This window comes from Urocampus carinirostris, chromosome 3 (assembly GCF_059441175.1).
Source record: "Urocampus carinirostris isolate Australia breed hairy pipefish chromosome 3, RoL_Ucar_1.0, whole genome shotgun sequence".
In the NCBI taxonomy this organism is placed as follows: domain Eukaryota; kingdom Metazoa; phylum Chordata; class Actinopteri; order Syngnathiformes; family Syngnathidae; genus Urocampus; species Urocampus carinirostris.
This window is the reverse complement of record NC_142351.1, coordinates 51,718,723-51,995,274: the sequence shown is the minus strand read 5'-3', so window position 1 is coordinate 51,995,274 and position 276,552 is coordinate 51,718,723. Positions and strand designations below refer to the sequence as shown.

The following is a 276,552-nucleotide window of genomic DNA, read 5'->3' as shown; positions in this document are numbered from 1 at the left end:
CTGTACCCAGCGTGACAAAAAAACTGGATTGCATAAATCATTTCGCAATAAGAACTTTCAGAAAAGCACAATGGATCGGCACAACGACAATGAAAACCACAAATTTGCTATGGAAATTTCATTGCTGCAATTGGACCTTGAGAAGGCATTACAACTGTGGCGGGACAGCAAACCACGAAGAATATATGAACTGAAAAATCTGAAGTGATAACTGCTTACCAATTAACTGTGATGATTAAAACTGCATGAATATATAGACTAATCTTTCAGAAATATTATTTTGTATAATGTACAATATTTTTGTGAACTGAAAAATCTGAAGTGATAACTGCTTTGTATTACCAAGTAACTGTGATGATTAAAACTGAATGAAAATATAGATTCATATAATTATTTCAGCAATATTATTTTGTATAATGTACAATATTATTGTGCACTGAAAACTCTTGAAGTGATAACTGATTTGTGTTACCAATAAACTGTGATGATTAAAACTGAATTAATCTATAGATTTATATTATATATTTGTCGCCAATTTACAATTTCAACCTCGATAACACAACATTTTGGGGACCCATAGATCTCTGTTGGAACCCATACATTTTTGAGCATGCGAGTCCCCGGGACCCATCACTTTTCAGAGGTAAAATGAACACTGATACACAGATATTGTCAAAAAGAAGTAAAATGTAGTCATTCAAATAAATACTTGAGCAAAAGTAAAAAAAAAAAATACTCAAGTGCTGAATAACTGTAGCCACGTCTAATTTATAGTTTTTTTTAAAACAGCCTTTCAATCAGATCATTAATTTATCAAAGTCCATCCAATCAACCTTAAATTACATTTCATTTAAAGTAGATTCAAATAACAATGGTAAATTCAAGTAAAGTGATACCTTTACTGACCAATCAGTTGTTCTGGAAATAATTTGGTTATCCTGAAACATTTGTAATTAGAGATGCTTTTGATTGTAAATGCGCAAACATGTATTTTTTAAATAAACCATAAAAGAGCACCAAAACATGAAACAAATATGTGTTCAAATTAAATCATTGCACAATAAACATAAAACAAAAGGCACATCATGTTAAAAAACCCACAAAATAAAAGAAATAATACAAATATTGGTTTACCTTTCACCTTTAACTGGGAACATGCCGGGATTCAAGCATACGCACGGGTTGCCAAGTAAAACTCTGGGAGCGGCTAATGGCAGCATGTACTGTATTGTAATTTTGACTTTGTATCCTGAAACGCCTTAATAACTAGAGGCAATATTTTCTCGTTCGGGTAGTTTGTAACCTGAAACTTTTGTATGAAGAGACATTTATAAGTAGATGTATCACTGTACTTTACCAAACAATAAAGTTATGATAGTTTTAGTCAGAGAGATATATTAAGCACAACTAGCACATTTAAAGCCCAACTACTTTTTAACCGACTCTGCAGGCAGAACAACAAGCTAGCCCATACTTTAAAACATCCACCCATCCATTATCTGCACCGCTTATCCTCAGTAGTGTCGCGGGGGTGATGGAGTCCATCCCAGCCATTTTCAGGCAGTGGGCATGGGACACCCTGGACTGGTTGCCAGCTAGTCGCAGGACACACAGGGACAAACAAATCACTCGCTCATTCACTCCTAAGGACGGGCCAAAGAACCTGAAATGCATGTTTTTGGAATGTGGGAGGAAAATGGAGTGCCTGGAGGAAACCCACGCAAGTACGGGGAGAACATGCAAACTCCGCAAACCAAGGCTGGTAGCTGGATTTTGATCCCATGACCTCTGAACTGTGCTGCGGACGCGCTAAGCACTCATCCGCTGTGCCGCCCTACTTTAAAATACTTCTATAGAAATACCACGATACCACTACAGTAACACTATAATAGAAACATAAATATTACCACATAAAAGCTAAAAGAATACTTCTACAGGATTAATATGACAGTAATACTACATGTAATACTATAAAACACCACAGATATACAACAAAAAACGTATTTTGGAAATACTACTGTAGAAATACTACAAAATACTTCAAAATAAAAGTACAGTAATACTATAAGAATACAAAAGAAATACTACAAAACGCTGATTGAAAAAATACTAAAAAAAGCAGATACACTACAGATAATATTTGAGACTGGGAGGTCGCTGGTTCGCGCCTCGACCGAGACATACCTAATTGGTATAATGGCGGCGCCCTCTGGCTGCGGCTGCACCGACTCGCTACAACGGGTCAGGTGTATCGACATTTCGTTCTATGTACATTGTTACAAAGAATGACAATACAAAGTAAATTATTATTATTATTATTATTATTATGGAAATACCACAACAATACAACTGCAAAAATACTACAAAAAATACTACAGAAATAAAACTACAGTAACACAACTGCAATACATCAAAATTACGAATACATAAATACAACTACTGTTGGTTGGTTATATCCCTTAATCATTAGGGTCACAGGGGCATCATTTCCTGTGGTGTGTCTTGGGCAAGTACAGCATGGGGCTATTTTAGAAATGCTATCATTGAGCTTGAGCCCCCCACAGCCCCCACCACCCCATGATGCACACCAATTTTAACCTTTATGTACTCGACAAATTGAAGGCCATCACAGAATCCATGGAAAATAGAAATATTGAGCAATCTTAGGAGAAAAGGCGTCGCGAAGGGATTCGGCTCTTTATAGTTGAGGAGCCATTCACTTGCATGAGATAGCCAATGAAGCTGTTGCGTTCGCGAACGACACCCCACTCCAACGCAATCCGCGTGGCTCCCGATTTATGCAGACCCCAAAATGTTATCAGTAACAGAACAGGAGGCGACCTCAAATTTTACGCGTCGTCAGAAAAAATCGCTGGCACCATGAAACGAATGAAACCCACTCTAGCAGTTTTTCCTCTGTTTGGGTTTTCGTTTCAAAGTTTTGCAGCTCGACTTGTTTCCAAGTTATCGGGCTGTTCAGTTTGAGTTTTACGCTACTGTCGGTTTCTGAAAGCGTTTTGTTTTCATTCCAGGAAAATCGCAAACATCTGCTTTCACTTAGGAAAAGAAGGTCAGCGCTTTAAGCGTCTTCCTGGCTAAACGAGTGACACAGTGACTGAATTCGTCACCATCGCCGAATTTGAGGACAAATCAGTGTCAGCTGAAGTAAACCATGGCGGAAACAAAAGGTCCCATTTCCGAATGCAGTCGCAAGAATACACAGGAAGGGGAGGGGGGGGGGGGGTCAGGTCACATTTAGGGGGTGCAGGGCCTTCTTGGGGCCCTAAGCAGTATTAGATTTTGGAGGCCCCCATTATTTGATCATTTAAATACCTACGATAACTCATTATATGCTGTACTCCAGGGATGGGCAACTATTTGGAGTCAGGGGCCACATTGGGTTCCAAAATTTGGCCAATGGGGCCCATCCTGGAGACCCATCCAATGTTTTCATTTATGAATAAACATCATGCAGACAGGCAGCACGGCAGCACAGTGGTTAGGGCATGTGCGGCACAGTTCTGAGGTCATGAGATCTAACCTTCCTGTGTGGAGTTTGCATGTTCTTCCCATGCCTGCGTGGGTTTCCTACCACATTCCAAAAACATGCATGTCAGGTTAATTGGCCTGTTCAAATTGTCCCTAGGTGTAATTGAGCGATTGAGTTGTCTGCTTCTGTGTGCCCTGCGTCTGACTGGCAACCAGTTCAGGGTGTCCCCTGCCCACTACCCGAAGATAGCCGGGATGGGCTCTAGCACCCCGGTGACCCTACTGAGGATAAGCGGTGCAGATAATGAATTGATGGATGAATCATGCAGACAGTTACATGTTATATTTCTTTAGAAATTGATCAGTCTCACCCAATTGGGTTTGAAACAGTCACAATTAAAGAAAAATCATACATTGGGTCCCTGTTTTAAGCAGTTCATTTGATATTTAGTTTTGAAGTATTACTGCAGTTTTATTTTTTTAGTAATTCTAGAGTCGTATTTTTGTTGAAGTAACATTGGTAATATGTCCATAACAGTATTATCAATATTTCTGTAGTACTTTTCTTGCGTTTCAACATCATCATTTTTGTTGTATACTGTATCAGTAGTATTTCTGTAGTATTGAAGTAGTATTACAGTAGTTTTATGATTTTAGTATTTATGAATCCGCATGTTTTCACATCAGACCCAGGCCACTGTCATGTGTGATCTTTTGGAATGCGACTTCTGTGTGAACGATCAAGGCAGATTCATGCGACCTGCTCGTAAACGATTGACGGTGGACGTCAGTATTCTGCCTTCAGACGGAGGGAAGCGGATAATTAAAAAACCACGGCGGATGAAAACACAGAGTGTCCTGATTTCACACATTCACGGAATAATCACAAGAAAACCTTTCATTAAAAAAAAATCAACAGTTGTTAAATATCTTTTTCTTAAAATGCCACACCCAAAAAATTTTAATCCAAAAATAGCAAGAATTAATGTGAAAATAAATCAAGCTGTAATAAATGAATCCATCATTTGCTTGGGCTGTGCTTACATCAAAGGGACGGTGTGTATTATTTGACCACTAAATGTTGCTCTATTCTGCCGTGCAACTGTAAACAACTGCGAAAAATAAGACAAACTACAGGGAAAAAGGTTTGTTTTAGGGAATACCTATTGCAGCAAGTGGGCCGACAATGATGTTAGTTTCATCTTAGACAGGCTATGGTTATGAGGAATGAATTAAAATTTCTCTACCTGTGAGAATTTTAAAACGTGGACATTTATTTCATAGTTTACGTATTTTTGCTTAATTTTAAATCCATCCATCCATTGTCTTCCGCTTATTTGAGGTCGGGTCGCGGGGGCAGCAGCGTTAAAAGGGAAACCCAGACGTCCCTATCCCCAGCCACCTCCTCCAGCTCATCCGACGGGACCCCGAGGCGTTCCCAAGCCAGCCGAGAGACATAGTCTCTCCAACGTGTCCTGGGCCGCCCCCGGGGCCTCCTGCCGATGGGACATGCCCGGAACACCTCCCGAGGGAGGCGTCCAGGAGGCATCCTCATTAGATGCCCGAGCCACCTAGACTGGCTCCTCTCAATGCGGAGGAACAGTGGCTCTACACATCCCTCCCGGATGACTGAGCTTCTCACCTTATCTCTAAGGGAGAACCCAGACACCCTGCGGAGGAAACTCATTTCAGCCACTTGTATCCAGGATCGTGTTCTTTCGGTCATAACCCACAGTTCATGACCATAGGTAAGGGTAGGAACGTAGATCGACCGGTAGATCGAGCGCTTTGCCTTTCGGCTCAGCTCCCTCTTCACCACGACGGACCAGTACAGGGTCCGAATGACGGCAGACGCTGCACCGACCCGTCTGTCGATCTCCCGTTCCATCCTACCCTCACTCGTGAACAAGACCCCAAGATACTTGGGGCAAGACCTCCTCCCCGCCGCGGAGGGAGCATATCACCCTTTTCCGACTGAGAACCATGGCCTCGGACTTGGAGGTGCTGATCCTCATCCCGGCCACTTCACACTCGGCTGCGAATCGTTCCAGCGAGAGCTGAAAATCACGGCCTGAGGAAGCCAACAGCACAACGTCATCTGCAAAAAGCAGTGACGCAATGCTGAGGCCCCCAAACCGGACTCCATCCCTGTCAAGGCTGCGCCTAGAAATTCTCTCCATAAAAGTTATGAACAGAATCTGTGACAAAGGGCAGCCCTGGCGGAGCCCAACCCTCACCGGGAATGAATCCGACTTACTGCCGGCAATGTGGACCAGACTCTGGCACCGGGCATACAGGGACCGCACAGCCCGGATAAGACTGTGCGGTACTCCATACTCCCGAAGCATCCCCCACAGGGCCTCCCGAGGAACACGGTCGAATGCCTTTTCCAAGTCCACAAAACACAAGTAGACCGGACAGGCAAACTCCCATGCACCCTCAAAGACCCTGCAGAGTGTGTAGAGCTGGTCCAGTGTTCCACGGCCAGGACGAAAACCACACTGTTCCTCCTGAATCCGAGATTCGACTTCCTGGCGGACCCTCCTCTCCAGTACCCCTGAATAGACCTTACCAGGGAGGCTGAGAAGTGTGATTCCCCTGTAGTTGGAACTCACTCTCCCCCTTCTTAAAGACGGGAACCACCACCCCAGTCTGCCAGTCCAGAGGCACTGTCCCCTATGTCCACGCGATGTTGCAGAGACGTGTCAACCATGACACGCCCACAACATCCAGAGCCTTAATGAAATCCGGGCGGATCTCATCGACCCCCGGGGCCCTGCCACAGAGGAGTTTTTTGACCACCTCGGTGACTTCAACCCCAGTGATACGAGAGCCCAACCCAGAGTCCTCAGGCTCTGCTTCCCCAGAGGAAGACGTGTCGATGGGATTGAGGAGGTCTTCGAAGTACTCCGCCCACCGATTCACAACGTCCCGGGTCGAGGTCAGCAGCGCCCCATCGGCACTATACACAGTGTCGATGGCACACCGCTTCCTCCCCCTAAGACGCCGGATGGTGGACCAGAATTTCCTCGAAGCCGTTCGGAAGTCGGCTTCTATGGCCTCGTCAAACTCCTCCCATGCCCGAGTTTTTGCCTCGGCAACCGCCAAAGCCGCATTCTGCTTGGCCAGCCGATACCTGCCAGCTGCTTCCAGAGTCCCACAGGCCAGGAAGGCCCGATAAGACTCCTTCTTCAGCTTGACGGCATCCCTCACCGCCAGTGACCACCAACGGGTCTGAGGGTTGCCACCGTGGCAGGCACTGACTACCTTACGGCCACAGCTCCGATCAGCCGCTTCGACAATGGAGGCGCGGAACATGGTCCACTTGGACTCAATGTCCCCCGATCATCGAAATACGGCCTAGGGTGTCCTGGTGCCAAGTGCACATATGGACACCCTTATGTCCGAACATGGTGTTCATTATGGACAAACCATGACGGGCACAGAAGTCCAATAACGAAACACCACTCGGGTTCAGGTCAGGGGGGCCGTTCTCCCCAATCACGCCCCTCCAGGTCTCACTGTCACTGCCCACGTGAGCATTGAAGTCTCCCAGCAGTACGAGGGAGTCCCCAGGGGGCGCGCTCTCAAGCACACCCTCTAAGGACTCCAAGAAGGGTGGGTACTCCGAACTGCTATTCGGTGCATAAGCACAAACAACAGTCAGGACCCGTCCCCCCACCTGAAGGCGGAGGGAGGCTACCCTCTCGTCTACTGGAGTGAACCCCAACGTACAGGCGCCGAGCCGTGGAGCAATTAATATGCCCACGCCGGCTCTTCGCCTCTCACCACGGGCAACTCCAGAGTGGAAGAGAGTCCAACCCCTCTCGAGGGGACTGGTACCAAAGCCCAAGCCGTGCGTGGAGGTGAGTCCGACTATATCTAGTCGGAATTTCTCAACCTCACGCACCAACTCGGGCTCCTTCCCTGCCAGAGAGGTAACGTTCCATGTCCCAAAAGCCAGTTTCTGTAGCCGGGGATCGTCGCGCCAAGGACCCCTCCCTTGGCCGCTATCCAGCTCTCTGCGCACCCGACCCCTTTGGCCCGTCCTACAGGTGGTGAGCCCATGGGAAGAGGGTCCCACGTCGTCCCTTCGGGCTGTGCCCGGCCGGCCCCCGTGGGTAAAGGTCCGGCCACCAGGCGCTCGCCAGCGGACCCCACCTCCAGGCCTGGCTCCAGAAGGGGGCTCCGGTAACCCGCGTCCGGGCGAGGGAAATCGAGGACCAAAGTTTTGTGTCATCATAAAGGGTCTTCTGATTTGCGTTTTGTCTGGCCACTCACCTAGGACCTGTTTGCCATGGGTGACCCTACCAGGGGCTTAAAGCCCCCGACAACATAGCTCCTAGGATCATTGGGACACACAAACTCCTCCACGGCGAAAAGGTAGCAGATCAAGGAGGAGTAATTTTAAATCAGTATTTGTTTTTTGAATGAATTCTATTTTTCCCACCAGGAGGCGCTTAATAATACACACTGTCCCTTTAGATTCATATTACGGTAAGGGCCTCAAACCATCACCCCTCGGGTCACGAATTTGAGATCCTGGCTCAAGTGGAAGTTAACAATACTTACATTAAATCACACCACACGGACAGCATTCAATGCTAAATTCTGCAAAGACATAGCACAACACACAACCGGGGACACACAAATGGCAAAAGTGCAAGATGGGTGAAATGAACAACAGCCCTTGTTTTAACGCTTTTTTTCTTTTCTTGGCTTTTTCGTCTCCACCTAGGGCCTTTCAGCCCTCCATTGTATAGCTGATTTGAGAATGAATACACGAATACGTTTCGATAGTGCAAGTGGCAGATACATGTTTAAATTATTATTCTTATCCAGCCAGCCCAAACTCATCCTGCACATAAGCCAGCCCTTAGATTAGGGCAGGGGTTGGGAACCTTTTTGACTCAAAGAGCCATAAAAGCAAAATATATTAATTTTATTTTGGGAAAGAGCCACAACATATATTGTGAGACAAATTTACTAAATTGCTACACCCGCGCCCCAGACAAAAGCTTAGTCTTCAGCACATTTATTATTGATGATTTGATAAAAAATTATGAAAAGAGAATAATGCCAGAGCCCGTGTCCCAAAATCAACAAACATACCACTTTAAACTTGTCTCTTTCTTGCAATTACTCAAAATCGGTTAAACTCATTTTGACCCTTTTTTTCATACATATTTGTTTCAAAACCAAATGCAAGCAGTTATTTTGTAAAAACCTCACAACATTCTGCAAACAGGGAGCCTGGTGTGCTTACCTTTGGCGCAGACGGCGCAGGGCGAGAGATGGGAGGGAGTGCTTGCACTTTTTGCAAAGCTCCACCCATCCCTCCCACTCACCCATTAAAAGAACTTGAAATTCTCTTTCAAGTTTTGGCGTATTTACAGTTTACTCTGTGGATTCATTATATGGTATCTGAACACTGAACACAGATTATATACTGTAGTGAGCTTTTATATAAAGGATTCCTTAGCGTTGTACAGCCAAAACGAGTTTTTTTTCTTTTTTTTTTTGGGTGTGACACCTTCACTGTAAATTGTAGAGAAAAACGTGTCCAATATATTCTGCAAAGTACTTCATTGTTATTCAGCTTTGGTTTGGCTTTCTGTGTATCTGAACAGGATTAATAGTTCAAGTTTTGAACAAGATGGAGGAAATTTGCATGCAATCAAATTTGTCTCTGAGCCACAGGTACTCATAGAAAGGGGCATGTATGGCCCGCGAGCTATAGGTTCCCGACCCCTGGGTTAGGGCAATGGTTTTCCAAACATTTGCAGGCTGGCGCCCCCTTGGCTCCCCAGTGAATTCCTAGCGACAGAGGTACCGACCCACCTATGAAATTTCAGAGATAGCACTTCAAGCTCACTAACATAGTGGTCTGAAGAATTTTCAAAATAAAACATCACAAAATAACATTCCAATTATTTATTCTGACATGTCTTCATAACCAAACAAAGTCAACATCTAACATAAATAACATTTGAAAAAAGGAAATAATGAACTCTTAAAAAAATATCAAGAACATTTTCATGGTATGAAAGATAAAATGTACGCACTTAAAATAAACCATACCAAACAACAACAAAAATAAATTGTGCACACAAAAAAAGGTAAACATTGCACACTAAACATAATCCACATACTTTTAAGGCTGTAAACATGACATGTCTGCAATTAGTATAATATAACATTGACCATGTGCTACTGCAGCATGTTCATCAGTGCAAGAAATGTATTCAAGTATCAATTCAAACGCACCATTTCTCCTAACTTATTAACACTACTGCTACAACTATTCATTACTGCAGAAATAAAAATAGTTACCTCTAATTGATAACGCAGTTTTGGGGTTTGATGCCACTAGACATTTTTAGCTAGTCACAGCATTGGTTAATTCTTTGGGTTTAAGGGTTATTGTTCTATCTTCGTTATTCATTATCCATTATCCGTTATCGGTCAGTTCATAATACGCTACAAAGCCTAGGAGCCGGGACACTTACTCTCAGCCAAAAGGCCAAGCTAAGGTCCTAGCCCTAAAGAATTGCTGCGATCATTGCGAATGCACCGTTCCCAGAAGTACTGCAATACCGGGCTGATGCGTGGAGTGGACAGAGCAAGCTCTTATTCCGGTTTGTTTACTTTCCAGTCCAATTGTAGAAGCACCTTCTTCGTCTTTTACTTGTAATCCTTTTTACATGCAGTGATAATTGTTAAGGTGCTGGTACAAATGACTTGTGTTTCCTCTGGACCTAGCAACTACACAGGCGTTTTCTTCTGTTCCACGTCCATGTCGTCAAAACCAAAATACAGTGGAACCTCGGTTTTCGAACGCCTCTCAGTTAGAACAAATCGGAGTCCGACCAAAAATTTAGAGAAATTATTGCTTCGCTGTTCAGTCAAAAAATCGGAGTTCGAACACCGGTAATGCGTGAGTGCGTACGCGAATGTGCGATGCTGAGCGGCGTACGGGTGTTTTAGCCCCTTATTATGCCTCCGAAGAAAGTCAGTGCAAGCAGCAAAGTTGCTGCAGGTGAAAAAAGAAAAGTAGTGCGTACGACTATTGCTTTTAAGAAAGAAATAATAGCCAAATATGAAGGAGGTGTGCGAGCGCCTTCTGCTGACCACCACAAAGGTAAGAAATCCTATTCATAAGATTACGATACGACTAGCCTGGGTTAGCTTTTAGTGGGTGTTGGAACGGAGCCCCCTTTCCAATGAACCGCTCACCACTTGTTGTGGAGACCCGGGTGCTAAATGACTTGTAAACGACCTGATTTTTTTTTTATTTTTACACGTTCATGTTAACGTAATCTTTCGTACGGAAGATTACGATAACGCGAACGTATGATTAGCCTGGGTTAGCTTTATGTTTACGTTAAACATTCATGGTAAACATTCAGGGTGTTGGAACGGATTAAAACGATTTACATTATTTTTAATGGGAAAAATTATTTCCGTGATCGAACAGGGATCTGGAACGGATTATGGTCGAGAACCGAGGTTCCACTGTAGGTCCAAACAAGTGATGTACCGCCCATCTTTTGTGCAAGCTTCGTTTTGTTGACTTTGGGACTATGTTTACGGAGTCCGCCATGAGACTCAATGAGCTCACATGGTGGGTGTAGCATAGTGTGGTGCTTGCAGACTTTGAATTGCGTTTATTGGCTTGTGCCGTTATTAAAACTTGCCTCTGATTGGTTAGCGCTTTTAAAACTCGAACAGTAACAATTGTGGTTGGCCAAAATTCCATCACTCACTCCAAAAACTTGAAAAAAATCGCAGTGCTTTGCGGTTTCACAACCGGACTACGTCACATTGTGATATCTATTCGATTTCCGTTAATTGTGCAGCCCAAACGTGTTGTGTACAAATCGCCAAACAAACGTTCAAACTTCTGACTTCGGACTGCCCCCTACAGCCTCCTTCTTCCTCACTGCCCCCCAGATCTTTCCACCGCCTCCAGGGGGCGGTACCACCCACTTTGGGAACCACTGGTTTAGGGTCATCTCCCTTTCTTCCCAAATAGTCACTCCGGAATTGATAGGACACCAGCAACTTCTGTTCCAGGTTATTCTTCCCGAGGAACCTAAGGAAGTGGCGTCGCTGCAAGTCCTTCCCCACCACTGCCCTGGTGTTGGCAGACCAGGAGAGATCGTCAAAGACAGAGTGGACATTTTCTAACAATCTTCAGTTGGGTTTCAGGAAAAGTAGAGTTGGGTATCATTGCGCCTTAAGGTGGATAAAAATGTCACGACAAATCGATTAAACCATGGATTTGGTGGGGTCAAAAGGACAGGGAGTTGTGATAAGTAATCTGTGTTTTAGGAGAATGATTGGTTTATTGCTTTTGTTTTCACATATAAATAGGGAACAAGACACACTTTTCATTGTTAAAGGAAACCTAGCATTTCTTAAGTTTTTGGCTTTACACGGTTTATTTAAGATAGAATTCCTTCCGCTTTTGATACGTCTTTCACAAGGGCCGGATGAGACTGGGGTACAGAGAAAACATTTTACTAGTTTGTAGAAGTTTCAGCAGACATGTTTGTGCAGCTCTCAGTAGTCCAGAGGGGTTGACATCCTGCTTATATGCAGGCTAGGCTGTTTTTAAATTGCATGTTAAAATGTTTTACCAGAGCATGGTTCTATTTGAGGTTTCCCTTATTTTATGCAAGGCCCAAGAATCCCTCAACATGGATGTGTTCTTTTGGTACACAGTTCTTTCTGTGTCATAATCATTTTTTTTCTCTATTATTTATTTTTATTGCATTTTAACCATTGTGAGTTTGGATAGAGGGGATTTTATTGTCTTGTCGGCCCTACACCGAATGTTTTTATATTGTCTGAAAAGCGCTTCACTAACAAATTGTATTACCTTTTAATAAATCAGCAAGTGGCAGACATTAAAAGGAGGAATACACTGTGTTCTCACAATAATTTACAATATATATTCACATTGGTATTTGTAATTCGTACCTTTCTATGAGAGATCTCAGAATTATCCCAGACACTGGAGGTAGTATGATGTTCAGAGGGGAAAAATGAAGGGGGTCAAGGAATTTCTGCAGAAATGATTGCTGGACTCTGATGGTGAGCCTGTGCGGAGCATCCTTTTTTTTGAGAATAACATGACTTCTTGGCTGAATTTGAGAAGAAGACCAGTGACAGGATGTGATAAGGGGTGGTAATGCATCAGAGTGATGGATGCCAACAACTGTTAAACTCGAAAAAGAACATCCCCTGTCAGGGATCATAAAGGTTTTCGCTGTGGACGGTGCGCCCACTGCAAAATGAATTGGATTGAATAAGGGTTTGAAGACGAGTTAGGTGTGTCAGTGTCACCTGTCAGCTTATTGTCGGCGTAATCAATACATGCCTTGATGCGCACTTTACAGATTTGTTTGCGGTTTACACAGCACACGGGTCGGCACATCACTAGAAAGAGCAGGCAAGTTGGGAAAAAGAGCAGTGGAAGCTCAAAGGGTTAACGTGCAGGTAAGCAGGTCACAATTCTGTAGTTTTTTGATTACGCCCAATGGCATCACAAAAAAACTGCTGCTTTTTGAGCATTTTAAATTAGGCCTCTCAGATATTAGAAGACTTGAGCTGACCACTACGTTGCTGTGGCATGATTTTCTTGGCATATTTCTTATCTAAAAGCATTTTGCACAAATGATCAAGTTTAAATCAGTTAAAGCCATTGGGTCTCACATTTGAACAAGGGCGAGGTTGAATCCCCCTTGTAGGAGGGCGGATAAGATAACACATGACTAGGAACGATCTTAGATAAGACATTTTCTGCGTCTTGCAGAAAAAGACTCCAAAGCTGAGTAGTTAATCTCTTTGGCATTCCGTAAATAGCAAAACAAGAGTATCCAGTAGCTTGATTTTCATTTCCAATTTATTTCTAATTTAAGATAAAAGAAGCAGGCTTTAGTTCAGGTCAACATCTTAATTACATATAACAATCTGAAGATGTCTGGAAACAAAACATCAGTGCATGTGAAAGTGAGTTGCTATGATGACTTTCGCAGTGTTTTGGGACCGTTTATTGCCTACCACACATGTGACACAAACAGCAGTTTGTTTTTATTTTTATTTATTTTTTTACCAGCAACAAGTCAGCATTCGGCAGTTGCCAACAGCAAGATGTAATTGTCTAAACATTCAGCCTGTTCAACAATATTAGCTGGGTGTTTCAGCATGACACAAACTTGAAAATTTTGCAGCCACGCCCTCAATTCACACAAATTATTTTAACAAAAAGCATGCTTGACCATATTATTTTTTTTCTCCACAAAAAAAAAACACCTCTTTGCAGCCACATGCACAAAATGCTACAATACCTATTCTGATGAAAAATAAGTAGAACATGTTCCTGAAATGTGCCAAGATGCGTAAAATTTGGTACGTCAGAAAAAGAGTAATGCCCATTTGCTTTTTCCTTGATATCAGTTTGCTATCACTTTCTCCTTTCTTGTCCACAATCTAAAGATAACTAATGAAACCTGGAGCCAAATCCCGGCAGTTTTATACCTGATCGTGAAATACACCAACAATGATCCATACCAAAATCTACAAAGAGGGTTTGGTTTAACACCAGTCAAGTTAGCCCAACATCAGGCAGCAGGTGGTTGACATCAAGTGGGAAACGTCACTAATGTATGCAGCTATCACTGCAGGAATGAGAATCGAGACGACAACTACGCCTTCATCTTAGCGCATCTTCTTGGGCTGGAACTGCCTGCATCAAAACCACCTGCGGGGGAAAATGAGGCCATGTCACCTGAGACTACAAGGTGCACATATCCGGCCGCGGGCACAAACCTGCTGGTGGTCTGCTGTGTCACCAATGTCCTGCCCCGACGAGTCCAGGTCTAATGGGTCTGGGTCGTCGGCAGTCAGGAGGTCCATGGGGGCCTCGGCGATTGCTCGGATAGTCTGGTCTTCCAGGGCCAGGGCTGTGTCGAACTGAAGAGGAGACGGGGGGCCGTCCTGCATTCCATCTCCTTCAACATCCAGGTCCTGCACACCAGGGAAGTGAGCACATTAACAATACCCAAATTGTTTCCCACCCAAACTGCTCTCCTGGACGCACATCGCTGAACTCCAGGGGAAGGCTCTCACTGGGCCGGAGTTCAGCAGCGCTCAGGTACAGCTCTCTGGCGGCCGGAGTGGACCGCTCCTGCGGGAGAGGTTCCCACTCGGGCTGGTACATGGGGGCTGGCAGGGGGAGGTGCAGAGGGCAGCGAGGGTCGTCTGACTGGCCCATGTGCACTGTGCGCTGGCAGGGAACTTCTTTGGTGCCAGGGCAACTTTTAAAAAGCACCTGGTTGCCATCTTGGGAGATGTCTGAAGAGGCTGTCGTCAAGGAATTGAGGGCCAAACCGTTGATGCATATTCCTTCAATTAGCCAGTTGGTAAATACTGACTGGAAAGGCAACGAATGCCTTTGCATTCTATCACCGGCGCACACGCTAGCATTTTGAACAGGCATGACATTTGAGGGAGCATGCAGAAGGGCCCAAACACTGATCACAAGAGAATCTTTGGGGGACACAAATGTCGAATTCACCGATTCCATTAAGAGAAAAAGCAGCCCTATTTCACCAAGCAGATGAGAGAAGAGAAGCCAAGTTTGTGTTTCCCCCGCTTGGCAAAATTTTAGCTAAGTTGTTGCGGGCTTAGTGACATTACAGACACTGCTTGGGTATTGTGGCTGGAGAACTTCCCTTATTGCAAACCTTAAATTCACGTCATCACTTTTTTGGATAAAACTCAAACCTCACTTAAATCTGCAGCTCTTTGCGACGTCATTGCTTATGCTTTAAGCCAAAAATTTCAAATGTTTGGAGAGGATACGACTGACGCAGTGGCGCGTGAGTGGAAGGGAGGGATTGCGGCATCGACTTCCATCCACGACGGAGATGCATTTCTCCTGCGTCGGTCGCGCCTGAAAAAATATCCCAGCAAGAAAGTCATTCTGGTTGTCTTTCTTTCAATTTTTGCATGTGTTGATGGAAGTAAACAGAGCGCTTTTGGAAAAGAAAACCTCAGAAAAAAAACAAAAAAAAAAAAAACGGAGCAAGCAAGCCACGATCTCTTTCAGTCTATGTGGTTGGGGAAAATGCTTTTTAATGTTTCTCAGTTAAAAAGGTCTTCATGCCTGCAAAATTTTGAGATTGCTGCCAGTGTGCAGTAATGCCCCAGCACTCCGAATTCCGTATCAAGATCATTTTAGAAGCAGAAGGACCCTCAGGCCTCAAACTCATCTCATTAGCCGTACCGCTTATTCTCATTAGGGTCGCGGGGGGGCTGGAGCCCATCCCAGCCACCTCCGGGCAGTGGGCAGGGTACACCCTGAACTGGTTGCCAGCCAATAGCAGGGCACACAGGGACAGACAACTCATTCGCAACTAGGGACAATTTGGACCGGCCAATTCACCTGAAATCCATGCTTTTGGAACGTGGGAGGAAACCGGAGTGCCCGGAGGAAACCCACGCAAGCACGGGGAGAACATACAAACTCCGCACAGGAAGTCTGGAGCTGGATTTGAACCCACGACAGGTTCCCATGACATGAACTGTGCCGCACAAGCGCTAACCACTGCACCGCCGTGCTGCCCTGGCCTCAAACTCAACTCTCTAAAAACCATAGGAGACGCCACAGGCACAGTTGTACCCCTTTGCCCGCTTGATCCACTTCCAAAAATGGTCATACATGTGAAACTGAAACCCCTGCAAAAAGGCCCAGGGCAAGCCTTTCCTGACATAACACCCTCCACTTGATAGCTGCTTTGATTTACAGAGTCTACCATTTACTAAGGCATTTGAAACAGTTAGGAGGAAAACAAACCACGCAATCTGAATCTCTCTGAAGGCAAGAATGCACCCTTTGGTTTAGTAGGGGCGTGTGAAAAGCACCTGGGGTGGTCCGTCGCTCAGCGCCTGCCTGCGCTCTCTCAGCTGGCGATGCAGTAGCGCCTCCACGCCGTAGCGCCGGCGGTAGCGGCGGAGAGCTTTGAGCTTCCTCAGATTATCCCGCTCCTTGATGGACAAGCCTTCAGGTCCTGTCAGAAGACCACTTCCTGGAAAAGAAGAAACAAGCGGACGTAAGGACGACTACTTCCAGTGAGGGGGCCCAGCCCACAGGAGCCGACCAAGTACTTACCGATGGTCTCGTGCTCTATTTGGCGACTGTGCAGGTATCGGCGCTTCTTCTCCTGGAGCAGATGCTGAAGTCGTTTGAATTGGTCGATGTAGAGTGACTGCAATCGGATGAGTTTCTCCCGGGTGAAAAGGGCCACCTCCTCTGCCGTGTACACACCAGCATGCCTGCAAACAACAGACATTTGCGTTAGTCTGGGCCAGTGTCGAGAGCTTTAGCATGGAAGCCGAGGCTGCACTTTACGCCCCCCCCCCGGCGTGGTATGCCTCATATTTCCTGTGATCTTAATTCGTCTGTGCCTCGAGCAATCTTACTTGAGAGGATCGTCGTGGTCACTGTCCATGCTGTCTGCCTCACTTTCAGGGTCACCTCTCCAAGTCTGATCTAGCGCCAACGGACCCTGCTCTTCTTCACTCAGTGGACTGTCTTCATCTGGACAGAATGTGTCACATTCATGCTTAGTTTAGAGCTTGGGGAGGCGGGGTGGTGGGAAGACCAAATGCTTGCCAATTATGTTTGCTTTGGGGTAGCATTGACAAACAATGGACGAGGCAAAAGGTATTTTCAAAGCTGAAACCATCGGTTGTAGGCAAGGCAAAAACAGGGACCCTTAGCAGGCACAGCAAAAGAAAAGAGATGACGGAAGGACATTTACCCAGAACGCGAGCAGCTTCACAGCGAGTGCCGTCCAGTCCACGCGTCTCTGCGCGGCCATAGCCGCTCAGCTGCGACAAGAGCATTTCGGGTGATGGGGTAGACGCTGCCTTCCTCATTTGGGCGCGGAGGGCCATGGCGTTCCGTCGGGCGTGCTCGGCACAGAAGGTCATGCTGCGAGGGGACGAGACACACACACAGAAGCATATAAAATGGCGGGGAATAAGTTACCATAAATTCCGGACTATAAGCAGCTACTTTTTTCCCCAAAACGTTCAACCCTGCGGCTTATTCAGTGATGCGGCCAATTTATGTAATTTTTTAAACGGCCGCCAGCGGCGCTCGAGTACAAAAGGTAAGATTAAGACCGGTGGAATATATGCGCTGAAGAAGACTGCAACTTCTTGGCTTGTGCACAAATTAAATTAGCGTTAACATACCCCCATCATGCAAAATGCAAAAAGAAAGGCACATCAAAAAAATCCACCATCACCAACGGGTTCTGAAAAGCCGGTCTGCTGCGTGACGGAGAGAAGGGCACAGAATCAGGAGTGGATGGGAGCGTGGGACGACGTCTATACGACAAAGTTACTCTCCGACACTGGGGAAGACGACTTTGATGGCTTCAGTTCTAAGGAGGAAGATGAGGACGGTTTATCGTGATTTTTACAAGTACGTTATGTTTTTTAACAGACCTGTTTACTGTGTTGCAAGCGTATTGCTACTATTAACTGCCCTGTCAGGCACCGTTTGGGATGAAAGTTATATTATTATTATTAAAGCTTTGAAAACTCTCTCGGTGAACCGCCTTGCTTTGTAAATATGTGTAACCATGTATAATATGTATTTGCAACTGTATATTTTTGTAATGTATTTATTTTAGAGACTTATTCTGATATGTTTTGCACGGGCGAATCAAAAAGGGGCGAAAAAAAACGGGGCTGACAGGAAGTAGAGTAAAGGTGAGACGTGTTTGTGGACGCGGCGGACAATAGTTGATATATATTTTTCCCACACTTACCTTTGGAAACATTTACTTTTTTCCTTGGATTACTTTCAACGGGACCCGGACTCACAGGTCAGCATCAAACCTTAAGTACCGATATCATTTTCCATTCATTCAGGAAGAATACAAAGACTCCAAGTCAGCAAACCACACTTTTTAACTCGATTGTCCAAACCAACAACAAATAGGGATTTGCAATGAGCATGTTGACCGCAAGAGGGCACTCAAAGGTCACTGTTTCTCAAAGGCGGAACAGTTACCATTTAAGTTTTAGGTCAGGGGATGGTGTAATAATAGTCTGAGGTCTGTGCAGCCCTTTGAGAGTCTTTGTGATTAAGGGCTATACAAGTAAACATGACTTTACTTGAAGCATAAGCAGTATCATTTAATTGTAACTGCATTTCCAATTGTCTATCAACCTTGTTCATATTCCTCAAGATGGGTGACCGACAGCATGACAAACACATACGATAACAAAGAAAATTAAAAAGGGAAAAACTTTTTTTAGGGACCATGGCCATCCCAAATGCCCAAACACCCAAACGAGTTGGGCACCTCGGCACTTAAGTTGGTCAAGCTTTCCTCCCTCCAGATCAAACGGGACACAAGAAAGCGGCCATGTCAATCGGGTCGGGGTGACACAACACACTCTTGTGTTCAACAGCAGGGCCAGATAGCTTTCACTGGTTTACCCCTGCTGCATCATACAGGTGCCCTTAGAACGTATCCAAACATCCCACTATACTTTTACAACACCTCTCCACTCATTCCCATCACCAACAAGAGCTCTAGCTTCCACTAGATTTAGACCTCTTTCCTGCAGTGCACTCATAACACCATCCATCCACGTCAATCGCGGCCTTCCTCTTGGTCTCCTTCCATTTATTTCTGCTCTGTAGATCCTTTTTAACATTCGCTTCTCATCCATCCTCTCCATGTGTCCAAACCAACAGAGTGCTCTCTTATCCACTACTACTCCAGTTTTTTAACTCACAATTTCATTTCTAAATCTATCCAATCTCATCACTCCCAACATACTCCTCAAACACTTCATCTCAAAAATATTTAATTTCCTTCTCAAATCTGCATTCAGGCTCCAAGTCTCTGCACCATACAACACAGTCGGCACAATCACACTCTCATTCAGTCCCCTCTTAACATCCATACTCATACACTTGTTGCTCATCACTCTCCTCAGAACACCCTAAACCTTGCTTCCATGATTCATTCTGTGCAATACCTCGCACTCCAATCCACCAACTGCAGCCACATCACAGCCCAAGTACCTAAAGCTTTCAACTTCTTCTAGCACCTGTCCATGCAACCTGATTTCTAACGCCATGCCCACTCCATCTCGTGAACACTTCATCACCTTACTCTTCCCCAACATTCACACATAACTTACGCCTACCTGTCACATACTCTTCCAAACTCCATTACCAACCTCCTCAATGTTTCCTCAGAGTCAGCCAGAAGCGCTGTGTCATCTGCAGACAACAACCGACTTACCTGCCACACCGTTCCACTGTTATCCAATTTTCCAATTGTATCCACCGCATTTTCCAGTATATATAGGCACACAAAATGATAAGGCGCACTTTCATATTCCTGGACAATTTAGGGTTTTCATAAGAACACTCTAAAATTCGGAACGTACGATATATCAAACATTATACTAGTTGCACCTCTAATATTTGGTCTTTTATGCATGTAAAAATGAGTCTTGTCAAGGTGCACCCAAGAGTCTTTCCGGCAGCTCCCTGTTATCTTGCACGTTTTGTGATTTATTGTCTGCTTCTATCTTCGGTGTTTTTCCGTCCTGTTTGACAACTACACTTTGGATTACTTTCTATCCTATGGACATGGGTTTTAACACACAAAAATTCGTTAATTCGAGGAATCAACTCCTTGCCCTGAAAAATTTTCGTGCCGGATGGAGAGCCGAAGCTAACTAAGCGGCGTTATAAGTCTTCGGGAACATCCGTAATCATGGTAAATGTGAACTCTCTACCAAATAAGTCCGACGAACTGGCTGTGCTGGTGAAAAACATCAAAGCGAACAGGGAGTGAGGTTGCTGTATTTTACAGAAACGTGGCTCGCGTATAGCATCCCGGACACTAACGTGTAGCCACTCGAAGCTACCCGAAGAGCTACCCGGCTTCAGCGCTGTTAGACAGAGACACGAAAGCCTGCGGAAAGCGGAGAGGTGGACTCGCTAACACGAGGTGGTGTATCCCCGGGCACAAAATTTTTCCATCTGCCGCAGGGACGTCGAACTTTTGGACTAGCGTGTGACATAAATGTTAATCTGTTAATAAACAACAAGGGAGACTGCTGGAAGTGTGAATTTCCCGAAGGGATGAATAAAGTATCTATATCTATCTAGTGCTTACCCGTCTTTTCTCTCGACTTTGGGTGCAGCATTGGGGCAGCGCTTGCTGTTCTTGGTGGAGATGTAATTGCACTGCTTGTAGGGAGCGCTCTTGTCCTCAAGAATGTGCTTGACGCAGAAGTCCAAGCCGTCTAGACGGGGCTGCGAGCATGGCCTCTGTGAAAAGGCGCAAGTCTGAGGCTCCAGCGGACGTGCCGGCACCTGAGGAAGCCGGCTGCGACTGCTAGGCAAGACGTGGATACGGATCCTGTTCATTGTGACTCTAAAACATTTTAAGAAAAAAATACATCTTAGTATGGGTGGGGCAAAGATTGCACCAATTAAAAAAACATTTACTTGAGAATGCAAACAATACATTCTTACACATTGGGCAGAATTTTGTTTTAATTCTATTTACTCCAATACAGTGTTTATCAACTATTTTTTAAGTCAAGGCACTTTTTTTTCATAAAAAAAAAATCCAGATACACTTTATTAACACTTTTGACTAATGTAAATATTTATGTAAACTGTTTATCTAAATGGTTAAGATACCCAAATTTGTATCTTAACCCTAATATTGCTTGCACGTAAAAGAAATTGAGTTTTTAAGAGTTTCAGAATCTGAAATTAATTAATTCAGTGCCATAATGTACAAGTACGTTTTCAGAAGAATTGTCCCAGAGTGCCAAAAATTAGAAAAGAAACTTATTAAAAGAAAAAAAAAACTTTTACAAGGGTTTGGTGCAGGTCATAGGTATCAAGCCTCCGGGAATGGTTTCAGTGTGATAAAATCACCATTGGTGGCAAGAGTGGCTTTCATTAAAAATGTGTCCACACATCAAGGGAGCCCCCACTTCCTAGTGTCGCTTCCTGAATCCAGCTATTAAAGTCTGTAGGCTGACCATATGGCGAGTAAGTAGTGAAACAATGTGTGAGAGAAGCTAACATATGGACTGACAGCTTATTATTTAATGGAAGAAGGTGTCACCAGGGGCAGCACGGCGGCGCAGTGGTTAGCGCTTGTGCGGCACAGTTCATGTCATGGGAACCTGTCGTGGGTTCAAATCCAGCTCCAGACTTCCTGTGCGGAGTTTGTATGTTCTCCCCGTGCTTGCGTGGGTTTCCTCCGGGCACTCCGGTTTCCTCCCACATTCCAAAAACATGCATTTCAGGTGAATTGGCCGGTCTAAATTGTCCCTAGGTGTGAATGAGCTGTCTGTCCCTTGTGTGCCCTGCGATTGGCTGGCAACCAGTTCAGGGTGTCCACTGCCCACTGCCCGGAGATGGCTGGGATGGGCTCCAGCCCCCCCGCGACCCTAACAAGGATAAGCGGTACGGCTAATGAGATGAGGTGTCACCAGTAGTGAAGTAGTCAATCTAACAATCCGCAGGTCACAACTTCCTAAAAATTAAAACTTATTTCTCAAGTGACCAATATTGATCATACTGTTCCCAGGATCAACAGAAGAAACATAAGTATCTAATTCCTTCTACAAATTCATGCCGGAGTTTCTTTTCAAGCGAATGTTCAGGCATCAGTTCAGTGTTATCACAATAAATTGTTATTTTGCAAAGTGCACCTGTGTTGTTTATGGAAGGCATTCTTTAAATTTTAGAGGTATCACAAATGCAAAAAAAGCACCCTTGTTTAAGTTCTGCTTGAAATGGAACCTTTCACAAAAGCCGTTTTCCTGGAAACAAGTACTTCAATAAAATTTGGCTATGTTTACCTGTTGTTTACAAAAATGGTAAAAGTTAGAAACACACATTACTTCTAATGAAAGGTTAGGGTTGAAACTTTGGCTTGATATACCCTATGCCTATACAGTTAGCTATAGGACTACATTTTCTGTAGGCCTTCTAAAATGAGTGGCAAAAAATTGGTGGCACCGGTTCTTTGCATTTGAGAGAAACGTCTGGCACTGAATGAGTTAAATGTAGTGTAGAACTCTGGCTAGCATGTGCTGAAGTTGGGGTGGTATGTGATACCTGTTACAATTGAATGCGATTATATACATTGATGCAACTATACAAAATTGTATTAGTTCTTCGTCTTGTTCGGACAGCAAATATATTTATCTCTCCAAGACTATCACAGCCACCAATCGAACCCAAAAGTAGACATGCTGCAATATTTTGCTTCTCGGATGTTTTATTCGGAATTCCCTAGTAGAATGGTCTCGAGGAGGGCATTTCGGTTAAGTCTACGTCAGTCCAAATAAGGTCAATTACTTTTACGTAAACGCGTTGTTCACGACTAAACCGTTTGGGTTGTAATTAAAGAATTCACATTTCCAATTGGTAAACAAAGTTCATCACACGAGTGACTGCATCACTCTTTGATCAGGCGCCATCTTTGTCGCTAATCGTAGCTTAGCTAACACTTTGTAATGTGCAGTTAACGCTTTGCCGAGGGACCCCTCTGTCACACACGATAAGCTCTAACGCGTGAGTAGAATTAACTATTTCTACGATATTAATTGTTGTATTCAATAGCGACAAATACGCACTTACTTGAATCGTGGCGACTCTCCGACAAAGCAAGACAATGCTGTTCTGCACTCAAGCTTCGAGTAGTCGACGAAGGCTCTCCCTACGCGTCCTCTGATTGGTCCAAATAAGTCGTTTGCGTTTACTCGTTTAAAGGCTGCCCATTAAAAGTAACCATCGATTCATTACATACATACATACAATTTGCCATTTGCACCAAAAATAACGAAGAGGTAGAAAATATTTGAATGTAGGGTGTGTCGGTGGAGGAGTCCCTAAAAAAAGTGAAATAGGTATGTGGTGAAACCGTCCAACTAAGTTCAAAGTCATGTTTATTTGTATAGCCCTTAAACACAAGGAGTCCCAAAGGGCTTCACAGACCACAGAATGTCAACATCTAATGTCTAGCTTTGTTTTTCAGTAATATGCTTTATCATTCAGCCTGCTTTGTAACGTTATAGAGCATATTATTTTACTAAACGTTTATTTTTCAGTTTCAAAACCATGCAGGTTAGTTATACAAACCTTAAACATACATTTCATACAAAATACAGCACTGGAGCAACTTACCAACGATTGTCCGGAACCTATCTCGTTCATAATTAGGACAGCATCTGTATACATGTTACATAAAAAACCATTAAGCTTTATTTCCCACTGCACCTATTTGCTTTTATCTTACCTTCAGCAAAGCGATTCGGGGCAGAACGTATTAGTGAGGAGTGGGGTGGTGGTGCTCAAGAGTGGCATCATGCTCAACCTCACGGGTTTACGTTTCTATTTGTATGAGAATGGTGAAAGTAAGGAAAAAAAATGCTTCTAGTAATGTCCAAATACCAACCTAAACCCAAGAAAAAAATATAAAAAGATGTTGGTCGAGCGCGTCTAAAAAAATGCACATACTTGCAGGCACATCCTGAACGAGCTGATTGAGAATCCAAATATGATCAACCCAGGAGATGACAGCACAGAGTTAAAACAAAGTTACGAATTCCATATAGCCCCTTCAAGTATTTGTGTTCTTTAATATGAAAAAAATACATTATGTAGAAACAAATGTTCACAATCACATAAAAGGTTACCTGGAGGAGGAAATCCTGCTAACATGTCTTTGTGACCGTTGCCATGTCCGTTACAAAACTACTCAAATGCAGGAAAAGCTCCGGTAAATAGTCATTTGCATTGCTGTGTTGCGTGGCAGTTTTTTTTTGATTAGCTCCTTAACAAAGATTCACACTTGCACTTTAGGTAAACAGCAATCAAATTTTTCAGTGCATCGACTCCATGGCTACAAAAAATAAAAGTCGCAAACAATATATGTAGCACACTGTTTTGGGGTCATGTCAGCAAAATGTTTTTCTAAATGAAAAGTAATTGGAGTAAAAATACAAAACAGATGAATAAAGTCTGTCCTCTTTCGTGATTAAAAACAATTGTAGCATAGAGTGGAACAGTTGAAGGTTAAAAGATAAACGAGCAATACTCTATAAAGATTACATCAGACCGGCATTACCACACAAGTGAACACTGGACTTCAAATTTTAAAGAACAATATAAAACACTCCAAAATTTGAATGCCGGCGTGACGAACAATTGCCTAATCCATCATCTGATATGGTCAGCATTACCCTTAATCTAAATATGACAAAAACAAAAAAAGATACTATTCAAAATCTTCTGCATCATTAAGTAGATTTGCCTTTTTGTTTTAGTCAATACGTTTGCCTATAATTTTACAACCATTTAAAACAATGACTGCAAGAACAACTTTGAATAATTTACATGTAGTTTTTAACAAATTGCAAAAATATTTTTATGCACTGTGTACACATCAGTACATTAAGTAAATGTATCACATATCATCCAAAATACCAGCCCCATCTCTTTGGTAAAGGAAAACCAATGGGGATAGAACCTAGTCCTAGACACATTTCATTTTTGATCATTATGGCAAACAAGATTAAACAAATACGAGTGGGGGAATAAAAATCCATAAATAACAATAGTAAATCCTAAAAGCAGGTGGATAGTGATCAAATCTCTTCAATTTCCTTTAAAAGTGGGCACGATAAAAAAAATGACAACAATCCCAGCCAATATGCGCTGTGCGCCCTTCTGGGGACAGGATGGAGCTTTTCAAGCCTTCTCAGTAAAAGCAAAATGTTTTTTAAGTCTCCTGTCGGCAGGTCCCAGTAGATTTGAAACAGAGACAGCAGAAAGTCACTTAGGCAAGGGAGGAAGAGGCGGAGGGGGGTCTGAAGGCAGGGGTGGGGGCCTAGCGGTGTTTCCCCGGGACCCGCCTGAGTACTTGTAGTCACCGTATTGGGATCTGTAGTCAAAGACAGACGGCTGTGAAGGCTGCACCCCTTGCGCGCTGAGAAGCGAGTTCAGCATATCAAAAGTGTCTTGATACTCGTCTGACTGGGAGCCTGCCACCAGAGAGTGCCCGTTGGTGTCCATCTTGTCGCCTTTGGGGTGTGAGTAAGTCCCGGGTGGGCGATGGGGGAGGCCGAGCGCAGGGAGGATGTCGGAGGAGGACAAAGGTGGAAGCTGATAAGGATTGCGAGAAGATTTGCTGACTTTCGAAGCGGAGTGGGCTGTACCCAAAGGGTCTTGGCCATGAGTCCTCTTGCGTGACGAGGATGAAGAAGAGCCCGTGCGGGACGAGTCACTGACAACTTTTTTGCTGCTTCCTGCAGCGATGCTCGTAGAGGCATGCTTGTGCGAAGAGGAAAGGGAGGTACCACTAGAGGAAGGATGGTGGTGATGGTGGTGGTGAGGATGGTGATGGTGGTGGTTTGAGCGCTCACTTCTGTGTTTGTCCCTGCCTTTGCCCTCCTCAGTGGTGCCCCCCCGCTTGTCAGGCATGCGAATGCGCACTTTGATGTCCTGCTCAGCCCCCCTGCCACCACCGCTACCACCACCAGAGAGGGGAAATCTCATCTTCAAAGAGCTTCGATCGTGCCTTTCCTTCTCCAGAGGGATTTTCAGAATGATAGGCGAAGGGTTCGACATGTCAGAAGAAGACGAGGCAGACGGCTGCTGCTGCCTTTCCTTCCTTTGCTGCTGCCCAATTAGAACCTGGGCAGCGTTGGCATAATCCCGCTTGACGCTAGCCTCCATATTCTCCAACTTTCTCTTCTGTGCGGCCAAGACGTCTGCGTTCTTTGCGCGGTACTCGCTCAATGACACCTTGGCTGGGGCGGGGACGTGGACCTCGTGGTTGGATGGGTGATCGGACACCCCCTGGTTTTTCCCGCTCCAAGCCGCCGCGCTGCAGGGTGTTTCTTTGTCAGTTGCTGCTGACAAGCTCATCAGGCCCGCTACGGTGCTCTCTGACGAAGCCATGGAGATCATGCTCATCATGGTGTCCCTTTGGTCGCCTTCTTCTTGAACCTTTGGCTTGGCCTTTGGCGTCTGACCTCCTGCCTGAAATTAAATAAAGGCAACACCCAGGTTGTTAAAAAGGGTTTACAAACTTGCTGTAAATCTGCTCCACAGGTAAGATCTTAAATCCAAACCAGACCCAAAAATGTCTAAAATGTCTATTACGTTTGGGTCGTTTCTCTCTTGCTGACCTTCAAAAAAAATTATGCTTAAAAAATGTACACTAAAGCGATAAGTGGATAACTAAAAACATTGCATGTATTGGAATAAAAAAAAAAACTTTATGCTTTGTCTTACGGCCTCTTGCTCTCTTCACGTGCTGCACTAGAATTCCCAAGAACGTACTGCTGTTGTTTTTTATGGCCTAATTTTCAACCCGTCAAAATGACGGACGGCCTTAAAATATTTCCGTAAAATCTTAAAAAAAAAATCTACTAATGATGCAAAATTGTCTGTTGAACTCACCTCTGCAGACAGAAATATAAAAGACGTAAAGGTTTATACAGTCTTGTTTAACTTAGTTCCTGTTACAAAAGACTGGCTTTAATAATAAATCAATTCTCTTCCCTACAAATAAAATATGAAATTTTGTGTTTGCTTCGCGCTTCGTCCTGCAAAAAAAGATAAATGGTCAGGCTCAAGCTGGATTGGACTTTAATCCTCGCAGAACTGGGCAAGGCTGTTTTTTATAGGCCCGTTTTGTCTTCTAATCAGGGTACATTGTGCCTGTTATATCATATAAAGGAGAAGAATAAAGACTGACCAAATTTGATTTAACAGTGGATAGGCGCAGGCAATATATAAAATTGTGCAACGATTTAACTTTTTAAGATTCAAAATTGGATGAATTAACAAATTGGTTCTGCCTCTATTGCTGCAGAGCGTGTTTCATGGGCTTATGTAGCTTTGCATTAGCTTACCAGTGAAGAATTGCTACAGCTAAGAATGCGCCGCATGTTATCAAGTTCTGCCGGGCTGGATATAGGTATAGATTTGGCGAGAGTGTCGCTAAGTTTAGTGTCCATGATTACCCAACTTGCAACATGCAAGCAAGGTTTGCTCATCACATACAGTAGAAAACATGACCAGACACACCTTCCAGTTGCGAATGCGTTTCAATCTGCTGGGCGTTTTCTCCAAGATCTGCAGGAACTCATGGGTGAGCTCTGAATGAAGCAAAGGAAACGAAAACATCAGCAGGAGACCCGTCAAAGTCATGCAACAGATTACAAAAGGGATGTCCTGATATGATCCAGCCACGGGAAACTAGATCACCCAGATTGCCTGCTTGTCAGCTGATCCAAAAGCAAACCATACAGACATTGAAACATTTATTGGGGCCATTTTCTGGTGATTGAACATTTGGGATATTTTAACCTTTGTCCTCAAAATCCATTACCTATTAGAGGTCCACCACGTTGTTGTACTCAAAAATGACCCGCTTCCTTCACCCAACTGGCAAAAAAAAAAGTTGCGTGCAGACCTACCCCAATGCCATGGCCATGCAGACTTTATAAATTTACTTATATCCAATAAATACAAAGTACATTATGACATTTTATTTTCAAGCTTACTTCGGACTGGTCTTACAAATTTCAGTAATGGGCCATAAATGAAAATGTGAAGTAGCTTGAATCCACAAACAGGAGAAAAGCAATATAGTGAGGGAACACCAATCACTGTTACAGACCCATAACTTTGGACTAACTTTCTGGCCAGGTTTAAGAATAAAATGTCAATCATTAAGTCAGCCCGGGCTTCTTGGTCACATTTTTTTCAAGAGCCTTCAGCTGGTACAAAATGCTGCAGCGAGGCTTTTGACTAACTAAGTTTGTTCAGATTACCCTGATTTTAGCTAACTTGCATTGGCTCCCTGTTAGCTCAAGATGTGATTTTAAGGTTCTGTTGGTATTACAGTAAGACCTTGGTTATCGCGGTTAATGGGGACCAAAACCACCCGCGATAAGTGAAAATCCGCGAAGTAGCGGCGCACTTTCAAAAAAAAAAAAATAATTAAAAAAAAATATTAAAAAAAATAAATAAATATATTATTATTTTTAGACCCGGTTAACGGGGAACAAAACCACCCGCAAAAAGTGAAAAAAAAAAAAAAAAATCTCATCTCATTATCTGCATCGCTTATCCTTATTAGGGTGACGCTGCGTCCGCTGAACTCGCTCCGTCGCGCGGCCCGGGAGTGACCTCCGGGCCCCCGGTGCTGTGGAATGCTCTTCCCCCTAAGATTCGATCTGCAACCTCAGTGGAAATGTTTAAATCTAAGCTTAAAACACACTTCTACTCTATAGCATATGAATAACCCATATTTTATGTTGATAATGAGTATTATTTGCCCTCATGTAGGTTTTAGATGAGGGGATGGTGTCATAATAGCTTGTAATAGTCTTTGATCTGTGCAGCCTTTTGAGACTCTTCGTGTTTAAGGGCTATACATATACTGGACTGTCTCAGAAAATTAGAATATTGTGATAAAGTTCTTTATTTTCTGTAATGCAATTAAAAAAACAAAAATGTCATACATTCTGGATTCATTACACATCAACTGAACTATTTCAAGCCTTTTATTATTTTAATATTGCTGAATTTGGCTTACAGCTTAAGAAAACTCAAAAATCCTATCTCAAAATATTAGAATATTATGAAAAAGTATACAATTAGGCTATTCAACTAATCACCTGAATCATCTAATTAACTCAAAACACCTTGCGAGGGTTTCCTGAGCCTTAAAAACACTCAGCTTGGTTCAGTAAACTAAATCACAAGTATGGGGAAGACTGCTGATCTAAATGCTGTCCAGAGGACCATCATTGATACCCTCCATCAGGAGGGTAAGACACAAAAAGAAATTTCTCAAAGAGCAGGCTGTTCACAGAGTGCAGTTTCAAAGCATATCCACAAAAAGTCTGTTGGAAGGGAAAAATGTGGCCGGAAACGCTGCACAACCAAGAGAGATGACCGCAGCCTTAACAAAATTGTGAAGAAGAGCCGCTTCCAGAATTTGGGGGAGCTTCAAAGACAGTGGGCTGAAGCTGGAGTCCAGGTATCAAAAGCCACAGTTCACAGACGTGTCCGGGAAATGGGCTACAATAGCCGTATTCCCATGGTCAAGCCACTTCTGAACTCAAGACAACGGAAGAAGCGTCTGACTTGGGCTATGGAGAAGAAGCACTGGACAGTTGCAGAGTGGTCCAAAGTCCTCTTTTCAGACGAAAGCAAGTTTTGCATTTCATTTGGAAGTCAAGGCGCCAGAGTCTGGAGAAAGGCTGGAGAGGAGCAAAATCCAAGTTGCTTGAAATCCAGTGTGAAGTTCCCACAGTCAGCAATGGTTTGGGGAGCCATGTCAGCTGCTGGTGTTGGTCCACTGTGTTTCATCAAGTCCAGAGTAAATGCAACTGTGTACCAAGAGATTTTAGAGCACTACATGCTTCCATCTGCTGAAAAGCTCTATGGAGATGATGATTTCATTTTCCAGCATGATCTGGCACCTGCCCACAGTGCCAAAACCACCAGTAACTGGTGCACTGACCATGGCATCACTGTCCTTGATTGGCCTGCTAATTCCCCTGACCTGAACCCCATCGAGAATTTATGGGGTATAGTTAAGAAGAAGATGAAAGACACCAGACCTGCAGATGCAAATGAGCTGAAGGCCGCTATCGAAGCATCCTGGGCATCAATAACACCTCAGCAATGCCACAGGCTGATTGCCTCCATGCCACGCCGGATTGATGCAGTAATCCGTGCAAAAGGATTCCCAACCAAGTACTGAGTGCATCAATGGACATTTTCAAATGTTTGATTTAGTTTTGCTGTTATAAAATTATTTTTTTTACTTGGTCTGAGGAAGTATTCTAATATTTTGAGATAGGATTTTTGAGTTTTTTTCAGCTGTAAGCCAAAATCAGCAATATTCAAATAATAAAAGGCTTGAAATAGTTCAGTTGATGTGTAATGAATCCAGAATGTATGACATTTTTGTTTTTTCAATTGCATTACAGAAAATAAAGAACTTTATCACAATATTCTAATTTTCTGAGACAGTCCAGTAAACATGACTTGACTTATGGTCACTTGAAGCAGCATTTAGATGTAGTCCACATCATGTGTCTACTAGAGGCTCGGGCTCAACGTACCATCCAGGAGCTTGAGGGTGACTGTCGGGTCAACATATTCCCACCAGTGTTTGCCGTCAGTTGACACAGGAATCTCCCAGTTGGACCACTTGCAGGCCAGATGTATGCAGACGCAAGCCACCACAGGGGGGCTGTATTGCAGGCAGAAGGTGGTCAAGTGGAGACTACGCAGCGGCGGACATGCCATGAGGACCAGGACATAGCAGTGGAACAGAGAAAGGGTGTGGGGAGATTGGGAGACAAATTCAATACATTGAAGAATTCTAAAGGAGCTGAAAGACACGGCAACTGGAAACACAGTACCTGTTGGTAGCCATAAAGTAAGATGTTTGCGCCAGATCCTTGCTTGCTGATACAACAAGAAGAGAGCGAAACACGCTTAAAACCCGAATCACAAATGCTTTCGCTGATACAATCCACTCCTCCCAATGCTCACCTCGGACTAACTGGGTACACTTGACAACATGCGTGTGTGGGTGGTCAATGGTGATTTCAAATGCTGCAATAAGAAAGGACACAAAATAAAGAGAATGAGTTGGACACAGCCACATGACAGCGCCTGCCGTTTGAACACCACAAAAACAACATCGGCCCTCGTTGGCCCAAAAAAAAGACAGCATTGGTATTTTCCTGGGATCTTTCATGAACATTCTGCCCTAGGTGAGAAGACAGGTTTACAAGAAGCAAACCACACCGGACAGCTGTTTATCACACTTCCCTCAAACTGATTACGATGGAAGTGTATCGACAAAAAATACTGTCGTTTCACAGGAATTAAGTAAAAAGAAAAAATGTAATAAGATCACAAAAAATAAATCAACCCCATGTTGTCAGCTTCCAATAAATAGTCTACCCCCTCCAAGAATTAGACTGTTTGTGACTTGGTGAGGGAAAAAAAAACCCGCAACATTGCAGAATTGTCAATCCTCTGTCCCGTTTCTGTTGGACAAAAGTCAACAATGGTTACTTCTTGAAAAAAAGTTAGGGGGGGAACATCAAGGGAGCCCAGCTAGCCTTCCCAACTTACCCAAGGTCTGGAGTATAATGCTCTCAAGAATGACCAGGTCTTGGGCTTGTTGCAGGTAGGCCTGAGGTTGAGAGGACAGGCACATTACTTAGTGCGAGGCCACAAGCCACCCATACACAAGTTCAGCCAGTCATGCACTTGGCGTTGGCTAACGGCAAATGATTGTGGCGCTCATCTTGAGAAGCCGACCTCCGGCCATCCGTCTTTTAGGATTGCCGGAGGACCGCCACTCAAGGAATGCAACGTGCCACTTAGAAATCCATTCGGTAAAGGCTTTTTTAAAAGCAGAGACCGCAAGAAAACACTTCAATATGCGGGTCCCAGACAACAAGGTTCGACACTCAAACTTACATCACTCCGGACGTCAGGTGAGGGATCCTGCGGGTTGAGGCAGGCGTGGGCCACTTTGATGACATGTTCCAACTTTCGTGGTTGCTCTTCAACCTTGGCAGCCAAGAAGAGAGCCGCTGGGGAAATAACCTGAAACACCGCATCTTCACTTCTATACTTCACTCAACGTGAGAAAAAAAAGATGCCAGGAGCATACTCACGTTTCGGTGAAATCTGGTAAATGACTGGACCATGTAGAAGCGATGCATGTACACGATGGATGTGTTAATTGTAAGCTGGGACCTAAAGTATGCCTGTTAAGGTAAACTGTTTCATTCACATTCGAATTTCATCACAAACTGTTTAAACGGAACAAAGAAATGCGGTTGTAAAGTGATGGATTGCATAACAACTCAAACACAAACTTGTAACGTCTGCAGAAATATGGTTGCTGGCCGCAGCACAATCTGTGTATGGTCATGGGAGAAAAAGAAGCATTCATTTGTGTTATGGGTCGTCTCTCATAATGACATAATGGTCTAGCCTGACAATACACTAAATACTCACCAAAAATCGTTCCACAGCAACTTTTCATTTTGAAGCGAGTTTGAGTGTTTCAATGGTATACATTTCAAGTATGCTTGATGGCAATGTCTCTAGCACGGTATACACTACAGTTGTAGCTTAGTCAAATTGACGCATCGTAACATGTATTCGTTATATTGTAAGTGTGGAGCATTATTTTTGCTTGAATGTCGGAGTCAAGCAATAGAGGTCGCCGTCGTGGATATGTTTACTTGAGTACAATTTTATTGTTGCTAGCGGAGGAAAATAGATTTTTGCTTATTATTTTGAATGACATTCCTGAACAATCTCATCCCGCCTAAAAAAAATAGCATAAGTGTGTACAGTGAGTTTTTTGTCAGAAGATGTGTTTAGATTGCAACCACCCAAATAAATAGTTAAAACACATTTGAATTAACTCGTGAAAATCAGTATATTTAACAGTGGGATAAGTTAAAGGAGCATGTACCATAAAAATGTGTGTGTGTGTGGGGTGGGGGGGTGTTTGAGATGTCTGCTTAGTTGTACCGAAAGCAATTTATGTGCGCGCATGGCTAATGCAAACGTGCTAACGCGAAGGCCCGGAGCCTCCTCGGCTCAATACAAAGACCCGCTGCTGTGAGGTAGCTTGGTACACAACACAGCGGTGACAAGTGCTCAATTTTTCATCGTGTGAAAGAAAGCAAGACATCCACGCGCGCAGCAATCACCAAGGGAATCCAATGAGACGCTTGCTGCCGCTAGCCTTGGCTAGCCGCTAGCAAGCCAAGGCGGCGGCCAAAGGATACACGTTGAGCCGCTGGCCCATATCTTGCAGGAGGTTGGCCGCTTGCTGTCTGTACGACAATTCTTTGTCCGGATCAAGCCCAGCTCGTCGAGACGGGTTGTTGTCGATTTCTTGCCGACTGTAGTACCATTTGTTGTTACAGCTTGCTGAGGGACAACGAAGCGAAGCCGCCATTACTGACGAGGTGGGACTTTTAAAATTGCGGCGCGTCACAGGAAGTGCGTCTCACCCAAGCCCCATGGCTTGGGGTGCGTTCCTCTCACTAGCCGGCAGGTAGCAGTAAAATCTAGCAACAAGGACATCTTTGACATACACAATCCCTGCGGAAAAAATGGTTCAAAAGAGTTCCGGTGAAAGTGAAAACCCGCGAAGTAGAAGCATTGGACCTCAGTAACATAACATATTCGACTAACAAACCAAATGTAGATCTACAAATAACACAGAATTCTGGTTGAATGGTGTTTATTGTCATTATACAATAGTCCAGCAAAATTGGATAGCATCCCCCCTTCCAGTGTAAGTCAGGTCTCCGTAATGATTAAAGTACATGAATGTAGCCATCTCCAACGAGTTGTAGCTCCAAGTCAACCAACCATTCTATGGGTAATAGGTCTGGCTTTTGTGAAATACAGAGTCCGCAGCAGTGTCTTGTGTGGGTTGTTACGTAGCCATAGGCACAAGTTACAGCCTCATTTTCCACTCCCGAATACCCGCTCAGTTTCTTCCCAGACCAGATCAAAATCCACGGGACACCCAGTGGTAATAACCATTTGTTTGCGCTCTTCTGACTTAATTGAGGATTTTATTTTCAATGTAGTGCACACGTACACGCACCTCTGAAACCTGCCTTCGTGATAGCATTTAATTTGCTGTGTTTTGTCTGCAGCAGAACACAAAGCATGATGAATATCCACCAAGTATCGAAACCGCAAAAAGTAAGCAGTGATACTGCAAGAGATTAATGTCATCACCTTTTGCAACAATTGAAAGACTTGAAGGTGGTAAATCCCAGGGGCTGAAAAAAATACTGCGAGAACATTCAATATAGGAAATTTGAAAAGGTTTTATTTTATAAAATCAACAGAACTTTGAGACAGTGTACAAAGCAGGTACAGGCATCCAACTTAAAAGTCAACAAAAACATTGCGTGCCACAACTAAAATGTGTAAAACGACATATTTTCTAATTCCAATCACCATCCCATTGAGCTGAAAAACTTTCATTTGGTGGGGAGCTAGATGTATTTGAAGGAAAAAAAGTGAGACACCCCAGGTATATTCATAACACAAAGATGCAGTTTTTTCAAGTAACTAGTGGCTGCTTTGTCCTAGGCTGCCAAAGGAGAAATTACTCTATTAAGATTGGAAACATGCTCACTTGAAAACTTGCTCATTCAACGTAAAAAGACTCAAGAAAAAGGGCACACACAAAAAAACTTGACAGAGCCAGCAAAAACGATTTGTGCCAGTAAACGAGCAGCCAATCAAGAGCTCTCCAACAACAAACCTACTCTTGTCTACTAATTTGATGACTGAGGTCAGAGTCTATGACCTTTGACCCGCTCGTATGCTTTATACGATTCCAAATCGAGCAGCACGCTTCATTTTCTTTGCCTGTGGAGGGAGAAAAAGATGAACACAATAAGAAGGTGGACGACAGCCGAGCCTGAACTAATTGCTATCAAACGTGTCGAATGACGAGCTGAAACAGACACGGTTCACAAGATGCATGACAAGCAAGGTAGTAGTAATCGGGGTGAAAGAAGAATGCCTAACCTGCTCCTTGGACAGTGACAGAATTAATGAACAGACCGACTTGTTGGATATTAATACTTTTATGTGCATACTTGCAGTGCTTTTTACAAAACCCCTTTTTTGGGGTCAAAACTATTATGAGATCATCTTCAAGCGTTTTGGGGCTTATTATTCAAAGACCAGGCATGAACATTGGGGAGGGCTTAAAAACGTGAGATGGGAGTGGAGGAAAAAAAAACATTTCTGTATAGCACTCTTAATTTTTGATAAAAAAATGTTTACACATTTTTTGCTCAACCTTTTCAAAGCTCAAACCAAGCATTGAAAGTGATAAATGTTGTTGAACACAGTCAAAATTAAAACCATTACAAACACACTATTTACTTCATGTCCTTTGAAGTGCAATTTATTATCAGATACAGTTGTTTCCCTTGTCATGCTTCTTGTAATTATATCTCTAAGGGCGACTGTTTTCTCCATTCTAACATTTGTCTCTGGTACTGTGAATAAAAATAGTGTGATCATGAAATAAAACGAGCATTCGATCATGACACACGAATGAAAACAGCACTCCTGGGAGAGCAAACGATACAGATTTCAATTCAAATGCACCACCTGAAACGCCCGATTCACGCTGGGAAATCTGAAAATTCCCTTCTCTCCACCTCAAAACATTTCTCCTCAGATCTATACAATTCACATTGGTCACCGATTTTGACTTCAAAACGTTTCATTTCTCCTATAGGTGAGAGATTTGCAACTCTGAAAGACAACAATCGGTGAAAGCAGGATTAAAAAGTTACCTCGACGTCTACTGAACCTGTGACTCCGCCCCCTGTGATGATGCCGAACCTCTCCTTTCTCTTAATCAGCTTTTCGTCTGATTCCAACTGCCAGCAACCACAAGCAAAGAGCACATTTGATTTAATACGCAACTCAAAACATCACAGATGAATATTTAAATGTATTGTAATCCCTGAATAATCACGGTTTTAGTATCCCTGCCCTGACTTTTAACATGCACTCTGCCTCACAGCAATAATCGACCTAAGATAATGGATCGCAGACACATGGTTTTGTTCATTTTGGGCAGTAAGAAAAAAAAGCCGCAGGGCAAAAATTTGCTCACTCCGCCGCACTCTCAACATTAGTGAAACGGGGATATTGGATTGCAGCCTCACAGTGTAGTTCGTTTCATACGGGCCACAGGGGCATGCTTCAGCATGCTCGAACTGAAATGAAAAATAAAAAAAAATAAAAAGCTTTCTGCGATGGTGCATCCAGTATACACGCAGCAAGGTTGGAATTTAGGTTTAAAATTTTGTTTAAACTTTTGAAGAATGCAACAGAGCCACAAAGTAAAAAGTAGCAAAGGATTACAGTACTCCAATTTTTCACTGATGTAATCTATGCAAAAGCACTCAAACGTATTTCCCCCCCAAAAACCCCGAGTGGATGTGAACTTCCCGCTTTACCCGATATAATGCTACAGGGCCTCTTATGGAGTCAACCTAGCATTCTGTAAGGTAAAATATCAAATATTTAGTCTTTACAGAATTAGAGAGGACGGATTAGGTTTTGCGTCATTTCTGAAATAGCATTGGTGATTTGCTTATGAAACCTTAGCCTTAAAAGCCTATAAGAATTACTAGCAAAAGCAGCCAACTACACCGTCAGCTTGGTTTATCATTTTTATTGAAGTATCAATATTCAATGAAGTATTAAAATAGTATAGATAATGCCAGCATACATACTCTAAATATATAGAAGCAAAGTGTAATATAGTTCTTTAAATTTATTTGCCACCATTCTTTAGCCAGTACATTTTAAAAGCTTGAGTGGGATGAAAATGCTTTCCTACAGAGGCATTTGCATGCTTATAGTCCATTGAAATGGGCTTCCTGAATTTCAGCTCCACGCTAATCAATTTAGGTTCCAAGTTTCAATTACAAAATTTAAAATCATACTTATATATCTCGAAGATTTTGCCCCTGTGGTGTTATGTGCCTTTTGACTGTTCTATTTGATTGCATATCATTAATCCGTACTATTAATAATGTATACATTGTACGTCCTGCAACATATCTGCGTTCTCCGAAGCTTGGTTGTAACATACACTTCCACATGCAAATCCTGTCTGTAGGTCAGTCAGTCCAGGGTGGGCCATGCAAACGAAACGTTTATTTTCCCCAGCTCACACTGTTGCTTAGAGCATGGTTCACCTTTTGTGAGACGGCAGACACGTTCATTCCAAATCTCTCCGCCCGCTTCTTCAGCTGTTCCATGTTGACCTGTGATACACGCCATTAATTGCTCATGTGTGTGTCAGCGCTTGGGCGCGGCAGCTCTTACCGGGGCATTTTTGGCCAGGGTGCCTGTGTAAGAATAAATAATTAATAAATTGAGGTGGTCGAATGCCTGCAGTCAGGTGGGATGATCACACGTACCTGTGGACCCACTTGAAGCGCCATCGACCAAACCAAACCTGCAAAAGCAAACACCAGCAAACATGAAGCACACTCCACCACTTGAGCTGAACAGCAAACCGATCATATTACATGCCTTTTAAATGTTTTTAATAATATAACAATTTCATTACAACTGTTTTTTAAACATTTGAATTATCAGATTATTTGCTAATCAACAATCATTTCCCTTTGTTAAACAATGAAAAAAATGGACATTAGACAAAGCTTTAAAGTTTTAAATTGAAAAGAGCTAATTAGTATCAAATGCGATTTGAGTTGAACAATCATCAAAGTGACTGAATATCTAAGTTTGATACCTTAGAATACACAGCTTAGCGCCTTCTTTGTCACAATTATTACTATGCTGTTATTTTTCATATTATAAAGAAAAGTGAAATTTAATATTCAGATATTCCTTTCTTGTACACATTTTCTTTCATTGTTTTAACTCAGAATGCATTTTCATCATTCTTGTTCTCACTTGTCTATAAAAGCGGAAGGAGTCATTAGTGATCCATTGGCTATGCCTATATATTGAGATCCAGAAAAAATGGGCGACTGTGTCCTTGCAAGCATCGAACGGCATTAAAAAGAAAACAAGATTGAACCATCAGCAAAATAGGGGCAAAGTCACAATGCTGTGGGGCATTCCTCTCTGTTAGATTGCTGTGTGAATGACAGAATGAGTGATTAATGTGTGTGTACTTTTTCAGCTCACGATCTAATCATAGCCCTTAACCCTCTGATATAGTCATTCTGCCCCCCACCCCCTGGTTACAAGAGGGAAACGACATACAAATGGCATCAGAAATTTGAAACTGACACTCGGCCTCAACTTCCCTTAGCCAAAAGAAATTCAACAAATTAATTTAAAACACAAACAAAAGGCAACAGATAAAAAATGTCTCCACACTCAAAGAAAAGTGGACCTCAACCAAGTGGACCTATTGTGAGCTTTCTCTCTCTGATTTACTGTGGTTCCATAAGGGAGCAGTGGAAAGATCTGGGGGGACGGTGAGGAAGAAGGGGGCTGTCGGGAGGTGGCATTCCAAAGTCGAAGTCAAATTGTTTAATTGACAATTTGTACACAACACGTCAGGGGCTGCACGATTAACTGAAATTGAATTGACATCGCGATGTGACGTAGTGCGGTTGTGAAACCGCAAAGCACTGCGTTTTTTTCAAGGTTTTGTAGTGAGTGATGGAGTTTTGGACAACCACAATTGTTACTGTTGAAATTTTAAAGCGCCGACCAATCAGAGGCAAGTTTTAATAAATGGCACAAGGCATTAAACGCGATTCAAAGTTTGCAAGCACCACACTATGCCACACCCACAGTGTGAGCTCATTGAGTGTCATGGCGGACTCCGTAAACATAGTGCCAGAGTCAACGAACGAGAAAGAAACAAAGCTTGCACCAAAGAAGGGCGGTACATCACTTGTTTGGACCTGCAGTGGAACCTCGGTTTTCGAACGCCTCTCAGTTCGAACAATTCGGAGTCCGACCAAAAATTTGGAGAAATTCTTGCTTCGCTGTTTGGTCAAAAAAATCGGAGTTCGAACGCCGGTAATGCATGAGTCCGTACGCTAGGATGCGATGCCGAGCGGCGTACGGGTGGAGATCGTGTAGATCGCCCCCCACCCCTCGTGACCAACTGTTATCGCGTGCGGATGTGCTTCGTTTTGCTTTCGCCTTTAATATAGGTGTACGAAGTGTTTTAGCCCCTAATTATGCCTCCAAAGAAAGTCAGTGCAAGCAGCAAAATTGCTACAGGTGAAAAAAGAAAAGTAGAGCGTACAACTATTGCATTTAAGAAATAATAGCAAAATATGAAGGAGGTGTGCGAGTGTCTGGTCTTGCTAGGGAATACCCCACAGTCCACCTGCACCTTCTGCTGACCACCACAAAGAAATCCTATTCATAATTATTTTCTTTATCCTTTTTTTTTTATTTTTACACGTTCATGTTAGCGTAATCTTTCGTACGGAAGATTACGATAACACGAACGTACAATTAGCCTGGGTTAGCTTCACGTTTACGTTAAACATTCCAGGTAAACATTCAGGGTGTTGGAACGGAGCCCAACATTCAGGGTGTTGGAACGCAGGCCCCTTTCCAATGAACCGCTCACCACTTGTTGTGGAGACCCGGAAAGTAAATGACTTGTAAACAACCTGATTTTTTTTATTTTTACACGTTCATGTTAGCGTAATCTTTCGTGCGGAAGATTACGATAACGCGAACGTACGATTAGCCTGGGTTAGCTTTATGATTACGGTAAACATTCAGGGTGTCGAAACGATTTACATTATTTTTAATGGGAAAAATGATTTCGGTGATCGAACAAATCGGTTTTCGAACAGGGTTCTGGAACGGATTATGGTCGAGAACCGAGGTTCCACTGTATTTTGGTTTTGACAAAGCGGACGTGGAACAGAAAAAAACGCCTGTGTAGTCGCTAGGTCCAGAGGAAACACAAGTCATTTGTACCAGCACCTTAAAAATTATCCCATGTGAAAATACATGGCACATCAAAAAGGATTACAAGTAAAAGACAAAGAAAGTGCATCTACAATTGGACTGGAAGGTAAACAAACCTCCATCAAAACGGCATTTGCACCCTTCACGCTGTACGAAAAAAGTTTGCAAAGGCACAAAGAAATAACCAATGCCGCGACTAGCTATAAATGTCTTAAGTGTCCAACCCCAAAACTGCATTATCGGTTAGAGGGAACACTTTTTATTTATGAAAGTTAATAAGTGAAAGGTTACAATAAGAGTAATAAATAGTTGTAGCAGTAGTGTTAATAAGTTTGCAGCAATGGTGAGCTTGAATTGATACTTGAATACATTTCTGGCATGGATAAACATGCTGCAGTAGCACATGGTAAATTTTTTATTACACTAATTGCAGACATGTCATGTTTACAGCCTTAAAAGTATGTGGATTATTTTAATGTTCTTGATTTTTTTAAAAGAGTTCATCATTTTCTTTTTTCAAATGTTATTTATGTTAGATGTCGATTTTGTTTGGTTATGAAGACATGTCAAAATAAATAATTGGAATATTATTTTGTGATGTATTATTTTGAAAATTCTCCAGACCACTATTTTAATGAGCTTGAAATGCTATCTAGTGCATTTCATAGGTGGGTAGGTACTTTTATCGATCGGAGAATTGAAAAGTAAAAAATGGTTACAATAAGCAACAGAGCTCGGCATAAGATGGTGCGGTTTTCTATAGGTTTAGCATTTCAATATGGTTGCGCGTTAACAAAAACAAAATTAACAGAGAAAATGTAATTAAGAAAAAAAAAAAATCGAAAATAGCATCCAAATCGCAATACTGGTCTGAAAAATGACAATTCGTTTTTTTTTCCCCAAAAAACGTGCAGCCCTACAAAACGTGCAGCAGGAGGAGCTAGGAATTCACTGGGGAGCCAAGGGGGTGCCAGCCTGCAAATGTTTGGGAACCATTGATTTACATTAACGATTGTGCTATTGTAGTTTGAGCCAAGAAAAGGTTCTGCTTGGGATAATTTCATTTTGCTTTGGAATGATCCCCCTTACTTAGTGGCTTGACTCAGCCAGAAAGCAAAAGGGCTGAGAAGCAACGGTGAGGTACTCACCTGGCCGCACGTTGAGCTTTCTTGTCCTCAGCCGAAGCAGGAATATTGAAACGTTGGGCGCGTTGCTGCAGCCGCTGCTTGACGCAGGGTGAGGATCACGAGTTAAAATGCGCATGAGGAATAAGGTATGTGGGATGGAGGCGACATACTTCACCAGCGTCAGCTGGAGGACAGATCTTCACAATCTTCTTCTCAGCTGGTCTAAAATACAAGCATGTGGAGACTTGACTTAAAAAAAATACAATAAAGGAGGAAGTTGTGAAGCAACTTACAGGTCGGCCACTGGGGAAGGTGTTCTTTTGATATCTTTGCCGTTGTCCACCATCTCTCCCTTTGTAAAATCCTGCCACGCAAACCAAATGGTCCCGAGAGCTGCCAATAAACGTCACTTTGCTGAGCAGAAACCTTACCACGTTGTCATCTGCCAGTACGTCGTCCACGTCCACATCCTCATCTGTAACAACATCAAAGACACAGACAGTTAAGGGTACTAACACAACAGTAGTGTATGAGGTTACCGACAATAAAAGTGCAAGACAGAAAGTCAACAGAGTCACGCATACCCTGACTGGCACTGGTGACTATCTGCCTAATTTTCCTAACGTTTTGTTTCTATGACTTATCGGGAGCGATAGGGACGTTAAGATATTGGTAAAGTCCCACATCGCTTTGAGACCTTGACCGTAACGCATTTTGCCATCATTGCTGTGGAAGACTTGAGGGAGCAGTCCCAGAGCTGACTACTTGAGAAGGACGGTGCCCCTTGGAGAAAAGTCTAGTTGAGTCTGAAACTTATTTTGTGGGTGAAGGTTTAAGTGAGATATTTCTCAGATGTCCAAAGTGATATGCATGTGTCTTGCATCAAGAGACGTTACAGAAAATGACAACAACGCACAGAGAAAAGCACAACCGGGCCACGGTCATTTGGGCACACATAATGGCACTGACTGGTGAGGTAGGTCAACATTTTCTTTGAAATCAGAACTCACAAGAGTGGAAAGGGTGCCAAAGACGTTCAGCAACTGCATCGTTTGTGCAATTGTCTCCATATGTACTCAAATAAAAAGCCATAGGTTCCTTACCCGTTCTATACAGTAGTTGGCATTAGAAGCTGAGTCAGTCCCTCAAAGCTGAGGCGCTTTTTAAGTGCCAATCTTCAGTACACACTGCTGATAATTTTTTTTACACGCTTTAATTTATATATTTTTCCCATGTTTTTCAGAGGTTCATGTCTAAATGGGTTAAAAATGAATTATTGTTTTCTTTTGCAATGTATAGCACTGTAGGGTTATTTTTAAGTTTTGTTTTTTGTACATTTTCTTCCAGGGATTCTGTTTAGTTTTTTTACTTTAAATCTGTCCAGTGAGTTAAAAAACTAAGATTGTTTTTCATTTAAAAATTCATTTTTTAGATCTGGAAAATATTTAAATTCAGACCTTTTTTATTTATTCGGGATTCTATATTTCACTTAAAATTTGTTATATGTAAAAAAAAAACAACAGTTCATTCTCATATTTCATACTGCATTTGTTCCACTTAAAAGTTAAATATTTTTACCTTAATTTTGGGCTGTGGAGAAATAGATTTTTTTTGCATGGGTGTGACATGTATCCAATCTGTTGCCGTCCGTCTGACATCAGACCCAGGCCACTTTCAAATTCTGTCCTAAAACTGATATACATCTGATGTTTTGGAATGCGACCGCTTTAAGAATGATCAAGATGCATTCACGCGACATGCACGTCATTGATAGGCAACAGGCGTCACTAATCTTTTCAACAATGCAACAGGAAGCGGACAAAAACACAGAGGACATTCAATGGAGGGAAAGCAAGGTTCTGGATAACATCAATATTTGGATGACAACTCCGTTAAGCTTCAGGTAGCACAATAACGCCGTTAACATCCATGAGTACTTGGTTCCGCAAACAATGAGCGCATCGCGTATGACGTCACCCGTCCTCTTTTGCACATGCGGGACACTTGTGGCATTAACACAGGTGTTCACGATAAGTCATATTTGGTTTGAAATGTAAACCATCCTACAAAAGATTTCAGCCCCAAAAAAATTGAAATAGAGCAGATAGATTATTAATCCCCGCAGGGAAATTCACACTTCCAGCAGTATCCTTGTGTTGAAAATAAAACAATAATAAAGTAAAAGGAATAGCATCCACTACACAGCATTATCTCCAGACAGAAGAGCAGTTTCAGTGACAGACTGAAGAGATCTTTTCTTCTTCATGCCATGAGGCTCTTTAACTCTACCCGGCAGAGTAAAAGCCCACATTAAACTACACCACCTACATTGCATATTACCGAATTTTATTGCAATATGTATTCTGTGTAGCACTATTTAGATATTCTATATAACACGCTACAGTGGGCATTTGCACGTCACACTGGGTATTTGTATATTGTATTCTTTTTGCTGTATTATTGTAATGTTCTCAGCTCAGGGATGCTGCTGGAAATGTGAATTTCCCTCCGGGGTTGAATAAAGTATCTATATATCTATCTAATACATAAATACCCAATGTAACATGCTGATATAGAGTATTTCAATAGTGCTACATAAAATACACACTAATAAAATTAGGGTAATATGCAATGTGGGGTGTGGTTTAATGTGGACTTTTACTCCCCTAGGTGGAGTTAAAGAGCCTTATTGCATGAGGAAGAAATTATCTCCTCTGTCTGTCTGTGAAACAAAACTGTGACAGCAGTCTGTCGCTGAAGCTTTGGAGATAATGCTGTGTAGTGGATGTGATGAATTGTCCATGATTGACCGCAACTTTTTCAGTGCCCGTCTCTCAGCTACAGTTGTCAGGCTGTCCAGCTCTGTGCCCACAACAGAGCCCACTTTCCCCAGCATTTGTTTTTCAAGGATTTTGTGTTTCTTGACTCTAAAGTTGCTTAATATAAACAACTTCAATTAATAAGTAAAAGTTGACTATAGATTGAAGAAATAAAGCCTTTTATAATCAAGGAGTACAATATATATTTTTTAATATATATATATGAATTAATATTATTTTTCTGAAAAGACCAAAATGTTAGTTATTGGTCCATCTAAATGCCGTGACTTCTTCTCAAAAACTGCTGTGAACATTGACAAATGTCACATCACACAGAGTGACTCAGTTAAAAATTTAGGTGTCATATTTGACCCCGATCTGTCCTTTCAAACACATGTGACGAAAATTACTAGAACCGCTTTCTTCCATCTTCGCAACATTGCTAAAATTCGTCCTATAGTGTCGCAGTCGGATGCGGAAATTTTAATTCACGGGTTTGTTACCTCCAGTCTTGATTACTGTAATGCACTACTCTCCGGTCTCCCGAAGTCCAGAATCAAGTGTCTTCAGCTGGTACAAAATGCTGCAGCGAGGCTTTTAACTAGGACAAAAAAGTCCGATCACATCACGCCGATTTCGGCTAACCTGCATTGGCTCCCTGTTAGCCTAAGATGTGATTTCAGGGTTCTCTTAGTATTATACAAGATCAGACATGGACTTGCTCCCTCATATCTTTCAGATCTGATTTCCCCCTATGTTCCGGTCCGAAGCCTTCGTTTTGAGAGCGCCGGTCTTCTGGTGATCCCAAGAGCCAAGAAGTGTTCCGCTGGTTCGAGAGCGTTCTCCATCCGGGCACCGGTGCTGTGGAATGCTCTTCCCCCTGAGATCCGATCTGCAACCTCAGTGGAAGTGTTTAAATCTAAGCTTAAAACACACTTCTACTCTATAGCATATGAATAACCCATACTTTTGGTGGACAATATCTCTGTATTATTTGTGATTGCAACATCCTTTGCTGTCTGTTCATCCTGAAAGGGGGATGCCACATGTGCGGTCCCTTCAAGGTTTTTTCATTTTCCTCATGTTGAGGTTTTTGAGTTTTTCCTTGCCCTCATGTTGGTTCCAGATCAGGGGATGGTGTAATAATAGTCTGAAAAAATAGTCTGTGTAATAACCTGTGAAGCCTTTTGAGACTCTTTGTGATTAAGGGCTATACAAATAGAATGACTTGACTTAATTATGATATTAATGTGGTGGATACGGTTCATTATTGTGGGCAATACATCATTGAAAAAAACAAATAATCAGAAAAGCCGTTTGGGATCCAAAGGAGCCGGAATCTCCATCATGTCATCCAAAGCGGTTTCCTGCTCTGAGCAAATTGTTATAATGGCGACAAGGCGTCTCTTGACTTGATCTCGGATGTCCTCTTCTTCTGCATCTCGCTAAGCGATAGTGTTCCGCCATGTCCGACACACACACGCGCGCGGAAAACCCAACCGCCCGCCGTGTCTCAGGGCTCACCGTGCTCATCGAGATATGTCTGCAGGCGCGCTACCAGCTCCCCCTTGTTGCCTTTGGTCTCCAGGCCTCGCGCTTCACACTCTTGCCTCAGCTCTGCGAGCTGCAAGCAGAAAAAAACATGGCAAAACAAGTTCAACCAGATACGATGCCAAAGTCTATCATATGTAGCCATTCCTGTTACAAGTACATTTGAAGAAAAATGTAGCTCTTTGTGACTTTTTTTCCGCTGGAAAAGTGTTCGATTGACATGTTTTTTTTTTATCAACATAAACTTCACAAGCATACAAAAATTCTCAATCAATATCGGCTTGTAGAGCAGGAGGTTTAAAACATGGCATGATGTAAGCATTGATCATTAAGCAAGAAATGCATTGACACATAGGTGCCCTTTAATAAGTTAAGGTACGCCGATATAAAGTTAAATTATTTCTCTTTTGAAGCATACCTGAAAAACATGGCCACATGAAAATGATCATTTCTTAAAATCTATAGCACCCGTAAAAGAGCAGCCGTGAGCATATTTGCCAAAGATTTTTCATCAGAAACGCTAATGTTGTTTTTTTGGACTTGGACACAGAACGCTCAGACAACGTGAGCACGTATTAGCATTAGCAGTGAATGTAATGTACACCCTCCAGAGAGCCCCGCGCTTATTTTTTTTCCGCGGCCCCAAGTCCGAAGCGAAACAAATGAAATTTCAAGTACCTTATAAGAATCCGTAAAGTGAAACTCACACAGTCCTACAGTAACTAGAAACCGGGAAAACCAACCTTGAGTTTGTGCAGCTCGATCACTTCAGCCATCTTCCGTTATTGCTGAACCGCTTCCACCAATTAAACAACGGCAAACGTTCTTCTTCGTTTTTTATTGGTGGTTGGTGGATAAATTAGGGTTCGCGACCGCCATCTTTCGGTCAACTTTCCAAACGAAGATATTTTGTTACGAATGAACTCGAATTTTTTGGGGGTTAATATCTCATCTCATCTCATTAGCCGTACCGCTTATCCTCATTAGGGTCACGGGGGGGGGGGGGGGGGGGGGGGGGGGGGGGGGGGGGGGGTTAATATCGATCATAGAAAACTTAATAGAAAATCAAGCGTCTGGATAAATGTTGATGTTTGAAAGGCTTGTAAGCTTTGGCCCACTTTTACAGAGGTGCAGGACAGTGCAGCCTGCAGCCAGGTACTCTTGCACGTTTAAGGAACGTTGTGTATTATTTAGCGCATTTTAGTGGTAAAATTTGTACTCGTTAAAAAGAATGAATTGAATAATTAGCAAAAACATCGGCACCATCGTATAAAAAGTGCATTTTCTCAAATACTCCTAAGTTGAGAAAATTGTTTTGGCGGAATATTAAGTTGTGGGAATTTTTAAAGCAAATGGGACTTCAACCCATCCAAAAATGAATTTAACGAATTACTCAATGCTATTACAAAGCAATTTGTCTCTCCTGGGTGGAAACCTGTGTAGGCCTGAAGAGGGATGTGCGCCAACAGGCTGTATTTACCCAAGACACAACTCAGGGGATGTTGCCCTTGTGGTTAAGGGATCCAATCAATCAATTAATCAATCAATCAATCATTGAAATAACAAAGAAACCCCCCATACTTCAATTTCTTACACAAAACAAAAATGAGAGTCATTATAAATTTGATGACACGGTGTTAAATAGATTTAGAACTATGTATTCAAAATTACCTTTAGCCCCCAAAGTTAAAGAAACACTTTTACATTATGAATAACATTCAACCATCAAAACATTTAAAAAAATCACGATTTGAAATCAAAGATAATGTATGCCTGTTTTGCAACATTGATATTAAAACACTCACTATGTTTATCTCATGTTCATTTCTGGCTTAGACTTGTCATCTCCACTTTTTTTTAGCGCTTTATCCAGAGATCATAGGATATTTTGACTTACCATACTGAACAGGAACGCCAAAAATGCAATGATTCTTATTCCATGAATAGTATTCTTTAGGTCTACAAGAAAAAAAGACAAAAACATCAACCAATCTATCGTAATTTTGCCAGAAAATCTGTTTTAGGAAATTTGTTTTTTTATGGTTGAATCAAGCATTCCCAATGTCCAAATCATATATAATGTACTTAAGAATCTCACTTTTGTATTGAATTAAACATCATTATTATTCTATTTTTATTTATTTTCTTCTGTCTGTTCCCTTGAGACTTGTTGGCTTTGTAAGTCATGTTTATTTGTATATACGAAGTATAAAAAGTAAATAAAGTATACAAAGTAAGAGCTGCACAGACCACAGACTATTACAAACAATTGTTGTACTGTATTGTTGTTTGGCTGTTTCATGCCGATTTTGTTTGGAATGATGCAATGTTCAATAAAAAGTAAAAATCTGTTGCTTTGTCGAAGTGGCCTGAATCCCTAGTGCCCCCGATAGTTGTCTGACGCTGCAATTGGTAAGTGTGTGTGAATGGGTGTGAAGCACGTTGTAAAGTCATTTGGGGGGTCTTCAGTGACTTGACAAGGACTATATGAATGCAGACCATTTAGAGTCTAAATTTCAGACCATTCTTTGTGCTTTGTAGCACTCATTTGCCGTTGCGCTACACAATACCGCGACATCTAGTGGTCAAATAATTTAGTGTTCAAATCTTTCTCGAGTACATACCATAATGTTGGGAAAAAGGGTCGGTTAAACATTGCTGTTTAAAAGGAGTGCTAGCTTTGACCCACTTTAAAGCAATTTAAACATTTGGATACAAACAAGTGTGTGCCTGTGGCTCTTGCATTTTTTATTTGTTCATGTTATCTTTTTTTAATGTCTCATAGCAAGCAGGAGGGCCAAAGCAGTGCTGCTTCTTGCGAGACTTCTTTGACACAGTGCCACCATGTAGACATATGGACCAAGTACTCTGAATGCAGGTCATCAGCACTGGTAAACCAAATACTTGATATATTTGAGTAACTCGCAGAAAAATTGTAAATGCTCTAAATTCATGAAAGTTGCAGCTTTTTATGGGTTGCATCCTGATTGAAAAAGCATCCAGCCAGGACTTCAAATCCATCTTGCTTTATTTACAAAGTTTGTAGGCGAACATTGCGGCACAGCAAACAATTGCTCTTTTCGTGGCAAGGTCCCTGCTCCTGGTCGCAGAGGACACAGGGTTGCTCATGGCTGCATACGAATGGCTCCGTCCAGCCGGATTACCTCGCCATTGATCATGGGGTTTTCGGCCAAGGCTGTGACAAGGTGGGCGAACTCGGCCGGATCGCCCAGACGCGAGGGGAAGGGCACCTGCCGAGCCAGGAAGGAGCGCACCTTCTCCGGAAGACCCGCAAGTAGGGGAGTTGAGAACAGACCTGACCCCCACACAAAAGTTGCACTGTTAGAATAGTCTTGGCCACCAACACCTTGCCCAATATTTACAATGGCCTTCAAACACTAATCATGCCCTAAATCGCTCAGTTCAAATATCTCTTCTTTTTTGGGATAATTAGCTTTTATTTTGTCTCTTCTGACCCTCAGAGGCACTGCTTCAAGCACTGAATGTTCCCATCACACATGCGCAGTTCAGTATATGCATACCAAAATACTCATCTGTGACCACTGTGTATACATTTTGGTGTCACCTTAGGTTCCAATTTTTTCTGGCCCTTTCACACAACAGCTGTCTTTGTTTGGCTGATATTTGCTAGCAATCTTGCTGGGAGCCTTGTGACTGATGGTCAGAGTTTGGAATTTCCCCCTCCAAAAACTGCTCTTTAACTGTTGGCTACACCGTATGTTTTTTGGTTTGACTTATCCTCCTTCGAGTAGACAGTTGTAGCTTTTAGTTAGTGTGTTTTTGTGTTTATTCTCGGTTAGCCTCGCGGTTCATCGTGCGTTTCTGGCCAGTTAGCCTTGCTTTATGATTGAGGTTGCTGTGAGCCTTGTTTTTTTTTGCCAGTTTGCCCCGTTTTGGCTGCCCGCCAATTGTTCAATTTATGGTTGGTAAGCGGCGGTTTCCTTTTGGCCCTTTACTTTTAGTTGTTCCTTGTGGACCTCTTTGGTGTTCTCCCTCTCAGCTTATGGCATTGAGTTTCGCAGTTGTCTGTCTTTTCTTTGGCCAGGTTTGTTAAGGAACATTGGGAACCAGGGAAGAGTCAGTGTCCTTTAAAGTAGCGTCCGTGTACCCTTCCCTCGAATTTTTATCACAAATTTTTTTCTGCCCTTATTGGTGGGTTGAGCATCTGCTGTACAGGCCGTAACTCAGCCCACTTCCCAAGGCTTATTGCGATTAGGTCCTCTTACCTTTTTTGTGATGGATCCCTTCCCTTTGCTGTGTCGACTGCGATTACCTTTCTGTGCCCCCGACATCCTGAAGGCGCACTGTCTTAAATGCATCAATTTTAAAAGTGAACGTTTTTCATAGCATGTCCTGCAGTCCCTCCTCAATTAGAGCAGGGTTTAGTCTATCCTGAGGTTGTGGCTGCAATTTCTGCTTGAAATGCTGATATTAGTCATTCAGTACTTGAAGAACCGCCATTTCACCGTCGGGAGGGATGAAATAGAACAATAGTTTTGCTTGTTATTATGATTCTTCGAGTCTCAGACAACCGCCAGAGCTTCTGGTTACGCGAAAAAATTACAAAGGAAAAGAACCTGAACTGGATCTTATACATTCTAGTGCTTGTTGCACTGCCTCAGACAGTTATCATCTGGGACTCATAGAACTGTAGTTATTTGTGCAACTTTTACTATATTTTCCAAAAATGGTGGCCCATCCCTCCCTGAATTTCTTCAAACCCAGACCAATATTAGAAACCTCGACTACCCGGCCCTCCCTCCAAAAATGGTTAACCATTTAAATGCAGAAAGGCTGTTTACCTACTTACCCGGTGCTATGGTGACTACCCTAATACCAATGGGAGCCAAATCCCTGGCGATGGGGAGCGTCATCCCAACGATGCCGCCTTTGGAGGCTGAATACGCCGCCTGGCCCACCTGCATGCAAACATAGCCTCAAGTCTGTGCAGACAGCACAAGTCAAACATACATACAAGCTCCCTAACATTCCCACAATTGTTGTCAGGAGGTTTGATTGAAACCCATCATTCAATTTGGTGTAAAGAGGAACATGTTTTCCCCCCTCCAGATTAAGAACCATGACGAGTGTAGAACATCATTGAAGCTTTGGAAGTCAATCTTGATCAGTCAAATTTGACAACGTGTTACAAAAGAAAAATGTAATTCACAGGAAGCACCCACCCCCCCACACAAGTCCCAATTGATGGCTCCCCTCACCTGTCCATCATAGGCCGCCACACTGGCAGTGTTTACAATGCAGCCCCTGTGGCCATCTGCGTCGGGCTCATTTTTGGCCATGGCCCCAACAGCCAGACGGATCACGTTGAAGGTTCCCGCGATGTTCACCTGCGCGGCAGAGTCAAAATGCGCCACAAACACATTATGCCTGATGAAGATGCAACTGTTTTTTTCTAATAAACATATCAACATGCATACCAAAAAGAAAAAGAGATAACAGGTGTGTGTGGACCGGAAAGGGGTCAGCATTGTAGCTAGCTGGCGCTCCAGCAATGTTCGTACTGCCTGTTTATTTCCCATGCGTTACATGTTAGTGACGATGGTTAACGGTAAAAAGCAAAGAAATGGGCCTGTAGCGGTTGATCGCTACTGTGCTTCAGACTAACAAATTACAGATAATACATTATACAATAGAGTTGGATACAGAGAATCATTTATAGGATGAATTATTTTGAAATCTATGGACATCATACTTTTTGAAAACAATACGGTTTTGTGTAATCAACAGCCCACCTTATAGTATTCACAATTTTAAGAGGAACATTTAGGTGTTTATCTGTGTTTGAAACAAGTAAAGCGAAGACAAATATAAAATATATTAAATACAAATAGAAATAAAACATGTTTTAGTTCAGGGAGTTAAACTGTGCAATACACTTGATGATGCAAAAAAAAAAGAAGTACTTCCTTATTGGGATTTGAGAAAAACTTGTTCACAAAAAAAATAAATAAACGGTGCCTACATTACCATTGAGAAAATGTAAGGAATTTAGAGGTTGTGCTGTGAATTTTTTTTTTTTCGTTTTGATTTTTTTTTGGGTTCATGTTACGACTTTATTAAACAAGACAATGTATCTGTAGATCAAAAATGTTAGTGTTAAATATATATTCTTTCTAATTTGTTTTTACGCATGTCAAAAAATACAATTAATTCATTCATTCAAATATCGTATTAATGTTGGCATTACATACAATCAGAGTCAAGCCAGAAGTAAATCGGGACCATATAAAGCCCACCCTATTCTTTATCCTTTTGGACCAATTCCATTTGAATTACCGTAGCTTTTAATTTATCAGGTGGGAAAAATACATTCCCATAACTTTTGGAACATGCTTGTTTACATTAAAAAAGTCAACTATATTTTTGGGTGCTTGAATACATCGAACAGATTTGTTTTTATTGTCAGCATCTTAAAATTGGGGCATGAAGAGATCTTCAAATGTTAACGCTAATTCCCCCCCAAAATGAAGGCTTCCCAACAAGAGAGAAAGTCACAAAAATCTAACCTTTAATGTTCATAAAGTTATAGGTTTGCCAAAGGACAGTTAAAGCTCTTACATTTATGACGCGCTGGAAGTCTTCTAGGCTGTGAGGAAGGTCTTTCTTAAAGTTATACGTTTTGAAGGCCACAGCAATGCCGGCGCAGTTGACGGCGAGGTCCAATTTGCCAAACTTGTCTCTTGCCAAGTCAACGGCGGAGCGCACGTCAGTCTCTGACGTCACCTGTCGGACACACGTGGGACACGTCATGTGCGCCCACAACAACAGCGTTCTCGCGGAAAAAACAGGGATGGAATTGCTTTTAAAGCAGCTGTGACCCGAGGAGCAGTTTGCAATGCTGAAAAAAAAGGAAACTTTTTGTTTGGAATGATGCAATGTTCAATAAAAAGTAAAAATCTGGCAATATGGGCAAATACAGAGAAAAGGTTCATCCTCGGATTACATCATGCATCTTCTGTAAAGTAGAAATTTCAGCAGATTGAAAGCACATACAAGAAACAAAATTAAAAAACACAAATGCAATGACTAGGGATCAAGTTGAAGCTTGCACTTAAGTATTGCTTCTATCAAGGTGGTCTGCTGTCTTCTCATTTAAGTCGAGTGCTGTCATTCAAGGTTATGCTGTGCTTTTAAAAGCAATGAAAAGAAAAGGCCTTTCCGGCTACTCGCGTACTTACGTCGGCCGGTGCAAAGGCACATCGCTCTCCCAGTCCTTCCGCTAGTGCGGCTCCAGGCGAGGACGGCAGGTCCACGATGACGGCAGACGCACCGCTCTGCACCAGACGCTCCACGGTGGCCCGGCCTAGACCCGAAGCGCCGCCCGTCACCAGGCCCACCATTCCCTGTTGGAAGGAGTGTAAGCTGGTAAAAGTGGCGTCAAGGTATTTAGGTAGTAGCATATTGTTATTTTTCAACTATGGTGACAATAAAAATCTGCTTAATATGCATTTGATTCTGTGACTAAAAAATGGGAAGAATGGTAAATACATATTTTAATGGTTGTTTGGTTTTGTTTTCAATTCTGTTTTTACTACCGGGCACCTGCTAAAATGTTTGCCAAAGATGCCAAGGAGGTTTGTTTTTTTGACTGTTACTACACACAGTAGTTTGTTATTTTTCAGTCATGTGCCGTCTACGTAACTGTCATTATTAGCTAATCAGATTGCTGTTCTTCGATTTCCGCACCCCTTAGGACTTAACTGCTTTTTTTAACCTAGGAAATTTAACCAAAAGAAAGATCTTGGGGAAGGACCTTTAGAAAAGATCAGAATGTGCCTCGAGAGGTATTGTGGTACAGTCCTCTCCTGTTCTCCATGAAAGTTAAAAATTAATGGATGTCTTCTATCCTTATTTTGAGTGTCTACTAGCCCAGTCATCAGAAACTACTCATGTGTGGCCCGTGGGTCGTTTGATACAGACTGCACAGCAAGATATAAATTGCTTTGTTTTTTGCTTTTACCATATTTATTAGTGTGTAAACGCATTGTTTTTTCCTCCAATAGAAACTCAGAGTTTGTAAGGTAGTAAATGACCATAATTGAGCATTGATTGATCAGACGAGAGACCACATTTGCTCAGCATTGGATGCAACGTGAATTGATCCCGGATCACAGTGATGAGAGTGTCGAATCCTAACCACTAGACCACCAAGGTTGTATATGACTAAGGAAAAGACATTCAATTATATCTCATCACACTTTTTACTCACGGTTCCATGTTATACACCATTGTATTGCAGCATTATGGAAAATACTTCAGCACACAGAATGTGGTACAACGTGGTACCGTAAGTAAAATTGTTTGATGAGATCAAATTGAATGCCTTAACCCACATCATCTAAATTCGTAGTGGTCTAGCTTGCAAAAGGCTTGGCTAACAACAAGGAGAAAAATTATGCGATTTGTTCACTTCTGAGTCTCCAAAGTTTGGATTCTTACTTGTACTTTGTTGCACTCGTTTTCTGGTGCAAGCCACAACACGTGGCGTTTATTGTCTGTTACACACTGTCCCTTCAAAATCAGAACGATCAAAACATATTAGCTCCTCGTCGTCGGAACCATAGTAACCATTTGCACGACAGCAGCTTATCCACACATGCACAAAATAATCACGCATTGAACCTGTTTAAACAGCCAGGCCTTGTTTTTGAAAACTCCAAAATAAGAGCATACACCGGCCTCTTTCGGATGCTGCGAAGTGGGGCTGAAAGCGATTCTAAACGCGGCTCTTATGTTAGCCGACTTTATGTGTTCGTGAGAGATCGAGAAGAAACTAACAGATACGCGACAGAACGCCAACGTTTCGAAATTAGTTTTCAGATTTGTCATATCCATCAGGCGCCCCGGCTTTATGCTTTCTGTAGGCTTTTTGGCAAACACGTGTATCCAGGACGGGATCCATTTGACATAGTTTGAGCGCACCCTCAGAACTTTAGGTTGTATGGAGATAGCTAGTGGTAACATAGTCGCTGCTCCTGTCAAAATTGCCACGCTAAAGTCAGGCGACGAGCACTCGCGAATGCGGAGACTTTGACGGGCGAGCACGACAAAGCTGTCTATTCTGTTGTTCTTTCATTTCTCACCTTGACACACCGGATGTTCGCCATGTTGGTTCGCAGACGGCCTTGACGTAGAACGCGCTCAAAGATCGTGTCTTCTACAGAGGCGTCACTTTTCGTCATTGTCGATGACGTGAATAGCGATTGACTCCTCCCAACTTTATTGACAACAACTGGCATTGGTGACACAGACGGTACCGCCAAAGTAAAATTCTGAGCAAATACTATTTCCAGGGATTCGAATCTCTCACCATAGAGAGGAATTTAAACGGGCGATCTATGTGAATTGTGGGAAAAATGTTAAAACGTCATATCGTCACGTCATATTGTCAGATATAAAAAAATTGTGAATATGCTTGATGGCTGTGTTTTGCTGCTGTTGGTGTCGGTGGATTTGTTCAGACCGAGGACAATCGACTTTGGCCTGGACGGATCTATTGACACTAACAAAGATGTTATATAATGAAATTGTGAATATGTTTGATTTTCGAGAAGGTTTGTTCAAACCTCACTTTGTGTTTGCTGTTAAAAACGTAATATTGGAATATAATATTGTGAATGTGCTTTATTGCTGTTGAGATTGTCATGATTGTTTTCTGTTTTTAGTGTCAATAAATTTGTTCAAACCAAAAATCTATGTGAATTGTATAGATCCGTGGAGAAAATATTTTGAAGTGGAAAGGGGCGTATTGTAAGATTTCCCAGAGTGAATGAGGCGTTTGAGCTGGTGCGTTGAAATTTAAATCAGCATAGTACGCGCGAGCAGGAGAGCTGTATTTATCCGTGCGTAACCGGCATTGGATTTTATCTCATTATCAAAATAATTTTATTCACAGTACCAGAGATGAATGTTAGAGAGTAGAGAATGGATGATTTGGATGAAAACCTATTTACCTGTGTACAGTATAAGTCATTTGAAATGAATATTGCATTTGCCTTCCCAAAAGATTTTTAGGCTTAACGCTAAACTCATAACACTTCACTACACACATTTTAAGTAGGCTACTTAAAACAGCCACATGCTCCGAAGCAAAGCACCAGTTTCTGAAACGTGTTGATGACAATGATATTGTCTATAGTCATGAGAAATTCCTTTTCAGTGTACAGCAGCATGGGTCCTCACTAGTTTTTTCCCCTCATTTTAAAGCAGAGAAGCTCTGTTAACATGCAACCTGAGTACATGAAAGGGTCAACGGGAACTTATATGCCAGCCCAATGACATGACAGGCATTTGTGAGGAACTACATTTTTCTTTCTTTTGTTTTCCCTCTATTTTTGCCTTTTTTCTTTTTAATTGTCTTTATTTTAGCTTTGTCTTCCAAAACCAATTTTGTGCACAATGTTGCATAATAATTTTTAATATATGGATAAAAGCAACTAACTGAAGGAGCTTTGGGAGCTGAAAGAGCTGCTTCTCGAAAAAGAGACAGAATTCCCATCACTACGACCTTATTTGAGTAACTACTAAATTCTGCATACATGCAGCACAGCACACAACTGATGACGCACAGACGACACGCAAAAAATGCAAGAGGGAAATTAATAAGTCCTTAGTTTAACCAGTTTCTCTCTATTTTCCTGTCTTTTACGTCTCCACCTAGCAAATGCTCCCCATCATACCCGACTCATATCATTCATGCTGTTCATTTTACCACTACAGAAAAGAAGAATGGTAGTGGGACAAACCGAAATAAAATTTGGGAGAGGGGAATACCCCGATACGGTAAATCTAAATTCATCTGCTACATAGGAGTTGCGCTGAATGTGGCATAATAGTTGACTAGAGAATTAATGCAGGAGTAAGGTTACATAGTGTAAGTGACAGATACATGTTCAAACTATTTTTCTCGTTCAGCCAGCGCAACACATTGACATGAGCCAGCCCTTCGGGAAATATCCTGTTCTTCCCGATTAGCCACTCTGGCATTGGGCATGACTGTTGCACTGTCTCGAGCAGGTAAATGAGCAGCTTGGTAAGTTGGGATCTGTTGAAAAAGGGAATTTAATTATTCAAATTTAATGACACGTTTTTCTTAATGCAGTCAATGCATTATGAAAATATACAGGAGACACATGTCCAAGATGGATTGTTGTTGATGAAAATGTTTCTCACAACCAAGCCAATTGTGTTTTATTTGTAATCTTAACAATGAGGTTTCACCAAGTCTTCCGCCAATCAGTACACTGATAAAGTTTTTTTTTTGTCATACTTATAACCTTAGTGATGTTGCTGGATCGCAACTCTAGCAACGGTTTGCCAATTTTTCTTTATTTAGGCTAATGAATGGTGATGCCAGGGTAGCGTAGTGTTAAGCCAAATAAACAAAGGTTGCTTCACAGCTAGCATGGCAAAATGACGCTAATGGCATCAACAATGACGCGGCTCCATCAGATCAGTTTGAGAGGAACTGCCTGGAGCGACACGTAATATCAATGTGGCGTTTGTCATGCTATTTAACCCCCAAACCAACAACCCGAATAAGACTGGCCACACTATTCTTTTTTTACTAAAAGAATAAATTTTATTTCAGCACTGTAAGTCATTTCCCAACCAGTACAAACATGACTGCCATGGTTGTCTCTTTCAGAACCTTTCCTCCTCTCCTCCATCTGTGAGATGAGACCATCAACACCCAGACAAAAAAAATGTCACTGACCGACTCTTTCTTCCTCCCATCTTTTCACAAACAGTCTGGTGCTTCCATAATTCTAACAATGATGACAAATGATACCAACCATAATTAAAACAGCAATAAAAATGATGATGATAATATCTCTGGGACAATAAGATCATGGATACATTTGAACCCATTTTTGCAGCACAGGTCGTTTGGGTGGGTAGTGGGGGTCATTGACGTGTTTGTGTTGAAGGCATGTTTGAACAAGGTGGGTTTATATTCCCCTCTTAATCAAGGGGAGCACTTTGGCAGGGAAGGGATTTGGGCTGCGCAAAGAATTTAGCTGAGGCGAACCATTTTAAGTTTGGAGGACGGCCAATGGTGGCGTGGTAGCGCCGTTTTGTTTTTTATTTTTACAAATTTTAATCAAAATGGTTCCGAAACGTTGTGAACAAAACAAGTGCGCGTTCAGCTTCAGACTTCAACACATTAGACGTCAACACCACACAAATATATTCACCGGGATTTGAGTAAATATATCATTAACAAATCAGGCCTCGACGGGGGAATTAATGAAAAAACCCATTGTTTAGTCAACAGTTCCTTACTCGACAACTTCTGCTATGGGCGCACTCACACTAGGAGTATCGTGCCGTACACAGGAATGCTTGCTGCCAAAATCCAGATTTTGAAGGTACCGTGAGTGCAATCAAATCAGGCCTCAGAACTGCACAGATTCCCAGTTGGGCACATTTTGTAGAGGTGGGCCATACGTACCTGTGATTTAAACAGCTGAGGCAAATAAACAGGACATCTTCATCTTGCCTGAATAGATGTTTTTTTTTCTAATTTTGGAGGCAACTGGGCCCGGGCAATTTGGTGAAGTAACGTGAGTGCCAGCCGAACTGGGACTGAAGAGGGTGGAAAGTCAGGCTTTAGCAGGTGCAGAAGAAACTGCCAGTGTGAGTTCACCCAAAGATGTTGCGAATGATGATTTTTTTCCCTTGATTATTTTCAAACAAAACGTAAACGTGTAAATCAGCCTCTGCCACTTTGGACAGTAGCTTCCATTTCACACCGTATAGTTAATGTGAATGTCCGTCCACTTTCAGACTTTACTCTCATCTCATTTTTTTCTTTTCTCTTAAGGAAAACAAGCCTTGGGTGCGCACTTGTGGAAGTTAAGGCAACAACGTCCAGGAAACTATCCCGGGGGAAGAAAGAGGAATGCTGGAAACCCAACGAGCAACGTTTGGCACAGCGTGAATTTAGCCAAGGAGTCACCAAAAAAGCAAGGGCATGCATGGCAAAGTGGATGCCATAACAGGCCTGGCACTCCTAGCCTGCACTTGCTCGCACCTTTTATTTTGCGATTTCATGACAGCTATGAAAGTGTAACACAGCACGCACTGTGCAGTTGCTCGCCACTATGGAGACTCTGGGGTGTCAGCAGTAGGGTTGCGGGTGGTTGGTTTTTGGTCGGGGTGGGGATAATGGGGAGGGACGCTAGCTGAGACTTTCTGCTGCTTTGAGTCCATGGACCACAAAATTATCACCGGGGATATTATGAAAATCAACGGAGCAGATGACGTTCTCGATTGGTTACGGGCAATATTTACTTACGTACGTTAACGGTGAAAGTGTCTAAAGATGTCATATAGAAGTGAGGAAAATCGCGAATATTACAGTTCAAATCTCTAGGTTGGCTAAGCGTATTTCAGTACTAACTGAAGCGATGGTATAAGGGTTAGAAGATGTCATAACATTAAAATAGGAAGAAAAACACGTTTGCACAACTCAATTTAAGTTTTTTTTTCAGATTTTTTTTGTTTCAAACTGGCTAGATACATACAAAACAGATTATTAACGTTAATATAACTTTGACTGTTAGTTGGGTTCATTAAGGGGCGGGGCAGCGCAGTGGAAGAGGGTGAAGCAACCTAGAGAGACGGGAGAAAGGCGACTCACGGCAACCGGAAAAGCGTGGGGCCGCCAGGGTGGCATAACGGATAAGTCAGGACTGGTTATATTGTCCTGTTTGCGTCTCAATGAGTGATTTGGCGCAGTGGGCAGCACAAGCCACCCACGAAGCAAATACATGATTTGCTGACAGGCAAACCAGCTTCAAATTTGAAGGTTTCCATCAATACAGTGATTTTCAAACTGCGCCTTCACAAAGAGTTGCAATTCTTTTGAAAGAACCCACCCTTAAAACTTAAATTTGTGTACATCTATGCAACACGACTGCTGTTTTTTGCTTTTTGTTTTTTTTAATCCATGAAATGGGGCACTAAGTCCTAACTGAACTTGATGCTTCGTGGGGACTGAAACGTGCTTGTGTTTCCGTTTGCCTAGAAAGATCAAGGCAAATAATATACATCACAAGAGGAGGTGACGACGTGTTGAAGCAAGGTCGTCGGGTTAGCAAGCAGAACAAATAAAGTCACTAATCAGCTCACCAGTGAAAAAAAGCAAACAAGGACAAAAGAGGGACTACATGATGGATGCTGTTGCTCTTTGATCCATACAAGCTACTGTAGAACTCGGGAAATTGTGTGTGTGCGTTAATGTGTGTGTGTGCGCACAACAATCCAGAACTGGTGACTTGTAACTGAGCATGGGGTTTCTGAGCCAGCTAAACAAGTTACCAAACAATGTCCATAGAAGTAACTGGTACTTTGTGGGCAACGGAAACGTCAGCGCCAAAGGACAGACACCAATGTGTGTGACCCAATATCGGTGTGTGTGCGTTTGAGTATGCAGTAAATGGATGGAGGGCCTTATAGAGCAAATGGCTCTCTGGCTAACACAAAGTGTGCTAATGTCAAAATAGTTGAAAGTAAGTCAGTATGCGACTGTCAACGCAGGTCGCCATCTAGCATTTTAGGCCAGCGGAATTCAATTCTTGAACCCCGCCATAACGTGCTAGGTGTGTAAATATCCACGAAGATGTTCACCTAGGAAAAAGTAGAGCGCTGGTGCCAGCACTTATCCTTTGCTTGGCTATTATTTCTTTTGATGCCGGCTCAGCCACCAATGTTGGCGCTGGCAACAAGGGGACATATGACACAACCACAATGACATACACTGCAGGACTTGGATTATTGTCGCGTCAATTTTGCCACATGCCAAAGAGTGCAAGTCATAACGTGGTCTGAAAATAAGGTGCTTTCTGGTCAGGTCTGCGGTGAACACGCACCGGCTTTTCGTTGCTAGAGCATGCGCATACTCCTGTTACGCTATCAAAGCTACCGAGGGCGAAAAGAGCTCCAACCAGTGTCCCGCCACCGATGGGACAGCATCCCGCCGGAGAAGCAGCAAAGTGCTTTCTGTTGTTCTAAAGTCAAACGCAGGAGCGAGCTCTCAGAGCTTCTCGACAATGGCCACCCAAGGACGGGGCTAGGGGGCATCACTCAACCCGCTCGGCTCGCAGCGTTCAAATACCCTTTGGACATAAAAGTGACGATGATTCCAAGGGGAATCACGCGTCAATGTAAAGTTTCTTAGTCAAGGTTTGAGGCTGCTTGGCGGAGTCTGCCTGGAAGCTTCCTGTGTCTGCTGAGCAGTCTTTTTCTTTTTTTGGCCTGGAACTCATAAAAGGTGCCGGCAGAGGATCGTCCAGTGTGGTTTGACAGATTGAAAACAAAGTGCCTCTTTGTCTGGAACCACTCTGTACACATTCTAACGTCTCGCAAATAGAATTCTACCTTTAAATGTCATCATAACATTTTGCACGACATAAACTGTCAAATCATCACTATTAGGGGCTTTTTTTTCCTAAATAATTTTACATTTAAATACATCAAGTGCTTGTGTTGGGCTAGTACAATCAAAGCTTTTGGGAGGAAAGGATAGGTGGGGAGAGATAAATATAATAATGCACTTTTTTGGAGGGGGGTTTTAACCTTGCATACTTTTGGGGCTAAGGTGCGTAAATTCATGGGATTTCTTAGCACAGACTAAGAACTAAGCTACATGGGGTGCACAAGTGCTCCAAAGATCCGTTGAAAATGGAGCTTGATTAAACGGTACTTGAGCAGAGCGGGTTTGCTTTTTTGTTCCCTTTTGCACACCGGACACACAAGTCATTACATTACGTTGGAATGTTACCATGCGCAAAGCTTGCCCCTTGTCAGATCTCATACGGGAAAGCAATGGTAGAGCAGCTACCGAACATGGCCACCGTGGAAACCACATCCAGTCTGTCACCATTACGCGGATAATGCAACCTCTGCGTGGAGTTTTCAACACAACATGAAGAGTGCATGTAGCCTCTGTATTGGAGAAGGGCCCTAACTTTTGTGGCAGGAACGTGATAGGGGGGATACTTTTTTCAGTTTAGGGGTGTGGGGTTCTTTGTGGAGGGGCGGGTGCTTACACACTCATGGAGAAAATCTCTCATTAAAAAAAAAGCACATGAGGAAAACTAAAAATGGAATTTTACCGCAGTGACAGCCAACTGTCTGCACCCATCACACGGAGCACACAAGATGGAGACGCTCGGTGCCCGTGGGGGCATATTGCTCTGTGTCATGACATCAGACAGTTAGTGTGCGGGGCTATAAAGACGGGGAAAGGCAGTCAAACACAAACTTTCTCCAAGGACGCTGTTAGTGCGTCATTCTTCCTTTTGTAGCGCTCCTTCTGACGAGCAGTCGTCAAGGCAACAGGGGGACTCTGCTTGTACCCCGTCTGATTGGTTGTCTTTGCTGGCTAAGGCACAATGGATTGGCTGGGCCAGGTTGGGGAGCTCCAATGGCTGCCCCACGACTGCCGAGCTGCCATTTAGCTGCCGGCTGGCCGCTTCTGGGGCTAATCCCGCCTCTTCTGAAGACTTCGGCGGGCTGATGGATGGAGGGGGCGACGATGTCTGGTGGCAGTGGGTGAAAGAAGTGTCAGGACATAGTGGGCAATATACCAAAGCCGCCAAAAAGTTTAAATACCTTTTGCTAGTTAAAACCATGGCCATACCTGTGTTCTGTTGGCAGGTGCTTTTTTCCCTCCTCTCAGTTTTGCTGGGATCTCTTTGCCCCTCCTGTGGTGCGCAAACACACAATAAATTATAGTATAGTGATGACCAAAAGTGGAACCGAAGGGCCATGATTGTACCAATTGGATCTCGAGTGAACCAGCCAGGTCAGTGGGCATCTTTGTTAAGTCTGCTACATTCAACAACATTTACAGCTCTCATAGGGGGAAAATAAAATAAAATATAAAAATTACAAAGCTTATCTTAGTATACATGTACAAATGTATGAGAGGTGTGAACGTGTGTTAAAATCAGTTTTAGCTCAATACAGTATCCTGGGGGTACAGTTAGGTGCAGTGCTGTTCAAAATAAAAACAATGGAATGTGACTAACCAGAATAGCCCTGGATTTTAGTATATTTGTTATTGTCAGATGCCAGAATAGCAGTAGGTGCATTAGATTCTCAGGAAACAAACAAGACCCAGCATTCGTAAAAGGCACGCTCCAAAGGCTGTGCAATTTGGAAATTAGTTCAAAGGGGTGTGTCAAAAAATATGGTGTGGCAACCCATCACCTAGGTCATCAATTTTGGGGAAGAAAAAAAACAAAAACAGGTGTGAATCAGGTTGCCTATTTAAGGATAAAGAAGTCAGCACACGTTGAACATGCATTTGACGAAAATAAGTCGTTCAAGACAGTGCTCCAAAAAAACTGTTCTTTAATTAAAAAGTTGATTGGAGAGGGAAGAACTTATAAAGAGGTGCAAAAAAATGTTGGCTGTTCAGCCAAAATGAACTCCAATGCCTTAAACTGGGTAGAAAAACCAGAGACACATGGAAAAAACAGAAGGCAACTATTAAAATGGACCAGAGAATAACCAGAATCAGTTGCAGGACAATCAAACACAGTCTGCAGTTACCTGCAAGTAATATGAAGCACATTTCTTTTCAAGAATCCCACACAAAGTCCCTCTGATTTAAAAAAGGGATTTGCAGGAAAGGTAACAAAGAACACATCAACTAGCCTAAAGAAAGTTGGAGGAACATTTTGTGGACTATGAAAGAAAAATTGTCCTTTTTGGGTACAGGGCCCACCCACAGACTGTGTCAGACAACCCAGTAACTCTGGATTCAAACCTCAGTACACATTAATGACAGTGAAGCATGATGGTGCAAGTATCATGGTCTGGGTATGTTTCTCCTACTCTGGTGTTGGGCCCATTTATCAAATTCAAGACCATGGATCAGTTTGTGTATGTCAACATAATTGAAGAGGTTGTCTTGCCTTTTGCTGAAGAGGACAAGCCCTGGAAATGGGTGTTTCAACAATACAACGACCCGAAACACACCAATAGACGAGCAAAGTATTGGTTACAAACCAAGAAAATTAAGGTTTCGGAGTGGCCAGCCCATTCCCCAGTTCTCAATCCAATCGAGAACTTGTGGGGTGATATAAAAAAATGCTGTTTGTGAAGCAAAACAAATGTAAATTAATTGTTGAATGTGGTTAAGCAAACATAAGGTGAAATAACAACTGAAAGGAGCCACAAGTTAGTTGACTATGCCACACAGATGAAGCAGTCATCAAAAACTGGTCATGTAACTAAGTATTAAGACTGCTAAATACTACTTTTTTTCAGAAATACATTTTTTACACTCAACAGCAGACACAGCTATTTTTTTGAACACACCCCATTTAAACTATTTGCCCAATTACACAGCCTTCGGAGCGGGCCTATAATGAATGCTGGGTCTTCTTTGCTGTCTGAGAATCTACTGGACCTACTGATAACTTGTTTGGCATGCAACAATAAAAATATACTAAAACCTTTTTGTGGTTAGTCACATTGCAATGCTATTATTTTGAATAGCAATGTATAAAGGGTGTTTCAAAAAATGTGATATATTTTAAATATTTATAAATATCATGATAAATATATTTATTTCCCTGTACTAACTTAAGAGCAATTAATTTTTTATATAAAAAGAAATAAAAATAGTAATTAGCTGGAGACTGTTACCAAAAAGACGCTTCAGTGTGTTTTCCAAGATCTGGTTTACACAGAATTAACATATGCCGTGTCTCAGTGGGTGCACACATTAAACATTTGTGATATTGTTCACATAATACGCATGCTTTTGAATTTGTTTTTCAAATATGAAAGAATATTTTTTTATGTTAAACATTAATAATCTTTAATTTTGTTTGCCTTAAACATGTACTTTCCTTGATAAATACACTTCAAAGAATATTTTTTTAATACCCTGTATTTTTGCTAAAATAGAAATAATCAAGAAAAACATGCTTGCATATTTTGAGAAGATAACATCCGACCGCCATTCAAATAAAGCTCTCCACACAAACTCACCCTTTTCCGGTTCCAACCGAAACAACCTGCATGTTGAAGCCCCCTCGGCCACGTATGGGTTTGTTGCCGGCCCACTGGCCAACAACCATGCCAGCAATCTCCAACTTTCCTCCCTGAGGCGGGATCGACTGAATACCTGGGGTATTTACAAAAAAATAACTCAGTCGATGTGTGTGACAGCGACTGAAACATTTTTGAATTTTTACCAGTGAGTGTCGTACCTGGGAAGGCTCGGGGTCTGTGCTGAGCCGGGTGGTGCAAATGATGTGGATGATGAGGAGGCATGCCACCCATGGGGCGAGGTGGGTAGAGCGGGGGCATGGGGTAAAAGGGGGGCACCATAGTTGGTGGCAAGAAGGCAGGGGGTGGAAGAGGTGGAGGAGGAGGTGGAGGACGAGACAAATTAATGCCCTCCAGTATAGCCTGACGCATCTTTTCCACTTTGGACACTAGCTCCTCCTGGCAAGCACAAAATGGACAGACATATTGTAATTGCTTATCCACTTCAGTGACGTCCAACACCTTTTGCAGCGCAACATACCTGTCCCTCGCACATGTCGAGCAAGGCAGTCCGATCGCGGGCGGCGCGGACCAGTTTGCTCTGGAACAGTTTCCCATCGAAGAAACCCCAGGGACAGCAGTGCTCCCATGGCAATGGCTGTCCGCACACGTCATTGATAAAAAGTGCTGTGTCCACACCGGCCATGAAGAGAGCGGCAAGTTGCACGCCTCGGGCATCCACCTTCTCCACCTGGCGGAAGCAAAGTGCCACATGCAAAACAGAGCGGCACAAAAGTCTGAGGGATGGCAGGAAGAGAACTACCTTGAGCTCCTGAAGCTGGTCGGGTTCATAGAGCTGGTTGGAAACAGCCTGAGCTAAGAAAGCATCCAGCTCATTTCTCTGAAGGATTCTTCCTCCAGGCCACTGCATCATATACCTGAATAAATGGGAAAGATTTGCAGTGACGCCGACAAAATGTAATGCATTCCAATTATAGAATGGTGAACATAGCAGAATTGCTGGATAAAAGGTCCACACGCTTTTCAAGTCACTTGCAAAGCGTGTGGACCCTTTAAGCATGGAATAAGGTGGTATTTGTGTCCATTAGTATAGCAACTAGCTAGGTGTGGTTCCCACCTGAGCACGCAGCACATGAGCAACAGATGCTGTGGGACCTGCGCCGGATTGAGGAGGGCCGGGCAGTCAGAGCGAAGGCAAGCCAGGAAGGCTCGGGTTCTCCTGGAGCGATCCTCGCTGGCGCGACCCAACCACAGGCGCCGCAGGTTAGGGCAGGTCCACTCCCGGAAACACAGTGCTGGTACCAGTTCGGGAGTCAGCGCAGACTTAGCTTTACCGCTGCTCCACTCTTTGATAATCACTGGAGGAACTGAGACATTGCAATGGCAATTCAAAAAGTTGTTATGGTCGGGTGTGTCGTTTGACATGTCCTTAAGTTTCAATTGAATATATTTTGTTACATCGTGAGAAACTACTATATGCTTGTCCCAAGGTTTTTTATTTTATTTATTAGTGTAGCATTAAAATGGTGAAAGAGGCCTATTTCAAGTGTAGTCAAAGTGCCAAACCAAAACCCCCCAAATAGATTGATACTGTGATAGTAATAAGAGAGTTAAGCAGAGTTAAGTTTCATATTCCAAACTGTCCAGTGTTTCCCATACCACAAAAAACCCTAGCCAGTAAACTTGTATTAATAAAAATGTAATAATGTTTTTAAGTATATATAGATGCGAAGTTGACCAAAATAACTTGTGATATCTAACACAAAAGCTAGTAATTACCTTTGTGTGCTCGCTTGCACGCTTTTTTGTCTGCTCCTTGCTCTTCGGTTAATTAGTTTATTGGTTAATTTACACGTTTTTGTCTGGCTGTTGCGCTCCTGTGTTTACTGAGGAAGGGGATGGGGTCTTAGGGGGAGTTGAATGATCGCAATCACTAGCGTGTGTTTGTGCTCCGCAACTGTCAATGTACAGTGAACTCAGTGTTTCCTACCCGCTTTTAATTGGTAAATAAGCTTGTTTATGTTGTTGTTGCTGCTACCACTCATTTTTTTTCACTGAAAAGAGGAGGGAGAGAAGTGTGGGGGGAGCAGCACATGAAGCACAGGAACGGGGCTAGAAAAAGTCTGCATTGTGGAGGACAAAAAGGATAATAAAGTTTAAAAAATGAGCCAAAGCAGGAAAATGATCCTTATTATGACTCATTTTATTTATAATAAGGTTCCAAAACATTGTGCATCAAAGCTTAGCACTTTGTGTTCCTAATGCCAATATTCACAAGAGACTAATTTACATTTTTGCGTGTATTTCAGATGTTCTGTGTCGTTTCAATCTATATAAGTTAGCAGTTGAATGGCAAATAAACTATAAAGTCTTAATAGTTTAAATCTTTATTTTGTAGTAGTTTGTTTTTCAGGGATTCTGTTTTGGTTGACTTCAAAGTTGCTTAGTATAAATACAAAAGTTTAAATTAGTTAAAAGTTCACATTAGAGTGAAAAAATAAACGCTAGTATAATATAGTATGATCGTTTTTTTCATGTATTCTTTTCATGCATAATGTTACATTATTATTTGTAGTATATCGGTTCAAGTAACAAAAAAATCTGACGATCTGGTTGGGAGCGAAGCTGAGAGAGCTCGAATTTTCATCAGTAATAAGTTGCACGTTGCAATAACATACTTGTAAACATATACGTTTCCCCCATACTGTACTTCATACGTTTAAGATCATTTTCAAATTGTGCACAGTATATAACTTTTTTTTTTGTCTTGGTGTTAAAAAATAGGTGCTGCATTGTGTTTAAAAAGTCACTTAAAAAGGGAATAGCAATCGTTAATAAGGGGAGCGATTGTCTAAGCTTGACAGAAATGAAATAACCTCCTGTAAACCATCAAAGAAGAACCACCATATTGTCATAGCAGCAATCACAAAAGTATGATATTCAATACTGTTTTTTACTAAATCACTGATATAAGTATTAAGTTTAAATTTTTTATCAGTGATTTGGTCCATTTATTCGCCGATAAGATATCTTAATATAGCACATCATCGAACAACACTATTTCTTCTTAAATTAAAAACGAGCAGATTTTTTTTTCCATTGAACTCTTGTCTGTGTCGTTGCCCTTCATAACTAGTGTACGTATGCCCTCGGGCAAGGCCCTCTGACACACCCCCAGAACCCCCTACACAGGAGTATCACAAAATTCTATGGGAAGCACTGCATAAAGCTCCTTTAACCAAACACCTGAGAACAAGACAAGTTAAAAAGAGTTACAGTATCTTATCTCTTTTGGTCCAGGAAGTATGAACATAGCCTCAGAAAATATGCTAATGTTTGAGACCTCCAAGAACTTGACAGCGGCCCAAACCTTCCAAAGGCGTTCTCTTGCGGAGGGCCAGTCTTTCCAGGCGGCGATGTGTTTCGGCCAAACTGAAGAGGACGCCGTAGGCGTACTGTCTGGCGGCACGGAACAGCAGCGAGGCAGGAGGCAGCTCAGCGTTACACTCGTCTTCGATACAAACTGGCATTTTCATCTCTCCCTGTTGGTTATGACAAGGGGCGGTTGAGCACGCAGTTATTTGAGGGGACCAAACCAGGCCAAGTAGCGGGAAATGATAGAAGTTGGGCAGCTCTTCACCTTGGTCAAAATGTGGTATATCTGCGGATACATCAGCCCTCTTCTGTGTCTGTGCTCAGCTACACGGAGAACCTCTGCACTAACCTGAAAAACACATTTGGTTTTTTTCTTGACGCCCACAGCATACATATTTTTTTTTAATGACTAACCTGAGGCAGAGGGGGTGTGGTTATGTCCATGTGACTGCGAGTGGCCATAGACAGAAGTGACGGAATGCTTGAGCCGCTCCCGTTGCCTTGAGAAGCTACGCCGGAAGCAGAGCCCTCCCTTCCGCCGGGATCCTCCCAGCGAGACGACTTGTCTGTCAAATGGCTATGACAGCAGACAAAGGTCAAGTCGTGCCACCACGCTTACAAAACTGTGCAAAGATATTGGCTTTGTTATTATTTTTTTACTATATTTGTACAGGTGCTGTCTCAAAAGCTGCAAATCCCTTAATCCTACGTAATGCAACTATTCACGAAAAGTTCATTGTCAAAGGTCCCACCAGATTAAAAAATGTGCATGGTATTCGGCACCTAGATTAGGGTATGGGACTTGTGTAATAAGAACCACCAAAATAAGGCCGAAGATCATATGTGATGGCAAAATACAATTTCAAGCACTTTATAGAATTTCAGAGCAAATTTCCCAGTACCGCCAAAAGAAAAAAAGTTCCTAACCCTACACCTAACTCTAGCTGTAAGCCTAGGCACAACTCTATTTCAGACCCCCAAATTCAGTTTAATACCCTAATAAGGAGCCTAAACCTTAGTTTCTAACACTAGTCCTATTTTGGATATACATTAAGTTTAAAACCCTTATTTGAAGCTCCCAAATCATAGCTCCCAACCATAGCCCAACACCTAACCTAAGAATTATGGCAACAATTTCATATATTTACAAGCGCTACATCGAAAATCCATGCACTTTTTAAACCTTGAAAACAACGTTAAAATTAAAGCACTTTCAAAGATTTTAAGCCCCCTGATGAATGTCTATCCACCTAAATTAAATTAGTTTACGAATGTATATAAGCCATGTTAAAAATACCACTGCTGAAAAGTGCAGAACTTTGATAAGGACGCTTAACCCATGTCAAAATATACCACCAATCCCTACTAAACACAACAAACTAAGTTTCCGTCCGTGCCTTACTTTGTATTGGTATCGTTTGGTTCATCTCCATCCGATGACGAGGAGGGTGACGGAGAAGGTCCCGATGGAGCACCAATGTGGTGATTGGGCAAACGCCCTCCGCTCTGAGAGGAATCATATGGCGCTGACCAATCAGAAAAGCCCATCTTTCCTGTGGATGAATCGTTGCAGTCTTGGGATGGCGGCAGCTGGTTTGCAAACAGAGGAGAAGAACCGGGTCCAAACGGAGCGTTTGCAAAAGGTGCTTTGAAGCCGGCAACTGGGGCAGGGAAGAACTGATAGCAAAGACAGAAAAAAAGAAGGCAAGGTGTTAAGCTTGACTGGAGGTAAGATAGGGCCTAAAAACATCCAACCACCCCGAAACCCGACTAATTAACTTGATTTGAGGGACTGAGCCCGGAGCAAACTAGACTTTTCATATTTCATTTGTGAGGACTCGGGAGGATAGGTGTTTTGGCCGGCCCAAGATCTTACACCACTAATTTACACTCACCGCGGAAAGGTTACCAAAGACACTCCGCACAAATGGGCAAGACTACCTTTCACACAGACAATTTTGCATTTACAAACATCTGCACTTGTGGGGAATAACAAGAGTCAAATATTTTTTGAAGACTTAAAGGTATTATAAAAGACCTTTTTTTCCAAGTAGGCACAGAACATGTCGTTTTCCTTCCCACTATAATGCAGATATGCTCCATAATATTCCACACACCATGGATCTCGAGAAATTAATCCTTTAAGTAGACAGTTTGACCTCATATCCCTTAAAGCTGTGATGTCACCGGAAGACATCGAGCAATCAAAAAAATGGCAAGTTCTCTTAAAAAAGTAAAATAAAAATGTGCAAGGTTTTGAGAGTTCACGCAAGAAGAACCTAAGCCTATAGAGTGTTTCAGGTAGGCTAATTGAAAAACAATCTTTTTTTTTCCAGATACAAAATGCAGAAATTATTTCCAGTACTTTCAGAGCTCTACCATTGTTGAAATTGTTTTATTTATTTCTCTAATAAAATAATTTGGGAGAGGGGAAAAAAAAAGATGTTACGCTCCCGAGATAGATTTAATATGTATGAAATAAAAACGTTTTTGAAAAGGTGTAATTGACACACCTTTTAATATTTTCAACTGTTAAGCGACCTGGCTAATAACATTATTTGTTGATGCATCCGTTAAAACTGAACCACATCCTTCTGTAAGGTGGTTTCGTTGCTCAAAAAACATTTTGAGGCATTCAAAATCAACTATTTTTTACTGGAATTTATTTTCAAAATCCAACCATTATATACTGTATGGGCATTTAGCATTGCATCATGTCTAGCTTTGTGCTACTTGCAATAATACAATGTATGCGTTTCAATAAACGAACAAGACGAATGGGCCTACCTGATTTTTCCCAGGATGCATCGGTCCCATGGGGCCAGAGGGTCCCCCATATGGCGAAAGTCCAAACCCAGGTACTGGAAGTACACAGAATACAAATTAAAGGAATGGGTACAATTATTTAAAAAAAAAATCCTTCTCAGTGATTTGTAAAGATTATCAATCCTTTTGCCGATGCTGACCGATCAAAGTCTGCCCTTACACAGAATGCAGTGTAGAGTAGACAAAACCAACACAAACTAAAAACATGAATATCTCATGCATGAATGTTTGCTTTTTTTTAGAATATAAAATGAGGTACCCTACACCCCAAATATATATACAGTAAGGGCCACCTACACCACTCCTTACTTGTACAATTGTATTGTTCAACTACTGTGAACCTATGCACGCAAAAAGTTTCCGTAGACAGATAATGGCTTATCTCTTAAACTCTATTCCCTTTCACTGCCCATTTTTAATATCTAACATTGGAGTCAAGCCTAGTCTTTCAGTGAGAAGCTGCATTTGACTCTACCGTACTCTCCCATTTAAAAACAGTCTTTACAAATTTACACATTTTGGGAAGGCGAGACTTCATATTCAATAACGTTTTCACCGCCAATGGTGATGAATTAAGTTAAATCCAATCCTGGCTCTTAGGAACAAGTCAGTGTAATGCTTCGTAGATGCAAGCAGGTCAGGAGAAAAAATAAAAAATAAACGTCCTGTGAATACAAGAGTGAGGTGAACAGGAAAAAATAAATCTACAAATGTAGCTGTGTAATTGTGATTTTTCAACCTAGTCTGTTTTACTCACAAATGAAAGCGGTAGGTCCCAGGTTGGGTGATCGAGGTTTGGAGGCAGCTGAAAAATACTCTACGGCTTTCTTGAAGCGATCAACCTTGTCTTCCATGCGTGACTGGAAAGAAACACAGCAGCGTGTTGACCACCACATCAATAGCATTGATGCTGATCAGCAGGAAATAAACAATTTCATTTGTGGTATCACATAGCTCATTTAAGCCAGCAGCTGGTAAGAACAAGAAATATAGGGCTTTAAAAATAATCTCGATGTGCTGGCGAGCATTTGTCCCGTCCACAGATTTCATAATGACATTAGGCACCACAAAAGCTTCAACATAAAACAAGCCTGTGCAAAACTGTGACTTGCCAATACAACATTTTGTCAAGTTGTCTCTCCAAAATGGGGAGATAAGTCTCGATAGTATTGCAATTATTCTAACTAAATCAAATCTAAAATGAATTGGTGTTCAAGTTGGTGGGGTGTGGGTTCTGTTTTTCTCTTTAAGGTTGGAACTCTGCTGTTCACAGTACTTTGTATTGAATTGTCTTTATTGCAATTGATAACACATAATGAAAAATTGTATGCAAAGAGACTGGTCATGGCAACCCAAGGTAAACATGTAACAGAGACTTTAAAGAGAGAGTAGAAAGGCAAAAATATTTACAATGTAGTGTTTAGACACTGGCCTAAGTTATAATAATACTGCCAAGAGGAATTCGTACATCGTACATTCGAATGGTAAATGTGGAATAACAGACATTAGGGAATATAGAATCCCAAAATTCTGAAAGAAATAAAACATTAACACTCAATTGACAAAACCATTTATTATACTTTTAGTTGTACATATATGTATATTTCCTTGGTGACATTTGAGGCTGTGCTTAATCTGCCTTGCCTTTTACTGCACTTCATTGGCAATATTTTTTCTCTCTCTCCCTTACCCATGTAACTCCAATTTCTAACACGCCTGCAATACTTCCTGTATTATAGAAAAATAAAAGTTTAGCTTTCAAAATAAAAGCCTAACAAACAACCTCACATGAACAAGAGTGCTCCAAAACTGTCATTTGCACACCTAAAGCCAACAACCACTAATCATAATAGAATTCTGACTGGCCACTCTGCCCAAAAGCCCACTCGGTTAGCAATCGTTTGTTGCCTAAGAACCCCCACCCAAGAATACCGCTATCATCAAGACTTGCGACAGGTAGTGAAGCAACAGTGTAACATTTTTTTGTGATTTAATTAGGCACTCGATGGTGACTCACGGGCGATTGTTTGAAGACATCTCTCGCAATGGCGTCCAGGTTCCCAAGGTCTTTGATGGAGGAGACATACTCAGAAACGGCCTTGATAACCACTTCACAAGGAGGCAGCACCAACTGATGGGCTCGCACCTACAGTAGAGGGAAGAAAGAGCAGATTTGACGTTTTTGATGAAACATAAATGTGATGAGGGGCAAGGGATGATAAACACAAGAGAAAACCGTCCTAGTCAAAATCTAACATCTTAATTGTGAAAATGTATCGACAAAAGGTTATGATTATTTTTTTGAGTGGAAGAGGAATAGCTGTAGCGACCCTGCTGATTGATGATGGAGCCTTTTAACCTATGCTTTACAGTAAAAAAATAAATAAAATACATAGTGATCTTTTTATTTACAATGTTACAAGTTTTACATAATGATATGAAATATTAATTTGCAACAAGAATGATCTAACAAACATGAATTAAAAGAGCATTTCAACTGAAAAAAATCCTTAGCGTGCATTGTGCTGCACTGGCCATTCATGGATGGATGGCTTGCCTGTGCGTGATCCTTCCTTTCCCGTTTACTGGTCAACAACACGAATCCGACTCTTCTCACGAGTCCATCTTATCAGTCCTCGTCTCTAAAACTTTAGCCAATTTCCACTCGTTGCCAGAAAGAATTGTTACCCTTTTCATTATGATGTCACCAAATTTGAGTATTCTCTTTGAAGTATGCTAACATTGAACACAATGCCATCGTTTTCGAGCATGCATATCTTCTCTGATTGATCTGCCAAGAGGTGGTAAGACTGCAGTGGGCTTGTGCTTTACCTTTTCAGTTGTCTCCTCCAGTGAGACGACAAGTCCAGTCTTTTATTTTGGATTCCGTTTTTGTGTATTTTGTCTCAGCTTTCGTTTTTCCATTTTTCCTTCTTCATTTTTTTTGCCTTTTTCTTTTGGGTTGTATGAATTTCATTTTCATACAATTGAGCTTTTCAATGGAGCCATTTTTTGTGTGCAAGCGGCGTTACATTTGGTTCTTCCTTAGCTTCGTCACCATTTTCAGGTCTCATTTGTGTCTCCTTAGCTTCCAGTTTTTTCTCTTTTTGGACTGACTTTCTTCCTTTTGCCATTCCTCGATGCTTGTATGGTGAGAGCTATTCACTTCAAATGTTTGTTCTTTCTTGCTTTTCTTTACTGCTTGTTTGTTCTTAACTAGATTTTTATCTTTTTTGACTATTTTGGACACGTCCTCAACCTTGTTTTTCTTTCGCGGTTTTGTATATACATTAAATTTTAAAAAAATTCTTAGAAACTGTGTAAATTGAAGATAAATGTTTCTTAAAAGCAAAATATCTTAGCCATAATCTTTTTTTTTAAATGAGATGAATATTGTCATGCTGTAATACTATTACCCGCATCAGTTCTACTGGTGGAAACGTTAGAGCCCAGTACAGCTTTCACAGATTTAACTGTTGTAGATAGTAGTTACTTCATCCAAGACTATTAACACTACTGTACTTTGAGAGAGGCTAGTGGGTGTTCTGGTCCCAGCAGGCTCCAATGGAAGGCAGCTAGGTCTTCATCAGGCAGAATATGATTTCCTTTGGGGAAAGAAATTAGAAAAATCTAATTGCGTGGGTATAAAACTTAGAGAGACATGACAAACAGAAGCATGTCCGCTTCAGAAAGCGTGTGACAGGGTGTGCTCATATCGAAAATGAGGACAGCTCAGTCGGCATCTTACCAAGCAGAGCAGCGAAGCAGGGCAGATGTTGAGTTTTAAGCCCAAGCTGCCTGGCAGCTTCAGATAGCAGGTACTGGTGTGTGGTCAAATTTTTGCCATTCCAGCTGAGTTTGAGTGCGTGCGAAGAGAAATAGGCGGGCACGTTGCACAATGCAAACTCAGAATCCTGAGCGATCAGGCCCGCGAATCCGTAATCCCTGTAGAGAGACAGCACTTCCTGGTGATGATCCTCCAAAGTCTGCACAACCTGCAGAAAGAAAAACACACAAAGTCATCAGGAGCTTCTCTTTTTTTGCAGTCACCCGCAGACTAGCGACAACCCACGCAGGTCCAATCATTAAGTTTAAATAAAATTCACATTTAAGTTGATATAGCAGGTAAAATAAAATGCACACAAAAAGTCTTCATAGTCATTCTGATGATAAAGGTATGATGAAAAATATTAAAAAAAAAATATTAAGAGGAAGTTAAGAGTCATCCAAACATAGGCAGGCATTTTGTACATTTTCCAAACTTATCTTGCATTTGGTTTGAGAAAGTGTATAATGTTTGTATCAATAAAATCCCGACATGAATAACACTCAACAGACGTTAATTGAAAATTCCGCGGGGTGACGCTGTGGCAATATTTTTAATGTAAATACCTGTGACAATACTTGAAGGTGACTTCAAAATTCCTTTACCAAAACCAGTTTGCTGTGAGAGTGAAAATCTATGTAGAAATGCAATCAAAGAAATATGTAATTTACAAACAACCCCTTTTTTAAAGTGCAATCTTAAAAACATTATTAAGTATTTGTGCATGCCATCAATAGAACTTTTTTTTCGAAGTTTAAGGGCAAGTGACTTTGAAAATATTTTTGACGCGAGTGCCCCATCTTGACAAAATGTGCCACTTTGGTGAATAAAGCAGGCGGTGTGATCAATTACAAGCCACGTAGACATTTGCTGTCCACTAAAGATGAAAAAAAAGGTTGCTCGGGTAGCAACCAATCACGACTCACGTTTTTTTTAGGTTTGGTCTTGCAACATTTAAAAGCTGACCCACGATTGGTTGAGTCAGCCTGGTTAGTAAGTGTCTTGCGATAACTATTTTGCTAATCATTACTGTTTCTTCACTACTTTAGAAAGTAATGCTATAATTGGATAACTCAGTTAAAGACACAATAGAGTTCTTTACTTCATTTACTACTTCAATTAATACTCAGGTGCCGGCGTTGCCAATGCGAAATGGAGCAGCAGAGTAGATTGACGTGCCACAGCGAGCGAGCAGGCCACAGTATGATAACGAGTTATGTATTTGGCGGCATGCTATATAGAACACATGTAAGGGATATGAACCCCAATGAAATCACATGAATTTATTCAAAGTATGCTCTGTTGATGAAGCCAGGAGACAAAAAGCAATTGCAAGGCACATTGTTATGTGTTGCATGATCGGATACAGGTGCCGTCCCGCAGTTAATAAGAGGGAAAAGGAGCTTGCCCCAGACTGGTGAAGTGCTTAAGGTGAGACTTAATCCTGAGACAGTTACATTGAGGCCACAGCCAATAGCAACTATTTGGAGTTCCTGGTATAGGACTTCAACACCTAACTAGTTCAATAGCAACTTATAATCGGATGTATCCCCACATTGCTGAGATTCATACTATGACGCTCTTCAGCCATCCAGGGTATATTAATCAAAGACCTAAGTAGCTTGATAATTACGTCAAACAAATTAAAATATTTTAAAAACTATTGAATTCCTTTATCAATAGAGAAGCACACATACAGCTCCTTGTATGGGCTTTGTAATTTAAGGGTTTTATTTTTCCCAAGTGAAATATACAGGACTGTCTCAGAAAATTAGAATATTGTGATAAAGTTCTTTATTTTCTGTAATGCAATTAAAAAAACAAAAATGTCATACATTCTGGATTCATTACACATCAACTGAACTATTTCAAGCCTTTTATTATTTTAATATTGCTGATTTTGGCAATCCGGCGTGGCATGGAGGCAATCAGCCTGTGGCATTGCTGAGGTGTTATTGATGCCCAGGATGCTTCGATAGCGGCCTTCAGCTCATTTGCATTTGTAGGTCTGGTGTCTTTCATCTTCTTCTTAACTATACCCCACAAATTCTCGATGGGGTTCAGGTCAGGCGAATTAGCGGGCCAATCAAGGACAGTGATGCCATGGTCAGTGCACCAGTTACTGGTGGTTTTGGCACTGTGGGCAGGTGCCCGATCATGCTGGAAAATGAAATCCTCATCTCCATAGAGCTTTTCAGCAGATGGAAGCATGTAGTGCTCTAAAATCTCTTGGTACACAGTTGCATTTACTCTGGATTTGATGAAACACAGTGGACCAACACCAGCAGCTGACATGGCTCCCCAAACCATTGCTGACTGTGGGAACTTCACACTGGATTTCAAGCAACTTGGATTTTGCTCCTCTCCAGCCTTTCTCCAGACTCTGGCGCCTTGACTTCCAAATGAAATGCAAAACTTGCTTTCGTCTGAAAAGAGGACTTTGGACCACTCTGCAACTGTCCAGTGCTTCTTCTCCATAGCCCAAGTCAGACGCTTCTTCCGTTGACTTGAGTTCAGAAGTGGCTTGACCATGGGAATACGGCTATTGTAGCCCATTTCCCGGACACGTCTGTGAACTGTGGGATTTGATACCTGGACTCCAGCTTCAGCCCACTGTCTTTGAAGCTCCCCCAAATTCTGGAAGCGGCTCTTCTTCACAATTTTGATAAGGCTGCGGTCATCTCTCTTGGTTGTGCAGCGTTTCCGGCCACATTTTTCCCTTCCAACACTTTTTGTGGATATGCTTTGAAACTGCACTCTGTGAACAGCCTGCTCTTTGAGAAATTTATTTTTGTGTCTTACCCTCCTGATGGAGGGTATCAATGATGGTCCTCTGGACAGCAGTCAGATCAGCAGTCTTCCCCATACTTGTGATTTAGTTTACTGAACCAAGCTGAGTGTTTTTAAGGCTCAGGAAACCCTCGCAAGGTGTTTCGAGTTAATTAGATGATTCAGGTGATTAGTTGAATAGCCTACTTGTATACTTTTTCATGATATTCTAATATTTTGAGATAGGATTTTTGAGTTTTCTTAAGCTGTAAGCCAAATTCAGCAATATTAAAATAATAAAAGGCTTGAAATAGTTCAGTTGATGTGTAATGAATCCAGAATGTATGACATTTTTGTTTTTTTAATTGCATTACAGAAAATAAAGAACTTTATCACAATATTCTAATTTTCTGAGACAGTCCTGTATTTCCCATGCTTCATGGTTTGTCTTTCAGTAAAATAAAAAAAAAGAGAGGGGCGTTGTTAGTAGGTTACTTGTACTAATAACTTTCACTCACTCACCGATACACGTTGCAGACATTATTTTCACTTTTGACAAATGCACCACCTTTACCTGTTGTGTAGAAGACTGTTATTTTGCATGATTGATTCATTGAAATTTGGTCTTTGAAACGTCCGAGGAATGTCAGACCATGCAGTTAGTTTGTTTTGTGAACAACTTCATTTTGAAAGGTAACCTATATAACCCTATATTTAAAGCCTGACCCCCCTGCCTGCTGAGTATAATTTCTATAGCTCCATAAACTCTCCATGCAGCATCCAGAAGAAACAGAATGCTTGCGGATTGCTGTGATGGACTGCATCAATTTCATTAGTGGTCTTTATGTGCACACAGACAAAAGTGTTTTTTATTTGTTGTGGCATCCATACGGACACCAGACTGCATCTTTCTTGGACTTTGTAGGCGCAAGAAACATGATATCCATGATTCGAAGGTGCAAAATCAACATATATTTTCAACAAGACAAAAAAACATACTGACACACCTTTTAATGGTCCCTTTCACGCCCCTCTCGTTAGTAACGTATGCCATCCTATCTTAATGGCATAATTGATATATCATTAGTTTAACTACTTAGAAGTGCCTAAAATAAAAAATAAAAATCTAAATTACATCATCAAGGATCGGTCATTAGAGAATGGTGCAGGGTGATACCGGAGTTCCGAAGAGGCTTAATGATTGCCTTAAAATCGTGACATTTGGCACCTCAAATTTGAAGCAGCGCAAGTCATCACTTACTCACAGTTGTTTTCTAACTAGATTTGTTTTGTTTTTTTAAATCACTAATCTTGTCATTTTTCAGTAAAAAAAGGAAAACGCATGACATTAGCTTTTAACTGCCTGTGTGATTGTGTGAGCCTGAGGCTGACCCTAAATTTTCAGGAAGGGGCTCACTGTTCTCAAAAATGTTAGTCTGGAGAAGAGCAAAGTGAACAAAAATGGCTTATTTTTTACCAACACAAACAAAAGAAAATTCAATTCCAACAAGACAATTGAAACTAAAGATTTATTGGGTAGAGGCTGAAGTTTGAAGTGTAACAAGTCCCCTAGTTTAAATAATATTTTTGCATCCCAAAATTTACACATCCAATTACTGTAGTCGGGTAGGTGGGCAATAGGCCTGCGTGATTAACCAAAATACAATCTATATAGCGATGTAACACGGTGCAATAGTGTAACCGCAAAACACTGCAGTTTATTCAACGATTCATAGTTTGTTTATTTGGGTGATTGAGCGTTTGGCCAACAAGAATTTTCACATTTCGGGGGTTAATTGCGCCGGACAGTCAGAAGCAAGTTTTAATGGCACCAGCCAATAAAGGCGGGGCCAAGTTGGCAAGACGTGTGTGGATGACTTTGATTGAGCACCTACAGCAGCCTGTCAAGCAGCTGGCCACCAAAATGAACACGAAAGCCCATAGCGTTACCAGCTTATTACTTTGAAAATGAATTGATCAATTGAATCTGAAACTGAGGGATGTCAGAAGAGTGCAAAGAAAAGCTGATCACCAGCCGGTGCTCCTTGGATTTTTACCGCGTCCAGGAATTGAATAAGGCGGTGTCAGAAGAGAAAGCTAACAGCTAGGCTAACAACTTTTAAGCCACCACTGCCAGATCTATTACCAATAAAACGGATGACTTGGAGTTACTACTCGTGGAAAACCTCTACATTTGTGACTCTTGTATTTTAATTATCACAAAGACCTTGCAGAGTCGTAAGGACCAGACTCTAATGTGTAGCTTGCCAGCCGCTCTCTTAATCGTTTTCTTACACTGAAAGGGATAGCCCTCCAATTTTGTCATCCTTTTGTATAATGACAATAAAGACCATTTATTCAACTGCAATTCTGTTTTTATTTGTACATCTGTAATTGATATTTTGTTAGTCATAAACTCTCAGTCTCTAGGTACTTTATTTTAGGTTAAAATGCACTTTTCTTTTAAAATCAAGAATCGCATTGAAATTGCAATTTAGGTCTGAAAAATCATAATTAGGGCAGCACCGCGGCGCAGTGGTTAGTGCTTGCGCGGCACAGTTTGTCATGGGAACCTGTCGCGGGTTCAAATCCAGCTCCAGACTTCCTGTGCGGAGTTTGACATATGTTCTCCCCGTGCTTGCGTGGGTTTCCTCCGGGCACTCCGGTTTCCTCCCACGTTCCAAAAACATGCATTTCAGGTGAATTGGCCGGTCCAAATTGTACCTAGGTGTGAATGAGCGAATGAGTTGTCCGTCCCTGTGTGCCCTGCAATTAACTGGCAACCAGTTCAGGGTGTCCCCTGCCCACTGCCTGGAGATGGCTGGGATGGGCTCCAGCCTCCCCGCGACCCTAATGAGGATAAGCGGTACGGCTAATGAGATGAGATGAAAATCATAATTACCCCATTTTCCGCACTATAGGGCGCACCGGGTTATAGGGCGCACCCCCCAAAAATAGTTTTTGGTCCTATATCTTCCATAGGTAAGGCGCACCGGATTATAAGGCGCTACAATGGGAACGTCGACAAAATAGATGATTCAGTCAAACTGATTACCCCCTTAACATTCCCAAAGCTTGCAAAGGATGCGGTGTCCGTACGATGTCACTCAAATGCATCATTTCAAATATCATTCGGAAGGTTAAAGTCTTGGGATTCAAAAAATGCCAACCATTCCTTAGTTTCTATTTTCTTTTTCGCTTGCAACTTTACTACTGTGCATTTGACAATTAACACTTGGAATTGAGTTTAATTCACTCAACTCATCACAGCATCATCAAGATCGTTCTAAAACAAGATACCGGGAAAATATAAAGCCGCATAGCTCACTTAAGTTCTCACGTTCAATAATGATACGCAATCATGGTCTTCTTACAACCGTGAGTGTAGTAAATCCAGGAGAGTAAAAAGTTTACAAATACAGACTAATGAAACATGTTTCTTTATGGCGTAGTTTAGCAAGCTTGCTATTCAGTCATCTTTTTCGGCCAATTGCAGGGTTTGTTTTGGCCCTCGAGCCTATCCGAGGCTCCGAATAACTTCAGCCAATAGCGATCGATTTAACGGATGACTGACACATCTTTTTCGGCCAATTGCAGGGTTTGTTTTGGCCCTTTAGCCAATCCAAGGCTCCGAATAACTTCAGCCAATAGCGATCGATTTAACGGATGATTGACACATCTTTTTCGGCCAATTGCAGGGTTTGTTTTGGCCCTCTAGCCAATCCAAGGCTCCGAATAACTTTAGCCAATAGTGATCAATTCAAATGATGATTGACACATTGGTTAGCCAATGAAACGCCGGTATATAAATCCCAGCATACACCGCGGACTACTCCACGTTCGGGGGAAAATCGAGTCGGCGGCTGTTGCGTAAGTTGCGAGACCTTGCGATTTAATATTGAGCCATATATAAGGCGAACTGTATTATAAGGCGCATGGTCAGCTTTTGAAAAAAATTAAGACTTTTAGGTGCACCTTATAGTGCGGAAAATACGGTAGTTTGTTTACCAAAATCGTGCAACCCCAGTGGGTAACACGGGGGGGGGGAACAAAAATACTTATGACATCATGTCATACAAGTTTTATGAGGAATACTTGGAATACGACGTTATTACAACTTTTGAAGAACAACAACCCATGGGGTAATATTTGATCCCACTTACGCATCCAAGGGTTAATACTAGGAACATGCTTTAACCCGCCTGCAGTCAGACTGTTGAAAAGCAAAGAGGTTTCTATATTATGTTCCCTGTCACTGGTCTTTTTGCAGTCTGCAAATAGCCACTTTTGGAGACGCCTAGACATACCCTTAGAAAAATGTTAAAAATTTTAATATTTATTTTTTTTCAGATTGTGATCACATTTGACCTGGGACCAGGTAAAGCTTTAGATAGATAGATACTTTATTCATCCCCGCAGGGAAATTCACACTTCCAGCAGCATCCCTGCGCTGGAGAACAAAACAATAATAAAGCAAAAAGAATACAATACACAAATAGCCAATGTGACGTGTTGATACCCAATGTAGCGTGTTATATAGAGTATCTATATAGTGCTACAGAATACACACTGCAATAAAAATACGGTAATATGCATTTGTCCCAGCGGTTTTACACACATCTTGTATATGATTGCAAAGAAAATGTAGGCGAGAATAAAAGCCTTCAATTTCTGTGTATTCCAACTTAGATTGCACATGTTGGTAGCAATTGCAGTGATAATTTCAGTTTGGGACAAAACTTCAGAGCGTTACCTTTCAAAAGAGATAAAAACCGTCCAGATTCTCCAAACAGTTAAACAACACAATTCAATTTACTTTGAGTAAGTCTTGGATAGAGATTTTAGGTGATTTAAGATGAGAAATTTAAGTAAACGGCACACTCTTTTGGGGGTTTGCCGTCTATAAATCCTTGAAAAAAAAAAAAAACAGTGATATGCGATTACACAATCGCACTGCGTCACAACGCAATGTCGATTCGATTTTGGTTAATCATGCAGCCCTACTATGTACTGAAAGGTGTTAGCAGTAACGCGTTACAAAGGAATGCGTTCCCGGTACGCAATTACCAGTACATTTCCCTGTAACGAGTGTTGTAACGCATTAGCAATAAAGTTTTGTAACTCAACTGTCGTTACAACATGGTGCGTTGCTCTGCTCTTTTTTTAAAACCACATTATGAATTTGAATGCCTTTTGTTCTTCTACGGTTCCTATTTTGCTCAAGAAGTAAATTACGCCTCTAAATTCGCCAGCAACACAACACTAACTACAACATCAGAAAAGGGTGGGCCTGTTTATATCCACCTACAAAATACAACTTACGAAATACAGTTACTAAGTGGTGCCGTCTAAGGCACGGAGTTCAAGAAGGCTGAATTTATCCCTACTGTTTTTTACTCTACCGTGTAACTTCAGATTCAGATATACTTTGTCATTCGTGTACACGTGTATACAGAACGAAATGTCGATACATCTGACCCGCACAGTTTCACGTCTAAGCGGTATTTACAACTATAAAATATTAAAATTGGGAAGGGAGATTAAATGTACATATTTGGTTGTCCGTCGCCATTAACGAATGGTCGGCAACAGGTGGGGAGGGGGCATGGCTTATACACTAACAACGAAATTAATGGGGAAAATGTGAGTACAGAATTTATAGTAAAATTGGGGTGAATTTTGTGTCTATTTCTGAAAATTATTTTTGCAATACACCAGGCCAGGTGAAAAAAAGAAAATGTATTGGATTTTCCCAAGAATGGAGAAGGAAACGTTGAAATGGTTTAAAGACAAAATGGATGGAGTTATTCCGCCTGTGTTGGATTGCACAAGCAAAGAAATACGAAAGGTACACTTCCACAGGGTAGTGTACACATTTTCTTCTTTTATGTTTTATTATGAGGCGATTTAGAACCAGTTTAAGGGGGCAGCTTCAATGTGAGTATATACACGGTAATTTGTAACTACATACTCTATTTGAGTAAACGGCTAGTTTTGGGTGTCAGTTATATGGGAGGTGGTTAAGCGCAATTATTTTGGAAGTAACTGTAATTCGTTCCTTTTTTGCCGGTAACGCGCACTAATGTTGTAATGAAACAAACTATGCAAGCGGAAAAGAGGAATAGATGACGACGAAGTGGCTCACCCGCACTCGGAAGCGGAACATGGCGAGGCGGACACAGTGGCTGAGGCAGGCCGGGGGCAGGAACCAAGCCCGGGGGGGCGGGGTGGCCTTGCCGCCGACGTGGTTGACGATGAGCTGCGCAGTCTGGCGCTGGCCCTGAGCTCGCCGCGCCCACTCGGGCCAGCGCTCCTTGCCCAGCGTGCCGTTAAACACCACCACAAGCTCCAGGCCGCCCTGGAACAGACAGGCCTGCGACAGGGCGGCCAAGTAGCCCAGCATGGCGTTCCACTGGCCGCCACACACCCAGTCCGTTTGATAACCACCGTAGAGACGCTGCAGGCCGGAGTCAGCGTCCACTAAGATCCTGGTGGGCGGGGGAGGTGGCGGGGGTGGAGGCATGGGCCCGGGGTGGTGAGAGTGGTGCAGGTGATGTTGGTGGGAATGCAGGTGCGGGGGCTGGCGGGCCACGGTCCGGGCTAACTTCAGCAAATCCACGGGCACTGCCGCGCCGGGGCAGCGTTTCTCCAAATACTCTTGGAAGCCCTGCACGCCCATCACGCTGGTGTTGAGCCTGTGCGTGTGTCCGGGGGCGGGCTCGGAATACGTTCGGTACGCCGTGACTGGAACCGGATCAGAGGGGCAAGACCAGCTAGCTAACTGCCAGCTAACGGTCTACCCAGCGTTTGAGTGACAAGTGGGGCGCTCTAACTATCGACACCCAACCGAGCGAGAAATGATCAGCGATTTAGTCCAACAACCCCCGTTCACAAAACTAAACGCCCAAAAGACGGTCTTCGATTTAGGTGCAAGTGTTGAGCGATGCGTCCATCTTTTTTTTCGGTGGATTGCACCCAGAGCCACTAGGCCAGCGGAGCTGCAACGCGTTAACACTTTTTCGATTCACTCCCTTCGGAACATTGCCAGTTCGGTTACCAATCACGCAATCGCTGGTCAAAAAACCTAATGCGTTTACAGATGTTCAATCGGCGAAAAGGATGCGATACTGCGCACTAGTTAGCAGGGTTGGACGACCACTCCGCCGACATGTTGAAGCGAGCGGCTAGCGCTAGCCCGACCATTTCAACTGACGAGATTTGCAACACGGTCAAGTTGAAATCTAAAACATCTACCGATCCCGCGTTCAGAGAGTCCGCGCAGAAATTCGAAACGTTATAAACGTCGTTTGCTCGTGTGGAGGATGGATACGCCAAGTGTGGACGTGTGTCTGAGTGTGTGCGTGTACGCGCGCACGCGCGGCTAGCTACTGGCAGTTTCCCCGGCGTGATTTTGACGCGTCAACTCCCCACACAAGTCCAAGTGCATCCAATAGAATATGGATTGGATGTTTCACGGAATAAAACAAAATAAAATAAAATAAAAGAAAGCGAAAAGCCCAATCGTGACTCCCTCGCTGTCGTCCACGCTCACGGCTCCATGTTGCGGAGGAGAAGCTCACTTCCAAGCGACAGCGGCCATCTTGCGACTTCCTCGCGGCCCAGGCGAGTGGGAGAAGAGGCGGATAAAAAGCTTGGAGGAGGTGCCACCGATTAGGCTTTTGGGAAATGAGGTTCGGAGTCCACATCATTGCAGTGTCTTGACTTAGGATTGACCACTAAAAAAACTACAATACCAACGCTGCATTGGTGACCGTATAAACCACGTTAATTGGGTAGAGGCGAAATCCCTCTCTAAAGTGTTTAGTTATCATGAAATGAGTAAAATGCTGTCTGTTACAACGTCAAAATACGCTTACAAATGGCAGTTGACCACATGAGAATATTTCTAAACACACATTTTTTTTACTAATGTAGTCAGTTTACGCATTTTCCCCACCTTTGAGTAGTGATTGGCGTATCATTCAAAGGGGCCTGGTCGAGAATTGTGGCACAGTTGTTCACTACATCTTTAATCGCCTAAACGCTACAGGTTGGCTACTCCACTCCTTTGGTTACAAGTGGAGACACTGGTGTTTAGAAATCCCTTCATACCCATCGAGATGTCCTACAATGCTTGGTGCCTATGTGCACAGGACCGATTGCAATTTCCTACGAAGACTACAGTACTTACAATTTTCTTTTTGATTTAGTCTTATTTGACTCTTCCCCTGCTTAAAAAAAACGGTTTTCTGGCGTAGCATTTGAGCTTGGCATGTTTTATGTGGTCGCTTTCTCTCGGTGTTTGCATGCCAACCCTCGTTATATCATGAGTACACCTTCTGTTTGCCATGGTTCTGAGTTTCAGTGTTGCCAATTTTACTTGATAAGAAAGAAAAGAAAATTAGCTCTCTGATTAGCCTACGGTAGGACCTCTTCAGATGGTTGGACATTTCGGCAGTCATAAGGAAATGTGGAGTTGCATTACGTGCGAAAACAAGGTTTGCTTGAACAGGGTTTATTATGTTAATAATTCAAGTGTTAGGGTGTCACATGCACAGCGAATGAGGGTGTTTCTTTCCAAAATATTGGTACAGTATTAATGATTAGAAAACGAAGATTCTAATCTGCTATGATGCCGGTTAAATAGATTTCAATTATAATAGGATATCAATAAATTGACCTGGCCTGTACAGAGATGATGTAAAGAAATAATTCTCATCTCACACCACTTATCCTCAGTAGGGTCGCAGGGGTGCTGGAGCCATCATCGGGCAGTGGGCAGGGGACACCCTGAACTGGTTGCCAGTCAATCGCAGGGCACACGGGGACAGACAACTCAATTGCTCATTCATACCTAGGGACAATTTGGACCGGCCAATTCACCTGAAATGCATGTTTTTGGAATGTGGGAGGAAACCGGAGTGCCCGGAGGAAACCCACGCAAGTGCGGGGAGAACATACAAACTCCGCACAGGAAGTCTGGAGCTGGATTTGAACCCACGCAGGAGGTTCCCAAGACATGAACTGTGCCGCACATGCGCTAAACACTGCGCCGCCGTGCTGCCTAAAGAAATAATTATTTATCGCAATACAAATGAAAACATTCTTGATACTTGCTTAGAGGCGTGGCCCGATTTCGTTAAATTCATTGCATGCTAGACTGCAATATTTTTTTTTTAATATCGATTACATGAGGCACAGCGCGGCAGAGACGCGCACACTTGCTGAACTATCAAGAGTGAACCAGCAGGAGGCCGTGTCGCTCCGCGTTGTCTTTCAATCTTGGAAATGTTCCACATAAATGTAAATATTCGCTGGGAGTTTGTGTCTATCAAGGTTTTGCACAACTTATTCCGTTTGTTGTTGCTGCTCTATTAAAGGCAGCAGATAATAATTCTGTCAGAGAAGATGGTTTGACTCAGGTGTGTAATTTAAAGAGAAGCCGTGTATAGTTTGGCGCCCCCTAGAGGTGAACAAAACCTACACGAGGATGTATACTCTACAATGTAGAGTATACATCCTGTGAAGTCTACATGATCATTTGTACATTAAAAGGTGTATTTATAAATACTCATAGTTGTGGGGTCGGGAAATTTGAATTTATTTTAAGTAACACGAGGCTCAACTGAGCTGACATGGTTGTCCGCCATCTTGCTTTTACAGGTACCCCCCAAAACCCTGTGAAATGCTGTGCAAAAAGATGTTTCAACAACTGGTGCCATTTGGTCACTTTGAGTCTCCATAGTTTGTATTCTTCCTTGTGTTTTGCAGCACATATTTGCACTACACCATGAGGGTCTCCAAAGTGGTGCCCCCTAAGAGCACCTGAGTAGTGATAAGTTTTACTTTAAGAGGTGCATATCAAACTGGTAGCCCTTCGTGCCAATCAGTGACAAACAGTAGCTCTCAGCTTCAAAAAGGTTGGTCACCCCTGCTCTACATAATACATATGGCAACTAGTGGTAAATATTACACATTGTCCCTCTAACACCAAGAAGCCAATTCATTTCCCAGTGGAAAAAAAGCCCCAAAACAAATGGCAAATCGTTCGAAAAAAACTTTTAATGGCTTGACAAAGCCAACATGAAAAGTTCATCAGAGTTACAGTCGTTAGTGTGACATTTAAAAGGCAAAATATATCCAGAAACTCTTCATGTCGAGTGTAATGACAGAACCTTACAGTCATTCTTTCAGCTGTGTTTGATTGACAATAAAGGGATTGTGTGGATCGGCGATGACATAGGTCTCACAAAAGGACAGACTGCCATTTGTCGACTGGGGTGTGAGGTGATGTCTGCCCGGCCCCATTATTCACCCGATCGTTGCTCAAAATCTCCGTGAGTCTAGATTGCGCATATTTTCTCATGTATTTGAACCTACAGGAAAAGCAACAAAGAATGGCAGATGGCCCGCCTCGTCTATTGACGTCAACTCCGCGGACTCAACTTCTGCCGCATAAAACAAAAATTCAACACGTCCATATTTTAGCATTGTTCTTTAACTCTTATGTCATTACAGATTTTGATGTGGTGACATTGTATTGTGCTTGGTCCAAATGTTGGCAAAGTGCATTCATGTCACACACGAATTTGAAGGGCAAAGAAAAATAGGGGGTCTATGTCAAAAATAATGGATATCATATTAAGAAAGAGGATAATGATACACATTAGATGTGTTTTCTTCACTTGCTGGTTTTGTGGTTGGAAAACGGCACACGTTTACAAATATTCAGCTGGGTTTCTCCCAAAACCAAAAGTTGCAAAAGAAAACCAAACAGACCACACCATGTGGCTTTTGCTGGCGGTAAAAGAAGCCTTGACGGAGTTGACACATTATTTGCTAAGCACTCACACTTCTCTCACACAGTCATGCGCATCTTCCAGTCCTATTGCCCATATTTTTCTCGGCTTGCAAATCTATCACTGCTGTGTGCGTATACTACAAGTTTCAAATACTGAAGTCTGCCGTGTGTGTGCCCATTTTCTTAACTGGCAGCAAGCACTCTTACACACTCCCTAGAGGTGCATGGTGGCAGCTGAAGACCCTGAGAGTAGCCAATGGCCTCTCAAAAGCCGATGGCAGTAACGGATGAGCATGTGCTCATCGGCAAGTAAAAGAAAGTGAAGTGAGTGCGGTGCAAGTCCATGAGATCAAGGTGTGCATTCAGATGGCATTTGCGCCTGGCGCTCCTAGACAGTGTTCTCATCCATCTTGGAATCCACCTCCGTCTTTGTAGCCTCGGGGGCGGGGCTCAGCATCGCAGCACGTTCCTCCTTGGGCTCGGCCTTCTCTTCGGCCTTCTTCTCGCGAGCCAGCAATCTGTAGTTAATGCCCATGCCTACGAAAAGGAAGAGGCTGGCCACAATGAGGATGACGCCTGACGACACGTACGTGTAGTCGTAGTGCTGGTAGTAGTTGTAGAAGCTACCTGCAGGAGGGAGAGACGCGGTCAGTATAGATGTGGCTAGTCATTCATTCAAAATCTCAAAGTTACGCTGTCAAGTCAGCATGGTTTGCGGAAAAAACTGCCTGTCAGAATACTATCATGTGAAGATTTCTCTCCTGATTGATACAAGACTCTTGTTTTTTTGTCTCTTGACATTTTGGCACAGTTGCAAATGCAATTTAAGCAGACCTGGGCACTCCAATCCTCAAGGGGCCGCATGTCCTGCATGATTTTTGAAGCTTCTCTGCTCAAATACAGGCGGTTCCAATCACCAGGATCAGAAACAAGCTTGCTTACGAGCTGATAACTTGTATTAGTTGAGTTGAAAAAGAGAAACCCCAAAAATCATGCAGGACATGTCTCCTCGAGGACTGGCGTGCCAAAGTCTGAACTTAGACCTCGTTTTCACAATCCCAGTTCCGCAGCAAAGCACCCATTTTTTTATCCAAATGTTGGCTCTTTTGTTTCCAATTTTCCAAACAATCTCTTGTGTACTGAGTGGCACCATTTTGTCATTAGCCAAGAAAGTCATTGTTATGTTTAATTCAGTCATGTTTGTGCCCTTTCATCATGCGTGTTTTTTTTTTTGATTGACTTTGAAAACATTGTTTGCAACACTACTGGCACTTGCTTTCAGTGAGCCTTTGTCTCCTCAGTTTTTCTGCCTAAAGGTTAAAGACCTGGCAATTTACAGTCATCATTGTTCAGGTTATGTGACCTGCTGCTCGTTTAATCCCAAAATGTTGTTAGTGAGACTTTATAAAATAATAGACATGGCAAGACAGAACTCCTTTTATACGCAGGCACAGCTTGCTTTGATACACCTTTCTTGCTCTCTTTTTCTCATTGGCAATCAAAGTAATAATGGAAAATAAGTAACAACAAAATAAACATGATAAATATGTATTTTAATGCGAAGACACGAACGTACAAATTTGCAACCCAAAACGTGTTATACTTGGCTCATGTTTCTTTTGAAGCCAGTTGTAGAAACAAAGTGAAAATAAAAATCCCTGTTGAGTGCCAAGCAGGCCTCAGGTGCTCTCACCAGCCTTGCATTGTGGTGAGGTATGGTGCTAAACTGGTTTTGTTGAAAAGAGGCATTTGAATGCGTAGTACCGTTATCAAATTGATTTTATGGCGCAGATTAGGCTTAATGTGAGCTAAACAAACAGGCCAAGGATATTGCTGCCTGGGCGCAAATACAGATTAAATTCAAGTGGCCCATAACTGAAAACTTTTTTAACAAGGACAAACGTCAGAGCATTTGCGAGACCGCCAGTTTGACAACTGACCCGAAACGTGTCTAGCCGTAGACAAGTCAAGTAACAGACGAACGTCTTGGCACAATTTGGTCTGTGGAGGTGTGATCTACCTGTCAGTGGAGGCCCTAGTAGAACGGGGGCGCACTCCACGATGGTGACCAGTCCCACAGCGGAAGAGAACCTTTGAGCCCCCACCAGGTCCATCAGCGTCTCGAAGAGCACAGAGCTGAGCCAGCCGAAGGCAAAACCGAAGAAGACGGCATAAACCACGAAGCCGGTGTAGTTGGTAGATAGCGGTGCCAGCACGTGGCACACACCATTGTAAAGGACAGCGGCAGCGAAGAAGTACTGCACGTGGGGGCGTACCCATTTGGTGTTGGCCAGCAGGCCCATGGAGGGCCGGGCGAACATATCCACAAAGGCCAAAATGGACAGCAGTAAGGCCGCCTTTTCCTTGCTGATGTCTTTGCTCTTGGCGAAGTTAGAGAGGAATACCAAAGGTGCAAAAAGGCCGAAGAACATCACCACGTTACCCATCAGGTACAGCAGGAAGCCGCGGTGCTTGAACAGCGTCAGATCGATGAAGGAGTTGAGCGTCTGTAGCACCGTCTTTTTGGGCCTTGCTTCGCCGCTAGTCGGGCCGGCCGGCGTCGGTTTTGGCCCGATGGGCCGCATAAGCGAGCCAGCTACGCAGCAGTTGAGCAGGAGTCCACCCAGGATCAGGAAGCTTCCCCGCCAGCCGAAGCTGTCATACAGCCACGAGTTGAGTGGCGCTAGTGTGGACAGGAAGACCGGGCTGCCGGCCATGGCAATACCGTTGGCAATGGGCCGCCGCTTGTAGAAATACTTCCCGATCATGGTTAGGGCCGGGTTCAGGTTAAACGCCAGGCCCAGCCCTGTTTTAGAGGGAGGCGCACGTGTTTAACTGAGGTTGCCGCCTGGGATCTGCATGCTCTCTCGGAGGGCACTCACCTCCAACCACGCCGATGAAGAAGTACAGCTGGGGCACAGTGTTGCAGAAGGAGGCTGCCACCAGACCCGAGCTCGCCAGGCAGCCGCCCACTAGGATGATCGGTCGGCTGCCGAAGCGGTTCACCAGGATGCTGCTGATTGGACCTGATTGGACAGACATACAAGACAGAGGCTCATTGCTTGACGTTTGCATACCAGGGACCACGTTTTCAAACTGTTCGAAGCCTTCTTAAGATCGTGGTTGGTGTGGGAAAATAAGAGAGGTACGCCGCTTTATGGGAATGTTTCAAAATTGGGCCCTAATGTGAAAATGGTGCAAATGTTGGGCAGCACGGCGGCGCAGTGGTTAGTGCATCTGCGGCACAGTTCTGAGGTCATGAGATCGAACCTCCTGTGCGGAGTTTGCATGTTCTTCCCGTGTTTTGTGGGTTTCCTCCGGGCACTCCGGTTTCCTCCCACATTCCAAAAAACATGCATTCCAGTTAAATTGGCTGGTCCAATTTGTCCCTAGGTGTGAATGAGTGAGCGAATTGTCTGTCCCTGTGTGCCCTGCGACCGGCTGGCAACCAGTTCAGGGTGTCCCCTGGCCACTGCCTGAAGATAGCTGGGATGGGCTCCAGCACCCCCGCAACCCCACTGAGGATAAGCGGTGCAGATAATGGATGGATGCAAATGTTCTCTCCCCAAATCAGTGAGACTATGTCTTCTTGGAGACTGAACTGTGGGTGCCCCACTTAGACAACCTTTTTCAAATTACTAATGTCTCGACTCTGACCTGCGGTCATACAATTTTGAGCTACCGGAAGCTCCCAGGTAGCCTAGCCACAAATATTTGGAAAACACCAATGATGGAAGCTGTAACTTGCGAAAAAATACTAGGGAGATTAAATGGGTTGAATATAACTAATAAGTGATGGGATGACTGGTAACTTCTGATCCGAATGAGAATCTGTAACATATTTGTAGTGCATTGGACCACACTCCTAGTTAAATATACTGCTTCTTCTTTTTTCACACATGATGTTTAACTGCTCTTTTTCCTGTCACCTATGAGTTTGTTTGGGGTGGGAACACATTTTTATTTTTTTATGAAAAATTTATTAAAAATTGAACGGAAGATTGTGGTAGGTCATTTGAAAGTAGGGCTTCTGTTTGAACGCTAGAACTTCACAAGGAGACAACAACAAGGTTCAAAATCACCTAGGTCTATTTACCATTTGACAGGGGAGAGTACCTCCCGATTTTTTTTTCTTTTTTTTTTAGCAAGCAGCTATTTTACATCATTTATCAGTTCCATATGTGGCGTGTCAAATTTACGGGAAATATGTTTTTGATTCACAAAGCATTAAAATAAAATCAAGGCAAGCGCAAAGCCAAGTGGCGCACTTTCACTTATCACCAACAGACGGCGCTGCCCTATTAATCTTCACACTTGCGTAACAGCTTGTTGGGTTACAGCAGAGAACCGCCTCTGATGTCATTCCTTAACCTTTCACCTCGCACAAGTCTGGTGGCTTGAGCGGCGGGATGATGAGGAGAAGGTCTTCAGACAAAGATTGCTTTGTTTGAAGCAAACGACCAACAGACTCTTGTGACTCTCCAAACTTGCTGCAGTACCACGTGAGCATGACATCAGCATCATTCACGAGCTTGTCTGTGTACTGTAGGCCAATGACGCTTTATTGTTGTTCTCTTTTGTCCTTCAATAAATAATTTAAAACGCAACATTTCGTGAGATGCCACAAATACCAATTGGATATTATTATTATTATAATATTATGGCAAAAATGCATGTCAAATGGTTTAGATCCATATTGAATTCTGAATTCAATGAAGCAAAGCGAGGATGGATCATTTCGACTACATCAAATTTCAAAATTGATTAGCTACCAAAAAGAGCTTGATGCACACTTTGAACACGAGAATCCTCAGACCTGTTCTAACGGAGATCTCTGCAAACTTAACAGACAAGAAGAACCTAAACCAGAGGTATGCCATCATCTGCATCAAGTGCCTGACTGAGATGGGAACCTTTGCCGTTGCTGTCTTGGGCATGGTTTTAATGATTTCTTATGTTTATTGTTGATGTTGACTATATTTTGTCTATTGGTACCCATGCAACACCCATTACAGCATGGTCATCTTCATATGCGCTCCCTTTCTCAAGGTTTCTTATTTTCCTTATATTTGTTTTTTTATCGTTTTTTTCTTGCCCACATGTACAGTAGGTTTCAGATCAGGATCTGTTGTATTTTGTGGTCTGTGCAGCCCTTTGAGACTGTGACTGAATAAATGTGATTTGACTTGACAAAAATTTAATATCAAGACACTTTATCTTTGTGTTTTTGATAGTCTGACAGCGTGGTCAAGTTTAGTGCAGAACCTGAGTGAGCACTTTTCCTTTTTGTCCTTTCTTGTTACAAAACCTTTTATAAAATTGACAAATGAAAATTGATTCAGATAACACAGATACGTATTCCTGCGCGAGGCTTTTAACTAAGACAAGAACGTTTGATCACATGACCCTAATTTTAGCTAACCTGCATTGGCTCCCTATAAGCTTAAGATATGATTTCAGGGTTTTGTTGGTAGTATACAAAATCATTCACGGACTTGCTCTCTCATATCTTTCAGAATTAATTTCCCCCTATGTTGCGGTCCGGAGCCTTCTCTCTGAAAATGCTGGTCTACTAGTGATCCCAAGAGCCAAGAAGAGATCCGCAGGTTCAAGAGCGTTCTCCATTCGGGCCCCGGTGCTGTGGAATGCTCTTCCCCCTGAGATTTGATCTGCAACCTCAGTGGAAATGTTTAAATCCAAGCTTAAAACAAACTTCTATTCTATAGGATATGAATAACCTATATTTTATCTTGACAATACAGTATCTGTGTATCATTTGCCCTCATGTAAGTTTTAGATCAGGGGATGGAGTCTTAATAGTCTGTGGTTTACAATAATCTGTGGTCTGTGCAGCCCTTTGAGACTCTTGACTCTTGAACATGACTTGACTTTAGCAGGGACGTTTTTTTATGGGGGCCACACCGTCAGCGTGGACCAGGGTCTCATTATCCATTATGTTGGACTGGCAATAAATTAATCATAACATAATAATAATGTATAAAAAATATATATTAATAATAAATGCATATAGTTTTTTGTAAAAGGGCTCAGAAAGTCTCGTATGGGGTTCCTTTTAAGCCCTAAGGGGTGTGGTATCAAAGAACAGCAACATGATTGGCCAAAAGCAACAATGATGTATTAGTCAAAACAACAGTGAAGCAAAAAAAGGAACTGGCATCCTAAGAAATTTCCTCTGTGATTGTCCAATATAGTAACAGAATAAACTTATCACATGACAAAAATTCCAGGACATCAATTTTTCTCAGACAGTTTTGGGTTGAAGTAAGAGTAAGAGTGCAAACGATTGTTGTAAGATGGTGGATAACGCTCTTATAGCTCTTGCAATCCAATTTGGCGTTAACAGGATTCAGTTGGCAGCACCTCGACTGGACTAGCTTCTACAGCTGAAAAAAACTAGGCTGGCATGGCAGAGGACACCCAAACATGCTCAGAAGGACAAGCACCCATGCACTCTGTACCAACACCAAAAAAGAGGTGAGGACAGTCTTCTCACAGCGATTACATAAACAACAATGCTCGCCCACTGACTCCCTCCCCCTTTGTCGCCACTTGACCATTTTCTTATCCGCCTGAATGGTGAAATTTGCTAGATCACTTTTCTATTTAATTGTTTTACCATATCAAGACATTTCACTGCAGTGGAAACCGGACAGACCGGAAGCCACAAGTAAGGCTCCTGCCAAGGAAAAGGGCAAAAAAGATTACTGCTCACTTGGCGTTTTGCCTTCATCCACAAGAAGTAAAACACAAGTAGGCGAGCGATTCGACACTCTGACTAGTTGGCCGCCCACAAGCCGCCTTTTGTCAGCTCGCAAATTTCTGAAATTTGAGAGGCTGTGCTCTTAGGAACACAACTCCAAAGTTCAGGTAATAAACGCCACTTTTGTGCCACACCTCCTAACACTGCGCACAGCACGGAAGAATCGCCGCCCTCCCACGACCGAATTGGAGGAGGGCCAAGAGTACAGGCGGAATTGTAAAATAGAAAAGGGAGGAAACCAAAACTGAAAGAACGCAAGCTAGCGCTCCAACATCTGGATCTTCTTTGGGCTCTGTAAAAGTGCAAGGGAGTCCCAAGCAGCTTAATAAGAGAAGTGACATGCAATGTTGTGATACTCGACCAGCACACTCACTTGCCTTAAAAACAAAAGGTGAAGAAGTTTTACAACTTGCGACCAACTGTGAATGGTAAAATGTTGCTTTTCCATAATAGCGCTTCCGCACTACGGCGCCAATTTTATGACCTGGCTCTTCCGTTTTACTTTTACAACTTTTCACAACCATCGTAGACGTTGTTGGTGAAGAAGGGATTGGGTTGCCTTCTTATTGGGGCAATTGAAAGTAGTGCGCCAATGGCTGCTATTTCTTCACTTTAGTGCTCTTTGGGCGTAATCTACAACATTACGCACTTTTCTCAGTCTTACTTTGAGGACTCAAAAAGGGTTGTTTCTTGTTTCTTTCTGCATTTTTGTCTCTACATGTCTTTTTACATATATCTGTCTTTCTTTGTTCTCATCTCTCTCTGTCTCTCTCTCTCTCTCTCTCTATTATTTTTTTTTCTCTTTCCGTCTTTCAATATTAATTTCTGTTTTTGTTTCTATCACGCTTCTCTGTCTCTATCCGTCTGTTTGTTTCTATATCTGTTTCTGTCTATTTTTGTCCATCTGTTGTCTCTCTATGTATTGTACGTCTCCCTATACATGTCTCTCTGTTTCTGTTTGTTTGCCTGTCTCAGTGTCTGTTTGTCGCTCTCCATCTCTGTTTTCTTTCTTTTTCTGTCTGATTTTGTCTGTTTCTGTCTCTTTTTTTCAGTTTCCGTCTTTTTTCTTTGTATTTCTATCTCTATGCCTTAAAACTCAGTGACATCGCTCTTTTCTCTCTCTTTCTGTCTCTCTCCAAGAATAGTACAGACATTTAATCCAACCTAATTTTAACAAACAAAAATACTAATGTTCTCGCTTAAACAGCCGAGGTCCTGGCCAAGCAGCACTTTTTGTGTCAAGGCAGGATGCTGAATGACTGCATCTTAATGTGAGAGTAATCTGGGTCGCAAGGCGCTTTTGTAGAGTCTTCAATAGCGTAAATTCTTTGGTTTTCAAATCAGCAAGCAGACAAATGATGGAGGCGTTCACTTACTCCGTTTCTTTGTTTTTTTAAAAACGGTCAGTATTTTTTTTCCCATCAAATCTTTTTTGCGCACTTCGTCGAGAAGAACAAACCCCGGTGTGGCCCAGGCAAGTGTTTGTGGTGCAACAACTAAGTGGCCACTTACCACCGGCATACATGACGGCCAGCATAATGGAGGAGATCCATGACACTTGGCTTGGTGTGGCATCAAAAATGACTTCAATGTCTTTGAAGAAGACGGTGATGGACTTGGGGAAGGCGTAGGAGAAGCCGATGGAGATGAAGGCCCCCACCACCACGGCCCAGCCCCAGCCTCCCTCAGGAGGCGTGTAACCGGCGGGGCCCCCCAATGGAGGAGGCATGTCTGTTTAGAGGGGCTGCGGTGCCGGAAGATCTGCTACGGAGGAGTCCGGCCTGGGTGCGTGACCTGCAGAGAGTCAGCACAAAGGTTCATGAAGGACATACAAACATGGAAAATAATCATAAGTTTAGCAAGCATGGTCGGCCCCCGTAATGGCCACGGCCTTTAAAACCCTGCAACAGGGTCATCAATGGCAGCTATCTTGCATGTGTTTGGACCATACACACGAAAACTGTCCAGGGACCTGCAACAGGTTCCATGACGACAGCAGGTTGACTGTCAAGCTTTGAAAAGGCTCATGTTCTGCTCCTCTAGTAGCTGATTAACAAGCACACTGGTGCTCTCCCCAATTGTTGTGTCTGCATTCATGTCAACAAGCAAACTTGGGCAATCATTACATTGTCACAAAGCGAATTGCGACTGTAACTACTGCCTGGAGTGTTCTGAGAAAATTGTTTTGCTTCATTTAAGGTCAAATGAAATACAAAAACACTATGCCTTTCCCGGGCTAATAGCATCGAGAGGGTCATCCCACCGGCTGAAAAGTCATGCGCTGTGGCGACCTCAGAGAGGACAGGCCAGAGGTCAAAATAACAACATGTGCTAAATTCCAGGTGTTGGGATTGTTTTCCACTCTGATAGTAACTTTAACCGGGTAACTCTGCGTACTCTTAAAGAAAGACAACATCCGTCTATTTTGCACCATTGCACCGGGGGAAGCTGAATTCTGACATGGTTGGAGCACATTTCCCAGGCGGTTCTCTGAAAAAGAACCAAAACACAATTAAGACTTAAAGTTTCATGCACATACCTTTGAATAATTTGGCTTACAAACAAAATGGTTTAAAAACAAACGTTCAAGTAAAACAATTATTTGGTTCCCTTTAAAATCTTGATCAAAAAAATTCAACCACTTAAATGTAATACATTTTTATTCATCTTCTGTATTTAATCTGACAAAATGTTGCTTCCCTTAAATGTCATACTTACATTTTCTATATAACTAGGCAGATTTTTTTTTTATTAGTGAGGTTTAAAAAATAAGTACATTACTAAATCCCCCGCCTTTATGAAACACAGAAAACTTTGGATGATTCTGTGACTTTTAGCATCCTGACCTCTATGTACGATGATTATTAATTTTGTGTAAATGGAATATCGAGTCTCCCCATATTCCCAAACTATATCTGCCACCATTGCTTGACTTGCAGTGAGTGAGGCTCATTTCACCTTGTAGTAAACTAAAACAAACTTGTTTGTGGTGAAAACAGTGCAGGCAAGGTCCTCCTTTCGGCGAGAGAAGGGCGTACTCAAAACTCTACTTTCTCCTGAAACGTTTGTGCATTGATAGGCAGGTTGAGCAACTTCAGGAGGGAAGTTGCAATTGAAATCCACCCAGCAAACAGGAAGCTCGCAAAGCAGTACGGCAAGCTCCATGTTGCACCGCAGGAAACAGGCATTAGGGCTGACGCTTTTATTGCCCCCCTACCATGTTGAGTGACAAGTGCAATACTAGGGTTAGGGGTCTAATCTACTCAAGTCGGTAACACATTTATGTAGTTGACCCAACCCAGATGATTAAGCATGTTTGAGCTCAAGTCGCATCATTCGAGATAGATTTTTTTCTTCTTTTTTTTTTTTTTTTTTTTTACTTTGGAACCTATTTTGGAAACTGCAAAAAATAAACAACAATCACATTAATGGTCAATTTTGGATGCAATTTGGGAGCTCATGAATGGGGCTTGTGCTTGGCTCTTGGCCCAGTTTCATTTCAGGATCAACAACTGACTGTCAAAGGAGTTTTAATTGGGAGAATTTTTGTCGTGACAATCTTAGAAAAGTAGATAGACATTGGCCAAAGACAGGAATTACCATGTTTAAAAGCCAAGGGTCCACTTCCTGCTAAATGTGTCTTTTACCAAAGGTGACCAGGATTTTCTTCTTTACAGTGAGTATTTAAAACATCGTGTTAAAAGCTTTAACTTAACTTCTTTACTCTTCTCTGAAACATATAAGCTGGTACTGTCATGATTGCCCTATTTGGAACACCTGTGGCAGATTGATTGGCGCCAACAGCCCGGACAAGCTGATTGGTGGCCACACCCTTCTTAAGCCCCGACTTCAGTTCAAACTTTTTCAGATCGTCTGCGAGCTGTTGTGTTTTCACTCAGTATGCGTTTCCGTCCGACTCCGTCCCTGTTAAATCTGTTTTCTGCCTAATCCCCGTTTTCGACCCCTTTCTGAACCTGACTACGCCTGTTCTGCCTGCCACCTGCCTACGATCACTATTACGAACTCGGCATCGCCTCTGATCTCCAGCCCTGGTCAAACGACGTGCCATTCCCGCCTGCCTTCTTCCATCACGGAAGTGTCACCCCCGCCTTGCTCGATCGCGCTCTCCGCCAGTCCTCGGATCCAGCAAACAAGCAAGCCTAACTCTTTTTTTTTTTTTTTTCCCCCCCCCAATAAAATCTGAGAAATGCATGCAATTAGTCCTGTGTCCGTTCTGGTCTGGGACTGGTACAGATGGGGATAAATGAAGTGCAACAAGCAGAAATATCACCAAATAAATGGGTAATTAAAAACCAAAGAAAAAGGCAATTAACTGACCCTTTACAAGAAATCATCTTGGCGGAATCAACCAATACACATGAGGCTTTTTAGTAAGTAAGCCAGAGTTTGCTGTATCATTTTTTTTCCCCCACAGTTATTTTGGGGCATAACAATATCCCAGTAGAGGGAAACTGTACATCCAGTCAAGCAATATGATTAGTCCAATATATGCTATTGTAATAGGAAAATAAAAGGACTCACCCAACCATTGCAGTCAGAATAGTCAGTCGGATTAAGACCTTATTGTTATAATTGTACACATGTACATGGCTTTACAAAATCAGAATACCGGCAACATTTAGTTTCTAATCTAGTCATTTCATGTGTATGAATATACACATTGTTCCTTTGTGTTTCTTGTTTTGATGCAATAAAAAAAGGCTTGTTTCAACAGTTGTTGCTTCTTTGCACTATTTGCATTTTGAATTATGTTCCAGTTGGTCGCTGTCTGAAAACAGCAAATTTGAGGTCACTTTCCCGTTTTGTGCCTTCAGGAAACAGAAGAATGAGTGGCCGTCATTCCCATTGCTCCTTAATGACCTCAATTGGGATTAATTGCCAAGAAGTCTCCTGAGCCAGTCAATGGTTAAGTGGGTTTACTACAAGTGACCTCTTAGCGATTAGCACACTGAGGCTTCAGAAGCTGACTGGTACTGACATAAAAAAAAAAAAAACTGCTCCCTTGACTGCGACAAAGCATCGATGAGCAAATGATTAGTCTCCTCCTCCAAATGAATCCCGAAGTCAACGCACAATGATGCACGAACAGCCCAGCGACCTTTGAGATTATACGTCCACTGAATAGCCCTCAATGACTTTTAGCAACGAAAGATAAGAGCAAGTGCATTTGAGGAGCATAGCCGCTCAAATTTTTCTTTTTTGGGGAGTATTTTCTGTTTCCATGCATCTCTCAGGTGCAACATTTAAACCGCCGTGAATCAACATCTACTTGTATCATTGTTGGATGGGTTGGATACCTTTTGGAATAGAATTTTGGAAATCCTCAAAATTTCAGCTTTATGATTTTATCCCCTGTGACAGATGACTAATATCCGTTATTTTCTGCACTTTTAGAATATTTTATGTTTGTGGCTTTTTTTTAGGCACAGCACTAAAAAACTACTCAACTACTATTAACAAATGGAGACAGAAAAATACTTGTGCCAAAAAAGTTGTGCAATATAATTCATAAACATGTTCCAAAATGTAGTAGGCTGAAGCCAAAGCTTTTTAAGTGTCTGTGTCATGATTACCTAAATGGAGCCACCTGGGGTAATCATCTGACTCGCTGGAATGCGCTCCCTGATTGGTTTATGTTCCCTATTTAAGCACGCTACGCGGAGACCTCTTGGTCTGAGATTACTTCTGTACCCCGTATGACTCTCCCGATTACCTGTGCCTTCTTGTTTACCTGATTCTGCCTGCCTGCCTCCGATCCGACCTGCTTCCGTCCCACGCTACGATCTTCTCTCCAGTCCCGGTAAACTCGACCTGCTTCCGTCCCACGCTACGATTGGCTACGTGTTCCGAAGTTGTCTTCACGGCGTTGCTGCTGACGTTCGACGGTCATCGCGTCTCCCGCTAACCCTGTACGCTTCCCCAAATAAAAGACTTGTAATGAACGCTCTGGGGTCTCCTGCTCTGTTCTGGTCCCCCTGACAGAATCCTCAGACCAGAATGGACCCCGCGTTCGTACATCTGCCCCTGACTACTATGAAAGCCAGAACCAGCAGCCCAATCCCCCTTTAGAATGTGCAGTTTGGCAACTTATTTCCGACGTGGCGAAATTGGCTAAGCAAGCGAGTCAGTTACGGTTCGAGTGGGATCTGTTGGGTCGGGACTGGTCCTATCTCTCCAAAGTAATGACCCATCAAGCCACTTCGTCGGTGCCCAACACTGACCGGGCACCATCGGCCTTATGACTGCGCAATGACTCCCATGCCTGCCTGTTCGACTCCCATGCCTGCCTGTCCGACTCCCCTGCCTGCCTGTCCGACTCTCCTGCCTGCCAGTCCGACTTCGACTCTCCGGCCTGCCTGTCCGGCTCCGCTGCCTGCCAGTCCGACTCCGCTGCCGGCCCTGATTCTGCCTGTTCTGATTCTGTCCTGTTTGCCTGTTCTGTTTGCCGGTTCTGATTCTGCCGGTTCTGAGTCGACTCTCCTGTTTGCCTGTTCTGAGTCGACTCTCCTGTTTTTGCCAGTCCTGATTCTGCCTGTTCTGTCTGTATCTCCGGTCCTGATTCTGCCTGTCCTGTCTGAATCGCCGGTCCTGATTCTTCCTGTTTGCCCTCCGGACCCACCCTCTGCCGCCCCTTCGGATGCTGATGAGGGGGTTTCCCTCCATTTGGCCCAGGGAGAGGTACTGTGCTGTTACATAGTTCCTCGATTACCCGTGTTTCCCTGTGACGTGTCTTGGATTTAATTTTTTTTTTCCTGGGGGACTTCTGGAGCCGTCCCTTGAGGGGGGGGGTTCTGTCATGATAACCTGAATGGAGCCACCTGGGGTAATCATCTGACTCGCTGGAATGCGCTCCCTGATTGGTTTATGTTCCCTTTTTAAGCACGCTACGCGGAGACCTCTTGGTCCGAGATTACTTCTGTACCCCGTATGACTCTCCCGATTACCTGTGCCTTCTTTTTTTTTTTTAACTTTTTATTTCTCACACCCATTTTTGACAGAGGTTTGATTCCCCCATCTTACATCAACACAAAATATATACACTTGACACACTCATAAATAACAGAAGGAACAACAAAGAACAAAAAATGTTATTAATAGAAAATAAGAATAAATGCTCATACAATAAATCCATACAAAAAGAAATATATATATATATATATATATATATATATATAAATTAATACATCAAAATATACACCAAAAAAAAAAAAAAAAAAAAAAAAAACACATAATAATTAGGGGGAGGTGTTTAGACATCAAGTAAAATTTGTGTGATAGGCTTCCATCTTTTCTCAAATTGGTCAAGTTTCAGTTGAAGTCTTGCAGTGATTTTTTCCATAATGTACATTTGCTTTAATTTGTCTCTCCATTGTTTTATGTCAGGCGGTTGTGGTTTCAGCCAGGACACTGTGATCATTTTCTTTGCTACCAGAAGCATTACCCTTAGTATATATTTCTGTTGACCAGATAGTAATTCTTCTGGCAAAATTCCTATTATGTAAGCCTTTGGGTCCAACCGCAACTCCCAGCCAGTGATTAATTTTATTTCTCTCTGGATACTTCTCCAAAAATTTGATATTACAGGGCAATTCCAGAAAATATGCGTAAAGTCTCCGACCCCCCCACAGTTACGCCAACATAGATTCGAGGTATTTTTATACTTTGAAGTGATAGAGGGTGTATAGAAGAATCGCATTTTTACTTTCCATTCAAACTCCCTCCATGTCGGGCTGTTGGTTATTTTGTGTCCCTCTTTCAATGTTTTTTCCCATTCGTTGTCTTTTATCGCTACATTAGTTTCTTGTTCCCATTTTTCCTTAACTGCCATGTCCTCATTACTGAGGTCCATTCTCAGGGCTTTATATAGTTTTGATATAACCCCCTTTATTGATTGTCCTTTTGTATACGATATTAATAATTGCTCTACCTTAGTCGGCTCCTTACATATTTTCCCCCATTCCTCGTGTTTCTGGAGGTAATGTCTTAGTTGCAAATATTTGTAGAAATCATTTCTGGGTAGGTCAAATTCTTGTTGGAGTTGTTCAAATGATTTCATTGCCTGTGCTTCCAATACTTGGGTAATCAACATCAGTCCTTTTTGGGCCCATTTTTGAAACCCTACCTCTATAACCCCAGGTTTAAAGTCTGGATTTTTCGCTATTTTGGTAGCCCTATTCACAGATCTTGATATTTTTAATTTTTTTTGTATTGTTGACCAAGTTTTAATAGTTCCCTTAATCCATTCATTCTGGATTTTTAATTTATTCCACCTCGTGACTGATATGTATGGTAACGATTCCACAGGCATATTTGGACAAGATCGCTGCTCCATGTCCACCCATATCGTATCTTTGTCTGTAGTAATCCACAAGATGAGTGCTTTAATTTGAGCTGCCCAATAGTAATATTTAATATTGGGTAGGTCTAGGCCCCCCTTTTCTTTAGGAGCTAACAGGGTTTTGTATTTTATTCTAGGTTTCTTGTTTTGCCAAAGGAATTTTGCTATCAACTTATTTAACATTTTAAATGTGGATGCCGGGATCAGAATTGGAAGGGATTGAAACAGAAATAATAGTCTTGGTAATATGTTCATTCTGATTGTTTCTATCCTGCCGATAAGACTTAAGGGCAAAATTTCCCATTTTTCCAAATCTTTCCTTATTTCTTTTATCAACATTCCATAATTTGCATCAAACAGCTGTGTGGTATGTGGTGTAATGGTCACCCCCAAATATTTAAACCCTTTATTTGTCCATTTAAAATCAAATCTTTCACTCACATCTGTTGGACATTTTCCTGATATCATCATTGCTATTGATTTGCTCTCATTATTTGAATACCCAGCTACTTCTCCATATATTTTAAGGCTCTCCAACAGTGGTGGTATTGATAACGAAGGTTCCTCCAGCATTACCAACAGGTCGTCTGCAAACAATGATATTTTATGTTCTGTTCCTCCTTCATCCAATATCCCCCTTATTTGCTCATTTTGTCTAATTGATTCTGCGAGTGGTTCTATGCTTATTGCAAACAAGAGTGGGCTTAAACAATCCCCTTGCCGGACTCCTCTTTTGATTTCAAAGAAATCTGAACAGTGACCATTTACTCTAAGGCGAGATTTAGGATTTTTATAGATTATTTTCACCCATTCAACAAATATTGGAGGGAAGCCAAAGGCTATAAGTGATTGATGTAAGAAGCTCCATTTCACCCCATCGAAAGCTTTTTGTGCATCCAAGCTCAGTAACATCGAGGGTTGGGTCTTAGATTTTGTGCTCGTAATTATGTTTAGTATCCTCCTAATATTGTTTGCACCCTGCCTTCCCGGAATAAACCCTGTTTGATCATTTCTAATTAATTTCGCTATAAATTTCTGCATTCTTTTTGCAAGTATGCTTGTAAGAATTTTTAGATCATTACAAAGTAAACTAACTGGTCTATAGCTTTCACACAATATTGGGTCTTTTCCTTCTTTGTGCAGGACTGTTATGATGGCTTCCGACCATGCTTTGGGGGGATCTCCTTTTGTTAGAGAATAGTTAAATACTTTCTGCAGTACTGGTATTAATTCTTCCTTAAAGCTTTTGTAGAACACCCCCGGGAATCCGTCCGTTCCTGGTGATTTATTTATTTTTAAGTTATTTATTGTGTCTTGTATTTCCTGTTTTGTAATGGGGCGAATAATTTCTAATGTATCCCCTCCTGTTAGTGTCGGTAAATGTAGTTTTCCTAAAAAGTTTTGTGCCGTGTAGCTATCTAAGTCATTTTCTGAGTACTTGTATAATTCTTTATAATAATCTGCAAATGCTTCTGCTATACCTTTGGGTTTTACTAAACATTGTTTAGAGATAGGATGTTTTATTTGTGATATAATTCTATCTGTTTGGGCCTTTTTAAGTTGGAAGGCGAGCAGTCGACTGGCTCTATTGCCCATTTCATAGTATCTCTGGTTCACAAAGCGCAGAGCCCCTTCTGCTTTATTTGTCAAAAGTTCATCTAATTTGCTTCTGGTTATTTTTAATACCTGTAATCTGGATTCACTTGGTGTTTTTTTATGTTCTTCTTCTAGTTCCTTAATCTTATCCTCCAATTCCTTCTGATCCTTTAAGCGTATTCGTTTCAGCCGGGACGATATTTCAATTAATTTCCCCCTTATTACAGCTTTCCCTCCTTCCCATAATATTGATGGAGAAACCTCATTGTTGTCATTGATTTGGAAATATTCTTTTATACACCGTTTTATTTCCTGTACTACGTTTTTATCTGAGAGGAGAGATACATTCATCCTCCAATACCTAAAATGGGGTTCATTGTCTAAACTTAGTTTCAAAGTAATTGGAAAATGGTCACTTATAGTAATATTCTCTATACCACACTCTACTACTGTATGCATATGTTGTCTTGAAATGTAAAAGTAATCAATTCTCGAATAGCTGCCATGCGGGTTTGAATAGAAAGTATAGTCTTTAGTTTGGGGATTCTTCTCTCTCCATGGATCTATCAATCCCAATTCTTTAGTTATGTTATTCAACATCCTCGACCTCTTTGTGTTTGTTCCATGTACTGAAGGATACTTGTCCACTTTGCAATTCTGTACAGTGTTAAAGTCACCTCCTATAAGTAACATTCCCTTCGCACAGTTGGTTATTACTTTAGCTAATACTTGAAAAAATGTCCCCTTTTCCTCAACTGGTGCATAAACATTCATTATTGATATTTCCCAACCGGCCATTGACCCTATAATCATTATATATCGCCCCAGATTGTCCTTCACTTCTTTTTCGACTTTAAACGCCACCCCTTTTCCAAGTAAAATTGCTACTCCCCTCCTTTTACCATAGGATGCGTAGAACACCTGGTTCACCCATTCTCTTTTTAGCTTCTTATGTTCAATCTCGGTCAAATGTGTCTCTTGTAATAAGGCTATTGAGCTCTGCAATGTCTTGAGTTGATTCAATATCTTCTTTCTCTTGATGGGGTGGTTTAGCCCATGTACATTATATGAAACAATATTTAGATTGCTCATGCTTTGTATTGAGTCTCACTGATTTTTGAAGCATACAGAAACACTACATTAATTACTAACACCTCCATTGACAAAACAAACCAAATTACTAACAAACATATTGACAAGCACACATAATTTCTCACCAAAAAGAAAAAAAACACACCCAAAAAACAAAAACCCATGTCTTCCAAGAGTCCAATTGGAGAGTTGTGGCTACCCTCCTGGAAATATGCACTCAGTGCGTGAACAACTTTTGTACCGTCGTCCATAGTTATAACTAACTAAATATTTTAAAGTAGCTCTATGCCAATATAAATACATACATTGTTTTGATTTAAAGATAATAATTTTACTTGGTATTTTACTTACTTCTAACTTATTGAATTTATAATAGAAAGGGCAGATATGGTCCTTACTCTTTCTTCCCAAATCCGAATATGGCTTCGTTTTGCTCCATAGGAGCTTGTAAGTCACCTTCTATGATGGGGCTGTTCCCTTGTCTTTCTCTCGATTCCGGTCACTGTGGTCCAAATGTTCTTTGACAACATCTTTTGCAGTGTCTCCGTGTTGTCCTCTTCCACTTCGATCCCCATTTCTTTTAGCAATGTTGCTGCCTCCATCAGTGTAGAGAATGTTCTTATTCCTGTGTCCAAAAACATCTTCAGCTGGGCGGGATATGGTGATTGTGCCTTTACGTTCTTTTCCTTTAACTTTTTGATAACGTCCCTTACTTGTTTCCTCTTTTTTTGGATTTCTGTGGTGTAATCTTGGTTGAAGTAAACGGTCTTGCCTTCGTACGTTGTCTTCTGCTTCCATGCTTCTTTCATTACGGATTCTTTCACTATGTAGTCGGTGAAACGTACGATAATTGCCCGTGGCAGTGCTTTACCTTGAAACTTGTTCCCCAGTGAGCGGTGTGCCCTCTCAATGCGCACATCCATATGTTCGGTTGTCGGAATGTTCGATTTAATAAAGTTTGTTATGAAGCCGATTGTGTCGTTTCTTTCGGCACCCTCAGGAATCCCATGTATCCTTATGTTGTTCCGCCGTGATCTCGACTCCAAGTCCTCACACTTTGTTGCTAGTTTGGCAGTTTGTTGGAGCAAGGAGAATGTTAATTGTTCTAGTTTTGACGTTCGCTCTTCCGTGTTAGCATGTAGCTCCTCCATGCTTTCCACCCTCCGCTCCAGCAACCCAGTGCGCTCCAGAAGTTCTTCGATGCTTTTTTCCAGTCTTGTCATCGAAATCTTGTTCTCCCGGGCTGCTTCCGTGTGTTCTTGCCGTAATTTACGGATTTCATGGAGGATGGCCGAGTCACGTCCTTCGTCAACCGATGACATTCCTTCTGCTCCCTCGATCTTTTTCTCCTTAGCGCCCTTTTTCTCAACAAGTTTCCCCTTCTTGACCATGTTTTGTTGAAGAATTTCTCATAAATATGGGTCACAATTTGTACCCTTTCTGTCTTTTCTCCAAGTAAGTATTACATTACTCTTTAGTGATTTTTGTCAGAGCTACTTTCCTTGCTGCCGTCTACCTCATTGCGCCACCGGAAGTCCTCTACCTGTGCCTTCTTGTTTACCTGATTCTGCCTGCCTGCCTCCGATCCGACCTGCTTCCGTCCCACGCTACGATCTTCTCTCCAGTCCCGGTAAACTCGACCTGCTTCCGTCCCACGCTACGATCTTCTCTCCAGTCCCGGTAAACTCGACCTGCTTCCGTCCCACGCTACGATTGGCTACGTGTTCCGAAGTTGTCTTCACGGCGTTGCTGCTGACGTTCGACGGTCATCGCGTCTCCCGCTAACCCTGTACGCTTCCCCAAATAAAAGACTTGTAACGAACGCTCTGGGGTCTCCTGCTCTGTTCTGGTCCCCCTGACAGTCTGACCCTCGTCCATTTTTTCCTTGCAGGAAAGACATATTCAAAATCAGTATTACGAGTATACAGTGGTTATGTTGAACAACTATTTTTACCACCCAATACCATGACTTTGTTATCATCAGCAGATATTAGTTCTCATTTTATCTGCATTGAATCAAATGCAACAATGATCAGCCTAGCTTACTTGTTGCGTACTAAAGCTCTGTGTGTGGCCACTCGCCATTAAGTGTAGGGTGAAATTGGAAAGTGTTGAATAGAATGCATCATTGCCTAATAAGTTATATGCTGCTTCTTCTGTAGCCTATGTGTATGTGTGTGTGTGTGTAGAAATAAACGAGTAAATAATGTTGCCTCTGCAAACCACAAGGTGTAATGTTCTCAAACAGTTAGTGACACTCCTGATCAGTGTTGAATGATCCTAAATCACATTAAAGCCCCACTGTGGAATATTTGACAACAAGACGGCACTGTATTGCCTACTGCGAACAAAAACAAGTGCCAAGAGCACAGCGTAGCAGCAAGATGCCAGACAAACATGGCGGCGACCTGTAGCTAGGGATTCCACCATGCAAACGAACAACAAATGTCTTTCTTGACCTATGATTTTTTTTTAATATAAATTAACAATGGTATGACAGTTCATGTATTTTTGCCTAGTATTCAAATCAATGTTTTGTTTTACTGCTTGTTTTTGTATCATTAGGAGGCACTAAACATTACACACTGTCCCTAAAGTGAAATGAAACTTTTTTTCTAACCAACCAGACTCTCAGAATCTAAAATCACATCTGGACTCAACATATTATCCATGTGATTAGAACATTTGAAAAACGGGTTCACTTCCAACTTGCACAGAGCAACTCAACTTTGGAGATGACAGTCGGAACTCGCACGCTTCGGAAAAAATTAGACACAGAACGCCTCATAAGTTCGATTTTGGGCCCTTTTTCTATCCTAACTACGAAGAGACTGCAAAATGCTGCTCGTCCTTAGCTCAGAACTGCATGTACAAGTTCGTAACAGAAAGCTTCTAATGATGAAGGAGGAGGCGGACGAGAAGGCAAAAAGACACGTGGGGTCAACGGCTTCACTCGTGTCTCCCGTGTCCCCCTACTCACTCCCCTGCTGGACCACACAACGGTCGACTGACCAGATGCGCCCGGGGGCGATGTTGCGCGCTCCCGCAGCATCACGCTAGGTCACGCCACCATTACAAAAGGCGACGGCGCCATCTATACTGACACAATCAAAATCCACGCGTGAACCGACGCTTTGTCCCCAAACAACAGAACAAAAAAACAAGACTCACCACGCAGCAGTGGACAATCCTATTGGTTTCCCGCGGGCTCGGTTCGGTTGGGCTCACTCGCCAAGGTCGGTCCGGACGCGCTCGCAGTACTAAGTGGAGTGACGGGCAAAGGGGTCCAAGTGGAATCCGTGGATGCGGACTCCGGTTGAGGACGTCACGCTCTCCAGGGCGCATGCGCACGAGAACACTCATTTCCAAACCTTCGGAATCTCACCCAGGAAGCAAAATGAATGACGGCAGGAGATCGACGTCTATTTGGACGAACACACCAAATATTGCCATTTAAAAATAACCCGAGTTTCGTTTTAAAGTGTTCTCTTTGTGAGGAGCTCGTACAAAATTTAAGAGACACGCCTTGTGCGTGTGGGGCTGAGCCAAACCAGTTTTATAGACGCAACCCTTTTAATTACTCGGTATGCACGCAAGAATATGAATTTTTTATTAAGTGAGTCTTGGCACAATGCAAAAATATCAACTTTCATTTTTATTCTTGTCTTTGAAACGGCAGGTGGCATGACGAATTTTTGCTTGAAATATTTGCCCATTTATCTTAACACTCGCAGACAACTGTAGCTGAGAGACGGGCATTGAAAAAGCTGCGGTCAATCATGGACAATTCATCACATCCACTTCACAGCATCATCTCCAAACGGAAGAGCAGCTTCAGCGACAGACTGCTGTCAGTGTTGTTCCACGGACAACTGAGGAGGTCATTTCTTTTTCATGCCTTGAGGCTCTTTAACTCCACCCGGGGGAGTAAAAGCCCACATTAAACCACACCCCCACACTATCTATCTATCTATCTATCTATCTATCTATCTATCTATCTATCTATCTATCTATCTATCTATCTATCTATCTATCTATCTATCTATCTATCTATCTATCTATCTATCTACCTACCTACCTACCTACCTACCTACCTACCTACCTACCTACCTACCTACCTACCTACCTACCTACCTACCTACCTATCTATCTATCTATCTATCTATCTATCTATCTATCTACTCACCACGACTTCGGCTTTACGCTTTAGACTGCCCTCTCCTTTTAATAATCCCGCTTTTTCAAATTCAAACAACAACAAACAATCTTGACTCGAGACAAATATTTCAGTACAGTGGACTGGGCCAGGGTGGAGGGCCCCGTATAGAGAAAAAAAAATCCCTTATTCTTTGCCAGAAACATTGATTCCGTGTATTATCTCACATGTTATACAACTGTATGTCACAAGCCAGAAACGGAGACGGGACCCAATAGCATTCGTTTTACACAGTTTTATTGAGAAAGAGAGCAGTGCTTGCTTCTACGATCCGATGATTGTCGGACACGGTTAGCTGATGGCAGGAACGCGGAAGTGGCACTTCCGTGTCTAGCGATGATAGTCGTGGGCGGCAGGAAAGCTGGTCGATAGCCGGGACGGGGGAGCAAGGGCGGTAACAAGTCCAGAAAAAAGGTCGGCAACAAGTGTCAGGCGGGAAACAGGGCAAAACAGGTTGATGGCCGAAGAGTAGGACAGAAGTGGGTACAGAAACAGGTCGGCAACAGGTAACAGGCAGGAAATAACAGGGCATGAGATTGTCGGAAGGTACGGAGCTTGCCTAGCAAAAGCGTAGCTTAGCAGGACGGAAGCCGGGGGCTTTAAACGAGTCAGGGAACCAATCAGCGACCATATCTGTTGGCGCCAATAGGGCAGCCGCAGGTGCCCCTAATCAATAATCATGACACTGTATACGTGCAATGTTTGATCAGTCGACAATTATGGCCGACTACATTTCCTCAGTGAGGCTGCAATGTCGGTAAGAGGGGGGGTTTTGGGGTTTTTAAGGGTTATTGATCTATCTTCGTTATTCATTATCCATTATCCGTTATCGGTCAGTTCATAATACGCTACAAAGCCTAGGAGCCGGGACACTTACTCTCAGCCAAAAGGCCAAGCTAAGGTCCTAGCCCTAAAGCCTTGCTGCGATCATTGCGAATGCACCGTTCCCGGAGGTACTGCAATACCGGGCCGATGCATGGAGTGGACAGAGCAAGCTCATATTCCATCTCCGAAATGCAAAAATCCAAAAGTCAATAGTACACAATCTTAGATACACAGTCGAGTGCCGATAATTAATTGCTAGACCATTAAGATTATATGGAGGATGATACAGGAAAAAGGCACTAGATTGTATCTCAACATCGCACTATTTTTACCCATGGTGCCACCTTGTACAACGTTGTAATAAGGCATCATGGGAAATAATTGATCCAAAACCACGTGGTACCATGAATAACATTTGTGTGCTGATGAGATCCAATCGAATGTCTTTTCCTATGTCATCTAAATGCCTAGTTGTCTGGTGCAATGTTTTTCAACCTTTTTTGAGTCAAGGCATATTTTTTTTCATTGAAAAAAATCCTGCGGGACACCATCAGTTGGTGTCTCCGGTAAAATTAAACATTAATGAAAGATAGGTTATATTAGACCGCACTGGCATAATAATTGGATAATTTCACACCACACTGTTCGTTGAATAATTATTGTTCATTGAATAATTATTGCGGTACGCTAGTGTGCCTCGGCACAATGGTTGAAAAACACTGGTCTAGTGATTGCACAGCAAATTCTGGCTTATTGTTTTTATCAGTATTATTGTATGTCACGGCGGATGAATGGTTAGCACGTCAGCCCCACAGTTCTGAGGTCTTGGGTTCAATTTGAGTTACCGGTCTCCTTGTAAATGTAAATGGTCTGCATTTATATAGCAGTTTTCAAGACAATGAAGACCTCCCAAAGCGGTTTACAATGTGCTTCACACTTTTCCCTTTTTCGACACATGACACGGTTCTCCCCAAGTCTGTGTCACACTCCGGTTTCCTGCCAAATTCAAAAGACATGCATGTCAGGTTAATTGGCCGTTCCAAATTGTCCCGACATGTGAATAAGCGAGTGAGTTGTCTTTCTCTTGTCCTGCGACTGACTGGCAACCAGTTCAGGATGTTCACTGCCCGAAGACGGCCTTATGAGGATAAGAGGAATATAGAATGGATGGATGGAGTATTATTGTTATCGGTGTTCTTACTAATGTTATTATTGGGCCTTGCCACAAGAATATAGTGAGACATTAAACCCGTCTGTGGTACAGGAAAGGGAACCTATGGTTGCTTTATTTAGAAGCTGGACTTCGACTATGTGTATAAATAAACCACTCCAACAATCACATAAGATTTCCATCCATGCGTTATCTGCGCTGCTTATCCTTAGTAGGGTTGCAGTAGTGCTTGAGCTCATTCCAGCGATCCCAGTTGGCAGGGGACAACACGAACTGGTTGCCAGCCAGTCACAGGACACACAGAAACAGACAACTCACTCGCTCATTCACACCTAGGGACAATTTCGACCAGCCTATTAACCTGACATGCATATTTTTGGAATGTGGGAAGAAACCAGACTGCGCAGAGGAAACCTATGAACAGGAAGAACATGCTATCCCCTCACAGGAAGGCTAGTAGTGGGATTTGACCTCAGAATTGTGCCGCAGACGTGCTAAGCACTCATCTGTCGTGTCGCCTCATATTAGATGTGTTTTGTTAATAATTTGCCACTTCCAGTTTTAAACAAGCCCGTGTTGCTTGTTTTTTTTAATATTCTGGGGACGGATTATGTCTTGCCCAACACAATCTAATGATTTTTATTTTCAAACGGTTTGCATGTATGCATTTTTAACATCCTAACAATAAGTATTTTATAACATGTTTATCCTGGTGTGACGTGTCTAGTTCGCTCTAAACAATGACCACTATGTTGCTATCAATGAGAATGAAAACAAGTTCAATTCTAACAGGGTTGCAGCAGGTGGGGGTGGTCACACCCGTCGCTATGGGTGGGCCATAGGACGCCTGACCCCACTGAGGACCTTTTCGACTTATGGCCTATACTAATATTGACTCTGCATATAATATTTACGTTTGTATTTGAGCGTGACAGCCAAGTCCCTGTGGCCCGTTACCGCCCCCTTCCCCTCAGGGTCCATTCCCGCCAAGCACGCCTCTGAGTGCTGTTGCTCTTGCGCTGGCAGGGGGGACATCTTGCAGGCCTCCCTAACATAACAAAACAGGCCCGTGGGAGCATGCTTCTTACAGTCACTTAGCCTCCTCCCTGCAAAATAATCAAAACATTTGGTGTGAATACAAAACCTCGAGCAAGGAAGGGGCGCTCGTTGATGTTTCAGGTTAGTGCAACCGTAGGCGATATGTGGGCTTCAAATTTTACTTGCCTTTCTTTTTGTTTTTCGGAATAGAAAAACAGAGTTCAATAACGTCGACAGCAAAGGTTTTTGTCTGCTCCATTGTTTTGTTTTTCATCAAGGTTGCGGGTTTGGTCCTGGCATTGGTGGGACCCAAATTATGACCAAACATAAGTGTCACGTGAAATAGGGGTAAGGAACAGACAATCATGTTAGTGAGGGCTTCAGCAGAGAGCGTGATGTAACCTTTTCAGACTTTTTAAAAGTAATTTCATAGTATTGTTGGGGACAAGATAATTATTATTGCATATGTCCCCTCTATCCATGCCAAACCTTATGTTTCCACAAAACACCAAAAAACACTGTGTTTTTTCAACCAGTTTGCCTGGGCACGCTAGTGTGCTGTAAAACCTTTTCTCAGTGTGTTGCAGGAAATTGCCAAATTTTATTTTTTGCAGGATAGCATGCTATTGTTTAGTTTCTTTGCTTTCTTAAGTGTTCAACTGAGTAAATGTAATTTTCATCCATTTCAGTAGGTGGAGGCAGATTTTCTTTTCTTTTTATATACTAACTCTTTTTGTTTTATAAATCCGTTTAAGGTTGGTTCATTAATATTTAGTCTTGCAATGCAAAGTAAAGCATGCATATAATTTTCCCCATGTTAATAATTTGTTATTCATTATCTGCGCCACATATCCTCAGTAGGGTTGCGGGCTTGCTGGAGCCCATCCCAGATATCTTCGGGCAGTGGGAAGGGGACACCCTGAACTGGTTGCCAGCCAGTCACAGGGTACAAAGAGACAGAAAACTCACTCGCTCATTCGCACCCAATTTTACTCGAAAAAAAAAGTTAGAACATAATACAATAAATATTTCTTCCACTGGCAGATAATTTTCAGCTAATTTTATCTATTATTTTTGTTATTTTTTAGAAAAGGCAAGGCAGGCTTTACTGGGTGGGCCGACACGTCCTTTTCTATTGGGCGAGATTGTCAACCACCATTACCTCCCAGTACATGCCCTGCAACAAATGGTCTCATTGGAGTGGTCAATCCACTAATCGCCCTGGGAAGCTGTATTTAAGAGCAGCTGCCCAGAGAAGTGGAGAGATCACCAGGCTGGTGAGTGAGAGCGTCAGTCCCTCCAAGCTCCTGGGGTAAGTGACCAGAGGCCGAATCTGTTTGGAAGTTAGAAGAGGAATTGACTTTTCATTGGCTAAAAATGACAAGGCAGTCCAAATGCCAACCCAAATTCCTCCCCAAAAAGGAAGAGTTTATTTGTGCACGTCTAAGAATTTCCCATACTTGCACGTGCAACCACAGGAGCATGATAGAGGCTGCAATGATGATTTCAGACAGAAGATGGCGCCGGCAAGTAGAATATTTTGAAGTTGCGGACTCCATGATCATTTAAGCAGGGAAATAAAAATAGACTCCTGGCGGTAATTAATGTTTGAACAACGGTTTGCTTCGAGATTTTCAACGAAGAAAGTGTGCCGTGGCCTAAAACAAGTTGTGAACTAGTAATGAAAGAGGAGGCGGACGACTAGCAAACAAAAGAAAGGAAAAAAACACCTCAAAACTAAGACAATGCTTTTCTGCTGAAACCTTGAAACACACGAGTACAAACACACACACACATTCATACATTGTAACATGTGGTGGATATAGCACGGAGGAAAAGAGTTGATGAATTCCATATGAGTGCTATCTTATATAATCCCCGTGTGTCTGTATGTTTATATATCTGTGATTGTCCGGGATGTTGGGTGTAGATATATATTTTCATAGAGCACTTTGAGCTTGTATGCTAAAAAATATTCTACAAATTAATAGATTTGATATTATGTTATTAAGCATTAGCACTCAAATCAACAAACAGAGCAATCAAAATTGATTATTCAGTGTGATGGGTATTATTTGTTATTGCATGTGCGGTCCCTTCTCAATGTTTCTTCATTTTCCTCATGTTGAGGTTAAGTTTTTCCTTTCCCTCATGTAGGTTTTAGATCAGGGGATGGTGTTATAATACTCTGTAGTTAGGTCTGTGCAGCCCTTTGAGACCCCTTGTGATTACGGGCGTCACAATAAACATGACTTTGACAAAAACTAACTCTTTTAAAACAAAATACAAGATGAGCTTCTTGTTTGCACATTTTCAATTATTCCGATTGTGGGACGAGGCCTTTTGCCTTGAAGTAGCATAAGCATAAAAAACTAATAATAATCAATAACAATTTATGTTTACGACCAACAAAGCGACATCAACAGGAGTAGTTTTTAGAGGTTGGTGCGTCATTTGAGGTGTCTTTAAAAAGTTGAAAGTAGAATCTTTTCCCTATGATATTGTTAACTTCATGGTTGCCCATGGTGCCCAATTGGCCCCGCCCGTTTAGCGCCAGCTGCGGCTTGTCGACTGATTGGTTTCCCTCCTGTTTAAGCTCAGTGCTCTCACTCACCCTTTGTCAGTCCGTCAAAGAACCTCTGCACCCGCAAGACGTGGGTTTTGACTCTGTCCGGTTTTCTGCTTGTATTTCCTGTCCGGTATCGTTCCCGTCTATTTTGTCCTGTTTAATTTCGATTTCCTGTGTCTGGTATCGTTTCCGTCTATCTCGTCCTGCTCCAGTCTCCAGTGCCTGATATAAATCCTGTCTGTCCCGTCTTGTCCGGTATCGACCCCATCTGTCCAATATCTGCTCGTGCAATTGGTATCGATCTCGTCGGCCTCTGGCTTCCTGTCATTCCATGTCAGACTGCTGCCTTACGTCTTTCGCCCATCGATCGCCAAAATCACTGGCGTTTGGGTTAACATGCATGACTGCCCCATTTCCCGTAAAATAAAGCTTGTGTGAGAAAAGTCACGCATCTGGGTCCTCCTCCTGTTCCGGTTCTTGACAGTTAACAATGCCCGACTGAGTTCAATGAGCCTACATAAAAAAATTAACCATTGAGTTGATCCGCTTTCATCTTACTTTTAGCACTGTTGTTCCGGGACTCACAACATATTGGGGAATCAGGTAAGGGTGGGGGGTGGAGAGTGATTTCATTTTTGTTACCGGGTTTTATGTTTGTGTTGTCCAAAAATAGTAAAAGCAAAACAAGCTTATTAGTACATGAGGAATGACTTGATGAGATGGTGCCAAGGAGTTGCAAAATTTTAAGTTGGGGACATCGCCTTTAAGTGTGTGTAAACAATGCCCAACTTAGTTCAAAGAGCCGTTATGCTTTATTTTCCTCTGTGACTTTTAACAAAAATGTTAGGGGCGGGATGCATTGGGTTCCAGGAATGGGCCTGGGGGGGTTTGTTGGAGAATTTTGTTTTTATTTGTTAGCGTAGCATGAAAACGGTGAAGGTAAGAAAAGTCCATGTTTTAAGTACGGTCTAAACGCCAACCCAAACCCCAAGAGAGATGAAAAGAACTAAAAACTGAACGTTCTTGCACACGCATCATTAGCGCAGCAATTGAAGCTGCAATGATGACATAAACCAGGAGATGGCGGCAGAAAGTGACAAGGGTCCTATTTCCCTACAGCTCCTTTACAACAGATGTGACTACTCCCCACCTGCAAAGTTTGAACAGTCTTTATTTAAGCAATTCTTTTATTTAGATCGGTGCAGACAAGAGAGAAAACCACCTGGAGGAAACCCAATGACATAAATCAAAAGCCAAACTCAGTACAAAGTAACCAAAAGAAAGCCCGAAGGTGATAGAGAGAAGCCAAGTCAGCAAAAAAAAAGAAAAGTCAAGTCAAGTCATGTATATTTGTATTGCCCTTAATCACAAGAAGTCTCAAAGGGCTGCACAAACTACTATTACATCCTCAAACCTCAAACGAGCAGATTTCTTCTTGGCTCTTGGAATCACCAGCAAAGCAAGGTTTTTGGAGCGAAGACTCCGACCAGAAATATACTGGGAAATTAAATCAAGTAAAATTGCTGTAAAATGTTAGCTTATATATAAAAAAGTAAAACAAAACCAAAATGTGAACAGACCCAAGGGGCCCACATCAGGAACAACACTGAAAAAACACACTAGCGGATGAGACGGCGATTCTCGTGTTTACTGGTATGTGGATGGAGGTCAACGTGCAAAGCTCACAATGGGCAAACAGCAGCTTGCCGTCAAAGTCAGGCCTTTGACCTGATGCTTCACGTCTGTTGTCGCAATGATGAGTGCGTGCTGTCAAAAAACTTAAAACAAACATCACCATTAAAGAGAGGAAAAATACCATTGCGACAGCCAGATAAGGAAGAGAAAATAAAAAAAAAAATCCTGTCCCCAACTACTTTTTTGTTTTATTGTTTTTGCTTTCCTGCAAAGTGTGGGAGGTTTTTTTTAGCAATCTTTTTATCTGGGTCAGCATGTGAATGAACTGAGGAGTAACTCTCTTTGGACCGGGTCTGCTTGCCTTTGGCCTACTTCAATTGGTGTATATTTGCTTCAGGAGGCTCTTAAGGAGCAAAAAGGGAAGTGTCGTCTTCCACAATCATGCATTGGAATTTGTGTATAGGAGCGAGCACTTGATGTATTGAAAGCATATTACCTTTTGCATTTAGTCAATGCTTGACTTGCTAGCATGCGCTCACGCACCAAATATTGCCACATCTGGATATGATGCGGAGGCTCGATGTGTTCCAAGCACAGGAATGTTCCTCTAAAAATGGTTCATCCCATCTGGAAGCCTTCAAATTTTATGGGATGTGCGGATCTATAGCAGGGCAAGACACTTTTTGGACTAGTTGTCTTGGTGCGAGAGTTCATCTTAACTTTGTTCGAAGACAGAAATTGGCAAGGTCAAACAAACCAATGCAAACTAAAGATGGAGTCCATAATCAATCAAACTGGGTAAGGAAGTAAACTTAATATGAGACCTGGACCTTTTTTCGTTTCAAAATGCACCCACCTCATTATTCCTATTTTTAAATACTTTTACACAAGAGATCCATTAATAAATTACACAAAAAAATAAACATCATAATAATGTGGTTAATTTATAATTTTATATTTAAAATTAAAGAAGCTGGTCCAACTGCTACCCCAGCCCAGCCGACATAGGAGGAAATTCACTTCACTCTTCACAATAGGTCGTCTTTGATTTTGACCAGGGTAAGATACGATCAGTGACCGAAGAGAGCTCAGATGTGCTTATTATTCGAGGCTTTTACAGCCATCATGACCTAAATGCAGAGCAAAGGAGACAGAGGAGCCTTCATTCCTCCTCCATGCTCAACATCGCGCACATGGAAAACTTGTGATGAAGAAAAAAAAAGGAAATGAGGAATGCTCCTTTTTTTCCTATTTGGAGTCTAGCTCGCTTGCAAAAATGCAAGTATGGTTACTCCCTTCTTTTTGTGGTTTTTAAGTCAAACACTCACTCTAGTGTACAAAATTGTGTTTTTCTATATATCTATAGTATTGACATTCCATTGACATAATATACTCCTCTATCCTTATTCATCGCTTAATCATCACCCCAGAATACAATTTCAACCCAAGTATAAAACTGACAGGCTCAGAACACGGTTTCTTCACCAGACCCATCACTAATCTGAACATGTGTGCAAAAGTATGAAAACATATATAATGCGACTTATTTGTTTTTGGTCGTGGCGCAATGTTTTTGTTATTGCACTACGTTTTGTTGCACTGCTGTTCCGATACACTATTCTTTAAAATAATCAATGCACCATGATTATAACTTAGGGCCAGTCTCCAGCACTACTTGGTAAATGTTTTACCTATTAATCCTGACAGTCTTTGATCTTATCTTTCTTATAGGAATTTCTATTTCATGCTAACCCTAGAATGCCATTTTCAATCTTTTCACAACGCTGATATCAACGACTATAAAGATAATTGAATTCAATTCAATACAAAATATATAAAGGCCTAAAAAGGATTAATCATCCGCAATACAGTAATACAACTATTGTAAATAGGTCAAAAGGGGCCATATAAAGTAGTGCCCTCCCACACATGCGCAATACAAAAAAACAGCCCAGTGAATGCAAAAACAAATACAGTACTTTACAGTGATACTAATTGTGCCTCTCATTTCAGAGTGAAAACTACAGTTTGAAAATGCTGAATTAATTTAGCATTTGTTATTGGTCCACTTTATTATTGTTGGGGTCGTTTTATTTGTGCGACAAAACACAGCATTGGTTGATTAACTGATAGCATCTATCTAAAGGCCACATGATCAGTCATACAAAAGGAAAGAGAGAAAAAAATCTGGCCGTGCGTCTCAATTATGTTCAATCCTGCTGCTATCTTGTGGCGTTTTGGAGCATTGCAAAGGTTAACAAAAATTCCAAAGCTTGCCAGAACTTTTTTCCTCTAACGTAGCAACTCTCATACCTCTCAACCTAGACGTTTTTTGGGGGGGCTCATTTTGAATACAGTAATGTACACTGCAGGGGAAGAAGTGTCAGCGGTTGGAGGTGCCCACCCACAGACCCCCTCTTACGTCCCAAAGAAAACTGGATGTTGTGGTGAGGGCAATCCTAAAAAAAAAAAAAAAACGGGCATGGAGCCATGGAGGTTGACAGGTATGGAACAGAAATAATAAAGCAAGAAAAAAGAAGTTGAACGATAGGAAAAAAGAAACATAAGAATAGAAGAAAACACAAAGAGTTAAAAAAAGGAGGAAGAAATAAGAAGAGAAGTCCAGAAAAAAACACAGAAAAAAATTGAAACATAAAATAAAAAAAGGAGACAAAAAGAAAATAATAAACCAAGAAAAGGAGTAAAAAGATAGGAAAAAAAAATATCAAGCAGGAGAAATAATAAGAAAAAGGGGGAAAAGCAATAAAAATAGTTTAAAAAGCTAAAAAAAGAGAAAATAATAAAAAATGAAATGAAAAAAGAAACTGGGGGACAAATAGGGAAGAAGTAGGAATAGAGAAATAAAAAAGGTAAGGGGGAAAGAAACAAAAGATGAAAAAAGAAAAAAATGGAAAAGAAGAAAAAAACTGAAAAAACCTTTGGGGTTCCCATTTTCAGTATATTAATAATAATGTAAATAATGTAAAAAAGAAAACTAATGGTGAAACATCCCTGAAATACACTGGAAACCGTGCTCTACATTTGGACATTTTTTTGAGCTCTTTCCGGGAATGTCCAACAGCAGCAGACAGACTGTGGAAAGGTTTCATGTCAACAACAGAAAGTTAAGAAAACGTTGTTTTGGTCACAATTCAAGTCAATTAGGAGTCAGCTAAAGTTTGTGGCAAGTAAATAAACCTTTAATCATCACCAGCATTAGTCATATCAAGTTGGATGGTTTGGAAGCTACCAGATAATGCGCATCATGACATTGGAGATAATAGGAAAAGAATAAACACTCTGGCTAGAAAACTGATCTCCATCAGAAAAACAGCGATACCAAAAGCTTCATCATCAATGGATAAGACGTCATGGCGCCGGGCGACCAAAGGTCCTAAATCGACAGTAGAAAAATAGAACGACCTTGCTTACATTTGAAACTAGAGGGGAAGACATGGCAACCGCCTCTGCACCGAAGGCCTGATGGGCCTCACTCACGTCTTTGCACTTGCGGCCTGAGGCCAAGAAGGAAGAGTCTGGGAACGCGGACGCCAATCAGGTCAGAGAGGACAACGAAGCACGGTCGGCCGAGGTCAAGCCAGACCGGCCTGTGATCAAACGGTAACAAGACGACGTCTACGCTTAGGATAAGTGTTCCTTGTCCAAGGTGAGAAGACCGAAGGTCTCCAGGGAAGACTCAGGATTCCAAACTTTGCCGGCTTCGTCCGACTGAGGTCCAAATGGGGTGGGATTCGACAGGAGCAGTTGCCGATTCACAACAGGACAAAGTCCTCTCACGTGTTTTTCTCCAAAGAGCGAGACGGCACCAAGCTACAACTGCCGCTGCACCAGCCTCCTGTAATGCGGCATGACTTTACTCTCGGGCAGGTAGAGTGCCATCTCCAGAGCCACCAGGATGGTGAATTCAAAGCTGATCAGCTCCCGTCGCCCAATCCGGAAGCGCTCCTCCAGCCTCTGCTCAACACAAACACAACATTTTTCCAATATTTCAGACAGTCTCAAATTGGATGAGGGTTGGATTTGTTTGTTTCGTTAACTAGCTACGCAAATCATTGTTCATTTGTTGTTTTCAAATATCTAACAAGAGCTAAACCATGCAAGGAGGAGTACTTGCAAATATTGTCACAAAACAATTGAGAAGAGAGCCGCAGACGTCTTGATTTGAAAAGACTACAAAAGTACTTAAAGAATGTATTTGGTGTTAACGGGGCCCTGTCTTTTTAGGAAGTAATACAAGAATGCTAGTCAACGTGAAAACAGATAAATTGGAAAACAAGGGGAATAACCATCAGAGCTGGACACGGGTTAGTCTGGCTTGTTGATAGAAGAACATTTTTCAAAAGAATTGTTTGTAAAATTAGGTGCTATTTTACATTTAACGGTTCATGGTTCCCTTGACCGCATGGATCGTCGAGGCACCAATGAGGACGCAACTGTTGACGCTCCCTAGAGTGCTTTGGGTCGTGGAAACGTTGACACCGATTCATTCCGTAATGTTGTCAGCCAAGTTGTTTTTTTTTACAATCTTCCTCTCCCCCTGCCCTTTTGGTCTGCCCTGGAGAATTATCTTTGTCAGTCCTGATGATCTTGTGACGTGACCATATCACTGAAGTTTGCGTCTGTTCACAGTGGACAACAGTTCTTCTTAGGGTCCAATGTGTCCTTTGATGATGTTGTGCACTGTTTCGTTTGACACATGGGCTGATAGCTAGAAGCTTCCTGTAGCATCACATTTTCAAGGCCTGGATTTTATCTTCCAGTTTTGCTTTGAGAGTCCATGTCTCGCAAGCGTACAGGAGAATGGAAGTAACCAGCGCTTGCCTAAATCTGATCTTCGATTTCACTGCTTTATTCTTGTCCCTTCAGATGGGTTTAAGTCTGGCAAGTGCGGTTGAGGTTTGAGCTATCCTGCCATGATTTCTGGTTCATACCCCTCTTCTGATATGACAGGTAAAATACATTTAAATTTAGTGACAGGTTCTAGCTCTCTGCGGTTGATGGTGATACATCGGGGATTGTTGGTCATTACTTTTGTTTTCTTCTGTGCTGATTTACATCCCATCCAGATGCTATTTATTTACAGGTTGGAAAACGTTTTAGTATCATTGGTTACTCCCCTCTCCAGGATTCGCGCCAGCAATGTGCTTGTTGTATAATTTTCATTTTTCTGCATGTGTCAATTACTGTGTGTGTTCGCGTGTCTTACATCAATGAGTTGTTTGACTTCATGCTTCCTCAGATCACTGCTGATCTTGGCAGCCAATAGGATGCAAGCAGCTGACACCAACTTCCTGAAAATGAACAGAATAAAGGGACACTTTTTCATTTAGAAAAATTAAGGTAATATACACAAAATATGCACCTTGAGCTGTCATGATAATAAAACTAAGGAGAGCCAAAGAGACTCTAGCTGCATTCGACCGTGTTTTAGGAAAAGTTATTCTTTGTCTTATGAGCCTTTTGGTTCTTCTTTAAAGGTGCTGTACGGAATTTAAAACTTTTCTATCCGCTGACACCATCTTCAGGCTTAAGTCATCATTACAGCCTGTTGTGGTCTGTTGTGCCCCCTTCCGCCAGAGGGCGCCTAATGGATTTGTAATTGGGACAGGTATGTCTGCTCACCTAGCCATAATTATTCTGATCCTTCATAAGGACATTTTGGACAGCACCTGTTGTCGAGTCATCAATATCACCATCCATACCTCCAACACCGTTTTCCAGCTTCAGCATGGTTTGTGAGGTCTGTTTTGTTTTGTGGTTCAGATAGTTTAGTTTATGGACCATTCACTTGTAACATTTTTCATGATTTTGTGATTAAAAAGCATTGTTGTTAGGTACCTTGTCATGCTTCCTGCTTACCTGCATTTGGGTCCACCGCAAATCAAAACAAACCTCTGCCAAGTTCTTTATGTGGCACGTGCAAGTATGTGCATTTCTTAGACACGCTTGAATGAACTTTTTAAAAAATCTTTTTGTAGTTTTTTTTTTTATTGGCGATTGGACCGTACTTGAAACAAGCCTTTTCTCCCGCACCCCCCATTGCTCCTACAAAATGTGTTACGCCCCAAACAGCTTTGCCAAAAAATAAAAGCAGATAGGCGGGGTACAAAAAATTAGAAGGGCTCTTTGAACTCAGTTGGGCTTTGGTAACACATACTTAAAAGATAAGATATCTTAGTTTAAACTTTATAAGGACGCCTCAAACTATTCACCCTACCTTTAAGTTGCTGGAACCAGTTAAAAAAGACTCATTGATGAGGGCCTACCTGTTGTGCTTGTTGAGCCTCCCCTGCAGTACGAGCTTCTCAAAGTACACAAAGGCCATGGCCATGGACGCCGGCTGCAAGCCACAGTCCTCACCCACAGAAAGCATTTCTCGCTTCAGACTGCGGAGCGCACAAGCAAACGGTTACTGAGGGGCTCAATTTACAATTTTGCGCGTGCCCAGGCATCACCGATTCACCTGCGAATCTTAGTCAAGGTGAGTTTGATGTGAGGAAACTTCTCCCGGAAGGTGTCGTTCATGTCCTTCTTCAGGTCGGATGGTTTCACGTATTCGATGACTGTGGTCTGCGGGTGCCCAAAAATAGGAAAGACGCCAGCATTCCGTCAGTATCCTTTTGGACTTGAAGTAAACGGATTGCTTCTTTCCATTTAATACTTTAAACCCTCGAGTTAAAATCACAATACTGATTTACTGTCCCTTGAAGGAGATGAATAAGAGAAAGGAGAGGAGGAAGAGGATAAAGAATAAGAGAAAGAAAAAAAGAACAGGAAAAAGAAGAGGAAGATGAGGAGGCATGTGTAGACAAAGAAGATGAAAAGAATATGAGGTATAAAATGCTAAAGAAGGATGAGTAGAGCAGGTGTCAAACTAAATATAGCCCGACACATCATGTGGCCTGTGTGCAGAGTGTTTTTTCTAAATCATTTTCACGAATGTTTGTCCTTAAAGGGCCTGATGTACAGTATGTCACAAAAATGAGAACCCCCCCAACAGTTCAGAGATTTTGTTATAATGTTTAGTAGAACAACAATGAACAAACATCACTTTGACGATGTGAAAACAAGTCTGTGTAAATCTAATATGGCAGGCTCAAAATATAGTCATCAATAACTAAACGCCTGGCAACAAAAGTGAGTACACCTTAAAGGCACTACACCCCTATATTTCCAAACAAAGCACTGCTAGTCATTTTCCCTCCAAAATACCTTGTGACTTGATAATGTTACTAGGTCTCATTGTTCAATTTGAACACACCTGGTCCTTATTCTCTGACATACTGGTAACTGAAACTCCCAATGTGGCAAACTATGGCAAGGAACTCTCTGGGGACCTTGGAAAAATGAATTCTGGCACAACATAAGGCTGCCCAAGGCAACAAGATGATTGCCAACATCCTGAAGTTGAGATGCAGTACAGCGGGCAAGATCCTCCAGCGTTTTAAGAAATGAAGATGCACTCACAGCTTGTGTTGGATGTCCAAAGAAGCTTAGTGAACCTGCACAGCGTCACATGCAGATGCTATCTAAGAAAGATAGGGGCAGGATTGCTTTCAGCATTGCTGCAGAGATTAAAAAGGTTGAGGTCAGCCTGGAAGTACTCAGACCAAACACTGAAGGAACTTTCACTTTAGGGTGTACCCAATTTTGTTGCAAATGGGTTTAGTTATTGACGGCTATATTTTGATTTTTTTTTTTTAAAATTACATTTACATTGTTATAATAGCTTTACAAAGACTACCTATTATTGTGTCCAAACGATGTTTCTTCACTGTTGTTTTACTAAACACTATAGTGAAATATCTGCAAAAATGTGAGGGGTGTACTCACTTTTTTGACATACTGTAAATTAATATAACCAATGGTATGTAAAAAGAAAGTCCCTACTCCTTATTGTGTATCACTTATTCAATTCACTAATATACTGCAAATCGCCGTATTTTGGGTATTGTACAGGCATTGTATAGTTTTTGGTCGAAGCAGTCTTTTAGTCCAAATTTTTGGGGAAACTCTCACGAGTCACATAAACTAATGTGATGGGCCATATTTAGTTTGACACATGTGATCTATTTATTCCTCTTCTTCATCATTTTATACCTCATGGTTTTTTTCATCTTCTTTTTCTACTCCTTCCTAGTCCTCATCTTCTTCCTCTTCTTTTCATGTTCTTTTTTTTACTCCTCTTCTATTTCTCCCTCTTTTTTCTTGATCTTCTTTATCCTCTTCTTTCTCCTCTTCCTTCTCTTATGCTTCTTCCTCCTCTGGGAGACGGTGAATGCCTTTATAGATGAATGAGAGGGACGGCGTGAAGAAGATCGGTGAGAAAAAGAAGAGGTGAACAAAAGGGAAAATCAAGAAGAGGAAGGGGACGAAGAAGATGAAAACAAGGAGGGGGAAAGAGGAGGAAGCTTAAGGCATGGGAAGAAGAAGTGGATGGGGAATAGGAGGAAAAAGAAGAGGAAAAATAAATAGAAGAGGAAGGGAATGAAGAGTAAGAGGAGGACGTGAAAGTGGAATGAGACGAAAAACAGGAAAAAGAAAAATGATCTCACCATGTAAGAGGCAAAAATCAACACCCGCTTGTGCTTTCCGCAAGGCCACTGGGGGTCGCTAAGGACGTTGGGGTCATAGTCAATCCTGTCTTGCGCCCCTGCCAAACGGGACAATGCAGAAAATCAGGATATGGCGCGTTTGATAGTTTTGCCCTCGTTTGTACGACAAGCAATTATAAAGCAATGTTAACCGTTTAAAGGACTTGTCTGTGTGCATAAATTGGAAATTTGGCACTTTATCAAAGACATGATTTTATGTAGCTTCTAGTCTTTCTCAAACTACTTACGTGTATGGGACAATATTTCTCTGGATTATTTCTGGGTTAATCTGTGTATCATTCGTTCTTACGTTTTTACAATAAATAAAAAATAAAAAAAGCAAAGAATATCCCCTTAATTGATCCAAAACAGAAACGTTAACAAGGATGACATTTCTTTTCTAGACTTCCCATTGCATATACAAATGGAAAAAATCAAATAACAACAATAGATCATTTTACTTTGATTAAATTGCATGAGCAACTTAAACAAGTTAACATGACACTCGAGTGATTTGCCGTGAATATTGTGTTGGGCGAATAAAACCAATACCTCGTGGCCGTAGGGTGGTTCCGTTGTCCTGAATAAAAAGGCCTAAAATAGTTATTTTGTCTGTCTTTGTGCGAATATGACTGTATGAAGCCACTTTGGTGTTTTTAGTTTAAGTGGAAAGCTAAATTGACTAACAATAGCCAACGAGCCATTGAACATTGACACGTGTTAGTAAAGATGAAAACATTAGGGGGCATTCATGGTTTATATCACCAACAGGTTTTTGAAGAAGATCAGATCGAATACAATGACATATTTCTTCTGATTAAAAAAAAACGCATGTAGAAAGTGAAGGGAGGCTATGAACTCTTGTGATTTTGGGCTATGCAAACAAGAGTGACTTGACAGCTTTACACACAGAATTGAAAATAAATATACACTGTAAATGTTTTTTGAATACAGTTTTATAATGAGTAGTATACCTTTTTTCTCCATTACTTTTTATATTTAGAGTTATTTTGTAGTCATACTGATGGCTGTTCTTTGTCTCTCTCACTGATTGAGGATATGCTATAAAAAGTTTATTTTTTTCTAACAATGACAATACATTTTCTTAAAGCAAATGAGAGAGTGTAATTGGCAGGAATAGTGAGTGTGAACAGTGAATCACTGGTGAGAAAAGCAAAGATATAAGAACTGACAGTTAACGCATCAAAGCTATTTTCTTTCTAAAAAAGATGAGAAAACACTTGTGTATTATTATTATTGTGTATGAACATTGTGTATTATTTAGTACATGATAGTGGTCAGAAAAACTTAATACAGAAAATGATTTGTTTGAGCAAAAATTCATGAACTGCGATGTTAACGCGGATTTTAAATAAAATACCATTATAACCTGACTATAAGCCATATACGGCTGATGTATGCATATTTCCGATCTGACGCACAGTGCGCTCGAGCAGGAAAAGTAAGAGTGAGACAGGCGGTGACACAAGTCACAACCACCAATAAACAACATAGAAGATCATGTTCAATGTACGGTAGAAACGCATATGACACACTTTACAAGTCAAAAGCAATCGAGCTGGTTGATAACGAGGAAAATGTTGTATTGCTCGTAAACTTTGCATTGCTGAATTGTTGAATCGGTGAAACGTTGGAAACAACCGCAGTAAGAAAACTGCTTTCGGGGGTAACAAAAGCAGGAAGACCGAGAGCAGATGGCTGAGGTGGTTCCATTGTGAACATAAGCAGATGCGGCCTATTTTCAAGAAATTATTGTACTTGTAAATCGAGAAATTTGTAATCAGTTGACTTAACATAAGGCTCGCCTAGGGGGAGCTGACATGATTGTCCGCCATCTTGCTGCTAAGGGTACCCCAAAAAACAAAAACCTTGTGAAAGGCTGGGTCCAAAAAACATATTAAAATGAGCTGCGGTTTGGGGCTGCATGGCAGTGCAGTGGTTAGCTCGTGTGCGGCACAGTTCTGAGGTCATGGGATCAAACCTTCCTGTGTGGAGTTTGCATGTTCTCCCCGTGCTTGCGTGGGTTTCTACTGGGCACTTCGGTTTCCTCCCACACTCCAAAAACATGCATGTCAGGTTAATTGGCTGGTCCAAATTGTCCCTAGGTGTGAATGAGTGAGTGTGTTGTCTGTCTCTGTGTGCCCTGTGACTGGCTGGCAACCAGTTCAGGGTGTCCCCTGCCCACTGCTTGAAGATAGCTGGCATCGGCTCCAGCACCCCCGCAACCCTACTGAGAATAGGCGGTGCAGATAATGGACTGAGCGGCGGTTTGGTCTCTGCAGCCTGTAACATTCCTTGTACTTTGTAAAACTACAGAATATAGCCCTGTCTAGTGGTCAAAAACTACACATCGTCACATTGTCAGGATCTATGACAGACCAAAACATCTCAAGATTGCATACACCATGTAACACTATCCCATCTACCCGTGGAACTGAGTTTTGCAGATGAAAAATAAAGCCACATTAGATGTGCATGTGTGGTACCAAGGTCGAGTCCCACTGGATTGTTGAGCTTAGCAGTGGGGAAGCTCCTGGTGGTCCCGCTCCGTGACAAGGGAATTTGTAGCATCAAGTTACTGGTGGACGGCGGTTCATGGCCCTCTAGCGCGTTGGTGGGGTACAGGAACTGGGCGTACGACACTGACTGGAACAAAAACAAGGCCGGCGTCACCTGTGAACATGTTAATACCGACGAGTGGACGTGGCCCACATACCCTGCCATACGTCTCCAAGTGGAAACCTTCCAGGCCCGTCATCTCCAAGGAGGTGGAAATATTCCCGGAAGAATGTCTCCTTTGGGGATGGGTCAACATGGGTTCACTGGAGACATAAACAAAAGCATTCACCTGAACTTGCTTACCTTTTAAAGTGTGGTTATGTATGTATTTTGTCGATCTAAAAAATAGTTGGCTATTGAAAGCGTTCAGAAAGGCAAGCTCTGTTTTATTACACCCCAACCACAACACAATCAAGTGGCTAGTGACAATCTACCACTAATGCTTACATAAGTCCAAAATGTCTACCCCACAAGGAAGCCACAATTTTTATCTATATTCATTAATATTATTATTATTTGGAAATTTGGAAAAAAGTGTAAACTCTCAACAATTCTGCCCATTTAAGAAGAGCACAGATTGTTTCAAAACTGCTATCTTTTTGTCATCTGTTCCTGGATCCCCTAACTGCCGGGATCCTCAAAGCCCCTCTGAGGACGCAATTCTTGATAGCTCTCTTCCCACGGTGACAGTCCGGGACCAAGTTTGGGTAGTGGCAATGTTGGCATCAGTCCATTTCTTAATGTTGTTGGCTTAGTTCTTTTTATGTCCTCCTCATCTTCTTCCTCCTTGGACTATGCCATGGAGAATGATCTTGGCCAGTCCTGATATTCTTATGATGTGACCATACCACTCCAGTTTTCGTCTTGCACAATTGACAACAGTTCTTCGTAGGGTCCAGTGTGCCCACTGATGGTGTTGCAGACTATTTTGTTGGGGCTATGTAACTGATGTCTAGATATTTCCTTTAGCATTGCTGGATGTTTCTTTAAAGCTTTGCTGTGAGAGTCTGTGTCTCACAAGCGTAGAAGAATATGGAAGGAACCAGCGCTTGAGTCTGATCTTTGTTTTCACTGCAATGTTCTTGGCTCTTCAGATGGGATTACGTCTGCAGCAGTGGTTTGAGCTATCCTGGCCATGATTTTGGGTTCTGACCCTTCTTCTGGTATGACAGCTCCAAGATAGTTACATTTGGTGAAAGGTTTTAGCGCTTGGTGGTTTATGGTAATGTTTGTGTAGGAGGCCCAAATGCCATCTGATTCAGATTTTTTTTCCTTTGTTTAACCTGGAGGCATTTCTATTTTCATTCTGAATATGAAAGCAGAGTTTGAGAAAACTGGACAAGATTCTAGTCTGGATTCAGAATTTCTCCATCTTTTTTATGCCCATGCACATATTTTCTATTGAATATATCACAAGGCACACTGCTTGTAAAAAATATAATTTTGTTAATTGATATGAAATGATGACATTTAAGTTTATACAAAATTATCAAATGTATTATTTTAATTCCTTAAAATTTAAGTTATCAAGACATGTGTAGTGTAGCCTTAAATCTAGAATCAATATAAAATAAAATAAAAAATACATTAAGTACAAATTACATAATACTTTTAATAATAGAATATAAAAAAAATAAAAATAAAATATTTTTTTGTCTTTTATGAGTAAAATTAGCATACTGTAGTTACTTCCCAAGTGAGCATTAGCAGCATAACCTCAAATGTCATCCTCAAACCCAGTTAGTAAGCAAAATGTTACCTGTAGTAACAGCTGAGCAGATAATATTGCAACATGATAATACAACAAGTAATGGGTGACATTTTTTGATCTTAAAGACAGGAATACTTTTAATACTTTATCTATTCTTTTCAGACAACTCCCTGCGGCACACTAGACAGACATTTACAGTCAAGATGCATGTTCATGTAAGGGCATGTGTACCTGAGGTAAAAGCTTTCACCGTAAGGCAGAACAGAGAAGGCTGCACAGAGGGACCTTTTGGCGCATATCAACACGATTCTGGGAACAAGAAAAAACATGTTGGATGAGCAGACATTTTGGCAAAGAGCTGTTGCTCCTAGCATGGAAGTTTGCATGTTCCCATCATACTTGGGAAAGCGCAGATCCAGCCGTCCGCGGGGCTCGATCCATGTAGGGACTGGCCCATCATTTCCAGCACCATCTTTATTTAGTCTGAATTATTTGACCTTTTACTGTAACATTCTTTACTTTTTACTTTACAATTTTATGTCTTTCTTCTGAAGTTGTTTTTTAATTTTTTGTTATTCCAGTATTTCCTCGTTTTGGGTGGGGGTACACACTGTTAGGGTGTGGTTCAATGACTGAAAATCCTGAAGCCATCTGCAACCTTCCCCATCAATGTCGATGAGCCTCCCTCAGGTCCCTTTCTTCACATGGTTAGTCTCTTCCTTGCTTTAATCATATTTTATTTCTAGAACTATTTATTTTGTTTTCATTGAATTGTAGCCAAGTTGGAGTCACTCCACACCCTTACGCCGCCACGATTGCTCTCAATGCATTTGAAAAGAGTCCACATGATGCTTCTCAAAAGCTGTGCAATCATTACAACAAGTTGATGATATACTTCTCAAAATATAGCTAATAAGGCTGGAAAAAACACAGCAGATAAAATCTGACCAAAAATGGCCATTTCAAGGGTTTTACCCCACTTTGCAGCTCACTAGTCACAATAGCAGACAAAGAAAACAGCTGTGCCGCTCGTGGCCAGATCTATTTTTAAACATTCGTTCAGGAGTCTTTATTTATTTATTTATTATTTATGGAACTGCTCACTCTTGGTGGCTTGACCTGAGGAATGATTTGTTCCATCTGTGAGGAAGGACCAGAATAGAAAACAATTATGCTGAATACAATCACAAGGAGAGGCAACACTTAAAACGTAAATTGTCTTCTTGAAAAAGCCATCTGAAGCCGGCAGACTTTTTTTGGTGCCTGATGAAAATATTCTTTTGTATGAATCTAAATATTTCAGAGACACAAACTTTCTGGACCAACGAGCTAGTTTATAGGCGCTTATGGTTGAAATGGATGAAGGACCCCAAGAGTCAAGAGTTCCTAACTCATTCAGAGCCAGACGTTTCTCTCAAATGGGAAGAGACAGTTGCCAGCCACTTTAACTTATTTTTGAAGGCCTACAGAAAATGTTGTTTTTTAGCTATTTAGTCATAGGACATATCAATAGAAAGCTTGTATCCTCATATTTAAGAAAGAAAAAAGAATGTTTAGCTTTTACCATTGTTTAGTAAAAAACAGTTGAACATTGCTAAGTTTGTTGAAAACACTCGTTTTCAAAAATCTTCTGAGAAAAACGTATTTTTGTGAAAGGATGCATTTCAAGCAGAACTTTCACATTGGTGCTTTTTTTTGCATTCGTGATCCAAACAATTATTTCCATAAAAACGAGCCACTTTGCTTGCAAAATAACATTTATTTGCAAGAACACTGAACTTATGCATGAACTTTTCAGCGCCCAATGCTTCCAGTGATGTGATCACACCATTTCAGTTACCACGGCGATTGCAGACAAGCACAAATTGTTATCTCTCTGTGTCCCGACAATTACAAAAGTACTTTGTCATCTTTTTTAGAAAGAAAATAGCTTTGATGCGTTAACTGTCAGTTCTTATATCTTTGCTTTTCTCACCAGTGATTCACTGTTCACACTCCCTATTTCTTCCAGTTACACACTCTCATTTGCTGGATAAAGGAAGCAACACAAGAAAATGGGGGCTTCCTCAATGTGTGGACAAATATTTGATTGAAGCCATCTAATAGTGATTTTTCATACTAAAATCATTCCCAGAGGCTTGATACTTACTGATGAGCTGCATCAAAGCCTTTAAAATAGATATTTTCAAAAAAGCAAAACAAAAAACATTTATTTTTTTTACATTTTGGTACTGAATGGGTTAGAGCCTGACAGGTTTGCTGATAAAGCTGAGGGTTTCTGATGCAGATCTCGCTAAAGCTAAAGATGTATGCAAAAAGACAATGGTTGGTCTTGGCTCACTTGTGGTCCTGTTCTGATCAACACAGCAACATGGCGCCTGGTGCAACTGCTACCTCTCACCTGCTGCCTCTGGTGTCGTATTGCTTCATGTTTTTGATGAAGTGGATCTTCCTGGTGTGCCTGGGCCGTGGAGAACCGCCAGACAGGTTTCGGGTCCTGGATTACAAACACTTACATCAGCAACATTCACACAAGCACAGTGATGTTTGCATAGAAACAAATTGACCTCATGACTACACCCTCTAAATTACAATAGCAAGCAAGCGAACATACAGCACTTTGAGGCATGTGCTTGTATGTGGTACGATCTTGGTTCCTTCCCATTGATGTTGGGCTCTAGGATTATTTTAATTTTTACATTTATATATTTATCTATTATTTTGCATTCATACGATTGTGCCAGAGGTCCTCTAAACGAAAGCATTTCCTGCAGCAACCATCTGCCAAAGGTCACCGGCAGCATTGACCTCATGGATTAAAACAAGCCCCCCCTTCAAAATAAGGCCAAGGAGATTGGCTCAGTAAAAGTCGTTACACAACAACTGTGACGTCAACACAACACGCACAAATGAGCTCGAAGGCATGATGGCGTCAGCCAGCGCAGGAGTTTCCTTCCTCTGCACACAACCCGGTGCCAGTTTTACCTAGTTGTACAGATCATACAATTGTGGGGTAGGGTCATTAAAAACTATCATCATGGGCAGGTCCACACCATCAAGACAACAACTACACAAATTGATTTCTCTAGGTTGTTTTTGAAAACTACCACAGAAGTGTCAACCTTAGCTGGGGATTAAAAAAATGTTACGAGCAAGCCAGCCCTCCAGATAGATAGATAGATAGATAGATAGATACTTTATTCATCCCTGAAGGGAAATTCACATTTCCAGCAGCATCCCAGAGCTGAGAACAGTACAATAATAAAGTCAAAAGAATACAATATACAAATACCCAGTGTGACGTGCAAATGCCCACTGTAGCGTGTTATATAGAGTAACTAAATAGTGCTACACAGAATACATATTGCAGTAAGATTCGGTAATATCCAATGTAGGTGGTGTGGTTTAATGTGGGCCTTTTCTCTGCTGGGTGGAGTTAAAGAGCCTCATGGCATGAGGAAGAGAAGATCTCTTCAGTCTGTCCGTAGTACAAGACAGTGACAGCAGTCTGTCGCTGAAACTGCTCTTCTGTCTGGAGATAATGCTGTGTAGTGGATGCGATGGATTGTCCATGATTGACCTCAGCTTTTTCAGTGCTCGTCTCTCAGCTACTGTTGTTAGGCTGTCCAGCTCTTTGCCCACAACAGAGCTCGCTTTCCTAGCCAGTTTATTGAGACGAGAGGCATCCTTCTTCTTGACGCTGCCTCCCCAACACGCTGCCGCATAGAAGAGGGCGCTTGCCACTACTGTCTCATAGAATATTTTCAGGAGCTTTTTGCAGATGTTGAAGGAGGCCAGCCTTCTGAGGAAGTAAAGTCGGCTTTGCCCTTTCCTACATAGAGCTTCTGTGTTGGCAGTCCAGTCCAGTTTGTTGTCCAGCTGCACACCCAGGTATTTGTAGGTCTGGACAAATTCTACACATTCTCCCTTGATGGTTACAAGAACCGGGTGAGTTCTGGTTCTCCTGAAGTCCACCACCATCTCTCTGGTCTTGGTGGTGTTTAGGTGCAGGTGGTTTGCGTCGCTCCATCGGACAAAGTCCTGAATCAATTTCCTGTACTCCTCCTCCTGCCCGTTTCTGATACATCCCACGATCGCAGTGTCGTCGGCAAACTTTTGCACATGGCAGGACTCAGAGTTGTACTTAAAGTCCGATGTATATAGAGTGAATAGGAACGGAGAGAGAATGGTCCCCTGCGGAGATCCTGTGCTGCTAACCACAGTGTCATGAATTACTGTATAAAGTTTTTTTACAGCAGTGCACCAAATATTCTTAACAGGTTAATGAAAACCATTTTGGAGAAAAAAAGTGAAAACACCTTTGGTTAAAAATGTTTTGATCACAGAAGTACTGTAATCGCTTGCACTTGCCTCAATCGCCCAGATTGTGCAAATACTTTGCTGAAGGCAAACCCAGTAATCATGAAGGAAACATGGTACACTTTGAAGTTGGAATCTGGCAACCCCTGGCACACAAATCAGTGTCCAGCCCGAATTGCCAACACATCTTTATGAGCAAGACCGTGAAAATGATTGTCATTCAGTCTCGCTATTGCTGTGATGAGTTGCAGCTACTTCAATTGTCAAGAGAAAGAAATTACCGGGATAAGTTCATTGTGAAACTTGTTTAATGTCAGCAATGTCTTTTTTAGTTTTGTTCCTGGAGGGAAAGAGTCCCGCGAGTCGGTGATATTCCCATGCTCTGTAGGGTTAGAGTCACTCATGACCAATTTACATTTCCCTGTGAGTGAGTGCGCAGCTTGACAATTTAACATGTCCTCTGTGTCCTGTTGTTTTCTTATTTTAGTTGGGTATTGAGTTTTTTTGTACTTAAATGTTTTTTCATAATTTCTTGTAAAGTTATGTCAAGTCAAACGTTTCTTTTGCCTCCTTGTATCAGCCAATCAGGATTCTCAGCATCATGCGTCTTGTCCAGTTATCTCTCCTCCGTTTAATGAGCATCTAAAAAATGTAAAATGTGGAACTGGAGTCGTCCAATTTCGTTGTCACAATACATCCCATGTTGTAACAATGACAATAAAGGCATATTCTTCTATTTTTCTATCTATGTACTTCCGAATTGGGCGATTTGGGCTGTCTTGGTCATCGAAGTCTGTATCAGAGCGACACTATGCCTCATTTGTCCCTTTCACATTTTTTTCTTGCATTTTTACTTTGTTTTTGCATTTTGACTCTTTTGATCTGTGATCTTGGTTTATTTGTCTTTCCTGTTTTGCTAAGAAGACAAGGGTTTGGATTTTTCCCCTGGCTTCCTGCCTTCAGATCCTTCTCATACATCATCACATCTATGAACTTTGACAACTAGCCTACCTGCAGCCGTTTGACAAGACAACGTCGACAGCACACTGTATATTTTGGTCCTTGGCTGTAAAGCAACTGCACTTTCTCAGCAATGGCATTTCCACAGCCATCACTTTTTCCCTGCATGGTGGAGAAAAATGACGACAGCTTGTCTTCAGGTGGGTTTCAAGAGTGATGGAGCCCATCGGCCTTTGGGCAGTGGACAACATGGACTGGTTGCAAGTCAATCTCAGGACACACAGCGAAATTATTAAAACATGCCTTCATGGCTCGGTACAATTTTGACCTGCCAATCAACCTGGGATGTGGGAGAAAACTAAAGGACCCAGAGAAAAAACAATTAAGAATCAGGCCAGGGGGCGGTTGTGCAAACTCTACACAGGTAGGCCAGTAGCTGAAGTGTGAGGCAGACTAACTAACCAGTTATATTTCAACCTCCCCAAAAAACCCTTGTGAGCATAAAGATGATGCTAAAGGGAAGGTATGAATTGATGCCTCTTTCTGAAGCACTGAGTTTTAGAAGCATCGAGGTTGCAACAAATACCACTCCCGAATCAACAGCGAATGTGAACGATTTGGTTATGGACAAACTCACGAGTGTGTGACAGACTCTATCACTGAAATCACATGACCGGCAAGTGTGCCTTCTCATCACCCTGACCCACAGTGACGTGATCCCCTACTCCCCCATGGGAACTCCCCCCCTCCAGGATGTTGTGGAAACTTCCGTGGGAATGGAAAAATATCTGGGCCACTGTGAGAGCGGCGACTGTCGCTGATGTTAAACAACGGAGGGCAGCACAAACATCCGCATTCATGGCGCTCAACAAACCAAATCTCAGAATCCGGAGATAAGCGCACATGCGCACGGTTCAAAAAGGCTTGCTCATCCAAAATAGATCAATGCTGTCACCATCAATTGATGTTTCCAGCCCTCGTCCCACAAATCAGATTTATTTTGCCGTGAAGTTTAGAGCAAGAAACACTCGTCTCGAATAGTCTTTTTTGTGGCAGTGGTTAGAGTTGTCTCAAACACATTTCAGAACTCTGTAAACTCGTTTAGCAGCCAAAACGCATCCAAAGACGATTGGTTGTAAAACAGTAAGCATGGGGGGGGGGGGTGCTTCGCCAAAATGGGACGTCGTAAACGGGGTAGGGTGCTAATTGGTTGTCGACGCTGCTGCCGTGTTTTGGCATCAGCAAATTCAGCACATGCACTATCTCTGACGACCAAATTTGAGGCCAACACATATTCAAGACCAGAATCAAAATCGACTTGGCCTATTGGACCAATTGGCTTCTAACTAGGGCTACTGCAACTTTGTACAAAAGTAACAACGCAAAGGAACTATTTTCAACAGTTTAAAATGAAGTGCCTTACTGCCTAACACCTATACCTGCCCAAATCTGACTCCCCAGCTCAAATGGTACCTGTTTGAGATACGGACTTCTAGGGTAACCTTCTGTGGCGTCGATATGTCAGCACAGTGAATTTGGTGAGTTTTTCTTCAGGCGTTTGGGGGGGGGGTATTTGGCAGGCATTTTACCAGCCAAAATCTAACTCCCCTGCTAAAATTGACCCCGTTTGAGATAAAGAAAACTTGTGACTTCTAGGGTAACCTTCTGTGACGTCAATATGTCAGCACAGTGATTTTGAAGCGTTTCAAACGTTTCTTATAATATCACTATCATTATTATTAATAGTAGTAATAAAAACGAACTAGATTTGTCAAACACCTATTCAGTAACACATCACAAAGTGGAGATATTCCTCTGTTGGATCCCAAAGCCAAAAAACATAATAAGTTTAAAGTGTGTCTTACTTTGCAGACAGTATAGGCAGAGAAGTCCGATTTTAAATAAAGAAAAAAAAAATCTTTACACCGCAGGATCCAATGCAACCAGGGTTTCATTCACAATAAAAATACAGTACATATGGCTATTATGGTACATCAAATAAAGGCTTTTCGTGTACAATTAGTTGTGATTGTTGATATTATAGCGTACATTGATTCCTCTCTGGAGTTGGTGACTTTTGCATCCACTTTAACAGATGCATTTTGTAGAATACGATCGCGCTTTATTGTTTTAATAAACGCGTTATATAGAATACAATCGCAGAATGCAAGCGATGGGGGGGTCGATTTTGCAGGGGAGTCTGATTTAAGCACCTCACGGGACCTGCAGCCTCACAATTGCTTTCTCTCCTGACTCTCTCCAGTCGCTTCCTGAACCCAATCAAAATGCACGAAGCACCCTTTATTTCTACTCTTCTGCCTTTTTGCAGAGTCCGTTTTAAGTGATGAATTTGTTTTCAATGTAACGAGCCGCTAAAGCGACTAGCTGTCGCCGTGTTTAACATTTTGTTTTGGTTGGCACATTAACTTGTGTGCCCGCCTCAGTGTTTGACTGACAACACACACCAGCCTAACACAGTCATGCCCATCCAAGACAAAAAACCCTGTGATAGCATTTGCTGTGTTCTCAGAACACAATGCACTGTTACATTTATATCAATGACAGTAAAAACAATGAATTCAGAATCCGCAAAGCAGTGAACTAGCGATAACCAAAGCCTGAAGTAGCACAGGATTACTGTATATCAGCTATTTGTTTCTTCTTTTAATTCATTGTCTTTTAATCAAAAAAAAAATCAGATGAAATATTCCCACTAATATTTCCAAGAGTTTTTATTGATAAAAATTGGATAGGTATCGGTTTCCAGCCTTTGTATCCAATCAATCATCATTTTCCCCCTTGTCCGGCCATTTCTCCAGTTTTTACCCAGCGCGACCCGGACTGAAAAAGTTTGTCCACCACCATACCTGTCAACCTGTACGTTTTTGCCGTACAGAGTACGTTTATTATGCATTTTAAGACGTGTACGACGTACGAGAAAATCTGTAAGGAAAAGCGCAAATGTATCAATTATGGGTACCATCTGGTATACACCGACTATCACGAAATGGCAAATCAATGAAGTCAAACAAGTTCGAGTTGTGTAGTGAAAGGAAGTCCGTCTCTTTTTAGAGAACCGGCTTTTTCGGCTCAACTCATTAAAGAGAGCAGGCTCTCAAACGGCTCACTTGCTTTGATGCATTATATTACGAAGTGTTATGTTGCTGGTTTAATATCAGGTAATTGTGTAATTTTGTAACTGTAATCCTGTGCAGTCCTTTGAGACATTTTTGTGATTAAGGGCTATATAAATAAATTTGACTTGACTTGACTTGTATAAAGAAGTTAAGAAAAAAAGGAAAAGACAGGTTTGTGGTTATCCCTTTATTCAGTATATTACCAACAATAATTAAATGCAGAATTTGAATAAGAAAATGTAATATTCTACTTAATTATACTTGCATGTATTTTTTCCTTCTACAGTGAACATCCAAGCTACTTAATTTTTGAACTTTTTTTATAGTGAACCTCATTCATGTCGAGCAACTCAGGATCTTACAACAAAATGTTAATTAACAATATATATAACAAAACACATGTACAATATAACATGTTAAACTACATACATAAACATGTTTGGAAAAAAATATGGTGTAAGATTATTTTGTATTTTGTAAGGGAAAATACGACATTTTGTAAGGGCATGGAGCCGTGGAAGTTGACAGGTATGCACCACTGATCTAAGGTCAAGAAGAAGGAAAAGAACAAGAAACTCCAGCTCTCACCTTTGTCTCAAGTCAGAAGAGAGAGAGTTACAGCTGTGCACGGAAAGCAGTGTGGACGACTTGCGCGCGCCAATTGGCGACGGATGCAGACTGCAGCTGGACGCCGACGGTGATGGAGTCACGGAGAGCCGGTGCCCGTCAGCCACCAGCGGCACCGAGTCCCTCCGGCGGCTGAGCAGCAACTCCGCGCCACTTGCGTCAGAAGGCAGAACAACAATGGGCGGCACGGTCACCAACCCTGCGCCCACTCTCTGCCTGGCAGTCGACCTTTCCAACGAGTTCGAATCCCTGCAGCCGGCGGAAGCCGACAAGGGAGTCGGGCGAGTTCCGTCGCTCTCGTCATCCAAAATCAGCTTGCTTGGGTCGGGGACGGCATCCCGTTGGCGCCGCTGATGCCCCTGCCACCCTGTCCCCTCTCGCTCCCCTGAGGTGCCCTGCGCGGGGCGTCCGTCCAGCGAGATGTTGGACAGGAACAAAAGAGCAGCTCGTCTCCTGTTCCAATTGTCGCGGTTCCTCCGATTTTGGCTGCTGGCGGAGGCGCAGGCGGCCGCCGCCATGCTGCGCGTCCCGCAGCCGGCTAGTGGAAAATCGCGGTCTCCTTGTCAAATCGGTTTTACCCCGCGCGAGGCGGTACACGCCCTACAAGCGCTACCATTGGACAAAAACTGCCTGCGCCTGTGACGTCACTCACCTGCTCTTCCGGACTAAATGGCGCTGCGGTCACACCACAACAAATAGATAAACACATGGAATGATACAAAACAAAATACGCGGCCGTGCAGCGCAACAGTGAGTTTGAAACGTCCCAAAAGCTTTTTCAAACACTTCAAAGTAAAGTTATATTTATTTTATTTATATTTGAACATGTATTCGTTATCAAATATACCAATATGATCATTTCCAGCAATGAATAGCCTACAGTTTTCATCTAACAAATGTTTTTTTGCTTCTTAAACTAAAAATGATTTTAAATCATTAAATGTCATGTCATTGCAAACAGTACATGTCATTCTTTTGACATTAAAAAGATGAAGGCTAGATTTTTTTCGCACCCGCCATTCTTACGGGCGAAATACAATCAGAAACACAATCAGTCTCTAAATTCTTGTTTGAAACCAGAAGAGACAAAACTTTGCAAAAAGAAAATTTGCGCACAAAGACTCACTTTAACATTAAGCAGCCGTTGTATACTAGTATTGAGTAAAGATTTATTTTTTTATTTTTTAAAAAGGGGTAGATGTTTCAAAAGTAATTGAGGCTCATGTTATGTAAGACTAATAAAAAAATTCTCGACTTACAACTATTTTAAAAAGTCAAGTCAAGTCAAGTCATTTTTATGTGTATAGCCCTCAATCACAATAAGTCTCTAAGGGCTTCACAGATTAGTACACTATGTTACACAGACTATTTTTCAGCCGACAAGAAGAGTAGGTTATTATTCATATGCAAGTATTTTTGCTTATTATTAAAACCCATATCTTATTTTTAACGGGTAAATTAGTTTTTACCACTGAAAGCCGCTAAATAATACACACTGTCCCTAGGTTTTGTTTGTTGGCCATTGTCCACAAAATCATGTGAGATTTTGCATCAGTGTGTCCATTAGTTAGTTTTCCTGACAGCTAAAAAGAGAAAGACAACTAGAAGAGCTAAGTTGTGCAAAACTTGAAGGTATCTTTAAAAATGGTGCAACGAGTAATAAAGGCTAAATCAAATCATCAAAATGACAATTTTTGTGAGAGTGCTTAACACCCTTAGTGTTGTTCATAACTAAGTAGTTTAAAAATTAAATAATGTCATAAACAAAGAAAGAAAACTCAGATTTTGGGGCACTTTTACTACTTATGGGCATCCCTCGCACAGGACTCGTTTAAAAATGCTATAAGGATAAAGAAGGCGATTGGAATTAGCGTTGTCGGCACAGCTGTTATTGGCCACGGCCCATCTCTGTTACGAAAGCTCAAAGGATTTGTTTGCGTTCATCCCCTACATCGACACCGCTGCGGCTGAACTGATGGGTAGACACAAGCCATCACTGCTCTCGCTATCGGAAGCTAATATTAGCATTTGCACGCACAGATCTGAATGGCCACTAACAAATTCGACACGACCTTCCAGCCATGCTGGGCTGACAGCTGGTTAGCCTTCAAAGCTGACGCCCTCTGAAAGCCTCCCCACTGAGGACTCAATTTCTACTTTGCTTCTTGCAGCTATTGTGGGGTTAGAGGTCAGCACCCATACTGCTCAGCTCGCTTGCCCTGCATGTTGTTGACTATGAGTGAGTGACCCTGACGTTAGGGCTGCAGCTTCCAATACCTTTGCAATGCTGCTACTGGAAATTCTTGTAAAAAAATCCAGTATTTAGTCAAAGTTACAAAAATAAAATTAAAATGGAAAAGGCAAGCTGCATCAAAGTTGCACACTTCACCAGGCTTATGGTCAACATGCTTAATCCCCTTTTCTGGCACCCTTTACTGCAGATTGAAAGTACCTAACAGTCAGGTTGTGTTGTTGACAGAAATTTGTTTATTCTAAATGAAACAAACACATTCTGTCAAGACGGTCACTCCGGGACTTGTTAACAGAAATACAGCCCAATCCTTCGAGGGTCATGTATAATTTGGCATTATTTTCAAGTTGGCCTTCTCCCTATGTTGTCGCTATTTTCACATGCAATTTTAGACTTTTGATGCTTCAATCTATATAAGCCTCACTTAACCCTGAGAGACCCAGCATTGTTCTTATTTCTTCCAACAAGTTGTAGAAATGTTTTTGTTGACTTTCTTCACATTAACATAGTCATTAGGAGCTATGGTTAAGACTCATAATTTGTTAAGAAGCCCACAATCTGCAAAACTCTGGCTTTGCAACAACACTTTGTTACCTTGGACTTGATTTATCAGAGTTAGGTAGGTATAATAACATTGTCATAAGACTTCACAAACATTTCATTTTCATATTCAATATCTAACACCATCAAAGTTATTGAAAGTTATATATTTTTGTCTGTGTCTTGCGGATTTGAATACATTCAATACTCAGCACAGTGTGGAGCACATTTTTTTTCTCTTTGTTGAAATGACGCCCAAATGTATGTAATTCCTAAGCAATAATATATGACAATCTAAAGCAATGTTTTGCTGTTCACAGTACAGAAAAGATGGAATCCCGAGACTAGTAGAATCCTGTCCCTATGGTGCAGTTCTCTGATGTGCTACCAAATAATGGGAGGGTTTGTGGCCCCAGCTTCACGCTTTTCTGTGGAGCTGTCATATTGCGAAGGATTGTGGGCTTGTGCTAATACTGTACCAGCACACGACTGTCTGCAAAGATCAACGGCTAAAACATAATCCGCTGGGGAACTCGTGTGCCGCTCGGCACTTTCAAACACGGCAAGGGCGTGCACTCACACCAATATTTGTCCCCTTTAGTGCGAGAGGGAAAACAGCAACGCTATTACATAACTAGAGATGACGTCTAGTGAGGCTGGCAAAGGTCACCGGGTCGGGTGCACGAAAGCAATGCACCATTTCTTGCATTGTGATGAAAAACTGCAACAAAAATAATTATATTCAATCTCAGACAGCTTTTTAAATGTTATTTTTAATCAGAACTGCGTCTTATGTCTTCATTTTCATTTGTTCTGTGCGTGACTTGGAGTGAACGCATGATGGAGCTGGATGAAAAATACGCTACTGCCTCTACCTGGTGACAAGCATGTACTTCAACGCCTCAGTAAAAGAAATTCCAATTTGAACATTAACTGCATTTAAAGGTGGGCGTCGTAGTTGGTGTCCTCAAAAGGTTGAAAGTAGGATATTTTCTCTATTAAATATATGTTTGGGCCCAAATGAGTTATTTCATGATTGTCTCAGCGTTTTTTGTTAGTGCAGTATGAAAAAGTGATAAAAGGCCTGTTTCAAATACTGTACAGTCCAAACGCCAACCCAAACCTCCAAGATAAAAAAACAAAGTTTATTCAACCGTGTCTAAGAAATGCACATATTTATGGAATGAGCTGAAGGGGGCTGTGATCATGACTTTAAGCGAGGAGATGGTGACAGAGAGTTACAATGCTTCAAAATCCGTACAGTACCCTTTTAAGGTCACAAAGTCAATCACCAGCCACAGTTTGGAAATATTGGTGGAAAAGCATTGATAGGTGCTCCTGTGCAGTTTTCCGACCAGATCATGAAGGTAGGGCGGCCGCAGATAGCACAGGAATGGAATGCGGCTTAGCAATTGGAGGTGGGACCAAAGAACACTACATGAAGACTCTGGGCTATTCAGCTGGAATCACAGGTAGTAATCCTCCTCTTCGATATCCGCGTGCATGTCCCCAAAACCGAGGGCCTGGATGTCGTGTGTGATGTCGCTGATGCGGCGATTGAACTCTTGAGATCCTGTCATTAGGGAGTGGCTGTCATACCTACGGGAAAAACATTTGGTGTGACCTGTAGATACAGACAATTTCCCCAAAAAGTAGTAAGCAAATCAGCTAGGTGTAACAAAGTTGAAATTTAATTGTCTTGAGTTTTTTTGAATTCTCACAAAATCAGTTTTTTTGTTGCATTACTGTTAAAATTCTGGTACCGCATTCATTTGTAAAGCCATGGGCGTGCGTGACTGTCTTTTTCGTTTGGCACTTTATGGGCTTCTGCGCTTGCCGTACCTTCAGCTCAATAACCTCGTGCTGAAAGTAAGCTGTGCCCAATATCTGTTTGGGTAAAAATGCATATTTTGCTAGATATAGGAGCTGCTTTCACGAACTATTTTTGCACATTAATGTATATAAGTTGTGCAAAATGATGTATGTAAAAAAGCACCAATTAAAAGTAAAGTAATGCAGCTTGAAACGATGTTTACAACATGTTTCAATGCAACCACGCGATGATGTGGGGCATGTTGAGTGATGTCCCGTTTTTGTATTTTGGTTAATGATTTAGATGATTGCAGTCGTGCACCGACGCCCTGACTTTTGTATTGTTTTGTTTACTGAATGCAGGTACGTGGGAAAGCTATGTTCATTGTTATTATTAACAATTTCACTATTAATGTGTTTGCATGTTGTCTGTTGGCCATAGCTTCAGCTCTATCACCTCGTGCTGAAGATGATTGCAGTTGTGCACAGATGCCCAGACTTATTTGTATTGTTTATTGAATGCAGGCAATAAACAGAGTTACTGTGGACCCTTGTGTCGCGCATGATTGAGGGTCGTTACATAAGGCCCCCCTCAAGCGGAGGACCTCAATTATTACAGCACGGCAGGATGATGATTGAACACGGTCACATATGGCCAAAATGACCAATTACCCTTAACCCTTCCCTCCAGAAATTTGTAGTTGCCTATTAGTTGCCAAAAGAAGGTGACAAAACACTACTCTTGTCCAAATGAAGCCACTCAATTGACCTCAAAATGACTTTCGGGATGATGGCTAATTGTGGGGAAAAACAGGTGATATGTGTAGGGTGATGTCCTTGCTACTGGGACGCATGACTAGTTCTGAACCAGCAGACGTCTACCGACTAAATATCTTTCTCTCGGATAAGGTACTAGTGTGCAACCGTTACGGAAAGCATAACCGGTGCAAATTTAGTGCTGCGGGTGAGACGCTTCAAACACGTGTCAGATTAATTTAGGATATTAATCTTTGGCTGATATGAGAGTCAAGGAAGATGCAGGTTTGATATCAACAGGAGGCCTCCAGTAACCGCGGGGAGAAAAACGGACCCACTCCTTTGAATGACTCCCCTTTTCTCTTCGCGGCCCAGTGACCTGATTGTTTTTATTTGGAAGAAGTCAAGCAGTTGTAAAAACATACCATGATGACTTTCCTGTATCCTTCAAAATAAAGACTGAAAGTATGCATATATTTTAAACAGAATCATATAAAAGAGTAGAAAAATAGAGAATAAGTAATAGAAATAGTATGAACTCAAGTATATTCCATCAGAGCCATTTGTAACGCGAATAATAGAGATAATAGAGAAAATTACAAATAACTAGATTTAATATACCTTACACACGTCATAGAAAATCCCTGCTTATTTCTTTCACGAGCTCTTGTAGGCGCCGAATGTGAGGTGCATCATAATGACGTAAGCTTCGCGCCGAGTGTCACAATAGTAGGTGCTGGCGTGGGAGTTGAGGAAGCGCGAGTTTTGAGTTCAGAGTGTTTAATAAACGGGTGCTGACGGATGTTGCTCTTCAAAGAGGCCGTAAGCGCTTATGAATATTTTTTATTAACGGCGAGCAATCCATTAATCACACAAAATGACTACACTATTGTCACTTTCCACCTTACACCCACAGCTTTTTCCAACCCTCCAGAAAAATCAATCACATTCAATTTCCTATCCTGTTGAAATATTCAATTATTGTCTTTAGTTTGAATAAACTTAGTTGTGTTTTTACTACTGTGTGGGTTTTTTAAAAAATTTTTTTACCAAATCATTAATTCATTATAAAAGCAATGATCTGTGAAGTAATAAATACATTTGTAGCTCCTTCAATATTATGAGATTGATCATTATTTATTAGAGGGGATATTTGGCAATCATTACTCATTAATCTAAAAACGATTTCTTTCTAAACACAAGCCAAAAAACGAGATTTGGTTGCCGTAACAATGTTAATGTACCCTCTCATGGCACTGGCTGACGTGTTGCTCATGCTTCGCTTGATGCGTCCAAAGCTGTCGGTCAGGATTCCTCCCTCCCGGATTCCGATGCTTTCCAGGAAGGCCTCAAAGGCGCCCACGTCCTTGTCAGGGATGAACGGCCGCATGCCTGCAAGTCCAAATGCTTCAATCAGAACTTAGCACTTCTCTCTGGGACTACACAAGCTGGTTTCATCAGGGGTCAAGGTTTTAAATCAGAGTTTTCAAGGCAGGGTCATGATAAGAATGAGAGTGGTCGAGGAACAAACAAGGAATATATATTATTGCTCCCTTTGATGCAAAAAAATGGAAACTAAGCTAAAAGTAATTCCATTGCTTACTATCCAACTCTGAGGTAGGTCACGAGACTAAAATTTGAACCCAATCTCCCTGTTGCTGCCCGAGCAGTCAATTGTTCCACTAATCCCCCTCCTTAAAAAAAAAAATCAAATTTTAAACCCTTTAATCATGTGCTAATTCACTCGGATTGAACCGTGAGCACATTTTTCCTGGTGTCTTGCGTGTGTGTGCCGCTGTCTGGTTCTCACCAAGTAGCAGAAATTTGCGGTCGTCTCCATAAAGCTGCAGCAGCTCGGAGCAGAAGTTGCTGATGTCAGAGCCCAGCCTGTATTCCCGCAGAAACGCTGCAAAGTTGTGCAGCTCAGTGGCGTTGAGCTTGTTCCTCAGCTACATACGTGCATACACACACAAAATAAGCAACTTTCTTATAAGTTGAGACAATTGTTAGTCTAACAATGTCATATGGATCAATGGAACAGTGAATTTAGAGTATAAATTCGTTAAGAAAAATAGCATTATTTCAATAACTATCAAATTTTCAAGTCATTTTCTTTTTGAGTGAAGCTTCCCTTTAACATGTTTTATAAAACAGTTTTTTTCCCGATTGATTTAATATCATTGGTTGTATGATATTTACTTACATGAAACAAAGAGGTTTTTGAGGCTGTCCTTGCTCTCATGTATGTTTTAGATCAGGGGGTGGTGTAATAATAGTCTGTGCTTTGCAATAATCTGTGGTCCGTACAGCACTTTGAGACTCTTTTGATTAAGGGCTATACAAATCAACATGACTTGACCTGACTATTTTCTGTCTCAACCTTTAGGAAGGCACACACGGAGCTTATAACAGTTTATACCGAAATTAGAAAAGCCTGGCTTGGATTTGGCCCCAGGCATGTGAGAAGAAAGACCCCGCACCCGCCTACCGTCAACATGTAATCCTGCATGAGGGCAATTCCGGGGTCCACGCCCCCTGCATCGTCCGCCGATGATGGACAGTGATGGCCGTCTTGAAACGAAAGCGATGAACGTTCGCTGTACGTCTCGCCAAAGTAGAGCTCGGAGGCCTCCTGGGATCCGTCACTAGAGGAGGGCAGGCAAAGCGTCGTCAACCGTCGAGTCTAGAATACGCCAACCCATCCACATCAGACTCACTAGGAGCCACAGCAGCTGAACTCAGGCTCATAAGAGAAGGAGGTGTCCGTCATGCAGCTGTTACCTGACAAAAAAGCAAAGCAGTGCATGTAAGCTCACTTGGGAGCCAAAGAAGTAGAGGGCAGGAAAGAGGCTTCTTCCTGGTGTCCAAATTTTGTCCTTTGAGGATTGACATACAAAGCAAGTAAAAAATAAAGGGGGCTACATTGACTTGTCACTCACCGCCAAAAATAGTGGCTTTGGTTTGGTTTTGAAACAGAAACCCACATAGCTAAGTTAAGCTGAGGTTCAAATTGACCAAAAATGTTTTTCTATAAGAGGAATGTTGTTGTTCATTTTGAAATTGTTAATACCTAAGCGTAAATGAACATCTTGTCAAGTAAAGTCATATTTATTTGTATAGCCTTTAATCACAAGAAGTCTTAAACGGCTGTACAGACTACAGAGTACAATTGCACCATCCTCCAGCTGTGCAAGGAAAAACTCAAAAACTTCAGTATGAGGAAAGGGGCTGCTAATGAGGTAATTCCCCTCCCAGGATGACCAGGCTGCAACGGATGTTGCAAGAGCATCAACAGACAATACACACACATCATCAACATTATAATATAAGTAATGAAAGAATGGCTGGTTGACAGCTTCCTGTTCCAAAATCTTGACTGATGTAGCAGGTTCTAGATGATGGCTTAAATCAGGTCCAAGTGCCGGTACGATGGCTCAAAATGCACGCACCATGCAACGACCAGGTTCATCTTTCTCCCTCAAGGGCAAGAAAACAAGAGTATAAGTTCAACATCATTCATACGCTGTTGGCTATAAGTTTGTTTTGAGCCTAGATATAAACACTATTTTTGGAGAGAAAATATCCCTTTGATGTAATGCTGATTTAATGCTCGGCTTTTGTTTGTAGCAAGTGCAGGGAGTAAAAATGTGCTCCAGTTGGGCGGGACCCACTGGGCCGCAAAGGTCATTTGTACTTTCTTGACTACATTTCTGAGATGCTTAAGTACTTAGTTTTGCATGGAAGTCTTAGCAGCACAAATCCAAATGTTTCTGTTGAAGTTTTGTTGGCCAAATCCTTCGTAGAGGTTGAGCAGTGACCAGTGACCAGCGTAACAACCAGTCCAATTCCCCCCTTTGAAGTCTTGCAAGACCTTCTTCTGGCATGGAAAAAAAACGAAAACCAGGCCACCTGTCAATCATCCCTGCCAATTACTCACTTCTTTCCAGCCAGTAGCGCTCCGGCACAGCGTGGTGGAATCCAGCCCTGTCCACACACTCGATGGTCTGATGGCCGTAGATGATCTGGAACATCTGGCAAATCAGAGAACAGTACTCCTCTGCCGCGTCCTGTACGCACACAAGAGCCACAGTTTTGGTTTCTTCTATTGAATAGGGCCAAACCACATTTTTGCTCAGATGACGTTTTCAGCTGGAACAAAAAAAAGATTTCAGTTTTAAGAGTGAAACTCATTCAAAGGTAATATAGTGGCCTCTGCAAGAGTGATCACGGCTCAGTGAGAAAGCTATTCGGGCTTCAGGGAATCCCCCAATCCAAACCAGCTTTTTCAAATTTTCATGATAAAACATAAGACTCACCCGGTTGTCGGCAGCCAAAATGACGAGGTTACAGTAGGCGTCGGGGCACGGAGGGGGCTCCAACGGGTTGTGGTTCCTCCTCTCCCAGCTACCATAGCTCTTACCCCTCTCCCAGCTGCCTGTGAAGGCCTGCTGGCGTTCCCAGCTTCCGCCGTTGCCCCCCACTGTTCGCCGCTCCCAGCTACCCCCAGCTCCTATTACGGCGCCGCCTGATGGCCCTGGCCTCCGGCTCTCCCAGCTGCCGCCAGTCTTGCGCGTAGCTTGCTTCCTCTCCCAGCTTCCCCCAGCCAGCTTCCTTTCTAGGCTACCGCCACTTCCTCCTCCACGATCGGCATGTTGGTTCTTGTCGTGGCTGATCCTGGAGAGGGAAGGTCTCCAGTCCACTCCGCAGATCGTGTGCCGGCGCTCCATGGTACCACCTGTAGGCCGTGGGTCGGCATCGCTGCCGGCCGTTTGACGTCGGCCCTCGGCGCCCGTCGGCTGCTTTCGATCTAGGCTGTTGTCGCTGGCCACAACCGCGTCCACGTTTAAACCTTAAGCACAACCAGACGTCGGACAGCTTAAATGTCCAAAATGCTTCTAATACTAGGGTTTGACTTTGAGACAGGAAAATGCGCAGATCCTTGGCCTTTTCTTCCCCATAGTCATGGCCTGCCCTTGACTGGCTGCGAGACTTTAGTCTGCTAAGTCCAGACAACAGTTTCCCTGGAAAACCCCCCATTAGACAGACGACACATGGATGCCGGGTGAGCTGAACCAATGAAGTGCATTTGTGAGCTCTAACCCGGCATGCAAAGTAAGACAGAGATTGGAGGGAACGTAAAACAGCAGATTAAGTAATTTAGTCACGTTGCCAGGCCAGAGATCACTACCAGTCATGGTTCAATATGGTTGGGACTTCACCATTTTTAGAGTGAATCGGCTCCTATATCTGCTCTAGGACCGTGTGGAAATCAGGACCATGACCCTGCATGGTCAGGGTTGGGGGATGACCCGCATGCCTAAAAGTGGTATTATCAGTACGTTGGACTGCGAAAGTATGCTGTCAATAGATTACCAATGAACATCCATCAAAGCCTGGTTATCTTGGAAGGGTAATTAGGCTGTTTTTATTTTTCTCCTCATGTTTATTTTTTTTCTTCTGATTTTCTTTGCGCTCATTTCGGTTTGATAACAGGCCCGACCAGCTGTTAACTGTGGGCATGTGAAGCCCTTTTATACTTTTGTTTAATTTAGGGTTGTACAAACAAACGACTAAACTTGGACAGGCATCCAAGCCAATGTTTTCCCTGCCAGTCGTTAGACAAATGATTTATGGCAAGCAGTGCATGGCTATCCTCAATCAGCTCTCCAAATGGACAGAAACCTCACTTGCGTTTTCTCTCTACCTGATATTGAATTTGAGTTTTGGTGAACCGCTTATGTTTCATGCCATAAAGTGGATCTGCGCAATTTCCACAAAAAACACAAGTACACATCTTGAAAGAAGGGCTGGTTGTGGCAAGTCCATTACCTATGCCCAGAGACGGGCCGTTCGGCAATTCATAATATCTTCCTGACCTGTCTTGAGGACCAATAGGTGCAGTGCATCATCCCTCAAGTAGGATGCGGCGGCCAGTTGGTGTGTAGGGATCCTCATCAGCAGCTTCTCGTTGTCTCGCCAGGTTAGCAGCAGGCAGCGAGCAGACAGGCTCAAGATGCAGTCTTGCTCCGAACTGGTCTTATATGGCACTACCCTCAACTGCTGCTCACAGACAAGATGCCGTAACACCCGCCAAGCCATGTCATGCTTTTAATTTCTGTGTCGATCCTATGGAGAGCTCTCTGCCAAAAAGCTATTGAAGTTTACCTTAAAAAACTGACGTACTAACCATTGGCATAAGGAAGCAGATTATGCAGAGCAGGGTAAATTATCAATAAAGTATTGACAATAATACAGTCAATCCATCCATCACAAGCGCCCTTTTTTCAAGAAACGTCCAATACCACATACGTACATACAATATTCTTCTTTAAACAGTTTTCTGGTTATGATAACAGAGGGCTGTTAAAAATTGCCAATTAAAAAATGCTCAGAGGTTATGGAGGTGCCCATCTCAGAAGCATGCCCTCGACTGCCTCCCAGACCATTGCAACCAATAAAGGTCAGAGAAATGTTAGACCAATTTCTGGTAGATGTTTCTGAAAGCATGACGTGGGCGTTTGCATGCTCCTCCCAAAAAGGTGGGTTGCTTTCAAACCCTTTTCCAAGGTAAGGTCCACTTCCACCAGCGTATCAGGTAGGTCTTGCCAAGTCATTTCTGACAGATCCAAAGACTTTCAGAGCACTTATAGGTTATTTCAATTGAATTCTTTCAAGTAATCACTGTTTACTAATGAAATTTATTTTGCATTTTAAATCTTGGGCAGATGGATGTAAAACAGTTTCATCTTATTCATCCTAAACACTTTCTTGTATTAAATTTTTGGATTTTCTTTTATCTGAAAAAGAATCATAATGTAGGTATAAATGGTTCATGGAAATAAAAATCTTGGCAAGTCCCAGACAACTGACATTTCAATGGTTTTTGTCACTACGGTAACTTTGACCAAGCCGACCAATAGGCAATGCGACATGTCGGACACTCACCCTGGCCGCGTCTAGCAGCTGCAGCAGTTCGTCTCGACTGGATGGGTTTAGCGAAACAGACACCCAGGTTAGGTGGCCCAAGAACTGTTGGCAACAAAGGTCATGCAATCAGAACCTTTGTGCATGCTCAGGCCTGTCATGCCATATTTCATAAGACAACTAGTTGTTCTCTGGCTGACTCCGCTTGACAAGATCTGTCAAAAAACAAGCAATGCCTGCCACTTCTGCAAACAAGCCCTGCCCCCAAATGAGTATCGCCATCTCTAAGCGCATTTTCCTTTTCTGCATAGCCATTAAGAATGATCCTACCTTGACCTCCTTCTCCACATAGTCAAAGATTAGTCTCTCGGGGTGGATGAAGAAGTCAGGCGGGTAAAGCGGGACGGTATGAAGTGGGCGCCGGTAAACGCTGCTGCGCTCCGTCGGCCTGCGGCTGGCTTTGGACCACACCAGACGCTTAATGGGAGACACCAGACCCTTGGTGACCACACACAAATCCACAGACACAAAACCTGAGTGTCACTGAAGGATTGGAAAGAATCTTTGTCAGTAGTCGCATCCCTCAAAATCCCGATCGCTTGGACTTGGTTTTCAAGCAGGAAACTGATTTGTTTTTTTAGTGACAAATAGGGAGCACAATTGCCAATCAACACAAAATCAGGATGTTTCTTTGGGCCAATATTATTACTTATACTACGTTTTTGAGACACTCTTTTTACAAGAAAAATGCATTCATGCAGTCCCACTTAGGAAGTGGCAGTAAAGGATGTCTGTCGGGGGGCGGGCGTCTATGATTTTCCATCCACTGCTGCTTGAAATACTACCAAACATTGGCATTATCCATAGTCATCAGTGTTAATAATACTGGAGGAAAGGTGTAGGAAGTGTCTTGCCAAGGACATCATTTGGGGAGAGACGGTTTTCAACAGGCTTCTCTTGGCTTTGGGTTATCTGTTAGAGATAGATCTGACCTGAGTTGAGGCTGCTATGACCTTCTTTTAGATTAGCAGTGTGATAGTGCGTGTGGCAAACTTGGCCCAATAAAAATCATCTTGAAGCATTGAAACATTGATAACAAGTCGACGAATTACCTTTTTGGATTTCTTGGGTTCATAATCCATTGCTCTTCCTCAGGCCCTATTTTCAAATTCGGCCTCCAAAAAGTAGCCCTTGCTTAAATTTTCCCTTCTATTCTCGCCATCGTGTTCTCCAAATCCTTCTACTTTTCCTCCCCACACTGATTATTCTGTCACTGTATTGCCTGTACGCTTGCACCCACACAAAAACCGGAGGGGACGGCAGGAAAGAGAGGAAGGCCTCTTCCTGTCCAGAAGGAAACTCCACCACAGGCTGGCTGATAAAGTCCATTATCACTGAACTCCTAGTCCCATACACACAAATAGTACACAGAGCAAGGGAACTCTGGAATGTTGCTTTTATATGGATGCGAATGAAAAGGTGGTGGTTGTGTGGGGGGGCTAAGTGAATGAAGAAGACGGAAGCAAAGTGATCAGGGGTATTACCAGGGGTGGTCAGTGCCCACCCAAAGAGAGGCTATGCCCACCCAAAGAAAACTAGATGAAGTGGTGAAAGCATTTCATAAAAAAATAGAAGAAGAAGAAGAAAGAAACAGAAAAACAAAGAAAAAGAAGAAAATTAAGCAAGAAAATAGCAGTAAAAAGCTGGGTAAAAAGAAAAAAGAATACAAGAAAAGGGGAAAAGAGACAGGAAGACAAATGGAAAAATAAGAAAAGGAGTAAAAGGCAAGAAAAAGAGAAGGCAAGGGGGAAAACAAAGAAGAAAAAATAAACTAAAAAAAGAAAAAAAGACAAAATAAAAATGGAAGAAAAAAAGAAGTTGAAAACTAGGGGGAAAAAAATAAACAGGTTTGAAAAAAGAAGAAGAAAGGAAGCAAGACACACGAAGAAAACAAGAATTCAAAAGTTAGGAAAAAAGAAATAACAAAAGTAATGAATGGGGGAAAAGGGTATTAAAAAAAGAAGAAATGGGCAGGAAAAAAGTATAAGTTTTTGAAAAATCTATTGTTCTACTAAATCATAATAACATTTGTTTCTTTCACTCTGCCGTAAACTTTTATCTCATTTACACTTCTTTTTTATACTAAGCAATTTCAAACTGGAATTCCTGCAGGACACAACAATATGTCTAGTAAATATATTGACTTTTCGGTGCAACAACAAATAAACTACAAAATACAAGAATAAACTAAACATTAAAAAAAAAAGCTAATTGTGAAAACACGGAACAAGGTGCTGTGCAAATAAAAGGGGCTGGGGTAATAATAGTTGCTTTTACTTTGCTTTTTTTTCAATTGCAATAATTTAAAAGACGACCTTACGCGGTTTTTATTTTCAAGAGTGATATAACAAGGAAAGTTAAAGGAACTTATCTACGCGATGGAAAGATACTCCTTGGGACCTTTCGGCTCTGTGTGAGATCAGATGGAAAAACTTTGCAGAAAAGACAACTCATGAGGGCCATTTTACTGTATTAACACTCCACTTATTGAAACATGAATATTTTGTTTGTTTGTTTGTTCATGATTCAATTGTTTGTTTGTTTGTACATGATTCAAATTGAATCTTTTCTTCCGGCGCCGTCACGAATGGCAGCCACTCCAGCAGCTCCCGTGTTATTTTCGATTGTTCTCGATTGTTCTCAGCTCAGGGATGCTGCTGGAAATGTGAATTTCCCTTCGGGGATGAACAAAGTATCTATCTATCTATCTATCTATCTATAATCTCATTAAATGAATTATAATGTATTTTTTCTTCTTCGTTTATACCAATCTCGTGATTGAAAGTGACGCAGCGTCGGTATCATCGACGTCATTATTTTAGTTTTGCCGCCATGTTTTGGAATTATGTGGGGCGATACCAAACGGCAGATTCGCCAAAAACGATACCAATTTTTTTTGACGCAGGATTACTAAATCAATTGATTGTATTGTACCAAATTCTAAAGAGGTTACTGGCCAAAATAACAAGATGACATGTTGGGTAAACAGGAAAAAAGTGTTTTTTGTTGCCCCCGCTTTCGTTGCGTGAATCGAATGTGCCGACGGGCACCACCAACGACGACGTTGGAGTAATGGCGGCCCCCTTTGTTGTTCACACTCGGTGACTGGATTCTTCCTTTCCCTCGCGTTTCTGTTCGATGTCTGTTTTGTTTTAATTTTGTCAGTCTTTCACACGATGCGATAAGAAGAAGCTTTTGCTTCTTCAAAGCTGCCCACGCTCGCAAGCTCGTCCGGCCTAGCCCGGTCCCGACGTCCGGCAGGTTGCCGTCGACGCTGTGTAGGACGGGAAGCAAGTAATAAGTGAGTCTTGTTTGCAATATGTCAACAAAAACAATACGATCAAGTAGTGCGTTCGGTCGTTTCCGCATTGTTTAGCTGGAGGCTGCTCAACGGCGTTTGGGGAACGTTGGGCCGGATGAACTAAAGCTTGGCAACGGGTCTCGCCCCAGGGTGATGTTTGGACGCTGCATTTTGGCCCCTGCTGCTGCGGGGGAGCGAGTGGGCGTCGCGGTCACAGGGTTGATTGAAGCACTTGCTCTTCAACTGCCCCGGTCGGACATCCTTAAGTCCACCACAGCGCTCCAGTCTAAATGCGAACAACCCAGCTAGCCGAGCATCAACATTGGGCTGTGTTGTAATATTGATATCTGCATACCTGTCAACCTCCACGGCTCCATGCCCTTACTAAATGTTGTATTTTTTTCCTTTTCAAAATGAAAAATAAACTTACACCATATATTTTTTTCAAACGTGTTGATTTATGTAGTTTAACATGTTATATTGTACATGTGTTTTGTTATATCATATATATATTGTTGATTAACATTTTGTTGTTAGATACTGAGTTGCTCGACATGAAGGAGGTTTATTATAAAAAAAAGGTTCAAAAATTAAGTCGCTTGGTCGATTACCGTGGAAGGAAAAAATACATCCAAATAGAAATAAGTAGAATTTTCTTATTCAAATTATTAATTCATTTTCTGCATTAAATTATTGTTCTTAATATACTGATTAAATGGATAGCCACAAACCTATCCTTATTCATTTTCTCCTTTTATACATCCTTTTTTTCTTAACTTCTTTATACATCATAATAATTCGTAATATAATGCATCAAAGCAAGTGAGCTGTTTGAGATCCGGCTCTCTTTAGTGAGTTGAGCCAAAAAAGCCGGTTCTCTAAAAAGAGACGGCCTTCCTTTCACTACATAACTACCACATGAAATCCGAGGCTGCAGACGCATGCGCACAGTAGCATCAAATTGCTTGCTTCGTTTGCAACGAAAAAAAACGATACAGAGATAGCGGCGAACTCGTTTGACTTGATTGATTTGTCGTTTCGTGATAGTCGGTGTATACCGGATGGTACCCATAATTGACAAATTTGCGTTTTTCGGTACAGATTTTCTTGTACGTCGTACACGTCTCAAAATGCATAATAAACGTACTTTGTACTGCAAAAACGTACAGGTTGACAGGTATGTGTTTGTCACTGCCGATATTTAGACGTGATTATATACTTACTTCATTTGGAAATGGGTAACTTCAGTTTTGTTTTATATTACGGTGTAACCTTACTTCTAGTAGTAGGATACGCAATAAAAAGACATCCATCTGCAATGCTTATCCTCAGTAGGGTTGGGGGGTGCCGTACCCCGTCGGAGCCGTCTTCAGGCAGTGGGCAGGGGACATCTTAAACTGATTGACAGCCAGTCGCAGGGCACACAGAGACATACATCTCATTCATACCTGGGGACAATTTGGACCGGCCAATTAACCTGACACGCATGTTTTTGGAATGTGGGACGAAACTAGAGTACCCGGAGGAAACCCACCCGTACACATGGAGAACATGCAAACTCTGCACAGGAAGGCTGGTAGCTGAATTTAATCCCATGACCTCAGAACTGTGCTGTGGACGCGCCAACAACTCAGCCGGCATGCCACCCTTCAACCACCGTGCCGCCCCACAATAAAGGACAGGAATTATCAATTTCATAAACAAGCACATTCATGAGAATATCACACAAAGTCCAGTGTTGTCTGTTTTAACACAATAAAATTGATTTTCTCATTAAGGGTCGAGCGGCTTGAGTACAATTTCCCTAAAGATAACGAGTTAGAATATGGCTGCATTCAACTTAATGTTTTACCTGTTATAGTTTTCTAATCAACTCATGGACTATCCTTTTTGTATAAGAATGATGGTAATACATGTCAGCCTTCGCACATGAGAACTGGAACTGAGATTGTATGTTATATCATTTATGCACAGAATATATTCTTTAACTAAACTTCCTAAGGATCTGCTCATCTGTTTTCAGCCTTTATTTTGAAAACCTGACTTCTTGGTATCTGGAACCGACAAACATGTTAAGGAAAAGCCATTATTCACCTGGTGAAACCCACAGGCGCGTGTGCTTGTGGTGGATTTGATGACATTGTACGCGCGAATGTGCTTGATTGGGGCAATGAGCGGTCACACGCTAATCAAACACTAACTGTTTGGCTGCAATAGTCGCATCCAGAACTCTAAAGTCAAAACGCAGCTGATCAAGCCAGTGCTCCACACGTATGACTTTCGACTGCATACGTCCTATAATGTCTTCACGAGTGGTTTGAGCCAAGAGATGCAAGTGCCGCAAAAATGTACCAAATGTACTTTTTCAATTGTGGGATTGAAACCTGATTTTTTTTTCTTAGATGGAAAGCTGAGCAACATCCAAACCGGCCACGGCCGTTGGCATCATGGGGCTGGACTTTGACGTGAAGACCTTCTGCCACAACCTGCGGGCCACTAAGCCACCTTACGAGTGTCCCGTTGAGAGCTGTCGAAAAGTCTACAAGAGCTACAGCGGCATTGAATACCACCTGTACCACTATGACCACGATAATCCGCCTCCGGTTCAGGCCTCGCCCCACAAGAAGCGCAAGGGCCGGCCGCCTCGGGCCTCGCTGCCTGGCTCGCTGGATACAGACGATGGCGGCCAAGAAGGAGGAGGGCAGGGGCCAGATGAAAACACGCCCCGCAGTCCCCCTGGCTCTGAGCCTTCGCTGTCCCCTGGCAGGGACACCATGACTTACGCCCAGGCACAGCGCATGGTGGAACTGGAGATCCAAGGACGTGTTCACCGCATCAGCATCTTCGAAAACATCGACGTTGTTTCAGAGGAGGACAGCGATGCAGAGAATGACCCGCCTTCTGTTACTGGCAATAACTCTGGGGGCGTGTGTAATGGCAGCGACGGAGGCGAGTCGGGCAGTGGTGGCAAGGACCGCCTTGACGTTACCTCCTCCAACGGAGGCAAGGCCACTCCAAAGTCTGCAAAACATAAAAGCAAAGAGAGGAAGAAGGACAGCTCAGCTTATCACCACGGTGCCACGTCGGGGCCCGCTGTCAAGCTACCTGAGGCTGTCTTCCGGGAACTGGAGCAGGACAAGCCAGACGCACCGCCCCGTCCGTCTTCGTACTACAGGTCACCCATTCCTTTTTAAAAAGATTTTTTCTCAATTTTGTCGTCAACTCCTACAAAAAAATTGGGCGCTCCGCCAAATGCAGTCCATTTTTTAAACATTTAGAAACCATGAATAGGAAATAAGCAATTTAATGATAAAAGTATGTTGAACATAAAGAAAACCGTTTGTTGTACAAGTTCAATTTTCTAGATGGATTCAAACGCTAGTGAGATTTATTCACAACTCCAAAACAGCACGTGAATTTGACTGGCTGAGGGCAAGAGAGAAACCGCTTCTAACTCTTTCCGTGCCCACTGTAAAATTCCAGTCGCCTCAAGTCTCAACTAATAATTAGTTTTCGGAATGAACAATCAAATCCTGAGCCGTCAAACTCTGAGAACAAAACCGGCATTTTGGCGGTTAGGTGTGCCGAAATAAAAAAAAAAGAAAATTCAACTAAAAAATGTACAAACGAGTATGAGTGTCTAGCATAAAGGAGATGAATCGAGTCAAGCATCGGAATTTAGTATGGTGTTGCTAGCTCTACTAACGTGCTGCACCTTTGCTACAGGTACATGGATAAATCTGTGGAAGAGCTGGATGAGGAGGTGGAGTACGACATTGACGAGGAAGACTACATTTGGCTGGATATCATGAACGACAAGAGGCGGATGGACGGTGTGACGCCCATCCCACAGGAGGTCTTTGAGTACCTAATGGATCGTCTGGAGAAAGAGTCTTATTTTGAAAGCCACAACAAGGTACTTCAGCGACTAACGACGATGTTCAGCTTTCTTGCATCCATTGGTGAAATCCGCAAAATACACCGTATTTTCCGCACTCTAAGGCGCACTGGACGATAAGGCGCATAGAATTAAAACTACAGTAGGGCTTGTTTAGTTAATTGATTGATCAGGTAGTTGAAATATATCATATCACTGATAACAATTGCAAAAATTGGTAATAACATGATTGAAACCTGGCTCGCAGCAGGGAGAGCACTGGGTGCTATCCACTAGACCAGGGGTGTCAAACTCATTTTAACTCGGGGGGCCACACGATAGAACAAACATTCTGTCGGGGGCCAGACTAGTAGATTAAAGAGAAAGAAAATGAGAGATAAAGAAATAAAAGAAAGAGGGAGGGAAAAGGAGAGAGGGCAGGACAAAGAAAGAAAAAGAGAGAGAGGGAAAGAGCGTGCGAAACAAAAGAGATAAAAAGTCGTGAGAGAGGGGAAAAAGAAAGGGAGTGGAAGAAATAAATCCAAAGAGAAACAGAAAGACGGAGAGAAAGGAGAAAGGAAAGCGCGAAGGGTAGGAAGAGAGAAAGAGAAAAGTAAGGAAAGAAGGAAGTTAGAGTTAAAGTTAAAAAGACACAGAGAGAGAAAGAAACAAAGAGCAACAAAGGAAGAGAAAAAGAGAGACACAGAGAGTGAAAGAGACAGAGACAGAGAGTGGTGGAAAAGAGTGAGAGAAAGAGAGAGAGAGAGAAAGAAATACAAGTACAGTGTCATTGTTCGAGGCACCTGGCTTTGGCAACATCAGGTTGACATATTTCAACCTGCAGCTTGTTTTTCTCTTGCGCTTCTCTGAGTGTTGTCTCGCGTGCCGGATTCAATCCCTTAGGGGGCCGCCTGTTTGACACCTGTGCACTAGACCACTAGAGATACAGTCGACACACATAAAGGCATTAGTTTTTTCTCATCATCAAAATATTTTTAGTCACAGCTCCACATCTTTGGATTTTATTGTCAAAAGTTAATCCGGTCTGTGGTAGAGAAAAGGTTGGGGACGACTGAAATACAATATTGGATAGCCAACTCGCAAGGTCTTTACATTGTGTACGAGATCCTGAACTGAATGAAGAACAAAACATTGTGTGAAGCTATTCCATCGTCTTGAAATATATAAACACATGGCCTTACCTATTCAACAACATTTGTCACTAACAAGAGTGAGCTGAGAAAACGTGAAACAAAATTTTATACAGATCTTTAATCACTTTGTTTTCTCTTTTCAATGTATGTATGCTATCGATGTCACTTCTGGCTTGGTTAGGATTTGGCGCTCTTAACGTCGTTATCTGGTTTCGATCAATGTTGCCACCATGTGATTAATACGGCACAGATTATAAGGAGGACGTTCAAATTTCTGCCCAATCTGGGTTTTTTTGGTTCGCCTTATAGTCCAGAAAATATGCCAAATATTTTTGAAATGATTCTGGTGCATCAAGTTCTACAAAAACCTTTTTCAGTTGTTATTATATTGTGTCTTGTTGGCGTTTACTGAGATAACTCACTGTCTAAAGCTAAATTAAGACAATTTGTATTTTTGTATATTTACACAAGCTGCAATAAATTGCATTGTCAAAATTTTATATGTATAGTCTGCGGTATAAGAGACGTCGTGTAAGCCCGCTGTGGTTTTGGGCAGGCCGACCCTAGCACGTTGATCGACGAGGACGCCGTTTGCTGCATCTGCAACGATGGCGAGTGCCAGAACAGCAACGTGATCCTTTTCTGCGACATGTGCAACCTGGCCGTGCACCAAGAGTGCTATGGTGTACCCTACATCCCCGAGGGCCAGTGGCTGTGCCGGCGCTGCCTGCAGTCGCCCAGCCGAGCAGTGGACTGCGCTCTGTGCCCTAACAAGGGCGGCGCCTTCAAGCAGACGGACGATGCGCGTTGGGCTCACGTTGTCTGCGCCCTTTGGATCCCAGAGGTCAGAAGTTTAAGAAAACGCTCCGCTTCTCTCGTATAGCGATTTTCTTTCTGGTTTTCGGTCTTCTACTGACGGTCAGCGCTCTGGTCTTTTGCCGCCGGCCAGGTGTGCTTCGCCAACACTGTCTTCCTGGAGCCCATCGACAGCATTGAGCATATACCCCCTGCACGCTGGAAGCTGACATGCTACATCTGCAAGCAGCGTGGCTCTGGCGCCTGCATCCAGTGCCACAAAGCCAACTGCTACACAGCCTTCCACGTCACATGCGCGCAGCAAGCAGGCCTATACATGAAAATGGAGCCCGTCCGCGAGACTGGGGCCAACGGAACCTCCTTCAGCGTCCGCAAGACAGCCTACTGCGATATCCACACGCCCCCGGGCTCGGCCCGACCCCTTGGAGGGGGCGGCTGCAGCAGCGGTGTCTCGTCGCCGAGCGAAGGTGAGCCGGAGGAGGACGACGAGCCCACCATTGGCCCAGATGAAGACTCCAGAGGCTGGAGCTCGGAGCGGGCCAAAAAAGCCAAGGCCAAGTCCAGACTCAAGATGAAGAGAGCCAGAAAAATCTTGGCTGAACGAAGAGCCGCTGCCCCCGTGGTGTCAGTGCCATGTATACCGCCTCATAGGTACTGCACGGCTCCAAACACACACACACACACACACACACGTCTCTGGCTAAGTTGGTTGAAATATCAGTATCCACCCATGATTCTCCACACAGTCAAATGATGAACTGACTTCTGATTTGATTCAGGCTCAGCAAAATCACCAGCAACTTAACAGTTCCCAGGAAGAGCCAGTTTATGCAACGCCTCCACAGCTACTGGACCCTTAAGAGGCAAAGCCGCAATGGCGTCCCGCTGCTGCGGCGGCTCCAAACTCACCTACAGTCCCAACGGCACATTGAGCCTATTCCGCCGCAGCCATCAGTACAGATTCCTGTGGTACGTAATTGTAAGTGGCTTTGAAAAAGCAGATCGCACGCTCACACTTGATTTTGCTATTGCTGCAGAGGGACGGCGAGGAGAAGCAAACGCTTTTAAAGGAGCAACTGAAAGCATGGCAACGACTACGGCACGATTTAGAGAGAGCCCGGCTGTTGGTTGAACTCATCCGTAAGCGAGAAAAACTCAAGAGGGAGACGGTGAGATGCTTTCCCTTTGGAGGTCTACGGTGACTGGTTAAAGCACCATATAAATGCTGTTCATTTACCATTCCTTATGGCTGTTTGCTAACTCTGTCCTCTGAAAGCTAAGCGCTTGCATCTCTTTTGTTGCTCCACAAACGAACGTTTTATGTTCAAAACGCTAAGCCTGCATGTACCTATTGTATTGGATGACTTTTCAAATATCTGAAAATGATTTTGAAATGTTCAATCTTCAAATTGCAAAATCTTTGCATTGATAGGTGCAAGCGTAAGTTCACTAGCCTCACAGTTTGTACCCAGGCGTCTCTGAAATTCAAATCTCATTTGCCCTTAGTTGGCAGACTTGCCTCGTTGTTCCAAGCCAAAATCCATACTGTGAATGAGTTCTCTCCAGTTCTATCATCAGGGATGTTACCACTTTAACCAAGCCTCAGTATCAAGAATTCTAGATGATCAAATTCACAGTGACTGCTGTAGAGATGCTGATGGTAACAGAGAGTACAGTAAACAAACTCACTTTCCGGGAACAGACACAAAAAAAAATAAACGTGAATAAAACCTTAAATAAGTAATACCCTTTAGGCATAGATAGCTTTTCATTCATTTTCTATCAGAAATGGAACCCTACCCCAGCATTTTATCTTTCGAGAGGATAAGAGCAATATGCATGTTTTTTCATTCATATATTTATCTTTTCATTGGGCTATGAATAAAAATCAAATATGATAAAAACATTTTTCAACTCATTAAAACACATTAGGTAGGAGCAATGGGCAGGTTTACAAAGAGTGATGTCATGCTCGTTCCCGTGTTTTTTTAACACGTATTGTTCTTTGAAGTTCAATGTGTCCAATGGTTTTTGTAAACATTTACCTGCAAAAAACTCGAGACGTTGTGTCTGCTGCCTTCTGTGATCCGTCCTCCTGACTTGTTGATGTAAAATGACATGCACTAATTCAGCAAATGATTACAGTCATAAAGTTGTGCTACAAAGCCTTTTAAAAGCTGGCAAAAGTGTTTGTTATTCTCTTAGCTTTGGCAACTTTCAAAAATCTGCAGACAATTTTTTCGATGACTTCAAGTGTCAGCGTTGTCATGTAAATGAAATGAAATGAAATTTAAATGAAATGAAATGAAATGAAAAATGAAATTTATTGTGTCTTCAGATTAAAATGCAGCAGATGGCACTAGAGATGCAGCTGACGCCTCTCCTGGTCTTGCTGAGGAGTACCTTGGAGCAGTTGCAAGAAAGAGACACGAACAACTTCTTTACTGAGCCTGTGCCCCTCGCAGAGGTAAATTAGTGTATGTTGAATATGTTTCCGAGCTTAGAATAGAATAGAATAGAATAGAATATACCTTTATTGTCATTGTTACAAATGGGCTAACATATTGTGACAACGAAATTGGGCATGACACTCCAGTTTTACACATTCATAGTGAGGTATGAGCAAGAAGATAAAGGAACAGAGAAGATAATGTTATAAGACAAGGGGGATAAGGCTATAGTTATAATTTACATGGTATTTACACAAGAAATGTCGGCATGTGGGATGTTACATACAGGGTTGTCGTGATAACGTTGGTATCGAAACGGTTGTGCAATATTGCATTTGGTGCAACGTCATCATAGTGCATAGAGCTTGGTCATGATCTTGTGAATTTAACTTTATTTTAAGATGTTAATCATAAATGAATATATTGCTTTGCATAACAACTCACGTGCCCACTGCGGCTTCAGGTGCCGGACTACCTGGACCATATTGATACACCCATGGACTTCCAGACTATGTGGAATCTTCTGGAATCCCATCGCTACCTAACTTTCGAGGCTTTCGAGGGCGATTTTGGTTTGATAGTCAACAACTGCCTCAAGTACAACGCCAAGGACACGGTGTTCTATCGGGCCGCTTTGCGCCTCAGGGAGATGGGCGCAGCGGTGATCAGAAGCGCCAGGCGCCAAGCAGAGAGGATCGGCTTTGATTACGAGACCGGCATGCACCTCCTTCGGGAGGTCAGTCCTGACACACGGAGGAACCTTGGACGGGACCGCCAGCGGGAACGGGAACGAGAACAAGAGTGGCAGCTGTCTTCCAATGAAGATGGTGAGCTTCTCGAGACCTGGTGGCTGTAGCGAACGCCAGGCTGGTGTCTTATTCATAAACTTATTCACAATCTCCACATTTGGCCTGTTACTTTTTTATTTAGAACCTTTTCAGTCAAACATTATTCCACCTCTTGTAAACTTATCCAACAATTCTATTCTTCACTTATTTTCGACCATAACAAGCCGCTAGATGCCGTGCCTGCTTAAAATTGACGTATACCCGTCGACTTAATCGTGCTGTTAAATTTCCCACCTACGATGTCATTAAACCTTAAAGTGTTGCCAAAAGAATCATCGTTGTATAAAATCTAAGAATGCTAGGTAAGGGAATTTGCATTGTCTGTGGTCTAGTGATTCCATCTCTGTGAGCCAGTCATAGGGGCAAAATGCTCAATCTAGTATTAAATACATTAGTGTAGCAATTTGGGTGGTCAATAAATTATTTCAACCATAACTCTATCGACAAATTAAACAGTTGTATTTTTGTTTTATGATTTCATTTATTTTTGAACTTGTCTCTCCTTTTCGGAGCACCACATCTTTTCAGGTAATTATATCAGGGAAACAAAATGAAAAACCGTTTCAGTCTCATAAGTTGAAGGATTGGCTAAATAGCATTTTTGAGTGTATCCTTTGATTGTTTTTGATAGTTCAATATATTTTAATAACGACACACTACGGTTTATGAAGTTTTCTTTTACTAACAGTCAACTTAAGAAATTTGAACACCACACAAACAAAGAGAACAAAATAAAACAACAATGGGCTAAGGCAGTGACCCCCAAAAATATTAAATTATCGATTGATCAGTCGATTATTGGTCCAAAGGAAAAATGTTTAGGTATACTAACGAATGACTAACTTGTGATGTAAAAGCAATTAACTTATTTAGATGTCTGGGAATTCTTTCACTGCATGTCAGAAGTAAAACATTATTTGCCCCTGTGCCAAAAAAAAAACGGTCTGCGGCGCTTTCTTTTCTTGGTTTACCTCACGGGAACCAAAGGCATCTTGTTGGGAGAGTTGGTTGAGAAGGATGGCTTACCTTCTGCTTTCAGCCCTGCGCCACATGGCGTCGACCTTCTGACTAACAGAGGCAAGCCTGTGCAGAGATAGGAAGATTCCCAGCAAGACATAGAAGTCGTTCTGAGAACTGAAGCTTGTTTCTTAAGTGTTGAGTCGTTGGACAAGTTTAAGGAACCAATGCAATGTCTTTGACCCGCTGACCTTTTTGTCACCCCTTGTAGAACTCCTGGTGGCCGAAAACCGGCGGCGGCTGCCTTTGGAGGAGCAGCTGCACTACGTGCAAGCGCGGCTGGACCAGGCCAACTCAGGCAAGCACAGCATCGGCCAGTCGCGCAGGGCCAAAGCTCTCCGCAAAGAACTCAGCGTCATCAAGCGCAAACTCGCGCACCGACGAGACGGCGGCTCAGCTGGAGATTCGCTGGCAGCGGGGGCCGATCGGGGGCCACTCCAGCATCGCCCCTTGTCTGGGGTCCGTCTTGACGAGGGGGACGAGAGCAGCAGTCAAGAGCTCGGCGGGAAGGGTCAGTGCATGTGAGCAGTCTTGTTCTAATTATTCAATGAAACATTGCAATGTTGTGATTATTACTTTTGCAGATTTGAGTGCGTCGTCATCAGTCTTGGCCCCCGAGGTGGGCCGCCGGACGTCGGTCCTGTTCTCCAAGAAGAATCCCAAAATGGCCGGACCTCCAAAAAGGCCTGGGAGGCCCCCTAAAAACCGAGATTCAGGCTATGCGGCGCCAGGGGTGGCCCCCAGCCCTATCGGACCCCCGCAATTGCCCATGTTGTCGCCGGGCCGGCAAAGAAAGCGTCCTCGCAGCCCTCGTACCAGCTCCACCTCAGACACGGACAGCAACAACGATGACCTGCTGCCGGGTATGGAAAACACAACCTCTTTGTGCTTTCTTCCATTGGTCTTGAGTTTTTGAAGCTGTCATGAATCAAAGTTGTCTTCGGCACCTGTGCGCTTTGCTCAGGTCTGCCAAGTAACGGCTTTGATGGGGGGAATCAGCCCGTGACGGAGAGCTTCCGTGTGTACAGAAACGACACTCGACTTCCACGTTCCAGCTCTGACTCTGAGTCCACCAGCAGCAGCAGCAGCAGCGCCGCCTCTGACCGGACCAGGTCAGATGGCTTTGCATGCCACACAGAGGGAATACATTCCATCTAGTTGTCTGATAGGAACTGATTCTAAAACGCTTCTGTGGGCATTAAAAAATATGTTGTTTTCCCTTTTGTGGCTCTAGAGGCAACACCGTCCTAACAGCAATAATGTAAAAACCCTCTTTAGACATGCAGGAACTCTACCAAATAATCCTTTGGCTTGCCTGGGTCTTACACTTCTGCTCTATTTGTCCTATTTCTGTCTGTTCGAAACCTGTGCAATAACTCTGTTTGATTCAGAATGGGTTCAATGTTTGCAATGTCGTCAACATTTTCATCTACTTGAGTACCATTTTTTCCCCAGAAAACACTGGGAACATAGTCGTCTGGTACAGGACAGACTGCTTCGACCTGGGCAAATATTGATCAACAGGATTTGGTTGGGTCACAGTGAACAACATACACAAAATCCTATTCCCTGCTCGGTGCAACTGCTTAAAAAATTAAATATATTGGGACGAAACTCAAAATTGAGCGAAGAGGTTGGCACTTTCTAGGGAGGAAGGGATTTTGCATGTGTATTGGCCATTTTTTATTCGTAAGACAACAAAAACCTGGTTGCCTGCCAGGCTTGTAAAGAACTTAGGGAAAATCCTGATCCTTCGTCTTGGTATTATTGGTGAGCCATTTTGCTTGCTTGGGGCAGAAAACATTCAGGGCGGCAATTTGGAGCGAGTTAACTCAAAGCGTTCCACTCTTTCAAACGCTCGGACATGTTGCATGCATTGAGAATGTTTCTCAGCTTTGCAGTTTGCAGGGCTACACAGTTGATTGCGACTTTGGGTCGCTACTGACACCAATACGATGCTTGCGTTGACAGCACCACGCCGTCCAAGCAAGGCCGAGGAAAGGCAGCTTTCCCACGATCAGGCTTCCAAGAGGACAGCAGCGAGGAAACGTCTGGCACGGAAAACGAGTCATACTCCGTTGGAGGCTCACGGGGAGTTTCGCACCGTGAGTGGGCAAATTCAAGCCTCCACCATGCTTGACGTTGACGGTGCCCTTTTGCTTTTCTTATTGCGCCAGTGGTGCGCGGCCGTTCTCGCTCGGGATGCTGGATGTCTGATGACTACTCGTCGCTGGAGGCACTGGACCTGGTCTGGGCCAAGTGCAGGGGTTACCCTTCGTATCCCGCCCTGGTGAGTTGGGAATGGCGATGGACGCTGCGTCTTCCATTTGCTGACACCTTTCGCACACGGTCAGATCATCGACCCAAAGATGCCACGGGAGGGGGTGTTCCATCGCGGCGTCCCCATCCCTGTCCCGCCACTGGATGTCCTCAAACTGGGTGAGCAGATGACCCAGGAAGCACGCGAGCACCTCTTCTTGGTTCTTTTCTTTGACAACAAGAGAACCTGGTGAGTGCATTTTCCTTTGGTCTTCAAAAGCAGTGGTCTCCCACATTTTTGTACCACAGCCCGGTCTAAGGCCTGTTGGCCCAAATGCGTAGTGATTAAAAACAATAATAGTGGTAATAATTAAAAGCCTTAATCCACTGTGTTATCACTAGACAACTAGAGATGTATATAACATAGGAAAAGGCATTAGGTTTTATCTCATTATCACACTAGTTTTCGGCTCTGTATCGTCCTGAAAGATAAAACCCAACAAGGAATTAAAGGTTTTTGTATCAGATGGTGAATCAGACTTTGAAAGACATTAAATAAATACATTTTAAATGTAATTTTGGTATCGTATCTATAGTTTATGTTGTCAATAAATGAATTCTATCCTGGCCCCACCTATTCAACAAAATGGTACCATGAATAAAAATAGTGTAAGATCTAAAGCCTTTTCCCCTATCATTTACATCCTTTGTGGTCTAGTGGGCAAAATTTGGTGCTCTCAGTGCCGCAATCCGGGTTTGATTCTTGTTGCATCCAATGTTGTACAATGGTAGTCAGCGATATTTTTCAACTGCTCAGTCATTGCTGATTTATTTTAATATTATACCTTAAAACCTTTGTTTTGTTTTTGTTTTAAATAACGCACGTTCTACATAAATATGGTATAAGCAAAAAATAAGGCAGCTTTGTTTACTTTGCTGCCCAATACCCATTGACCTGTGGCCCGGTGGTTGCAGACCACTGCCCTAGAGCGGAAACTGAGCTGAATTGCACTTTTTTATTAAGAGTAATAGCTAAATACATGTGAGCAACGTGATAAGGAAAAAACTGTCAGATTATTGACAGAAGTTATCCCCGTTCTATGACAAACAATTTATAAAGGGTGAAATTCACGAACACGGGGGAAACAAAATAGCAAGACATTTGGGGGGGTTTAGGTAGTAAGTAGTCATTGGTACTTTGTGTACTATTAAGACTTTTTCTGGATCAGATCAACTTTAGTGGAAACAAATTCAACTCTTCTTTTGCTTTATTAAAATCACAGTTATTAAAACCTACAATTGAATAAATCGTTAAGAGGGGAAAAAAGTCATTAGGAAAAGAGAAAAAAAAACAATATTCTTTTCATAGTCGAATGTTACTGCCACTAATCGTAAAATAATCATGAATAAATTTGGTACCCAAAGATTTCTACCCTAAGTACCTCTAAAAATTAAGTCAGTTGGGGGCATCATCTAAAGTTATCAGCGTTGCAACATTCGGACAGCAACGCCCTCACAAGGCGCTTTTCGCTTGTTGTCCTCCTTTCAATGGAAACTGGCCTAAGCATCAAAGGTGGTTTCGCAGAAATGGGCGGACGCTTTTTTGAGTGCTGAGGAAAGAGGGGTGGCGGAAACCCGGTCACTGTGGTTACTCTTCACGCCATTGACAGTCAGCGCCTCACTGAGTCGGCAGCTAATTTCGAAACTTGTCACCGAGCATCTCCTTGGCTTCCCGCATTGATGCCGCCCCATCAGAGAAAACAAAAACCCCAATCACACCCACATGTTCTGGTCTTTTCTGTCTCAGTATGACTTCTTAAAGGAGATTTTTCATACAACTACCTAAAACCACGCACACATGGCCTAAATAGCACGCTGCTTGATTCTTCTAAAATGGAAATCGCCTCACACTTTTTGAAATAAATCTACCGATCAGTGCTTACATTTTGAAAAAAAAAAAAACTGATATGCAATTAACAGGGATCAGAATTTTCCGCGGATCCGCGGATTTCCGCTGTTTTTGAACCCCAAAGGCATTCCGACTTTTTCACTTTTTCTCTTGCGTAGCAAACAAATTCAAAATCCGACTGTCTCACTCTTTCCTTTATTGCTCTGGCGCACCCTGGCGGCCGTTAGAAAAATTGGCCGCATTGTCGCACAAGTTGCAGGGACTGCACTGCATTTGAACTTATCTTGCAGTATTTACAAAAAAAATCAGTTATGTGGGCAAATTATTTTAATCTTCTAAAAATGTTACTTAAATGATCAATATAAGCATGGTTTTGGACAAGTAAATTGCCTAAAACCCAGGTTTTGGGGGGTGGGGGCCTCCGCCCTGGTTTATTCCTGGACGCTGGCTATTTCAGCTGAAAATGAAAATCTCCATTCTGATCCCTGAATTAAGGACTTTGTGAATATGTTTATGCAAGATGGTCTAATGTACTTAGGAAAAGGAATTCCCCTGATATCCCAGACTGATTAACCTGCCTGGTGTATTTACCTGTTGCCCGTTCCACCAGTGTCGTTGGATTTGTAACTTCACTGTTCCGTGTATAATGTGCTACGCAATGTTATTTATTTTTTCTTACACCATTGCATTCAGGTGTCTCACGTGTGGGTAGCCACCCACTGCAGTTGGTCGATTTACTTGATCTGCCCTTTGTGTATGCCGAGGTACTATTGTTTGTTGTTGTGCAGTTATTGGGTTCGTTTGATTTTTATGTTATATTGTCATCTTGAATGCTATAATATTATCGTACCTAACTAAAATGGTTTTGTGTTTGTATCCCTGGAGACCAAAAATCCAATAAAAAAAATTGAAAAGATAATGTGAAAAATCAACCCCGAAAACAGGTGCAGCAAGATATTCATTTAGTTTAATGGATGTCAACGGTTATTCCTTTATTTAAGAATAAAAAAGGTGTCCCATTCAGGAAGAAATTTTAACCTGACTGGAAAGGTAAGCCCAACCACATTAAACTCAGGTTATTGTTTTTCTTCCCTCGTTTCCTTTTGTGCGTGAGTGCAGGCAGTGGCTGCCACGCTCCAAGGTGGTGCCGCTGGGCGTGGACCAGGAACTGGATAAGGAAAAGATGCTGGAGGGCCGCAAGTCCAACATCCGCAAGTCGGTGCAGGTGGCCTACCACAGGGCCATGCAGCACCGCAGCAAGGTGCAGGGCGACCCCAGTAGCGAGACCAGCGACAGCGACTGAAATGCCGGCATGCGGCCCGCCCAACGGCTGCAAAGGTGCCAGCAAGCGGATTGCATCCCGTTGGAATGGTCACACATCTCCCCTAACTATCCGCAATCATGATGTCACTTCCTTGTTGGCAGCGTTTGGAAGGTCGCCAACAAAACGTGAGGCGGCATTACGATTGCCTTACCGCCTGTGTTTTTTTTATATCAATACAACCCACTGAAGAATACAATTTTAATTAAAATAATTAAATTAAAAATCCTGTTTTGCATCATCTGGTGAGGAATTGCAAATGTCTCCGAAAGCGCTTTCGCTTAGCGATGGGCCACTTAAATTAGTCCATACAGACAGAGGACAGAAGGGATTCTGTTTAACTTCCTGGACCACTTTTATCACATCAAACACAGTATATTGAAGGTATCCATGGCTAAAATCAGTGGCAGGCTGTGCATTTCACACGTAGTGCTCAGTAGTTACTTGTGGCTATAAAACCAGCTACAGCTCTGCCGCATATAAAGAAGCAATACTAATAACCCCATAGAATTGTGGTAATATTTAGTAATATAGTTATAGTTTACTCACCAAAAATCCCTTTTTATTGGGACACCAAATCCATCCTTCTTTCCTCACTTACTAGTGGACAGGTGGTAATGTAAGTCTGTTTCTTTCAGCAATGAGAGAAAAAAGTTCTTCATTGTTTACTTTGTTTCTGGATCCAGGGCTTTCATCGTGTCACCGGTATGAAGGTCCCTGCTTGCCCCGGTTGTGACAGGCTTGCTAGCTTGAGAGTTGTCAGATCTTTCATAATGATGTCCAGCTTTTCTTTAAACTGGCTTTGACAGTAAAGCTGTCACCAAATCAATTTCTTCTCTTTTAACATTGTGGGTTGTAAAAAACAATATTAAATTCAAACAACAATATACAGGGATCCTTTGTTTTTGCGGTTAATGGGGACCAGAACCATCTGCAAAAATGAAAAAAATTTGGGGGGGGCGGTCTTCATGAGGGAGAGGGAGAGGGAGAGATATGCATCGTTTAGGGGGAATGATGAAAGGAGTGGGACCGAAATTATTCTCAGCAAGATGCAGGAGGAAGCAGAGCAGGTGTCTGGTCACAGTGCAGTATGAAAGACGCTATGATATTAATTGGCCAATTGGCGTCGGAGGTCTCAAGTCGAAAGGCTGGCCAATCGGCTTGAATTATGCCTTTCCTATATGTTTCTCGTGGTGTGGAAGGCTTAATTTAAAAAAAAAATTATAACCTTTTTAAAAAGAATGATTTATTTTCCCGCAAAGAAGTGAACCAGCGATAGTCCTCTTCAAATTCAATGGCGGTTGAGGTACCATCACTTTGTTGAATTACTGCCCCCTAGCTAATCATAGCTAGCTAGAAGATATTCTGTCGCCATCTCAAAATCTGATTGGGCAAAGCAACAGTTTTATCAACTTATTTTGTAGTACGGGGCGGAACTGGTTGTGAAGGCCTCTAGGTACATTGCTGAGCCTGGCAGCAAGTAATGGCTGAAATGTGATAGGTTAAATGCTTAAAAATGAAAATACACATCTGGATTATTGATGAACAAAAAAGAATATCACATGATTCAGATATTTTTTGCTGGGCCAGCCAGGAAGGCCTTGCAGGCTCTGACAACCCACTGCTGGCTAAAAACGTCACAGGCATGTCTCACCAAGAAAAATGGCTGAAGACGCATGTTCTTCCAGAGCTGGACCTGCGGGAAGTTACCCTATCAAACCAGAGGAAACTCACAAGACTTCCAGCTGTCATGGGAGGCAAAATCATGCTGTTGTGCAATTTCAGTGGTGTTCTCATGTTAATTCAAAGCCTAAATTTAAAAGGGCAAAACAATTATAAATTGTAAAAAACTAAAAGGAAAATATCATCTTTAAAGTTTGACAATTAGATTTGACCGACTTATTCGTCTTTGGCCACTGATTAACAACACATTTGCCATTACATTTATTCAAATTAGTCCATATTTGTCTCATACTTTTGTTTGACTCATTTTGTTTTCCATACAGTACTTTCTTATTTTTCTCCATATTTTCCCATATGCTTAGCATGCAAAGCAAACAGACACATATGACGCCACTCATATCGATCAATCACGTGCTCCTCAGGAGAAAGTGAAAGTCTCTCGTTGGGGGCCTGCTCTAAGTGATGGGGAGTCAGCGCTCTTCGTTCACTTCAAAGAGCCACCTCAGAGAGCCGTTTCGTTCGCGAACAACACATCACTACTCTGCAACGGACCCTTTGGGCATGGAGCTTGCAAACTCCATCAGAAGCTGGCTTGAATCACCTACACTTGGCGACTTGGGTGTGGAAGTGGCAAAACGTTTCTTTCCTCCTGAAAAATGAGAACACTGATTGACTCGCACCCCGCGTGGATTGCAGCTAAGTGCGGTTCCGGGCTGTTGGAGTTCAATACACTCTAGATTTGGTGTTTTTTTTTCCTCGTTTGATGAAACTTAATTGGAGGTTGGTGAAAGTAGTTCCTCTTTGCTCCCCCGGAGATGTTTCGTGATGGTTGTTGCGCGAACGCGGTGAAACGAGGCGGACAGAGAAGCGGTCCAATCCACGCCCACCGCCCCACCTGATACCGGACGTCCGTGATCTTGCCCCTACGCCTGTGGAATTAGACGTCAATGTATGCACAAGATTCGCAATGCGAGCGTTAATGGCTTGCGTTGCCTCGTGGCTTGTTCCTCTGCACATTGTGCTGCAAGTTATGCTTCCCTGCATAAACGCCCATTTTTCTTGCCAGGTGAGTGACTCGGGCGCGTAGGGCACCGCGTTTTCCGCTCCTTCCTAAGCACGATTAGACATTTGCAATCTTCAAATCTTGACAGCCGAGTTCATCGTTCGAGTTATGTGTTCCCAAGGGGCTGTAGTTGGGCATGCCGTCTTTTCGGTCTTTGTGAGCGCTACTGAGATTTTGGGTATCAACGCGATCCAAGTAAATACAGGGTTGTACCCATCGATCCGATATCGACATACTCTGCTAGGAAATCTTATGAACAACGAATACTTGAACCACTCGCCCTTGAGTTAGTTTCTAACTACGATATAAACGTATATAAAATGTACCATTTTAATTAATTGGCTGCTAAGTAAACTTTAACGGTATAATCAAGTAAATGTTACCTTTACAACTTTCAGTTTTATCAAAAGTCGAGAGTCCCTGGTTTCAGACCTGTTGGAAACATTTGTTGTCCTGGAGAGGGATGGGCGCCACCAGGCTGTACTTGCCCAAGACACACTACGGGAAATGGTCAGGAACATTTTTGACCTAAAGAGCCATAAAAGCAAAACATGTTTTAAAAAGAAATTGAGAGAGCCACATCATATATCTTCAGAATTTTTTTTTTAAAAATTGCCAAACACACTCTTTAGACAAAAGCTAATTCTTCAGCACATTTGATTTCACTGTGTGTCATTTGATGATTTAATCAAATGTATGAAATGATAATAATGCCAAATCCTGTATCCCAAATCAATGTAAATATGCTATTTACCATTTGTCTTCCACCTTAAGTTAAGAGTGTTGAGGCATTTTTTTTCCATGAAATTTGTCCTTAATAACAGTTTCAAAGCGGGGGTTTGGGGTTTTTAAGGGTTATTGATCTATCTTCGTTATTCATTATCCATTATCCGTTATCGGTCAGTTCATAATACGCTACAAAGCCTAGGAGCCGGGACACTTACTCTCAGCCAAAAGGCCAAGCTAAGGTCCTAGCCCTAAAGCCTTGCTGCGATCATTGCGAATGCACCGTTCCCGGAGGTACTGCAATACCGGGCCGATGCGTGGAGTGGACAGAGCAAGCTCATATTCCATCTCCGAAATGCAAAAATCAAAGATAGTGACTTCATAGAAAGTACACAAAGGGCCGATGGTCGCAAAGTTCTTTTGTAAAAATGTCACAAATGACTGCAAACGATAAGCATATCGTCATATTCACTTTCGGTGTTGACTACACTGAGAGGGAGAGAGAGAGAAGGAAGTGCCTTGCGCTGTGTGCAGGGATCCGCCCAACGGTACTGCTCACCCAATCAAAGTCGTTTGCAAGCGTTTTTATTTGTCAGTTTAAATTGTTTCTTATCAAACTTCTGCATTAAGTTGCTTCGGCTTTATATGGACCAAAATCGGGAAGAAATCACTTGACTTTGGAACGCCACAGGGAGATGTGCAATAGTTACATTTTATTTCGGAGCCATACGGCTCCCGAGCCATAGGATCCCTACCACAGGGTTAAGGGATCCAACCATCCTAGAGAAACAACCCCCAAGAAGCAGCAATGTTACGAAAATACAAATATGACAAAGTCAACACAAAAGATGTAATGCAGTATTGCATAGTAGTTTGAAAGTGAAGTCAAAGTGCAAATAGCTTAAAAATACAATATCAAAACCTTTTAACAGTAGAAAAATTAAAATTCTTCAACAACAACTGTATCTCAACAAAAGTCAAGACAATCAGAATAAATAATAACAACCAAATAGTTGCAACCTAACAAAAATATGAATACTGTACTGTTTAAAAATGTCAGCAAGACAACAAAAATTATATATCATCCGGGCTATGTATGCGCACCAAAAAACCCCAAACATGCCAGAGATTCGAAAGTGTGCCTTTATATAACCGGAAATATGGTAAATGAATTTGGCAATTCATAAGTATAATGAAAAGCTTCTAGATATGGTAACCATTTATGAATGCATCAGTTCATTTTAGATGTGAAACCATATTCCCTCATATTTATGTTGTATGAAATACGTTTTTTATCTTCTGTTTCAATCTCATGCGCCTTATAGTTGATGCTCACAAGGGTGTATTTTTGAAGTGAGCCTTATAGTCCGAAAAATATGGCACCTTTCATTGCACAATATTTAGAAAATAGAATCAGTAGTGCAAATACACATTAGATTGTGTTACCACAATTGGATCAAATTTGAATTATACAATGTATTTATAGTCTTATGACCCACTAACATTATTTTTGTGATGGTTAAAATGGGAAGACAAAATCTTGTATATTGAAATTGTAGTATCAATCCGATCCAAGTACTTGATCAGTATCAACAATATCGATATTTGTATCGTTCCACCACCTTGAGTTTCCATGACACCACCTGACATTGAGTAACGTAGGTCCCGTCACGTGACGTTAAGTAACTCGAAAAACAAGGCGCTCAACTTTGGAACACTGAACTTTCACTGCCAATTTAATGGACATCTTTTAAAAGTGGGGGGCGTCATTTGGGTGTCCCTAGAGTTTGAAACTAGATTAGTTCGTTTATTAGGTCTGTATTAAATATGTTTAGAACATGGAACACATTAGGTAGGAGGAAAGGGGGGTCGTGTCAAGTACAGTTTAATCGCCAACTTTAACCCTCAAAAAGATAAAGGAAGAGTTTATTCGAGCCTGTCTAAGAAATGCATGTGCATCATAAGAAGCATAATAAAGGCTGCAATGATGACACAGGCCAGAAGATGGTGTCAGCGAGTAAGGAAGTTCCATACTCTCTACAGCACTGTTTTTAATGACAAAGATTAGAAAACACTGAAAGTGGTTGAGGGTCCAAACCTTTAGGACTGGTTGCGAAATGTCTTGTTCCGACAATGTTTCCAAAGGCGCCGGAGGAGGCGCGTCAGGCAGAAATGCCCAGCAGGAAGACCACCATCCTGTATTTCCATTTTGGGGGGGGGGGAACATTCTCATACAAACGGTGAACATGTCAAGCATCCGAACAACGACGCTTGCTGATGAGTTAAAATAACATGTGATTGGGTGTTTTTGGTTGTTCTCCTCCTAATCCACTAGAGGGCGCACAAATACGGTGAGTCAAGTCCAAACTGTTGCAACGGGACTCTACGTTGTTGACATAGCGACGATCTCAACTTGCACCTTGCAGTTTACGAAGCAGAAGAAGACCGCTGCCCGATCGAGATCCAACGGCACTCGTCCGCCAGCGGATGCGTCACCGTCCGGGTTTGGATCCCAAACGCGGGTATTACAGAGAGTACCACACAGCGCCACTTTTCCCTTTGAATCACCAGGACCGTCCAACCGGACTTGGTCAGGTGTCGTTTTCCATGACGCAACAGTCTTCTCACATTGGGGCGGCAAACACAGCTAACACTATGCCAATCATCTAATCTAATTATTATCTATTTAAATCTATACAATGTAATCTATCCATCTAAACTGGGTTGTTCAGGACCCAAAAGTGGGTCGCGAACCCGTTTTTAGTGCGTCGCCGGCCTTTGCTTTGGCAAAATAATGCAAAGAAAAAGAGACAAAGAGAAGCAGGATTACGCTTCCTAACAGTAGATGGCGATGCCCTGCTCCATGTGTTTCTTCCTGTTCAGTCAATCGGCTCATTCTAGAGAGACCACATAATCATTCTATTGTGACTCTGTTGGTTTTATTTCCCTTTTCTGCCCAGAATAATGGGTCCCAAAAAGTGAGTGAGAAGGGAAAGGAAAAGAAGAAAAGGTGATGACAATGATGGAGTCAAAGAAGGAAACGATTACGAAATACCGTACCAACATGGTGTACGAGTGTCTGCCTTTGAAGCACTGAAGAAAGTACAATAAATGGTTTAGAAAGGTTATATTTTAGCTTTTTACCTCTTTATTAACTCCATAAATAAATAATTGGCAATAGTATGCGAGTATATACGGCACTTTAAGTCACTTTGCTGGTCATTTTGTTTTTTGAAAAAAAAAAAAAAAATACATATTTCCCACTATCTCTGCTTTGAACTGCATACATTTGATAACAGTAACAGTAACCGTCACAATTTAGTTAAGAAAACACTGTTGAGAAACACTGTTTTAAGTCACTCTGGAATGCAGCTCAGCTCTTAAAGGACCAGTGCGCAGTTGCTGCTGTGGGATGAGCTGAACAGCAATGTGCAATTCATTACAGACCTGTGCCAGGCTCCCACCATTGAAATACAGTCGCTAAGGAAAGAGATCATCCGACCTGTTGTCAGATCAAAAGCAACTAACAAAAAGGTCTGTCCTGAGCTCCTTGTCCTGCCCTCACAATTAATTTCCTCTTTATGACTGTTTTGTATTTTTGTTGTGTTAAGTGGCACCCCAGGAACAGAGGAAACCATGTGTGGTGTAACCAGCACCCGAACTTGCACGGGCGCTGCGGCGACCCCACCTCCACCTTGGTAAGGAGATCGTAGATGCCGTCGTCCCCTTTTGGACGTGGGGTTTTGGCAAGCCTTATGGGTCTTCTTCTGCAGTGGGAGCTGCTCTGTGACTGCGTGGAGACAGCGCACCGTCATCCTGTTAGTGTGTTCTACTATGGTACGGCGCGACAATGCAGCGTCAACTACACCGTAGAAGGTAAAGTGTGGGCAGGCTGACATGGGCGTGATCCATTGGGTGGAGCGCCGAGTGGCAGTGCCAGTCTCTGCCAGGGGTTGTTGATAGCAAAAAAGACAACACAAGACTGTCTAGACGTTTCAAAGTCAAGTCACATTTGTTTATATAACCCTTAATCACAAAATATCTTGAAGGACTGCACAGGTTACAATTACACTATCCCAATATGCGGGCAAGGAAAAACTCAAAAATCTCAGCATGAGGAAAAAGGAAACATTGAGAAGGGGCCTCACAAAGAGGTAATCCTCCTTCCAGGATGACCAGGGTGCAATAGATTTGACATTGGGTAACAGTACATAAAACACAGTGAACATCAATAAAAGAAAAGAATAGGTAATATGTTAGAAAAGTCCCTGACCACAACAACTACTGTCTGTACACACAGGAAGCCAAAGCAATGATTTTTAAACTAATTCATAATTTAACATAATTAGTACTTGAATTCTCAAAGAGGGATTATGTGCATTATTCAGAGCCTTTTTTTTTTGTAAAAATAGTCATTCTTTTAAATCATGAGCGAAATAAGTACACTAACGTACACATAAAAATACTCGTAGGTCAAGCAATTAGCATTTATTCTACATAACATGAGCCTTAACTGACATATTTGTCAGCAATCTTGCAGCTACAGGTTCACAAAAACCACAAACCTCAGTATTCTTCCATGTGATTTGGGGCACTACACAATGCAGTGACATCAATTGGTCAAATGATACACACTGTCCCTTTAGAGTAGTAAGAATATATATATATATATATATATATATATATATATATATATATATACACATTTCTATTTCAGCTACATTTTTTATGAGTAATAAAACTAGGTGTCAAAAATGACAAATGTGTTCATACACTGGAAGGTTTTATGACACGATTTTTATGATTTTAAACTCCTTCATCCTCAACTAGAAGTGTTGAATAAAAATACCTTTAACACCAAGCCATGCCCTTTATTATAAAATGAGAACAAAATATATTATTTGATTGAGACGATTCTCATCTTGTAAGTAGGATTCTCTTTTGACGGAAAAACCCACATCTCCCGAGAAAAGCGACCAGTTGTGTTCTGTGCTCAATCTGCATTTTTACTTCGTATTCGAATCATAACTATTCTTTTTGTGTATATGACCATGTTCTTGTTCAGCGTGATTGCCAATTTACCGTGGTTTCTCCACGTGTTCACAGTTGTGTTTTTTTTTTTTTACTGTGTTTCTCCAAGTATTTAAGAGAGAGGCGGCGTCCGTGCAACAACAGCGATATCTTTTGATGACATAGTTTCTTATACTGTATTTCAAATCTGGATGGTGGATAGGCTAGCCTCAAGTCTTACCTTTTATTAGAGCCCAAGAACATTTTGTACGTTTTTCCATGATTTTAGTTCCAAAGGCACACTTTTGATTCCCCTGGACCCTTCCTTAGGAAAACTTGTGTAAAATGCTCTTTTTTTGTAGTATTGTTGTCAAATGGGAAGTGGAGCTCGGGAAGCCTTTGGGTTTTAATCCATCCTTCCGTTTTCTGCACCGCTTATCATAACTAGGGCAGAGGACACCCTGAATTGGTTGCCAGCCGGTCAAAGGGCACACAGACAGACAACACACTCACTCATTAACACCTAGGGACAATATGGACCGGCCAATTAACCTAACATGCATGTTTTTGGAATGTGGAAGAAAACCGGAGTGCCCAAAGGAAACCAATGTAGGCACGTAGAGAACATGCAATCTCCACACTGGGAGGCTGCTGTAGCTGGAATTGTACCCTGGACCTCCGCACCGTCGCCCTGCGGCTAACCACGCAGCCGCTCTGCCACCTTGGGCTGTAATCCTGTTGTGTTATTCAGTCCCACGACCCTGCTACATGAATTCACCTGCCTGATTTTCTGAGAGAAAAATTAGACGGACATACACTTTGTTTTTTTTTTTATTCAAGCTTCTGTAATTCGAAGACAGTAGTACACATTTTACTGTCTTCAAAAAGAGACCCAAACTATTCTGATACTCCAAATGGTTCAAGTACAGCTTCAGTTTTACTTTTGGGTCACCTTTTCAGACATTTAAGTAAAAATACCGGGTATTGTTTCATAGGGTTGAATGCAAAGAACCTCAAAATACTTAGCAATTATGTTTCCTTTAAAATAAAAACTTGGGAAAAAGTTGACAGTTGACAGAGTAGAAAGTTTCTACCTCTGACTTACAGCACCGGCCAAAACTTCTGCTATTTATAGCTGAACACATTTTTCTGCCATCCATGTCTTAATCATATTCGTTTTCAACAAGTGTTGATGGTACCCATGTGTTGTGTGCAGATCCAACACCAAGCTTCTCCTGGTCCGTAGATGCCTTGTCTAAGCAGGTGCGTGTGACATCTGCGTCGGAGACCCGCATAGCTGCCAGATGGTGCTACAGACAGAGCGCGCACCACTGCTTCAGCGGCTCGCCGTCCGCTGTCACAATCGTAAGCGCCATCGCCACCAAAACACGTCCTGCAGGGATTCGGCCACGTTTTTCCTTCGTTCGCAGATTGAGCCAGCCCGTTCTCTTTCGACAGTCCTGGACATCCCGCATGTCCTTCCATGTGTCTGTGTGCAGGTATGATTAAATGATACTCCCCAATTTTGAGAGCTGAGGTGAGCTTGCATTCACAAAAGCAGAATTTTAAAGAACCAAGTGTCGAGAAACACGGACGAGTGCAGCGGTTGCTCAGCTTTAGCCTCCCATTTCAGATACCCTTCTTCAAAAAAGGAAACAAACATTTTAAAATGCTATTTTCTTACTAAAAACTTAGTCAATGTGGCGTTTTGCTCCAATCGCCCATTTGTGAGAATTCCTTTGTTCCAAACAACTCCTTTTTCAATACGTGCTGGTGATAGTGATACAATTGTTTATTGAAGCTCATTTGAAAAATGTCATAGTCAAAAAAATATTTAGACGTCTATCTGTCTATCTACCCTGCTCATATCCCTCGAGAGGGGTGATCGACCCCAAGACAAACACATACAGAAAAAAAAAGAAAAAAAAAGGAAAAAGTAGCAAAGAAAGAAAGAAAATTGACCCTGGCCAACCCAAATGCCCAAAAACCCAACAAGTTAAGCACTTTGGCACCCAAGTTGGTCATGCTTTCGTCCCTCCAGATGAAACGGGACACTCGGATCAGGATGACACAACACACTCTTCTGTTCAACAGCAGGGCCCGACATCTTTCACTGGTTTACCCCTGCCGTATCATACAGGTGCCCTGCGCATCCCTTAGAACATGTCTAAACAGCCCACTATCTTTTTACAACACCCCTCCACTCATTTTTATCACCAACGAGAGCTCTAGCTTCCACTTCATTTAAATCTCTTTCCTGCAGTGCACTCATAACAACATCCATCCTCGTCAATCGCGGCCTTCCTCTTGGTCTCCTTCCATTTACTTCTGCTCTCTAGGTCCTCAACATTTGCTCCTCGTCCATCCTCTCCATGTGTCCAAACCAGCAGAGTACTCTCTTATCCACTACTACAGTTCTGTCTCTCACAATTTCATTTCTCAATCTATCCAATCTTGTCACTCCTAACATACTCCTCAAACACTTCATCTCAAAAACATTTAATTTCCTTCTCAAATCTGCCTTCAGGCTCCAAGTCTCTGGACCATACAACGCAGTCGGCACAATCACACTCTCATACAGTCCTCTCTTAACATCTATACTCATACTCTTGTTGCTCATCACTCTCCTCAGAGCACCCAAAACCTTGCTTCCTTGATTCACTCTGTGCAATACCTCGCACTCCATCCCACCAACTGCAGCCACATCACAACCCAAGTACCGAAAGCTTTTAACTCCTTCCAGCACCTGTCCATTCAACCTTGTTTCCAATGCCATGCCATGAACACTTCATCACCTTATTCTTCCCAACATTTCCACATACCTTACGCCTATCACACACTCTTCCAAACTCCATTACCAAACTTCTCAATTATTCCTCCGAATCAGCCACAAGCGCTGTGTCTTCTGCAAACAACAACTGTACAAAACAAATACTTAAAACAAATACAAAAATTTTTTGGGGGGGTGAATATTTGAAAGTTCTGATGTGTTTGGTCTTTGAAAAAGTAACCTGCAAGTTCAGCAACCTAATGCCTCACTTGTGAGGTAAAGTCATTTCCAAAATAACTAACTTTGTAAAAAAAAATACTGCCATTGTGTCAAAGGTAAAATATTATTAAGCACCGCCTATACTTTAATGTGAAAGTGGTTAAAGGTGTTGTGCGTCGTTTGAGTGTTCTTAAAAAATTGAAAGTAGAATTATTATCTCTATTTTTCTCTACTGTGTGTGTTAACAATGGCCAACTAAGTTCAGAGAGCCTTCATCATTTTTTTCCACTGCGCTTATCTGCTTTCTTTTACCAACGCTGTTCGGGACGTTGGAGACCCCTGGTATGTAGAGAATCTACTGCTGTTTTGCTTTGCTTGATTTTTCTTGAATTTGCCAAAAGTTTGATTGCGCCTTTTCGTTACAATTAGTGGTAAACGGGCTAGAATAGGTTAAAATTGAGGGATTTTTATGCGGCACCTGTGCCAACAACTTTCCTCTGTGTGTCTATGTGGTGTGTAAAGGTATACTACTTACACCCTGATTCGGTCCGCAAAACCGTTTGCCCTTTTCAAGATGTTCATCTGCCAGGTGAGAGCGCCCCCTTTTTCACACGGGGGAGTCTATCTATATTGTTAACAGACACTCATCATTTGGCCACGCAGCCATGCAAGACGTGTGGCTGTCCGCCAGCATCACGCTGTACGAATCTTCCTTGACGTGGAGCTCTGCCTGCCCGACCCCAACCTTCCCTGTGGAGGCATCCCTCTGCTGGAGGTGGAGCCACCAAGTCTGCGCTCCGCTGCCCGACTCTGCCTTGGATGCCAAGGAAGATGGCTCCCATCTGGTACCTGGCACTGAGTTTTGCTAACTGCCACTGCGTTCCTTAGTGTTTTGTGGGAGGTTAACTCCATGCATGTGTCCCCTTGCAGATTTTCAACATCTCGGCAGTGGACCAACACCCCCAGATGTGCTTGATGGTGAACCTGCTACACAAATGCAGACCAATGCAATAGCGCTCTAGCCCAACATTTCCATGCATATCAATCAAATCCTTAACATTATATAATCTGCTTCTTTTTGGTCTTACTCCATTTTAATGTGATTATGTATGCTTGACAGTCTGTAGCGGACCGTGCATTTTACACCTACGCCTTTGCTGGAGCTGAATCAGTAATGTGTCGTTCATGAATGTACCGGCTCTTGGAATTGAAATTTAAAAAAAATTTTTTGTGAGGATTCGGGTGGAGTAGAAGTGACCCTCACCGCGCACGTGGTTGCCTGGGTCCGACGGCGACCTTCTCACGCAATCTCTCTCGCTCTCTCGCAGTCCGCTTCCCCTTCCCCAATAAATCAACACAACAATGTATTTCCTTGTTTAAAGGCTGTTGGCACAATCTTTTTAAAGCATTGTGGCCACCTAGCAGCTGGGCCTAGCTTACATTTCCTTACACCAGCCAGAAGGCCTTGTTGTCACTAACCCAAAACCTGATTAGTAAAACAGGCAGCTTTCTCTGAGACTGATATCATGCCTCTGGGCCTTCAGAATTTTTGTGAAGCCCTTTGGGTCGATTTTTGAGCTTAGCATCAACTAATGGCTTTAATGTGATTGGTTAAATACTAGAATATGAAAGCACACATCTGGAAGCATCGCTACCAGGACGAAGCAATGAAAGGAAGCTGTCAGACATTTTTGAATTCATGAATAAGTATTGATGGACAAAATCTAATTAACATTAAATTATTTATATTTTGACGCCAGCAGAGAAGGCCTTGTAGGCCCTCACGGCCCACCGCTGTTGACCGTAGATAGCAGTGGTTCGCACGTTATCGGAGAGCTCAAGCAAGACTATTAATCAGGGGTCTCAAATTCCTTTATTACATTTTTTTTCATGTTAACGTAAATTCTGGGCTACAGAGTGCACACGATTTAAAGCTGCATGCTCAAATTTAAGAACGAAACTCAAATTTCTCTTTGTACAAGGATTTTCAATGGCAGACCCAAACAGCTATAGAAATGAACTATTTCACTTCCATTTGGCCCACACGTGTTTGGCTGCAGAATGCCAACGATGCCATGCCACTGCAAGCCTGGTACCATTTTTAGTAGCGTCGTTTTCAGTTCTGCTCAGAGTTGTTTACGTCACGATTTTTTGGATCATTTGGCTATTCAAGATGGGCAAATACAAAGACAAGCACCTATTGACTACTCTTGTGAAAGAAACATGAGTGGGAGCTGCGTCGTGTAAAATATCAGCCTAATATTTCAGACGACAGGGAAACTTTACTGTGGACAATAGTGCCAGATTGCAACAGAGGTGTGTCTTATTGTGTTTTTGTTTTTGGTGGTTACGATAGTAACAGACCAAATTGCATTTGCTCGTCATCGTTCCTCAAGGATTAAAGGAAACTTTGGCGACCTGATATTGATGCCGATACGGAAACAGACATGTAGAGGCTGTGACAGACAACTTCCAATGCAGTTCAGTTTGGATGCATAAATTGCGGACTTGATATGTGGGGGAAAATGTTTAAATATTTCGAGTATGTTCTAAATATTGAACAAAGTACTGTCAAACCTCCCATTTTGCTCCTGGTATGTATACACTGAATAATGTTAGCCAAAACATGGATTAATTTCTCTCGAAGAGCGTCATAAATGTTTTCAGAAGTCACCACGGTGTTTTGTGTTCAGAGCGCATGCATTCTGAATAAGAGCAGCTCATCGTTTTCCTCTCTGCCACCACAAGAAAAAAAAAGAATAGGCTGCATCTTATTTAAAGCCGGAGTGAATAAAATGCAGCAAAAAAGTACCGGCTTTTAGAATAGAATTAAGGGAAGTATTTACTTTTTGTTTCAAATATTATTTTGAGTTTTTAAAAGATATTTGAGAAAGGCGGAAGCTTTTTCATCAAAAGCTTTTCTTGTGGAAAACCCCCATTTGGCCCCAACATCAGCCAGACCCCGGGAACCCCCAAGACAATTGAGTTTGAGAATCCTGCTGTTAATGCTTATCAACAGCCTTTGTTTACATGACGTCACATAAACAAAGATGAAAGTCCATGGAGCATTACTGAACATCACGAAACAAAATATAAGAGAAGCATTTCATGTCAATATCTGGGTCAGTTTACAAAAGTCTGGAGGACCTTCTATATTCCACCATATTTTCTTAAATGTTTTTTTATGGTTAATGGCAATTTCAGAAAAATTGACCAGATTACTCCTGGTGATATAGAGGTTCTGCTGACTTCAACAGGGCAATGGATAGAAATAGCAGAATTGAAAAATGCCATGTCTTCCGGACTTGACTTATTGGTGCATGCGGCGTTTGTTGCTTCTGACACCCTGACGCTTTCTTGTTTGCTTTGTGCTTTCAGTTTTCCCTGCATGGCACCCACAACGTCTCTTGCCCCTTTGAGGCCGGTGAGTCAAATCCGCCATTCATGGTAGCCGGCCGCCTTTCCAGTCACCGGTCAAAAGTCAGCAGATGTAAAGGGCCATTCATAAAGGTCTCAGGAAGCAGACGTGATCACCACAATTTAATTTTGAGCCGCACCCAAAACCCTTTTGAAAGAAAAGAACATGTTCTGCACAGTGTACATAACCAACACCTGACTAAAACTGCATGTGCTCATGTTGAAACATGAGATATTTACACAGACGGTACACAGAGTTTTTAAAATTTTAATAATAAACACCTCCTTTTAAAACAAAAATTACATTGCAGTTCTTCCTGCTGTAATTTCCAGTGTCTCATCATTGATTCATCAATGCTAAGTTAACCTGCAGCAAACATCTTTCCTTCTTTATCAGTTTGCTAGATTACTTTTAAGCTGAACGCTTTGTTCATATGCTTTTCTTTTGGAATTTGACATGATGTGGCTCAGTTTATGCTAATGGATAAATCATGTACAAAGCTTGTACTGCAAAAAATAATTGGGTTACAAGTTATTGCATTCCCCCCAGATTTCTGAGACCCAAAAGTAGTGCGTTACTCTAAGCGTAACTGTCTAGTTAGAAATTACTGTATATACTCACATTGAAGCCTACAACCTAAAACTGCTTAAAATTAACCACATGATAAAGGTAGAAGAAATAAATATTTACATCAAACAGTGGTAGCAGTGAAGCCCGAATATTTATGCGTCGTCTTAGCCGGGACACATCCATTTTGTCTATGGCCTCCAAACCACTTGAAGATTTCCTTCTCCATTGCTGAATACATTTTCTTTTATTCCCTGGCAATGTGTAGGCTGTTGCAAAATTAATTTTACTAACAAAAAAAAATGAAAAATTCAGTACAGGTTTAATGTCAATTCTGTGTTTACGTTTGCCCCATTGATTTCCCATTGGTTTGGTGTTATTGTATTATCTGCGCCTCCTACCCATGTGCTGCCTACCATTTTCTACTGGTGATACACAACCAAACTTGTGAAACTGACCGCCTGATTTCAGTATTTAATTTAAGAGTTGTAAATACAGCTTAGATGCGAGTATATATGGTAGAGAGATTATCAGTAGGGAGAAATTCATGCACTCTATGAATGAGACGGTGCCACTGTAATTGTATTGAGTTGTACTTAGTCAGCCCATATAAACATGACTACTCCACTTTGACAACTTGATTAGAGGTGTGATGCTGGCAGGTTCATTAATTTGTCCTGAGTGAGGTGGGAACAGCTACCGATTAGATGGCGTTGAAATTCGTGAACTCTTTTTAATAAGTAGCATAGTAACGCACCTGTTACAACAATGTTTGATTTACAAATGTTTACGGTACTCGTTACAGAGAAAAATAATCGTGTTCCATGAACTTTACCTTACATTTTATCCTTATTGTATAAACACCTTTTTGCCTTTTTCTACTTGAGCGTCCCCAGCTGCTTTTAGAAAAAAGGCATGCATTAGCAGCATCTCTGCATAAGCCGCAGGGCTAAAATTGTGTGACGGAAGGCTCATAGTCCGATAATTACGGTAATTTCTTGTTCTGCACTACTCAAGGAAGATGCGCGGGGCGAATGGCAGCTCTCAGAGAGGACCGCGTCCAACTGGGTCACCGTTTCGGGTCTGTGCGACTGATTTGTTCCCGTGCTTTGCAGGTTGGTCGTCGTGGCAGGTTTCCCTGGAGACGGGCCCTCGCTCGCTGATGACCCACATCAAGTCTCGGGCGCCGGCCACCTTCTCGGTTCAGCTATGCTTGCCCGGCGAGAGGGGCTGCGATTCCTGGGGGCCCCTCTGCACAGTTACAGCAGTGAGTGCCCAAGGGAACACCTGAGCTTCCAAAACAGTTTGTCAGACGTGACCCATGTCAACTTTTTTTGTGGTTACTGGTCTGATTCATTCATAATTGTATTAAGTAAAGCTATAATCTCTTTAGGAAATGTTGCCAGCCCAATGAATAAACTCCAGCTAACAAAAATTGGATCAAAAATGACTGTATTTTCCAATTTATAAGGCGCACCCAAAGACCCAAAATTAACCAGAAATTTTATGGGATGGGATCAGGTGTGCTCTGCCATGATCTGGGTTTGATTCCGTTGCAGCCAATGTTTAGCGATTGTGTTACTTCCATGTGCCTTATAGTTTGGTGTTCCTTATATAAAAAAAAAAAAAATCTCACGTGACATTTTTTGGTTTATTATGCGGCGTGGAAATACGGTAATCGGAAGATGAGCAAAGAAAAGCAATGCAAAATTCCTCATTAAAAAATCTTGACCGGAGCTCGAATTCAACCAAGCAAGTGAGCGAAAGAAAAAGTGGGCAAATGGCAAAAAAGAAAATTCCATGCTAGTCTATTGTGGCTTTGGATTTTCTTCACTCAAATTTGTGCGTGACCTTTTCCAGAACGCATCATCTGAGAGTAGAGTCATCCTTCCTCTGGGCAAGGCCGGCGAACAGATCTGCGTCCAGGTAAATTTGATCGCCCAACCAGTAATGGCGTTTGCCTTGGGTTTTGCCACCTGATTGTGTAAATGCCTGTAGGTGTGGCAGTCCCTTCCTGCCCTCCGCGGACGAAGAATTCTGTGTCCCGCATGTGAGTGTTTGCTACGTTACTTCTGGACTGTGGAGACCCAACGGCACTCATGCTTTCCTTTCTCTTCTGGCTGCAGACGTGCGCACGAGATGGGGAGCCCCGTTGGCGACTTCGTCGATGACTTTTCTCATAATCGTTGCCGTTTTGTCCCTTTTTCTCCGCTTTCTCACCAAAGAGGGACTTTCAGGTCAGTTGCATCCATCTCGTCAACTTGGACACTTATAAGGGAAAAGCAATCCAAAACGGGACTTTTTACTGCTTGTGAAATGAGTGATGTACCAAAGTGAAGCATGGAAAGTCTATGGCTGAGTGCAAAAGGGTGCAGTTTACCAAATAAGCATGGGACAATAATGTAAACGTAAAATGCGGCCAATGAGGAGAAAATTTCAAGAAAGATTATGGCCAAGAATAAGAAATTGTAGAAGCTGGTAGCCACAAACAATAGCAGACTTTGCTCTTCTCTTATCGGCGACTACATTTTTCTTTTGGCCAATCATGCAGAGTTTTCCCATTAACTTTGTTCTTTAATATCACCACTGCTTTGACAGATCAGACCAAAAGGTGCTTTTGATCGTTTCAATGGAAAGTGTGTATTCTGGTATAAGTCATCACCATGCAGCCAAAAATCAAGACTTGTAGTCTTGAAATGTATATTTACTTTTGTTCAGATACTTCCACATGTTATTATCTTATTAATGTTAGAAAAAAATGTTGGCACATGTATGCAATCGGACTGAGTTACATACGGGCTGAAATTGTGAAAAAGCATTTTACATTTAACCTTTTAAAAATGTTTTCTTACTGACATCCCCAAAAAATGCCTCTTGAGGGCATAAAGCGTTTCATTCTTCTATATATCTTCAACCGTTTGCTTTAGATCAACTTGAATTTGGTGCAAAACTCAGACAATTATCCCAATGGCTGCAATGGCATTAATTCAATGCGTATTATTAAATTTAGAGTCTAAAAAACAGGGGCATAATCAGTGTTTGAAATAACCTCTGCCCGGACGCTCGGGTCGTGCATCTTTTACGTAAGGCGTACAACTTCTCACAACATCTCTGCCCGGGTGGCCAAAAACTTTTTCAAGAAAGAAAAAAAAATCTTTCGTTTTTCTTTTTTTCAAATCAAACGTTTGCTTTATTACGATTTTGAAATTTTGAAATTGCGGAATTTCAGTTCGTTTGGCAATTTGCATACTTGGCAGCCAATGAGAAGCCTGCATCGAATAACTTTGTGCTTCCGGACTTTTCTGAGCGCTATCAGGTCGTGCATTTGCATATCATTTTCCAAAGTAGACTCACAGAAAACACAAGAAAATGGAAAAGTGGTTTGGAATCAAGTCAAAACCTAAGCCCCAGAAGAAATATTCAAAGGAAGCAAAGAAAATTGATGATGCTACAAAATGTAAACATACATTAAAAGCATCGTGAAAAGAGGAGTTCACGCGGCTTTGAGGAGACGAGGCAATGCAAACATTACATGAATGAAGATGAGTAAATACAGGTACATCTGATGGCAGATGGAAAACAGCGATGTCATATACATGCAATGAATGTTATATGTAGATTTATAATAAACTTAATTTAAAAGTATTGTTCCGTTATATATTCTAATTGTCAAGCCTTAATACTTTGCAACAATGTTTTTTTTTTTGCGATTAGTTGCCTTATTGTGTTTAAAGTTGTGAAAAATGGGGCAGGCAACTTTTCTGAGTGGTCTAGCCTGGTGTCCGGTAACTTTTTGTCATAAGTTTGACACTGGCATAATGCATTTTACTTTTCAACAAATGAATGCATTCATACACTAGTATAACATGTGCATGTAGATGTCTGCATATGTATTTATTCATGATGCAAATGAGAACAATTAGATAGGTGTCCATCATCTTTTTTTCCCCTCATGTCTTGCTCAAATGTCCGATTTGAGACCGACCGTATCAGCAGAAATAACAAATCAAACCAATCTGTATTTTTTTAATCTCTCTTGGCCGCTCAGCCTACATTTTCAACTCATTGCGGTTGACGAGTCAAAAAGTTTGCTTACCCCTTCCTTGAAACGTTTACAGAGAATTTGACAATGCTTTTGCTGTGGCCCTGTTACAGAATGAGTTGGGTGGGTGGCAGGGCTTATTCTACATAACTATCAATTATTGAGTTTTTCTCTCTCCCCCCTACAGCTTGGCTGCCCATCCTAAACCCAGTGCTGCTGGTGTGCTCATCAGAGCAGTCTGCGCATGTTTCGTCTGTGTGCGCTCTGGCTTCTCTACTACGAAACCGTTTCTATGCCAAAGTCAGTTTGGCCCTTTGCCCGGCAAGCTCGCGGGAATGGACGAATGCCCAGAGCGGCGTTACCGACCTGGGCCCGCTACCCTGGCTCTACGGACAGTGGGAAGCCGTCCAAGAGGCACGAGGAAATGTCATAGTAGTCTGGAGCACCGAGGCTGATGACACGTATAGGAATTGGATGCGCCATACCAAAAGTTATAATGCAGATAACGGCCATCCCCTTTGCTGCTCCAAACAATTCGAGCTCCAGAAAGGAAGTGCCAGCACGCTCAAGGAAGAAGAGCGGGCCATGCTGGAAGAGCCTTCAGCTATCATCCAACCAGTTTTCGCTGCTGCTCTAGCTTGCCTAGAAGGGGCGCTGCAGTGCAGCAAAGGTGGAGGGGTGGTCTTAGTGTACTTTCATGGTGGCAGTGGCGAGGATGCCTCACAAGCCTTTCCAGACATCCCTTGCTACGGCCTCCCGCAGGACTTGGGTGGCCTCCTCTACAAGCTCTGGGGTCCACCGGGACCCCAAAAGACATTTTGGTGGCATTGCTGGCGCAGGCCACTGGCAAAGTTTGTGTCTGTGTGGCTGGCGCATAGGTTAGCCCGCAGGCTGCACTCTCTTTCGCCTTCTGTGCAGGCAAGTGCTGAAGGCCCAAGGTGACAGCTCGGGTCACTTACCCAAATTCTTGCCCACATGGACCCCAATAGAAGAGAGTGAGTGCAGCCATCCATTCATCTTTATCAGCACATGTTCTACACCCCAACAACATGTGCCAAGGATTGTACTACAAGTAACCATTAACCCAAACTGGTTCCTGTATCCTATGATGACTTGGTTCAAGAAGTACAGTCGGACTCCCAAGCGCTGAGTGGGCACATTTTTGGTGGCAGTACCCAAATAATTCGCCCAAACTCGGTTGAACGACAATTCTGGGTTCTCCTTGTCTGATGTGGGAACAAGCATACAGATCTGCAAGCTTGGCCATTGTCATTCTAAGCATACAGTCCCAGTTCATTAAATATTCGTTCAAATAAATTACTTAAAGAAGGCCGTAGCTTAAGATTAGGAATATCTTTTGTTTAATGGAATTCTGCATTTGAGTAAGCAAAAAAACTTTTTAAGACCAAAATTTGGTGCTGTGCTGTCTATCTGGCATTAATAGTGAGCATGTAAATAGTTCCTGTGATGTTTTTCAAAGGTCAAACAAACTTGAAAGCGTTTTGTGGTTTACATTAAGACTACCACTGCGGACTCCGAGCACATGAAGCACACTGCGGAGCTTCTGAAACCCCCCAGCTTGCTGTCGTTCTTCCCACCATTGTAAAAACTTGTTGAGAAGATACTTAAAAGATGCCAAGATTCCATACCAAAAAAATGTATTTAAACAACATGTTTTGACTATTGGGAGAGCTATACAAATAGGTTAAGAAAATATATTTTCAAATTATGATGTATCAACAGCTTGTTATTGAAAGCTCAAGTTCAGATGTTTACTTTTGGTGTCATCTGGAAATTGAAAGTGATTGAATTGTTGATGAATAATCATGGAACAAATGGACAATTATTATTAAGTGTTTTAATTTTAAAATACAATTCTGGGTATTATATCACTGACAAACAAATCAGTCAGAAATCGATAAATGAAAAAATCCGACTTGGAAAAAAAAAATCAATTAAAAAGAATATCAAAGGAAATACAAAGTGTCCTCAAAGAGGAGACCAATTGTTGGTCAAATTTGTAAAAAAGTCAGTTTTAGCAAAAAACATTGACAGTAAATGTAGTGTATACGTGCAATGAGTGACAGCCTTGTTTCATATTTTTCCTAACGGTTTGTTTTAGTCCTGTTACACAAATGTCACGTTTTATTGCTCAATTGATGTTTTGTAATTCACTGTGAAAATGGAAAGGAAATGATCACGTTGCCTGTATCACGTAAGCGAAGGAGATTCATTTTAAGGTAATGTATGACATGTGTCCTTGTGGACGGTTCACAAGTCTTTCTTGTTTCTTCTTGTGAATTAATGTGGAACAAATCGACTGTGTGTTTTGCAACTCTGACGGACGTTAGAGCTTTTGGTTTTTGAATGTATATGAAGAATATAGTGCTGGATCCTAAGTAGCATAAATTCATGGATAAGTTTATTCTGTTTTTACCATTGGATACCCACAGAAGAGATTATACCTCACTGTTGTTTTGACTATTATGCACTGTTTACATCATTGTCACTATCGGTCAATAATGTTGCTATTCTTTAATTTTCATACCCTTTCAGGTAGATATGCTTTTGTAAACCTAAAAGATTTAATAAAAAGAAAGGGATCAGGAGAGGGTTTTAGAACGGGTTGGAATTTCTTATCCCAGTTTTGTGTCTTTTTCTGTTTTTCTTGCAAGTTAAAAATCCACTGATGTCTTCCTCTCCTTATTTTGTGTGTCTACTAAACCACTGGTTCTCAACTGGTCTGACTTCAGGACCATCATTACACCCAAAATAAAAGCTGTGACATAAATCAAAAACACATTTTTTTAAACAAAATGACTAGCAAAACTAAGACACTTTCAAGTACCATACACACTGGCATATAAGCCACATGCTAAAAGAAATTCAAAACATTAGTAAAATGTATACATAAACGATAATTATTTAATTATGTCGATAATAAGGATTAATATGCCGATGCGAAGCTAAAAATGTAAATTTTTTAAACCATTTCCAGTACTTTCAAGCACAACTTCAATGGCACTTGGACATAATTTTCATATTTGGCAATCTCCTTCTTTGAGTCGATTGTTGTCAATCTTCCACTTTTTCTTTCCCTTATCACTAAATTTCTTCTTTCATTATTTTGGGGAGGAAAATTAAATACAACCATCAAAATCACAATAAAACGAGATGTGATTCCTCTCAAACATTATTGGGACAGTGCTGATTGACTGAACAGAAAGAAGAGATCAAGCAGGGCCTTATCACCATCTAACGTTAAGGAGTGTAATTGGCCATCTGATTTCACTTCTTCGCATTATTTTGCCAAGGCAAAGGCTTATGACCCACTTAAAACTCCTTTGTGACCCACTTCTGGCCTGCCAGTTGAGAAACACTGTTCTAAACTACAGTATACACCTTTTATCAAAGCACGCTGAAATTTGAGGATATTCATTTTGAGATGAAAAGGGGGAAAAAAATCAATGATGTACAGTACAGTGCTGTGAAAAACGTTTGCAGCGTTTCTGATTTATGTGTTTTTTTTGCCTATTACTCACAAAGGTTTCAGAGCATCAAACCAATTTTGATATCACACAGAGACAACCCAAGAATATAAAAAAATGCAGTTTTCAAATGTTGATTCAATTTATTAAAGCAAAAAAAAAAGTTCAAAAAGATCTGGCTCAATGGTAAAAAACTAATCAGACTTAAATCCAGACATTGACTTGGCCAATCAAGAACCTTCAATTTGTTTTTGAGCCACTTGGTCCACCACAGCAAGTTGTCCTGGGCCTGAGGCACCAGATTAGCCCAGTTAAGGTCAATGTTCATTACTCCGCTATGAGAAAGACAACGGCCAAAAATGGCATCCAAGGGAAAGTTCCCAGGCGAAAACGGCTGCTGTCACAAAAGAACACAAAGCATCGTCTCACATTTGCCAAAAGCATCCTGATTATTCACAAGACTTTTGGAGGAACATGTTGTGGACTGATGAGTCAAAAATTGAACTTATTGGAAGGTGTGCATCCCTTTACATCTGGTGTAAAAAATGACACAGCATTTGACAAACCGAACATGATGCCAACAGTAAAGCATGGTGGTGGTAGTGTGATGGTCTGGGGATGCTTCGCTGCTGGAGTACCAGAACCTTGTTGTGGTTGACAGAATAATGAATGCTGGTGTTTGCTAGAAGATCCTGAAGGAGAACGCCTGACCATCAGTCCATGCCCTGGAACTCAAGCGCTCATGCATCATGCAGCAGGACAAGGATCCAAAACACACCAGCAGGTCTACTTCTGAATGGCTTAAAAAAATCAAATAAAATGAAGTTTCTAGAGTGGCCAAGTCAAATCCAATCCAGTTAAATCCAATTAAATGGCTGTGTTGTGACCTCAAAGGGTCAATTCATGCTAGAAAACTTTCCAATATGACAGATTTCAAACAATTTTCAAAGACGAGTGGGCCAAAATTCCTCCACAGCGTTGTGGAAGATTCATTACCAATTATCGTAAACATTTGATTTCTGTAACCGCTCCCAAAGAGGGCCCAACTCGCTATTAGGTACAGGGGGCCATTGCTTTTACACATAGGACCAGACGGGTTTTGATTTTTTTCCGTGCCGTTATAAATAAAATCAACATTTCAAAACTCAATTCTGTATTTCCATGGGTCATCTCTGTGTGGTATTAAATTTGGTTTGACAATTTGAAACTTGATTGATGAGAGTGATAAATATGCAAAAAACCACAGAAATCCGGAAAGGGGGGGGGGGGGGGGATTTTTTAAGGGTTATTGTTCTATTTTCTTTATTAATTATCCATTATCGGTCAGTTCATAATACGCTACAAAGCCAAGGAGCCGGGACTCTTACTCTCAGCCAAAAGGCCAAGCTAAGTCCTAGCCTTAAAGCCTTGCTGCGATCATTGCGAATGCACCGTTCCCGGAGGTACTGCAATACCGGGCCGATGCGTGGAGTGGACAGAGCAAGCTCTTATTCCATCTCCGGATTGCAAAAACCAATCAGCACCAATATATTACTTCGCGCGCAGCCATTTTAGCAGCTCCTAGCCTTAAAGCCTTGCTGCGATCATACCGGATCAAGTCAAAAACTATAGAAATTCGGAAGGGGTTTTTAAAGGTTATTGATCTATATTCGTTATTCATTATCCATTATCCGTTATCGGTCAGTTCATAATACGCTACAAAGCCTAGGAGCCGGGACACTTACTCTCAGCCAAAAGGCCAAGCTAAGGTCCTAGCCCTAAAGCCTTGCTGCGATCATTGCGAATGCACCGTTCCCGGAGGTACTGCAATACCGGGCCGATGCGTGGAGTGGACAGAGCAAGCTCATTTTTTTTTTTTTTTTTTTTGGTTTGAACAAATTTATTGACACTAAAAACAGAAAACAATCATGACAATCTCAACAGCAATTAAGCACATTCACAATATTATATTCCAATATTACGTTTTTAACAGCAAACACAAAGTGAGGTTTGAACAAACCTTCTCGAAAATCAAACATATTCACAATTTCATTATATAACATCTTTGTTAGTGTCAATAGATCCGTCCAGGCCAAAGTCGATTGTCCTCGGTCTGAACAAATCCACCGACACCAACAGCAGCAAAACACAGCCATCAAGCATATTCACAATTTTTTTATATTTGACAATATGACGTGACGATATGACGTTTTAACATTTTTTCCTGACATTTTCAACATCAATTAAGCAATTTCAGAGTTATTTTCTTTTAACAGTAGTTAACCAGCGTGTAAAAGGCAATACTATTGTGCAAGGGCATAGCTCTGCCATCCCACCCTCCCAAGCAGCATTCTTCCAGTCCTCTGTGTGGGTCCTTTCCCTTCTGCGTGGGTCCTCTCCCTTCATATTCCATCTCCGAAATGCAAAAATCAAAGATAGTGACTTCATAGAAAGTTCACAAAAGGCCAAGCTAAGGACCTAAAGGCCAAGTTAAGGTCCTGGCTTTAAGGCCGAATTAAGGTCCTAGCAGGGGCAAATACTTTTTCATGGCACTCTAAGTTTACTAAATAACAACCATTATTTGTAATTGTTTTAGGGTAATTACGAGTTGTTTAAAGGCATGGTGGAAGGTTTAAACAAAGCAATTCTAAAACATTACTCGCTGTCAAGCCCTCTTTTCTTTGCGTTGTATCCTGGTATTCTAGTACACACTTCCAGTGTATCTTATAATTCCAGTAAGAGATTATTTTTTTTACATTTTTGGACGTTTAACTTTCAAATTTCAATTGAAAGAAAATGTTTTGAAAGCTCACAAAGTGACCACGTCCGGCATGTGGGGACATCAAAGACCGTGATTGGTCAACAAACATAGCTACCGCCCTTAAAGGCGCGGCTTAATATTTGTGGCCAGTAGTGATGGGATTTCCGGCTCTATTCAGAGACCCGTTTTATTCGGCTCGGCTCACGGAAAAGAGACGGCTCTTTCAACTCCCAAACATGTTTTTTCAGATTGTTTTTGTATTTAATAATATTTTGTTCATAACAATGTGACATTATGCGCTAAATCAGTTAATTTTGAAAATGTAGTATACTACTATATTACTATAGCCTTTATTGTTTCAAAATACAGTGAACTTTTACCCAATGTAAACATTCAAATTGTTTATATTAACGAAACAACAGAGCTGCTCATATTGACCAGTCATCGGCGCATTCAAGAGAGAGAGAGAGAGAGAGAGAGAGAGAGAGAGAAAGAGAGAGAGAAATAGAGAGAGAGAGAGAGAGAGACAGATAGAGAGAGAGAGAGGGGGAGAGAGAGAAAAGACAGAAAATAACAGAGAGAGAGAGAGAGAGAAACAGAGATATCCATGGAAAGACAGAGATAGAGAAAGCGAGAAAGAACGAGAGGATAGATAGATGGATAGATAGATAGATAGATAGATAGATAGATAGATAGATAGATAGATAGATAGATAGATAGATAGATAGATAGATAGATAGATAGATAGATAGATAGATAGATAGATAGATAGATAGATAGATAGATAGATAGATAGATAGATAGATAGATAGAAAGATAGATAGATAGATAGATAGACAGACAGGGTGTGGAACGTTACGTTAAAAAGGTAACTCGTTACCAGGGAAAGTAACTATTTCTGTTTCTTTATGTATCAGCTGTGACAAAGAATTTCAACTTTTCTGAGCAAATAGGAAAATCTGTGGTGAGGCCTATGACCGGAGTTTACTCTTAGAAATGCAATTTCCGACCAGTTTTAGAGAACCGGCTTTCTCGGCTCGACTCACTAAAAAGTGCTCTTTAGGGTCCCAAATGGCTTTTCAAGTTGTTTTAGTAGCTTTACTCTCTACATTACCAATTACTATGTCACCTTATGCATGGATTAAATTAAATTCGGGGAAATAAAGGAAAAAATGGAATAAAAAGAAATACAACAGGAACAAAAGGAAAGAATAAATAAAAGAAGAAAAAAATAAACTTTACATTTTTATATCAATAAATTAACTCTGAAAAACACAGAAAATATACATAAACTATTTTTAAAAACTACAAAAAAAAGATAAAATACAAAACAATTTTAATCTTTTGTGATCATCAAAATTAAAGTCATCAACAGAATACCCTAAAAATGCATACTAAAGAAGAAAAAAGAGGCGTCTCAGAGGGAACCAGGTGTTGATTGGTGGGGGGGGGGGGGGGGGGGGGGGGGGGGCTCCCTCTGTTTACTTCCAAGAGCAGACTCAAATAAACGTTTTGTTTACAAACGACACGTGTCTGAAAAAATGCGACGTAAACAACTCAGAGGAGTGCGGAAAAGCGCCCAGCTAAAAACTGCTTTAGGTGTGCGAGGGTATGCTGCTGTTGGCATTATGCACCCAAAGTACCACACTGCTTTTGACCGCCAGGAACAGTAACGGCAGAAAATTTAATTAGTTAGATTACACCCGGTACTGAAAAAGTACACACTCTCTCTCTCCCCCCTCTCTATCTCTCTCTCTCGAATGAATGAATGAGAGAATGAATTAGAAAGAGAGAATGAATGAGAATGAATGAAAAAGAGAAGAGAGGGGGATAGACAGGGAAGAAATGAGAAAGAGGGAGAATTAATTTGAATGAATGAGATAAAGAGAGAGAGTGAGAAGGAGAGAGAGAATGAAAGAAAATGAATGAGAAAGAGAATGAATGAGAAAGAGAGACAGACATAGACAGGGTGGCTGAGAGAGGGGAATCAAGGAGGGTGGACAAAAAGAGAGAAAATGAATGAGAAAGAGAGACATGCATAGATAGGGTGGCTGAGAGAGAGGGGAATTAAGGAGGCTGGACAAAAAAAAGAGAGAATGAATGTTAAAAGAAAGAATAAGAGAGAGAAAAAAGAGTGGGGAAAATAGAGAGTTTCGATAGGAGTTGGCTCGCGAGGCTATTTCGTTCGCGAACGACACACCACTAGTGGCCAACGAAGGTCGAGAAGGTATCTTATTCTTCGCCTGATTTGGTTAAATTGAGCAGCAGGAGACACTTGCTCGTACGCGCGAATAAGCGCCATTTTTTGTAACACTCTTCCCCAAATATGAATCTGCGCCTTTTGCGTGTGAAGCGCGAAAAGGCAACAAGGCGGCAGCGGCATTGGGACTCGGACTCGTCCAGGTCAGAAACGTTTCGGCGGCCAACTGCTAGCCACCGTTCCAATGCAACCTCGCAACGGTCACCGCTACTGTCCCTTCCGTTTTATTACTTTCATCGTGAAAAAAGTGCAGCTGAGTTCACATGCATTCTCTAACCCGTGCTAAAAGCTAACCCAAGTGACGCTAAGCTAAGATTGGTCCTGATGCTGACTCACAGGAAACGCAACTGCGACCGCAGACAGGAAAACATTTCGACCAATAGGAAAAATCTGCATTCAATGCACAAATGATGACTTCCAAGTGTTATCTTTCCCAAAGACTAAAACGATGACGGTTCACAAATGACCTTTGGTGAAATTGCCCAAAATGATGAGGATTGAAGATATCATAAGTGTACAGCATTTTCCACACTATAAAAATATACAGTCAAATTCGTACTATAAGGTGCATCTGATTATAAGCCGCATGTGCCCACATTAAAACATGACAGATAAATAAAAATCCAACTTAAACATTTCTGCTTCGTTGTAGTTTGTTTTTTCGCCACAATTTTTTTGTTTGCAAATGAACAGACTCGTAAAATGATTCCCAATATTGTTATTAGCCCTCCCCTTTCGATTGACACCTTTTCCATGATGAGGGTATGGTCATGCTAGTTGTATTCATGAAAAAAGCACCAAGTTACATTAAACTTGCCTCTTCCTCGACACATACGGTATATTCTACGTGTCTCACACTTACCTTTACTGCTTGGGCGCCCCTGGCGGCCGAAAAAAAATGCATAAACTGGCCACATCGTTGCTCAAGCCGCAGGGTTGAAAGTTTGGGAAATTAGTTGCGGCTTATAGTCTGAATTCTACAGGAGTGTTTTGCCATACATTTTCCTATATAAGGCGTACGAGACTATAAGGCACATGGACACAAATCTACAGTACCTTTTTAACTTTTGTATATCATTTGATAATGTTATAGATTTACGTTTATCTTGATGAAATGAAAACTTTGCACCGGCGGTGATAACGCCGGTGATATGAAAAGGCATTGCATTTTACCTCATTAACATTCTCTTTTACTTATGGTGCCAGAAACAAATGCAAGAGAATAGAAAAAACAGAAAGTTGTCCTGATTGATATGAATAGACGGCAAAAAAGCATGACGAGGGAAACTACTTTTTGGTGTATTTGATGATCATTTAGACTTTGCATTTATTAATATCTTTCAGGACGGCTCTCTATTCTCTCCATTCTTTGACATTCCTTTCTGGCATCGTATTTGATAACTGTGTGATAATGAGATACAACCTAATGGCCATATGTATGTCATTTGTATCACTGGTGGTCTAGTGGTTAAGCGCCCTTACTGTGGGACTCCGGTTGAATTCCTTTTGCATACAATTATTTGAGACTTATGTGTGTGATGTTTATAGATTGATCTATCAATCATTGCACAAATACGGTGGTATACTTGTCAGAAACCGGAACAGAATCATGACCCAAACGTGTGACGTTTCTCACACAAGCCTTTTATTTTACAGGAAATGGGGAGTCATGCATGTTAGGCAGCTGTCTGGCGTGAGATGATAGGAAGCCAGAGGCCGGCAAGATCGATACCAATTGCCCGAGTAGATATCGGACAGATGGGTTCGATACTGGACAGGACGGGACAGACAGGATTGATAATGAAACCAGATATCGAAATAAAACAGAACATACTAGATGGGAATGAAAACTTGAGAGAATAATAAACAGGACAAAAATAGATGGGAACGAAACTGGAAACTGATATTAATCAGGACAAAAATAAACGGTAACAATACCGGACAGGAAATGCCAACAGGAAACAGGACCGAGTCAAAACCCACGACTTGCGGGGCAGAGGTTCGTTGACGGACTGACAAAGGAAGAATGAGAGCACTGAGCTTAAATAGACGGAAAGCCAATCTGTCAATGAGCCGCAGCTGGCGCCACAGGGGCGGGGCCCATTGGGCACCATGGCAACCGTGACAATACTTTCAAACCCCTATACTACATGTAGGAATGCACACGTATAAGGCCTTATTTATATCTGAATTTATCCACCCTATTTTGTGGTATACAAGTTGCACAAGGTTGTAAGGTGCACTTTCAAATTTATGGCCTTTTTGGGGTTTTTAGGTCAGCCTTGTAGTTCGGAAAATACGATAGTAGCTGATGCATAAGGCGCTAACCGCCAAGGCTGCATCCCGAATGGAGCATCCGTCGTCTCCCAAGCCAGCTCTCCGTTGATGACTTTGTTCCTTTTAGAGGTAAAATTGAGCTTAAAAAAGTCCAGCCCGACCCGTCCCGCGGATATTGAAGGCCTAATCAGCCCGAGCCCAACAAATATACTCAAGGTTCCCGCGGATCCTTGAAAAGTGGTAAAAGGCATTGAATTCGTTAGTCTAAAAATAAGGCCTTAATTGGCATTAAAAGGTCTCAAATCCAATTTTCAATAGTCTTAAAAAAGTTTTAGTAAAAAAGTCATTCATCATGCATCATGAATAAAATGCTTAAGGAATGTAGCAGAAGAGTTAGTAGTTATCTGGCAGTTTTGACTGAGGGTCCATAATTTACTGTAAACATTTATTTTATTTATTGTTTTCCATGACTAAAATTTTGGAGGGTGCTATATTTTTCAGATGGAAAGTTTTCAAGTGGACGAAAACAAGACTTAAATTAAAAAAAAGAAAATGTTAGTTTGAAATTGCCTCTAATTTATGTGGGTTTTGTTTTGTTTTTTTCAATTATGTTTTCTTTTTGTCGTCTTGGTCTTAAATATGATTTTAGAAGGTATTTAAAAAGTCTTCAAACGTCTTGAATTTAACTTGCTTTAAGTTGTAGGAACCCTGTAACTTGATTTGAGGGACCTAGCTCGGAACAAACCCAAATTTTCATACTTTATTTTGTATTTGTGAGGAGGAGGGCATCTCTCTCACTCTGTTTTTATTTTTTATTATTTACCCATAATTGTTTTGGCTTGGGTCAAGTCCGTGTTTGAGCTAAAGATCTTACCTCTAGTTCCTTTTGATTTCTCAGAGAGACATCATGCGGGTGACCTGCCCGTTCCTTATCATTCTGTGCGAGCTTTTGCTGGGCAGTGTTTGCACAGCGCCATGCCACACCTGTCAGAAGCTAGCGGAGAGCTTCGTCAAGGTACCCTCGCAGCTCTTGTCAATTCATGTCATGCGTTCCACTTCTCGTCATCGACGGTCTTCGTCCTTTCTAGGGCCTGGAGAGGACAGCCAACAAGAACTTTGGAGGCGGCAACACGGCCTGGGAAGAGGACAAGCTGGCCAAGTATGCCAGCAGGTCGGTCACCTAAACCAAGGGTCTCCAACCTTTAATGTCTGACAATATGTTAAAGGACTTATGCGATGTTAGGGTCTCCAGAGACCTGTTTTATGGTTATAAAATGGAATAAACTGATGTGTCACAGGGAACATAAAATCAAATTACTATAGGAATATATGGTTATGGATGCATCTGTTTGTTTATATGTTGTATTAGCTATATTGAGCGATACTTCTTTCTGTTCGGTGATCAGGACTGAGTTAGACCCACTAACAATAGTTAGTGGTGCCAATTCCTAACTCAACATGAGGGTTAAACATCCATTCATCCATCCATTATCTGCGCTGTCTATCATACCAAGGGTCGCGGTGGTGCTGGAACCTTAGCCAACTTCAAGCAGTGGGCAGGGGACACCCTCACTCGCTCATTCACACCTAGGGACAATTTGGACCAGCCAATTAACCTGAGATGCATGTTTTTGGAACATGGAAGTAAACCGGAGTTTCAGGAGGAAACCCACGCAAGCATGGGGAGAACAGGGTTGAACATGTTTTTACTTTTTCTAAAATAATAATAACAGTTATAATAACAGTTATAACTATCTTTATAATAACAACAGTAATGATAATAACAATGGGTGTAAATTGTGTGTCCTCGAATAATCGCACCGAAATCATATTAATTCAGCCCAACCTGTCACGACCAGAACGGAATCAGGACCCAAATGCGTAGCGTTAACCACAAGTTTATTGGTAGAAGGAGGAAGGGCAGCGCCCCCGATCCGGTGCTCGCTGGACGCGGGAAGCAAGCCGCTCACACAATCTGATTGTGATACTAATACGGAAGTGGATCTTCCGGAGCGGGAGATGGCGGTGTCAAGAACTGAAAAAACAGGTCGATAGCCGGTACAGGAGAGCAAAAACCTGGTCGGGATTAAAAAACAGGTCGTAAGCTGGGACGGGAGAGCAAACATGGTCGGGGTCAAAATGAGGTCGTAGCCGGAGACAAACAGGGAGATCAGGAACGGACGGGTGGAAAAATGAGTGCAAAAAGCGGGACCGACGGGAGTCAGAGTCAAAATGCTTGCCTTGTAAAAACAGAGGTTTGTGAACAGACTGGCGAGTGAAAGGACTTGGCTTAAAAAGGTCAGGGAACCAATCAGGTAGCCCGCAGCTGCTGACACCAAACGAGCGGGCACAGGTGATCCAAATCAGTCATCATGGCACAACCATGTTTTTGGAATGTGATAGGAGAACAGAGTGCCCGGGGGCCTGGGGACAACATGTCCACTCCACATAGGGAGGCCGGTAGCTGGAATTGAACCCTGGACCTACAAAGTGTGAAGCACAATCTTGTCGCTATTATAATGTTTCACGCAAAACGTTACGTCGCATGCTAAGTAATTCAAAATACAAACTCACCAAATGAACCGAATGAACATATGGACCCGTGCATCCTCTTTTTCCATTGCCAAAAGTTTTTGCATGGCACCAAGTTTGGGAACTATAGTCGTAACATTCCTAGTGATCTGCAGTTGATCATTCTCCAGCTGATTGGCTATAAGTGCAGAAGTTTGGTTTTATTCATCCTTCACTGTATATTTCGTGGGCGAAAATCCTCACATCCAACGTTCCAGTTGCACTACCCTAAAAGCATCTGTGCCTACCCGTGCGAACTACACCTCAGTCTCAACGTAGCAGTGTCAATAAAAGAATAACAGGCAAAAAGGAACTTTTCTTTCTGTGCGGCCGGGCACCAAACAACCCACGGTGGGTGGGGAGCCATGACCTGAAAGCACAGATTTTGTTGATTGCGCTCACTTCACTTGCACTAAAAACACAATTTGTGCAAGCTGCAATGTGTGCCGCTTACCAGTGCAGCCGGTCAGGTTCAATAGGATCAATAAGTGTGTTTACTCTATTTGCCTTTGCAGCGAGACACGTCTCCTGGAGATCGTGGAGAGCGCCTGTGACCAGGCCGACTTTGAATGCAACAGGCTACTGGAGCAGATCGAGGACCAGGTGGAAACGTGGTGGTTCCGCAGGTAACCACAGAACTGTGGCCATCCAATAGCTTGCAGAGAACCGGACTCAGAATTTGCCAGAAATCCTCTCCTGAAAACATCGTGCTGTTGCGTTAAAAGATGTCATCAGGACACACTTAATGAGACGATACAGTGGTAACTCGTTTTACGATCGACCCGTCTATGTTTCGGTATCGACACGGGAGACTAAAAGCTTCCTTAGTAATACGATCTGTTTTAAGTATACAAAGTCAGTGACGCGAAAACAGCATTTAGCTAGGTGGGACCCTTGTTTTCCCCCTAAATTGAATTGGCCAACAGTCACGTCCGTTAATTCATTGGTTGCAGCCGGCCAACCAGGGCTTGGTTCACTCTGCCATTGCGCATGACTTATGTTTCCTGGTGAAAAGAGGAGAGAAAAAGAGAGCCAGGGTTCCTCTTATGATCGAAAAGAAGCAAAATGTTATCCTAAAGTCTGCAACAGTGGCGATTGGTATCACTGTTTTATCAAGCTGGAGGACTGCAATAAATTAAGATATGGAAAAGCTTTTTATGATTTAGATTCAAGAAAAATAGCTCGATGGGGACACGATCACATTATCAAAGGCAGAAATTAAGGAAGTGTTAGCCTGCTAGGAAAAACTGCGGGCTTTTTTCACGAGAAGATATTTCGATAAAGACAAAAGCTGACAGTTAGTGAAGATGTTTAATGAAAACTGTCCGAAAAATTTTAAAAACATTTTGAAATCTAGACAGTAACAAAAGTCGTTGGATTGCTATTTTATGCTTCCAGCAACCAAACCGGCACAGTGAATGGAAACGTTTGCCATGGAAAAATTTGCCAAGATATTGAACTGACAACATTTTATCAATTTTATTCGGATGTTGTTGTTACCAGCTCAGTGACGTTGGGGTAGGGCACCCGCTCCGGGACTGGGAAGTCGCTGGTTCTCACTCAATTAATTGCGAATAAGGCGAGGAAAAAGAAGAAGCAGAAGATTTGGTTGTTTTTTTTAACTGTTATTGGCTCACAAAACTTTGGACTGTACAGTAAGGGTTAGGTTAGGGTTTTGCCTTTATTTAGTCTTATTTATTGTTTTATTTATATTTTGTGGTATATTTATGAATATTGAATGAACATTAATGTACCTACAGGGCAGTTGTAAATGATATAATGTAGGTTTGATTGCATTTGATGACCTTGGAACAGAATATCCCCTTTTCAATTCATTTCAATGGGAAAATGTTCAGACGGTTTCATTTTTCAACATCACTGTACGAACCAAATACATTCGTAAGTAGCGGTACCACCGTATTACGTTCGACATGATTGACGTGTGGCACAGGCAGAGGGAGGCGCCCGACTTGTCGGAGTGGCTGTGCACTGAGCAGCTGAAGCTCTGCTGTCCACCAGGACACTTCGGACCAGACTGCCAAGGTCAGCACCTCATCACGTTTGCTCCTAGCTAAAAGTGACACGTGAGGCTCAAACGCTTTTTCTTCTCAGCATGCCCGACGGGTCCCGACGGTGTGTGCGGTGGCTTGGGCCGGTGCGAGGGGGAAGGCACCCGCTTGGGCGGCGGCCACTGCGTGTGCGATCCAGGATATACCGGTTTGCTCTGCCAGGACTGCGCTGAGGGATACTACGTGGACAAAAGTGCCAACGCCACAGCGGGAGCTTGTTCAGGTGCTCTTAGTGCATTTTCCATTGAGCCTGTTCTCTCATTCCGTGACAGTGCAATTCTGTGAGTGGCGGGGACCTTCCTGCAAGACTTGGCATGTTCGAAAAAGGTCACATTTCTACTTGTGTTGATTGGTAATTTCAGTGGTCCGCATTTTGAAGTGTTGTTTGTAAGGCTGTAACAGCAAATCGATAACAAATGACTATTAAAAGCGTGGGCAATGAGTTTCATCATTGATTCGTTGTGTCTTGAGGGCGTTTTGATGCACGATGTAATTGAGCTAAATCCAAATATATTTATATAGCACTTGTCAGATACCGAAATTCAACTCAAATGGCTAAATAAAACCATTCAATGTACAATAAGATTTAGATATTGCAGTTATGAGTAGACACAGAGATATATTTGACGCCCAAAAACCCCCATACAAAGTACAGTTCATTATTTCCCTTTATTTAAGTTACTCTACAGAGATTTGGTAATACTGTACATATAAGAACGATATAGAATTGCTAATTTGATTACAGAAGATAGCAATTAGGATTCTGCTCAACGCTTGGTATATAGAAAATATTACGCTGTTTACGGAATCTAACATGTTAACATCTGAAATTTAATTCCCCTTTGGTAGTATACAAAGCATGTAGGGACCAGCTACCCAAAAATATTTAACAGTTGTTTCCCATCAGAGCAGACACTGATTATCTCAGAAGAATCCATAACTTCAGGGTCCCAAGTTCTCGCACAACATTGAAAAGCCTTACATTCATGGAACGATAGACGATTACCTTCAAAATGTCCTTTATTACATCGAATACTCGGGGTGAGAGGACGCTAGCGTGTATGTCGCCGCCTCTCACTCCAAACTTTTCCAAACTTTTCGAAGCTCAGATTTTCTTTCTGATCTTTCTTTTGCCCTTCTGTTTTGGACTGTGGGTACTGCGGTTGATGTAACCTGAACAATCAAACCCAATCGTAACTTAGTCCACGGGCTAACGCCGGTAGCTTAAACCTACCAGCTGTCACCGCACCGGCCTCTCTCCCTCGTCATGGCGTGCCAAAACCTCGCCGCCTTTGGATTATTCCTGATACACCTGACGTTCTGCCATCATCCAGCGACAGGATTGCTCCACTATTCTGTCGTGGATCTTCTACGGATCCGGTGGATTGCAGTGGAGCCTCCGCCACCGGAGCTGCACCATCATCCTGACATCGCTCGCCTGCCTTGACGCCGCTACATTCACCGCGGGTCGCACAGACACGTCGAGTATAAAAACCCTGGCTCAATCAACTCGACCTGGTCCACATCTCGACGCCCTCCCAGAAACTGTTCAACATTGCATCAGCTACAAACTGATCCTATATACATATATGGCCATTCACAACCTGGCCCCTCCTTACCTGTGCGACCTTCTCCAGGTGCACCTCCCCACTCGCTCCGTCAGATCCTCGTCCTCCCTCCGACTGTCAGTGCCCCCTGCCCACCTGAGCACCATGGGAGCCAGAGCCTTCAGTCACGCTGCTCCAAAGCTTTGGAAAAATCTACCTCCGGACCTCCAAAACTGCACACCTCTCTCCACTTTTAAGTCCCGTCTAAAACACACCTGTTCAGGACTGCCTACAACACATAGCTTCTCCATTTCCTATGTTTTTTTATAATTTTATGTCTTGTTTTTATTTAATATTTTGCTTACAATTTTTTACATTGTATTTTCTCATTGTCCGTACAGTGTCCTTGGGTGGCTTGAAAGGCGCTTTTAAATATAATGCATTATTATTATTATTATTATTAATTTGGAAAATCATATACTTAATGTATTTAGAATAAAAGTACTTAAGATGAATATACCAAGAGTTTATTTGGATATGATATGCTATACGAGTCACTAACAATAGTATTACAAGTTTGAAATCTCATTTCTTTGTTTTTAGTTTTCCTTTGTGGTGTAAACTTCTGTTTTCTTGTTTTGATTGTTAAATATGTCTTTCCTGCAAGGAACAGGGTTAGGCACTTAAAAGCCTACTCCCTTTGGGCACATGTTTTATTTCTGGATTATTGTATTGTACAGCTGTTTTTATGCAAATAGTTTATTATTTGTTTTTGTCAATGAATGATTTATGCTTCTTTTTTTGTGTGCTGTGCCTGAATAAAAAAGCCACAAACATTCGACGAAGTACTGACATTCTCCTCTTCCTGTTTTTGTTTTTTATCAAAAAAGTATCTTACTTTTTGCGTATAGCATACATGTGTATGTATATTTGTTTATTGTTAAGCTAAATGAGAAAAACCTGGATTTCTTTTACATTACAGAACATTCTGTTGTTTTGTGTGCAAAATTTTCCATCTGTCCAAATTAATAAAGAAGAGAAAATTAAAAATGTGTTTTTAAAAAATCAGATTCATCGATCAAGTGATTTTTTTTTTTTTTTATTGATAGTCAGTTGCAGCACTTGTTGTTTGGATTCCTGGTCACATTGCTGTTTTTGTGTTTCTCTCGCCATCGGTAGCATGCTTCCATTCGTGCTCCAAATGCTCGGGGCCGCAGGACTACAAGTGCCTGGCTTGCAAAGCGGGCTGGATGCTTCATGTTGACAAGTGCGTGGGTGAGTGAGTGAAAGAGCGACCGGGCAAAGCGATCCGAGATAAGACTGGACTGATCACACTTGTTCTAGATGTGGACGAATGTGGCACGGAGCTGTCGCGATGTCCTTCCAACACGTACTGTCACAACACAGACGGCTCCTACGACTGCAGAGGTAAGCCTTGACTGCTCCGTGGTGCCGTTCCACTACAATTAAGGGCAAAGAAGGTCTGTGGTGTTCAAATACAGGTCGACCGATTATCGGGCGGGCCGATTAACGCTACTGATATTTGGGAATTCGACGGATATCGGGATCGGCGTTTTTATTTATTCTACGGCCCGATTATTTAGGCTCAGATGCAGCCGAGCCTCTTTCTTGTTCTCTTCACTCCCTCTATCTCCAACTCTACCCACCGCGCGCCTTACGATTGGATAAGCGACCGGGGGTAGAGCCTCTGAAGCAGGAAGAATATGGTTGAAGAGGAGTAAATAGGGGCAGCTCTGCTTTCTCAGTCTCCCGACATGCCTGTGAAACAAGGCCGCTGATAATATTGAGATTTCTGAGCCAGTGGTAGAAAAGTGTGTGTGTGATTAAGACAGCGTAAAGGGTGTATTTAACTTGCTTTGGTGGAGACTGATATATTAGCTTTTATCTTAACATTAGTTTGTCAATCAAGCGTGTGTGTTTGTGTGTGTGATTGATGGAGAGCATAAAAAGCATGCTTAAGTGGAAGGCTGAGTGACTAGCTCTTACCATAATATAAGTTCGTCAATGTGGTTCTAAAATAGGAGAGCCCACACTTTTCGATTCATGAAGAATTGTTGCACATGTGGAGTATATTTTTCCTTATTAAACTAGAAAAACAAGTTGAAATACATTAAAACTAGAAAAATTACCTCTGAAATGAGCAACATTTTCTGCTGATGGAGTACTGAGATCAGCTAACCAAACCACCACACCCCTCTGCCCCAACCTTGAAGGGACTGTGTATTATTTAGCGCATCCTGGTGGTAAAAAAAATAAATAAATTCAACAACAAAATGATTATTTATATAAAAAGCAAAAATTCATGAACTATCGTAAATGTGAATTGTTTTAAATGCTCAATCTAAAAATATTTATTTTACATATCGTGATCTTCAGTGAGAGAGAGCTGCCAGAGTTATCGTGCTGCTACAAGTACTCAAAAAACTCACAAAAGTCTTGGCAAAAACAGCAAGTTATTTTTTCTCACTTTGAGTCAGTAGTTTGTATTATTCCTTGTGCTTTTAACACTCATCTTGAGTAGCATGACATTGTACAGCAACATCAAGTGGTCGAATAACATACACTGTCCCTTAAAGTCAAATTTTAGACCTCTGTTGCTGACATCTTTTAACTGCTTTGGGTTCCACAGGTTGCGACCAAGCGTGTGTGGGCTGCATGGGCAGCGGTCCTGCCCGTTGCAAAAAATGCGCACGGGGATACAAGCTAAAAGGAGCCAAATGTCTCGGTAACAGTATGATGTGTATTAGCAACTATAGGAATCCCTTGTTTTTCGCGTGTTACGTTCCAAAAAGGCCCTGCAATAGTGAAAACCAGCAAGGTAGAAACTTGTAGTTATGTATTTATTACTCTGCTACTACTACGCTATTATACATTGAAACCAAAGAACCAACCCAATTTACAGGCTCGAGCATTTGATTAACAAGTACTGTACTTAACAAACATTTTTTTGTTTTCAAGTCAAGTCATTTTATTTGTATAGCCCTAATCACAAAGAGTCTCAAAGGGCTGCACAGGTTATTGCACAGACTATTATTACAGACTATTATTACACCATCCCCTGATCTGAAACCAACATGAGGGCAAGGAAAAACTTAAAAACCTCAGCATGAGTAAAATGAAGGGACCGCACATGTGGTAATCCCCCTTTCAGGATGACCAGGCTGCAATGGATGTTGCAAGAACAAAATCCACGTCACTTATATTTTGTCGCCATTTTGCGGACCTTTTCTGAAAACAGAAGTTTGGCGTGAAAAGAAAATTCCAAACAAATAAAAGAACTGTACTTTATATACGTTTTTTAAAAACAAACAAACAACTTACGTTCTGTTAAATTATAATTGGATATCCGAAATATGAATGGTTGACCTACTTGCGGAGATAAAGAAACTTCCATTCGGAACCTGATTTAGACAAAAATCTTATTTTAGCCCATAAAAGTGAGTGATGTTATTAGTCTGACGATATATAATTATATTTTTGCCATTTTTTGTTTGGCAGGTCGTATTAAAAACAATTAAAGATGAATCTTATGTTTCAAAACTATCCAGTTTACTTGAATTGATATTTTGTCGCCCTCAAGTAGACGTTATTTTGGAAAACAAAAATGTGGCGTAGAAACTGCTTTTAGTCCAACTTGGTCCGCGTTAAATTGAGTTGCGTGTACGTATTATAGGTTGGGAAAGCTGTTTTACCCATTTGTAAGACTTAGACCGAAACTTTATTGACGGCAATCAGAACGCAGAACACAACGCACCATGAAAGTCCGCGAAGTAGCAAAATAACCAAAAGTAAACCGCGATACCGCGAGGGATTTCTGTACTTCTTACCATGTCATGTTTAGCCTTCGAAGCAAGCAAATGCGGCCCGTTGTTGCAGATGTTGACGAATGCAGCGAGGGCGGTATGGCGTGCCCGGGCCTCAATGAGGCTTGCGTCAACGAGGTGGGCTCGTTCCACTGCGACTGCGCCGAGGGCTTCATCCGGAGAGACAGTATCTGCGTGGAGAATAAGCCTCCCGGTAGGTGGCTACCCTAGCACCAGTTGTTGGCCTTTCTGTAGTCCTGCCCACTTGACCTACGATTATGCTCTGCGGGCCTCATCCCCAGCCGGTCCAGAAAAGGGCCTGTTTGACGACATGACGGACGACGAGGTGTTGGTCCTGCAGCAGATGTTTTTCGGCGCGGTCATCTGCGCCCTGGCAACGCTCGCCGCCAAAGGCGACATGGTTTTTACGGCCATCTTCATCGGTGGCGTGGCCGCAATGGCCGGATACTGGTTGACTGAAAAGGGAGACTACGTGCTGGATGGATTGCTCAAGGGCCGCTAGGACGGGTCAAGAATTTGCCCGGTTCCACTTGATAGGCGTAGCTACAACCACGTAGCAACACATAGGTGATGCTAGCACTCCCACTTTTGAAGGAATGCCAACCCAATTCCAGACCTGGACTCTGTCGGCTTGAGGGGCGTGCAAGCGCCGCACTGTACCACTACTGATTGTTTTATTGACTGTTTACTCAGCTGCAGTTTCTGCCCTCTTTTAATTCGTATTTATTTTTATTCCTACTGTTTGCACACAAGCAAAGCCTGATCCTCACGTCCAGGCGTGTGCAGGTAGATGTCTGGCTCTTTTACTCAAAGTTTGCACCTTTGTGCTTAAAATGCATGGCACTGAATTGATATGTATTTATTTTGGGCATTGTAGTTGTCGAATGCTGGAAGGCATTGCCATGCTGGCTGGATTGTGGGAATTAGAATCCCGAAACTTTTTGTTGTTGCCCTGTCTTTCATTAAATGCTTTAGGGCTCCTGACGTGACTTGGACATCACTGTAAAATTTTCCGATTTAACATGTGCCCAAAAATGTCACTCATGTGTCTTCCCAATACAAATAAGGAAAATCTTCCTTGACAGAAAGTCGGAGGCAAATGAAGCACAGCTTCTCTTTCAGGCACTTTGGAGCCAAGGTGTATTCGGTTTACTCGCCCATTTTGTTGGTGACAATGGTATACGGTAAACGCTAGACTGGTAATGAGGAATCTGTTCCATCGCAATTAGAAAATTGTTCCATGTGATGTCCTTTAAAGGGACAGTGTGCCTTATTTCACCACTAGAAATTACTGTACGCTGTAGTGCACGGGGTCCCCCAACCCTTTGGAAGGTGAGAGGTCCTTTTTGTTACGAAATGACACAAAGCGCTACCAGTGTGATATGCATTTCTAAAATGACAAGTTATCATGTTATTACTAGGTTGTAACAGTTAGAAGTTGAGTTAAAATAGGCTCACTCAAACAATAAAAACCATCCATCCATCCATTATCTGAACCGCTTATCCTCAGTATGGTCACGGGGGTGCTGGAACCCATCCCAGCTATCTTCGGGCAGTGGGCAGGGAACACCCTGAACTGGTTGCCAGCCAGTGGCAGGGCACACAGAGACAGACAGCTCACTTGCTCATTCACACCTGGAAACAATTTAGACAGGCCAATTAACCTGACATGCATGTTTTTGGAATGTGGGAGGAAACTGGAGTGCCCGGAGGAAACCCACGCAAGCCCTCGGAGAACATACAAACTCCACACAGGAGGTTCAATTTCATGACCTCAGAACTGTACCGCACACGCGCTAACCACTGCCCCGCCGTGCCGCCCAATAAACATTATGTCAGTTAGAAATAAAATAAACTGAAAAATCACAATGACCTGGGGAGCTATTTTCGGAACTTGTATGTGGGCTACTCAGGTGTCGTTAGGGTGGTACATGGTGCCTGCAGGCACCACCTTAGAGACACCTGATGTAGCGCAACTAAAAAAGTTTGCTATAAATCCTTAGGAAGAATACAAGCTACAGAAAGTCAAATTGACAAATGCACCATTTGTAAAATTAAATTTCTAGCCTTTTAGGAGTTTTTGGCAACCCGTAATAGCAAGAAGGCAGACAATTGTGCCAGGTCCCTTCAGGCAAGCCTCATCTTTTGTAAAACAGATGAGAATTTTTTTGACCAACGAGAATCTTTCTAAGTGCATGTTTATGTGCTAAGTAATATATTTGTAATAAATATCATTTTTTTTACCACTAGGATGCGCTAAATAATACACACTGTCCCTTTAAAAAAGAAATAAGGCATCTCAGAGACGCGCTTTGAATTGTATGGGTTTTGTCATTTCCTTATTGCCCTGGGCAGCCCTTTAAACTAGTGCACGTTTGTTCAGTTCATTTTCAACCTTTTAATAAACACAATAAGCTTCTGCGTCTGTTGACATTTTTGTACAAACTCTGTGGTGCATGCCAAAACAACTCTAGCCTTACTCTCTCCAATGTGTGTGGTTGCCTGGTGTGCCCCGACCAGATCACGTGGATTCCTTCTTGAGATAACAAACGGAGCAAAAGTCAAAACAAATTTATTTAAAACAGATTTATTGTCCATCCTACTAAAGGAACAGACATCAATGGCTAAAATCCTTGGTCAGTTGGTAAACTAGTAATTTTCAGATTCCGAGTGCCTCATGGTTGGCCCACAGCCAGGCGTGATATTTGTTCAGCATGTGATCGTTAGGCTTCACCTTCAAAGATGAACAACGAGAACAAGATTGAGGAGGCTCAAATATTCAATGGGAGTAATTTAAGAGTCTATTGAATACTGACCAGTCTCCATTCGTCCACACAGAAGATCCTGTAGGAATCGTTGCCGTACTTGCCGATGCCGTACAACTCGATAGGGTAGCGCCACTCCTTGCTGAGGAATTCGTCTGCCAATGACGAGCGTTCATTTGCAAAGTCAGCGTCTACTTTCTTGCACAATCAATGCATCAACTCTCAAAGACTTTGGACCAGCGAAACCTTTTTCTCAAGAAAAGTGAAATGGAACCGAGTGTCATTACTCGTGTTTTCTTTTTTCTGTGCTTGTTTGAAAGATATCATTGGCAATCAGGGTTGGGTAGGGTTACACTTTAACTGGATTACTTTCAATTACTTTTGGATTACTCCAATACCCATCTCATCAGCTGCTCCGCTTATCCTCAGTAGGGTCGCAGGGATGCTGGAGCCCATCCCAGCAATCATCGGGCAGTGGGCAGGGGACACCCTGGACTGGTTGCCAGACAATCGCAGGGCACACGGAGACAGACAACTCACCCGCTGAGTCACACCTAGGGACAATTTGGACCGGCCAATTCACCTGAAATGCATGTTTTTGGAATGTGGGAGGAAACCGGAGTGCCCGGAGGAAACCCACGCAAGCACGGGGAGAACATACAAACTCCGCACAGTAAGTCCAATACCAAATATGCTAATAAAAGACAAAAGAAACTAAATATGAATAGAATTATGACTCACAACACGTGGTAAGCTTTCTCTCCTGGCTTTGATCTCCGGCAAAACTAACATAAAATGCAACAGAAACAAAATGCAAATAAATCCAAACAGCTTGCCAACATCATTTTTGCCGTTCCATGTATTCCGTTACTCCCCAAGCCTGCACAAAATTTAGTAATTTTATTCATATTTAGTTTATTTTGTCTTTTATTAGCATATTTGGTATTGGAGTAATCCAAAAGTAATTGAAAGTAATCAAGCTAAGGTAACCCTACCCAACCCTTTTGGCAATGCAATGCAGTCTACGCGAAGATGTTGTCAAGAGCAAAATTTCCCTAACCTGAGAACCTGATGAGGATTTTGGCCCGCAGTTCAAAGAGGCCGAGGGGCTTGAGGAGCTCTGCCATGACCTTGCTGTCGGCTTGACGGGCCACCTCTGCAGACGGGTACAGCTCAAAGAATTGCCATAACAATGGAATAGCAACCTTACCTGCAGGAGACAGATCATGTTTTAACTGAAACAAATGACAAAATCTTGTTTCCAAAATCTCATTGAAGATTGGTGCACATTTGTCTTTCATGTTTTTCGTTGGACACATCCTCATTTGGGTTTCCTACGGAAGTTTCTACAGCTGCCAATATTTGCTTGGCTTATTTCTCTAAAAGAAGCCTGCTGGTCGAAGATGGCTCCGCTTAAAGGTGGTGTCCGTAACTTCAAAATATTCTACTTACTGACACCATCGTCTGACTGAAATCCTCATTGCAGCATGTCGAGCTCGTTCTGTTGCGCTTGCAAATACTTGAAATTCTTAGACACGCTTGAATAAACAGTTTCTTTTTCATCTTTTTGGGGGTATGGTTAGGCATTTAAACTGTATTTGAAATAGTCCTTTTCTTACGTTCACCACTTTCATCCTAGAATAAAAGAAAAACCACAAGCATGCACATGAAATACCACTCCACCCCCATTCTCACGCATCCTTTACTCCAGCACAATGCGCTCCGTGGCCCGGAACACCAAAGGTGAAATTATGTTAAAAGCGGGCTCGTGGGAAAAAATATCTAACGGCTCTTTGAACTAAGTTGGGCATTGTTGACACATACTCAATAGAGACATTATTTAATTTAAAACTTTTAAAGGACACCTCAAACTACGCACTAAACCTTTTAAAACATGACATATTTACCCCCCTGGCAGAAAATAGTCCTAATTTCAAAGCTTTATTTTCTTCTCCTTCCCCTAAGACGTGTTAAATATTTGAAGTAAGTAAAAAAATGTACTGTTAATGGAACAGTGTGTATTATTTTACCGCCAGATGTCACTTTATTATGTAGTGTTATCAAAAATGAGTGCACAAGGAACAATACAAACTTCAGAGACTCAATGTGACCAAACTGCACCATTGTTTCACCAGCCTTCAGCAAGGGGTTTGGGTACCCGTAGTAGCAAGATTTTATTTAAAACAATACGTTTTGTTTTTTTTAATGAATCAAGTTTTTTACCACAATAAGGTGCTAAATAACACATACAGTTCCTTAAAAAATTGCAAAATTAGCAGTTCGAAGAAAATTGCTCATCTTAAGAAATACTTTTTACAGAGATTAGAAAAAAATAATACTTGAACAATTTTATCAGCCTAAATCTGCCATGTCCAAAGTTAGGTCCAAGGGGCAATTAAAGCTCGTGATCAAATCTTTACTGGCCCATGGCCTCTGTCATAAAAGTATTAAATGTGGTCTGCCAGCTATGTTGAAAAATCGTCATTTTACCAGACGATGGCAGTATCCTTTTGGCCATCTTGCCTTTGGCTTTCTGTGAGAATTTCAGCCCACCCAATTTCCAACAGGTCGACTGTAAGTAAAAAAGGATCTCTATTGTGAGGGCCTCTTCAACTTTCTGCCTAATTTGCAGAGAGACTGCAGCTGTTTTCAAAAAACATAATAATAAGAGGCACTGCCAGACGAAACATGCTGACTACAAGAAGCTAACTGGAAACGAACATTGAAAAGGAGAAGAAACTAGAAGATGTTTAAATGGCGCAGCAGTACCTTTTCACCAGACCCTGCAAGTCAAATTGAAAGGCTACAAAGTCGTGCTACGAGGCCGTGATGCTGATCACCAAGCACTGCAAACCTTTGACGGAGGGTGAATTTATTAAAGACTGTTCAAAGAATGCCAGGCTGAATAGTCTGCCCTCACACACTTACAGCTTACCAAATTTTGCTTGCTTTCCGAAAAGTTTGGAAACCCCTGGCCTAAGTCTATAGAAGTATGATTTTCTTATTTTCACTTCATTATTATGGCAAATTATCTTAAAACATGCAAAATTACACTTAAAATAATAACACGTTTTCCAAAAGGGTAAAAAAGTTTAGTAAGGTAGCCAGTTCATCAATCAGAATTTTAATTCATCTCAGGCTAGCAAAAACAATTGCCGTGATCAAATGTAAACGTTTCTCGTGTGTACGTCAGTGAACGCGTATTGGTTACATTCTTAGGTAACATTTTCAGTATTTTTACTATCATTGTGTGGGCCAGTAGTACTTATGTGTCTAGACCCAATTTCAAAGTTTTAGAGTTTAGGTTTGAGATGTACTTGTTATGGTGGAACTGCTTTATGTTACCTAAGAAATTTAATAAAAAGAAAGGGGTCAAGGGACGACCTTTAGGACGATTGGATTTTTTGTATTTTGAGGGTTTTTCGTGCCGTCCTCTCCTGTTTTCCTTGCAAGTTTAAAATTAATCGACTTCTCCTCTACTGAGTTTCAACTAAACTTCAAACTTTTATAAACCGACTTCTTGCCTGTTTGACCCGCTTCCGGGTTCGCTGATTAAAGGTCTTTTTGGGGTCCTTGGACCTTGAGTTCTAAAAATTATAAACATATCACTCTCCTCAGGTGTAATTCCAGCGGCTTTTAAGTCTGCTGTTATTAAACCTACACTGAAAGGACCCAACCTTGATCCAGAAAGCTTATGTAAGTATAGCCCTTTGTCAAACCTACCGTTTCTTTCTAAAGTACTTGAAAAGGTTGTGGCACAGCAGCTGAATGATTTTATATCCAAGAACGATCTTTTTGAATCTATGCAATCAGGATTCAGGGCTAACCACTCTACTGAGACAGCCCTGATTAAGGTAGCCAATGATCTTCTACTGGCAATGGACTCCGGCGCTTCATCACTATCGTGCTGCTGGACCTTAGTGCTGTCTTTGACACTGTGGAGCATAATATCTTACTAGACTGGTTGGAAAAATGAATTGGCCTCTCAGGAACTGTCCTCTTATGGTTCAGATCCTACCTCTCAGATAGGACGCACTGTGTTAAATATGGTGTAATGACATCTGAGCCCTTTAGTGTTAACTGTGGTGAGCCCTTTAGTGTTACCTGTGGTGTTCCGCAGGGTTCAGTACTTGTCCCCCTTCTTTTTAGCATTTACATGCTTCCATTAGGTGATATTATTCGCAAGTATAATATCGGTTTCGATTGCTACGCAGATGACACTCAATTATATCTTCCGATGGAGGAATCTGCCACACTAAACTGTGGAAATTTAGAGGCCTGCCTCACTGAGATAAAAGAATGGATGTCACTCAACTTCTTGCACCTTAACTCTGAAAGGACGGAAATGTTAGTTATTGGTCCATCTAAATGCCGTGACTTGTTCTCAAAACTGCTCTGAACATTGACAAATGTAATATCACCCGGAGTCAAAAATTTAGGGGTCATATTTGACCCCAATCTGTCGTTAAGAATATTACTAGCACAGCTTTTTTTCCATCTTCGCACTATTGCTAAAATTCGCCCTATGCTGTCTAAGTCGGATGTGGACACTATAATTCATGCGTTTGTTGCCTCCTGTCTCGATTACTGTAATGCACTACTCTCCGTTTTCCCAAAGTTCCCCAATCAAGAGCCTCCAGCTGGTACAAAATGCGGCAGCGAGGCTTTTAACTAAGACAAGAAAGTTTGATCACATTACCGGTACCCTGATTTTAGCTAACCTGCTTTGGCTCCCTGTTAGCTTAAGATGTGATTTTAAGGTTTTGTTGGTATTATACAAAATCATGCATGGACTTGCTCCCTCATATCTTTCAGATTTAATTTCACCCAATGTTTCGTCTGGGAGCCTGTGCTCTGAAAATGCTGGTCTACAAGTGATCCCAAGAGCCAAGAAGAGCTTCGCGGGTTCGAGAGCGTTCTCCATTCAGGCCCCAGTGCTGAGGAATGCTCTTCCCCCAGAGATCCTATCTGCAACCTCAGTGGAAATGTTTAAATCTAGGCTTAAACACACTTCTACTCTATAGCATATGAATAACCTATATTTTATGTTGACAATATCTGTGTATGATTTGTTATTGCAACGTCCATTGCAGCCTGGTCATCCTGGACGGGGGATTAACTCATGTGCAGTCCCTTCTCAAAGTTTCTTCATTTTCCTCATGTTGAGGTTTTTGAGTTTTTCCATGCCCTCATGTAGGTTTTAGATCAGGGTTTGGTGTAATTATAGTCTGTGGTTTGCAATAATCTGTGGTCTGTGCAGCCCTTTGAGACTCCTTTTGATTAAGGGCTATACAAATAAACATGGCTTGACTTGACTTTTCACTAACCCTTATCCCAACTAATCAGTTGTGATTGTTACATTTCGGGCTATGATATGCATTGTATATGAATTGCTGGGATAGAAAACAAAACTGTACGTAGATGTGTGTTTGTGTGTGTGTTGAAGCATACCACTTGTCTTGTTGAGAAAAATGGTGGCCACCAACAGTTTCCATGCATTATGGAAAAGGATTTCCTGAACCAAGTTGAAAGGAGAACGGGGTGGTGTCCATTTTTTGAGGGCTTTTCTTCGAGGGGGTCCAGGACCTTTACATGTTTAGAGGGACATTTGTTCAAGAATATGACATTGTTCATTCACAATCAAGTCTTTGTTGCGAAGGTGTCATCATTGATTGATGTCAACACATTACCATGTGCAAGAAGTTTCCTGCCAAAGTAAGGACTTCTTTTCCGCTTGTCTTCAGATTTTTTTGAATCCTCTTAAATGGAAATCAACATGTTAGCACAAAGGTTGCCACTATAATGTAATGTACGGGTGAGCGACTGCTTACTGGTCGTAGACTTTGCAGTTCTTTGGGCTCTATTTTCCGGGGATACTGTGGATGGTGACTGCTCCCCATTGGGGCAAAAGAGAACCGTGTGTTCCTGACTGAGCTTGTTGTGATGGCCAGCCTCTGTGGTCTCCGCAAGTCTCGAAGAATCTACCTTCTGCAGTAAAGTATCATGGTCTTCATGCACCACCTTTGAGTCCTCAGCATTTGGGCTCCTTTGAAACTTTGTATGCTCCAAATCACATACATTTTTGGAGGAGGAGCTATCGCTTTCGAATGCTGTTGTGAGCGGAGCTAGTATTTTTGAAGCGTCTTCAAGAAAGTCCTGCTGTCTCTCTGTCATGTGTTTCTCTCCAACAGTGAGATCCTGCGGCGCGTATGTGAAATCGAATTGGCTGATGTCGACGTCTTGAACGTGTTTCACAAGGAACGCTCGCAGAGAAGCTCTGGATCGAAACTTTTGTCCGTGAGGGCTTTAAAACCCAAACAAGAGCTTAGCTGGGCACGGCACAGTTATGACAATGCAAGTAGCCGCACAAAAGCAATTACCTGGTGATGTAAACGTCAAGCTTTCCGGCTGTCTTTCCGGCTCGCCGCTGCCGGACCTCCCTTGTCCAGCCTTGAGGCACTTTGGGGCCGCACTGGCCGCACACATTATAATCCATGATGCTTGCAAGTTCGACTCGTCAGCCTTGCAAACATATAGAAAATTTTCAATCAATTTCTGAAAAGGTTCTGCTAAATTTTGATCTAACATTATTCACAACAGGGCAACCGATTGCAGACTGTAGAGTATTTTCTAATTGTTCTTTCTAAAAACAATAGAACGTGTGCATCAAATTATGAGCTAAAAGTTTTAGGCTCATCAGCGCACTCACCAAAATCAGCCCTCCTCATCCTCCCAAGTCCTCGCAAATAAAATATGAAAATTCGAGTTTGCTTCGGGCTCTGTCCCTCAAAAAGTGAATCTGTCGGGCTCAAGCTAGTTCGGGCTTTAATGCCCGCAGGCCCGGTTTGGGCTGAATATATTAGGCCTGATATTACCTCTAGTGCACACTTAGAAGTCCCCCGCTGACTAGGGACAGAAACATACTCTATCTTGTGGAAGTGTGTTACCATTGAACATCAGTATTGAGACTAACGCGTTACAAAAGAACACATTCCTGGAACACAATTACTTTTCTCTGTAACGAGTCCTGAAATGTGTTATTCATAAAATTTTGTAACTCAACTGTCATTAGAAGAATTTACTTTTATTGTCATTCTTTGTAACAATGCACACAGAACGAAATGTGTTATTCCCCTAACTCATTGAGGTAGATCATGAATTAACACATCCTCTGACTACTAAAAATTTCTCCTAACAGAATTTATAATAAAAGTGTGGTGAATTTTGGTCTCATTATTTGTAAAAAATATTGTTGCAATACACCATTGCTGAAGAAAAAAAGAAAATGTCTTGGGCAATACCCAGAAATGGAGATAGAAATCTTTGAGTGGTTTGAAGCCCATCGATAAAATAGATATGTAGTGTCTCGGACAAGTGTTTTCTTCCAAGTTCTCAAAATCGTACAAGTGAAGAAAAAAAGGATTCACTGCTTCCACAGTTTGTGTACGCGTTGTCTTTTATTTTTCTTATTATATGGATATTTTAAAGCGGTGTTATTTACTCAAATTTTTTAAACTGTTATTTTCAGAGTAACACACTGCTTTTGGTTTTTAGTAATCTAGGGGTAACAGAATTATTTTTATTATTAGGTGAAGTAGACTTCACTTAAGTGAAGTAGACTTCACTTACATGCCTTTGCCAAACAAACTGTCTAGCTTAAATTTGGTAACTTAGGATCTATCCCAATTTATACAAAGATATCTCAAGTCAAGTCAAGTCATTTTTATTTGTATAGCCCTGTATCACGAAGAGTCTCAAAGGGCTTCACAGATTGTTACACTATATTACACAAACTATTTTCAACCGACAAGAGGAGTAGGTTATTCATATGCAATGGAGTAGAAGTGAGTTTTAAGTTTAGATTTAAACATTTCCACTGAGGTTGCAGATCGAATCTCAGGGGGAAGAGCATTCCACAGCACCGGTGCCCGGATGGAGAACGCTCTCGAACCAGCAGAAGACTTTTTTGCTCTCGGGATCATCAGACCAGCACTCTCAGATCGTAGGCTTCGGACCGGGACATAGTGGCAGATCAGATCTGAAAGATAAGAGGGAGCAAGTCCATGTATGATTTTGTACAATACTAAGAGAACTTTGAAGTCACATCTTTGGCTAACTGGGAGCCAATGCAGGTTAGCCAAAATCGGTGTTATGTGATCGTACTTTTTTGTCCTGGTTAAGAGCCTCGCTGCGGCATTTTGTACTAGCTGAAGAGACTTGATTCTGGACTTCGGGAGACCGGAGAGTAGTGCATTGCAGTAATCGAGACGGGAGGTAACAAATGCATGAATTATTGTTTCCGCATCAGACTGAGACAGTATTGAACGGATTTTAGCAATGTTGCGAAGATGGAAGAAGGCAGTTCTAGTAATTTGCTTTACATGCATCTCAAAGGATAGATCAGGGTCAAATATGACACCTAAATTTTTAACTGAGTCACTCTGTGTGATGTGACATTTGTCAATGTTCACAGCAGTTTTTGAGAATAAGTCCCGGCATTTAGAAGGACCAATGACTAACATTTCAGTCTTTTCAGAGTTAAGACGCAAGAAATTGAGTGACATCCACTCTTTTATCTCAGTGAGACAGGCCTCCAAATTTCCACAGTTTAGTGTGGAAGATTCCTCCAACGGAAGATATAGTTGAGTGTCGTCTGCATAACCTGTGTCAAACTCATAGCCTGGAGGGGCAAATGTGGCCTGGCACATCATTTTGTGTGGCCCACAAGGGCTTATTATGTCAGAGCGTCTATAGATTAACGGGTTGAAAGCATGCTTTCACCAAAAACTACATTTTCCACCATGTCTGTCGACTATGATATCCGCAAAGTGACCGTTAGTGTTTTCATATCAAGGCCAAAGAGTGGATATGAAAAATACATTTCCCCAAAATATCCATTATTTAGTATACAACGTAATGAATATATGTAGCAACATTTCTTTCAATTAAGTTGCTATAGGTTTGACTTAATAATTCATATATTCAGAGTTATTTTACATGAAGGATTGGTTACATTTATTTAACATACCATTCATTTATATGTAATTACATTCATAAGTTAAATTAGACCCTTTGAGGACAGCCGTTATGCTCAAGTGTCCCTCTGTGAAAATAAGTTTGATGCCTCTGCTCTATGAGACGTAGTTGAGAGTTTGTTTTCTGTTACGGTCATCCACTTGAAAGAAAGTTCTTTAGCCTGGTTATCCTGGAAGGGGGATTACCTCATGTGCGATCCCTTCTCAAGGTTTCTTCATTTTCCTCATGTTGAGGTTTTGAGTTTTTCCTTGCCCTCATGTAGGTTTTAGATCTGGGGATGGTATAGTCTGCGGTTTGCAATAATCTGTAGTATGTGCAGCCCTTTGAGATTCCTTGTGATAAAGGGCTATACAAATAAACATGACTTGACATGAATAGACTTTACTTAACCCATTCCATGCCATAACATATAAATGCATTTTAGTAGTGTTGTACCTGTGTACCAAAATGTAAAAATATTTTTTTCTTGGTTTATTTTTAAAAACTATTATAAAGGAGTTGGTCCTGCCCATCTACAAATATCAAGCATCTGGGATTGACTTCAGTATAATAAACCACCCTTAGATCCCCATCATCATCGTTTGGTCAGTGACAGTGGAGGTTTCCTTTGCGGCCGCAGGAACGTGATCGCCAATGTGACCGAAAATGTGTAATCAAGTCACTAGAAAGATAGGGTGCTGAAAACTACTTCCAAAGTTCATGTTTCAGTTCAGTGTCTTTGCAATGAAATTTTATTTTGCAAGCAAAGTGCACTTGTATTTATGAAAAGCATTGTTTATATTTTGGAGGTATCACAAATACAATAATAATAATAATAATTTAAAAAGCACCCAAGAGAAAGTTCTGCTTGAAATGCATTCCTTCAGAAAAAAACATTTTTTCTCAGATCTGTTCTTGAAAACAAGTATTTTCAAGAAACTTAGCAATTTTCCATTGTTGCTTACTAAACAACGGTAAAAGTTGGAAACATTTTTCAAGCCTTCTTTTGATATGTCCTTAGCCTATTTAGCTACAAAACTATATGTATTTCAAAAATGAGTCCAAATTGAAGAAAATGGCTGGCAACAGCCCTCCCAGTTGAATAAAAACCTCTGGATTGAAATGAGTTAAAAAGAATCGAATTTATTTCAAATTTGTCTTTGCATTGCCTGATCAAATATTTATTTGGTATCTCTTATGAGGCACTCGCACATGCGCAGATGCTTTAGTCGGTTGGGTTATCACGTCTTGCCTTCATGAACATAGGGGGCGCTGCGCTGGCAATTCAATTTAGAAGTCACAGAATGCCGGACAAAGAAGAGCCCTCCAAATGCGTGGCTATCGAGTGGCCTAAATCGTTTAAAAACCCATATAATTCCTAGGACAAATGGATGAAACGCCAACTGTATCGTAGGAGCTTACTTTTTGACGCCCTGGCTCAATCGACAACGACGGGGGCTGAGTTGGTATGAATTAACTTGAGACGCTGCTTTGCTAAACATCTGCTTGTGGGGCTAACTATGACCTAGCGGGCGATCAGGAAGCAGGAAGTGAGTCTGCGCCTGCGCACTTGCAGTGAGTCTCTCCAAGTGAAGCCAACATGAGCTTGTGAGCGGGCAAAACAAACTGGGGATCCACAATCGGGCTGGAATTGAAAAGAAATGAGAGCTGTCCTGGTATGGAAAGAAACAACACGTCAGCATTGGTGAGCATCTTAGTGTCGCGTTTACGTCATCGTCGTTAGCAGGCGGATGCGACGTCGCGCGATTACCAACAATGCGGTTGCCATGCCAACGGCTGCGAAGCCTACTAGCTCTTCGAGGTTTAGCAACGCGTAAGACGATTGACAACCTTTTTACAACACAAACCAGTCACTCAATTCACAATTGTGGAGTAATCGGAATAGCCACCGACACTAACTTTGAAAAGCTAGAAAATTGGTGCATCAAACAAAGACGGTCAAAATCCGGACACTTGGGCCACATCCGCTCGATAATGTCATATTTTACAAGTGCTTGCATAAGTCCAAATGAAGCGGAGCTTCTTGAGGATGCTTTGGCTCCCATTAAGACTTGTACAGAAAGTCAAACGTGTTAAGTGGCGTGGAAGCACAATCTGCTGAGCTCCTCGGTTGTTTGTGTTTTTGTGCCACCAGCATTGAAATTGTTATACATTGTATTCCATTTTTCCTTATGAGAAAATGTGATTTTGGTATTAAGCAGTGGTGCGCTGTCAGAGCCTACAAGACCTCTCCTGGGCTAAAAATATCAGAATTATATGATATTAATTAAATTTTGTCCATCAATACATGTTAACCAATTCCAAATGGTCTCTCAGTTTCCTTTCATTACTTACTTACTTATTCTCTCTTGCTGCCTTTTTAAAAAAAAATATTTTTAGTAGAAACAAGTCATTGTTATTTATCTATGTTATGCAAGTTTCGTTTAACTTAGATTTTGTTACCAAAAAACAAGCCTTAGGGGCCGGTCACACAGACATTTGCGGCTGAATCACGGCCAGAAATTTCTGCCTTTGAGGCGGACGCTATTGGACGCAATGAGACCGCCATTCAGACAGATACAGCGGTGCTTAACACGAGGTTGGAAATTTTTGCGCCGCTCAATTCTTCAGAGCGCGGGTACACAGGCTTTCACGAGGGTATTGAGGCTGAACCACCTGCCAGAAATTTCTGGCCGTGAAGCAGATGCTGTTGGGCGCTGTTGGACGTTTAGAGACCGCCATATAGACGAGATAGAGCAGTGCTTTACTCGCGGTCGGAAATTTTCACGTGGTTGGCCGCGCTCAAAACTTTTGAGCTGCTCAAAAGTTTGAGCACGTGTTAAACCGCGTGCCGCACACGTGGTCAACACGAGGTAATGACGCGGAAATGACGCGGAACGACGTGCTCTGGCCGCGGCCAGGGCGTGGTTACACATGGGTAGGACGGGAAATTTCAGCGGGTAATCGTGGGTGGAGCATGGTAATAGCATGTAAAATTGATGCCATAGCTTGAAATCTTGATCTTCACGGGACTGTGTCTTGTGCGGTTATGATTTCTACAGCCCGGTACCGAGATTTGCATCCCCTCGCTACTACAACCACTTTTACCTCGTTTTATCTCACTTTTAGGGAATGTAATGGCGAACATATAACCAAAACCACTTCGTCTTGCATTTGTTGGGAATGTAATACAACTTAAACCATTCCGTCTTTGTTTTTGTTGTGAACAACAAAAGCGATCGTATTCTATTTAGAACGCTTATTAAAACAATAAAGCGAGCTAATTATAACAATTGGGAGATCCTAGTCTATATAACGCGTTTATTTAAACAATAAAGTGCGATCGTATTCTACAAAATGCGTTAACGCGGATGAAAAAGTCAAAAGCGATCGCAGCAGAATGTGCGTTCACGCGAGGGGGTGGGGGGTGGGGGTGTTGCGTAGGTGTCGGATTTGGGCACAACACTGGCTCGGGAGCTTTTATACCCGTGGTCCACACGAGAAAATGACGCAGAAATGATGCGATGAGGAAGCGGAACAGTCGCCGGCGTGTTTTGCGGGCATACCACCGATTAACAGCGGGTTGGCCAATTTTGCGCATTTTCCATCGCGGGCAACCACGGGCAAAAAAAACCCGCAAAATTTTAGCCGTGATTCAGCCGCAAATGTCTGTGTGACCGGCCCCTTACATGCAGCAGGGGGCAGGGTCACCCCCAATCATCTCTCATCAACCTTTATCCTCACAAACAATGTTGGAAATTTTACTTCCAAAAACCGGCCTATAGAGACGGTTGGTCCGCGAATGACACATCACTTTTTCAGACTGAGCTCAAGGCCTAGGTGTAAAATGATCAGCCCACCGCTGATATTCAGTGTTGTCCGCAAGTGTGGTTGTTTGTGGGCAAACCTGCTCTGAGGAGAACTGTCCTATCATGCAACCCACCTATTAGTTGGCCATAAATTTCACATTTAAATACGAGTCCATGAGTGATTTTTCCCTGAATGAATTGGGTTGATAAACTCCTACTATCTTAAATTCATAAATAAAAATGTGATCCAGCAAAGTGAGATGGATTTTGCTTTTTCAGTAGTGAAGCCAAGTCACATTTATTTATTTATTTATTGAAACCTACATAAGAGTCAGGAAAAATAAACAAAAAAAAACGCCGCATAAGGAAAATTAGGTGGTGCATTAACTTGCTTAATGATATGATAAATCGTCTAATAAATCTTTTGACAGCAAATGTTTTTCTATTTTAGTCTAAAGTTTGGGCCTGTTTATTTCCTTGCAGTGTTTATGACCTCGCCTTCAAGCCAGATGGAAGCCAACTGATAGTAGCAGCGGGCCTTCATGTCCTGGTAGGATTTGACCCAAGGGTGTTTTTTGCTTTTTTAACTACCCTACCAAACCCCAGCCTGCATGTTTTGTTCATGCTTTAATGTTTTCGCATTTCAACGATTGTCATTACCAGTCCGAGCAATAATTCCTGAGCCTTTCTTCCTAATGGCGACCAACACAATGCTTTGGAGAAGGATGCTGTACGTTTGTAAAGGGTTTTCTATCCCCCTAAATTGACCTCCATCTTGTATCATTTTATTTGTTGGCTATGTTTGTAGTCTGAATCATACCTTGCTACTTTTGTCTTTCTTCATGCTAAATAACATAGTGAAAAGCATCTTTAGTTTAGGTCATCTGAAGATCAAAAAATGGTTATTCAAGGTATATAACTTTAAAGTGGGTATTCCTTACGGCAATGTGCATGTTGTAAAATGTTTTTAGTAGCCGTCCCCAAAAAGGACTGCTAATAGGGTTGGGGCTCAAAAGCAATGGTGGGAGATAATAATGAGTGAGAGGCGAGTAGGAGTTCGATTTGAAATTCAGAAGAGATCACTGAAAGATTAAATACGGTTAATTTTTGTTTTAAATATGGACCTCTGTCTGCTCTCTAAAAAATAAAGGAGCCGTCTGTGCACTTATTGCACTTAAATGTATTAATTGGGTTGTTAGAGAGGCTAACTTTCAATTCTGCCATCTCTCTTTCCCTCTTCCCGTCTCTCTGTCTTGGTCTTACTCTCTGTGTGTGCATCCAAATATATTAAATGGCTTGTTAGAGAAGCTAACTTTCAATTTTGCCCTCTCTTTCTCTCTTTCCGTCTCTGTCTCTGTTTCGATCTTACTCTCTCTGTGTGTTTCGGTCTATCTTTCTTTGTTTCGGTCTTTCTTTTTTTGTCTGTGTTTCAGTCTCGCTCTTTTTCTCTGTGTTTTGGTCTCTCTTTTTCTCTGTGTTTCAGTTTCATTCTTTCTTTGTGTTTCAGTCTCGCTCTTTTACTCTGTTTCGGTCTTCATCTTTTTCTCTCTGTATTTTTCCCTCTCACACTTTTTGCACTGACTAACTCCTCTGTGTTTTTGACAGGTGTACGACACTTCCGATGGAGCCATTATTCAACCTTTGAAAGGACATAAAGATGTAGTCTACTGTGTTGCTTATGCCAAGGACGGTAATGAGCTCCTTTTGTGAGCCTGTAGATCTTTTTTCGGTTGTCTTGCTAACTGGGTTTTTTTTTCCCAGGTAAAAGATTTGCGTCTGGCTCGGCAGACAAAAGCATCATCATCTGGACATCCAAACTTGAGGGTATCTTAAAGTATACGTAAGTGACCCCAAATTGGGCATGGGAAGCATGGTTTCAAAAAACTTATTTTTGACTCAATCTCTGTCAATGCTGCCAACGTGTTCTTTGCCGCTAATGGCAGTGAATTAGTTTAGGAAAATTTTCCAATGTGACATTTCACCTTTTATGTGTTTTGCTGACATGTGTAAACGACTGTAGGCACTACGACTCCATCCAGTGCGTCGCCTACAACCCGGTCACTCACCAGTTGGCGTCATGTTCTTCGGGCGACTTTGGTCAGTGTCTTTTGAGTTTCTGGCATCGCCAGCATTTCAGAAAGCGGAGCTGAAGCCTGTCTTGTTGTTTGGACCCTTGCTGTTGTAGGCCTCTGGTCGCCAGAGCAAAAGTCAGTGAACAAACACAAAGTGAGCAGCAAGATAACATGTTGTGGGTAAGTGAGTGGGCCGCGTCCCTCGGCTACTCTAAAGGGGAGAGCCTATGTTGAGGCTATCTGCTCCTCCGTGTCTTACCAGGTGGACAAACGACGGGCAGTACCTGGCTCTGGGTATGATGAACGGAGTGGTGAGCATCCGCAACAAAAACGGCGAGGAAAAGGTCAAGATCGATCGCTCTGGGAGCTCTTGCGCTCCTGTCTGGTCCATCGCTTGGAACCCCTCAAAGTAAGTTTCATTCAAAAGACTGTAGGGGGCAGCAGACATGCATGAGACACTTTACCGTCAGTTATAAGATTGACTTTTGATCATTTTGTGGTAAGGATGTCATGCTGTACTCTGTCCTTGGGAGTTTTTCTTCCCGTCCAGTTTTATCTTCTTGTTTACTTGACTTCAGCTACTCGAATGGCTCTGTCAAAAAGTCAGAGCTTGTTCTCCACTTGCTTTTGATTTATGATCACTCACCTTTTTCGTATGCTGCTCCTACTAATGATGTGAGATAGTCATAAAACATGACGCTCATGATTTTCTCACAATATTTTTCCCACCAAATATGACATTGATTACCAATCTGAATACCGTATTTTCCGCACTTTAAGGCGCATCGTGTTATAAGGCGCACCTTCAATGAATTATGTATTTTAAAACTTTTTCCATACATAAGGCGCACCGCATTATACGGCGCTATACGTGCATGCTGGTTTAAGATCAGGTAATTGTGCAATTCTGTAATTGTAATCCTGTGCAGTCCTTCGAGACATTTTTGTGATTAAGGGCTATATAAATAAATGTGACTTGACTTGACTTGGCTACAGTAGAGGATGTAGTTACGTTATGCAACTGTTAGATGGTGCCGCGCTAAAGGGAATGTCAACAAAACAGTCAGATAGGTCAGTCAAACTTTATTAATAGATAACAAACAAGCTTTCCACAACTCCATTCACTCCCAAAATGAATAAACAGCTGTTTTATTATTTTCTTTGAGGTAAAGCATTTTCGTGACACATCTTTAACATCTTTGAACAACAGCAAGGCATAACATTTTACTTTTCCTCCATTTAGTCAACACGCAAAAAAACGTCTGATACTGTTATGGTAAATTAAACGTTAGTGCAATCGCAATATAGTGACACTCGTAATGTGCAAAACAATAACAATAAAGCAATAACATAATAACTGTAAAATGTAAAACGTAAACAGCTCATCCTTATGCTTCCTCCACTTCCGTACCATCGATTTATTAATGTTAAACTCTCTTGCTGCTGCTCTATTTCGCCTTCAGTTTAAACTCTGCGTTGTAAGCGTGTCTCTTAATAGGAGCCATTTCAGGGTCTTTATACAAACGCACAAATAAAAGAGAATCGTTGTTTAATATTTCCCAGTATGCACAGCGCACTTCTTCTACGCGAAAAATGGAGTCGGTGGCTGCTTCCCTTAGTTGCGAGACCTTGCAATTCAATATTGATCCATATATAAGGTGCACCGGATTATAAGGCGCATAGTCAGGTTTTTAAAAAAAAAATCAGATTTTATGTGCGCCTTATAGTGCGGAAAATATGGTACATAAAATACAAAATTTCATGAATTTAAAAAAAGTATTCCGAATTATTTATGCATATAAATTTAAAGGCGAAGTGCATAGTTTGAGGTGTCCTTTAGAATTAAATATTTTCTCTGTTGTATGTGTTAACAATGTCCAACTGAGTTCAAATAGCCTTTATATCTTTTTTTTCCACAGCGCTTATCTGCTTTTATCTTACTCTTCGGTATTCAGGCTACAAACTGCATTACGCTGAAGGTTAACAGGCAAGAGGGTTGGGATGGGAAGTAGATTGATATCATGCGCGTTGTCGTAGTTTTCTTTCATTCCAGGATGAAAAGTAAGGATGAAAGTAAGAAAAGGACTGTTTCAAATACAGTTCAAATGCCAACCCAAATCCCCGTATGGAGGAAAAGGGAATAGTTTATTTGAACGCATCTAAGAAATTCACATACTTGCACACGCAACAAAAGAAGCTGCAATGATGTTTTCGGCCAGAAGATGGCATAAGCGAGTGGAATTATTCTAAAGTTACATCCACAACCTTTAAATTTATACTTCAAGCAAAAGTATATATAAATTTACCCCAAAAATACAGGCAACACCATCTTCTGTTTTGACTACACTGACATTACCACACAATCCATTAGTCACTGTCTCACTAAAAAATATTACAGTAATTAATTAGAATTATTACATTTAATAAATTGAAAAAAATGAGTGTCTTGCATGTCTTGATCATAGCGTTGTTTTTGTTTGCAGGTTTATAATAATGAGTAATAAGTATGCAAATTGTCCTGTAGGCCACTAAGTAGTCCACCAGAGCGACTGCTTACCCACAGATACCTGTTAGGTACCTTAAGTATAGAAATTGTTCTGGAGATGAATGTATTAGAACAAGACCTAGCTTAACATGCAATGCAGTAGACATTAGCCTAGGAGGTAGTCTTAGGATCGAAAGGTCGCAGGTTGGATTTCCGGCTCCTCCGAGTTAACGAAGTGTCCTTGGGCAAGACACAACCCATAATGCCCCAGATAAGCAGATAGGTGTCTTACATGGCTGCATGAGTGTGTGTGTGTGTGTGTGTGTGTAAATGGGTAAGAGTGAATCACATTGTGAAGCGCTTTGGGAGGTGTGCATAGACTTGAAAACACTCTACATAAATGCAGACATTTACCATAAAGTTTTTTCTTTGTTATGTTTCTGGAAGGGACGTCCAACATGACATTCTAGCTGTGGCTGACTGGGCTCAGAAGCTTTCCTTCTATCAACTCAGCGGAAAGCAGGTGATTTTGCCCGGTGGCTTGAATCTTCGATAGTTTATTCCACTCTAATGCAAGGGTTGTTAAACTACAGCCTACAGGCCTAGAGATTTAATTCAACCCGCAAGTCAAAGCTGAGAGAAGCAAAAGATAAAAATAAGCCTCATCGAATCAGTGAATGACCCGCAGTTTTTATTATGTCCACACGCCAAAGCTAAACACCACCCGCAATTTATAGATAAACCACAACTGTAAATGCTGACTACCATTTATCAAACAGAACATTTGAGGAAAAAATATCCCAATTGTATGAGACCTAAAATAGAAGTCATGGGCGCGCTGTTTAAGGCAATACCTATGCAATCACCAGGATTTCTTGGGCTGTGTGAACAACCATTAAAAACTTTTTTTTAAAATCAATTTTATTTTTCAGGATATTACGTTTCATGCAATCAAAATACTTCTGAAGTAGTTTTTCAATGCAAATTATAAAAGTTAGTTACAGGAAATATTACTTTGCTATTAGTTTTAATTAACATTTTTATTTGTAAATAATTATCCCCTGCGACTGGCAGGCAACCAGTTCAGGGTGTCTCATGCCCACTGCCCGAAGATAGCTGGGATGGGCTCCAGCCCCCCGCGACTCTACTGAGGATAAGCGGTGCGGATAATAGATGGATGGATTTGTAAATAATTAGTGTATTTTGAGTGTTTCAAAACCAATTAGATGCAATGGTCCCTTTTTGAACAAATGGACAATAAAACATTTTCCCCATCATCTATTGCTAAGGTATCGGATTTAAGCCACTCTATGAGCATATAAAAAAAAATTAAACACATCAATCAGACATTTCTTCTCTAAGGCCCGGCATTATTAGAAGTAAGATCGGGCTTAAAAAAATCTAGCCAGATGCAGACCTGCGGGTATTAAAGCCCAAACCAGCCTGAACCCGACTAAATAACTTAAATTTGTGCGACTGAAGCTGGGGGGAATTGATACATTGTGCGGATCCTCAAACTTGCTACACAAAGAAAAAGAAACAAAGAACAATGATGGGTGGTTAAAATTGAAAAGAAAAGGCAGCACGGCGGCGCAGTGGTTAGCGCTTGTGCGGCACAGTTCAAGTCATGGGAACCGTTCATGGGTTCAAATCCAGCTCCAGACTTCCTGTGCGGAGTTTGTATGTTCTCCCCGTGCTTGCGTGGGTTTCCCCCTGGCACTCCGGTTTCCTCCAACATTCCGAAAAACATGCATTTCAGGTGAATTGGCCGGTCCAAATTGTCCCTAGGTGTGAATGAGCGAATGAGTTGTCTGTCCCTGTGTGCCCTGCGATTGGCTGGCAACCAGTTCAGGGTGTCCCCTGCCCACTGCCCGGAGATGGCTGGGATGGGCTCCAGCCCCCCCCGCGACCCTAATGAGGATAAGCGGTACGGCTGATGAGATGAGAGATGAGAAAAGGCAGCGATAGTCTGTATTTGTTGTAAAGGATTTGTGGTAAAGAACCATGAATTCCAATTTGTTTTGGGGGACAAAGGCACCCAAATGAACTCAAATGAGATCATTGTGATGCAAAGCGGTAAATCTTTCCATGAAATTCGGCCATAGGGTGGCCAACATTGCACAAAGGCCTGAGCAAGTCCAATGACATGTTGCCTTGCTGTCCTTCAGATTGGAAAGGATAGGAATCTGTCCTATGACCCTTGCTGCCTTAGCTACTTTTCTAAGGGCGAGTACATTGTCATGGGCGGCTCGGACAAGCAGGCGTCGCTCTACACCAAAGAGGGTGTGCGGTTGGGCATCATCGGAGAGCAGAACTCCCGGGTGTGCGCCTGTCGGGTCAAACCTGACTCCAATTTGATCGTGAGTACCTTCTTCAGGCGCTGCTTCTGTAGAAACTGAGATGGTTGTTTTGTTTCCATTTCAACACCTTTCCAGCTTGCTCTCTGCTATGTTTAGCTGTAACCCGACAAGACGACAAAAGTTTCACTTTTGCATGTGGATGTTCCAACCACAGGAACATTCTCACACTGTTTTCTTTGAGGTGTTAATGAGATGCGCTGCAACACTGTTCATTCTTGTTTAGGTGTTGGGCTGCCAAGACGGGACCATCGGCTGCTACCAACTCAACTTCAGCACAGTTCACGGCCTTTACAAGGATCGCTACGCTTATCGAGATAACATGACTGATGTCATTGTCCAGCACCTCATCACGGAAGGAAAAGGTTGATTGTATGACTGAAGTGCTTGCCTATTCTCTCGGGGAGATCCAAGAGAAGTGCTCATAAATTATTAAATACCTTATTTGTGTAAATACTGATTATAAGGCGTGCCGCCCTAAGAATATCCTTTTGTAATTTTTTTTCATATATAAGGCAAACCGGTGTTTCCTTGCCTTATAGCACATGGAATTAGAATTGCAGCAATGGCTAGGGTTACACAATTAATAATAAAAATATCTACTTATCCATTCGACCACTTGGAATGCAACGATGCATGAAAAAGCATTAGGTCTTATCTCATTATCACACTATTTTAATGTGACCATTGGGCCGGGCAATGGGAATATTGTCAGACTTTAAACCGGTCTGTGGTAACAGTGACTCACAAAGTCATTGAAAAGCGCACAGGATTCTAAAATGAATAATGATAAGGGCATTGTAGGAAGTAATTCGACCATTCTGAACTCAATGAAGGGAACTGCTTTGTGGGAAGTAATTTTGTCCTCTTGAAAGAAATAAGTAAACGCATTGCTGCATGTATTTATTATGTTTGTCACTTACAATGTTCAGTTTGAGCTGAGAAAAATTGAAACAACTTTCTTCGCACCCTTACATATCTGCTATAGTGTGATCATTTGATAAGACTTTATGCATTTTCATAAGTCGCCTGTATACCTAGTGGATCGGATGCAGCGCTTTCCTTGCCGCGATCTGGATTTGATCTCCGTTGACTTCAATATTATTCAATTTTGAACTACCATCCATATCTATAAAGTGCATGGGATTATAAGGAGCACTTCCAAATTTCTGGCCCATTTGGAGTTTTTGAATGCGCCTCATAATCGGAAAAATATGCAACGGGATTTCTTTGGATGCTTTGGATTTGTTGACTCTTTAGTGAGTAGTTATTTTGACTCAAATATAAGGTTAATTAATATTGAAGCGTAACCCCATTTTCTCCCCATTGAATTTCTCCCCATTGAATTTTTGTGACATTAAGCGGTGATGAAAATGGATTCATGGATGGAGATGAGTTATTATAGTATTTGCCTATAGTATTATTGTATTCAGTTCATTTTGATTTTATTAATTTTAATTTTTTTCATGACAACCTCTGGCTTTTTTTTCAAACCAGTGAGGATCAAGTGCGGTGAGCTGGTGAAGAAAATTGCCATCTACAAAAACCGTCTGGCCATCCAGCTGCCCGAGAAGATCATCATCTACGAGCTTTTCTCCGCAGACTCTTCGGACATGCGCTATCGCATCAAGGACAAAATCTGCAAGAAGTTTGAGTGCAACTTGTTGGTGGTGTGCTCCAGTCACATTGTCCTTTGTCAGGTAGGAAGCACTCTGCCAATCATTGTCATAATACTACTCAAATGTGATTTGTTTTTGGAGGGAGACAATCTTTAAGCTCTACAAGGCGCTGGAAATTCACTGATGACGCAGTGTAGGTTTTGCATGAAAGCTTTGTGGCATTCCTCCTAACTCAACGACTGTCAGACTTTTTCAGAAGACTGCACACGACTTAATCATTTTACAGATTTTTGATTTTTTTTTTTCAAAACTCACAAAATGTTCACTATCTTTAGCCGTCCCCCCCAAAAATATTTCACCCCCAAACAACTAAATCCTATATAAGATCAGCAACAGATCATTTTCAACTCAGGGTCTTCAATCCTCAGTTGGTTTTCCACAAAGGGTTAATATTAATTACATTCACACAAAATATGTAAATTATTGGGCTACAACTAATTTAATGTTCGACTAGTCACTGACTATGGAAACAATTTTGTCGAATACATGGGGATTAATTAAACAAATATTATGTGCATTTGGTGCAAACTCTGTAAAACAGCACTTAACGATTCTCAACAGTTTAAGATCAGATGGTTTTAATAATAAACAGGTAGGCGCTTTGCATGGCTGGCTCCCTATTGGTGTGTGAGTGTGTGTGTGAATGGTTAAGTGTGAAGCACATTGTAAAGCGCTTTGGGAGGTCTTCATTGACTTGAAAAGCGCTATAAAAATGCAGACCATTTACCATTTAACAACTGATGTTTGTGGTCTTAAATGTTTTAGAACTGACGTTTGTTCTTCAAACTTGTAGAGAAAATTTATTTCAATTAAATTGATTTTAAATAGCCCCATATTGTCTCTAGCATTTATCATGAAGGAAGCAATACTCTAAACATTTTTTAATTTTAAACTTAAATGATCGATTTTGCAGTTAATGACTATTATTTTCCCCCCATTTTATTAACACTCCACTTATTGAAACATAAATATTTTGTTTGTTTGTTGTACATGATTCAATTGTTTGTTTGTTTGTACATGATTCAGATTGAATCGTTTCTTGTACATGATTCAATTGTTTGTTTGTTTGTACATGATTCAAATTGAATCGTTTCTCCGGCGCCGTCACGAATGGCAGCCACTCCAGCAGCTCCCGTGTTATTTTCGATTGTTCTCAGTTATTTTCGATTGTTCTCAGCTTAGGGATGCTGCTGGAAAAGTGAATTTCCCTTCGGGGATGAATAAAGTATCTATCTATCTATCTATCTATCTATCTATCTATCTATCTATCTATCTATTTATAGGAATTAATCATTCCAGGAGGAAAATAATGTAGACATGCAAATAAATGATGCATGTGGTTTGATTTTATATCTAATCTAATCTAAATCTAACCTACATAATTTAATCTAAAAGTACATGTTTGTGAGTGCGTGTTCGCGTGCATGCGTGCGTGTTTGTGTGTGTGTGCGTGTGTGTGCGCGTGCGTGCGTGGGAAACAGCTAAATGGATTTCCGCGAAAAAGTACGTACTGTAGTTGTACAATAGGCCTCTGCGAGTGTCTTTAGCTGGTTTTGTGTCAAGGCACCCCCAATATGAACTAACAAAATCTATAAAAAATCTGCTTTCATCTGACGCCCTCTGGCGGCCAAATTGGTCACTGCAGCTCCAGACCACCAACCACCCTAAGCAGCCAAATCCAATCTTCTACTGGCCCGCTAACACAGAGATATGAAGGCTTCTACACATACACTTCTTCACAACTGTATTGGCTTGAATGTTAACTGAATCTTGGAATATGAACTTGTGTAAATATGTATGTTCTTGAGGTGTTTGTTATATCCATAAGCTCAGGAGGTGGAGCGCTCGTCTTGGGATCAAGAGGTCTCCGGTTCGATTCCCGGCTCCTCCAGGTTATATGTCGAAGTGTCCTTGGGCAAGACACTGAATCCCTAATGCCCCCGATAGCAGGTAGTTGCCTTGCATGGCTGATGCTGCTATCGGTCAGTTCGTGTGTAAAAGGGAAAAGTCGAAGGGGTAGGAATAAATGAGCATATGCTTTCTTCTTATTCTCTTCTGGGCATGTTACGTCAACATTGTTTTTGTTTTTTGACTTTCTTGGTTTTGTTTATCTCATGTTCAAAATAAAGTTAGACTCTGTTTGGCTCAACTATCTGATGTGCTTTGTGTTCTAGTGTTTGTGTGTCACTGAGGTACTGCCATGATACGCAACTAGTCTTTTTGTTTTCTGTAGGCAGGCTAAAATGCTCCTACACTTATAAATTTTTGGTATGCATACTTTCTATTGACAGCGTCATTTCTGTATGTTACCGCTGTGACTCTCAGCAGAGATTAGAATCATGTAAGATGCCTTCCGCTGTTGAAAACCTGTGTATGGCAACAATAGTTGACAATGGAATTCATTGTCGAATATTTCTGATCATTTTTGTAGACAATGTCGAGTAATCATTGCAGCTTTAGTAAATTATGTGAAAATAACCTCTTTGTAGTGAGTGAGTTAACAGTCCCAAAGTACAACAATTACCTCGTGGGTGGAGGCAATAATGCTGGTCCAGTGCACATCTCTGGTTCTTTTCTTGGTGTGTGTTTGACACACATACTTGGGGATGAGAAGCTGCTATGGAACATGATGGCTTCCTTTCTCCTAAATCATTCTTGCCACTCTTGATAGTGTTTGATCTTGGGCTGCTAGCCCCCACGCCAAAGAAAATCTGTGTTTATATTGGCCGTGTTCTGTTTGCACTATTGTAATAAAAGAGCCGTGGGGCCAGATTTGTTAGGTGTGATAGAATCCCTCCTTTGAAAGCGGAAACTTGAAGTAAATAAGACGCCTGATTTACATTCCGTGACATGATATAACGCCAAGCACTCTGCGCTGGTTTGTTTTGCAGGAAAAGAGGCTGCAGTGTCTCTCCTTTTCCAGCGTCAAAGAAAAAGAATGGCTGATGGAATCGCTCATTCGCTACATCAAAGTGATCGGTGGGCCGCCGGGGCGAGAAGGACTCCTGGTTGGCTTGAAAAACGGAACGGTGAGGATTGCCAACTCCCAAAAAATATCTGTCCTACAATTGTACTGGACACTGGCATCGGTGGGGTGATTAATGTTCGCGGCAGTTCCAAATTCCCTACAGCTCTTTTAAGTCTTTATTACATGTTATCCTGAATTGCCATATTTAATCGTGTGGTAAACAATGTTTACTACAATGTTATTAATGACTATAACACGCTACAGTGGGTATTTGCGCGTCACACTGGGTATTTGTATATTGTATTCTTTTTGCTTTATTATTGTATTGTTCTCAGCTCAGGGATGCTGCTGGAAATGTGAATTTCCCTATCTTTTCTATCTATCTATATCTATCTATCTATCTATCTATCTATCTATCTATCTATCTATCTATCTATCTATCTATCTATCTATCTATCTATCTATCTATCTATCTATCTATCTATCTATCTATCTATCTATCTATCTATCTATCTATCTATCTATCTATCTATCTATCTATCTATAAAGACAATTTTAATTAATCCAAAAGTGTGGATAGCATTCCATTTTCTGGGCGCCTGTTTAGCACTGAAATACTACGGGCCATTAAAGTGATACAATCCACTGCCACTAAATTTGGTATGAAGATTTACGCCCAGAAAACGAAGCTCCTGATTGTGGGATTTCTACCAACTGAAATCAGCCCGTAACCCTCAACTGGGACGCTCTTGAAGAGGTTGACTGGTTCAAATACCTTGGCTCCATAATCACAGATCAGAACCCATCATGCTCTTGTATGCACCATCTTCCTGTATATGTGAGAAGTGTGAGGTGATTTATCATCGGTGTCTACGCCACATCCTTTGGGATTGCTGGCAGCATTTCATATCCAACTATATGGTCCACACGTGCTCCAGGACGTCAACTCTCTCCCAAACCATCCTCACAAAGCGACTACGTTTGTTTGGCAATGCCCTTCGTCCGCAACCTGGGGATTTCATCCGCTAAGCCATTTACCTGCCACAGCTGCTGGGCTGGAAGAAACGCCACGGGGGACAGCCAAAGACCTGGCTCAAATTGGTGAAACAAGACTCTGAGCTGATTCTGGTCCCTCAGCTCTATGGTCTACAACATTGGAATGGAGAATGGCTCTCGCTCATGGCTACTGCAGTGTCTGATCGCAGGACGTGGTTGGTCCTAATTCGATATGCAGTTAACTCAATGGTTGGAACCGGTTCAACTGTTCCGCGATGATACCCGAATCAAGTAAAGTACACTATAATACCATCTAATGACAACCAGCCTGACTTTTTTTCTTCCCCAGTGACATTTTAGTGGTTGCACTACGGAGCAGACATTTTGAAGTTAAGGTTCGGAGGGAAATCGTGTAACTTGATTTCTGTTGTTTTCCAGCGACAGACTCCAATATGCATTAGTATTATCAGATTGTTTTTTTTTCTTTTTGCTGTAGATTCTGAAGATTTTTGTAGACAACCCGTTCCCAATTACGCTATTGAAGTTGTCGACGTCCGTGCGATGCCTAGACATGAGTGCTTCTCGCAAAAAGCTAGCCGTCGTGGACGAGCATAATACTCTCCTCGTCTACGACATTCTCAGCAAAGAACTTCTTTTTCAGGTGAGTTTATCGCACAGTAGCTCACACAATGGTTCAGCACGCTTTTGAGTGGTGAGGTTTTATATAAATCTCCTGGCAATGAAATCCATTTGAAGAGTTTTTTGTCCTATCATCCTTTTATCCTTTTTGCATGGATTTCTAGGTTGTAGCATCTGTTTGATCTTGTTGATATAGTTTTGCCTTGACGATTGTTTGGCGTCCCTGACTCCTGCCTTGGAATCATGAGCTTTGGCAGGCCGTGCATTGCTTGTCAGCAGAAATGGAGCATCACATTCTGAAACAGAACTTAGTGTATGCAAATAGCTGCACATCGAGGGGAAAGTGTTTCCTCAGGAAAGACATTGGAAACAAATAACACCAAACATAAATGTCCTAAGTAACCAAATTACAATTTACAATAACACAAGAATTAGACAGGTGTCAATCTGTAAAAATAAAGATACACCAGCTTGCCATAAAATATAACTGGCAGCAAACAGTAAAAAAGTTCAAAATAACATGTTTTAAAAGGGGATGGAATTTCTTTTCCAGCGCTCAATTTTTCAGGAAAGGACATTTGTAGTTTTGCTTGCCCTTTTAATTTTTCTCTTTTTTCCAATTGCTTTCAAGAAATAGGTCACAACTAACTTTGTGCCGCAGGATAAATTCTCGCAGTATTTTGAATTTGCAATTCTTGCAATTAAACATTTTGATTCATGGCCCCTTATTATCGCCATGCTCGAAACACCTCATGGTTAAGACTAATCACAAAGCCAAAATTGTATTTGGGTGCAGAATTTGCAAAAGCTATGGACGGTGTGGCTGCTGCTATTATTTCTGTTCTTGACAACCAAGCAACAAGTATAACTCGACGCCATGTTATCATGCATGTTGAAAAAGGTCGTGAATGTCATTTTTTTCTGTTGCCTCGATTGGTCAAAACAAAGGTTTATTCAGCTCAAAATGGGGGCCATAATGTATGGTCTTACCCCAGCAAATTACTGTAAAAAGGGTGTAATCTGACACCCTATTTTGCAGATCTTCCTTGGTGACGCACTTTATGATGTAGCTACTGCTAGGTTCCAATCATTGTATAAGCAATTTACAATGACTGCCGTTTGATAGCGGTTACTCAAAAGGAGAAATTCGCCCTTGTTATTCTATTTTTTATTAATTTCCCTGCAGGAGCCAAATGCCAATAGCGTTGCTTGGAACACTCAGTGCGAGGTGATGCTGTGCTTCTCTGGTAATGGCTACCTGAACATCAAGGCCAGCAATTTCCCAGTGCACCAGCAAAAGATGCAAGGATTCATGGTGGGCTTCAATGGCTCCAAAATCTTCTGCCTCCATGTCTATTCCATGTCTGCTGTGGAGGTCCCACAGGTGAGATTCTCATTATGTCATCTGTTGCAAAGAAAGGACAAACGATCTCTCCTGATGTTTTTTTTCCTCTGCAATTGCCGCCTCCCAGTCTGCACCGATGTACCAGTACCTGGAAAGGAAAATGTACAAGGAGGCCCACCAAATTGCCTGTTTAGGTGTGACGGACAGCGATTGGAGAGATTTGGCCACTGAAGCCCTGGAGGGTCTTGATTTGGAGATTGCCAAGAAGGTAAGTCACTCGCGCTCAGCATCAATTTTTACCTTTGGCAGTTAATTCTTGTCCTACAGTCTGAAAAGCAATGTTATCAGCAACACAACTATGTGGAAGCAATCAGTATGCAAAGAAATCTCTCTTCTGTTTTGCAGGCTTTCATTCGAATCCAAGACCTTCGCTACCTGGAGCTTATCAACAGTATTGAGGTTAGAACACTTCCGTCCTTGATGATGGAAGTCTTCTCATAGGTGGTGCATTTGACAAAGTTAACAGGATTAAAAGAGCCAAGGGAGCAACTGTGTTTACACATCCAGACCAGTGGCTTGGTGGTAGACTGCCTTCGGATTTATAACTAATCCCCTAGATTATTCATGAAACTATAGAAAATAGAAGTACGATGGATGCAAATGGAGTAAGTCTAAATTCTTACTTTAAATTAGTGTTTCTCAACCAGCCGCATGAAATGGGATAATTTCATCTTTTTAAAAAAACATGCCATTGTCAAGTTCAGCCAAAGTCCGCCACTGACTAGCCAAGTAACTGTAACATTTATCCATATCAGTAGGTGGCAGCAGATTGCATTATTTTATATTTAGAATAGAATAGAATATGCCTTTATTGTCATTGTTACAACATGGGATATACTGGACTGTCTCAGAAAATTAGAATATTCTGATAAAGTTCTTTATTTTCTGTAATGCAATTAAAAAAACAAAAATGTCATACATTCTGGATTCATTACACATCAACTGAACTATTTCAAGCCTTTTATTATTTTAATATTGCTGAATTTGGCTTACAGCTTAAGAAAACTCAAAAATCCTATCTCAAAATATTAGAATATCATGAAAAAGTATACAAGTAGGCTATTCAACTAATCACCTGAATCATCTAATTAACTCAAAACACCTTGCGAGGTTTCCTGAGCCTTAAAAACACTCAGCTTGGTTCAGTAAACTAAATCACAAGTATGGGGAAGACTACTGATCTGACTGCTGTCCAGAGGACCATCATTGATACCCTCCATCAGGAGGGTAAGACACAAAAAGCAATTTCTCAAAGAGCAGGCTGTTCACAGAGTGCAGTTTCAAAGCATATCCACAAAAAGTCTGTTGGAAGGGAAAAATGTGGCTGTAAACGCTGCACAACCAAGAGAGATGACCGCAGCCTTAACAAAATTGTGAAGAAGAGCCGCTTCCAGAATTTGGGGGAGCTTCAAAGACAGTGGGCTGAAGCTGGAGTCCAGGTATCAAAAGCCACAGTTCACAGACGTGTCCGGGAAATGGGCTACAATAGCCGTATTCCCATGGTCAAGCCACTTCTGAACTCAAGACAACGGAAGAAGCGTCTGACTTGGGCTATGGAGAAGAAGCACTGGACAGTTGCAGAGTGGTCCAAAGTCCTCTTTTCAGACGGAAAGCAAGTTTTGAATTTCATTTGGAAGTCAAGGGGCCAGAGTCTGGAGAAAGGCTGGAGAGGAGCAAAATCCAAGTTGCTTAAAATCCAGTGTGAAGTTCCCACAGTCAGCAATGGTTTGGGGAGCCATGTCAGCTGCTGGTGTTGGTCCACTGTGTTTCATCAAGTCCAGAGTAAATGCAACTGTGTACCAAGAGATTTTAGAGCACTACATGCTTCCATCTGCTGAAAAGCTCTATGGAGATGAGGATTTCATTTTCCAGCATGATCTGGCACCTGCCCACAGTGCCAAAACCACCAGTAACTGGTGCACTGACCATGGTATCACTGTCCTTGATTGGCCTGCTAATTCCCCTGACCTGAACCCCATCGAGAATTTGTGGGGTATAGTTAAGAAGAAGATGAAAGACACCAGACCTGCAAATGCAAATGAGCTGAAGGCCGCTATCGAAGCATCCTGGGCATCAATAACACCTCAGCAATGCCACAGGCTGATTGCCTCCATGCCACGCCGGATTGATGCAGTAATCCCTGCAAAAGGATTCCCAACCAAGTACTGAGTGCATCAATGGACATTTTCAAATGTTTGATTTAGTTTTGCTGTTATAAAATTATTTTTTTACTTGGTCTGAGGAAGTATTCTAATATTTTGAGATAGGATTTTTGAGTTTTTTTCAGCTGTAAGCCAAAATCAGCAATATTCAAATAATAAAAGGCTTGAAATAGTTCAGTTGATGTGTAATGAATCCAGAATGTATGACATTTTTGTTTTTTTAATTGCATTACAGAAAATAATGAACTTTATCACAATATTCTAATTTTCTGAGACAGTCCAGTATTATAACAACAAAATTGGACGACTCCAGTTCCACATTTAACAGTGAGGATAATGAAACAAAGAGATAAAGGAACAAAGAACATGTTTTAACTGTCTTTGTTGTCTTTGTTGTAAATAGGCTATATTTATTATCTATTTATATGCTAATGATCTGCTCACATGGTAGCAAAGAGAATATAAGTTGAATGAAGCTTTTAATTTATAAGATTCAAATTCTTATTTTATTATTTTACAAAAAAGTTCAACCTTATTAAAAAAGGGCCACTAGCATATTTATTTGCTTTTTATGTATCAATTTTTTTCATTATCTGGTAAAAAACAAAACAGATACAAATTTGGTGAAACGTGTAAAACAGGTTAAACAAATAGGAAAATCCAAAATGACATCAACATTGTTAACCAAAATGAATAAATTGCTTTACGTTCTTAGCCACAGTAACCACATAGGATAAGAATAAATGTATACTTTTAATGTAGGCAACATGATAAAAAGAAAAAAAAACTGGAGCAGGGAATTCATTTTGAACATTTTTAATGGAATTTGTGCCACAAGAATTTTTTTAATGATAAAAAGTCTGCCTTGGATCCAAAAAGGTTAAGAAAGTCTGCATTGAATGATATAAGTGTGTTCTATATGTTGAACATCACGGTGCTTGTATTTTCAGATTTATAATTATATAATATTAAGTAGAAAATAAATACTAGAAAATATAGAATTTTTATGCTTACAATATATTTAAAAAAACATTTTCTCCCAGTTTTGTATAAAAAGGTTTAAAGTATCTACCTTCAATTAGAGTACAAGTGCATTGGGTTATAGACTTGATGCACCTATACTTAGTATATTTAACTTAGTGCACCCTTTTTCATATGGGTGTCAGTTAATGTTGATTTCTTGGTTGGACTTAATGTATTGACTGCAGTTGCATGGACTTGCCAGAGTTAGTGAAACTTTGTGTGCGTTTACATGCTTGCCCTCAACTGTGCGTATGGTTTGACTTACAGACGAGGAAAAAGATGGGCGAAAACAACAAGGACTTGTTCCTGGCCGACATTTACGCTTATCAGGGGAAATTTCACGAGGCGGCGAAGCTCTACAAGCGTGGTGGGCAGGAGCCAAAAGCTTTGTGCATGTACACTGATCTACGCATGTTTGACCACGCCAAGGTGAGACATGGAACATTAACTGAATCGCAATTGTGTTATTACACCTTTAAGGTGCAGTGCTTACTAATTATGGTAGCTAGTGGTAAACTATAGAAATACAACCATTGTAGCAATTACACATACTGTGGCCCCTCTACATAAGAGCAGCGTAGGGCACGTTATTGAGAAAAAAATATTTGTTACTAGTTACTCAATTTAAAAAGTAGTTGCGGTGCGCCCCCAGATTACTGACACCCAAAATTAGCGCATTACTCTGAAAGTAACTATTGAGTTACATATTACTTTAAATAATCCCATTGGAGCTGACCGACCCCTCAGCTACTTAAAAATAACCACATAATGAAATAAATGTCAGAAAATGTTTACACCAAGCTGTGGAAGCAGTAATCCCTTTATACTTCTTTGCATGTGCAATCTTGAGAGTTTGCAAACAAGCACAACCGAGATACTCCATATACATTTTGTCTTTTGTTCTCCATTTCTGAGTAATGTTCAAAAAAATTCTTTCCTCCAGGGATAGTGTATTGCATAAACAATGTTACAAATAAAAAGACCAAAATTTAGCACTGTTACACCGAAAATTTAGTGCTCGCGTTTGCCCCATTGATTGTGTTGTTCCTGTATAAGCCACGCCCCTTCCCATACGCCGCCTTCTAATTACTACTGGTGACACACAACCTTATATCTGCATTTAAACGGACTCCTGGATCTCAGTATTCTAATTTATAGTTGTAAATATGGCCTGGATGTGAGTATATACGGTATGGAAAATATCAGAAATTTTAGTTGAGATAAATTATGCATCCTACTACTTTGTGGTTGGGACAGCCCCACCCTAACAGTATTCAGTTTTATTTTCTAGGTAGTTAAGAACATGTTCACCTTGCGCAATGGATGTAATAAGTATTGATATGTTGGCCGGTCTTGGGATGAATGATACTTTATGAGCGAAAAAGGGACCTATGAAGAATAGGTCCAGTTACCGAAAAATATGTTCAATTACTATTTGTATGTGTTTTGATCAGGAACATTTTCTTCACAGCCATTCAGGGTTAACTTGGATTATTTTGGGTTTTCGGGAACGGATTAATAGGTTTTCATTTATTTCTTATGAGGAAAATGTGTTCAAGATTCAAGAAATTCTACAAAAAAAGTCCATACCGAAACAAGATAATTTTGTATGTTGAGTTTCCACTGTTCAAGGTTTGAGACAAAACTTTTCACCTTGAATTTGCCAAACATTTAAAAAACATCTCGGCCTATTTGTTTATGACTCAATTCTGTGGTCTGAAAACATTCTCAAAACCTCATCAATATAATCATTCTAATCAATCTCATTCTTGTGCTTAGTGCAGCCATGCGATTATATATTTTAGGATGATGAAATTATTTTCCATTATGCCGTTCTTTTCATTCAGTTCAGAATGACCAAATTACTTCCCACCGTGCTTTTCTCATCATTCAGTTCAAAATCTTGTGTGCTCGGTAAAAGCTTTGCAAGTCGACTGTACCACTGACCGGGTTTATGTCTTACAAAAATCTCGCAGCCTGGCCCAATTGTAATATTAACAATTTGGTATCGAGACTTAAAAAAGTTTGCTGATGAGATATAAGATTTGATGCCTTTTTGTGTGTCATCTGCAACCTTTGTGTACTCCACGCCGCCATTTGAGTTTGGTTCCAGTTGCATCCAATGATATGCAATTGTCTACTCAGCACATTTTTATTTTATGTGAAACCCTAACCCTGACAGTTGTTTTAATTCCATTTGCCTTTATAGTCCAGTGTGCCCTATATATGAAAAACATATCACAAGAGACTATTTACTGGGGGTTTGCCTTATAATGTGGTGCGCCTTTAGTGCGGAAAATACAATACTTGACATACTGTTAAAAATGAAGGACTTCCAGTAGGCCACTTGGTGGTGTTAAGTAATACACACATTTCCTTACATTTTCATTTTACCCCTGAGGTCTCGTAAATCAACCTCACCTCAAATCAAAGTAAGCTGAGAGCTTGCTTTTACCAGCGCCACAATCTTAGCCTCCACACTCGGTTGGAGTTGAAATTGAGCAGAGCATGTGCGTTTTCGGGAATTCTGTGGCGTTCACTTGGAGTTTGAAAAAACAAGCTCACGCTTTTCATTTATTGACATGCACGCCAAGTCTTACATCATCAGCTGCACATCTGTTTGAGCCAAGCAGCTGTGGTGTTTCTTGCATGTCAGGTTGGGGGATGTGTGTTTGATGTCAAGGCTGTTTTTGGTTGCGGTAGTCTGCCTCTGGAAGCTTTCTGCCTCTTTACGGACTATCTATGCAAACTGAGGAACTACCTAAAATGTCTCATATTGTGTCATGCAACCGAACACGAGAAAGACTGCAAACTATAGAGACTCTAAGTGACCAAAGCGCACCATTTTTTAAAATCTCTCTCTTTTTTTTTTTTCCTCAGCCTTTCGCAATTTTTTTTTTGGGTACCCATAAGAGGTACGATACCAAGCCAGAGACCGAGCCCAGCGCGAAAATCTAATGCTAAAATGCCAATAATTTACTTTTTGTTCGGGCCAGGCTTCTCTCTTGCTTTAAATAAATTAATAAATGTGTAAATACATATATTAAGCATGCATCTAACGATTATTTTAATAATCGAATAATTTGACGATTCTTTTTAGGGTTAATTGATGAATCGTAAAAAAAAATAAACATGCATTAATATTCTCTTCTTTATTCAAATATTACAATTTTGTAGACGAATAAGAAATATGTGCACAAAACGGAATCTTTTACAATCTTAAACAAAACAAAAGTAACCACTATCCCCCTTGCTCATTAACTCACTCACTCTTCCTTCTTTGAGAACTTTGCATTGCGATGCAAAAATGTAAGCATGTCATTGAGGATCATGTTGAGGATGCTCTCAGTGATGACAGCTGCTTGCTGTGGCGTGCATGATGTCTCTTTCTCATCATAAAGCTTGTCATTGTTTGGTGTTTTCTTATAAGAATGTATTGTATCAGTATTATGGCACAATGCACAAGGACACAATAATCACTTTGGCAGTGAAGTAAAACTTGATGCTTAATCCTTAAACTTATTAACACCATTGTGTGCAAGTTGACCTTTTTCATAAAGTACAATTAAACAATGCTTAAGATTATAAGTGTCATTTTGGCGGCACTTGAAACATAGATATTACATGCTTGAGAAAAAACAGAAATGTGAAAAATACAAATTGAAAAAAATACCTGAAATACACAATTTACACAAGGAAAAGCATATACATATTTTTTACACAAAGTTTCAGAAATTTCTTTTACTATTTTTTTGCGATCTTCTTACTACAAATGCTAGAATGACAAATTATGCAGTGCTTTTACCATAGATTTAACGGCCACTGATTGTTGCTGAGTCACATGAACCAAACTTTCACTGTTTGTCATCCGTACTTTGCATTTTAAGCTTTTATGAACCCTTTTTTTTCCACTCGTTTTCCCTGCTGGAAACTCCTGCTAGTCACTTGCTACGAAATTTGACCCAAATCTTGCAGCTATTGTTTATGTTAGCTGATGCATGTAAATAAAGGTGGTCTATTTGCTTGACAAATTGATGGTTGGTTCTCGAAAGCTTTTAATAGCCATTTTAGTAGCTAACCGCTAAAGTTAGCACCCTAAATACAGTTAACTCCAGCCATTGGTAGTTTCTTTTAAGTCCAGCTTTTTCCTTCCTTCATGCCCTGTCCCTGGCTGAAATTAATCTTTGCTCAAACAAAAGATTTTCAGATAGGCAAAGTTATATTGTTTGAACTTCCATTTGGTAGCCTATTCAAATGCCCAACTTTGGCTCCAGTCTTTATAACACAGACCTCTAGTGGTAAACTACTACCAGTGTTGAGTCAGTTACTGAAAAAGAGTTATTAGTTGCTGTTACTAGTTGGTTCCTTTTCAAAGCAATTCTGTCATTCCTACATTACTGATACCCAAAAAATAGGGTGTTACTCTGAAAGTATCTAGTTACTAATATGTTCAAGCATTGAACCTCGTAAAATTGCTTCTATAGCCAATTAAAAAAAAAAAGACAAAAATGTGTACACCAACCTCTGGAAGTGGTAAACCCTTCATATTTCTTTGCTTGTACAATCTTGGAAGCGAACACTAGCCGAGACACCCCATATCAATGTTATATCTCTGCTTAGAACCACTCAAATATCTTCTTTTCTATTTCTGGGTACTGGCCAAGACGTCTTATTTTTGTTGTATTGCAAATTGCAAAATTACAAATAAATAGACCAAATTTTAGCCTCATTTATTTCGTTGTTCCTGTATAAGCCACCCCCACACCCCCACACACAGCCTACCATTCACTTTATTTGACACAAAACCAATTATGGGCTTATGAGTCGAACCTCTGATTTCAGTAATTTGTGTTATAGATGTAAATATTGCAAAATTACAAATAAATAGACCAGATTTTAGCACACTATTGCCGTTAATTTTTGGCCCGCATTTGCCTCATTTATTTTGTTGTTCCTGTATAAGCCACCCCCACACCCCCACACACAGCCTACCATTCACTTTATTTGACACAAAACCAATTATGGGCTTATGAGTTGAACCTCTGATTTCAGTAATTTGTGTTATAGATGTAAATATGGCTTGGATGCAAGTATAAACGGTAGGGGGAATATCTCCATGAAACGAAATTCAACATTCTTGCACTCTGTGCTTGAGACGGCAGAACCGTAACTGTATTCAGTTGTATTTTGTAGGTAAACATAAACACCGCCCACTCCTCTCTGTGTTGCTGGTGGATGGTGCACTGTGAGCGGGGAAGGAACAGCTACTGATCAGTGAACGTTGTGGTTCACGATCTACTTTTAATAAGTAGCGGAGTAATGCACCGTATTGTAACGACAGTTGAGTTTCGAAGGTTCATTTTTGAGGTGTTAGTCCTAAAACACATAAGCACACATTGTGACTTTGAGGGTCAACAATCAGGGGATTGGTCATTATTTGAGCACTTTGTTTCTCCGATCTCTTTCTCGAAGCCTGTGACTTTTGAGCAAACAGTAACAGCACTTAAATTCTTCTTTTTGCTGTTGACTTTCTATGCTTGTCATCTAGAAAATGTCAAGCAATAATTTTTTTTTTTTTGCACATGTGTGTATTTGCACATGGCAGGACTATGTGGGTCAGGCGGACCCAAAGACGTCTCGTATCCTGATGACCAAGCAGGCCGACTGGGCAACGTGCAACAAGGAGCCGCAGGCGGCAGCAGAAATGTACATGTCCGCCGGGGAACATCTGAAGGCTGTCGAAGTTTTGGGAGAGCACGGCTTGGCAGACATGTAAGCACGTCTTTTTGACCTTAACTTCAGGTTGTCGAACGTTAAATAATTGCCGAAGAAGCTGGCATTCGTTGAATTGTTGCATTGAGTCGATAATAATGGAACAAGGTCAGGGTTGGTGTGAGCCCTAAAAAGAAAACACCACGTTGACGTTGCATTTCATGAGAAATTTTCTCTTTTAAAATGGAAAAAAGATCCCAAAAAATTATTTAGCTGATTATATCCACTTTAAGGTTGTGTTGTGACTCCGTTTTCCAACCTTTTTTAAGCCAAGGCACCCTTTTTTCTTTAAAAAATTCTCTAGGCACACGGTCATCAGTTTCACGTTAGTTTAAAGCTTAATTGTGGGGTGAATACTTTGAGGTGTTTGAGTTGAAAGTTGATTATTTTCTCTACTAAGTCTGTGTTTACAATGCCCATCTGATTTCAAAGAGCCTTTATACTTTGTTTTCCATTGCGCCTATATGCATTTATCATACTATTGGCAAACCTGTTCGGGCAGAACACAGAAGGTAAGTGGAATTCAGGGCTGGAGGTAGTGCTGGAGAGTGTCGTCAATGCTTGTCCCCACATTTTTATTTTGTTTCTATATATTGATGTGACATGAAAATGGCAAGTAAGAAGAGGCCTACTTCAAGTACAGTCAAAATGCAAAACCAAACCCCAAGAAATATGAGAAAAGGAGAAGTTATCTGAGCATGTCTAAAAAATGCATCTACTTGCATGTGCGTCATGAACAAGCTGACAAGCCACCAGATGGCGGCAGCAAGTTGAAATTTCCAAATTCTGTCCAGCTCCTTTAAATTATGTTGCCTTAATTTAGAATACCGTTAAAATCGGACCAAAGCGTACCTGATTATAGACCGCACTCAGAACATTTTTTAAAGGAGAAACATTTTGTACATACATACTGTAAGTTGCACCTGATGTTAGCCACATGTGCCCACACTGAAACATATTTACACAGGAAGACAGTACACAGAAAGATATTTAATAGTATACGATAACCTAACACCTTATCGTTTTGCCGGACTTTTGATAAACAAATATGTGTCTGTACGATGTCACCAGTCACTGAAACATGTCATGCCTCATACCATTGGAAAGTACAGACTCTTGGGATTTCACAATATCTTTTTAGAGAAACATCACGATCAGTCTGAAAAGAGATACCCGAAAACTTTAAATCCGCATTAACTCACCATTCCGTCCACTGGCTGTCTTCAACTTTTTTTTAATGTCTGCAAAAATGGCTTTGTTATATGAAGGACAATCCATAAAATCCAACCGTGTAAAATATTCAATCCAAAACACAAGATCATGTGAACAGATGAATAGGAATCCACGTTGCTTCTTGTATTCCATTCGTTCCGCCACAGTATTTATGTTACAAATAAACATTCCTGGAAAATGGTTCCTAATGTGGTCGATTAAAACGTTTTCCATGGTGAGGGTCTGTTTACGCTAATTTTATTCATGCACAAAGCATTAAGTTACATTAAATTCTCATCTTCCTCAACACATATATTCTACCTGCCTCACTCTTACCTTCACTGCTCAATCGCCCCAGGCGGCCGTTAAAAGAAATGCATGAACTGGCCGCGTCGTTGCATAAGCTGCAAAAAAAAATCCGAATTGAACGGGATAACGTTAGATAGTTACCATTGCTAAGGAATTCAGACAGCTCATTAATTTTAGTTAGTAATTTCAATGTTATTATTCAACTACATTTTTAACCTGTTTTTCAAGTTTTATTATATGTGTATCATCTTTTTAATTTTCTTTCTTTTTTTTCCTTTTTTTTTTAAAGAAAAATAATACAGATAATATTTCAAAAGAGCTAAAATGATCTGCCAGTGGAACAAACCAAATTTTTACCTAGGTTCTGACTTGTTTCTTTTTTTTTTTTTTTTGATAAAATAAGAAAGTAATTAAAATCTGCAAATGAATTGCAAAATTGTATACTTTATAATATTGATTTAATTGTTTCGTAACCAAATAGGTGACTTAATAATTTACTTATACTACCTCATCAGCAGATAATTGGCATATAAAAAAAAGAACATTTAATCTACTGAAATGGATCGATTTTACAGTTACAATTATTAATTTATAAAAATTTCTGTAAATTTGTATTTTACTATATTTTGGATCGAATTTAACTATATTCATTTTTTTTTTCTCTAACCATAATAAAATAGTAATCAAATGAGTAAAATATGATCTTGCTGTGGAAGAAATCTCTTTTGAATATGTTCAATTTTTTGTTAACTTTATATGATTTATCTTATACTTTTTGGTGTGCAAGCTTAAAACAACTTCAAACACATTTTTAAGTACATTTCCATGTACTAAGTCATTAGAGGAAATTTAATATAATACTTAGCTGCCACTTCTTACTGTTATGGATAATTGTTGCAGTTACCCAATGGCTCAAAGGAAAACAGCAAAGCTACTGAACAATGGCATGTTTTTTTGCAAAGATAACGTTGGGAAATTTCCTGCAGCACGCTATACACGTTTTCACGGCACATTAGTGTGACCCAGAACAATGGTTGAAAACACTGTGTTATGATAACGGTTAAAGCAAGAGAAGGTTTTTGAAATTTTTTAGAAATCAAGTTATTTAGCGGTCCGCGACTTTGCTTTGACACCGGCACTGTACATTCCCTATGCGGGCTGCATTGCTTGCATTGCTTCTTGTCTGGTATTTCCGGGTATTTTATTTTTTTTTTCTTGTATCCAGGCTGATCAGCTTGGCCCGCAAGTTGGACAAGGCCGAACGAGAACCACTGGCTAGATGCGCTCATTTTTTTAAGAAGCTGAAGCACACGGGCTATGCCTCAGAGATATATTCCAAGATGGGCGACTTGCAGGCCTTGGTTCTTCTTCATGTTGAAAACCAGAACTGGGAAGAGGTTGGCCACATTTTTTTAATTTCATGTCTCATGTCAGACAAAATCCATGCTCAAAATTGTGCAAAAAAAACCCTGCCCTGCCTAAATGATTAATTTTTAGACAGCATTTGACTGGTTATGCTCATCAAAACGATGTAGTTAAGTCATTGTTGTTTTTCTCTTTTTAGGCTTTCTCACTGACAGAGAAGTATCCTAACTTTAAAAACGACGTCTTTGTGCCCTACGCTCAGTGGCTGGCAGAGAATGACAGATTCGAGGAGGCGCAAAAAGGTGAGTTTGGCGTTTCCAACTCCTGTCCGATCTCTCCGCGCCTATTTAATGGAAACAATGCGTTTTTCTGGTGCGTGGCCACTCGACAACGTGATACTTTTTAGCAGCGCTGAACACGAGCGAGTCGTGCCGTCTGGAGGCCAGAAGCCCACCTCAATTTTATTGGAACCCACCTGACTTTTTCCGAGCAGTGTTTGCAAGCTGTTAGCAATTAACTGTAAAACTACTCTGCTTAATTTACGAGTATTGTACTTGATAGTATACTAATTTATGTACCGTATTATTCTATTTTATATATTATATTTATACCTAATTTTCTTTTCCTTTACTTTAAATCTCTCTGGACTTTAAATCGAACCAACCAAAAAATGTATTATAGAAAAGGAAAAAAAACATGTATAAGTCGCACTCGGAGTATAAGTCATATTTTTGGGGGAAATTTATTTGATAAAATCCAACACCAAAAACATAAATATCTTCTTGAAAGGCAAATACTGAATACATTTCTAGGGTATAACGACTTAATATATTAAGAGTTGTTCAGAAAACACTAGCATAAATAATAAAACTATCGGGTTCACTCCATTTACTAAATCGAATGAGTATTAGTGTATTCTGTCTGGGTCGGTTGTCTTGGTGTGTCTGTGTCTCATATAGGCTCCAAAACAGCTGAACCGATTTTCATAAAGATTGACGTAGTTGTACTTTAGGGCCTCTGCGAGTCTCTTTAGTTAGTTACGTGTGCGGGTACCTCCAATAAATACCAACAAAATTAAACTGCACATGGCTCTTTGGCGCACCCCAGTGGCTATCAGGCTCGTTTTCAACAAACCACAGCCCAACAATCTTGCCCAAGTAGAATGCCCGTCAACGCTGGGCAATTATGCGTGAATAAACGACTTTTTGCTGAGAGACATTTTGCAATCCTAACACTTGTTCTGCAAAACAACACCAAAAACTGTTTGCATTCCAAAATAGAACAATCAACGTTCGCCATCTGTTAATGCCCTTGCATCCATTGCAGATTAGACATCCTGTGAGGGTTTAATTACTTCATGTGCGGTCCCTTCTCAAGGTTTCCAATTTTTTCCTCAAGCTGAGGTTTTTTAGTTTTTCCATGCCTTAGTGTATGTTTCAGATAAAGGATATTGTAATAGATGTCTGTGCAGCTCTTTGAGACTTAATGTTATAAAGGGCTATACAAATTGACATAACCTGACTTGACTTTTAATGTTGGTGAAAGAGGCTACTCCCATATGATTGCCATTAGGCAGTGATTATCCTGTTTTGTGTGGTCCACTAGCGTTCCACAAGGCCGGGCAACAGAACAAAGCGGTGCAAGTGTTGGAGCAGCTCACCCAGAACGCGGTGGCGGAGAGGAGGTTTGATGACGCTGGCTATTACTACTGGATGCTATCCATGCAGTGTCTGGATATCGCCAGGGGTAAGTACACCTGGTGCTGGGGCAGATAAGCACCATCGCCACTGTCCTAATATCTCCCAATGTTTGCAGCAGAAAATGAAGATCAGCGAGATGAAATGCTGAAAAAGTTTGAAGACTTTCAGAGCCTTGCAGAGCTTTATCATGTCTATGACCCTATTCAGCGCTACACGGTAAGAACATACAAGATTGGCTGAAAAAGCCATCGGAGTACCGTATTTTCACGACCATCGGGCACACCGTGTAAAAAAGGGCAGTCTTCGTAGCGGGTTCTATTTCTGTATTTAACACATACACAGAGCTGTTGCTGCTACTGCAGTTGTGCTTAAATCTGACTCCCCTCTACATGAGCTATACTTTTCAGCTGCTTTTGTTTCCATGATCTTCCGCGCAGTGTAGAATTCAACACGCCATAGCGGACCAAAACACCAAAATCATTCAATGAAGGGAAAGGGAGGTTTTGGATTTAATCTATGTTTAAGAGGGCAACTCTCTTCAGCCTCTGGCAACACAAACTCTTTTAAATTGCTAGATACACTACAGCATTAGCATTCATAAGAAAGTACTTCCGCCAACAATGCATTGCGTGTGACGTCACATGTCACAAGTGGGCAGCTTTTGCCGTCTAAACAAGTGTAGCTTCAATGTCAAAAGAGACCATACAAGTTGTATTTAGTTGGAAATAAAAAACGATCTCACAGAAACATTGGATTTCACCTAAAAATGTTGTCTTAAGTATGACTCGGCCAAGGCTCGAACATGTGACCTCCCAGTCTCGGGGCGGCGGCCCAACCTTACGTCCGGTGCTTAACATGAGACATAGGGCGCACTGCATGATAGGGCGTGCCACACAATTTTAAGAAAATCAGAGACTTTCTTTGTGCGCCCTTTAGTCTTGAAAATACAGTAAATGGAAAACCTTGTAACCTGTTCTGTTCTTGTTCAAAATGAAGCCCTGGTTTAACTTTTAGCCACTCCCTCAAAAAAAGCCTGTGCAGACAAAGTTGCATCATTATTTAAATTAAAAGTTCTATGTACACACCGATTTAATATAAGAACCCACATTTGAGGCCTAGGCTACCCTATTAATGCCGTTATATCATGTATGTCAAAGTCAAGGCCGTGGGCTGGATGTGGCCCACAAGAAGCTTTTCCACGGCCGCTCAGAGAATCTTGATTCATTGTTGTATCTTACACAAGGGATCGTGTAATTTTTCTTTTACCCTTCGAAAAAAAGTGTCCTTTTTGGTTAATAGGTTTTGATATTTTTTTTTATTGTTTATTATGTTTTAAAGATGATTCCAGTTGAGTTAATTATTCTTATTTTTACCTAAGGAAATATAGCCCCTTTTCTAAAATTCAAACTACAGGCTATAGATGTGCCCGTCCAATATTGCCTTCAAAATTACAAATTATTGTAGTCGAGTGTTACCATGACAGGAAAAATGACAGTAGTCAGGTTGGTCTTTTGTTAATATCATCTGTTATTTTTGTTTGGGGAATTTTATTATTTTATGAACTAGTTGTTCTTGGTGTGTGGATTGGAATCCTGACCATTCAATTAAAAAAAAAAGAAAGAAAATTATTGGAGAATATCGATCACAGTGAAATTTTTGGTATGGGCTCATATAAGATTCTGACACAATAGTTCAAGCAGAAATATCACAGTCGTATCAGTATCCAGATTTCGGCCTTAAAATGTACTCTTTGAGGTATTTAATATTGTTTTATTTTAATTTTAAAATTAAATATTATGGGCAGTCAAAAAAAGTTTATAGGCTACCGTGTTATTTTTTTTGTGTTCGAACTTCAGTCTTGTTCATCACCGGTGAACTGTTTTTACAAAAGTTTAGTTTGGACTTTTTTGCCTTTTTATTTTGCCATCTCATTTTGATTATGTGAAAGCTGAACTTTGCCTCTTTCTTCTCAGGATGAGCCCTTCAGTTCGCTGATGCCAGAGACGCTTTTCAACATTTGCAGATTCCTCCTGAGCAACCTGCCCAAGGAGGACCCCCCGCCAGGCATCTTCAAAGTGTATCCTTCCCTCAGCTTCTCCATCCAGCTGGTGTGGAGGAGGTGCCATACGGTGCCCGCAGGAGACACACAAAACACTTGATTGTCTCAGAAAAATTCTGTTGTAACGCTTCTAACGATTTTATTTTTATTGAGCACAAGAAAATTTTCTGTTTTGGCTGCCAACCATTTGAATATTACAATATGATATTACATTATTGGGGGGGCGGGAACTCAACTAGCCACCAGACTGCAAATTAAAATGTTCTCCGCGTGTGCACACACGAAATATGTTAATAAGAGCCCAAAGTAAGATGGCCTTTTCAAGCCACCAAAAGCTGCAACCACTAAGTTGCCAGTTGCCATGGCAACACGCTTATTCGTGAATCTGTGAAAAGGGCTTGATCCCAAAATGGAACATTTTGATTTTGGCTGTTGTCTGTAGAGTCGACATCTGGTGCAGTTTGTTTCTTTGTTTGTTTTCTCCCTTAACTTACTTCCAAGTAACACCTTGTATGCTTTGGCCAAGCAAAGTCGGAAACTGGGCGCCTTCAAGTTGGCCAGACTTTGCTACGAGAACCTCCAAAAGTTGTACATCCCCTCTCGCTTCCAGGAGTGCATCGAACTTGACAGCCTCACCATTCGAGCCAAACCATTCCACGATAGCGAGGTTTGTCCCACTCCACCTTGTGTTGACTCTTTCCATGTGCAACATTCCTTTTCTTTTGTCGTCTGCTACGGAAGGAACTGACGGAAGCCTTGATGTGTTACCGCTGCTCCAACAAACCGCTTTTGAGTAACCAAGGGACGGCCTGCCTCAACTGCAAGCAGCCTTTCATTTATTCGGCCTCTTCCTACGGTGAGTGCATCATGAAACCATCTCTGGCTCCGAAAGCACAACCGATTCGTGGCTCGCCCACGTTTTGAGATCTCAAAGAAAGATCTCATGAGATGAGGACTGCACAACGCTTGGGATTGTTTTGGCCTGTTTTGCCGACAGCATTGGGTGACTCTCTATCACCTCTTTGGCGACGGCTCCCAAAGAAAGAGGTCCTTGTTGCTCTTCTAATTTGCTCCAAGTCATGGTTGCCAGCCACTTTGGTCCACTGTGTGAAGTTTTCCCAAGAGAAAAGGTCCAGGAAGTGGTCAGAGCTCAAGTTGAGAAAAAAGAATGGAATGCCGAAAGATTCCTCCAAATAAGTCTGAGTAAATGAGCACTTCTTCCTAAAAAAAACATACTTAAATATATTCTTAAACTAAAGCATATCCAGAAGCTTATTATTTGTTTAAAGGACACCAAATCTTAAGACCCTTAATACTAAATACAATACAAATACAATCCTACATGTTTGACACAATTCCATAATACCTTTTCTTATAAAATACAAGTTTTTTTGGTGGAGACAATTCTCATCCGGAAATAAACGCTTTATTGATGAAAACCAGGCCTCACCCATGCAAAATAATCAATCATCTTCCGCGTCAGATTCCTGGGCGTTCATTGACCAGAGATGCAGCGTAAAATATTTAGACAAAAATCCCTGGCATCTAAATGTTAGTTGTTTTTTGTTTTCCTTCATTTGTGTTCTAGATAGCAGCACGGCGGCGCAGTGGTTAGTGCGTGTGCGGCACAGTTCTAATGTCTTGGGAACCTCCTGTGTGGAATTACTGTGCGGAGTTTGTATGTTCTCCCCGTGCTTGCGTGGGTTTCCTCCCACATTCCAAAGACATGCATTTCAGGTGGATTGGACGGTCAAAATTGTCCCTAGGTGTGAATGAGCGAGCGAGTTGTCTGTCCTTGTGTGCCCTGCGATTGGCTGGCAACCAGTTCAGGGTGTCCCCTGCCCACTGCCCGATGATTGCTGGGATGGACTCCAGCACCCCCGCGACCCTACTGAGGATAAGCGGTGCAGCTAATGAGATGAGATGAGGTGTTCTAGATAAAAGATGTCTAACTAATTTTCACCGATATACTTATTAGCGTAATGGCTGTCCTCAAAAGGGCCTGATGTAACTTATAAATGCAACTAAATGTTATCGGTATGCAATAACAATGTAACTTCTCCTTTATGTAAAAGAACTCTGAATGTATTCATTATTCAAGTCACAAACATGACTGTAGGGGGAGACAATTTTTACTACACATACGTCACTACATATATATTATGTATTATACACTAAATATTACAAAATTTGGACATTCTTTGGATAATTTATTTCTCAATTCCACTCATTGGCATTGAAATGTAAATACTGGCGTGCAGTGGCGCTGAGCCATCATTTTGTGGGTGTCGTAGTCGACGGGCATTGTAGGAAATGTTGTTTTTTGTCAAAGCACTCTTGTCCTGTTTATTTTTAGACACTTAAATGTGGTGGGCCGCATTCCACCCACGGGCGATGAGTTTGACACGTGTTCCATATATTTGATGTCTAAGTACTTCTTTCCAATTAAGATTTTAAAATTAGCTTCACCTGACACGCACTAATTATGTCCTTATCATAAGCATTGCCGATAAAAGAAATTGTACGTATTTAGCTGTTTTCACTAGATGGCACTGGTTAAATAGCAAGAATGTGCTGTAATTATTACTGATGGGTAAGTGGCACAAAATAGCACTTAGACTCTGCTTTAAGTTAGGATTTAATTATTGGAATGGCCAAATGCTCTAAACAGTTTTTTGGGTGTATTACGTTTCCTTTGACAGATGCCTTAGTCTGGTGAATTGAATGAGAAGGAGATTGTGAGGGGGAGGTGGAAGCAGCAGTTGGGTCAATGATTGAAGTGAAGGCTGCTGGGTTGCATGGTAGAGCATATCAAGATGGTTTGGACAATTTTATTGACCTTATTAACAGCAAATAAACAATGTGAGGCTTGAACAATTTTTCTCGACAATTTTAACAGCAATTAAGCATATTCACAATTTCGTTATATCTGACAATATGACGTTTTAACAATTTTTTTTCTGACATTTTAACAGCAATTGTTTGTTTTCCTTTTTTTCTCCTTTTCGTATGTACGACCGAAGTAAAACTTGGGGTTTGGCGGTGAAGCAAAGGTTTGGGTTTACTCGCAGCACAGTTTATCAAATCCGGTTTGGGTGGGTTCGGGTTTATATACCCGCGACTCTGGTCGGGCTGAAATTTTTACCTCTGGAGTGGTACCAGAGGACTGGCGTAGTGTATGTGTGGTTCCCTTGTACAAAGAGAAAGGTGGCATTCTGGTTTGTAGCAGTTTGAGATGTATAAGTTTGCTGATTATGGTGGGAAAAGCATTATTGCAGTTCTTTGATTGGATGAATAAGGGTTAAGACAGAAGGAGTACTTGGGGAGGAACAGAAGAGGAAAGGGATGTACAGATCAGATTTTAAAGGAACAGTGTCTATAGTTTAGCATCTTCTAGTGGTACAAATAAACTTAATTCACTAAAAATAACAATATTGACTTAAGTAGTAGGCAAAAATACATTAACTATCATATAAACATAAATTTTAAAAGTACTCAAAGGTTGAGAAATTTGCATTAATTTTCACATAAATTAAGCCCTGCCTCAAGGTTACTGACAAAATTGTTGGTCATCTTGCTGCTCTGGCCACCCCAAAAAACAAAAACCTTGTGAAAGGTTTGTCAAAAAAAAAAAGAGGAGAAAAATGATGCGGCTTGGTCACCTTGATTCTCCATTCGTTTGTAACCTCTCTTGTGCTTGTTTTTGGTTGTACTACACAAAAACATCAACATCTAGATTCAGATTCAGATTCAGATTCAGATCTTCTTTATTGTCATTCTAGTACACGTGTATACAGTGGTATATCTAGTGGCCAAATATTACACAATGTCCCTTTAAATGGTATTCTTTAATGTTCAAATATCGGTTTAATTTTGGTTCTACGTTTCAGAATTTTTTAAAGAGTGACAGAGGGATTTAGAATTTTCTTCTTTCTAATGTTTGGGGCTCATTTGAAGCCCGAGAGAGGGATTGTTGTAATATTGGGATGTGTAGTTTTTATTCTTCCTTTTTTTGGGTCAAACACAAAATGTAAAAGTAATTTGCTTTTGATGAACTTATACAATTGCAATGGACATTGGAAATTGCTGGGTCCATGTATCCATCAGGTTTTTGAGCGAATGTTTACAGAGTTCCTCATTGCCCCTCATTGGTGTAAAAGTTGGATTTGCAACTGGTGTGAATTTAAGCCTGACATGTGCTTTTGCGTTTGCAGAGGTTCTCCCCCTGGTCCAGTTCTATTTGGAAGATGGTATCACTGGCGAGGAGTCTGTGGCTCTCATTGACCTGGAGGTTCCTCACACAGAGCAGACAGACATGCACTGGCAGCAAATGGACAACGGTACACTAAATATTTCACGTGTTTGTCGGCCCTAGGCCAGGATTGTCTGGCGTTGTTTAAGCCGCCGCGGCTAAGTCATCTTAGCTGTGCAGCTAATAGGGTTAGCTCTTCTCATCTTAATGACACTAACACTCAGAGACGCCAAGCTGCAGGTTTAACCTGCGTTAGTCGGCACAAGCTCAAGGGCGACCCTCGTCGTCTGTCACACAAAGAACCGATGTGGCGTTTTCAGGATTAAGCTTTTAAATCCAGCACCGCAGGGATTTCAGTATGTTTGTGTAATTACGAGGGACATAAGAAACTGCTTGACAATATCAAGTGGCCAAGCAGCAACTCACTAACCCTAACCCTACTGAAAAACCAGGGTTGGGTAGGGTTACTTAAACTTGATTACTTTCAATTACTTTTGGATTACTCCAATACCAAATATGCTAATAAAAGACAAAATAAATAAATATGAATACAATTATGACTCACATCAGGTGGTAAGCTTTCTCTCCTGGCTTTGATGTCTTTGATCTCCGGCAAAACTAACATGAAATGCGACAGAAACAAATTGAAAATAAATCCAAACAGCTTGCCAACATCATTTTTGCCATTCCATGTGTTCCGTTACTCCCCAAGCCTGCACAAAATTTAGTAATTTTATTCATATTTAGTTTCTTCTGTCTTATATTAGCATATTCGGTATTGGAGTGATCCAAAAGTAATTGAAAGTAATCAAGTTAAAGTAACCCTACGCAACCCTGTGAAAAACAAAGATTGAGAGGTAATTCATCCTTTTATCATATGATTATGAACGGCAAGGCAAAATATCAACTCGTTTTTGTCAAATAAACAGAAAATAACCTTTTTTCAATTTCTTAATATGCACAAAAAAGATGTGCCAAGACTGACACACATTGACTCTGTGGGCCCCTGCTCTCAGCAACAGTCAACTAGAGATAACGGATCTTGGACAAAACACTGTAGTTTTCTTTAGGTGGGTCACAATGGCACGTGTTCAGACAAAAGTGCCACCTGCCATGCCCCACCCACAGCAATACGGGATTGGGGATAATGGATTGCAGCCGCACTAGTGCAGTCCGTTTAGGGGCAAATAACGTCAGAAAACGTGCCCTTTGTTGGTCCCAGCTTGCAGCAATATGTGATCTTGGATAACGGATCACGGCTCGACAAGTGCCGTTCACTTTTTGGTAAACAGCGCCACAAAAGATTTGTCACCAATATCAATATGCTATCAGGGATAATGGATCACATAGTATTTTTCAACCCGCAATCTACTATAGCGGCAAAGAATTACATTATTAGAAATAACAGAGTAATGGATCGTCTTCAAAACATTTGTTTTAAGCAATAATGGAAAAAATGGATGAAGACTTTTTTCAATTTCTTATTATATGCACAAATGAAAACATTTAGAAAATTGTGGTATATCCAAATACGGAAGTTGGGCATTTAATATTCAGTCCAATTGTGTCATTAAGATAAAGAAAGAGGACAAAAAACCCAAAAGCTGTATAGCGTGAAAAGATTTTTCAGGAATAAAAATAAGAAGAAATATGACAGTGTTTATTTATAAAATATATTCTGGAGAAATAATGTAATGGTCATGTGTATGAACAGAGACAAAGAGGGCATTATTGCATTAATTTTTATTCTGTTTTCAATGTATGTCTAATCACAATAATTGTATAATTAGTTATGTGATATAAACTCTCAACTCTTTTCACTTGTCACCATCACTTATACCTTGCCGTTGTTCAATAGCTTTTTGGCTATTTTTAGACAACTTAGCATCCTTCTAAAACTAATGACAAGGACAATGACAGCGACCAAAGCGGCTTTCAAAGGTCAGCTGACATTTGCGGAATGCAGGCTCAATGACGATCAGTTTCGAGCGCCATTTTTAATTAGTTTTATTCTCTATGTCTGAATCAAAAAGGCTTTTAGATATCTGTTTATTTACGGAAAATCAGACAAACGTGTCAATTCTTCTCCTGTTTGAGTGCTTTTGGTTGACGCAAGTATAGCTAAGTGAAATCATCTAAAGTGGATGAAGGGTCCCAAAAATCATGTTTTGCCGGTTATTGATTTTTTTTACTGGTACATAAACCGAAAAAATGTGATGTCGCATTCACTACACAGGTATTTGCTACAACTACAAATTGAGCCAATTCAACATTCGTCAACAGGGATCATACAGGTGCTTGAAATCCTTAAAAATCATACAAATTTAATGTTGTGTTTTCTAGGGTTGAAAAGTGCTCAATTATGGGTCAAGTGTTAGCATATGCTTGAAATCGTTGCCATGTTTCTCAACAAGTCTGCTTAAAAATGACGCCGACACTGCTCTTTGGCGGGTTAGTGTTGCCAGTGGTAAATTGTAATGGGAAGAACTTTCTGCAACCGAAAATGTAAGCTACATATTACTGTTATTTTTACCCAACTCTCTGGGAGAGATTTGTCTCAAAACAAATATATTCAAGATTAACTCAAGATCAAAAAATCAAAAGTACACACAGCATATCTGAATCCAAATATAATTGAGGCTCTGCAAAATGCATAATTCACGCCAGATTTTTTCCTTGTAATGTTATTGGAGAAATGGTTTTGAAAGTCATTAAAAGCGAACTCTGTATCATAACCTCTTATTATAAGTCAGCATATCCACATTATAGCACCCAAATGAAACCCTGAATTCCCATTTGCTAAACGACCAATTGCAGCTTATCTGACCGTTTTGTGCCCGTGCAGACACGCAGGTGTTGAAAATGGACGACGGCTTAGACGAGGCAGCGGATGACCCCTTCACCCCCAAGATGGTTTTTGAGGTAAGAAACTTAAGAAGCGATTGCAGCCCGCTAGTGAACCGGTGCCTGATCGACGACAGCCATGTTTTCTCCTACAGCAGGGCGGCTCGCGCTTTGTGCCCGTCAAGGCGAGTCGCTCGGTTTTGCGCTCCATGAGCCGGCGGGACGTTCTGATCAAGCGCTGGCCGGCGCCACTCAAGTGGGAATACTTCCGCTCGCTGCTCCCTGACGTCAGCATCACCATGTGTCCCACATGCTTTAAGGTACGTATGCTCGCTCTTCTTTCCCCAAATTCTCCTTTATTTTATCAACTTTTTGGAGCTCTCGTTGCATATAGAAGAAAAATACATTTCTAATAAAAGAGGCTGGCTTTTTACTTCTCCACGTTTTTGTCTAAACCGGATGTGAGACTTGATGGGTAAAACTGTTAGATTAGGCCTCACTGGTATTACAAGACTGGAGCTGACCTGCTAGGCTGCTTTGACAACAATGACAGAGTCTCAGTATAGATGCATCTGCTCTGTGATGTGCTCAGAGAAAACTGACAACTTTATGAAAACAAAAGAACACACCAGGCAGGTCTGGCATAAAAATGTGAAAAAGCAGGAATGGGATACAAGAAGATTAAGAAAACCTACCAAGATCTGGCCATCTCTCTAAACTTTTGGCCCAAAGAAGGGGGAAACTAATCAGAGAAGCAACCAAAAGGCTCATGTTTGGTTTGAGAGTAATACTGCACATCTCCCTGAAAACACCATTCTTACTGTCAAACGTGGGGGTGGCAGCATCATGCTATGAGGTTGCCTTTCTTCACCAGGGAATGGGAGGATTGTTAAAAGTTGATAGGAAAACGGATGGCGCCAAACACAGGGTGATTCTGGCAGAAAATCTGTCGGCGTCTGCAAGAGACCTGAGAATGGGGCGCAGGTTCACCTTCCAACAGGACAACTACCCTAAACATCAAGCAAAATCTGCAATGGAATGTTTTAAAACCAGCAATATTAAGGTGTTAGAATCCCCAAGCTAGCCAAAGTCCAAACCTAATTTATAAAGAGTATTTGTGGAAAGATCGAAAAATGCACAAATGATCACCATCAAACCTTATGGAATTTGAAGTAATTTAAATAATAGCAGTGTCTGAAACTCATGACAAAAAGTTACCGGACACCAGGGCAGACAACTCTCATCGCAACAAACCCCGTTGTCGCAAAGTATTAAGAATTGATAATCAGAATATGTATAACAGAACAACACTTTAAAATTAAGTTTATTATAACATTATTACATTCATTGCATATATATATGACATTGCTGTTTTCCATCTGCCATCAGTATGTACATGTATTTACTCATCTTCATTCATGCAATGTTTGCAATGCGTTGTCTGCTACAAGCCACGTGAACTCCTCTTTCCGCGATGATTTTGTAGCGTCATCAATATTGTTAGCTTCTTTCGAATCTTTCTTCTGGGGCTGAGGTTTTGGCTTGGCTCCTAACCACTTCTCAATTTTTCTTGTGTTCTCTGTGCGTCTACTTTGGAAAATGATATGCTAATGCACGACCCTATAACACTCGGGAATGTCCGGAAGCACGAAGGCATTCGATGCAGACTTCTGATTGGCTGCCGAGTATGCAACTTGCCAAACGAACTTCCGAAGTTTCCAAACCGAACAACGATTTCGAAATTGGAATAAAGCAAACGTTTGATTTGAAAATAAATATTTCGTTATATTTTTCTCTTGAAATAGTTGTCGGCCACCCGGGCAGACATCGTTGTGTAAGTTTTACGCCCGACGTAAAAGATGCATGCCCCGGGCAGACGGTATTTCAAACACTGATAAGAGTCAATTATTTCTGTTTCAAGATGTGTGAAAATTATAGAGAAATACTTGGAAGGTTCTGATTGCAGTGAATTGAGGTTGTACAAAGTATTAACTCAAAGGGGGTCAATATTTTCTCAACGTCTACTTTTAAATTTTTTTATTTGTTAGCACAAAATGTTGCATACATTTGGTTTCTTTTCACGATTGTGGCTCACATGTTGGTGATTCTTATTCTGATTTTAATTTTTTTATCTTTATGTTTGAATTCTGAAATATGGCCATAAGGCAGGAAGTTCTTGGTAGAGGAGGGAGCAAGACACTGTATATTGCTTCTCCAGACCTGAACTTCTAATTATCTTCTTTGATCTGGTTTTATGTGCACTCAGATGTTCCACAGCGAAGACTACGAGCTTCTGCTGCTCCAGCACAATTTTTGCCCCTTCTGTCGGCGACCCATCGATGAAGCCAACTGAAAGCTGACCGGGAAGGCCGTCGGATTTTGGGAGCAGGCATGGATTCTTGGCCTCACTCGCCCAAAGGAGCACATTTTTGTCGTTATCAGGCGTCTTGTGGTGAAAACGTACCTCTCTTTTCCATCGACTTGGACTTTTCGCATCATGCATTGGGTTTTTTCTATTTTTTACCGTTCAGATTCGTCAGCGCCTGTATTCTAGAACTGTGGCATGTTTTGTAAAATAGTACTAGTTCATCAGTTTTTCTTTTTCAGCTATCAAAACGTATTTTTCTACTCAATAAACAATGCTTTTGGAAATATGGATATGTGATTTTATTGCTTCACCTTTAAGCCAAAGTAGAACAGAATAGTCTTATTGTCATAGAAAACCACATGATGAACATTGTTTACAACAAGAGATGGCACTCCAGGATTAATATTTTAAAGAGAAAAATGAAGTAAAAGAATGTCAGGATGATTGTCAGAAATATTTACAATGTAGTGCCTGAAGACTGCCCTAAGTTGTAAGAGCGATTTTATTTTATAATAATAGTGTGTGGAAAAACAGTGCACCACAACAAGAGTGTAGTGAAATGTCGTGCAATAACGTACATCCCAACCTTTTGATGTCAAAAATTGGTAGATGTTATTGTGCATTCTATTTTCACGCTCAAAACACAGTCAGTCTTGAGGCAAGATTTGTTTTTATTGTTTTAATTTGTAAAAAGTAAAAACAAATTAAAATTAGTAGGCATTTTTAAGGGGAGAAAAGCGGTAGCGACATGCCGTCCGTGGTCATCCACCACCGAAAGAAAAAGCTCCTTTTATTTTAAGCTTGTACCCTATTTATTTGTGTGTCCACACAACCGCCCCCAAAACTCAGTCTGTGAGGTTGTATGGTCGTAAATTACAGGATTTGAGGAATGGTTGATCTGTTAACATATACGCCGACCAAATTAATTAACATTGGATGCAATGGAAATCAATACCAGTTTGCGGCAGTGCAAGCACCAAGGATTAATCGAGAAAAGGCCTTAGATTTTATCTCCTCATCACACTATTTTTACTCACACACCACTGAGTCTCGCCTTCATCTTGAGGGCACAGATGCTTTGCCAATTGTTGTGCAGCCTTATTTTGGTTGAACTCATTCCTGTAATGATCTGTTGCAGCGTTATACAATGTGGCACCATAATGGTAATCTGAATCCCTAGTGGTCGAGTGATAACACCATTGTTTAAAGATAATAATTATTGTTGTTGTTACTAATATTATTTATAGACCATCTGCAAGAATATTGTCGGACATTAAACGGTAGCATTGGTGATTATAGAGCAGTGTGATGAAAAATAGGACATTGTAACATTAGTGCTGTGAAAAGTAATACTATAACAATTAGGAGAAACAGCATTCCAAAATAAGTCTGTAAATAAGATATGATTACAGGTACCCATTTTTCTTTCAAGTTAATGTTGATAGAGAACCGGGTGGTAATTTCTCGCTTCTAGGCTGCAAGAGATTCGGCAGATTGCACTAATTCCATTTTACGCGCGCCCCTAATCCGGCAGGCAGTTAAAAAGTGGCACGGCGCCTCAGGGGGCCGCAGAGCTTCTCCAGCCCATCCCTCCTTTGCTTTTCACGTCAGTTGCCCGGCCACTGCCATGAACGGCACAGAGGGCCCCAATTTCTACGTACCCATGTCCAACAAGACTGGCGTGGTGCGCAGCCCCTTTGAGTATCCACAGTACTATCTGGCCGAGCCATGGAAGTACTCTTTGGTGGCGGCCTACATGTTCTTCCTCATCTCAACCACCTTCCCCATCAACTTCCTGACGCTCTACGTGACCCTGAAACACAAAAAGCTGCGAACGCCGCTCAACTATGTGCTGCTCAACCTAGCCGTGGCCGACCTCATGATGGTGCTGGGAGGCTTCACCGTCACGCTCTACACGGCCCTGCACGGCTACTTCAGTTTGGGCGTGGCCGGCTGTAATATTGAGGGATTCTTTGCCACGCTCGGCGGTGAGGACGCCCTCAGAGTCGCTGCAGGTGCCCGTTTTTATCACATATGATCATGTTCGTGCTTTTGCAGGAGAGGTGGCGTTGTGGTCGCTGGTGGTGTTGGCCATCGAGCGCTACGTGGTGGTCTGCAAGCCCATGAGCAACTTCCGTTTTGGGGACAAGCATGCCATATGCGGACTGGCGCTCACTTGGGTCATGGCCTTGACCTGCGCCGCACCTCCTCTGTTGGGATGGTCTAGGTAAGTCTGTTAGAATTAGAAGTACAATTGTCTTCATCGTAATTGATACAGTAACAACAAAGTGAACATCAGTCTTGGGCACATTACTAAAAAACAGTAGTTAGTTAGAGTTACTAGGAACTTTATTTAAAACGTAATTCACTTACCTTCCCCAGGATAGTTTATTTAGTTTCGCTTATTATATAATTTCATTTTTTTTAATGGATAAGTTTTGTTAACTGCTTGGTTCACGGATCCCTTAACCACCTGGGTCATCGGGGCACCACATCCTGTGGTGTGTCTGTTTTGGCCACGCCCATCCCTCTTCATGCCATTTTTTGGGGTTGGGATTCCCTCACATGAAACAGATAGGACTGGATTCCATGGTTCCCAGTAGCTCCTGATCTAACTCAGATACAGCACCTTTATCACCTGGTCGCCATTGTTGTTGATGTAAAGCGTCATCCCTCAGAGATGAGGGGGCTAGATAATACAGCCTGCCTTTTCAATGAAGCCTGCATCGACTGAATACAATAGAATTGAAATATTTTAGCAAAGAATTGTTTAAAATATGACAAAATTATATTAATATTGCATGTTTGTTGCGTCCCAATGTCCATGCATCGGCCTCTGAGCATGGCGTGCCTGGGTTTTCCTAAGCACTATACCTTTTCAATTCAGCTTTCACCCTATTTTATATACTTTTTTTTATCAATTCAAACTACTTTGACGGTGAATTTTTTGAATGTGTAAAAAACAAAAACAACAAAAAAACTTTTTTTGTCACTGTATAATGCAAAGACTGTCATGGTATTCTATATTTTTCTCTCTTGCTTTGAGTAAATGGTTATCGCGCTTTGTTTGTAAGGCTGGTTATGTCTAATAAAGGGGATTGCAATCATAAATAAGGGGAATAATTGGCTAAGGTTGATTATGAAGCACTCAGTGCCACGTGTGATAGTTACCTTCTAAAAAGTCGATGATGTCGTTTTCTGTTTCCTTTCCCTTGTCTAATCCTTCGGAATAATCATTTTTTCTGTGCAGGTACATCCCAGAAGGCATGCAGTGCTCGTGCGGCATCGACTACTACACACCCAAACCAGAGATCAACAACGCCTCCTTTGTGGTCTACATGTTTGTGCTGCATTTCCTCATCCCGTTGCTCATCATCTTCTTCTGCTACAGCCGCCTGCTGTGCACCGTCAGAGCGGTACCTCAGACACTGACACTACCACACGTCATCACCTCACACTTTAAAGGGATAGTGTGTAGTATTTGACCGCTAGATGTGTATGGAAGGGGGATTATCACTTCTTAAGGTTTCTTATTTTCCTCGTGCTGAGGTTTTGAGTTTTTCCTTGCCCGCATGTTGGTTTAAGATCAGGGGATGGTGTAATTGTAATCCTGTGCAGTCCTTTGAGACATCTTGTGATTGTGGGCTATACAAATACATGTGACTTGACATGACTTGACCATTGTGTAGCGCAGGGGTTTCAAACTTATTTTCACCGAAGGCCTTGTCAGCGTAACGCATAGCTACAAACACTACCGCTTCCGGGGAAGACCAGTGGTCTGCAACCAACGGGACACCACCTATCAACCTCACCCACTCGCTCCCCTTATTGAGGACCATTTGTTTAACCAATTTTATTTACCCAGTAAACAGCACAAACAATTCTTTGAGCATCTTTCTTAGTTCTTTACGATAGAAATACTACTGTAGAAATAATACAAAAATCCTACAAAAATACTATCACAGAAATAATTCAGAAATACTACAAAAAAGTCAAATATGGATATACTTAAAAAAGAGGTGTTCAAAAATAATACAAGAATACTACAACAATCTTACTATAGAAATAGTATAAAATACTACAATAATCCCACTACAGAAATAGAGAAAAAAATACAACTGCAGTAACAATACAAAAGTACTTCAGAAATTCTAATACAAATATATTATTGCAGAAATACCATAAGAATACTACAGAAATATTTAAGAAATGTAAATAGTACAAAGAAATCCTACTACAAATATACTACAAGATAATGAGTAATGAATACATTATGAATGATTGTAATTGCCCTTATCAAATGATGATAAACCTTACAAGCACGACATTTACATTTTATTTACTTGCTGCAAGACAGAATATGTAGTAAAAACAAAGATCATTTGTGTAAACAAGTTCATTGTTTATTATTTGTAACTTGCTATTCATTGTGCTTTACTTTTTTGGACATACAACAAATTTAGGTTGCTGCCATGTTTGTCTGGCATCATGCTGCTTCGCTGTGCTGTGTGCCACTGTTTTTCGTTCGCATTTGACAGTGGTCAAACACATCTGGTGTATACAGAAAGCTTGTTATCTCAATTATTATATGGAATCTTTAAACTTGGTAAATGTGAGCACGATTGATCAGGCATAAAGCTGATCAATTATTTGCCAAACACATCCCAGCATTGTATCGTCAACTCTTGAAGCAGCTTCTGTTATTCGTGCTTTACTGTTTTCTGCTATGTCGGAGGAATCTGTCTACGGTCCATTCTTCTTCGAAAGAGCAATAGTCATTGGTAAGACGTACCTCAACATGCTGGAAAACTGGTTAATGGGGAAATTGAGTGAGAAAGAGTATGGTGACTTCATTTTCCAACAGGATGGGTAGCCACCACACTGAAGCCTCAGACAATGTCTGAACACATCACTGCCAGACAGATGAATTGAACAGTCAAGACATAATGATTGTGATCTAAGGTTCTAGCCATCTTGATCACTAGGTCTCACACTAAGCGATTTATTTTTCTGGTGTTTTTTGGGGTCTGTGCCCCCTATATCAAGAGATGTTGATGAGCTAAAGCAACAAATAAGAGAAGCTGTTGCAACTATGGAAAATGCAACGTTGGGAAAACAATTTGGTTTGATGTTTGTCAGGTGACCAACGGTGCTCACATTGAACAACTTTAAACATTCTATGTAAAATTGAGATTACAAGCTTTCTGAATTTACCAGGTTAATAGTTTACGAGTTATTCAATGTCAAATTGTACCCAAGAGTTTTCGAACACCCTGTATTATAGAAAGTTATCCCCAAGTACTTCTCAAAGCCAGTAACATTTTCTCTTTTACGCTGGCACGCAGGCGGCGGCGCAGCAGCAGGAGTCGGAAACAACCCAGCGGGCTGAGAAGGAGGTGACCCGCATGGTGGTGGTAATGGTGCTCTCCTTCCTGGTGTGCTGGGTGCCGTACGCCAGCGTGGCCTGGTACATCTTCGCCAACCAGGGCGTCCAGTTCGGGCCCGTCTTCATGACCGCGCCCGCCTTTTTTGCCAAGAGCGCCGCCCTTTACAACCCCATCATCTACATCCTGCTCAACAAGCAGGTACGCCCACTGTACTCAGTCTGCACTTGGGGGACGGAGGGGGCGGCATCATTTGGGGCAGAGTACCCACTAGAAAAATAAATAGGAAATGGAAGAAAAATAATATGAACACAAACTAATCATGAAAAAACAGCATCAAATAATAGTACTAATTAACAAAACTATACATTCATTCATTTTCCAAACCGATTCTTTTCACTAGGATCGCGATGGTGCTGGAGCCTTTTCCCATTCACAGAGCACACATAGATATACGACCATTTGCACACACATTCGTTCCTAATTTGGAACGTGGGAGAGAAACTCCGCTTAGACACGCAGAGAACATGCAACTCCACACAGTGCAGTGAGGCTGATAGCTGGAACTGAACCCAGGAACTCAGAAATGTGAAGTGGTCGTGCTAACTACTCAGACACCGTGCAGCATTAACAAAGCTATTAAAAAATAAACCAATTAATAAAAATAAGGTATTATATTAACCAAATTCAGTTAAATAAAGAAGTGAACGTTGAGGGAGGAAAGACTTTTTCTCCCTCCCCGGTTCAAATTAACAGCTGGGTCATGAAACAAGACGGGTAAAAACAAGTGCCGATGTAAGCGGTTTCAGGTTTTTATTACAATAAAACAAATTGAACGAATGAACTGAAAATTACAGGCTTGTGAGTACGAAACAAGGCTAAAATGGTTTCACAAGTACACACTCAAAATGGTAAAAAGGGGCAGAACACACAAGTTAGAAGAAAGTTCCCAAAGCACCAGATTCACACCCGTATTTTGTCCAGACTGAATCCCGCAGGTAGTTTGATAAAGCTCAAGGCTTCCCTCCAAAATAAAATGTCAAGAAAACCAAAAATGCTCGGACAGTTTTTTTTAGGGAACCTACCTTACTGTAAAAGATAGTTTTGATATTTCATGTTGTCTTGGCCTGGGAAATTGTAATAAGTCAACGCAAACAAAAAGTGCTGATTTATCTTTTTTAGGCATTTCTCTAGGTTAACCTACACTGCCTGTGAAAGATAGGTGTCATGTCTAAACTCCTTCCCGCTATCTTTGGGTGGACTGACACTGACACACAAACAGACAAACAACCATAAAAAGAAGAATATATTCTGTCAGCCAGATTAACCAGGAAGTGGATAGTCAGGGTCTTTTTTTACTGTGTTCTCTTTTCAGTTCCGCAACTGTATGATTACCACCATGTGCCGCGGCAAGAACCCCTTCGGGGACGACGAGGACGGATCGGCGACGGCCAGCCTCTCCAGAACTCAGGTCTCATCTTTGGCATCCAGTCAGGTGGCCCCTGCTTGAGATCCTATCCCTCCCTCCTCAGCCCCAGCCCGGAAATCACACTTGGCCCGCTCCCTTTCCGATGTCCTTGTGCGGTCCTGGCCCAAAGTCATGCGAAGTTGCCCCTGTTTGGCGGGCACGTCCTGTTTTCTCTAGCGGGGAGTACAGTCGTTGCCAAGGGGACGGTTTGAATCTTTCTACCCTCAGACCTTTCAAAAAAATGGTCAAGGTTAACGGAAAGGAAAAGGTAACGTTCCTGGGATGACTTTGCTGTCCTTAGGCCAACTTTTCATGCACATATCAATACAAATAAATAACAAAACACATGAATATATAAATAAATCGCCGTTTATTCACATGTTCATTCATTTATATGGCATACATTTGTAGGTATTCGTAATCAATTTCAGTTGACAGTGTAAGGCAGTGTTTCTCAACTGGTGAGTCGGGACTCGGAAGTGGACCACAAACCCCTTATCAGTGGGTCACGGGCCTTTGCCCTGGCAAAATAATGCAAAGAAGAAGAAAAGAACAGAGGGTCAATTACGCAGTAGATGGCGATAATGCCCAGCTCAATCTCTTCTTCCTGTTAAGTCAATCGGCAAGGTCCCTATTGTGTTTGAGGGGGTCTGTATTTCATTTTATTGTGACTTTGTTTGTTTCATTCCCTTTCATGCGCATAACAGTGGGTCCTAAGGAAGTTAATAAAATTGTGGAGCAAAAGTGGAAAACTGACAACAAAGATCAAGCCGATGAAGGAAATGATTGCAAAAAATTGTCCAAGTGTCTGCCACAAAAGTAAATGTTTGATTTCTAGCTTTTAAACTAGTTTATTGATCTTTGTTATCCACAAATTTATTTTATTATCATATTTTAGGTACATTTTTTAAAGAATATTTTGGGTATGAACTTTTGTCAGTATGTGGCTATTTTAAAAGCAGTTTTAAGGGGGTTGATTACAGTATATTGTATGTCATATAGGCTTTTATGCGAGTACATACGGTACTTTAAGTCATTTTAGTCAGTTTTAGTTTTGCTTTTCATTTAGTTTTTTTTGGGAAAAAAGGTGAATATATTCTACATTATCTGCTTTAAACTGCACAATCGTTTCACTCAATGGATTAGAAAGTTGGAATTGGGCAGTTGGTCTGGTGTGTGGTTCGGCCTGAATCTCATTTATATTTATTTATTATTTTTTTATCTTAAACAATCACATTAATAGAAATAAGAAACAGGAGACTGCATATTCTCGTTTAAGTATTTACTGGATACCAGAAAGGTTAAATACACAGGTGTTTAGCCTTTTTCTGCATGATGCATAAGAAGTCTGTCTTATCTAATAGAGTGCATATTCCTATACCTTGTTCGCCACCCATCAAGGCAGGAAGGGCGAATCGGCCTCCACATTAGTGCCAATGTGAGATTCATTGGTCTTTACTGGTTCAAACTGCATAATGTGTGCAAGAGTGCTTTTAGATAAGAATGCGCCAAGCAAAAAAAGGTCACAGCAACCTAGCAGGTCAGCTCAATTCTTCTATCTTACATCTGAAAGGCCTAATCTAACGAGAAACAAACTGGCTAGACCCTGGTGGATTTTGTTGCTTAATTATAAAACGTTGTGGATAAATATTTAGGAGTGCAAATAACTGCATTTCCTCTTCAATAAAATAAAACTGCTATCACAAAGAAAGGAATCAGATTATCATACTAAAGAATATACAGGCGCCTCTGTGATAGAGGACATCGCACCAGCATGAACCAGAAGTCGCTAGATTCTGGTGGAATATATTTGTTTGTCTCCTTTTCACTTTTTATTTTAAGTCATGTATTCCCTTATATTTTTATGGAATCATTTTATTTATTTACTTATTCATTTGAATACATACATTATTCAAAAATAGATACAAAAGTATGAAACGCTTTAATATGTCACAAGTGCAAAGGACATAACGTCATTGCAATAACTACTGAACGATGTTAAAATTTCAAAATAAACGTGTTCCCCCCCCAGTGGTTAAGGATCATGTATCAGAATTCTTTGGAGACAAGCTGGGGCCGCTGCCCGTCAGTGTCACTGTCCGAAGCAGGTTGACGCTTTACATCAAACAACGTCAACCAGATGATGAAGGTGCTGTATCTGAGTCAAATCAGGAGGCTTTCCCGGATACAGGTAAACATGGAAACTAGTAGTGTCTGTTTCATGTAGGGGAGCACACCCAGACCCCCATAAAACAGCCTAGAGAGCATGCTTATTTTGTGTGTCGAACAATAAAGTTTGCTTTGAAGAAACCACACGCACCATGCACATAAAAACAAAAAGAGCACTAATTTATGATTTCAGATTAGATACATTGAGCTCCAAAACAAAAACAAAAAACAACCACCAGGCAGCTGCTGCTGGGCTTTATACATCCTCAGCTCATCCAGTTCAGGTTCTCCTTGTCCCACTTGGCTCCACCTACTCCAAAATGGGATCCCCTCATCATGCTTAACAAACACCATTGTTTCCAAAGCCTTACACCCAGGTCAAGAGCATGTATAGTACTATATTTTGTTGAAAGACTTTCTGTTTCCGGTATCTGTCTTTTTTACCTTTATTGACACACAGGTGAAGAAGTGGAAAGACTGTTAAACCCATAAGAATGCAGGACAAAATGCACTATGCAAATGAGTGTTTCTGGCAGTGAGTAAAAATACTACGATGAGATAAGCGGTAATGCTTTTTCACAGTTTTTACCACTAGTGGTGTAGTGGTAACGTGTGGGCTCTCTCATTGCCATGACTCCAGATCAAATCTTGTTGCATACAATGAATTGCTATGTGTGTCAGCGATACGGTAGTATACCATAAAACCTTGAGCACACCTTTGAATTATGTATGCATTCACAATCTTGTATACCTGGTAACAAGGCACTCTTTCTGATTTCTGGCCAATTTAGGGTTTTTAGGTTTGCCTTGTAGTCCGGAACATATGCTACATAAGACAATGATTGCTCGGTACTCGTAGGGACACGTCCCCTTCGTCATGCCAAACTTACACCCTTGATCAACGTACGAAATTCTATCGTCCTGCTCAACTTTGACTATTCCTATGTTGGCAGGGTTCCTACACCTTTTTAATGGCCAAATTTAAGCACTGTTGAAGGACTTTCAAAGCCAATTTTCTAATTCGTCGAAAACCATTAAAAGAAAAAATACGATATGACTGTATTTTGCTGAGCCACATATATATATATGAGATTTACATAAGAAATTGTTATCTTGCCATTTATCAAGACATAGGATTTTG

At 41.6% G+C, this 276,552-nt stretch overlaps 14 protein-coding genes, 1 long non-coding RNA gene and 3 pseudogenes across 27 annotated transcripts; 6 read left to right on the top strand and 12 right to left on the bottom strand.

The window, feature by feature from the left end:
- Positions 1–13,580: 13,580 nt before the first annotated feature.
- kansl2 (KAT8 regulatory NSL complex subunit 2) lies at positions 13,581–23,377 on the bottom strand. Of its 2 annotated transcripts, XM_088332333.1 has the most exons (10): positions 23,216–23,377; positions 20,721–20,981; positions 17,322–17,494; positions 16,981–17,098; positions 16,670–16,833; positions 16,423–16,586; positions 15,361–15,451; positions 14,597–14,850; positions 14,326–14,523; positions 13,581–14,257 (listed from the first exon to the last, which is right to left on the bottom strand). In XM_088332333.1, exons 2-10 carry the CDS (start codon positions 20,972–20,974, stop codon positions 14,210–14,212), a joined length of 1,464 nt encoding a protein of 487 aa, XP_088188459.1. In that variant the 5' UTR covers positions 20,975–20,981; positions 23,216–23,377; the 3' UTR covers positions 13,581–14,209. The 2 variants fall into 2 exon arrangements, with proteins under 2 accessions (XP_088188459.1, XP_088188460.1); XM_088332334.1 differs by lacking the exons at positions 14,597–14,850; positions 15,361–15,451.
- Positions 23,018–31,594, top strand: LOC148370034 (uncharacterized). The gene is made up of 2 exons (XR_015850077.1): positions 23,018–23,149; positions 30,711–31,594. It is a non-coding gene; the product is annotated as an uncharacterized LOC148370034 (long non-coding RNA).
- ccnt1 (cyclin T1) lies at positions 24,190–33,669 on the bottom strand. Of its 3 annotated transcripts, none has more exons than XM_088332332.1 (9): positions 33,439–33,668; positions 32,308–32,389; positions 32,108–32,236; positions 31,757–31,817; positions 31,166–31,228; positions 31,033–31,078; positions 30,730–30,893; positions 27,674–27,744; positions 24,190–26,620 (listed from the first exon to the last, which is right to left on the bottom strand). In XM_088332332.1, the coding sequence occupies exons 1-9, from the start codon at positions 33,609–33,611 to the stop codon at positions 25,412–25,414; spliced, it is 1,998 nt and encodes a 665-aa protein (XP_088188458.1). In that variant the 5' UTR covers positions 33,612–33,668; the 3' UTR covers positions 24,190–25,411. The 3 variants fall into 3 exon arrangements, with proteins under 3 accessions (XP_088188458.1, XP_088188457.1, XP_088188456.1); XM_088332331.1 differs by having other exon boundaries at positions 31,033–31,085; positions 31,167–31,228; XM_088332330.1 differs by having other exon boundaries at positions 31,033–31,228; positions 33,439–33,669.
- An 811-nt stretch (positions 33,670–34,480) lies between these two features.
- On the bottom strand, positions 34,481–46,548 carry sarnp (SAP domain containing ribonucleoprotein). 2 transcript variants are annotated; one of them, XM_088332336.1, is made up of 11 exons: positions 46,382–46,548; positions 45,612–45,711; positions 41,700–41,743; positions 41,562–41,632; positions 41,439–41,490; positions 41,290–41,366; positions 37,639–37,676; positions 37,544–37,566; positions 37,414–37,482; positions 35,995–36,081; positions 34,481–35,050 (listed from the first exon to the last, which is right to left on the bottom strand). In XM_088332336.1, exons 1-11 carry the CDS (start codon positions 46,412–46,414, stop codon positions 35,009–35,011), a joined length of 636 nt encoding a protein of 211 aa, XP_088188462.1. In that variant the 5' UTR covers positions 46,415–46,548; the 3' UTR covers positions 34,481–35,008. The 2 variants fall into 2 exon arrangements, with proteins under 2 accessions (XP_088188462.1, XP_088188463.1); XM_088332337.1 differs by having other exon boundaries at positions 41,290–41,363.
- Positions 46,549–48,648: 2,100 nt separating this feature from the next.
- On the bottom strand, positions 48,649–54,931 carry hsd17b10 (hydroxysteroid (17-beta) dehydrogenase 10). Its single transcript, XM_088332335.1, has 6 exons — positions 54,764–54,931; positions 52,859–53,023; positions 52,239–52,403; positions 50,879–51,007; positions 50,470–50,578; positions 48,649–48,954 (listed from the first exon to the last, which is right to left on the bottom strand). The coding sequence occupies exons 1-6, from the start codon at positions 54,917–54,919 to the stop codon at positions 48,764–48,766; spliced, it is 915 nt and encodes a 304-aa protein (XP_088188461.1). The 5' UTR covers positions 54,920–54,931; the 3' UTR covers positions 48,649–48,763.
- A 2,304-nt stretch (positions 54,932–57,235) lies between these two features.
- On the bottom strand, positions 57,236–85,122 carry fam120c (family with sequence similarity 120 member C). Its single transcript, XM_088332329.1, has 17 exons — positions 83,657–85,122; positions 74,665–74,911; positions 74,439–74,521; positions 72,934–73,062; positions 71,674–71,776; positions 70,878–70,951; positions 69,493–69,767; positions 68,505–68,667; positions 68,356–68,439; positions 68,086–68,257; positions 65,833–66,082; positions 65,518–65,632; positions 65,236–65,445; positions 64,916–65,153; positions 64,695–64,830; positions 62,329–62,392; positions 57,236–62,227 (listed from the first exon to the last, which is right to left on the bottom strand). The coding sequence occupies exons 1-17, from the start codon at positions 84,188–84,190 to the stop codon at positions 61,976–61,978; spliced, it is 3,129 nt and encodes a 1,042-aa protein (XP_088188455.1). The 5' UTR covers positions 84,191–85,122; the 3' UTR covers positions 57,236–61,975.
- Positions 85,123–87,555: 2,433 nt separating this feature from the next.
- On the bottom strand, positions 87,556–109,479 carry LOC148370029 (monocarboxylate transporter 1-like). Its single transcript, XM_088332328.1, has 5 exons — positions 109,312–109,479; positions 96,606–96,887; positions 91,195–91,338; positions 90,333–91,118; positions 87,556–88,939 (listed from the first exon to the last, which is right to left on the bottom strand). The coding sequence occupies exons 2-5, from the start codon at positions 96,820–96,822 to the stop codon at positions 88,701–88,703; spliced, it is 1,386 nt and encodes a 461-aa protein (XP_088188454.1). The 5' UTR covers positions 96,823–96,887; positions 109,312–109,479; the 3' UTR covers positions 87,556–88,700.
- A 1,808-nt stretch (positions 109,480–111,287) lies between these two features.
- Positions 111,288–111,411, bottom strand: LOC148370028 (U2 spliceosomal RNA; annotated as a pseudogene).
- A 9,361-nt stretch (positions 111,412–120,772) lies between these two features.
- On the bottom strand, positions 120,773–140,112 carry cables2b (Cdk5 and Abl enzyme substrate 2b). The gene is made up of 10 exons (XM_088332326.1): positions 139,506–140,112; positions 132,902–132,997; positions 130,732–130,809; positions 128,947–129,052; positions 128,717–128,876; positions 126,171–126,268; positions 124,079–124,185; positions 123,882–124,001; positions 122,822–122,906; positions 120,773–121,569 (listed from the first exon to the last, which is right to left on the bottom strand). Exons 1-10 carry the CDS (start codon positions 140,060–140,062, stop codon positions 121,426–121,428), a joined length of 1,551 nt encoding a protein of 516 aa, XP_088188452.1. The 5' UTR covers positions 140,063–140,112; the 3' UTR covers positions 120,773–121,425.
- A 3,347-nt stretch (positions 140,113–143,459) lies between these two features.
- On the bottom strand, positions 143,460–153,551 carry ccm2l (CCM2 like scaffold protein). Of its 2 annotated transcripts, none has more exons than XM_088332357.1 (11): positions 152,940–153,551; positions 152,158–152,325; positions 151,849–151,932; positions 150,780–150,963; positions 149,220–149,752; positions 148,841–148,970; positions 147,621–147,684; positions 147,392–147,548; positions 146,714–146,852; positions 146,148–146,295; positions 143,460–143,934 (listed from the first exon to the last, which is right to left on the bottom strand). In XM_088332357.1, the coding sequence occupies exons 1-11, from the start codon at positions 152,967–152,969 to the stop codon at positions 143,802–143,804; spliced, it is 1,770 nt and encodes a 589-aa protein (XP_088188483.1). In that variant the 5' UTR covers positions 152,970–153,551; the 3' UTR covers positions 143,460–143,801. The 2 variants fall into 2 exon arrangements, with proteins under 2 accessions (XP_088188483.1, XP_088188484.1); XM_088332358.1 differs by having other exon boundaries at positions 152,158–152,304.
- A 1,180-nt stretch (positions 153,552–154,731) lies between these two features.
- On the top strand, positions 154,732–171,080 carry brpf1 (bromodomain and PHD finger containing, 1). 3 transcript variants are annotated; one of them, XM_088332324.1, is made up of 17 exons: positions 157,212–157,330; positions 157,406–157,519; positions 157,591–158,363; positions 158,915–159,104; positions 160,776–161,063; positions 161,169–161,686; positions 161,815–162,004; positions 162,073–162,204; positions 163,374–163,502; positions 163,949–164,312; positions 165,562–165,861; positions 165,935–166,213; positions 166,315–166,462; positions 167,322–167,455; positions 167,528–167,640; positions 167,705–167,859; positions 170,638–171,080. In XM_088332324.1, the coding sequence occupies exons 3-17, from the start codon at positions 157,636–157,638 to the stop codon at positions 170,819–170,821; spliced, it is 3,852 nt and encodes a 1,283-aa protein (XP_088188450.1). In that variant the 5' UTR covers positions 157,212–157,330; positions 157,406–157,519; positions 157,591–157,635; the 3' UTR covers positions 170,822–171,080. The 3 variants fall into 3 exon arrangements, with proteins under 3 accessions (XP_088188449.1, XP_088188450.1, XP_088188451.1); XM_088332323.1 differs by lacking the exons at positions 157,212–157,330; positions 157,406–157,519 and adding an exon at positions 154,732–155,188; XM_088332325.1 differs by having other exon boundaries at positions 157,242–157,519.
- A 1,974-nt stretch (positions 171,081–173,054) lies between these two features.
- il17re (interleukin 17 receptor E) lies at positions 173,055–193,031 on the top strand. Of its 2 annotated transcripts, XM_088332321.1 has the most exons (17): positions 173,056–173,588; positions 176,647–176,662; positions 176,738–176,833; positions 177,757–177,845; positions 177,923–178,009; positions 178,085–178,187; positions 180,538–180,686; positions 180,752–180,820; positions 182,833–182,899; positions 182,974–183,155; positions 183,241–183,288; positions 185,689–185,734; positions 187,411–187,562; positions 188,156–188,221; positions 188,294–188,345; positions 188,422–188,532; positions 190,525–193,031. In XM_088332321.1, the coding sequence occupies exons 1-17, from the start codon at positions 173,490–173,492 to the stop codon at positions 191,277–191,279; spliced, it is 2,187 nt and encodes a 728-aa protein (XP_088188447.1). In that variant the 5' UTR covers positions 173,056–173,489; the 3' UTR covers positions 191,280–193,031. The 2 variants fall into 2 exon arrangements, with proteins under 2 accessions (XP_088188448.1, XP_088188447.1); XM_088332322.1 differs by lacking the exon at positions 176,647–176,662 and having other exon boundaries at positions 173,055–173,588.
- LOC148370024 (U2 spliceosomal RNA) lies at positions 174,584–174,700 on the bottom strand (annotated as a pseudogene).
- A 2,214-nt stretch (positions 193,032–195,245) lies between the features above and the next one.
- On the bottom strand, positions 195,246–195,409 carry LOC148370022 (U2 spliceosomal RNA; annotated as a pseudogene).
- Positions 195,410–198,763: 3,354 nt separating this feature from the next.
- creld1b (CRELD disulfide isomerase 1b) lies at positions 198,764–213,553 on the top strand. Its single transcript, XM_088332317.1, has 11 exons — positions 198,764–198,968; positions 202,001–202,117; positions 202,191–202,273; positions 204,189–204,299; positions 205,625–205,716; positions 205,786–205,965; positions 208,469–208,564; positions 208,634–208,717; positions 209,940–210,035; positions 211,187–211,327; positions 211,416–213,553. The coding sequence occupies exons 2-11, from the start codon at positions 202,010–202,012 to the stop codon at positions 211,634–211,636; spliced, it is 1,212 nt and encodes a 403-aa protein (XP_088188443.1). The 5' UTR covers positions 198,764–198,968; positions 202,001–202,009; the 3' UTR covers positions 211,637–213,553.
- A 137-nt stretch (positions 213,554–213,690) lies between these two features.
- On the bottom strand, positions 213,691–224,588 carry mbd4 (methyl-CpG binding domain protein 4). 2 transcript variants are annotated; one of them, XM_088332319.1, is made up of 8 exons: positions 224,337–224,587; positions 220,280–220,421; positions 219,731–220,203; positions 219,590–219,658; positions 219,351–219,485; positions 214,960–215,109; positions 213,951–214,054; positions 213,691–213,868 (listed from the first exon to the last, which is right to left on the bottom strand). In XM_088332319.1, exons 2-8 carry the CDS (start codon positions 220,393–220,395, stop codon positions 213,794–213,796), a joined length of 1,122 nt encoding a protein of 373 aa, XP_088188445.1. In that variant the 5' UTR covers positions 220,396–220,421; positions 224,337–224,587; the 3' UTR covers positions 213,691–213,793. The 2 variants fall into 2 exon arrangements, with proteins under 2 accessions (XP_088188445.1, XP_088188446.1); XM_088332320.1 differs by lacking the exon at positions 213,691–213,868 and having other exon boundaries at positions 214,010–214,145; positions 224,337–224,588.
- ift122 (intraflagellar transport 122 homolog (Chlamydomonas)) lies at positions 224,207–266,678 on the top strand. Of its 4 annotated transcripts, none has more exons than XM_088332316.1 (29): positions 224,207–224,619; positions 227,207–227,273; positions 228,329–228,413; positions 228,485–228,563; positions 228,744–228,820; positions 228,909–228,975; positions 229,058–229,204; positions 231,728–231,803; positions 233,449–233,640; positions 233,864–234,002; positions 235,135–235,337; positions 238,208–238,345; positions 239,777–239,941; positions 241,106–241,303; positions 241,392–241,532; positions 241,670–241,723; positions 244,777–244,938; positions 250,115–250,281; positions 253,028–253,199; positions 253,367–253,469; positions 254,773–254,913; positions 254,986–255,083; positions 256,841–256,944; positions 257,428–257,593; positions 257,668–257,782; positions 261,141–261,266; positions 264,024–264,100; positions 264,178–264,342; positions 266,289–266,678. In XM_088332316.1, the coding sequence occupies exons 1-29, from the start codon at positions 224,576–224,578 to the stop codon at positions 266,373–266,375; spliced, it is 3,555 nt and encodes a 1,184-aa protein (XP_088188442.1). In that variant the 5' UTR covers positions 224,207–224,575; the 3' UTR covers positions 266,376–266,678. The 4 variants fall into 4 exon arrangements, with proteins under 4 accessions (XP_088188442.1, XP_088188440.1, XP_088188441.1 ...); XM_088332314.1 differs by having other exon boundaries at positions 254,983–255,083; XM_088332315.1 differs by lacking the exon at positions 224,207–224,619 and adding an exon at positions 224,690–224,748.
- Positions 266,679–267,973: 1,295 nt separating this feature from the next.
- On the top strand, positions 267,974–273,619 carry exorh (extra-ocular rhodopsin). The gene is made up of 5 exons (XM_088332312.1): positions 267,974–268,378; positions 268,449–268,617; positions 269,641–269,806; positions 271,736–271,975; positions 273,150–273,619. The coding sequence occupies exons 1-5, from the start codon at positions 268,018–268,020 to the stop codon at positions 273,282–273,284; spliced, it is 1,071 nt and encodes a 356-aa protein (XP_088188438.1). The 5' UTR covers positions 267,974–268,017; the 3' UTR covers positions 273,285–273,619.
- Positions 273,620–276,552: the final 2,933 nt, after the last annotated feature.

Coding starts and splice junctions, on each gene's coding strand:
- sarnp (XM_088332336.1), bottom strand. CDS start 46,414: ATGGCTGAAGTGATCGAGCTGCACAAACTCAAG. Junction 41,367..41,438: donor CTCCAGCTGACGCTGGTGAA/GTATGTCGCCTC, acceptor CCCTGCGTCAAG/CAGCGGCTGCAGCAACGCGC. Junction 37,677..41,289: donor AAAGCTCAACGTGCGGCCAG/GTGAGTACCTCA, acceptor TTGCTTTTGCAG/GTTTGGTTTGGTCGATGGCG.
- hsd17b10 (XM_088332335.1), bottom strand. CDS start 54,919: ATGCCAGTTGTTGTCAATAAAGTTGGGAGGAGTCAATCGCTATTCACG. Junction 52,404..52,858: donor GTGCCTTTGCACCGGCCGAC/GTAAGTACGCGA, acceptor TGTGTCCGACAG/GTGACGTCAGAGACTGACGT. Junction 48,955..50,469: donor GGTAGTCACCATAGCACCGG/GTAAGTAGGTAA, acceptor TGTGGGGGTCAG/GTCTGTTCTCAACTCCCCTA.
- LOC148370029 (XM_088332328.1), bottom strand. CDS start 96,822: ATGCCTCCTCCATTGGGGGGCCCCGCCGGTTACACGCCTCCTGAGGGA. Junction 91,339..96,605: donor GGCCGTCATGTATGCCGGTG/GTAAGTGGCCAC, acceptor CTGTCCAATCAG/GTCCAATCAGCAGCATCCTG. Junction 88,940..90,332: donor ACTAGGGCCTCCACTGACAG/GTAGATCACACC, acceptor TCCCTCCTGCAG/GTAGCTTCTACAACTACTAC.
- ccm2l (XM_088332357.1), bottom strand. CDS start 152,969: ATGGATTATGAACCCAAGAAATCCAAAAAG. Junction 147,549..147,620: donor TTCAGCTGCTGTGGCTCCTA/GTGAGTCTGATG, acceptor GCCCTCCTCTAG/TGACGGATCCCAGGAGGCCT. Junction 146,853..147,391: donor TGCAGGATTACATGTTGACG/GTAGGCGGGTGC, acceptor GCACGTATGTAG/CTGAGGAACAAGCTCAACGC.
- exorh (XM_088332312.1), top strand. CDS start 268,018: ATGAACGGCACAGAGGGCCCCAATTTCTACGTACCCATGTCCAACAAG. Junction 269,807..271,735: donor TGCTGTGCACCGTCAGAGCG/GTACCTCAGACA, acceptor GCTGGCACGCAG/GCGGCGGCGCAGCAGCAGGA. Junction 271,976..273,149: donor ACATCCTGCTCAACAAGCAG/GTACGCCCACTG, acceptor TTCTCTTTTCAG/TTCCGCAACTGTATGATTAC.
- creld1b (XM_088332317.1), top strand. CDS start 202,010: ATGCGGGTGACCTGCCCGTTCCTTATCATTCTGTGCGAGCTTTTGCTG. Junction 205,717..205,785: donor CTTCGGACCAGACTGCCAAG/GTCAGCACCTCA, acceptor TTTTCTTCTCAG/CATGCCCGACGGGTCCCGAC. Junction 210,036..211,186: donor AAAAGGAGCCAAATGTCTCG/GTAACAGTATGA, acceptor CCGTTGTTGCAG/ATGTTGACGAATGCAGCGAG.
- cables2b (XM_088332326.1), bottom strand. CDS start 140,062: ATGGCGGCGGCCGCCTGCGCCTCCGCCAGCAGCCAAAATCGGAGGAAC. Junction 126,269..128,716: donor TCCAGTGGGACTCGACCTTG/GTACCACACATG, acceptor CCCGTTTGGCAG/GGGCGCAAGACAGGATTGAC. Junction 124,002..124,078: donor ACCTTGACTAAGATTCGCAG/GTGAATCGGTGA, acceptor TGCGCTCCGCAG/TCTGAAGCGAGAAATGCTTT.
- ift122 (XM_088332313.1), top strand. CDS start 224,702: ATGCCAACGGCTGCGAAGCCTACTAGCTCTTCGAGGTTTAGCAACGC. Junction 239,942..241,105: donor GCAAAGAACTTCTTTTTCAG/GTGAGTTTATCG, acceptor ATTTCCCTGCAG/GAGCCAAATGCCAATAGCGT. Junction 261,267..264,023: donor CTGGCAGCAAATGGACAACG/GTACACTAAATA, acceptor GTGCCCGTGCAG/ACACGCAGGTGTTGAAAATG.
- brpf1 (XM_088332323.1), top strand. CDS start 157,636: ATGGGGCTGGACTTTGACGTGAAGACCTTCTGCCACAACCTGCGGGCC. Junction 158,364..158,914: donor CGTCCGTCTTCGTACTACAG/GTCACCCATTCC, acceptor CCTTTGCTACAG/GTACATGGATAAATCTGTGG. Junction 167,860..170,637: donor TTTGACAACAAGAGAACCTG/GTGAGTGCATTT, acceptor GCGTGAGTGCAG/GCAGTGGCTGCCACGCTCCA.
- fam120c (XM_088332329.1), bottom strand. CDS start 84,190: ATGGGCGTGCAGGGCTTCCAAGAGTATTTGGAGAAACGCTGCCCCGGC. Junction 66,083..68,085: donor CAAGAGAACGCCTTTGGAAG/GTTTGGGCCGCT, acceptor GCAATGTCTCAG/TTCCTCCAGTGATTATCAAA. Junction 65,154..65,235: donor TCGACATGTGCGAGGGACAG/GTATGTTGCGCT, acceptor TGTGCTTGCCAG/GAGGAGCTAGTGTCCAAAGT.
- mbd4 (XM_088332319.1), bottom strand. CDS start 220,395: ATGGATTATAATGTGTGCGGCCAGTGCGGCCCCAAAGTGCCTCAAGGC. Junction 220,204..220,279: donor CTTGACGTTTACATCACCAG/GTAATTGCTTTT, acceptor TGGGTTTTAAAG/CCCTCACGGACAAAAGTTTC. Junction 214,055..214,959: donor AATCCTCATCAGGTTCTCAG/GTTAGGGAAATT, acceptor CGTCATTGGCAG/ACGAATTCCTCAGCAAGGAG.
- il17re (XM_088332322.1), top strand. CDS start 173,474: ATGCACAAGATTCGCAATGCGAGCGTTAATGGCTTGCGTTGCCTCGTG. Junction 173,589..176,737: donor ACGCCCATTTTTCTTGCCAG/GTGAGTGACTCG, acceptor TGCACCTTGCAG/TTTACGAAGCAGAAGAAGAC. Junction 178,010..178,084: donor GCGACCCCACCTCCACCTTG/GTAAGGAGATCG, acceptor CTTCTTCTGCAG/TGGGAGCTGCTCTGTGACTG.
- kansl2 (XM_088332333.1), bottom strand. CDS start 20,974: ATGAACAGGATCCGTATCCACGTCTTGCCTAGCAGTCGCAGCCGGCTT. Junction 16,834..16,980: donor GACCACGACGATCCTCTCAA/GTAAGATTGCTC, acceptor TGTTGTTTGCAG/GCATGCTGGTGTGTACACGG. Junction 14,258..14,325: donor ACACAGCAGACCACCAGCAG/GTTTGTGCCCGC, acceptor TTTCCCCCGCAG/GTGGTTTTGATGCAGGCAGT.
- ccnt1 (XM_088332330.1), bottom strand. CDS start 33,611: ATGGCGGCTTCGCTTCGTTGTCCCTCAGCAAGCTGTAACAACAAATGG. Junction 31,818..32,107: donor CACCTGACGTCCGGAGTGAT/GTAAGTTTGAGT, acceptor TCTCAACCTCAG/GCCTACCTGCAACAAGCCCA. Junction 30,894..31,032: donor TACTTTATGGCTACCAACAG/GTACTGTGTTTC, acceptor GCCGCTGCGTAG/TCTCCACTTGACCACCTTCT.